This window comes from Dama dama, chromosome 29, assembly GCF_033118175.1.
Source record: "Dama dama isolate Ldn47 chromosome 29, ASM3311817v1, whole genome shotgun sequence".
In the NCBI taxonomy this organism is placed as follows: domain Eukaryota; kingdom Metazoa; phylum Chordata; class Mammalia; order Artiodactyla; family Cervidae; genus Dama; species Dama dama.
The window spans coordinates 51364009-51607801 of NC_083709.1; the positions used below are offsets into that span (position 1 = coordinate 51364009).

At 40.9% G+C, this 243793-nt stretch overlaps 2 protein-coding genes and 3 non-coding genes across 13 annotated transcripts; 4 read left to right on the forward strand and 1 right to left on the reverse strand.

The window, feature by feature from the left end:
- Window positions 1–13886: 13886 nt before the first annotated feature.
- Window positions 13887–14769, forward strand: LOC133048822 (small ubiquitin-related modifier 2-like). Its single transcript, XM_061132618.1, has 2 exons — window positions 13887–13999; window positions 14619–14769. Exons 1-2 carry the CDS (start codon window positions 13887–13889, stop codon window positions 14767–14769), a joined length of 264 nt encoding a protein of 87 aa, XP_060988601.1.
- A 4382-nt stretch (window positions 14770–19151) lies between these two features.
- Window positions 19152–229958, reverse strand: KANK1 (KN motif and ankyrin repeat domains 1). Of its 9 annotated transcripts, none has more exons than XM_061132738.1 (14): window positions 229836–229854; window positions 221117–221224; window positions 159814–159939; window positions 79039–79158; window positions 45284–47956; window positions 33678–33869; window positions 32924–33032; window positions 31504–31746; window positions 30034–30121; window positions 26982–27201; window positions 24295–24437; window positions 23460–23660; window positions 20774–20872; window positions 19152–20203 (listed from the first exon to the last, which is right to left on the reverse strand). In XM_061132738.1, exons 4-14 carry the CDS (start codon window positions 79073–79075, stop codon window positions 20141–20143), a joined length of 4068 nt encoding a protein of 1355 aa, XP_060988721.1. In that variant the 5' UTR covers window positions 79076–79158; window positions 159814–159939; window positions 221117–221224; window positions 229836–229854; the 3' UTR covers window positions 19152–20140. The 9 variants fall into 9 exon arrangements, with proteins under 9 accessions (XP_060988721.1, XP_060988724.1, XP_060988722.1 ...); XM_061132741.1 differs by lacking the exons at window positions 221117–221224; window positions 229836–229854 and adding exons at window positions 81490–81518; window positions 196615–196759; XM_061132739.1 differs by lacking the exon at window positions 221117–221224 and having other exon boundaries at window positions 229836–229958.
- On the forward strand, window positions 90040–90111 carry TRNAH-GUG (transfer RNA histidin (anticodon GUG)). The gene has a single exon. It is a non-coding gene; the product is annotated as a tRNA-His (tRNA).
- On the forward strand, window positions 104781–104852 carry TRNAY-GUA (transfer RNA tyrosine (anticodon GUA)). Its single transcript has one exon. It is a non-coding gene; the product is annotated as a tRNA-Tyr (tRNA).
- On the forward strand, window positions 122853–122925 carry TRNAY-AUA (transfer RNA tyrosine (anticodon AUA)). The gene has a single exon. It is a non-coding gene; the product is annotated as a tRNA-Tyr (tRNA).
- Window positions 229959–243793: the final 13835 nt, after the last annotated feature.

Here is a 243793-nt window from a genome sequence, read left to right on the forward strand (position 1 = left end):
TGCTGTCAGAAAGACATCCTTACCCTTAGCAACTGTCACTCTTATTCCCCATCTCACTGGGGTCCTCAGAAGAGAGGAGCATTGGGAAGGAAGCTGGACCGATGGCCTCAAGCTTCCTCCCAGCTACTAACTCATTCTTTTATTTGTTCTGGAAGTATTCATTGGTCTATGACTTGTTGGCATTTAACAACTTTTCGGAAGGAAAGCTATGACAAACCTAGACAGTGTATTGAAAGCAGAGACATTAGTTTACCAAAAAAGGTCTGTATAGTCAAAGCTATGGTCTTTCCAGTAGTCATGGATGGATGTGAGAACTGGATCAAAAAGAAGGCAGAGAATCAAAGAATTGATGCTTTGGAACTGTGGTGCAAGAAAAGACTCTTGAGAGTCCCTTGGAGAGCAAGGAGATCAAACCACTGAATCCTAAAGGAAATCAACCCTGAATACTCACTGAAAGGACTGATGCTGAAGCTGAAGTTCCAATACTTTGGCCACCTGATACTAAGAGCTGACTCATTGGAAAAGACCCTGAAGGCAGAAGGACAAGAGGGCAACAGAGGATGAGATGGTTGGATGGCATGACTGATTCAATGGACATGAACTTGGGCAAACTCCAGGAGATAGTGAGGGACAGGGAGGCTTGTTGTGCTGCAGTCCATGGCGCCGCAAAGAGTTGACCACAACTTAGTGACTGAACAACAACAACAACAATGACTTCTCATTTAATCTTGACAACAACATTACATCCATTTGGCTTGCTAGAAGTTCAGTAGCCACAAGTCAGGAGGCAGGTGTTTATTATCACCTACATTCTATAGATGTAGAAACGAATGCTTGAAAAGGTAAAGGATGCTTAAAAAGGTAAACGAATGCTTAAAAAGCTGCCCACGGTCTCAGCTGTGAAGGGGGAAAGCATGAGTCGAAAAGAGGTCTGATTGAAGAACTCCTTCATTTTACTTCTGGAGCTTGGGAGCACTTGTTCTCCCATCTCACAGAATTGGGGGCGGCCTGGGGAACAGATGTATGACGGGAGGGAGGACTTGATCCATCTCAGATGATGCAGGTCTGAGGACCATGCAGTACCCCAATGCGGACACAAGGGGGCAGAGAGCCACAGGACACACAGCTCCCCTGGCCTGGGCAGAGGGTATGGGTCTTGCTTCTTGCTTCCTGCATACTCTTAAGATATGTACAGCCATAAACTCTGCATTCTTTTACATTAGGAAAAGAATATGTACAACTATTAAATATATACACAAACTGTAAAATATTTCATAATTCATTACCGGAAACAGGGAGGACTGAAGAATAAAAAATGAATGTGGAGATAAAAAAATCAGAGTAAAAAAAAAAAAGAAATCAGAGTAGCGACAAGTGTCAACACTGTAGGAGACCAAGATTCCATTAAATTTGCTTTTTTTTTTAAAAAAAAAAGCATTTTCATTGAGATGAAACATTGCAAGAGTTTATCATTAAACAGTATTTTAATTCTCACTTAGTTTTTGAAAGAAAGTAGACCTCTTTAAATTCTCTTTTCCTTATCTTTACTGGAGTGAAAAATATCTTTCATTTTTAATAATTTTATCTATTTTTGGTTGTGCAGGGTTTTCAGACTTCAGGGTGGTTCAAGCGGGAGATTCTTAATTTTTGCAAGGTTTTCTTGCCTGGGCTTTTCTCTAGCTGTGGAGAGCGAGGGCTGCTCTCTAGTTGCGGTGCGTGGGCTTCTCTTGCTGTGCAGCACCGGCTCTAGGGTCTCCTGCATTGGCAAGTGGATTCTTACTGAACCACCAGGGAAGCCTGAAAAGTCTAATTGTAGAACAGGAAGAGTATATAATCTCATTTTATAGGAAAGAAGTTTAATGATGTTTTATTCTAATCTCATAATATTTTAGAATGTTAGTACAAAGACAAAATCTTGGGTTTCTAACACAGGCCAAAAAAGGCTCATCTCTTGAGATTTCCCTGAGAGCGAGTGAAGTTAGGGTAAGAGCCAGATCTAGTTGAGCTGGTCCAGGGAGCCATCCTCGGGCCCTCATCTTACTTGGTATGAAGTACGGTACGTCCAGTAACCTGCAGGACAATGCAATTCTGCCTTTATCATGCTTTCAAAGATGAAGGATCTCCCACTTGAACCACCATGATGTCTGAAGCACTCTACTTTATACGCCAACATTCCTGGCCATTTAAGTTTCACGAGTGAGAAGAAACACTCTGCAGGGGAGGAGGCAAGCTTCCAGTCTAGTGAGGATGGCGGCACTGATGCTGTCAGGCCGAGAGTGGAGAGAAGAGGGGCTGGGATGGTGCATCACCGCCCTGCCCCGAAACTCAGAACCAGTACAGGAGGCTGGTATTGGCCCGTCAGAACCCCTGACCAAGCTGGCTCCAGCGTCCACACTGACCACCTTCCTTCCCACCAGATGGAAGGATGTGTTAGGAGTGTGTCATACGGACAAAACCACACACACATTATAACCCTTGTTGGGGCCATGCTTCTCTGGATCATGCAGACACATTTCCTTGGCAAAGAACCCAGTGTTTGATGTTCGGAAGTGGAGAGAACTCAAGGAGCCTGAGCTCTCGTATGAACACACTGGGGGGAGGCTCTGAGTAACAAAGTGGATGGCGCGAGGGCTTAAGCTTAGGAACCCCCGTGGCAGTTTGGTTTGGCTCAGTTGGAAAGTGTAGGGGAAATGTGATGAGGCTGAACTCAAATTATGATGATTATTATTTCATGAAGCCAGACTGAGCAGGAAAGTGAGGGAGCCATCTGGTGGCTTTAAACAGGGAATAATACATCTGTGCTGAATAGGGACAAGCCTTGTGGTGGGGAGACCAATCCTGACACCCTCCTGCCAAACCAGGAGTGGGGGTGTCCCGAACTAAGGAACGGGCGGTGGGGGAAGGGAAGGGACACGGAGCTGCAAGGGAGGTGGGGCGGGCGGGCTTGGTGATCACCCAGCTAGTGGGATTGGATGAGGTGATGCATGTGAAGGGCTTAGCATAGAATCAGGAGAACAGGCAGGAATGGACAGATGTCAGCTGCTGCTGCATGGGAGCACAGCTGAGGGAGCTGTAACAGAGGAGGGGATTGTGAAATACATGGGAATGAGCCCTGAACATTCTATAGGGCAGCTGGGGGGAGTGATGGAGTCAGCCCAACACTGAGAGAAACACCAGAGTGAATGGAGCCCTGGCACTGCTCACAGCAGGTCCTAATTCCTTCGTCCTCACACCCAACAAAGACAGGCAGCAGATTTCTCAGAAAACCTTCTTGCTCTTCCCCATCAGAGCCGCATGCCTAGGTTCGGTGCTGCAGTGGACAATCCAATCTGAACAAGGACGTCTACAACTTGGTCCATTCACACCAGCCCGTGCTGTCCATGCTCCTGGGGTAACTCGGAAGATGCTATTTCTGTGTGAGCGCCTGTCTGCTCTGGGAGCAAAACTTAGGATGATGAAAGACCATCTTGCCTCAAAGAAAAAAATTCCCTTATGCTTAGCAAAATAGTTAATGCTTCTAGAACACCTGTGCAAGTTTGCAAAATGCTTTCACAAGCGTGATCTCATGTGATTTCCTAATCACTTGGTGCTCCAAGCAGAAGAGGCTTGGACAAGGCAGCTGTGGAGTCTGTTTTTTTTTTTTTTAATAATTTTATTAATTTATTTTTGGCTGTGCTGGGTCTTCCTTGCTGCACAGCTTTCCTCTGTTGTGGCAAGTTTGTTGCAGTGTGAGGGCTTCTCATTGCGGTGGCTTCTCTTGTTGGGGAGCATGGGCTCTAGGGCACAAGGGCTCAGTAGTTGAGGTTCCTGAGCTCTACAGACAGGCTCAGTACTTGCGACGCATGGGCTTAGTTGCTCCACAGCCTGTGGGATCGTCCTGGATCAGGGATTGAACCCTGTCTTCTGCATTGGCAGGTGGATTCTTTACTACTGAGCCACCAGGGAATCTGCTGTCTTTGGCTTTGTTCTTAAACTTTCTCTCTTCCTGGTCAATGGGTCCTGGCTGTAGCTAGGGCAGGAGAGGTGGGTGCTTGTGTGACCCTTCTGGGGCCTGCACATTTCTGGCGGGCGGCTGAGCCTACAGGTTTTGCTGGTTTCCTACTGCCATGGATTCCTTTTTACCTCACCTCTGGACAGGGTCTTTGGCTTCCTTAGAACTCAAGGGTGCCCATCTGTGAAGAATGCTGGGCAAGAGGGGGATCATGGACCGTATATGCAGAGCCAGGGCTGGGAGGTGTTATGTTGAGTTTCAGAGAACAGTTCTGGAGCGGCAGTCTCCAATCTGAGGCAGGAAAAACAGTTCCCCCATCCTTGACTGCATCACCTGATTTCTGTATTATCTGAATTCTGATACAGGAGAGCTTGGTTAATACAAGTGGGTGGGTGGGTAAGACTGGAGAGGAAATTTTCAAAATGGCCAGACACATAGAATCACAGTGCATTTGTGCCCTTTCTTGCTATTTAGAAATTTGTGCATCCTCAGTTGTGTCCAACTCTTTCCGACCCTAGGGACCGCAGCCCACCAGGGTCCTCTGTCCATGGGATTCTCCAGGCAAGAACACTGGAGCAGGTTGCCATTTCCTTCTCCAAGGGATCTTCCCGATCTGGGAATCAAACTGATGTTCCTTGTGTCTTCTGCATTGCAGGAGACTTTTTTTTTTTTTTTTTTAACACCACTAGTGCCACCTGGGAAGACTTAGCAATTTGTAGCTTCCCCAACGGAGATGTCAGAAGCCAGCAACTAGTTGCTTCGGGAGGACACTTTAACAGTCTTACCAAAACTACAGCCCCGTGTGCTGTGGTAGGTTAAGTTCTGTTCTTGTTGACCCATCAGCTGAAGTTCTTCGACTTCCTGGCTGAAACCACAACCTAGAGAACTCAGACAGCCATACCACAAAGACACAGAGCCTCTTGGGACTCAGACTTTCTAATAATACATCTTCTCGGCAGTGCCTGGAAATTAAGCGTCCTTGTTTGTTTTACTGGAGACAGCGGGACTCCCTCCAATTTTCCTCCTCCTTAGGATGGGAGTGATTTCTTCAGCACTTGCTTTTCTGAGTATAAGAAGCTTGGAGAAAGCAGCTATGGATTCTCTTTGGTTTTCTTTCTAGAAGCTTCCATCGTCCTAGTCAACAAGTCACATGATGTAAATATACCTGGGGCAGGGCTGTCGGGAACTTGTGTGACTCTTCTGGGTTCTTCAGGTAGCTGGCTTCACCCTAACTCCAGTGGCTGTGGCAGTCTGGAGAGTGACACTCAGAGGCACGTGGAAAACCAACTGCACTCTCAGCAGTCAGGGCACCCCCAGGGTCAGACTCCTGTGCCTTTAACTGAGCAGAATCTAGAATGTTTCAAGGAACCAGTTCCAGGCCTGGAGGATGTTCCTTTGCCCTGAAGTTTCCAAATAATCCAGGTCAGGGGAGAAGCCTCTGTCCCTTGAGACCCCATGCAGACTTTAGAGCCATGGGCATTTGTGTAAAAGGCAGGTGAGATTCAACTTGCAGTCTTTTTTTGGGATAAACTTTCTTCCTGAGTTAATCTCAGAGAAAGAGCACTTGGAATTGAGTCTCTAACACTAGAAACTGGGATGTGTGGCTTTGGTGAAGAAAGCTTTTCTCTCTATAAGGCTGGGGGCAGTGTGGTAGAGTCATTGAGTGTAGGGACTTTGGAGCTGGGTTCCTGGCCTGGCTTTGTCCCTTAATTGCTGTGTGGCAGTGGGCAAGTTCCTGAACCTCTCTGTCCTTATTTCCTCCTCTGTTAAGAGGGGAAAGTAATGCTCTACAACTACCTCACAGGTCTTGTGGTAACGAGGAAATGAGTTAACGTGCATGAGGCACTCAGAACAGTGCCTGGGATGCAGTTAAGTGCTATGTGAGATTTCGTTGTTGTTATTTTCACTATTTCAAACCAGAGGAGAACCTGAAGTAAAAGGATGTCATGTTCAGTAGCCTGGAGCAGTGTCTGGGGCCTAGGAGGCGGGAGACTCGGTCTCTCTGATCTGGCTTCCCAGTAAGTAATGGGGTGACCCTGAACGACTCAGAACTTCAGTTCCTTCACTGAAAATAAGGTGAGATAACCCAAGTCTCCATCCATAGATGGACAAATAGAATGTCACATACGTATACAATGGACTGCTATTCAGCCAGAAACAGCAATGAAGTTGTGACACAGGCTAAAACATGGATGAAACTTGAAGACATTATCTTTTTTTTTTAAGACATTATGTTAAGTGAAATGCACCAGACACAAAAAGACAAGTATTACATGATTTCACTAAATATCTAGAAAGGCAAATTCACAGATAGAAAGTAGAACTAACGTGACCAGGGGCAAAGCTGAATAGGAAATGAGTAGTTATTGCTCAATGGTTACAGTTTTGGGTGATGAAAAACGTTTCAGAAATGGATGATGGGATTGATGATTCAACACTGTGAATGTACTCAATGCCACTGAATCGTACACTTAAAAACAGTTACAACAGCAAGCTTCATGTTATATATATTTTTTACCACAATAAAAAAAAAAATCTAGCATAATGAGAAGTCAAACACAGAGAGGGAGAAATAAGCTGGCTTTGAAGGAGACAGACATGTGCTATATAAACTTTGAAACTATTTTAATAGTCAATGAGGATATAAATATGTGTTACCAGGAAAAAGATGAGTTGCTGATGGCATCAGCCCCCAAGTCCTTTCCAGCTACAGCCTGCCGTGAGGGAAAATCCCTTTTCTTCTCGCACTTTCATGGCCTTGGTTTCCTTCAGGATATAGCTCTGGACCAGTCTCCCCAGGCCTCCCATCTCCTCTTGGCTCTACCTGCTGCATCCTTTCTCAGGGGCCTGTTGCACTGTAACCTGCTTTTACTTCTTTCACGTTTGTGGCTGTCTATGACCTATGTTGTTCTCTCCTCAATGAGGAAGGAATGCACCCTCTCCCTTTTGCGTTACCCCTCCCTACCCCCAAATCCCTGGCTCAGAATGAGTCAACAAAAGGAGTGCCTGAGGATGGTTCTTTCTTGCCATGAGGAATCACAACTATGGAGGACCTGGTTCCATCATGTTTGATCTAGGTTTTACAAACTTTTTAAACTTCTACTTTAACCTGTAACAAATACACCTTACTTTGTGACCTGGAGTGCATGTATGTGCACACACACACAAATATATATGTAAAGTTCATGAACTTTACCATTTATTATGCATGGTTCAGCCTTGAGATTTCTGATTTATTTGATTTGTGAAACTGTTTATGCTGCTGCTACTGCTAAGTCACTTCAGTCGTGTCTGACTCTGTGCGACCCCATAGACGGCAGCCCACCAGGCTCCCCTGTCCCTGGGATTCTCCAGGCAAGAACACCGGAGTGGGTTGCCATTTCCTTTTCCAATGCATGAAAGGGAAACGTAAAAGTAAAGTCACTCAGTCGTGTCCGACTCTTAGCGACCCCATGGACTGCAGCTTACCAGGCTCCTCCGTCCGTGGGATTTTTCAGGCAAGAGTGCTGGAGTGGGGTGCAGTTGCCTTCTCAGGAAAGTGCTTATAGATACACTGATTTCGTAACTCCTGACTGGCTCATGCGTGGGTGTGTTCACCACTGGCCACTAGGGGGAGCCGACACGCCAGGTTGCACAGATGAATGAAGTGAGCTGGAGGGCTCAGAGGAAGTGGACAGACAACCGTCTCAGCCTTGGCGGGGACCTCAGCTTGCCTACATATCCCTTAACAAGCACCCTCACAGAGGGACCAGCAGTGCTCATTCAGGCTTTATTTAGTTGAACAAACATCTGTTTTGTTGACTTAGCTGAATGAACTTAGTTCCTGGTCCCTGTCTTCGTGGGGTGCCATTTAAATGTGTTGAGTGTGGGAGAACATCCCTGGTGGTCCAGTGGTTAAGACTGCGCCTTCCAATGCAGGGGGTGTGGGTTTGATCCCTGGGTGGGGAGCTAACATCCCACATGCCTCATTGCTAAAAAACCAAAACATAAAACAAGCTGTGTTGTAACAAATTCAATAAAGACTTTAAAAATGGTCCACACCAAAATATCTTTAAAAAAACATATGTTGTGTGCTGGTTGTTGGATTTTTGGCTTAGGACTCAGACCCCCTTCCTCCTGGGGCAACAGAGAGCTCCTCTCTTCCCTTTTAAAAAAAAAAAAAAAGCTTTGTTTTTGGCTGTGCCAGGTCTTTGTTGCTGTACGGGCTTTTCTCTACTTGTAGGGAATGGGAGCTACTCTCTAGTAGCCTGCGTGTGCAGGCTTCTCATTGTGGTGGCTTTTCTTGCGGAGCATGGGCACCAGGGCATGTGGCCTTCAGGAGTTGGGGGTCTTGGTTTCTAGAGCGCAGGCTCAAATAGTTGTGTCAGAGGGGCTTAGTTACTCCACAGTATGTGGGATCTCCCTGGATCAAGGATCGAACCCATATCTCCTGCATTGGCAGGTGGATTCTTTACCACTGAGCCACTAAGAAAGCCCCCTCTTCCCTTTTTGCACAACTGCCCTTCAGATGTATCACTGAATGCCTTGCATGAACGCCGTGAAGAATCTGTCCCACTGAGCAGGTTCTAAACTGTACTACTCCGTGCCAGGCACCCTCCTCAGCCTCAGCACATGAGGCTGGTTGTGCATGCCATTTTGATTGTGGGGAAGTGAGGCCTCTAGAAAGGAATTACAGAAGTAGCAGAGCCTGGCCCTGGTGATCCTGGAGCCCATGCACAGAAAACAATCTCCAAGCACGTCAGATGTGGTGAGGACGCCTGGCCTGGCCTGGACTCCCTCCCTCCCTGACACGGATGCAAGCAGACATCCATCTCAGCTCCTGCACAGCTTCCAAGTCTGCCTGAAGCCATGGGCCAACAGGCATTTCAGACTTCCTCCAGGAGCACCAGGAGCACCAAGCCTCAGCTGGTTAACCACATCATCTTCAGTGGCTCTCACCGTGTTCGATAGTTAACACAGTTCCTATCCTTGTTCTTCTACTGTCAGGTGTGAGAAGCAGTGTTAAGGTGATGACTGCTGTGTGCTCCAGTGGGACCAGGAATGCATGCTTTAGTATTTGAGTAGATTCAGTAGTGAGTAGACAGCTTATATCCAGAGTAAGCCAGAAGGATTACAATACCATTAAGGGATTCCTTTCACCTCATTAGCAAGCAGTAGAGCTCTCCTCTCTGCCAACTGCCCCATCCCCAACCTCGACGTTCACACCCCCAGCATGATACAACCAACGTCCACACTCTGTGTTACATGTTAGGCTAGGGCCAGCTGTCTAAGGGTATTTTTTTTTTTGAAAGTTGCTCAGTTGTGTCCGACTCTTTGCGACCCCATGGTCTATACAGTCCTTGGAATTCCCCAGGCCAGAATACTGGAGTGGGTAGTCTATCCCTTCTCCAGTGGATCTTCCCGACCCAGGAATCGAACTGGGGTCTCCTGCATTGCAGGTGGATTCTTTACCAGCTGAGCTATCAGCCAATCAAAGGGTATGGGTGATACCTTTTAGCGAGTGCCCAGAGACTGAGCTGGACTTACGTGGTAAGACTGGCTCAGAGCAACTCCATGGACAAGAATTCAGAAATGATTATGGGGCTTTTCTCTGTTGGCCACAGGAAGTAGCCACAGCCTGGGGTGGAAATCAAGCTTGCCAGCTAAGTGCTTAAGAGGACTCCAACATGACTCATGCCGGTCATCTCTGATACTGCCAGGAGGAAGCCAGAGGCTGTGGAGATCAAATTCCCCTCCCGCTTTCTGGTGGAGGCTCCCCAGAAAGAACAGACTGGAGCCATCTAGCTGCTCCCTCAATTGTACCTCACCCTGATCCTTCTCAAATGTTATTTACTATGGCGACTTCCCAGTGGTCCAGCGGTTGGGAGTCTGCCGTGCAGTGTGGGGGACATGGGTTCAGTCCCTGGTTGGGGAACTGGGATCCCGCCTGTCATGAAGCAGCTGAGCTCATGAGCCACAAATACTGAGCCCATGTGCTCTGAAGCTCGGGAGACACAACTAGAGTCTGCGTGCCACGAAGAAAGAGCCTGCATGATGCAATGAAGATCTTGTGTGCCACAACTAAGACTCCGTGTAGCCAAATAAATAAATATTAAGAAAAATGTTTACTACAAGCTCCCTGGTGGCTCAGACGGTAAAGAATCTGCCTGCAATGCAGGAGACCTGGATTCAATCCCTGGGTCAGGAAGATCCCCAGGAGAAGGAAATGGCAACCCACTCCAGTATTCTTGCCTGGAGAATTGCATGGACAGAGGAACCTGGTGGGCTATGGTCCATGAGGTCGCAAAGAGTCGGATATGGTGGAGCAACTAACACTTTCACATGTTACACAAGCTCCCAAGACTCTTTTATGACAACACTCCTCTTCCCGCTGATTTTGGGCCCTTTTCCCACCTCACCAGGATTTTCAACAAGCTACCATTTTCTGTCCACTGCTGAGGTTCAGTCACTGGATGCTCTGTGGCAGATAACTCTAGGTAGGAGCTCCCCTGTGGTGACAATCATGGTAGTTATAAAGGTATGCTGAGGACTTACATAAGGCCCCCCCCCTCTGTAAAAACGTTCTCAAACATCAGCCTCAAGAGAAGATGTGATTGACTACTTCCATACTTTACCGCAGGTATTTAAAGAGGGTAATGAAAATGTATCTCTTAAGCAACCACCAAATCCTGGCCAGAACTCTCATTGGGGGAGGATTTCACTGTGAAAGATTTACTGCATTTTATGGTTCTGAATCCTTTACTTTTTTGTCTAGAGCTAAACACTCTGACGTGGCTTTTCAGTTCTTCTCACAAGAGGCAGAACTTGCTTCCTCATCTCCTTGAATGTGAAGTGGTCTTGTGACTTTCTGAGGCTGAAAGAATGCCACAGAAATGATGACATGCCAGTTCTGAGCCTAAGCCTCGAGGAGCCTTGTCCACTTGTCCTTCTTGTGTTTTTGTTGCAGCCATGAGAACACGTTTGGGCTATCCATGTGGCAGGAGGCATGTGGAACAGGCCTGAATTGCCTCAGTTGCCTGGCCAAAGCCGGCCTCAATCAGCTGACAGGACTGAGTGAGCCTGGCCAAGACTGGCAGAACCACCCCAGTGACCACCTGGACATGTGAGTAGCACCTGCTTATTGTTGTATGCCACTGAGGCTCTGAGAGCTGTGTGTTACACAGCATTATCGTGGCCATAGGTAACTGACACATCTGCTTAGAATCAAGAGTGGGATGCACCCCTGGAAGAATTATTAGGAGCAACTTTCACCTTCAAATAAAATGGGTGCCTGTAGGTTGTTTCTTCACTTGCATTGATTACCCCAAAGTGAATATCTTTCTCTGGTCTTCAATTCTAGATGGATTTAGTATCTGGGTAGAAGCCAGCAAATGGGCACAAGTGAAAAGTCATTCTTCATTATTAGGCATCACATGAACAGAGGTGGAGAAGCAAAGACAAGAAAAGTGACACCTATCTATATTTTCGTAGACTTCGGATAATATGTGACTTCCCTACCCAGATGTGGTGGGATGTTTGTAGCAGTTAGTATTTCCCATGTTGGCATCTACATGTAGAGGTCAGTACACATACAGATCGTGGGAAAGCAGTCTTTGTAAGACTTGCTGGTGGGTAGTGGCAGTGCTTGGCTTCTGTAATTTCCGTGTAGATCAAAAGCACAGAAACAAACCTAGCAAAGCAAATTCATAGTCCCAAGTTCACTATGCTCTAGCGATTGTAGGATTACTGGCTTCCTGAGCTGGGGTCCCAAACTCTTGACACATGAAGATAAATAGAAGTACTCTCTCCTACCTTTTAAAATATTACGTAGACTAGAACACAGAGCAGGGTTTTTAAGATCGACACCAAGCTTCTGGCTATTTGGTTATACATACGGTCATATATTCTGACAATGACTGAGTGAGGCATATAGAGGAACGTCATTAATATTCTTTGGTCATTCAAGGCCTGTCATCAATCAATGTCAGCAAGTGTTCTTTCTGAAAGTGAGTCTTGTCTCTGAGAGATTAATTTATAGGTGGGGGAGCATATCAACAAGTTTCCCCCTTTCCCAATGAAACACTGACTTCTCCTCCCTCTTACTCATCTCGATTCAGTCTCTGACCCTGGGACTATGGACACGCACGTCATGCCTTTAGACAGGGAAATCCCTCAAGTTGGTTCTCGGTCCCAAGGGCCCCAGAGGCCGTCACTCAGAGATGCCTCTGTTTCTCCGACCTTGGCATGGGTGTCTAGATGACCACTGTCCTGACTCTGTAAAGGGAAACCATTGTACGCCTCTGCCTGATGGTAGAGTAAGAACACAGAGATGGAATTCAGAGGTGGCAGCTGAGAGACGGCAACGTTGCACACCCGATCCTCCCTGCCTCACTCCACTCCCCCCGCCTCACTGGGGTTTCGGGAGGAGGCCGTGACTTCTCTCAATGAGCATTCATGAGGGAACAAGCCAACACAAAGAGACACTCAGTGGGATTAGCATAAATAAAGATTTCTTTCTAAGTGTTATGTGTGGATCATTTTTTTCTTACAAGACTGCTGTGATTCAAGTAAAGTCTTCTGACCAAATTTTAAAACCCAATTCTGGATGAACACAGGCTTTATAAACACTCGATATTATTATACAAGCTGTAGAAAGAAAGAGTTGCCACCAGACAATCATAGCTTTGCAAAATTCCGTTTTTAAATTGGGGAGCAAAAGTTCCACACATGGAACAGGCTAACTATAAGACTTAAGTACAGGAAAATGCAAACAAACAAAGGAAATCCCACAAAGATTAGAGAGTCCAGACACTTAGGTGTCCCATCCAGCAGGCACCTGTGGCTGAGACAAGGGGAAGTCCACTTATAACACTTCTTCCCTTGAGCTGTGGTTCTCAAAAGTGTGGTCTCCAGACCAGCAGCATCAGTATCACCTGGGAACTTCTTGGAAATGTCAGTTCTTGGGCCTCTTCCAAGACCTACTGAATCAGAAACTCCGGGTGGGGCCCAACAGTCTGTGTTGTTACGATCCCTCCTGGGGATTCTGATGCGTGATCAAGTTTGAGAAATGCAAGTTGGTAAGACACAATCAGTCTCACAAGATAGTTAGGAAAGGGTTTTCCTTCCCAAAGAGATTGAGTCCTTAGTACACAAAGACATCTCAGTAGTGGGTTACCTTCTCTCCTGTGCATCAAGGATGGTCCTGAACTGAGAGCATCCTTAAAAAACTAAGAAAGAGCCATTCAAATAGTCTTCTGTATTCTGTGATTCAGCCCCCCATGACACTGTCCCTGCTGTCCACACATCAGCTGCTAAGCCCTTTGGTGACAGCAGCACCCACTTCCTGGCACCAATTTCTATGTCAATAAAGAAAACCTAAGTTATGCTGTGGTTAACAAATTGCAGCCTAACATCCCTAACTTACTGTCATCAAGATTTATTGTACTGTCCATAATACACCTGTAACACAGGGCAGCACTGGACCCTGGGGCAGCCAGGCTGATTTCCATCGGCACACCTGAGTCCAAGACCACCATGATGGGGAAAAAGAACCTGAGGAGCTGCACACTGGCTTTGAAAGCTCCCATCTGGAATGAACACGTCATGTAATTTCCACTGAGGGTTCATGGGCAAGGCAGGTCACACGGTCACGCCTACTGTCAAAAGTGGGGGGGCAGTACCCAGAAAAACAACTGGAGGAGCTGAGAACAATCTGAATGACTCCTGTCGCAGGTGATACGCTTGGGTCACAAAGTCACTTGTGCAAAGCTGCACACCGACATAAAAGAACTGGCAGGGGCCTCCTTCTTCTGCCACTCCTGGTGCCGCTTGCACCCTGGTGCCGCTTGCGTGCTCTTTCTGTGCAGACCTGGTACCTCTTTTGTGAAGTGGCAGTTGGGAGACTCCAGCACTCACCATGGCAGATAAAAAGCCCAAGGAAGAAGTCAAGACTGAGAACAATGATCATATTAATTTGAAGGTGGTGGGGCAGGATGGTTCTGTGGTGCAGTTTAAGATTAAGAGGGCTTGGTGCACTGGGAAGACCCAGAGGAATCGGGTGGAGGGGGGATCGGGATGGGGAATACATGTAAATCCATGACTGATTCATGTCAATGTATGACAAAAACCACTACAATATTGTAAAGTAATTAGCCTCCAACTAATAAAAATAAATGGGAAAAAAAGAAAAAACAAAACAATATACAAAATGCATATAGTAATATCTTAAAAGAGTTTACACTTTATCCCAGGTTAGAAACTCTTGCCACACTTAGAGATGTGGAAAGATGTGCCTTTAAAAAAACTTGAATATGTGCCCTGTGAACGAATGAAACAAAAACCAGCAACCAAAATCAACAGATGATATTTAACTTTCAGGGACCAAACACATGCAAACCTAAACAAGGAAAGAATCTTCACTAGAGAATTTGACTAGACCTAGGAAATCTTATAGCCTATCTCAGCATTGTTAATTGCAGGGTCTGCTATTATATAATTCAATGTAATTATATAATTCAATGTAAGTACTTTTAGCTTTTTATAAATCCCATAGTTGCCTATTGCAATGATCTCTAAGATGGGCTGGGTGTACAGTAGTTTTATAGCAATAAAGAACTGTCTTGTTGGAAAAAAAAAAAAAGATTAAGAGGCCTCTTAGTAAACTAATGAAAGCCTATTGTGAACGACAGGGCTTGTCAATGAGGCAGATCAGATTCCAATTTGACAGGCAGTCAATCAATGAAATAGACACAACTGCACAGCTGGAGATGGAAGATGAAGATACAATCGTATTCCAGTAGCAGACAGGAGGTGTCTACTAAAAAGGGAACCTGCTACACAGAATTCTGTTCTTCCAGACCAAGAAGACATTCTCAATTAGAAAACTGCAATTTGGTTCCACCACATTCTGACTACTACAGTAATAGTTTCTCTATTCTTTCATTTCCCCTTCCTCATTCCTTTATTGTACATAAAGTAACTGGTGTATGTATACAAGCATATTGCCTTTTTTTTAAACTAAATGGCCAATGGTATGTTTTGATCAACATAAAATGGAGATGGGATAGGGAAAAACATTGATTCCATGAAAATACCCCCTTTTCTCCATTAGTGGCATGCTCATCAGCTCTTATCTTTATATTCCAGTAAGTTATTTTGCTCTCACTGTTTAACAAAAAAAAGAACAACATAAAAATTCTTGCATACCTTGTTCGATTGGAGAATTTTTTTTTTTTTTCCGACTGGAGAATTTTAATGTTTTTCATTTATCATTGTAAAACCAAGAACAATTTTATAACTTTTTAGTACGTAGCTGTTACATGTAGGGCAATCTGTCTTTAAGCAGGGATAAATTACTCTAAAAGAAATGAATCCTAGACAGTTTTCCCTTCAAGTCAAGTGTCTTGTTGTTTAAATAAACTTGTTTACAAAAAAAAAAAAAAAAAAACCTGGCAGGAACTGGCAGAGCATAGAGTTCTTAGTCTTACATTCACTATCTCTTTGTTCCTACTAACCTTCAAACAAAATCAATATCTTTTTTTCCCCAAGAATATCTTAATTCATAAAATGTTTTTATTTTTTAATAAAAAATATTAAAGTTAATACACCCACAGGAAAGTACATAAATCATGAGTATACAGCCTGATGAATGATCACAAAGTAAACCTAACAGGTCAGCTACATAAGGCTAGGGGCAAGATTGCTGTCAGGGGTGCCCAGCCCCTCTCAGGCCTCTCCTTCCCCTTCCTAATGAGAACACCCTTCAGACTTCCAACACTCATTCATTCAACTTGGATTTATCAACCAGGGACCGGAACTCTTCAGTCCTGGCAGGTGTTACAAACCCAAGCAGGAAGGCTGATCTTATGAAGCTTCCTGTCAGAGGGCTGGCTTTTCTGGGGAGGGACATATTTCAGACAGAGTTTGGGGGCGTGTATTGCAGGGAGAACTCTCTGAACTTTCTGAGACCCTTATTGATGAGTGTTGTCTTTATTACCTGTTTGTTTAAGCACATTCAGCATTTCATAACAGCAGATGGAGTCACAGCCAGAATCTCTTTGCTGCCTGACACATGAGAAGTAAGAGGCCCGCCCTGCTGGCACGAGGTCCCCGACAGCCAGCCTCTCCAGCATTGAGCTGCCCCTGACACCCCTGGGCAAACAGCTCCTGCCCACCGGCAGCTCAGGGGTTTTCTCTTCCTCCCCTTCATAGTGGTTCTAGGGCTGCGTTAACTGGATCTTTCTGAGTTGGGGAATGGGGAACAAATGTAAAACATATGTTTTCCCCAGATATAAGAATGCCATTTGGTCTTAGGAATATTTTTTATGCAGCTTCTATTATCTGAAAGTTAGGGATATGGTGCCCATTCCCTTGCCTATGAAATCAGTAGTCTTTATGGAGAGGCAGAAGGCATCTGGTTTCCTAAAATGCCAGCCCTTCGCCAAATGTCCTCAAAATCAGGCTACACCGATACTTTGCCTTCCAGCTTCTCTACAAAATCCTTGCCAGAATTCAGGCCAGGTATCTCAGGGACACCATGACGAGTGCTGAGTTGCTCCATCTTTCACCCTTAAAGAGCTGATGTGACTTCCCAACTTCTCCCCATAGGAAGTAGCCAGGCCTTTGGTGGGGAGGGGGGGCAAGCCTGGGCAGCCCTGGAACACTGCGACCAGCGGTTCAGCCACATCCCTTCAACAAAATGTACTTTAAATATATTTTTATGATCAGCTGGGTTCTAAATTACAGCCATGCTGAATAAGAAGAGAGTAAACGTATGATTAGTAATTTCCGTATGGCAGAAAGCACCAAACAGTCTCTGGCTAAGGCCCAGGGCTCAACAAGAACTGTTCTTTCAGTAAAAAAGAATACAGAAAATGGCCTTTATTCCAAAGTCAAAGCCACAGGCCGTGACCTTCTCTTTCCTGTACAGTAATAAGTCTTGCTTCATGAGGAAGTGGGGAAGGAAAGAAAAGATGAACTTAGGAAAATGCTCCAAGAGCTGTCTGCCTGCTTAACTTCCATCACTCATTCATGTACAGAGCCACCTCCTCCTCCTACACCATAAACACAGAAAAAAGATCCTGGGCAGCCCTGATCCCTGGCCGTCTGGTAATGACTATTCCAGGAGATGCAGAAACATCACTGAACGTGGAAAAATGCCACACGAAGACTACTCACCGAAGATAATTGATTCAATGTCAGGTTTCTTGTTTGGCTATAGCTCTCCCCACCCCACCTAACTTGTTTGGAAAAGAACATATGAATAGCATCTCATAATTCAGGAATGATAACATTCTCGGTGTGAACCAATGGCCACACTGGGAAACACCTGGGATGCTTTGATAGCAGAGCAGATTCTCAGACCTTAAGAATTGGAATCCTCAGGGTGGGGCCCAGAATTTGCATTTTCATCAGCTCCTTCAGGAAATTCTTATGTATGCTGTGAACCAATTACACAAAAGCCTCAACAAAAATAAAACTGTCTCTACTTGCAGCAGGCTCCCTGGACCCCAAAAGGTTTTAAATCATTAGGATTTAAAGAAATGTTATTGCCTTTGAGGGAAAAAAAATAGCAGTTTTCTTACCTGATTCTATCTGCAAGAGCTGTTATATACCTGCAGTATTTCATTATTATTAATACAAAAGTCTAGGATAAAATTCTTCTTATTAGTGTACTGGTAACTTAGGAGAAGGGTCCAGTACTGCATGTATTTTGGGAACTACTGCCAAGAGCAAGGCCTCCTCCCCCATAGTAAGCACAGGATTTAGTCCATTTAATCATGATGGTGGAGGACAAGGGGTCAGTTTTGCTTTTTTTTTTTTCAACACTACAGTCTCAAGTTTCCTGCTGCATTATACCTTTTGTCTTGGGGAGGATTCCAGGTTAGCCTCCACATTTCTAGGACAAGGATGTCCGGGAAATTGGCTCTCTGTCACTTAAAGGTTAAGCCTTCTCTTCACTAAAGCTGGACAATACACTGAGGAGTCTCCAGCCCTCTGTTGCCCTCACTTGGGGACTGTGCCCAAGTCTCCTGCCACAAATCCCTTTATGGAATGGTGCCTCCATAAATCGCAGCTGTCCCAATGGGGGAAGTCAGGCTGGTTTTATAGTGTGCCAAGATCCCAAGATAAAAAGCATTCTAAGTGCCCAGAGCGAGCAGAGCAAACAAGGCACAAGCCAGCATATGTTACCCAGAAGTTACCTCCATAAATACCTCCTTCCAGATAGAACAAGCACTCATTTGCTTCTGCAAAACTCAGCATAAGAAACCTGAAATGCAGCATGCAGATGTAGGAATTCATTTTCTTACGCATGGAAGGTATGAGTGCCTTCCATTCTCAAATGAAACAAAGAAAATTCTGAAGACTGCAAACCACCTGAGATACTTCCTTGCTCAAAAGGTGTGTCATGCTGTTAACTGGCAGAAAACTCACAGCCCCACTTCTCAAACACAAACTCTTCCACTTTAATTTATTGTCCTATTTCAGGTCTGAGGGAACTTGGGTTTGAATAACTATCTGAAATGAAATTTAGCACAGATCCCAGAGCAAGCAGATCCATCATGGGAGGGAAAGGGGTGCTCACGACTCCAAGTACCTCAGCCCTCACTTTCCTGGTTCAGTGATGCGTCTCCAATACACCCGGGCTCTCACAAATGGCACCTGTTAAAGTTCACCACCAGCGATTATGCCAAAACACAGTTGCATTTTGGCTGCCATGCTTCTTCATTTCATATGAGAATCATTCCCTTCACTTTTTACAAAGTATCTGAAAACAGGTGCTGCTGAGCCAACAGCACGCTGGAATAATGTGTGTATAGTTTCATCTTGCCCTTTTCATCCCTGCAGGTTTCAACCAGTCACCCAGCAGCTGCCCTCCAAACTAGAGTCAAGGACCAGTGCTGCTGCACCAGAGAAGAGTTAGCTTAGGAGTTAACTGTGAGGTTACCTGTCTGATGAACTGTCTGCCTAATTAGGTCTTAAGTCTGAGACTCCTGCTGTGCAACCTGAGTAATGAGCAGAGCTGGAGATGGAGTCATGCGCTTGGAGGCGTCTCCCTTTGCTGGAGCCTAAGACGAGTGGACAGGGCACTCACCCTCCGCCCATCAGCTTTCGCTGCCACTGCTGTAAGTCAAAAGGATCGGGGCAGACAGCTGTCAGAAATGAAGCAGGGACAAGTAAAAGAGCTTAATGAAATTTTATTTTGAAAATATGGCAAGAGTCTAAGGCACTTCAAACATTTAAATACATATAAGACCAAAGTAAATGTGACATGGGATAAAGGAATCCATAAATACATGGAGAACTACACTATGTTTCTCTAGAGGCCAATGGATAGCCAATTTCTCTAACACAATTCAACTTTCATCATTAGACACAGAATTGTGCAATTATTAATAAAAATACGGCAACATTACATGTCGTTCTTCATGTCTTCAGTTACTATGGAATATAAAAGTTCAAAATACTGTGTCAATTTTATATAGACACCCTTTGTATAAAATGTCATATAATACAGCCACCTAGATAAAACCAACTGAATAGACTTCCTTTTGTTAAGTTTTATACTTATTGAGACATTCCACCTTTTATTTTTAAAACCAGAAACCTACCAGCCCAGGCCTGATTCATTCATGATCAAAGTCATCTCAACTTCCTTATTTTAAAATAATAAAGACAAAAGGAAAAAAAACAAAACCATCCTGGAATGGAGCTTTCAAAGAACTTTCCAATGGGTCCACATTTAGTAAATATACCAATGGGTCCACATTTAGTAAATATAAATACTTGTGGAAAAGTTTTAAAAACACCATGCCAGTGAGAACTTGATACTTTTCAGCAGTGGTGGGGGTGTGGAGAGCAGGAACAGAAGTAACAGAAGTTGCCCGCTCAGGTCAGGTTACAATTTCCTACAACTGTACATAACGGAGCAGAGACTCAACAGCAAGTGTGCCCTACACAGAGGGAAGATGGCCAGAAGGGAGGCCTGTGTGCCCAGCCAGAAATCTCTTGCTGGCTCAGCTTCCACTGGCAGCTCCAGCCTTCAGCCCCCGGCTTTCTGTGTTCTGTTTGCTGGTGAGCTCAGGCACAATGTACATTCAGTCTGTCAGCCCAACAGGAACAATTAGCAGCTTAGTGGTGGCATGTAAATGGACGGCTATTTGCACACAATCAGTCAAATGACCCTCGGTGGGTGGGACCAGGAGATGTCTTCCTTCCAAGTCTAGGGGTGCCCTAGAGACCAGGAAAGGAAAGGAAAAAAAAAACTGGGGGTTAATCAGTGACCTCAGGTAGATGCGTCCTCTGTGACACAGGAACTCCATGAGTACCACGCATGAGCCAGAGCCAGGAGGGCTGGAACCCCATACACGGTCCTCCAGCGGGAGCTGCTCTCAGGCCAGTGGGCTTGGCAGAGCCACCTCCAGCTGTCCTGGGAAGTCAACTTCCTGCTGAGAGGAAACGCTGGGACCACGGGCTGCTGCTCACTGTCTGCTTTAAGAAAGATGCCAGGAAGGCAATGTGCATTTATGGGCTCAAAATGTGCCATCTGGTTAACTCTGTCCAGAACAAATCCTTCCTGTAAGGGTGTGAGGACAAGCAGGCATCCAGCCTCTGCCGTGCTAACCATTAGCACTCTTGGCCCTCTGGGTGGGGCAAAAATGATGAATTCTTACACTCTAGACTCAAACTTTGGTTTTCAGAATCATCATGAAACCTGCGTGTCCTGTCAGTTCCCTGAGGAAGGGGGCCAACTAGTCTGGTGGCTGTCAGCCTGTGTACGAACGCCAGGTGGACAACACTGACCGGAGACTGGGCTTTGGCGAAGTTGACGTGGGCGTACAGCAGGACGGCAATGTCCTTGTGTCCGGCTTCCAGGGCTATCGAGAGCGCGGTGCTGCCATCCTGGAGACGAGACGGAAACAAAGAAGGTTGGGTTTCTCAAACTTCCCGGTAGCCAAGAGCTAACAGCACCGGTCCCTCTCGATTGGGTAAGGCTCCCCAGTCTAGCTGTTTGTTCAGTTCTTTAGGAAACTCTCTGGACCTCTTAGGCGCCAAGCCTGAACGATGTCAGAATGATAGAGGCACAACCCCTCAGACAAGGATCAGCCCGTTGCCAGTGTCATCGCCTCACAGTGGTCAGTGTGTATGTCTGCACACAGGGAAGTCTCAACAAAAACAGGCTGCCCAGGAAGGGCTCTAATTCACTCAGCTAGCCCATGGGCAGGGGGCAGTAGGCAAAGGCAGGGATAGAAACGTAACTTTTTTTTTCTTCTTATAATTACAAATGAGGCATCAAGCAGTGTGGTGTCTGTTCTAATGCCCTGCAATTTGCCAAGAATCTCTTAACTTTCCTCTTGGGGAGGGAGTGGGTCCTACAACCCTAACCGCCCTTGTAGAACACTCCAAGTCACACCTACATTTAAGCACTGAATCCTGCTGCTTCGCAGGAATGTATCTTATGGATATACGAGGGGAAACACTAAATATGGGAAAGAAAATTTTCAGTTAGGATTCCATTAAAATGCAGGAATGTAGATGGATATAAAAGTAAAGTTATGAACAACCTAGATAGCATATTAAAAAGCAGAGACATTACTTTGCCAACAAAGATCTGTCTAGTCAAGGCTATGGTTTTTCCAGTGGTCATGTATGGATGTGACAGTCGGACTGTGAAGAAAGCTGAGCGCCAAAAAATTGATGCTTTTGAACTATGGTGTTGGAGAAGACTCTTGAGAGTCCCTTAGACTGCAAGGAGATCCAACCAGTCCATCCTAAAGGAGATCAGTCCTGGCTGTTCATTGGAAGGACTGATGCTGAAGCTGAAACTCCCAATACTTTGGCCACCTGATGCGAAGAGTTGACTCACTGGAAAAGACCCTGATGCTGGGAGGGATTGGGGGCAGGAGGAGAAGGGGACGACAGAGGATGAGATGGTTGGATGGCATCACCGACTCGATGGACATGAGTTTGAGTAAACTCCGGGAGTTGGTGATGGACAGGGAGGCCTGGCATGCTGAGATTCATGGGGTCGCAAAGAGTCAGACAAGACTGAGCAACTGAACCGAACTGAACTGAAAGCTGTATCAAGACAAAACAGCATACTGGACATCAACTATACTTTAACCAAAAGTAATTAACAATAATAAAAAGACAAAATATGGCACAACTTATTTTCTTTCTAGTCCTGGGATAAGGATTCCCTTCTGGTCACCAGCGGCAGGGAACAATCTGTGTGTGGTTTGAACCTTAGAGTCCTCCCTGCCACGCTGAATTCTGGGAGTTACTTTTCTTCCAGAGGCCAGCTGGATAGCCTCCTGCTCCTTGAAGGATAAGGAAGCAAACAGGGGACCAGGATTTCTGGAAGTCACTGCGGCTCAATGGCCTCTTATTACGAGATCTACAAGCTGTTCTTTGCTGAGAGTAGAAGAGCAAACAGAATCAAGGCACATGAAACACAGACTGCTTTTAAGGAAAGAGAGCGGGAAGCTGGCCCTCCCCTGCAGTGAATGTGAAAGGAATCTGGAGCAACTGCAGCTTACGTGCTCCTGGGGAGGTTACTGCAACTGCAGACGCCAGTCAGTCCTTCCTGCCAGTGAATGCCTGCACTGACTGGCTCTTCCTGCTGGTGTGGGCCTACCAGGATCTCAAGTGTAGCGCAAAGGAAAATGTTTTCCCTCTAATCTTTCAGTGCTTGGGGCCAATGGAAGCCCCGGTTTCAACCTGTGCTCCAGAGAGATAAACTTTCAAAAACAGAACCAACCCAGCCAGTCCTCTGGGACCTTTGGACCTCTGAATCTTGTCACCACCCAAATGTTAGTTCCTGTGCCATGACCTATTGGTTCTCCTCCTCTTTGGTCTGGAGACACCCAGATCAGCAGCTTTCCTCAGAATTTTTTCCAGTTTTCCAGTCAAGGGGTTATCTGGGAATGGGAAAGTTTGGGAACTGGGAGAGGAAGGAGATGAAAGCGACAATGATGGGAACAGCCCGAGAAGGAGTGGGAAAATGTGCTGAAAGCAAGCCAAGATAGTCCGGATCCCCTAGCTGATGAAAGGGCACAAATTATTCACTCGGATGGGCCCCACTGAAGCGTTTCCAAGTGGGCCAGGGGTGCGGGGGTCGGGGGGGCTGCTCCTCTTCACTCCGTGCACCTGGCCGTGACCTACACCGAATTTGCTTCTGCACTGTGGCTCTGCTTACCTCCCTTTAGTATACTGGTTCTCGTACATGCCCATCACCTTCTTCCTTTTATAAATTTTGGAGTGAGACCTATTTCTCTTTCTGCCCTTGGCTTCAGTTAATGGGAATATTAGTCTGTACAAAGAAGATGCTGCCAAGCTGGGCTGTGAAGGGAAGTGGCCTGGATGACAACACAAATCCCTGAGGAGGATAAAGGAGGATTTGCTCTCTCCCCTGGTCAAGCAGCACCGCCTCTCCCCCAGGTCCCTGCATGTCATTGGTCTTGAGGCCCCACCCGTGGAGACAGCTTACATTGTCCTCCAGGTGGCCGTTGCAGCCTGGCTGGGCCAGCAGCAGCTTGACGATCTCCACGTGCCCATGCTCACTGGCGCACATCAGGGCGGTGGAGCCCTCATCGTCCTGAATGTTGACATCAGCCCCGCAGGCCAGCAGGCCCTTCACCATGTCGATCCGCCCATGACTGACCGCCAGCATGAGGGCTGTCTGTCCTGCCTGTGAGGAGAAACAACAGCGGACTTGAAAAGCACATGGTGGATTGGCAGGGTGTGACCCACAGTGGGGCTGTGCTGGGGGAAGGGAAGCAGGGAGAATGATGATGGGAAAGAATCGACAGGGAATTACTTGGGGCTGGGTGGTGGCAAGCAGGGAGAAACTCACTTCTCGTGAGCTATGAAATCATAAGTAAGACCCTAAAGTCATGAGTCAGTTTTCCCTTTGGCTTGGAGGATCTGTCTCATGATAGCAAGGAGCTACAAAGTTCAGAAGATGGTCACAAGTCAACTGTGATCACATCTAGGTGAGGGGCCCTGTGCAGGCAGGAAGACACTGTGATCTGGAGACAGTCAGGGAGCAGCAGCCACTGGGTAGGTGGTGGGGACTCCCAGTTACCCACAGGCAGGCTGACCCACGATTCACGTGCACATGGCTTCAAACAGATGCAATGCAAGGCAGAGAAGGGAGAAGTTTCCACTGTGTGGTTAAGCCAGCGTTTCATGGGTGTGTTTAGTCATCAAGGACCACTGGGCAGCCACACGGATGGTGCTCAGTGGTTAGGAGCATGGCAAGGGCACTTGTGCAGGTCACAGCTATGCCAGCTAGCACAGAATCTGCAAGTAAGTGTGCTCACCTGGCTGGCTTTGGCGTTCACATCCCCACAGGCGAAGAGCTCTTCCACAACTTGCATGTCTTTCTCTGCTTCCACGGCAGCGAGGGCTGCCAGCATGATGGGGGTGTACCCTGCCTTATTCTGGTGATCCACGTTACACACGTCTGCAAAAACATGAGTCTCTTGAGGCAAGAGCCAGTCTTCTAACAGCATCAGTTGTCCTCCTAAACTGAAGGTATGGAGTATGGGAAAGCCCAGCGAAATGGCCTCCAGCAGTCAAAGTCCCAGAGTGAGTCAGAAGGAAATGTGAGAGATGTTTTCATACCAAACCAAAGAAAAAGTTTTTTGCTAGCTCGTGAGAAATGACAGCAAGCTTTCACAGCCCCTCTTGTTTGCAAATAGTGGTTGAATTAAAACAGCCTGGAAGTCTGGGAGGCTGTTTCAAGTAATGGTTGCTTTGAAGAATACAACATAATGTGGGATCTAGACACTAATTTCTGTCTAGAACATCACTGTTTTGGAGTGAAGAAGGTGATCAGAGCTACAAGAGAAAGAAAGATTTGTAGAGGCTTATGCAGGAACACTGAATATGGTGTTCCCCACTCATAAACCACGGCTCACTCTGAGACCCTGAGCTTGATGCTCCGACTCATTTGGGACCCTTCGAATCAGAATCCAATCACATGACACCCAGCTCTATGAACTGTGGTCTGACAGCAACTTTAGTTAAATCCTTTACAAACTGTCAGGGACTCCTAGACTCAATAAACCAGAGCTCTTCTAGTCCTGTAATTCTTAAGGAGTCTTCAGGGCCTAAATTAGGCTTCCCAGGTGGCTAAGTGGTAAAGAATCCATCTGTCAATGCAGGAGACGCAGGAGACAGAGTTTGATCCCTGGGTCAGGAAGATCCCCTGAAGGAAGAAATGGTAACCCACTTCAGTATTCTTGCCTGGAAAAGTCCATGAACAGAGGAGCCTGGCAGGCTACAGTTCACAGTGTTGTAAAGAGTCAGACACGACTAAGCATACATACACACACAGGGCCTAAATTATCCCGCAGGCATCCTTAAGTTCCTTCAGCACTAATAAAATGAAAGGAATGGACAGTGCAGGCAAGAAACTTTTTATGTGAGACCAGATACAATTAAAGTGCTTAGGGTATTTCTGTCATTGAGATTGAGAAGAGACGCTATGGTGAAAATGTTCTTAAGTTCTAAACAACTGCATACTGGGGACATAATGGTATTTACAATAGTGCATATTTTTTAACATAGAAAAGGGAAAAGAAAAGAAAAAAATCTGTCTGGTGGAGAAGTGGGTGAACAGACATACTCTTCAAGGCTCCTTACTATCTCTGGCATTTGGCTCTTTGCTTATGTTACTGGTATCCTAGATTCACAAACACTCTTTATGGAGCCACAAGCCCAGTCTATAAAGGTGAGCATTGTAAAAAGTGAAGTAAATCCAGAAAAGTGATTAACCAAAGCCATCCAACAATGGAACTAAAATAATTTAGTTTACCAAAATATTCTGCCCATACAAAATTTCCAAGGGCAGATTAAACTGTTACTTTCAGAACCAATCCTGAAATCCTGTTCTTAGCTTTCCCGGATATTATCCACATCTCTGTTAAAACAGTAACTTGTGCTGAGAGTATCACCAACTTTGTTTATAGTCTGGAAAGTCTGAAGGGAAGGAGGTTTGGAATTTCCTCCTTTAAACTGGAAACAGTTTTATCCTAAGATGGCCCCTAAACTGAGAACAATCAAACTTAGAAAAAAAGATAGATTTGTTTGGTCTCTGCATTAATCCAATGTTCCCAAAACAAAGCAGAAAAAAATTCGGACAGCTGGGTCAAGAAGCAGAATGGGAAAACTGGACAATTGCACTGCATATTCTAAATCAGATGTTCACACTGCATTCTCACTCATCAGATGATTCTGTATCCATCAAATTAGAAGTAAAAATACGTATTTCAAAAAGAAATAAAGTGACTTACAGACTCAAGGTATCGATAACTTGAACAAAAAGTTGAAAGCTCCCTATTACTCAAGGCGACCCTTCTATGTAACACCCTCTCACTCCATGTTTAATACATCCATTGGCTATATTCTCGAATGGTTGAGTTCTAATTACTAACAAACATTTTCACTGTTCTTATTACTATGATTCAGATTCAATAACTCTTTTCTCAAAGCTGATTCCCCAGGAATAGGGTGCATTTTGGCGGGAACAGTGATGCTTCTACCACAATCCGTTGCAGCAGCTTTGCCTGATCCCCACTGTGATTAACTGCACAGCTCAGCAAAGTGGCTGGAGAGGGGTCATGGCCCAAGCAGAGAGAGCAGCCCACAGACAGGAAAGCTGTGGCTCTGGCCCCAGGAGGAGCGTTCTGCCTCTTGAGAATGAACCCGGCAAGCCTACCTGAGTCAGCGCAGGCAGGAATGTGAGTCGTGTGTGTTACCAAATGTCAGTCATGTGTGCTGAACTGCAGCACGAATATCCTCAATGGCACCTTCCAAAACAGATCTGGAATCTGCTTCAAGCCTCCCACGAATGACTCAAGAATGAGATTCGTACCGTCTCATGGGGAAAAGCAATGGAAAGGTTTTTAGAAGGGTCACATAACTGAGGAGTGGGTCGGCTAGCTCCTTTGAGATGAGTCACAACCTGAGCCTGCTGGAGGAGAGAAAGGGACTGCCAGCGTACCCGCGTCCAAGAGCATCTTCACGATCTCGAAGTTGGAGTGGGACACGCTGTAATGCAGGGCGGTATTGCCGTTGCCGTCCGCCATGTTGATGACGTGACGCAGGACTTCCGGGGAGATGGCCTCAAAGGCGGCTATGTAGTCCCCCACCATGGCCGGGATGGCCGACTTCTGGCTGGACACGCGGAACCACTCGTGCTGGAGGGTGTTCAGACAGAACCGCTGCCAAGACACGAAGCGGTTGGCCATTAGTAGTTCTATTTATAGACCTTTCTCAGACCTAGCTGAAAGCCCAAGAAATCAGGCCTTTTATAGTCAAAGTACATGCAGATAGAATCCGGTCTCAAGAACAACTAATAAAACCCAGGGCCCTCAGAGAAGCCTCAAATTCCAGACTGAAGTTTATCTTCTGATGTGCACACATGCACATGTTCTAACTTCTATACCACCATGCAAGAATTATACCACGATGCTCAAATTCTGACTCTGCTATCAACGAGCTGTTCAAAGCTGGGTAAGATACTTACTCTGTGCCTCAGTTTCCTCATCTGCAAAATGGGGGTAATAAAAATACCTTTCCTTCACCATGTTTGTGATGACAAATGAGGTAATACATGTTAAGTCACTTAGGCCAGGGTCCATTTATTATTGAACTATTAATATTATGTAGGGAGGTTGGTCTTGAAAATTATTTTCATAGTAATCAGGACAGGAGAAATCATTTGACCCAATTAGGTTGCCTTTTCCTGTCCAGCCCAACTTCAACTCCTTCAACATCCATCTCCACAGCACTAGGCTGGAGACCATAACCATGCAGGCACCTGATTCTTACTACATCCCAAATAAAAATGTTCAACCACAGAAAGAGAATAAAAAACAAATTACTTTTTGCTGAAACAAATTACTTTTCCCCATCAGGATCATCTGTATCTGGTCATCAGCCCCACTTGCCGTCCCTTAGGCTGTGGACACATGAAGTTGGCATTTCATAGTTTGGGTCACTTGAATGAAAAGGGTCCTGACCAGGAAAGAATTCATCTAATTTTTCTTTTCTTCTGCTCACTCACATATTCAGATTTCAATTCCTCTGGATACCTCACACAGAAGGAAGGGCAATTATGTCATTTGGGTGTCAAACTCTGTTATAGCTACATATTCAGTGTCCTGATATGGTTACATGGCCCTGGCGTTGTGATCATTCACATTTGGGACTTTTCATAGCACAGTACTTTAAACATGTCTTTACTGAATGAATATTCAATTAACAAAAAATGGACCAATCCTGGAGTATGTGCTAAGAATATGCTTGACAATTGGGGCCCCAGAAATGTTAAGTCCTCCCTGAGGATCACATAACCTAGTATTATGGGTAGAGTCCCTGGTGGCTCAGTGGTAAAGAATCCACCTGCCAATGCAGGAGACACAGGTTCGATCCCTGGGTCGGGAAGATTCCCCGGAGAAGGAAATGGCAACCCACTCCAAGGAAATCCCATGAACAGAGGAACCTGGAGGGCTATAGTCCATGGGGTCACAAGAGTCCGACAAGACTGTGACTAAACAGCAATAACAATGGGGAAGGTAAAAGTAAAAGTATATAACAGCTATAAAATCTGGGGTCTGAAAGCATCAGTTTCAAGTTCAGGTTAAACCTAGTGGGAAATATTAACACTGCAGTGACCTTTCCTGGTTTTATTATTTGTGACCAAGGTACAGACAGGCACTTAGTCTATACTGATAAGAGTTCAACATGTACATAAATGCCCCCCTAGCCCAGGGACTTCATTTAGTATTTCCTTCTGTAAACATCACTGCCATGCTCCTTTTCCAGAACAATATTTGAGGGTTAAGATTCAGCTGGCTCTGATAAATTTAAGTTTCTAAAGCAATATAAATAGATGTGAAAAGACAGCATATAATTTTAAAAAAAAAGATGCCATATAACAAGGTAATATGATTTAGTTGGGATTAAAAAAACCATGGGATGAGAACTGAAGACAGATATCATCCATTCTGAGCACTAACTAGCAGCTACTTATAATCTTTAGGGCTTCAGTTAAAGCAGGATAGACCAGGATAGAGTGTCCTGGTGGGCACATGTATGTCCTTCTCCTGTGCTAGCCATCACCAATTTTTCTTCAGATTGTGTTTGTTATATGAGGAAAACTATTTGCCTTTCTAGCATTAGGTAATTCCCTAAGTCTCTTCCAGTCTTAACATTTTGGTTTTATAACTCTACAATTTTGTGAGACCTATGAATCAACTTTCTCATCAGCTGTAGACTTTGATATTTAACATAAAACTTCACATTAAATCTTCCACTAATATGCAAAGATTCAAATGAACATTACTATCTAGAATAACATGAAATGCTATATCTTCTCAATGCACTGAATTCAAGTGTCTACCAGAAGGTTGGTCTAACCTATGAAAGAAACTGCAAATCTAAACATCTCTAGAGCAACATACTTGGCAAGAACATGTGATTCACCATGGCCATGGAAATATTTATCTGTCCTATGTTATGCTACTCATGCTCCTTAAGGCAACTGTCTACCTCTTTGCTGCATGCTTCTAAATCTCTCAAACTGTGAGAGGCCAACAAGTGCAGTTATTTCTAGGTTTAAAAATAGTGACTGCCTGCATTCCACATCAGAGCATAATACACAGTTTCATAATTGAAAGGAATGCTGACCTCGGCTCAGATAGGTTTCTCTTAAAAACACAGGCTAACTTAAAAAATTTCAGGACTCTGCTTCCAGGATCACAAGGTTCTGTAAGCACCCGGACATGCAGAAAGATGACGCATGGCTGCAATTAGCCCTCCTTTCCATGACAAGTATTTGCCTCGCAGATGCTCAGCCCCCAAGAAAAGTACAGGCTGGAGAAAGGAGATCTGAAGTCAGGCCTGAGGGAGACATTCACAGAGTGGTCCGGTGCGCAGGGCAGCAGGATGGTCACTCTGCCTACACACACTGGGAAAAGTCTGGGGGGAAAGAGTGCAGGCAACAACAGCCCAGGGGCAGCCTAGAGACAGGGTCTGTAGGTCAGACTCACCATATCCTTGCTGGTCAAAGCTTTGGGGTCATTTATATTATTTTTCAGTAAGTTGCATGCAGACAGCATCTTTTCACTTAACTCATATCTAGAAAGAGGGAAAAACAGAAGAAAGAGTGCTCAAGACTAACTACAGAAGGAAAGGCATTTTTACCTCAAACTCTATAACCCTTTACAAGACCAGGAGCCCCAAGTCAACCCCAGCAGGTTGTGGTGGTGCTAGGTGCCTGCCTGGGAGAGTCCAGACATCCGAGGTCGGATGCTGCACGCAGAGCCAAGGCCTCCAGCCAGAGCTCTGGCCTTAATTCATGAGGGTAGCTTTCAGTTTCACTATTTTGGCTTGTGTGGCATTATGGAGATTTTCCACTTCTTTGGTTCTAAGTTCTTAAACGTATTTTTACTCTTGAGGGGTTGAAGAGGTCTGAATTACCACACACCCATTATGCTGACCAGTAAACCACACATCTGAAATCACATTTGGTGACTCTGGAAGGGTTTGTTTAACCCACACGAAAACAGAAACTTAAAAGTCAGATGACATATGGTATATAAAATATACCTCAATAAAGCTTAAAAAACAACAGATATCAAAATATTGAGCCATTTGAAAATACTTGAAGTATAAAGACACTTACCTTGTGTTAATGCAATTAAATACTCATTTGCCAAATTAAAGTTTTCTGAAATGTTCTAGTTATACTTCACATGGTGAAAAAACATACTGAAATTTCCATCTGTTCTGCTCTCTCCTGTTCTATAAGCATCGATTCCATGTTTGCTAAGTCTTTAAAATTGGCTATACTTTTAGTACATGTTTTAGCCAACCAGAGTATTTGATATTTCAGCTGCTGTTTATGACAGCCCCAGAGCCATTCTTGTGGTGATCCCAATCCCTCAATGAGCAACAAACTATGGGCATGTCACTGATCACATCATCTCTACAGTAAATGTAACCTTTGGTAGAGACCAAAAACTGTTCCTGTCATATAGTATCAGTATGGACCCATAATATCAGTAAGGACACCTGTATAAGGATAAATGGGTAATGGTAAAATCTGAAACTTTAAAATGTGAAACATGTTGGTTACAAAAAATTCTAATATGCCTTTAACTACAAATGGGGTTGTTAAAACAATGGAAGCTTTAGTGGTGCTTAAGAGTTACGTGGATGGTGCCTCCACATACAAATTTAGATATTAAACAGTTAAAGAAACAAAGGTGAACAGATACCAAGCCCTTCTCTTTGCTACCATAAGAGATCTAGCAGATTATTACTTCTGCACTTGTATCTACTAGCATCAGGACAAGAAGGACACACCTATAAGGAACAGGTAAAGTTTAGCCCTTTGTTGGAGACTGGAAAGATTGATCTATTAAGATTCAATTGCACAATCTGCACAACCAGCCAATTCTACTGCTAAAGTACACCAAACGTGGGAAGGGTGAGGGGAGGGGGAGGATGTACCACACCTCTCTCTGATTTCCACCTTCTCAGGTTCACATTCTGGAACCTGCATTTCATCTTCCACCCTGGTGGACGTGAAACCTTCCACATTAACTGCGTGGTGGCCTTCCGCCATTCCCCGAGTGTCTTCATCCTCCTCTTCCTCCTCCTCTTCCTCAGGAGGATACTCAGGGACATCACACTCGTCATCTGACTCGGAAGAAGAGCTTTCATCTGAGCTGGAATCATCACTGGAAGTGGTTTCATACCTAGGTGGCAATTGGGAGTTCAGGAGATGCGAGGTACACCCATGAAGACCCAGTGACAGAAATGTTTATGAAGGGAAAGCTGCTAAATGACTCCAGAAATTTCACCAGTGGTTTTCAGAGCCTGCACTTAGAAGTTTGGAGTAAGGTCTACTTAGAAATCTGGTGGTTCTGAATGGGTTCTCACTTAAAAGGGATAACCAAGGTTGTTGGCAGTATCAAATAACCACTTGTAGAAAATAATATGTATATATATAGCACCTCTGGCTTAATGTTAATCAAAGGAAACTTATTTTATGGAAACCAATTCTGCGGTTGTTCATCTTTCCTGTTCCTTTTCTTTCCCCTTTTCATTCTTCCTATTTTGTACCTTTAATTCTCCCATTGTCCAAGGTGAACAGATTATGTAAGTGACGAACAGTTCCTCTGGTACACACTCTCCAAACTGTGGGACACATTACTCAATAAAACATTAATGACTTGGAAAGCAGACACCACTAAGTTAAACCTTTATGGCACACTTTACAATAAATATTATCTCAACTAACTCTGCACTATTGTTTCTTGTTAAGCCCATGTATGGATTAATAGGATTAACTGCTTTGATTCAACTACCTGTAGGAGGACAAACAGGCTTGACTATTTATTTACCTTGGCCAATTACAAGAGAAGGAATAAAACAACTAAAACACATTCCATTTAGAAAATGAAGAACTGACGGCATGGTGAGGTTACTCTTCGGGCGAGAGGCCCTACTATTTTGTCTGTAAGCCTGGAGAGCCAAGCACAACAACCCGTCCTGAAGGAGTGGATGACTGTCCCTGGCTCATGGAGCAATGCTCTCAGTCTTTGTTGCTCAGTCCTGCCACAGGCAAGTTACAAGCTGTCCAACAAGGCAGGCAACCTGCTGCCTGCTGCTTTCCTTGAAGATCATTTGTTTCACATCAAAGGTGAGAGGATGTAAAGCACTCAGCTTCATCAGGTATCCTTTCAAGAGCGAAATATCTTTACAGAGAGCAAGAAGAGAGAAGAGAGGCCCAAATGCACCTCAATGAGGAGGGAATCTTCTGTCACCCTATGCAGCAGCATCCTAGACTAGCACCTTTAAATAGGACTTGGGTAGACAGGAGGCAAAGGAAACAGACCACGTATCAACACTGGTACCTCCATCTTTCCTTACCCTCCATTAATGCCAACAAACTGAAGATTCTTTTTTGCTCCATTTGAATCTTTGTTGGCATCTTTCTTCTTCATGATGGACTTCAGCGTACTTTCATTATTTGCACATACTGTGGAGAAGTGAATCATGGTGATAAAAATTAATATAATTCATACCCATATAAGTAAGTGAATAGGTATTCTTTATGTACATTCATTTTTTATTTATGTAACTGGAGATCTTGGCATGTATATATAAGAAACTTGTCCAAAATCCATTGGAAAATTGTGTGCATGCAGAGAAAATAATTCAAAGTTCCATTAATAACATTCTTTAAATGGAAAAAAAAAATCCATTAGTCCTTCCAGACATAACAAATGCAGTGACAACTAGCATCTATATCAGGCTTTACTGTTTATAAAGTGATGTCATATCTCACTTGATCCTCAAAAACCATCAAGGCACTAAGACAGGGATTATTATTAATCTTTTTTTTTAAGTTGAGATAAACCTAGAAAAATTTATACCTGCCAGACTGTGAAACAGTGAAATGCTGTTTAAAATATTTTGTAATTTGCAACATCAGATGAGTTTTCTTAAGGGGACCTCATGGCTTTCTTTGATAATCTTAAGAGAGATTCTAGGCCTACTTCCTAACAACTGTGTAATCATTCTTCCAGGTCAATTTATAAGGAACACGGGCATTAGACTGGAATGCTGACAACTCTGGTCCTAGAATCTGATGCTGAGAAGGGTTGTGAGTGAGGAAAGTTACCATAGAGGCCAGCGGCTATCTGGTCGTCTGTCAGGTTCACTGGAGACAGTGTGCTTTCCTGAGTGGGGAAGGTATCCTGGCTGCCGATGGGCTTCTCTTCCATGGTCCCCACCTCCTGAAGGGATGTCTGTGAGTTTAATGGCCCTCCTGACTGAAGGCCTCCACACTTACAGGTGTATTCCAAATTACTGCCTGTGAGGAAGGAGAAGGATGTACAAATGTGTGATGCGAGGACCAAATAAAATGGGCTAAATGGTTTTAAAAAAAATTCTTGCAGTTCATCATTTTCTCAAGCACTTTTCTGGTGTCTTCTTTCTGCATAATTAGCACTACTATCCAAGCCATCTAAAAATCAAACCCCCAAGGCCTTCTTGACTCTGACCTCTTCCCTTTGACCACATCCGGATTGGTCCTTCTAACTCCGCAGTGCCTCTCTTCTGTCTGTCCTGACGCTACCACCTTACCTTACACGGGGCCACCAGTGCAGCATCCTGACTGTCCTTCTTCCTTCACATTTATCCCTCTCCCACACTGCTACAGAGGAGAACTGCCACTCAGCTCAAATCCCATCCTTATTCCAGCTCAAACGCAACTTGAAAAACCTAAAAATCTCTCTACCACTCAGAAAACATAGTTCATACTATCAATATTTAGCCAGATAATTTAATATCTGCCATTTGGCACTAGCTTACCTCTCCAAGTTTATTTCCTGCTATACCTGTGGTCTTTTTGGGGTACATCCCAGTAGGTGGAACTCCTCCCAGTGTAGAAAGTGGGGTCTCCTGTTTTCTTACAAGCACACCTGCCTTAGTTTACTCTCTTCTACCTGGTGCTGCTCCTTCCCTATTCTCCCTCACATGGCCAACCCTCCCATGACTTCCTCTTCCAAGCCTTCCCTCATCTCCCCACTGGAAATTAATTCTCCTTTCTCTAAACTCTCAAGGCTTGTCTCTGAGACTCTCCTTCAAGATCTATAATACAAGGTACTAGCTGATTCCTGTGACAATCTTAGACTCCCTTCTTGTCTGTAAATATTTTAAGGGCCTACATAACTAATCTAATCAACTTTGTTTCTCTCACTGCATCTTCTAGATTGCTTTTGCTTATGTTAGGTACTTAATATTTGTTCACTGATGAAGCAGAAAAATTGGGTTATTATGTAATTAATATATATGTGTTAATAATTATTAATAATTTTATAATATTTTTATTTATAAAAATAAATATTTTATTTATTATTTATAATATATAGTAAATATATTATAAATATTTATAATTTTATATATATATATATATATAACACCCATATATATATATATATATATATATATATATATATGTACAGCACAGAATTTGTGGGCTTCCCAACTGGCTCTAGTGGTAAAGAACCCGCCTGTCAATGTAGGAGACATAAACACAGGTTCGATCCCTGGGTTGGGAAGATCCCCTGGTGGAGGAAATGGCACTCCACTCCAGTATTCTTGCCTAAAGAATCCCATGGACAGAACAGCCTCGTGGGCTACAGTCCATAGGGTCGCAAAGAGTTGGACATGACTGAAGTGACTAAGCATACACACACATAGAATTTTCAACGTGGCTGACATTTCCTAATCCTGTTCACCAACAGCACAATGCTTCCTCCTTTAGTTCTGTAGGCACTGGGACCTCTCTGGTGCTTTCTTCACAAATCCACCTCCCAACTCAGCACGGACAGACAGTACTGAATGCAGCCCTTCAAATAATGTTCAACTGCCCCACGATCTGATGTGACCCCTGACAGCAAATAAAAAATGTCTCCAGTGCCTTTTCAGGCTCCAAAATCACTGTGGATGGTGACTGCAGCCATGAAATTAAAAGAAGCTTGCTCCTTGGAAAGAATGCTATGACAAACCTAGATAGCATATTAAAAAGCAGAGACATCACGTCACTGACAAAGGTCCGTCCAGTCAAAGCTATGATTTTTCCAGTAGTCATGTATGGTTGTAAGAGCAGGGCTATAAAGAGGGCTGAGGGCTGAAGAACTGATGCTTCCGAACTGTGGTGCTGGAGAAGACTCTTGAGAGTCTCTTGGACAGCAACGAGATCAAACTAATCAATCTTAAAGGAAATCAACTCTGAATACTCATTGGAAAAACTGATGCTGAAGCTAAAGCTCCAATACTTTGGCTAGCCAAAGCAAAGAGCTGACTCATTGGAAAAGACCCCAATGCTGGGAAAGATTGAAGGCAAAAGGAGAAGAGGGTGACAGAGGATAAGATGGTGAGATAACATCACCGACTCAATGGACATGAGTTTGAGCAAGCTCGGGGAGACAGTGAAGGACAGGGAAGCCTGGTGTGCTGCAGTCTGTGTGATCACCAAGAGTCAGACATGACTTGTCGACCAAACAACAGCAACAACCAGTGCCTTTGCTTTACTTTAAGTAAACAAAGCAGGGCATTTCTCTTCATTCCTCCTTTTCTAACTTTATTCATCATTACTTCGAAATTACTACAGTAACCTCCAAAGAGTCTCAACAGTTAATCCTCAAGTGCCAAAACACTTCCTAGAGAAACACTTTCACTAGGCACTTCCGCATTCAAGAACCAAAAATGATTCTTAAAATGCAAATACATTAATAGTTTTATTGTTATGCAACAAACAGTCACAAAAGTAGAGAATGGTATAATAAATCCCTCTGTTTCCATCACTAGCTTCAATAATGATCTGATTTCATCTATACTGCCTCCAGCCATTCCCAATGATTCTTCTGAAACAAAAGGTGAAGATCCTATCACTTTCATTCATAAATATTTCAGTATATATTCCTAAAACATTCTTAAAAAATAAGCATAAAGCTAAAACCATCAAATCTAAAAAAAAATAATAATTTGAAATTATTATATATCTAGTCAGTATTCAAATTTATGCAGTGATCTCTTAATGTTTTTTAATAGTGTTTGAATCAGAACCTCAGTCCTATATTTCCATTGGTTAATATGGTTTTTAAGTCTTTTAATCCATAGTTCTATTTCCTTTTAAACACAGATTTAAAAATATTTTTTAAATTGACATATAATTTATATAAAATAAAATGAACAGAATTTCAGTGTAGAGTTTGATGAATTTTGGTAAATATAATGCATGTGTGAGCACCTCCCTAATTTAGCCACAGAACATTTCTGACAACCCAGTAAATGCACACTTCCCACCTGCTGTCCTTTTCTAGATAATCTTCTCACTGGAGGCAACCACTTCTCTTCTCCAGAACTTAGTTTTGTAAACTAGAGCTTTTAAAAGTTCCTCCAGTCAAGGTCCACCTTCTCAAGCAGGTGCCTGAGGATCCTTCATGGTGAACATGGACAGCTTCTTCTTGCCTGGGGTAGTTAAACTGCTCAACAACTCCTACCCTCTACTCACTCTGACTTAGTAAAACTCACCTCTCTGCCCTTCCTTACGAGGCTGTCTTAACAGGCCTGGAATTTCAGCTTCCTCTACCAGCAGAATTCCACTCATTCTTTTCAAGGGTTGGCGTCATTTCTACTTCCTCTAGCCTTTACCATTACACAAAGATCTTTACCCCTCACTGTTCTGCAGTGCTTACTGTCCAGACCAGAATACATCCTGCCCTCTGTTTCCTTGGTTTTACACATCTCTTATGTGAGAATGTAAGCTCCTTGAAGTCCCTCCATGCTACATTATCTGTGTCCTCTGCAGTGCTCTGAACAGTGCTGGACAACTGAAAGATTTCAGTAAGTGCCTGTGTAATTGAACAGAAAGTCATAGGGATTCTGCTAAGTCTAACGAGCAAGGCAAAGAACAATGATAAATGTTAAACTAGTTCTCATTAGCTGAATCAGAGGAAATTTGTCACCTTTATTGTCAGAAAATATTTTTCAGATTGTGTTGAAACTCTGGCTACTCTTGAGTGACCCAGAAACAATTGCCTGACCTTGATAAAGACCCATTGTGTTTAGTGGGCATAGATAAGATGACACACGCACCAGCATTAAGGCTGACAAATGACTGTTGTGTTCAAGTAAAACACATGAAAAGTGCAGCCAATAAAGTCAAAACTGAAGTGGCCAACAAAATTCATTGGTCTCAACCTGGTTGCCCTTAGAATGCTTGAGTTGGGCGTAAGATACAATGAACTATCTGCAGATGGATCCAGTGTTTGTGGTTTTTAAAGCTCTACAAGTGAGACTTCCTTCAGTGGTGAGGAATTGCCTGCCAATGCAGTAGACACAGGTTTGGTCCCTGGTCTGGGGGAATCTTGTATGCCTCGGAGTACTTAAGTCCAAGTGCCACAACTATCAAGACTGTGCTCCAGGGCGGGGGTGGGGTGGGGTGGGGGGTGGGGGGTGGTCCGTAACTACTGAAGCCCTTGAGCCCTAGAGTCCACGCTCCACAGCAAGAAAGGCTACCACAAACAGAAGCCTGTGTGCTGTAGCTGGGGAGTGGCCCTTACTTGCCACAACTAGAGAAAGGCCCACTCAGCAACAAAGACCCAGAAGAGCCAAAAATAAATGAATAAATTAAAAAAAATTTTTTTTAATTCTGCAAGTGATTCTAATGTGCAGCCAGGATTAAGAACCAGTGAATTAAATTAACCAATAAAAAATTTGCTGAAAACAATGTAAAACTTCACTGCAGTAAACAAGAGTTTAGATTTTCCTTTAAGAAGAGCCAACTCATTGGAAAAGACTCTGATCCTAGGAAAGACTGAAGGCAAAAGGAGAAGGGGATGGCAGAGGATGAGATGATTAGATAGCATCACCAACTCAATGGACATGATTTTAAGCAAACTCTGGGAGATAGTGAAGGACAGGGAAGTCTGGTGTGCTGCAGTCTACAGGGTCACGAAGAGTCAGATACAACTTAGCAACTGAACAACAAAAACTGATTTCACTCTATCAACTTGGACCATGTAAATTATCAGGAATTATTGGTGCTTTAGTTAGCAGTCCTGGACCACTAATGGTAGAAATCCATGACTAACAGTAAATGCCATGCAAACAGTAAGGGTAAAACAACAGGAATAATCACCAAACACCTTCAGAATTCTGGTACACTGCCCAAGCTGCTCAAAATTCCCACAGTGGGCAATAGTTGTGCAGGTACCACTGGGGAATGAACAGGGAGGGGACAACTGCAATCTTTGGTCATTAACTCAAACTTATAATGGCCATAAATGCCAGTAAAGCATGAGCTCCGTTTTACAACTTGACCAGATTAGTGATAACTAAGACACGGCAAGTGACAGAAATCTGTGTTCCAGAAAATAAGAGCATCCTTGAAGCATTCATCTAATTCTAAAGTACACTTAGCATTTAATATATGGATAATTTTACTACAAGCTAAGGCAAACAGTAATAAAAATAAAAACTTTTTTCTTATGTTTTTGACTTTAGAAATGTTAAAGCTATGTGCACGCTAAGTCACTTCAGTCGTGTCCAACTCTCCATGACCCCATGGACTGGGGCCCGCCAGGCTCCTCTGTCCATGGGCTTCTGCAGGCAAGAATACTGGAGTGGGATTGCCATGTCTTCCTCCAGTTGTCTCCTGCTTTGGCAGGCAGGTTCTTTATCACTAGAGCCACTTTTATATATTTAAAAAAACCAACGAAAAACAGAGATAGAGAAGCTTTTAAAGAAATCACCTTCTACAGTCTCCTCTGTGATATTTATTTGTCTAGAATGGGTATTAGTTGTTGGCACATAACAAATATGTTTCTAAATTTGTTAGAAAATTGGCTTTTATAAATAAAACGGATTTTAAAAGTTGCTTTGTTCACATACTGTAGCTCTTCTGGCATGCTAACTCATATTTTTATTTATAATGCCAAGTGCTTTCTGAAAACACAACTATGAACAGTGTGGCCAACTATTTAATTATGTTATTGTGCCAGATTTTCAGTTAAACATTTGATTTGATTTTTAAAGAACATCTAGCTTACTTGTCAAAAAGAAGTAGGACTGAAATTTCTGAGTCATAATGGAGGCCATTCACTTAGGCATTTTCTCAAAGTGTAACTAAGAATTCAAATGGGTCTAAAATAACACTTCTATTTTTTCCATAAGGAAAAGGGCTTGAGCACAAATGTTCCCTTTTCAGTCTACATGTTGGTTTGGGGAACAGACAGTAGAGATTATTCATGAATGATCACCTTCATTGGTACACATTACTTTTGAGTGGAAAGTATGTAGCTTTGATGGAGGAGACAGGACAATCCCTTTCTGTCTGTAGGCTCATCTCTCAGAGCTCTCCTTGAATACCAATGCTTGTGGCCACCAACATAAAGTCACTAAATGGTGAGAACTGCAGCGTAATAATTTCTAGGGCCATTTTAGCATTTTCCTGAGACCTACCAGACAGCTGTCATGAATGGATCTAAAAGTAGATATTTGGAAATTAAAATGCTAGAGTGTATCAAGAATCAGATTCTCCCTCACCACAACCCCACCCTCATTTAATTACACACCAATTCAAGACTTGACCCAGAAAACCCACACTGACAGGCTGCATTAACTAAAAATTGGGTTAAGCCGATGTGCTCTTGTGTTCTTCCAGATACAGCTAACGCTGTCCTCTCTATTCTAAGCTCATCTTCTCCCTAAACCTCAGGGAACTTAACTGCAGATGAATTCTTCAAGCACTTTTATTTTCACATTATTTGGTGGCTAACATATAACATAACCTCCATAGGTTATCATTCATATTTCTGGTATATGTGTTTTTTGCTTCCCAACTGGATTGCAAGTTCAAGGCTTATACCACTCTCTCTCTCTGTTTCAGTACCACACTTTGCATACAAGTGACAACGAATTCATAGCTATTAACTGATCTGAATAGAGATGGGGACAGAGCAAACTTTAAATATGTTTACTGAGATACAAATGACTTGCTGATTGAAGGAAGAACCATCAACCATTACCAACAATTCCCTTCAGCATTTATGAATGGACATCCAGGAACTTAATGCCACTTCTGTTCTTAAAAACCACCTATCTCTATGCTTTAGCCAGAAATGAACTGCATACTTCACAGATTCATTCAGAGTAGAAGTGTCAAAGTAAACTTGCATCTTTTCCCAGAGTGCATATACTTATTTCACTAATACTCATCTAAAATGATAAAGCATCAGTTTCTCTTTTAAGAAATTATTTTCAAACAAGAGTCAACTGAAGGGCTCACAAGTGGGGTGGACCGATTTTACATCTTTATAAAAGATTTTTCTCAGGGCTGAAGTGTTTTTCCCAAGGTCAGTAACAGATGTCCTAGGTCTGTAATTTCAATCTGGGCATTGGAGGGGCGGGGTAGGGGGTGGTCAGCTATCCCCTTTCAGAGTCTGATAAAAATTATGCACTTTCTTTACAAAAATTCCAAACACAAAACTATTTTATGAAGCTATGGAGCCCAGATTAATAACACTCACTTTAAGGCTGTTTATTCCACAATATTTCCTGGAACTAGGACCTTAGTGTGCCTTATTGAGTAGTAGCAGTGGGTGGCAGCAGAAAATCACAAATTTGGGGGAAAAACCCAAAACCCTAACCCTAATTTTTTCCTCAGATGAATCTGATGGGCAGCCTGGTGAAGAGTTAATTTTATAGAGTAATTCTGCTGAAAGGGACCCATGCAAGAAAAATCTAAACCTACCCTCTCATGACACAGGAGGAAACGGCAGCCCAACACCGCTCACCCCAGGTGTGACTGCAAGTTCTTGGGCAACTAGTACCAGACATCAGCTCTCTGACCTCTGGGTCAGAAGACTTTTACATCATGCTCTCACACACAATGTTCCAGAAACATTTGGTTTGGATTATTCAATTCTCTTACAGCATTACTAAAAGAAAATTGCGATTTTAAAGAGAGGTACTGGGACCAGTAAATGGTATATGATTTGAACTAAGAAAACTAACTAGAAATGACATTTTGTAACGACCTTATTTTCCCTGTTTTTGCCTTGGCTCGGATCTCTGTCTACAGAATTGCTTTCACAGTTACGGGAATGACTTCAAGTTCATAAATTTTTTTCTTTAGCAAACCCAAGATAACTAACAGTGCAAATATGGAAGCTGATTTAAAAAGCAGTTCTTTTATTTGAGTATGAGAGATGAATTTTCTATAAATCATGTGGCAGGCAGTTAAGTTCCACAGTTAAAGATAGTTCTGTTTGTTATTTGCTCAGAGACAGTCACATATTTTTAGAGTGTTTGTAACTGCAAGTCATTTGTCTAGAATATTCTCTCTCCTTCTCCTCTTGCCAGAGGTAAAAAACAAAGAAAGAAAAAGTAACCCATTCCTCAAACCAAAACAATCCAGCTGATTCACAGAAAAAATAAACATGTTTTTCCTGAGGTTTCTGAGAAACTTATTTCCTCAACCTTTTATTCCATGAAAGAAAGTATTAAATACATTAAAAGTACTTTACAGATCATCTTTGATTATGATCAAATTCAGATGCATCAAAACTGTGACGTTATCTCTCAAATTCTGAAAAATATGTCTGTGATGTTTCATGTGAAAAATACATAGGCCAATATATATAATTCAAATACCAAAAAATGATTTCTCTGAAATCATCCCTGAACATGCCAAACACAAGGGGTTACTCCCGTGACAGCACAAGGGAGGCTCTCAGTATTTTGTGTTCTTCTGAACTGTTAACTTGTCATAAGCACATACTCCAGTTATAACTTCAAGAAACTGAACAGGAGTGCTAAGCATTATTATCATGCTGTTAAAATAATGCTATTTTGCATATTAAAAAGTTGTACCTTCCAATCTTCAACCCTTGGAAAACTGAAGAGGATTCTCTGGGCTTGGTACTAGTATACACCTAGTTTGATTTGGGGCTTCATTTTGAACTTTGACACAGATTATGGAAGAATCTGAATTGAAAATTTATTCTTCTCTTTTTGTGTTTTCTCATTGTTGTAGTTCTTTATCTTGATAAAAGTGTTACCTGGAGAGGTATAATAATGGGGGGCAGGGGAAGGCGATGGCTAGGCAGAATGATAAAGACAAAAATCTGCATTAAACACAAAAGACTATTCATAGCATGTTTGTTTGGCAGTTTGTTCTAGACCTACCTTTCCATTTTTGTAAGTATGGAAAACAGTTAACAGCAAGGACAGACAGCATTTATACTTTGTGCTGCAGACTATTCCGAACGCTTCATTCATACTGATTCACTAAAGATTCATTTCAACCCTGTGAGGGAACAAAGACAACCTGTCCTAGTGACGAGAAGGAATTCGAACCCAGAACACCTGGCTTTGGAGCCCAAATATAAATTCTTTAAACTCAAATACTAGGTTCACATAAGTGATCATTTATATACCGAAATGTATTCTAGATTGTACCTGAGCAATATTCTGTAGTGTTCAGGGTGCACAATCAGCTGGAGTATACTTGTACATCAGTTCTCATTGTCATGTTCCTTCATTAGAACTTTAAAGCAAAATACAAATGTGATGGGAATTAGAGAGATACTTTAAAGTTGTTCTTGCATGCTCCAAGAGGGAGCTGCCACTATGATCAAATAAGTGCTATGAAAAATATTTATGTTTTGTTCATGAATGTTGTAGGTTTCCTGCATTTTAGCTGATTAATTAGGTGTTCATGTGCAGGGTCAGATCTAAACCGTGATGTCTGGAATGTCACTGTGACTGGAAATAGACCAAAAAACACTGCAACACAGCCAGACAAAACCTCCACCCGAGTCTTGATGCTCCGGGTATCAGGCAGATTACACCAATGATACAGCTGAATATTTCTGGCAAGAATGTGAAATAGAAACCCTGGTTTGGGGAGGAGGGAGGGAGGCTGGCAGGAAAACGCTCTTACAATGGATGATGTGCTGTACCATCTGTGTCTAGAGGTATTTAAGAGTCTCATTTTGACTTCAACATCTGACATCATGATTTTTAAAAAGTAGTGGAAACAGACATATTATTAGTTACTTAAGACCTTGCTTTAGTTCACACATCATTTTAATCCCTTTACTCTAACTAAAATGACTCCCTATATATTCATTAGACTCTTGATTCCAAAAGGCAAAAATCTGTTATACATCAGCTGTCACTGTCATGTTCATTTTTTCTTCCACAGTAGGCTATCTGTTTCATAGCACAGTTACTAAAAACTAACAGTAATTCAGGTTTGCAGGTGAAACCTTGGAAGATATAAAAATACTCTATTTTGAAAAAACCGTGAAAAAAACTAATCTATTTTAGTTTATGTTAACCATTGCCTTTTTGGCTATAGAGGGAAACAAAGAATTTGAGATTTTTGTTAACTTATATTTAAGTCTCTGCTGCATGTTTTCACATAAAATTAAATTTAATGCACACCAATCATTTGAAGCATTTTAATTCATTTTATGTGTAGCACTTGGCTAGAGCAGACAGTGTGCATTTAGAAACTCTGCAAACCTCACACTACTGTTTAGCATGTCAACAAAAGAAACCAAACTGGCACGCCAGCAGCACTACCCCAAGGACAACAAAGGTCCCTGTGCTCACTGTAAGCCAGTGATGAACACCGAAAATCTTATGGGATGGATGCCCTTCAAACGGCCATTTCACAACAAAGTATAAAGAAGGATGACTTTCCTTCCCTAAGTCACATCGGTTCATGAGAGGTGAAGAGCCAGGAATGGAACTCAGTGGTAGGATGATAATATGCGCAATGAGAACCACATACAACTGACAAGAGAGCTCATTTTAGTGTGGCTCACAGCTTGTGTCACCAAATCTTCCAAGGTGATTTCTTCATTGTAGACTTCAATTTAAAGAAAAGCAAGAGTGAACAGGAATCCCAATGAACAAGGGAAAATAAGAGAAAGACAAAAAATCTAAGCCTCTAACAAAAGAAACAGTGTTGGAAAAGCCTCCCTTCTCTCAGAGTTCTGGCTCCCTGTCAGAGAGGCCTTCCTGGACCATTCTATCTCCAGAAGTCCCCACCTCTCCACCATCACTCACTGTTTCTCTAAGTGGAGTTCTTTTCTTCATAACATGTATCACTTCCCAACATATTTAAGTATATTTTTATTGCCTGTGCCCCAACTGGAGTAATGTTGAGTATGAGAACAGGACCCCATATCTATACTTAAAACAGAGCAGGAATTTAATCATTATTTGCTGAATTAATGAATTTGCATGAATTCGGACAGAGTATCTCTCCCCTAAAAGTTTTAGTTAAAAACACTTCATACCGGTATTTTTTTTATTGATCGTATACAGGTAATTGTGGTTGAAAACAGTGCAAGACTTTTTTTTTAAGGCTGCCCTGTGTAAAACCAGCAAGTAAATAACTAAAAGACATCTATCAAACTAGCAGCCTCAGAAGACAGCCCCTAAGCCAGCCAACACTAGTTTGCTTTTCTTCTTCTAGTCTTAGTCCTCAGCCAGGGGAACGAAACTATGAGATAATAAGAATCAGCAGAGCTGTTTATGGGTTTAGATTCTTGGTTTTCATTCTACCTATTACCATTCTAAAGTTTTCTCCATGGTTCCAAAAATTGGCTCTAGCAGTTTAAAAAAAAAAAAAAAATCCCTCCTGGATTTCCACTGTCCCCACCCTCCCTCACTCCTAGGTCCCTCAGAAGTGCCACCTACCTGTGACCTTACCCAAGCTGGTTTTCAGGAAGTCAGGGTGCCTGAGCTCTTCAAGGCTTGCGGACTTCATGACAGAGTTGATTGATGATAAAGTGCTGATGAGCTGGGAGTTGAGGGAGCCAATCTGTGAGTGAGGTTCCCCAAAAGCTTCTGCCAGTTCACTGTAGTTCTCAGCCAGCAGCGCCTGCTGTTCCGCTAGCAGCTTCTGGACACGCTCAATGTAGTGATCCAAGCCTGTCTCCATTCCAGATGGTGCCTGGGGCTGGGGGCTCTCCACGAACTCTCCTACAGGCTCGTCCCCAACACCTACACTCCTCCGGCTGCTCGTCGGCCCCACTGTCAACTGGGGAGGACCACATGCTATGGTCCTCATTTTGAGGCCAACCAGATAGTTGTCGTTAATACTGATCTGCCCCACGCCTGACTCTTTGGTCTTCACAGCTGATGGCCTGTCAAACCCAGCGTTGCCAGAGAGCACCGTCCCCACTCCGATGGACCGCATCTTGGTGGAGCTGACGTCCTTGACCCGGCCTTCTCCCACGGCTACCGTCCGCATCTCTACAGTGCAGGTGCTGGTCTGCTTATCCACGGTGCTCAGGGAAGTGTTGGTACAGGATTCTGTGAGTGTGGCCATCTCAGTGTTGGTGAACTGGCTCACCTGTTCTAGAACCGTGCTGGTGTGCTGGCTCACAGTTCGAGGCACTGCCATGACAGCAGCTTCCACCTGGCTGACAGCCTCTGTGTTCACGCTTCGGGAGGTGCACTCCTTTGGAGAGCAGATGGTCACATCAACAGAACAATCTCCGCAGCCGATGGAGCGCACTTCTTTGAGATTCAGGTTGGTCCTGAGGAGTGCCAGGTCATTCACGGACTCCTCCGTGTTGCTGCCCGTTTCACAGACACTGATGTCCATACCTACGCTCTTGTCACACGTTTCCACCGACCGTCCAATACATCTGTCATGCATTTCCACCCTTTCCTTAACAATCCACCAATTCATGGGCAGCTCAGGTCCCACCTCTTTATTCTCATGATCAGGCTGGCAGGAGATGCCTACATTACTTGTCTGCACGCATGTTCCCACACATGTGTCAACCACATCCACGTGACTGCCAGCCATTTGGTCTCTGGTGGGTACCACTGCCTCCACCATCTTGCTGAAAACAAGCGGCTGGGCCATCATGGCTTTATCAACTTTTTTCCTTGAGCCAGCAGCTTGCAGCTCTTGCTTGAGTTTAGTCATCTCCCGGTCATGGGTGGTTTCTTTAAGCTGTACTTCCAGGCGATAGATCTTATCCTTTAAGGCTTCTATAGTCTGTTGTTGCAGCTCAATTTCTTTGTCAGCTTCAGTAGTCACTCCAAGCATGGTTTCTGTCACACTGACCCCAGAATTCCTCGTCTCAGTGACCATGCCCACGGCAGCATCCTTACAGGACCTGGCACCCCTGCGGTACACAACAATGTCGTTCATGTCCTCATCGGCGCCCAGAGCCACAGACCGGAACTCTCGAGGCCGACACTCCCCGTTCTCCCTGAGCTCTGAGGAGGCCTCGTAGCTGCTGTCCTGGATCTTCTGCTCCAGGGCCTGCATGTCTGCTGTGAGCTGCCGGAATTCTTTTATCCTCTGGGTGCTCTGCTCCACGCTCTCCATTTCTTCCTCCTCGTAGTCAATGTATAATTCCCCACCACTCCTCCGGGTCCTGGACAGCTGTTCCAGCTGGGATGCATTCCCAGCACTGTAGGACCGCTTTCTCACACCACAGACATCATTCTGGGATGCCGCTCTTTGGTTTTTCAGCTGTGAGGCCAACTGTCTTTTCTCCTCTTGCAGGACAGAGATCTTCACCTGGAGCACAGGGATGGTTCGCACCTGCTCTTCCAGCTCCTTCAGGCGCTTCAGGGCGATGGCCATCTGCTCCCGGATGTGCTGCAGGTGCACGGGGCTCACGTTGGTCACGGGGGTGGAGAGCCCTGAGCTCAGGGGGCTGTGACGGATGGAGCTGCCCATGGAGGAGGTAGCGGCAGCAGCCGGGGCACAGCCACCATAATCCCCATTACCTTGGTAGCCATTCTGAAGCTGGGGCATGGTGGGATTGTGGTTTCCAGAACCCAGAAAGGAGGAAAGGGAGCTGGTGGAGCCCATGCCTCCAAAACTGGCCAGCCTGGGCCTTCGGAACTCACCAGGTGCCATTTGCATGGTGACTCTCTCCTGCTCGAGTCTTCTCCGGGTCTCCATCAGTGTCTTGGTGACATGAAGGTTGTGCTTTGGGAGTTGTGGTGATGGTGGTGGCAGCTGTCGGCTTTCGGGGATGGTAAGAAAAGTGGGAGAGGTCTCCAGAGGGGCAGGTGGCTTTGGGATTGGAGTTGATGTAACTTGGCTTCGGGCTAGGAGGAATCTGGGGCACTGCCTATTGTCATCACTGTTGGAGGATGAGAGGGATTCAGTGGAAGTCCACACGCCGTGCTGGCCAGGTGCAGCCCTGGAGTCTGGGCATGGCCCAGATGGCTTCCGCCTCTTCTGGATGTTCACTTTCTTGATGGTGTTTCCTTTTTGTATGTCATCCACGTATTTGAGGAAATCTAAGTCTAGTTGGTAACCATAGGGGGTCTCCACAAAATAAGGATCTTTTTGTTCCCTGTCTTGTTCTCCATTCAGAATATCATCTGCTTTTCCTGAGAGAGAGAGAGAGAGAGGAGATTATAATAATGCCATTAACACACACAATGAAAAAAACTAGTATTTGTGTATGTTGTAGCATGGTAAACAAATATGATTTAAGAGCTGCCAAATCTATGTTCTAATCCTGAATCTACAACTTAACAAATGGGTGTTAACAAACCTCTCAGAACTTCAGTTCACCTCTGAGTACAAATGGAAATACAAGTATTTAAGTCATAAGGCTGTTAAAAGAATGTAACGAGAAAATGATTTTTAAGAGCCAGGCACATAGTAAGTCCTTACCAAGTACTTGAGTTTTTTAAAGAATCATTGAAGACTTGAAAGCACTTTCAAGTAGATAATTTCATTTTCTGTCTACAATCCCTTGAAGTATAGCAGTCACTAAGACTGCTATTTTATAAAGTGTACTCTGAGGCAGAAAAAGTGAGAAGTCTTAAAATAACGGACCAAGTCGGTGGACAGCCAGGAAGCCTGGACATGAGTTCGCCCACATACTGCTCTTTTGGAATATATAAACAGTGGCTGAGGTACCCCAGTGCCTGACCACCCCTACAAGATCACAATTTGCCTAGACACCTTCCTTGCAGAGAACACTGGGGCACATGGGACATTGAGTGAGTAACTCCAGCAGCAAGGGGGCAAGGACAGTTTGTGGATAGACTACAACTATATTTTGTGGCTTCCTATTTAAAAACAAAACAAATTCTATCCCAACAGAGGAGGAGAAGTTGTTTTTGTTTTTTCCCCCCTCTTTGACTTCTTCTGGACAAAACATCCACTATTTCAAGAATACCTTGTTTTGTATTTGCGATGGCTCCCAATAGACGCAAAGGGAGAATGAGAATAAGGGCAAACGTACTCCAAACACTGGACCATACGGCATCTGATAAATGCTACTTCTGGCTGAACCAAATGTTCAGAAAAGGAAATATGAAACTTTCAAGGCACAGATCTTGCTGCTGACCTGAGCTATGCATTTCAAACTGAAAAGCAAGGTCGTTTTTGTTTACATTGTAGGATTAAGCAATGTGTTTGCCTAGAGTCATGATAACAAGATCTGCATTTGAGTGTTATGGGAAGGATCCCGAAGTACTGACTGAAAAGCCATCAGTACCCCTACCTCTAGTGTTAGTTGCTCAGTGCTGTCCGACTGTTTGTGTCCCATGGACTGTAGCCCACCAAGCTCCTTTGTACATGGGATTCTCCAGGCAAGAATACTGGAGTGGGAAACCATACTCTTCTCCAGGGGATCTTCCTGACCCAGGGATCCAAGCCTGATCTCCTGCATCACCGGCAGATTCTTTACCTTCTGAGCCAGAAGGGAAGCCCTATGGCTACTCCTATCCTGGGCATAAAAGCCCACCTGACTGGGTCAAGGCCCAGGTACTTGCAGCAATCTGGATTGCTGCTCTGTGCTTCCCACACTCAACAGTGCCACATGTGACACCCCACAGTGTGAATGCTCTGAATAAACCTTTTGCCTCCATCTGCCCGCTTCTCTCTAAAATGTTGGAAAGAAAAGTACAAAAAAGAAAACTTCCAGAGAGAGGAATAAAAACTACCCTTCGTATCGTCATTTAAAACGCCATTAAGTTGTTTTAGCTGCTAAAATTTGTGAATAAGATTTCAATTCTAAGGCACGTGGATAAAGAATTCTATTGGAAAGAGGTGCTCAGCAGCAAACATTTTCTGATCTAAGGAAGGGCACGTTGACGAGGAGCGAGGCGCCGGAACACTTGTGCTCCCGCTAAGAAAATGTGTCTTCTTTCTTTCCTTTTTAACTCCACAAGGACAACATGCTCACTCAAAGTATGCAGCCAGACCTGTTTCCAGTGCTGTCTGAAACTCCATAAGCAAAGAAAAACTGCAGGCTTGGGACAGGTAGATTCTAAGCTGGGCTGGCTCAGACCTTTGAGGCCAGCGCTCCCCCCTGCCGCCCGCCCCGGCCTCGGCCGGGGGACTGAGCCCCGGGGGGCCCTGCCGCCCTCCCGCCTGCCGGCCGCACACCTACCGGGCGCCCGCTGCGCTCTCGCCGGCTGGCCTGCCGCACTCCAGCTCGCGGGCCCAGGCTCTCCACCCTTCAGGGAAGGAGGATGGACACCGGGAGACTCGGCAGCGGGCCGGGCGCACACGCCATAGGCCGGGGCCGCACCAATGAGGTCTCAGCGGCCCGGCGACCCCACCCCCGCACATTGAGCCGCTCCGTCCTGCGTTCGCACTGCAAGCAGGAAGCCCGGAGCTTTCTAGAACGTGTGTTCTTCTTGCCAGTTCTGCCAAGAGTCAAAATAAAGCCGGCAGTTTAAACGTCTCCACAGAGAGGCTCTGTCTCTGTCGCACCGGTCCCTTCCTCGTGAAAGAGTGTGTGTTCTGCTGTGGCAACTAGCGGCCTCGGCTCCGGGCCACCTGAGCAAGTCGGGGCACAAAGGGCCCCACTGTTCACGGCGGGGTCTCAGCGCCGCCCCCCGCGCGCACGGGTCCCCAGCGCCCCGCTCCGCACACCAGAGTTATCCCTGAACAGTGATCTCCGCTGAGCCTTTGCCACGACTGAACGTTTCTTAAAAAACACTTTTTAAAAACCACCTTGCTTAAAAACAAAAAAACACCTATGCTGTACACACATATATAAATACAGTACACTAGTATAATATTGTAAAGCAACTATACTTCAATTTTAATAAGAACACGAAAAGGAATGTTTAAAATTCTTATGCACAAACCATTTAAAGAAAAAGTCACTCATATCTCACCCCCTAGTGGCAATTGTTAGTATTTTGGTATAGCTCTTGTTTTTCTGTGTATGTCTTAACATAGCTAATTTTCCAACTTAGGGGTTTTCCTTAGAAAGGTTAATTTTTTTATTACTCTTCAAAACTTTTAAAATGCATTAACGTCAACGTTTAGAAAACAAAGCATGTCACACTTTCCAGAGAAATTCAACCGACTTATCTTTAGTTATTTCTGAAGTTCAGGAAAGGTACAGGTCACGCTGAATTATCCCCAGATGAACTTTGGACTTCTAAATCTGGGAACCAAGGGAGGTTAGAATTTAACCGTGTTGAGCTTGATTATTTCCTAATAGTGTTCGATTCAGATTCTCCCGAGGACTTGTAATCCAAGTTTCATTCTCTAACAACTAAAAAGGAACGTGTATTTCTCAAGGTGTCATTTTCCCAAACAATTCTTCATAGTACAGATTATTCTACTGTTAAGTAAAGATACCTAGTGTTATGATTATCTTATTTCCTGCTTTCTAATGTGCCTTTACATACATGAACACAAACAGAGCATTTACAGTGCCCTGACCTCCCGACTTTTTTTGTGTTTGTCTTTTCTCTCTGTACTAGAGTGAGAGCAACAAATTTAACTTTTAAAAGCTCCTCCCTTGCTCTCCCTTCCAACCACACACATGAATTAACAAGATGCTATGAATAAAGATGTTTTATAATGTTTACTGAAGTAATAACTGAATATACAGTATAACCGAGATCTCTGAAAAACATGTAAATACTCTGTAGTCTGAAGTTGCTTGTTCTATATTACTGTTAAGGACATTTCTTATATGATGCTGTTTCAGTATTTATCTTTAGGTTCTGGAATCATGGGTGATTTTAATGTTTTTTTAATGGTTTAAAAAAATTTGTACAGCATATAGGTATTCATCTTTTAAAAATATGATTATAAGTCACTGTTTTGAATATTGAAATAATACATTGAAATGTATTGGAATGTATTGAAATAAACTCCAAGATACCTCATATGACAGAGGAATGTATGGGGCAGTCATAGCAAAGATAACTAAATGTTCCTCAGTATGTGCTACCTCACCCTTCCACATGAATTGGACTCCCTTTGTTTAATTGGGCAAATATAAACACAGTATTTCCCCAGCTTCTTTCACTGTTAGTATGTCCATAAGCAGATATGTCATGCAACAATCCCCAGAAGCCTCCCTTACAAGACACAGGACTAATTCTTTGACATCCTTTCGCTTTGTTTCTTCTTCTGTCCTGCTGTCTGGAATGCAGATGTAATGACTGGAACAGTAGCTGCTATTTTGGACTTGAGATCACACTGAGGGATGGAGGAACAAGGTGCTTGAAGGAACTTGGGTCTATAAGAGCTTTGTGGATCAAAGCACTATACTACTCCTGGAAAACTTACCTCTTTCTACGCATTTATGTGAATTTACATTTAATTTTGTTTAGCTATTGTTTGCTTGGAGTTCCTGTTACTGAGAGCTAAACTGAACTCTAATGGACACAGTACTCTTTGCCCAGTGTTGTCTTCTCCCCCTCACAAAAAAAAGAAAAAAGAGAAAAAAGAAAATTAGGACCAGATATTGAAAAATGTTTAATAATAAACTGGGGCAATATTACATTAAAACATTTTCATCACAAAAAAATTGATAAATTCAAGAATAATTAAGGAAGTGTAAAAACAACAATGAAAAAAAGTCTCTAAATGGGTTATTAAGGAGATTTGTTAACTGCCTAAAAAGCCCTTTTGGACTAACAGAGCTTATATGAAGCCAGAAACCACTGGCTGTTATCTGCAACTGGAATCCGGAAAGTAACAGCTTCCAGTTAAACAGTCTGGAATCAGAGGGGTGTCCCTGGTGTTTACAAGAATTTTCTGAATGTCTGGAAATCCAGAGGTAGAGACTGCTCCTGGCACCACCTCTACCTTCATTATATAGCATTTATTGAAAGCTCAGTTGGGTGCAGAAAATGGTCCTATTCAGTGGAAAGAGTAGGAGGAAGGATTTATAAGAAATAAAAGGAGGTACAGTCTAGATGTGAGATAAATGCCAAACATCTGAAACATAACACTAAGTTAGGTCAATTACAAAAGTATATTATCAACAAGAACAATCTGATGATATATGAAAAAGTGATCAATACTGGAGTTAACCAGGAGATGAGTTCTGAAGACAAGGTAAGTGATGACAGAGTAAAGTGGAAAGAGGGGTTGATGAGCCAGGTAAGAGCCTAGTAGTGCAAGGAAAGAGGAGGCTAGAAGAGAGGGGGTGACCTAGTACAGAAGGGGATACTGCACTGGGTCCTGGAGCAGGGGAATCTCATCACTGAGAGACTGCACACCGGGCCATGTGCTAGGGACTGAAAGGATCAACAAGGAGTGTCTTCACAGCTGTGTGTGGATTAGACCCAGGTAGGGAAAGAGATTAAATTCCAGGGGACCAGTTAAAATGTTACACAGTACCAAAATGTGATGTGAGGACCAAATAAAAAAAATGACTCATATATTTACCCTATATGTATAGTTAATACTGATTCTCAAAAGACAATTTTAGTAACACCTTTCTCTCTCCCTCCCCCTTTCCTTCCCTTTCCTCTTATTACTATTTTCCAAGTACTGTTGTAGGAGCTGCGGGACACAGTGAACAAAGGAGACAAGGCCCCCGTTCTAACAATGCTCACAGTCCAGTGCGGGGGGCAGGGGGAGGGGGCTCAGGGGAGTGCATGGAAAAGAAATAAAAGGCAAGGCAGAAGCAAAGTGAAGAGGCAGAACCACCAAAATTTACATTTGTGTGTCAGCCTAAGTGGATGGGCTTATAATAGTGCTCTATGTCGCTTTTCAGGGTTGACCTACTTCCTAGACACCCAAGGTCAGAGTCCCTCTATCATCTTCTATCCCCTAACCCAGTTTGCACAGTTTGCAAACTGGGGAAACCAAACACCAAATGTGACAGCACCAACTGCAGACAGCTTCCTAAGTCCAGACCAGATCCCCAAGTATTCAGAGAAAAGCTGAAAACAACCAACTGATGGTAATTCTACTCTTTATTTATATGTTCACCAGCTATAAAACTAGTGCTCTGTGACAGAGCTAGTGCACAGACTCAAGAACAATTTGAAATGTTCCTTGCAATTTTTCTGCATTAACAAAGTGAAATGGAGATATGGCTATTTCAAAAGTCATTTCGTTTAGACTCATAAAGTATTATATGGTTTTAACTTTTCAAAGAAGCTAAACTTAATGTCCAAATAATATTTGGTTTGGGAAGACATAAAAAGTAACGTAGTGGCCAGGAGGTAGAAGACTAGAAGGTAAGAAACTAGCCTGGGAGTACCAACCTGCTACTGGTGTTTCTTAAATGGGGGTGATTTTGCCCCCCGGGAGATATTTGGCAAACTCTAGAAACAATTTTGCTTGTCACAACTAGGAGAAGGGGTGCTTTTGGCATCTAGGAGGTAGAGGCCAGGATGCTGCTAACGTCCTACAATGCTCAGGACAGTCCTACCTTCTCTACAAAGAATTACCCGGTCTAAAATGTCAGTAGAGTCAGCCCTCTGAATTTGTGGATGTGAAACCTATAGATAAAGACTGTCAACTGTGCTATGTCATTTTATATAAGAGACTGGAGCAACAGTGGTTTTTCTGTCCCTGAGGGTCCTGGAATCAATCCCCTGAGAATACTGAGGGCAGACTGTGGTGCTGAGGCTGAGAGTGCCTGTACTAAAGACAGTGAGCAAGAGTAAAAAAATCACATATAGCAACTGAAAATTTGGCCATGTAAGCTGTGTTCTTCAAGTCTTCCATTTTTCAGCAGGACTACAGCATCAAGCTTAAGTGACAGGGTAATAAAAATGCCAATTTTGAGCCAGAAACCAGTAAATACTTTTCTTTTTTTTATTTAATTTTTTTTAATACTTTTCTATATACCCTACCACAGTGAGCCATTCTTTACTCTGAGTAAAAAGCACTGGAGGTTTATGAAATAATATGTCCTGGTGGACTTTTAAATGGGCAAAACTTTGATATTATTACTCTATCTATTAATTAGGATACAAAGACTTCTTTGTCCTGGTTTCACCACTGCATACTCTAGGCCCAATTTCATGGTGCCATGAAAAATAATTGCACCCATGTGCCAACACTCTTTTATGTGTTTTTCTTCAGCAGATATTCTACCTGACTATTGAAACTGAAGAACTCTGCTAATTCCTATTACTGTATTGTCCCCTCTCACATGAAGCATGAAGATTTTTGCCTAAAGAGCTGAGTCAGTCCCCAAGAAGTACATAATTAAACACAGATTCCCATACTTAAAAGCAGCAGAGTGCAAGCATCCTGCTGTTTAAAGCAGTCAAAAAGATTCAACATCAGCTGAGGCTGAGAGGCAGGAAAGAAAAGCAGTAGGATCAACTCTGAGATGAACTTGATGAGAGAGAAGTTCTCATGGAGTTAATTACTCAGAGTATGAAAGTAATTGAGTTAGCAAATCAACTCTCCCCGGCATAGAGCAGGGATGAAGAAGACAATGATGTGGAACAGGTCCTTCCAGACAGGTTTAACAGGAAACTTCTGATGACACTTGTTTGAATTAAGACTGAGACCCAAGGAGCTTCTCACACCAAAATCTACGGGAAACCTTATTTTTTAGAGAATACACAATGTAACAATATAAGTGTTCCTCCTGTTTTTTCCAAGAATGTATGGCAAATGAGATTTTTCTCTTGCTCTTCCAATTACCAAAGAATTGTTTTTCTATCTGCTCTTTTCCCTTATCCATCCAATCATTCATTCAAATGATAAGCACCTATTAGAAGTCAGGGCTGGTTCCATAAAGCCTGAATCCCTGTTCTGTGAAGTTTATATTACCTACTTGATTTCACCTAGACTTCTTTTCGGATTGTAGCTGTTTTAAATGGCTACCCAAATATGCTTTGTTCAAATAAAATGACAACATGAAGGAAAGCAAAAGTGGCTGCCAGAAGTTCATGGGAAATACCAGCTCAACATAACTCAGTTTTACAGGCTTGGTTTGTTTATATGACTAAGTTATAATGTGCTGTTGTTTCTTATATCTGGAACTCTTCATTACTGCTTCTGGCTTTTTCCCCTCAATCTTCAGATCTCCTCTCATAGCTGTTCTTATCTCTGCATTTGTAACCTGTCCCCACACACATTCCACTGTCTTCCATCACTGCTTCTTTTCATCCTGGTCCCACATTCCAGGTCTACCTGTCCCCACACCCCAGAGACGGAATGTTGACCTAGGGAAGCTGCAATTGTCAGGCTGAAAGATGGATTTATTCTTTCATTCAGTAAGTATTTATTAAGAACCTACCATGCAGCAAACACTGCTAGGAGTAAATCAAAAGGGACAGAGAGCCTACCTGGATAGAACTTGTGAACTCTGGGAAACAAAGGATGCATAAAAAACTAACAACTAAGATAAGTGCTGTGAGACTAAAATCCAGGAGGTATGTGAGGACAGGGCAGGAACCTCTACCTGGGCTGGGCATAGAGAGTATTCTGCTAGGGTGCTGTATTTGAGGGGTCCACTGGGCGAAGTGTGTGTGTGTTTGTGGGGGTTGGGGGATATTTGTCAGGGAGACCAAGATGGGACAAATTCTAGGCAGAGAAAACAGCGTATGTGAAACCTGCAACTTTTAGGAACTGAGAAGAGCGTTGCATGATAAGGAAAACACAAACTGAGGCAGAGGGGACTAAGCCCCAGTCACACAGGTCCCTGTGAGGCAGGTTTGTAGTTCTCAAGTGTATCAGGTAGCTACTGAACACTGGAGTGAAAAGATGAGATTTGTATCTTAGCAAGACTGCTCTGGCTAGATGCCGGAGCATGTATTAAAATTCTCTTCAGCAACCTTCATTAAGTTTCCACAGACTGTTCAAGTCCCTATGAATTTTTCTTGTGGCATCACAAATTCCTTTGCACTGTGTGAGTTTTAGTTACTGAACTAGGTAATAAGTGCTAGCCTTAGTGTTAAAACAATGAGAACTTAAGAGCTTGCCTGCATTTGGGGGCAGTCTGTGGCCCACATCCACATCGTCCCCCTAAGGTATTCAAGAGGAAACTGAGAAGGCCTGACACATCTCAACTCCTCTGGGCAGAGCTGCAGACAGGGATAATGTCTTTGTATTCATCCTCTGGGGCTCTATCCTTGACCTCATTCTGCTAATAAGAAAGAAAATATTTTCTTTAAACCAATGGATGACTCACTGTAGAGAAAAATGATGGGATTTCCTTTTCAGAAGGTGATTTAAGTACAACAAATCTAATCTGGGAGGGACAAGAGTGGCATGAGTGAGGGCAGGAAGAAAGAAGAGAGGACATTTTAGGGAAGAGGCCCTGATTGAGCCTGTTGAGATGCAGAGCACAAACTTGCTCCATATTTGAAACTAGAATGGGCACAGCAGGCGTCAAAGATGTCTATGAAGCAAAGCTGGCTGACCGTGGCAGCCAGCAAGTGTCCTGGCAGAGGAGAGAGGGACAGATGGGCAGCATGCTAGTGCCGACCTGCAGTGCTCCCAGCTTCAGCCCCTGATTCTCTGCCCACGCTGATCAGGGGCTGAGCTACCCAGGGGAAGGCTAAAGACAGAGAATACGGACTGGGAGAATGTAAGCAATACATCCTGAAAATTCAAGACTTCTACCCACCACAAGGTCTCTGACAAGCTGAATTAATTTCAGATCAGCTGGCCTCTAACCACCTGAGTGCTCTCTGCTTGCCTGACAAGGATCTTGCTGCAGGGGACCCCTATTGTTTGAACTCAGACAGCAGGTTCTACCTACTCCTTATTTATCTCAGTTGTCAGCACACATCAGATTAGCTATTTAAAAAGAGTGTCAGGCGTCTACTTAGCTCCCAAACTCACTTTTGGGTTCCACTGTCCAAACCTGGGATAATTTGGGCATCAAAATAATAGGATTAATGATAGCAGCAGATGACAGTCCACTGAATAAATCAGGTATCTATGAGTCCATAATGCTATAAGAAATATATAACAGAGTTCCAACTTATGTTTCAATAAAGAGTTAAGAAAACAGTAAATCACCATTTAACAACCATTGTAACAGAAGGTGACTCAAGCAGGAATCATCAACGGATGCTGAATCTAGTGTGCAGAGACTTCCTACTGAAGAACAGGAATTTTGGCCTCAGGATGCCTTGCACAAAACAGCTTTCAATCACTAAGGAGAAAATGGTGATTTTATGGAGCAGAAAGCTGATCAAGAACCACGTGGACCAGGTGATAAAGGCTACAATCACATGTCCCTGAGGCCCTGCTCTGAGAAAGCACAGTATCAGTCCTCCTGGGTTTCTGCTTGGAAGGTATGGCCTAAATCTGGACATGTCAACAGATTTACTTGAAAGACATCCCATAAAAGGACAGGTCTCTTTCCATCTTTCTTTAGGCCATGCCACACAGCTTGCAGGATCTTAGTTCCCCAACTGGGGATTGAAATCAGGACTCTGGTAGTGGAAGCATGGAGTCCTAACCACTAAACTGCCAGGGAATTCCCAGGTCTCTCCTTTTAAAACTGTCAAGGTCATCAAAGAAAGGAAAGGCTAAGAGCTATTTCAGAGTGAAGGAGATTAAACAGATATGACAAAAGCATGTCTTTATATATACATCCACACATACAAGTACATGTATACATACAGAAAGAGACAAAGCAAATGTGGTAAAATATTAACCACTTGGGAATCTGAATGTAGGTGAAGGAGGCAAGAGAGTTCTTTTATAAATTTTCTATAAGTTGAAATTATTTCAAAATAAATTACATAAACGTAGATGATAACCTTCCTCTACTTGTGCCCCCAGTGTCTCTGGGGTACGTGAGAGCAGCCAGCCCGTCACCGGGGACACAGCCAACACTCTGCTGCTGCTCATATGCAAATAGAGCAGTCTGTTTTTTATCAAGACTAATGTCTCCGCGCTTCTATATTACATATTCTTTGAGGAATTTTACATTTGTTTGAGGTATCCCTGGAAACTTGCAGAGCCTTCTCAAATATTAATCTTGCAGATTGGTTGCCAGGAGCCCCATTACAGAAAATACAGTTCTGAAGTTCATTTCTGTCGCATTAAAAGTCTTCAACAATTTGGCTCAATCCAGCACTTCCCAGTCCCCAACCCTTCTTCCTCCTAGAACCTCAACATACCAAGGCACTTTCAAGCCTCTCTGCCTTCGTTTACTCTGTTCCCTCTTCCGAGCACGCCCTTCCCCAGCCTCTTCCACTGATCACAGCTGGGGCCCAACCCCAAATGTCCCATCATTTGTAGAGTCTTCTCTTATTCCTAAAATTGCTCTGTCCTGGGAAGAAATGGTCACCTTCTCCCCTCCATCCTCCCGGAACACTTTGTAAACACACTGACCTGTGCTATGAGCACCAGCTGCGTGCCTGTCTTCCCCCACCAGCCTGCGGGTGTGCTGGGGACAGAACCAATTAATACTTATTTTTCTATGCCTCAACGCCTAGCACAGTGCTTGGCACATAGCATGCTCAGTATTTGTTGAAATGAAAAGCTTCATGTCTAGGCATGTACCATTTAGATAAGTCTGGGAGGAAGAGCTGTAGTGATTAAAATCAGATACTCTGGGACCAGAGTGCCTGGGTTTGAAGCCTGGCGCTGCCACTTTCTGTTGGCAAGTTAGATTCTACTCCAACTGTATAACTGGGAAAGTAATAGACCTGTTTCACAGTGTTACTGTGGAGCACTCAGAGCTAGGTCTGTGGTCTGCTATTATTATTTACTATTATTGGATCACCCTCATTGTTTGGTGAAGCATACATTCCTGGCACACTAGTCCAGAACTCCTCTCTTCCACCCTGCTTTTTTTCTCCCTGCCCATGGAGCTAGGGTTTGAGGTGTCTGTGATATTTTTCAAAGTCAAATAAATGAGTCTGCTAAAATCTTGAGGTCTACCTGGTTTCTGCTGGCTGGGCCCTGCAGTGGAGGTGCATGTGTCCGTGTGTGCACACGAGGGCTCAGAGTGAGTGGAGTGTGGATGCCGGTTAGGTATAGAGAGAGCCCTACTCCAGTGTCAATTATATATAGGGAGGAGGTAATATAAAACAAAGGCAAAAGCAGACAGACTTCTCCAACCTTTAAAGATATATTATAACCAAGAGGAAATATTTTCTCCTTACAATATCAAACAGTTAACCCTAAAGAAAATCAATCCTGAATATTCATTGGAAGGACTGATGCTGAAGCTGAAGCTCCAATACTTTGGCCACCTGATGAGAAGAGCCGACTCACTGAAAAAGACCCTGATGCTGGGAAAGAATGAAAGCAGGAGGAGAAGGGGACAGCAGAGGACAAGATGGCTGAATGGCATCACTGACTCAATGGACATGAGATGGAGCTAATTCAGGGAGATGGTGAAGGATAGGGAAGCCTGGCATGCTGCAGTCCATGGGGTGGCAAAGAGTTGGACACAACTGAACAACAACAGTAACACAATAAAAGGACAAAGGTAAGCACTGATTTTTATGAATTATCCTTTTCTATCTCTAATTACGTCATGAGAGCAGAATATTTTTTAACACACTATGCACAGATGTGTGCTGTAGAATCACTGAATGCACTTCCATGTAGTTGTCCAGATTGGGGGGATGGGATAATTTTTTCACAAAACAAGTATAGGAGCTATAAATACTTCTGAGTTCACAGACCAGCAATGGGCAGCAAGGGTCTGGAATCACACACACAGCAACAAGGTCTGTATGTATAAAATGAGGATGTTGGTGGAACTCAATGATTTCCAAAGGTTGCTTCCAGACCACGACTCTCTCACTATACTTCACACAAAGTTCATAACATCACCTGTTAAGTGATCAAGTGAAGAAAGGAATAATTAATTGAAGCAGCTGTCAGGTCAGATGAACTCAGGCAGACGGAGCCAGGGGCCTTGCTCTCTGCCACCTCCATTTGCAGCACTTTCCAGCTGCATGGTAACAGCTAACACAACCTAACAATCCCCAAAGGCAGCTTCCTTTTGCTGTATCATCATCCCACCCTGGGTAGGTCTTAGGGGTCTCGAAGCCAGGCTGCAGGTGAGCAGTGAGAGGAAAGAAAATGGAAAGGGTTACAGTTCCTGCGAATGGAACAGGCGATGTGTTAATAAAGGACACACTATAGCAAGGAGGCATGCGACATTACAGAGGCCGTGAGGGTCACACAACGGCCCTCTTCTCCAGGGCTCAGTGCCAACTGGAAGATGCAGCCACTCTACCCAAAATCTGTCTCCTAATAGTTGAGATGCCTGGGTGCTTTAGGGCTTGTTCTCATCAGCCTCAGCAGTGCTGTCTTCTAATGTCCACCATCTGATTTAAAGACTTAACTGCTGAACTGGAGCCTAAATTTATCATGCATGCACAGAAGGGAACTAGCTTGGGGACTAAATGCTGTTTTCCAAACTTTCTTCAAAAATAACACACTGCTCTAAGCATACACAGGAAATGTGCCAGTTCAGAGGGTAATTCTGTGAAAAGCAGAGAACCAGCATAAGCTAGGACTTTGGGACAGAAAGGCTTTTCTAACAAAACATTATGCCTTTTGGCGGGGTGGGAGAGGCTAAAGTAACTGTATGAATCCCAGCCCTTATTTTGTTTTACCATGTTTACATAGGAAAAAGAAACCAACTTCAAGGCACACTGAGCAGCTCATTAGAAAAACAGCTGAAAACAAATGACCAAAAATGGAGTTACCAACAAGAAAGGAAACTCTGGGAGTTAAGCAAGCCAAGAACTCAAACTTTAGCATATATATACATGCAACCTCTCATTCCCTTGACAATGACATCTTTATGTTAGAGCCATGGCTAAAGCTGAAACTGTCACTGAACCAAAAATCCAGGACTGAGTTATTCTTTCCAGTCTGTAAGAAAAGCAAATATTTTTCATAACATACAGAGCTTGAGTTTATATTTCACCAACCCCCACCCACACGTCACACTCTCCCCTGTTTTTCTTTTTTTTGGGCTTTCTTACTTACCCACCCAGAAACAAAATAACTGTGATTTTCAGCCAGCAGGAAGCCAAGTCTCAGGCCCACTTCCCTCAGCGTTATAGGGCCTGCACACGTTAGCAGGCAAAGAGCCCAGGAGCTGCTGCAGAGCATTTATTTATACCCATTTGGAATTTCCTGACCAACTAACAGCTTGCTGGCCACGGGGTTTAATTCCAGGACTCTCGGCTTCAGTGAGACAGCAAAAACTACCAACAAACAGAACCGCTACGAGGATCTCAGCAACACAGAGGTGAAGACAGGTCTGTCTGAGGCCCCTTCCGGTTTTTCAGACAAACTATGCTCACGTTCCTCAGACACATGAAATGCTGACCTAGAAATGGAGTTGTAAACCTGCTAACTCTTGGAAGAACACAGAGAGAAAGGCAGCAAATGCTTCCTCATTCTTCCTGCTGACTTGGTCCCTCCTCCTCTAAACCATCCAGGGCTGAGAAAAGCTCCCAGTCACGACCTCAGCCAGGGCGCAGGGCTGGTCTATGAAGGAAATGATTCAGTGCTATGCTGAACGCAGGATCAGCTGGAGGCGAGTGATTCCTTTTCTTGGTTCATTCTTCTTTAATGCAACATGCAATTTGAAGGCTAAAAACACTCCCATTTGTAAACCACAGACCCAAACCTTTTTTTTTTTTCTTCATAGTTCCTTAAACATTTTATCCCAACTGGATCACATGACTTTCAAAGACACAGAATTAGTTCCCAAACAAGTGCATTCTGTTTTAGGGGGATAACGTCTTTAAGTGATGTTTTGTTTCTGTTTTAAAAATCTAGTAAGAATCATCTTTCCCTCTAATAGTTTAAATTCATTCTCCCTAAAAAAAAGAGGGAGAAAAAGTCCTTTCAAATCTGTTCTTCACCTGTGTGCCTAAGTACACTGGGTAAATGTGACTGATTCTAGTGGAATAAGATTGACTGAACTCTATCTACAGGGCAAACAAGGAAAGCCAGTTCTAAACAGTAAAATGGAGATTAACAAAGATTAAGGATGACTCTAAAGGGCCCGTTTTAAGAGGACAGCGATGAGGAGAGAGGCAAAGTTTTACAAGAATCCCCTGGATTTACAATGTCTACCTGGTTCACCTTAGTGCTGGCACACATCTTACCTCACTCCACTTAACTCCATACTTCACCCTCTGCTCCACATGGTACTAAGTGCTTTAAAAGTGACAGTTTTTGAAACAAGACATTTTCCTGTGTGAAGCTACAAAGATCAAACTTTTTAAGATGATATGGGGCTCATCTGGGCTTGTTTTACACCAAATAAACTGATTCAAAGAGAAATAACAAACTAATAAAGAACAAAGTTTCAAGTGCCAGATACTTTGAAATATAGGATCAAAAAAATTCCAAATTATTTTACCCAACAACACCTACATTTAGTTAGACTAATTTCCCCCTTGTTTCTGGGCTTTATAATTTATTGAGGTATTTACTTACCATAAAATTCACCCATTTTAAGAGTACAGTTTTTGATGGGTTTTAGTTAATGTATACAGTTATTTACCCATCCCCACAATTCAGTTTTAGAAAACATTCATCATCCTAAAATTTCCTTAGGCTTGTTTTATCATTTAGAAGAGAAATTTTCTCCTCTGTGCTTCTGAGAAAATTTTGTTACTATTTAGTTACGTTATTATATTCCAAACTAAGCATTAATATCAAAAGACTTGTTCTTAAGAATTAAACTGAGGAAGACAAAAGCATCTGAATGCAGTATTCCTTTCCTGGAAGGAAAAAAATTCAGTTAAATTTTTATTTTATAAATATTGTGTTCTGGTAAGAATAGAGTTTATTCCAAAAAGCAGTTGAATATAATTATTTTGTCTGTGTGCTTCTATGAAGCCGAGGTCTAACAGGAAAAGTCACTGTATTCAATAAAAGTCTAGTCCTTATTCAAGGACAATTTGGGTGGTGGCTCAGATGGCAAAGTGTCTGCCCACAACGTGGGAGACCTGGGTTCAGTCCCTGGGTCGGGAAGATCTTACTCCAGTACTCTTGCCTAGAAAATTCCATGGATGGAGAAGCCTGGTGGGCTATAGTCCATGGAGTCGCAAAGAGTCGGAGACAACTGAGTGACTTCACTTTCACTTTATCAAGGATGACACAGGTTGGGATGGGAGAAGAATTAAAAATAGGAGCTCCTTCTGCCTGAAAAGTGTCAGTCACAAAGGTTCCTGCTGTCGGGAGAAAGACACATCTGCCTGTCTCTACTCTCCCTTAATTTATATACAAAAGAAGCCACTGAATGCGATCTGGGAGGATGAAGATGTACTCAAGGCTTTTCCTCTGACAGGTGGACAGTAGCCAGCAAAAGTGACTCCCTGTGAGAAGGGAAATGGGCTGCAGACAAAGGTTTCTGTGACATCATGCTGGCGGGCAGTGTCCCAACGGTCCTTCTCCCCTGGATGGTGGTGCAGGATGGCAGCCAAGCATATCTGTACCCACAGTACTTCTGATGCTTATGTAACAGGCTATCTGCATCAAGACTCTTCTCCCCAGAGCACCTGACCCCTAGTCTAGAGATAAAACCAAAGCTAAATGAACTACTGAGTAGTAACAGTGGATTACATTTTGGACAACTTAAGGTGCGTATTTCCTGACACAGCCTGAATTCACCTTCCTCCCTAATGTGTTCCTTTTCTCCTTGTTACCAACTTCTTAACACCCTTCCAATCCCAAAGACAAAGGACAAATGCCCGTGAATCATCAGTTTCATAAAGCCCTCCTTACACCCATCCTTCCTCACTGTCCACTGTGCACAATTATTTTGGACAGCACTGGTCTGAGGGCTTGGTACATGTATGAACTCATCTCATCTTCAAGGCAACCCTATGATGCAGCTTATGTCATCCATGCTGCTGCTCCACTGACGCGTTAATATGCCACAGCACTGGACAGTGAGCACTCTTCCCTGGAGCCCTGAGAGGGCACAGAATAGTGTGAGGGGGAGGGAGCCGGCATTTCCGAAGGGTGGGGAGGAGAAAGAACATGCTACTTCTCCACTTCTGCTTGTTCCTTCCTCTTCTGGTGTGTCACCATCCCCTTCTCAATCTTTGCAGACAAAAATTTTCCCAGTTTGCAAAGACCAGCTAAATAAAGTATCAGTTCTGTTGGAAGCTCTCCCTTATCCTTATGTGGGGTCACCTCTTCCATCCAGGCTTTCAGTGAAGCGTGCTTTCTCCTCTATATGATTCTTACACACATCTGACATCCCTACAAACTTATGGGAGCCCCTGTCTTCTTCATTCAACCAAGGTTGTGCCCCCGGCACTGCAGATGCCCAGGGCCCATTCGATCAATGTGATTCCTTCCAGAGGAGCCACACTTGAAGTGATTGTTTCCTTTTAAAGAACTGTATGATAATGTCAAGGACTCTGAGCCCATGCCCTGATTTCACAGCTGAGGCAGGACTCTGGGCCAGGGTGGTGGCAATGCTAACATCGGCTCTGCCAATCAAGGGGAAGGTGCCAAGGCTGGAAGCTGTCAGAGCGCACACCCCCATGCCTCAAGTTCCCTACCCTGCTGCACAGTCAAAGCACCTGGGGCTGTTTCCAAAAATGCTGAGTTGTCCCCCCATCTCCACCCCGATGAATCAGAATCTCCCAGGGTGGGGCCAGGGGCATCAGCAGTTTAGAAGCTTCACAGAGGAGTCTATGCCACGGCCAGGGAAGAGAACCTCAGCTGTGAACTCTGAAGTTCTTAAGTGTGTTCTTCATCTTGGCTCAAAGGAAGCTGACAGTCAAAATGGGGGCAGCCCCTTAAGGAATTCAAGTAGCCTCAAGGGTCAGATCACAAGTTCAAATATCTTTAGCGGCCAGGTTAACAATGCAAAGGAAGGAGTTTGGAGGGGTTTGGGAGAGACTAGAAGGCACATGTCCTCTCCGGGTGACTATGGCCCTGTGGAAGCATACACTCAGTGATCCAGAAAGACGTTTCAAGAGTTGAAGAAACTGGTATTTTTATATGAAATTATTTAATGGAAAAATCTTGGCCATTAATTAAAATTAAAACAAGACCTTGGGTTGGTAAAGTAGAACGCACTCCCAAGCCTCAGTTTAATACCAAGCAAGGACTTCACCATATCCATTTGGGATCCAATCTCATCCTGTTTCTGTCCCTTTCCTTTTCCCATTTCCCAGATGGCCAGCTGCTTTCTCCCTCTCATTTAAAATTGCTAGAGTCCTCGTTGAAACAAATACAAAGACAACAACCAAAACAAGAGCCTAGGATCCCTACTGCCATTTCTCTCACAGGTAATCTTCATGTGCAAAAATGCTTAATGTGCGAAAAGACCCATAAGTCTTTATCCTAAAAAGAGACAGGTTGATAGCAAGGTGCTCTGCTATCATGCTCATGGAGGGCCTGCATTATTTCTGCTATATTTGAGACTTCCCCTCAACCCCTAAAGAATTCAAATACCTTATTATGCTGTGTTAATCATCCTTTCCTGCCAGACTGGTGAAGGGATGTGACACTAAAACCTGGGTGTCTAAGAGAACTGCAGTGACTGAGAAAGTGTATGCAGTTCCTTTCCTCATCACCAGGGCTCCGTCTCCACCCATCTCCATCTTTGCCTGAGGGAGCTGACAGGACCTGAAGGGGATTACAAGGTTAGGACAGGTCTAGCAAGGACTTACAGCTCTTTCTCATCATAGGTGTGGACAGCATTGGGTGTTGGAAGAGGACTCCTCCTTTAGCTTCCTGGATTAGAAGGATCTGCACCTAAAACTTATTATCAGGGAGATTTTCCAAGGAGAGGCCACAATCAACATGAAAAGGGTGTGCCCTAGTGGAGGTGTGTGATTCCAGCTGGGAAAGTGAAATTAGGAAGAGGACGCCATGTATGATGGGCCTAATCTAAAAGACCAAAAAAGGATCTTGTCTTTGTCAAACTTGACCTAACAAAGTGCATTTCCCCAAACACATTTAAGGCTTAAGTCTGGAGTCACACTGAATTTCTACACATTCAGTTCAGTTCAGTTCAGTCGTTCAGTCGTGTCCGACTCTTTGTGACCCCATGAATCGCAGCACGCCAGGCCTCCCTGTCCATCACAAACTCCTGGAGTTTACTCAAACTCATGCCCATCGAGTCGGTGATGCCATCCAGCCATCTCATCCTCTGTCATCCCCTTCTCCTCCTGCCCCCAATCCCTCCCAGCATCAGGGTCTTTTCCAATGAGTCAACTCTTTGCATGAGGTGGCCAAAGTATTGGAGTTTCAGCTTCAGCATCAGTCCTTCCAATGAACACCCAGGACTGATCTACACATTAGGCTTTCTTTATGGTTTGGGTTGCCTTATGATTATTAATTTCATCAAATTTAAACTAGAGACTTCCTCACAATATATTTTCCTCCAAGGTTTGAAATCAACATTTTAAAAAGCCAAATGACAAAATGAACTGGGGCTTGAAACTAAAAGATTTAAAACTTTAAATGAAATTACCACAGAGGCTATAAAGGCTGTAAAATGATGAAGCAGCAAGGACAGTTTATTTCCTTCCATGTAAAAGAGGTGATAGATCTGTAGAGACCTTTCAAAAAAAAAAAAAACTGTGGGTGAGAAAGAAGGTAGACCAGTGGCCACACTCCCATCTTAGAGGTTACTAGCTCAGGTTCTCATCCAATTTCAACCAATGCACCAAACCGGAGTAGCTAATACGCAAAAGGAATTGATTGGAAGCCCTCCTCACTCTGGTTGGATTGTTAACAGAGAAAGAAACAGAGAGGTCAAGGGAGCTAGAAAGAGCTTCCCAAACAGCCTGTGACAATATTCCTCTCTGGATGACCACGGTGTACCTGAACCCAAGGCATTTAACAGACAATACCATTTTAGGCCTATCTTAGGGGACATGATGGAGAAAATGAAGATACTATTAACTTCCACTTAGATTTGAGGTACGGGAAGGAAGAATGCAAGTGAGTATATGTGACAGAGTGAAAGCCACCTGTTCATGACAGGGAACTACCCAGGTGAACAGGCTGGGAGAAGACTGCCCAGCATATGACAATTTAAGAATGGCAACTGGCAGGGCTCAACTTCACCTCAGATTCCTAAGCAGGCAGTATGCCTGTATCTTACTCTATTAGCTGCCCAGTGTTAAGGCAGCACCAAGGAGGTGGGCTGTAAACCTTTGTTGGTTGAACACTGGCTATTTTGGGTATATTGCAAGCCACGATGGGCATACCATCATACCAGGATGAAGATGACATGAATCCTCCTCTTAAGACCTCAAAGGTACAGATTAGTGAGACACAACCACAACTCTTACATAAAAAAGAGTGATGGCGACTATTGAACAGAATACAAAGCTCTCCAGGAATAAAGAAGAGGAAGGGGTGAATTCACACTGGGAGTATCTGAGGACACTTGTTGGAAGAGGTGAGACAGAAAGCAGGACTTGAAGCATAAGAAGGGTTCATATGAACAATTATGAGAAAGACAGCCAGGTCAAGAGAACAGTGCTTTGGGCAACACCACTAAGAGGGGAACAGGATAGGTAGCAGCTGGGATGGTGGACAAGCCTCTGCTTCTTTCACATGACTTTGGACAGAGCTATTCTCTTACTACCTGGAGTCAGGGAGGCCTGAGAAGGCCAACCATGATTTCTTCAGGCACCATGACTGAAGAAACAGAAATAGACTATGATTTTTCAAAATAAGGCCAAACACAAAGGCTCTGAGTGCAGAGCAGAAAACAGAGATTAAAGTTACTGAAAGCTAAAATGTTTGGAGAGACAGAAAAAATAACAAAAGTATTAGAAAGCTCAAAGATCCTTAATCTTGCCAGCTATCCTTAATAAAACAAAATCACTAAGTAGTGAGAATAAGGCAAAAGACAGACCAATTTTCACAGAACCTCAGTGTTGGTCCTTACACAAAGAAGGGAAACAGGCGCCCTCTGCCAAGTATATTTCTGTATAGTCATATAAAAGTGAGCTACTGAATGAATGAACTAACTGAACTGAATCATTTCTACTGAGCTTTGCATCATTCTTTCTGGTAATTCCCAAACCATACCATGCTCATTTCAATTGACCACGATTTGGAAAGCCTACCTTTTCATCATCAAAGTGTATAGAGGACAGAAAACCAAAAGATAATACCTTAGAGGAAAAGCCCCCAGATCTAAGCCCCCTTTACCTTTCTGGAAGCTTTTCTGTCTTGGATTTCTTCATTTAAAATCAGTATCCTGGGGTGGTGTAAGTTCCAGAGGCTGTTTTCTAGTGCCCAAATGTCCAAGCACCACCTTCAGAGAATCCGCAGCTCGTTATATGAGCACGTAGAAGGCAATACTCACAACTGCTGGGATTCCTTACAGGACAGGGTGACAGGTAACCGACCACAGAGCTATGATGGGATATGACTGTTTCCCCTCACACTGCCAAACAGCTGTCTCTGTGGCAGAGCTGAAAGCTGTATGAAGTGTGGTGCTAATGGAAAAATCTGGTGGCACAGGGCTTCGGAATTTTGCAATCTTTTCCTGTAAGCTGCATTGTTGGAATGGTTTGACATGCGAACCATTCCCTCCTCCCTGACTGGCCTATGGACTTCCAGGTCTCCACCCTGCCGTGCTATAAAAATCAGTGCATCATCAGGCTGACTCACCACCTGAAGAGGCAGAGTACCGGCTAGGGGACATGCTGCATGAAGCCATTAGGTACTTCAACCTGCTCCTCCAGGTCATGGGAAGACAAATCAGTCTTTGTCTCACAGTTGGAGGGAACATGCCAAATGGGCTGCCTCAAGAAACATTTCCAGGGGGTGGTCCTGATTTGAATGAAGCATCCTGGTCAATCAGTCTAAAATGCTAGGGAAAAGGAAAGTTTCTTGGTGGATACCCTCTCTGAGTATCCACCAAGATAAGGAGGACACTGAGAGCAGAGGGAGAGTGAACTTTTTTATGTTTTAGTTAGAAAAATATAAGAACTGATGTGTGTGACTAAGGCTTTAAAGATATTAAGCAGCCGGGCTTACGAATTATCAGAAATATCCCCTCTGTCACTCACTTATATTTCTAATCCAGGAATATTCTCCCCTTTTCTTTCAAGAGATTCTTAAATGTGCCTGCTGTATAGAACACTTGAAATGCCTTCAGCTAACATATCAATGTAAGAAAAAGGGGACTCAGAAAGTGGACAGGGAAATTTTGGCAGTACAAGCTGAATCAATGTTTTCACAAAGTTATTTGCGAAGTTGATGGAACTTATCAACTAAACCAAACATTGTGAGACTAAATTCAGAAAAATCCCATGACTAGCACTTGATTCTATCTAACAGCGACCATGTCCAAAATGCATAAGATCCCTTGGAGAGAGAACTGTTCCAATCAAACAAAATCACAAAAAAGGAACTAAAATAAATTTAGGACTTGTGATTAATAAAAAGAGCTATAAATAATAAAACTGCTTTCATAAACCATTACTCTAGCATCAGCTCCTCTAAATAAAGGTTTATATGATGAAATGTAGTCATGTCCACAACCTCTTATCCAGCTGATAGAAACGTCACGAACTACTCAAATCTGGCTTGTCACAAACAAGACAGTGTAAGAGTACAAAGATTTAACTTTCAGAATAAGAACAAATCTCATGAATCCAACAATTTGTTTCTTGGCCCAGTTCTCCCTCATGTCTATAGTTCTGCTTTTCATTCTGTTGGTTAGAAAAGCCTTCTAATATTATAGAATATTATTTTATCTTCATTTTCAGCCATGGCTTGCTCCAAGAACTACTCGGATTAGAAATCTGGTCTCTATTTTAAAAGATCCTCAAAACAGCTACATACTTATTTTTAAGTTGTGAGATCACTTGTCCATATAGAATGGCCAGATGAGATCACTGATGCTATATATACAAGCGGGCTGCATATTTCAAACACTTTTCTTGTTTTCAGCCTTAATAAAGAACTGCAACCCAAAAATAGAACCAGGCTTATTCTCTAAAACATGAACATACTTTTCCTAAAGCATATGGAAATGAGTAAATCAGTTATAGCACACTCCAAAAATATCTAACAGGGCAGCCAAGAGAGGAAAAACAGAATCATCACTTTTTTTGGACTTAGAACTTCTACAACTGTTTGAATGAATCTTATCAAGGCTCATTTCCCGGTTGGTTCTTCTTTGAGGTTTTCATTAGAGAAAGTCCACTCAATGCCATTTTAAAACACACTGCCAGAAAAGAGCAAGAATGCATTATTTCCGTGAATGTGAGAACACCACTAATTATTTTTCATGCCAGATAAAATTAAACAGCCTTTTATAGAAAAGGTCCCCAAAGCAGAAAGTGAGCTTTAGTCACTCATTTTCCTCCAAGCGCATTCAAAGCTTTCTTAGAAATTACACAAAGGAGATGAACAAGAATTATCCCGTACAGAGGAAGAAGGAAGTTGATGGGCTCAACTAGCCTACCCAAAGTTCTTCCAGAAAGAGGGGAAGTGTATAATCAGAAACAAATGCTGATACTCACAACGGGAAGCTGGCAGATGAGCAGGGTACAGAATATTCAAATCCCTGTAGAAGGGCTGTTGTTGTAATCCTGTGCCTCCCTATGCAATCACCAAAAGATAGCAAGAGCTCAAGTTCTTAACATAGCGAAAACTCCCTGTTGGGATTTTGTGCCTTTTTCTTTCTTGCTGGCACCCACGGAGCACCTAGGCAGAAATCGACAACAGAAGGGTACCTTTGCTCAAGACCTAGGACTAGTAGGAGTCCGATAAGTCATCCTTCCTCGGCTTAGCCAGAGAGCTAATCACCTGTCTGAAATCTGATGCTTAACCCATTATGACTCGCTCACGGTTTGAAGCAAAAATATTATAAGGTAAAGCTGGCTACAGCTTAAGACCAAAGCCTTGGAAGTTTATAAAACAGGCAAGCCCTGACAAGGGAGAGACTCTTCAGAGCCTCTTTGGGGCTGGATGAATTCTGGGGTCCTGATTAACCAGACAAGCAAGACTCTAAAACCCAGGGTCCCTGTTTGTAGGTGGTCTTGGCATTTTAACACTTAGGAAATTCAAATGTAAATACTTCTTACTTAAAAAAATAACTATCTTCCCACATGCCATCACTATAAGAAAATAAATTATTTCACTTAGAAATTCAGTGTGGAATTAGCCTTCAGTTAACTAACTAACAGTTTCATTTGAAGTTGAATTGATAATCTAATTAAATCCAGTTATTAAACACATCAAATAAAGGGTGAAACTGCATGAGGTACTAAATATACAAATATAATTTATGTATATATATATATACATATATATGTATATGGTATTAGAATACACTTGGTCATTTGGCTCTATAGAACAATTCACACTAAGGAAAAAAATAATCCCTGTCAGGAGAGACATGTTATTTATAATCATCTACTTTTGGGTTTTATGTAGTTTTCTGAAATATATACTTTCCCATTGATCTGTTCAATTAGATCTTCATAGATACTACACTTCTGATTTTTAGTGTCAACAGAATGCCTCAAACAAAGAAAAATGACTCTCTACTTTCAATTTCTGGGTTAGCCATGGGGGCAAGTCATGTTTTGTCATCTGAACATAAAAGGGAGACTGAACAGAAGAGATCAAAATCCTGGCTAGCTCTTACATATGTTTTTATGTTGGGCAATTCTGTTACCCTCTCAGCTCTCCTGATAACCACTGAACACACCATTTAAGGGAACATGCATTTAATCCTCTTGCAGATTGCATCAGGAGACCCCGGAAAGTCAAGAAAGGTGCCCACAAATTAAAACAGCCCCAGTTTCTCTTCAGCTCACCCTCTGTCTTTGGTGTAATACAAACACAGAGGTCAGGTCTGACTCACCACCACAAACACACCACCTCTGCCATGCTCTCTGACATTCTTTACAGATGGTCTTGGAAAACACCAGGGCCCCTCCAGCCAGACCAGTCAGTGCAAATTGGTCTTGTTCTTGACAAACAGCATTCATATCCCTGCTGTCAGGTTCACCGCAGTGCGCTCAGAGTTCTGTTTGAGAAATGCTCCTGCCCAGAAAAAATATTTACACAACGGAAAGTAGGCTGCACTGCACCATAGCAGTCTACCTTCTCTGCCATGAGACTTTGACTCTCTCTGATTGACCAGGTCTTATCTGTGGCCTTTGCACCTCATTTAACATCAGCATGGAGACAAAACTTGGAGCCAAATAACTGACGAGGTAACAAGATTTTATGAAAGTTATTTAAACATTTTAAATTAAATATTTTTATGCAAGTTATTTAATTTAAAATGAGAACCAAATGGTTAATGCAGTTCAATAAGTATATTGGATGAATAAATATGTATCTGTCTGGGAAAATATACATGTTTAGGCTGTGAAAGAGAATAGCAAGAGGGGAGAAAATGTAATAGACTAGCAAAGGTAAGTATTAGAAAAAATACAAATGGTGATGGCAAGCATAAAAAGTCATTCACTAAGGCTCATATACCTATTTCATTTAACTGTCAGATACAAGACAATAATTAAGTTCTTTCCCAAACATCCCAGCATCTGACAGAGCCTGGCACACGGCACCTGAGCAGGTGTTTATTAGATCATGACAGAGATAGCAGGACAAGGAGGATGGTGATTTCTCCTGACTTCTGACCAGCACTTTACATCTTAAAAAGTGTTTTGACGGTTATTGTTTTATTTTTTTCTTCATAACAATCCCGTAAAGAAGGCAGGACAAGTATTATTATCTTTATCTGACAAATAAGTCACTTGTTATTTGACTTCCAAAGAGACTCTAAACTCTAATTAAAGTTTCACAACATTAATTAGTGTTCAGAGAGGCATCAATCAGTACACTGTTTACAATATGATGGGAAAACAGGAAAAAGCAGACTGTCCCTATCCCTAGATTCTGCAGAAATACACCAATTTTTCTAACCAATGACTCCCATTTACTTCCTACTTGGCTATAAAGAGAACAGTTAGTCATGAATAATTTATGATGTTCATACCTCATTACATTAACAAATGACATTATGGCACCCCACTCCAGTACTCTTGCCTGGAAAATCCTATGGATGGAGGAACGTGGTAGGCTGCAGTCCATGGGGTAGCAAAGAATCAGACATGACTGAGTGATTTCACTTTCACTTCTCACTTTTATGCACTGGAGAAGGAAATGGCAACCCACTCCAGTGTTCTTGCCTGGAGAATCCCAGGGATGGGGTTGCACAGAGTCAGACACGACTGAAGTGACTTAGCAGTAGCAGTAGCAGTAATACCATAATAAAATGCTTTAAATTAATAAAAACAAAACTGAACCAATCAACAGAAGTAGGATGAAGGATCTGGTGAAAAAGACATAAAATTATGACAAACAATTGATAATGAGGGGGTGGGCAGTAAGAAGGAAGATGAATCTGGAAGGGCTTTACAAGTAAGTCTGCCAGGTTTAGCAAATAAGAGGACACCCAGTTAAATTTGAATTTCAGATAAATAAAGAGTTCTTTAATAGTGTAAGAATGACTCTTTTATCTGGATACTCTGTTCACATGGAGACTTCAACTTCTACTAATGTAAGATTCCTAAAGGCAGGGGTTTCTGCATATTTTGTTCCTTGCTCTATCCCCAGGGCCCAGAACAATGTTTGGCACATCATAAGTGCTCAAAATCACTGCAGATGGTGACTGCAGCCATGAAATTAAAAGACGCTTACTCCTCGGAAGGAAAGTTATGACCAACCTAGATAGCATATTAAAAAGCAGAGACATTAGTTTGCCAACAAAGGTCCATCTGGTCAAGGCTATGGTTTTTTCAGTGGTCATGTATGGATGTGAGAGTTGGACTGTGAAGAAAGCTGAGCGCCGAAAAATTGATGCTTTTGAACTGTGGTGTTGGAGAAGACTCTTGAGAGTCCCTTGGACTGCAAGGAGATCCAACCAGTCCATCCTAAAGGAGATCAGTCCTGGGTGTTCATTGGAAGGACTGATGCTGAAGCTGAAACTCCAATACTTTGGCCACCTCATGCAAAGAGTTGACTCACTGGAAAAGACCCTGATGCTGGGAGGGATTGGGGGCAGGAGGAGAAGGGGGCGACAGAGGATGGGATGGTTGGATGGCATCACCGACTTGATGAGCATGAGTTTGAGTAAACTCTGGGAGTTTGTGATGGACAGAGAGGCCTGGCGTGCTGTGATTCATGGGGTCGCAAAGAGTCGGACACGACTGAACGACTGAACTGAACTGAACTGAAGTGCTCAATACATGCCATGTACTGGTAAAGCTTATTTCTTAGGCTTAGATGGTATGTACATGAATGCCTGTTATATAACCTTTACATATGTTTTAATGTCTGAAATGTACAGTAATACATTTTATAAGTTACAGTATTAATTAACCACTCTTATAAGGGGGAGGGGGTTGGGGGATGGAGTGGGAGTTTGGCACAAGTAGAAGCAAACTATTATATATAGAATAGATAAACAAGGTCCTGCTGTATAACACAGGGAATTATAGTTAATATCCTATGATAAATCATAATGGAAAAGAATATAAAAAAAGAATGTACATATAGGTATAATTGAATCACTTTGCTGTACCAGAAATTAACATTGTAGATAAGCTATGTGTTAGTTGCTTGGTTGTGTCTGACTCTGTGCAACCCCGTGGACCTAAGCCTACCAGGCTCCTCTGTCCATGGGATTTCCCAGGCAAGAATACTGGAGTGGGTTGCCATTCCTTTCTCCAGGGGATCTTCTCAACCCAGGAATCAAACCTGGGTCTCCTGCATTGCAGGCAGATTCTTTGCCATCTGAGTCACTAGGGAAGCCTACTTCAATTTTTAAAAGATCAATACTTTTTACCCAATCTAACTGAAGGACTCAGTGGGGAATGAGAGTGTAAAATGACTTGTGAATGGTCCCTTATCCAATTTAAACTCTAGACAGGGATGTGAACATGGGATGATCAGTCTTCAGGTGTGTCTTGCAGCAACGGCACAGTGTAACGAGGTTGTGCTTTTCTCAGTTGTCTTCTTTTGCATCTGCTATATTCCTCAGACCATGAAAAGTGTTTCTTTCGCCAGTGTTCTGACTCCATCCTCACATGGGATTTCTGTTCATGTTCTGAGGGGCCCAAAGCAGTGATTTTTCAGGGGGAGGGGGTAGGAAGGAATATATGCTCTTTGGGGCATAACACATCTAGGGGAAGTATAGTTTAGGAAAGCATATTTAATATTATACTTTATTTTTGAAAATGAATAAAACATGTATTTACTTCACACTTAACACTCTACTAAACTATCCAAATAATGCAGTTTTTTTTTCTCATGGGAAAGATCAGTCACCAGCCTTTATTAGCTACCATAAAGCTCTCTTTATCCCATCTTAAATCTGAGTCTGTAAATGTTCTTAAGTTAACTACATTTCAAAAAGTGTATTTATAACTCACATACGTTTTTGTATTGAGTTTGGCTTTTTTTGTTTTTTTTTTACAATGGCTAGGTATTTCTTCTGTAATACAAAGTGAGAAAAGAAATGTACAAATTCTTATAAGTATAATTTCAACTATGAAATATATAAAATTTATAAAATGAAATAATGCCATTTGCAGCAACATGAATGGACCAAGAGATTGTCATACTGAGTGAAGTCAGTCAGAGAGAGACAGACAAATATCATATGATATCACTTTTAAGTAGAATCTTAAAAAATGGTACATATGAACATATTTATGAAACAGAAAGAGTCACAGATATAAAAAACAAACTTATGGTTATGGGGGTCAGGGGTGAGAGGGGATAAATTGGGAGACTGGGATTGACATATACACATTACTATATATAAAAGAGATAACTAATAAGGACCTACTGTATAGCATAGGGAACTCTACTCCATAATTTGTAATGGCCTATATGGGAAAAGAATCTAAAAAAGAATCGATATATTAGTGACTAAACAGCAAATAACTAAATCACTTTACTGTGCACCTGAAATTAAACACAACATTGTAAATTAACTATACGCCAATAAACTGTTTTTAAAAAGTAAAATAAAATTTTAGAAAAGAAAAAAATAAAGGCTATATGCAAAACAAGCAAAACATTTATTTTGGAGTGGTGGTATTACCAGTAGTTCTTGCTTTATTTTTTGGAAAATACTAAGCTTCTATATTATAAAATTTTTCCTAATGAGTTTCATATATATATGTGTGTGTGTGTACATACACATACACACACGTATATGTATGTGTGTGTGTATGTGTGCACATATACACACATATATGTATATACAGTTTATTCATGCACATGTATCTGTGTGTATATATATACACACATATTTATATACATATATGCATATATAAAATAAAGGTATGTGTGACTTAAGTCTCTAATCAGATTTGTTTACAGGCTTAAAGAGGCCATGGTGACTAGAATATACAAAGACCTTCTGTTGCCTGGTCCAGACACCTGTCTGCAATAACAAGTCATGCCCTGACACCCCAGAAGTCACAAATCAGAGAGTTTTTCTTTGCTTTCAGACTCAGTCCTTAGACCTGCTAGGCAGGCTACCAAGTGAGGAAGGAAGGTTATAACTGTATCATCAGACTTTAGGAACAAAGGAAAAGTGATACTCCAGGACAAATCAAGTTGGAAAGGCATTAGGGTCATTTGGGGTAAGTATCTAAACCCCTGAATATAGAATTTTGCCAGAGATACCAGAGTGTTTTGGAGAACAACTTCAAGCCCCCTTTCTCTGAGTGTGTGAAAAGAATTAGGGGCAGGAGAGGGAAAGGAGATGATAGCATCATGGGGGGATTGAAACCCACTCAAAACTCTCAAGAAACTTCACAGTGTTTTGATTTCTGCCCTTATCAAATATTTGACTAGAGAAACAAGTAATAATCCTGACTTTTCTTTCTTCACTTAGGTAAGTTACTGAGCTTCTCTGTGCTATGATATAGGGGCAACAGTGGTGATGGTGGCAGTGATGATAACACATACTTTCATAGGATTACAGTGATAATTAAGTATAATAATGCAGGCAAGGCATCTTGGGTACCATGGTAATACTGAGAGTTCATTAAATGTTAGGGATTGACAGCAATCCTAAGCAGAATCTCTAAATGTCTTGAGAAGTCGAGCAGCAGAAAGGACAGGAAGAAGAATGAACGGATTAAGATCAGTTGTTCCATAATTAACAATTGAGTTTATTTGGGTTTGATCTGGGGCAAGCTGTAGTATCTTGTTAGAGGGGATGCTTGTAGCTGGGATTGCTGACACAAAGTCTCATAGGGGGTGAGTAGGCCCATTTCAGAGGTCTCCTCCTTTTCCTCCTGATGTTTTACAGCTTACACAACACATGTAGGCATGTTTCTGATGCTCTCATTGGTTCTAACCCTGCACATACTTACTGATGTTTTACACATGGAGAAATAGTCCTGCCCCATAATTCATGGTTAATGTAGGAGATGGGTCTCCTGACTCCAACCCTACATTCTCTTCATTACCAGTGCACAGAGACAGCAGTGTGAGGACCTTGGATTCAAGTGCTCCACAAGAATTCCCATATATACAATTACTGCTCTCACACGTTCTGCTATCTGGCAGACAACTTAAAAGAAGAATGAACACTTGGAGTACCACTTTGGAGAGGTTGTCATCTCCTGCCATATATAGTCTCATATACTTTTCTCAGTGTTTGTCCTACAAATTTCTCCAAAATCTTATATAAACAATACAAATCATAGATATGCAAAATATATAGGCTTCTAATATAATCAAGTAAGAATCAGAATACAAATCTTTATGATTCATAATATCTATAGCTTACTGTATATTTCTTTTTGGATAAGTTAAAGAATGAATATACCCTTCTCTTATCCCACTCCCCCACGGTTGGGCAAAATCAAACAAAAGCTGCTTGGGAATGGATACTAAGGGTTGGTTTTAAGCATTCAGACTCATCTCCTCTCTCATTGTTTGATCCCTCATAAAGAAGTGCAAGAGAAGTATACATTATTGTTGCACTAGCATTCAGGACTTTACATTTATCTTTCAACACTCCAATAGAGCTGCCTTAGATAATAATTTACCTAACTGATTTTTGTACATAAAACTCTAAAGATAAAAGCAGATTCTGCAAGAGATTAAACAACAACAAAAACTTCAATGGACAGAAACTGCTTTGAAATTCTAGTTATCTAGGCAACTTATTATTATTTATCCATTATTTAAAAAGAAGCAGTATTAGTCTGAGCAAAGACACACACTCATGCACACACACACACACACACATATACACACACACTCCAGAACATGGAGTTACCTGAGGCACAGCCATTAACCTTTGTGGTGTGAGCCATGCTGGCTTGAATCGAATGACAGATCCAGAAAGGAGTGAGGAGTCATGCAAATTTTATGCATCAAGTTCCCAAATGCATTCAACCTGAAACAATAAAGAGAGCCCCATCAAAATGAGTCATTTAAAAATATGTATAACACCAAATCTTAGCCTTCTGTTTACAAAGATGACTGCTAATGGACACAGCAAATCAGAAAAGTGGGGAGAGACACCTGTGGAGCAAGGTGATGACTGCCCTGTATCTGGCCACTGGATGTTTAGAGTGATGCACTTAAAGATGCTCCCGTGAGCAGGGGCTGCAAGCAGGTCTCTAAACACAATACTTCTACTGGAGATAAAATAGGTTCTCCAGAAATGTGATTTTTTGAGGAAGGTGTCCTTCAAATATAAATATGTATCATTTCACAAACTATTTCTGGTTTTTAAACTTATCTTCCTTTCCAAATTTTGATTCAACAGCTTCATTTTCTCAATTGCAATTTCAAAGCAGTTGTTGCACCAAATGTTCACATTTTTTAAAAAAGATTAATTTCATGTGAATTCTCTTGTGAGATCTCAAGTTTTTCACTGATCCAGTCTTTTAAAACATAAATCTCATCCAGGCAGTCCTCATCTTAAAAAAAAAAAAAAAATTCTGCTCTGTTCTGTTGGATTAAACTTCAAATGACTTAGCCTGACATGAAGTTTTGAAACATCAGGGTTTATGTTAGGCAACATATTTCTTATTTTATATTGATTTTCTACTTTAAAGTTAACTGAGATTACTACAAGACATTACAATCACAAAATTTAAAACAAAAAGGAAAAAAGCCCACTGCTCCAACCTTTGCTTCCACAAAATTCCTTTTGAAAAATATAGGCAAGGGAAGCAACGAAGGTACAGACAGGAATATTCCATTTCTTCCATTGTGCCCAAATTCTCACTCTAGACCAACAAAATCTGAAGAAATTGAGCTTAACAAATTCCAAGCTGAGAGATAAAGTGAAAATTGAAAAACCTATATAAGCTCTCCCAAACAGGAAAATTCTAAAATAATAACATATCCACGTATCCTGTATCCTAATGCAGCTATTGATGTCATTTAAGAGCTTTTAATAATACAGTAAAATACTCAAAGTATGTTGATTAAAAAAACTATTCTGTCATAACCCATTTTGTTAAAAATACATATTTATACATTTAAAACAATTAGAAACAAATACACCAAAACATTCATTGTGGTTGCCCTTCAGTGATGCAATTATCCATGATTTTAGCTCCTTCATTACTTTTGTAATAGTAATTATTTATAAAAGAGACATTAGATACTTCCTGTCAACTTGGTTTTGTGTGCTTTAAAATCAACTGGAGAAAGAAAAAAGCATTTTAAAATGCTATGCAAAAGGAAACTATCAAGCCACGGTCATGGAGATGGTAAGAGGTCAGAAATGTAAGTAAACAAAAAGGAAGGAAAGGGGAGTCGGCTAACCCCTTTGATCACAGGGGGTGAGAATTCCTTACTGCTTAGCTGGGAATCTTTTCTTCACTGTCTGAATGGGTCTGCACTATGGTCAATGCTGACTACTGTGAAAGCAGCTCAGTGCACTCTGAGGGACCTTCTACAGGCTGCTTCTGACAGGCGTGCTCCCTGGTGTGGCTTTTCCAGCTACGGTTGAATACTGCTCAGCTTGCCTGCAGAGACTCAATTCTCACTCTTCCACTGGCAGGCCTCCCAGCTCCCTGCTGGTCCCCAGTTTCTAACTGGCAGCTCACCAAGAGGACAGGACAGCTCTAATTTCTCTGACTATATGGTCATCACCTGACATTCTGTTGGAAATAGGCCCTGGTTCAGGTCCATGGCACTGAACTTGCGAGAGTAGGCAAATCCAAAGGCAGGGATAAGAGTGAGCATTATGTCTGACAAATGTAGCTTTGTTAATAAAATAAGGTGGGGACTGGGCGAACTGAAGGAGGAGTGGGGTGACAAGGGGGCAAACGGAAGAAGCCCAGCTTCTGGAATTATTCAAGCAATTATACTTTTAAAAGCCAACAACAGCAAAAACTGTTTACTGGTCTCAGTCAAGCCCCGTGTGTGTGTGTATTCTTCCTTCATAATGGCTTGTAAATACCATCACTTAAACTCTTGAGGGAAAACTGAAGGCAAGAAGAAACATGCTGCTTGTGTTATGGGTGAATGAAGTATGTGTCAAGGTATTTGGATGGATATGTGCCCAGAATCTTCCGAGCAAGCTTCATAAACTTTGGTCCAAGGTCCTCTCCTGTTCTTGAACATCTTTCACCTGGCAGAAGATCTTTGTCTCAGATCCAATTTGGTCTCTCCCACCCTCCCCCAAACTGAACAATAAAATCAAAATGAGGAGGAAACCTCAAATTAGGAACCACACGCATACCACTGGTAAAATAACAAGACATACCTGTCACTGGGTGTGGATCCTGGCAGCGTCTGTGCAGAAACAAGTTTTATATTATGTTATCGATCTTTCCCAGTTATTGTTCATGTCTGACAGGTGGCTTCAAATTGTGAGGACTTGGTCTTCTTAATGATATGCAGATTCTTATGTCAGTGCATTGTATAAACCATGAAAGGTTTGGCTGTGATCCACTCTCTGTTACAGATCAATAAACTGCTGCTTTTCTCTCTCAGAGAAGACTGCAAACCAGTAAATCTTAACTAGTACAACAGCGGTTTGGTTTTGCTGGCTAAGAAAAAGCACTTCTTTGAATGGATTTAGAAAAACACATCCACAGAGAAAATAATTTGCATTCTTGCCTGTTTATTTATAGAGACTGATTTGTGTTGAAGAACAGCTCCCCAAGTATGGTGCTGAAAACAACGTAGATGCATGAATTAACCTCGTAGATACATTAGTTTAATGTGAAACAGATATGAAAAAGAGCTCACTTGATGTTTCATAAGAACGTCAATGAAAACAAATAAGCAAAATTGAAATTTGATGTGCACTCTGAGCCAGTATTGCCAACCAGTCAAATGCCAATGCCCTGGTTGCAACCAAGATTATGATGGTGATGGTGACAACACTGATGACAATGCTGATGACCACCAGTGCTGATCAAGCGCTTCCATTAGTTACTGAAATCTAAAACATCATCTACTCTACAGTGTACCGTTAAGTGCCACTGGTTAAAAAAAGATGTTGCTAATTAAATGCTAATAAAATGCTCCTAAAAATTACATAAATTGTAAGATATATCCTCATTTGAGAAGTGTTAAAATGTGCATCTTGAAATTGGTGAAATAATGTTATCTTTAAGGCACTTTAAAAGAACTTAACAGTTATTACATTAATAAAACCTTACAACAATCCTATGAAGTACCAAAATCCTCTCTCTACATTTTACAGATGGGAATCTGAGGTTTAGAATTTGCTGAGGGCACATAGCTGGTAAATGAAAGAGCTGCGTTTTAGAGCTAAGCAATGCACCTACAGCTCATATGCCATGTTTTGTGATTAGTGACTTAAGAGTGACAGCATGACTGCCGTAAGAAGAACTCATATGCGTAGAGTGAAGTCCCTTTCAAGGAGTTACCTAAGGGATGTATATGCTTACTGCAAGGATACTTTGTTTTAATTCCTTTTAGGTAGAAAGTTATGTTTCAGAATTTTATGTAATATTGGTTTTAAGGCAATTACACTTCAAACTTTATTCTTTCAGATTAAATGTTTAAGAGCTTGAGGAGGTACCTCCTCAATATACCATGGTATACTCAATATACCATGACACAGAGGGTATATTTTAGCACTTAATGGTCATAATCTCTTCCAGACTCTACAAGATATCAATCTTGATTATTAATCTTGATTCATTAGACTTTGCCATGAATGCCATTTGACTCTTTCAAAAAATTCAGTGCTTAAGAAATTTTCCACCACTGAGAACATGTGGGAGATTGTCAATGGAACTGTAGGAGTTTAAAAAATGGACAGGATAAGAGTAGTATAACTGGAATAAGAAACTTGCTGCTCAGAATGACAATGATGAAAGGGGAAACAACCATTTTGATGTGCAAGTTCTAGAATGTCTTTTATAACGTATTTTTTTTTAATAATTTATAAAGTTACAGAAGCAATGTAAAGAATTTGACTTAAAATCTGGAAAAGACAAAACATGCCAAAAAATGACCATTTACTATCTGACAATCCTAATGTTGTCACTGTTACCACCTGAGACTCTTTTCAATATATTGACTATATGCATATTTTGATTACCTCAATGTGTTTTTAAAGACCTACACCATCCTAGAATCTGAACCAGTCACTATTTTGTTTCCATTTCAGAGACATAAGATAAACTATCTTATGTCGGCGGCTGCACGGCGCAGGAGCTACCCCATGTCCAAGGTCAGCAGCAGTGGTCGACAGGAGCTACCCCACGTCCAAGGTCAGGGGTGGCGGCCATGAGGAGATACCACACGTCCAAGGTAAGGAGCAGCAGCTGCGCTTTGCTGGAGCAGCCGTGAAGAGATGCCCCACGTCCAAGGTGAGAGAAACCCAAGTAAGATGATAGGTGCTGAGAGAGGGCATCAGAGGGCAGACAGACTGAAACCACAATCACAGACAACTAGCCAATCTGATCACATGGACCACAGATTTTTCTAACTCAGTGAAACTAAGCCATGCCCTGTGGGGCCACCCAAGACAGACGGGTCATGGTGGAAAGGTCTGACAGAATGTGGTCCACTGGAAAAGGTAATGGCAAACCACTTCAGTATTCTTGCCTTGAGAACCCCATGAACAGTATGAAAAGGCAAAAAGACAGTACACTGAAAGATGAACTCCCCAGGTCAGTGCCCAATATGCTACTGGAGACCAGTGGAGAAATAACTTCAGAAAGGAAGAAGAAAAAAAAAAAAAAGAATGAAGAGATGGAGCCAAAGCAAAAACACCACCCAGTTGTGGATGTGACTGCTGACAGAAGCAGGGTTTGATGCTGTAAAGAGCAATATTGCAGAGGAACCTGGAATGTTAGGTCCATGAATCAAGGCAAATTGAAAGTGGTCAAACAGGGGATGGCAAGAGTTAACGTCGACATTCCAGGAATCAGCGAACTCAGATGGACTGGAATGGGGGAACTTACCTCAGATGACCATTATATCTATTACTGTGGGCAGAAATCCCTTAGAAGAAATGGAGTAGCCATCACAGTCAACAAAAGAGTCTGAAATGCAGTACTTGGCTACAATCTCAAAAACGACAGAATGATCTGTTTGTTTCCAAGGCAAACCATTCAGTATCACGGTAATCCAAGTCTAGTAACACTGAAGAAGCTGAAGTTGAATGATTCTGTGAAGACCTACAAGACCTTTTAGAACTAACACCCCCCAAAAATGTCCTTTTCATTATAGGGGACTGGAATGCAAAAGTAGGAAGTCAAGAAACACCTGGAGTAACAGGCAAATTTGGCCTTGGGGTACAAAATGAAGCAGGGCAAAGGCTAGTAGACTTTTGCCAAGAGAACACACTGGTCATAGCAAACACCCTCTTCAAACAACACAAGAGAAGATTCTACACATGGACATCACCAAATGGTCCACAGCGAAATCAGATTGATTATATTTTTTGTATCCAAAGATGGAGAAGTTCTATACAGTCAGCAAAAACAAGACCAGGAGCTGACTGTGGCTCAGATCATGAACTCCTTATTGCCAAATTCAGACTTAAATTGAAGAAAGTAGGGAAAACCAATAGACCATTCAGGTATGACCTAAATCAAACCCCTTCTGATTATACAGTAGAAGTGAGAAATAGATTTAAGGGACTAAATCTGATAGAGTACCTGATGAGCTATGGACGGAGGTTCATGACATTCTACAGAAGGCAGGGATCAAGACCATCCCCAAGAAAAAGGAATGCAAAAAAGCAAAATGGCTGTTTGAGGAGGCCTTACAAATAGCTGTGAAAAGAAGAGAAGTGAAAAGCAAAGGAGAAAAAGAAAGATATATCCATTTGAATGCAGACTTCCAAAAAATAGCAAGGAGAGATAAGAAAGCCTTCCTCAGCGATCAATGCAAAGAAATAGAGGAAAACAATAGAAGGGGAAAGACTAGAGATATCTTCAAGAAAGTGAGAGATACCAAAGGACTATTTCATGCAAAAACGGGCTCAATAAAGGACAGAAATGGTATGGACCGAACAGAAGCAGAAGATATTAAGAAGAGGTGGCAAGAATACACAGAAGAACTGTACAAAAAAGATATTCACGACCCAGATAATCCCGATGGTGTGATCACTCACCTAGCGCCAGACATCCTGGAATGTGAAGTCAAGTGGGCCTTATGAAGCAACACTACAAACAAAGCTAGTGGAGGTAATGGAATTTCAGTTGAGCTATTTCAAATCCTTAAAGATGATGCTGTGAAAGTGCTGCACTCAATATGTCAGCAAATTTGGAAAACTCAGCAGTGGCCACAGGATCTGGAAAAGGTCAGTTTTCATTCCAATCCCAAAGAAAGGCAATGCCAAAGAATGCTCAAACTACCACACAATTGCACTCATCTCACAGTCTAGTAAATTAATGCTCAAAATTCTTCAAGGAAGGCTTCAGCAATAACGTGAACCATGAACTTCCAGATGTTCAAGCTGGTTTTAGAAAAGGCAAAGGAACCAGAGATCAAATTGCCAACATCTGCTGGATCATCAAAAAAGCAAGAGAGTTCCAGAAAAACATCTATTTCTGCTTTATTGACTATGCCAAAGCCTTTGACTGTGTGGATCACAAGAAACTGGAAAATTCTGAAAGAGATGGGAATACCAGACCACCTGACCTGCCTCTTGAGAAACCTGTATGCAGGTCAGGAAGCAACAGTTAGAACTGGACATGGAACAACAGACTGGTTCCAAATAGGAAAAGGAGTACGTCAAGGCTGTATACTGTCACCCTGCTTACTTTACTTGTATGCAGAGTACATCATGAGAAACGCTGGGCTGGATGAAGCACAAGCTGGAATCAAGATTGCTGGGAGAAATATCAGTAACCTCAGATATGCAGATGACACCACCCTTATGGCAGAAAGTGAAGAACTACTAAAGAGCCTCTTTATGAAAGTGAAAGAGGAGAGTGAAAAAGTTGGTTTAACATTCAGAAAACTAAGGTCATAGCATCTGGTCCCATCACTTCATGGCAAATAGACGGAGGGAACAGTGGAAACAGTGGCTGACTTTATTTTTTGGGGCTCCAAAATCACTGCAGATGGTGATTGTAGCCATGAAATTAGAAGATGCTTGCTCCTTGGAAGGAAAGTTATGACCAACCTAGATAGCATATTAAAAAGCAGAGACATTACTTTGTCAACAAAGGTCTGTCTAGTCAAGGCTATGGTTTTTCCAGTAGTCAGGTATGGATGTGAGAGTTGAACTATAAAGAGGGCTGAGCAACTAAGAACTGATGCTTTTGAACTGTGGTGTTGGAGATGACTCTTGAGAGTCCCTTGGACTGCAAGGAGATCCAACCAGTCTATCCTACAGGAGATGAGTCCTGGGTGTTCACTGGAAGGACTGACGTTGAAGCTGAAACTAATACTTTGGCCACCTGATGCGAAGAGCTGACTCATTTTAAAAGACCCTGATGCTGGGAAAGATTGAGGGCAGGAGAGGAAGGGGACGACAGAGGATGAGATGGTTGAATGGCATCATCAACTCGATGGACATGGGTTTGGGTGGACTCCAGAAGTTGGTGATGGACAGGGAGGCCTGGCATGCTGCAGTCCATGGGGTTGCAAAGTTCGGACACTGAGCAACTGAACTGAACTGAACTGAACATGCTAAGATTTGCCTCTTTAGGTACAAAAGTGGGCATGGATACATCCAGCTCTCTCACAGGCTCTCTCCCATCCACATCCACTCTACGTCACGGAAGTACATCAGCATCTTTCCAAGAGTATGCATAAGGAAATGCCACCAATGAAGAGATTAAAACCATCTTGGAGCCTGCAGATGCCTCACAGCCCTGCATGGCTCTGCTCCAGCTGGGTTGCTGGGAACCACACAGCTTCCTCAACACTTAGAAGTAATGGTGGCAAATTTTCTTTCCAGGAAATTTTCTGTGATGGACATTTATCAGCTCATAATCTAGGCTGAAACCAGGTACTTCTCTGTAAAAAAAAAAAAAGAGTAAAAGACAGTCTGGAGAAGAGTAGACAAATTAAAATTAGAATTATTAAAGTTTTTTAAAAGTTTACCACCTTCACATTTTTTACTTTAGAGGGAAGTAATGTTATGACTCAGGACAGGCATGTGAAATGGTATTTATTGACTGCACTGGTTCACCTCTAAGGGGTTTAGGGAAAACAGACCATAGCAGAATCCTAAACCTTGATGTTATAAATAGTCTATATTAGTGAAGTCTTGCTCTTACTTAGCAAGCATCTCTCCTGGTGGTAGATTATGAGTTAAAGTATCAGTGCTTTTGCTTAGTCAAATATTAAAAAATCAAACCAGTTACTGATAGAATTAGTTTGGAACAGTTTGAAAGGCTTTTCCTTCATTTCCTATTTAAATTATTTAAAATGTGCAGCTCTTTATTTACTGCTGTAGCAGACATTTTCCCTTTACTTCCTTCTGGATTCTTATGTGATAGTCTCTGTAATTACTTTTAAATTGATCAATATTGTTAATAACAAGTCCAAGGGTACCTGGACTAAATAAAAGGGGATCACAACACATTCTTAGATTCTTATCTTCCAAAGAGTAGGTTTCCAAGTGTGGTTCCCAGACCAGCAGCAAAGCATGACCTTCTGGGACCTACTTAGAAATGCAAAGTCTCAGGCCACTCCAGACCTCCTGAATCATCAGCTCCAGGGTGGACCTTAAGTCAAGGAGGACTTTAAAGCCAATTAGTAACATTATATAAACGATCTTATTTTTAAGTAGTTTGCTTAGGCATTTTACTATATTTAATGAGAGGTAGGTCAGGGCCTCTTCAGTTATAATATCATGGGGAAAGGACACTGGATCTGGACCTTCCAGGAATGGTTTATTCAGACCAGTCCTTTGATTTTAATTTTCAAAAAAATTTTTATTTTCTAATCTTTAGAGCAGAAAGGTTCAGCCATGCTACACAGAAACTTCTCAGATATTCTTGTATTATCGCCAGAAGAAACAAGTTTATTTAAGGGAAACTTAAAAGAGGTCAAGTGCCTAGATCAGAAGGTACTTTATAATTTGCTGCCTGACAAAAGTTCCTCAAAAGTTAAACTGTGTTATCAATACAGCATATGCACTTCAACTGCAAACGGTTATGGGAAAAGCTGGAACCAGAAACCGAACCCAGAGATGTAAAAAGACAGCACTAGTATCTACTGTACCTCATTCACAGTCAAGTTCAAGTTGCTCTAAACAGGCCATTCAAGCTATTCCAGTAAGGCTGGAATACTGCTTTCCTTCAGCTGAAATAAATCTCATTTATGCTTTTATATTTTTAATATAGACTCAGAACATTCTCTGCTATTTTATTGTTTCAGGCTTTCCAGCTGGGATAAGCAGACTGCTTTCATGACTGTGCAAAAATCTAGCTTATGTTCATCTACCCATGCTTGAGGGCAAATTCTAGTTTACCCATGGTGGGGGTGTTGGCATCGCCGTGGAGATTTCATTTAAAACTGGGAAATGGCTGAGAATCCCTGTTTCCTGCTGGTGTTCCATTCTACTGAGGGATGCTCCGGGTAACAGCAGTGTGGTGACAGCCTGACTGGTCTCAGGTCACACCCAGGAGGAAGATCTTTGTCCTCTTGTCAGCATGGGAACTGTGGACTCCTGGGGTTATTCCCACCAATTTCAAATGGGGAGAAGTCAGAGATGCTCCTTTCAGTGCCAATTCAGAAGCCATCAATCACCTAACACTTCTGCCACATTCAGCTGGGAAATGCAACAGGCCAAGGGAAGCCAACTCCACGACAAAGACTTAAAACCCTTTCTCCTCATTTAAGGTCCTGACTCTTCCTACTTGAGCATCTCCATTCCCCCTTCTAAAAGACTCAGACAGCAATGTCTCAACTCCATCATGCTAGGAAAAGTAACAGAGCATGGAACCCGCCAGAGAAAAGGCTTCACCCCTCACCCAGGGCAGAAAGGTTGGGCTCAGGCCAAAAACAAACTGAAGCCATGTACCAAGAAGTCTGGCTCACGAAGTGTGCAATCTAGCAGCACTTTGCAGCCAAATACCATCAGCTTCTGAAATGAGGGCCTTGGGGCATTACTGAACATTTAGGTTTCTGCGTAATAATACCAATTGGGCAGAGTCTGAGACAATGAGGTAGAGAGCGAGATCCCAAATTCAGAAAGACAGGGAACAATGAGATCCAGACTTGGGGGGACAAAAGACCTGATAGTATATGTCTATCATACTAAAGCAAAGTTAATTCACAAACATTTGAAACTACAGATAGTATTAGAGAAAAACAAAAACAAAAATTTCTAGCCATCAAGGGAAAAGAAAAGTTCATTAATGGCACAATAGCTTTATTTTTAATTTAAAATGTCTGGCAACTGTGTTTCTATTTGTTCTACACTATTAAAAAAAAATAACGCTTGTGTTGATGGACATTTACATGTGTTGGTCAATATTTTCTAAGCCTCTTGCTACTCAAAGTGTGGTACCCATGTCAAGAGCAGCAGCATCTGTGTGACTTCTTAAAAAAAGTAGAATCTTGGACCCCACTGAAGATATACTGAATCAGAATCTGCATCCTAAGAAGCAACCCAGGTGATTCGTACACACACTGATGTGGGAGAGGCACTGGCTTAGCCCTATTTTACCCATCAGGCCTTATGCTTCTGAATAGGTTACCTTGTATCCCAAGGGGCCCACAGCACTGGAGTTACTATACAGGTCCAAGTACATGACTGGTAATTATATGGTGATATGGTGTTAATTATGGTAATAATTATCCATGAAGTACTCTGTGGGGTTGGGGCCCAGACAGAAGTATTTTTTAAGGAGACCTTCCTTCCCTGGTGGCTCAGAGGATAAAGCGTCTGCCTGTGATGCAGGAGACCCAGGTTCGATCCCTGGGTTGGGAAGATCCCCTGGAGAAGGAAATGGCAACCCACTCCAGTATTCTTGCCTGGAGAATCCTATGGACAGAGGAGCCTGCCGGGCTATAGTCCATGGGGTCGCAAAGAGTCGGACACAACTGAGCGACTTCACTTTCACTAGATGATGCCAATGTGCTATGTTTGAGTCACTGGTCTACTTAAGTGGTTCTCAAAGTGTGACCCCGGACCAGCTAAATTACCAGGGAACTTCACAGAAATGCACATTTCTTTCTTCCTACCCTCCTTCCAGCCCCCTGCTTTGCTCACAGTCACACACACGCGCGCATGCACCAAGACTGTAACTGTCTTTACAGAAAGAGAACTCAATAAAACCTCAGAGTTCTCAGAAGGCAGGTGTTCTAGTGTCTCTTTTACACCATTTATTGAACACCTGAAATAAAAATATGTTTTATAAAGATGGCATAAAAATCAATTTAAAATGAGAATGAAGACAGATAGATACATGTCTAGGGGCTGAGGGCATCACAGAGTCAAACATGCAATGGATGGGGGAACCGTGGCTGAATGGTAGGTAAATTCTACTGTCCCCTGGTGATCTGCAGGGTGTTTACCTGATAGCAATAGTAGTTCCCCAAGTCTGAAAATGCAGCATCCCAACACTCCCCAGAGATTCTGCTTCAGTGAGTCTGGAATGGAGTTGAAATGTATATCCTTCACATACATCCAAGTGGTTCTTGTTATCAGAAAAGGTTGGAAAACACACTGCCTTACAGACTTCTACTCCCTAGGTCACTGTTCATCAAAGTGTGGCCCTGGACCACCCATGCCAGCATCACCTGGGAACAAGAAACGCATATCCTTGGGCCCCACCGAATCAGAAAGTCTTCAGGTGGGTCCAGTGGTCAGCATGTTCACAACTCCTCCAGCTAATGTGAAAATCATGGCACCAGGCTATTTTCAAAACTCTAAAGTATTATAAGTGGAAACTGCCTGCTCTTTTTCAGACACGTAGGTTTTGGTGAGAAGTTCTAGCCTCATCTGGGGCCGTGTCTGTGTCTTTCTCATGGAAGGGACTGTCCTCTTCCAAAGAACAGCATGAAAGAACACACTGAAGACAGTCTTTGGTTGTCATCATAAATTGTTCACCTGGACAGGAACAGAGCAGAGTGCACTGCTAGAATGAAACCAGTTACACTAGTATGGTAGGAGATTTTAAAAATAACATAAAATTTCACTTTTATTGGAAAGACAAATCCAGCAGTAACAGGAAACAAAACAAGTGGCTAATGCGGTGAGATGGCCAGATCCACTAGTTCCTGTCCTTTCTTTCTCTTTCCAGACTGTTGTTCTCTCAAGAAACATGTTCAATGCATATATATGGAATTTAGAAAGATCGTAATGATGACCCTATATGCAAGATAGCAAAAGAGACACAGATATAAAGAACAGACTTTTGGACGCTGTGGGAGAAGGCGAGGGTGGGAAGATTTGAGAGAATAGCACTGAAACATGTTATTACCATATGTGAAATAGATCACCAGTCCAAGTTCGGTAAGTGAAACAGGGTACTCAAAGTCAGTATACTGGGACAACCCAGAGGGATGGGATGGGGAGGGAGCTGGGAGGGGGGTTCGGGATGTACACCCATGGCTGATTCATGTCAATGTGTGGTAAAAACCACCACAATATTGTAAAGTAATTAGTCTCCAATTAAAATAAATAAATAAATTTTTAAAAAAGAAACAAGTTTAATGCAAAGGTATGAAAACCAGTTCACAGTCTCACTGTGTTCAAAAGCAAGAGAACTTACTTGAAAATGTAGAGAACACAAGATAACATTGACAATAAAGCAACAAGTTTCAGACGGCTTTTGAAACCCCTAAGCCAAATGCAAAGTTTTGTGGTTTCTAGCAAACCTACATTGTTCAAGAGAGAGGTTCTGAGGCTTTATGAGGCATCCCAAAGAGGCCGGGACCCAAGGAAAGTCAAGAAGCCCTGAATTTTCATATATTTCACAGGACACAGATCTGGACAAAAGGTCTAACAAGTTAATGTCCTAAGTTACAAGAAAAAACTGATCCCCTTACCTGGAAACCTCTTTTCCTCTGGCCTTTAAAGCTGCTTGTGAGAACTGGTGACTCATCCACAGCAGCAGAATTCGGGCATAAGCTATACAGCAGTCCAAGACAAGGAGCCTGGGAACTGTGTCTTCATCTCGACTTGGCCTCGAAATACCTCCAGGGCTATGAGAAAGTTACTTATACACTCTAGACCTCCAGTTCTTCATAGCTGGACTTGGACAGCCCTACAGACACTTCCAGACCTGACAGACATTCAGTAATTCTGTTCTTCTAAATCCTGGACCCAAAGGAGCGTGTGAGGCTCCCCAGGGCTGATATTGCCAGACAGGGTAAGGCTGAAGGGGACCTTGTGCATAGGTCAGCAGGACAGGGATCTCCTCTACAGGCCCCCACGGCCTCCCAAGTTCTTCCTGGTACAGCAAAGGCCAGTCAAAGAACTCCTGCCAATCAACATCAAAGGGTTGCTGCAACAGCAGGGCTCTCATTTCTCCTCCAATTCAGTCCCAGAGTGGCTGCTTTTTTCTGCAACTTTCAAATTAAGTTATCTTTACCCTCCTCAATGTAATAGTACTAAATTTCCAACAATAAAAGTTTGAGAAAGAGGAAAATCAGCTGTAATTTCATTACTATCAACATTTTGCTATATAGCTTCCTAATTCTTCTCTGTGCTCACATACACATGGGTGTACTTTTATATTTTTCTCCAAATATGTTATTTTTTTATTTTAACATTATTGCCATCTTTTACAGGTTCAGTTCAGTCACTCAGTCATGTCCAACTCTTTGTGACCCCATGGACTACAGCACACCAGGCCTCCTTGTCCATCACCAACTCCCAGGGTTTACTCAAACTCATGTCCATTGAGTCAGTGATGCCATCCAACCATCTCATCCTCTGTCGTCCCCTTCTCCTCCTGCCTTCAATCTTTCCCAGCATCAGGGTCTTTTCAAATGAGTCAGCTCTTTGCATCAGGTGGCCAAAGTATTGGAGTTTCAGCTTCAACGTCAGTCCTTCCAATCAATATTCAATACTCATTTCCTTAAGGATTGACTGGTTGGATCTCCTGACAGTCCAAGGGACTCTTAAGGGTCTTCTCCAACATCACAGTTCAAAAACATCAATTTTTCGGTGCTCAACTTTATAGTCCAACTCTCACAACCATACATGAATACTGGAAAAACCATAGCCTTGACTAGACGGACCTTTGTTGGCAAAGTAATGTCTCTGCTTTTTAATATGTGATCTAGGTTGGTCATAACTTTTCTCCCAAAGAGTAAGGGTCTTTTAATTTCATGGCTGCAGTCACCATCTGCAGTGATTTTGGAGCCCCCCCAAAATAAAGTCTGCCACTGTTTCCACTGTTTCTCCATCTATTTGCCATGAAGTGACGGGACCAGATGCCAATCTTAGTTTTCTGAATTTTGAGCTTTAAGCCAACTTTTTCACTCTCCTCTTTCACTTTCATCAAGAGTCTCTTTAGTAGTTCTTCACTTTCTGCCACAAGGGTGGTGTCATCTGTATATCTGAGGTTATTGATATTTCTCCCAGCAATCTTGATTCCAGCTTGTGCTTCATCCAGCCCAGCATTTCTCATGATGTACTCTGCATATAAGTAAAGTAAGCAGGGTGACAATATACAGCCTTGACATATTCCTTTTCCTATTTGGAACCAGTCTGTTGTTCCATGTCCAGCTCTAACTGTTGCTTCTTGACCTGCATACAGATTTCTCAGGAGGCAGGTCAGGTGGTCTGGTATTCCCATCTCTTGAATTTTCCAGTTTCTTGTGATCCACACAGTCAAAGGCTTTGGCTAAGTCAATAAAGCAGAAGTAGATGTTTTTCTGGAACTCCCTTGCTTTTTCAATGATCTAGCGGATGTTGGCAATTTGATCTCTGGTTCCTTTGCCTTTTTGAAATCCAGCTTGAACATCTGGAAGTTCATGTACTGCTGAAGCCAGGCTTGGAGAATTTTGAGCATTACTTTACTAGACTGTGAGATGAGTGCAAAAGTGTGGTAGTTTGAACATTCTTTGGCATTGCCTTTCTTTGGGATTGGAATGAAAACTGACCTTTTCCAGTCCTGTGGCCTCTGCTGAGTTTTCCAAAATTTGCTGGCATATACAGTGCAGCACTTTCACAGCATCCTCTTTTAGGATTTGAAATGGCTCAACTGGAATTCCATTACCTCCACTAGCTTTGTTTGTAGTGATGCTTCTTAAGGCCCACTTGACTTCACATTCCAGGATGTCTGGCTCTAGGATTAATATCCTGGAGAAGGGAACAGCTACCCACTCCGGTATTCTGGCCCAGAGAATTCCATGGACTGTATGGGGTAGCAGAGTCAAATACGACTGAGTAACTTACACACACACCTATTAATATATCTCTTCTTTTGATACTTGCATAGCATCCTCTTTCATATTTATGCTATATTTGACCTTTATTTTTGAGTATTCAGATTCTAATTTTTTCCTATTACAAACTCTTCGAGGAACATATTTTTACATACAGCTTTGTGTACTTATTCAATAATTTGCTGTGAATCAATTCCAAGAAGTGGATTTGTGAGAAGAAAAGAATGAGCCTGCACATTCTGATGGATAATGTCAGGCTGCCCTGCAGAAAGTTGCCAATTAAAACTCTCACCAAAGCTTTGTAGGACGGTCAATGAAATTGGACTCCATGCCGACCTAAGTTTCTTGTTTTCAGTACAGAAACACACCCTCAACTCAATGTATTTAAAATCTCTCTGTACACAAGTAATATGTTTTCACTAAGTTTGTATTTAATAACAACAATTTTAGTTGCTCAATATGGAATTCTACGTTCATTCTTCATCCTTGGCTCAGAGTGATTTATCTTTTATAAAACTCAACACTGTCTCTGAGGGTAAATTTATAGAAAAAATGAATTCTTTCATTCAGAAGTCTGAGGATGAGAAATGCCTGACTACCACATGATATGGGTCTTGGTATGTAACCAATTAGTCAGAACAGAGATGAGAATAAATTCCAGACTTCTGTCCTAAGACTGAAGGGGTCATGATGTTGAAGGAACACAGTTACAGCTGGACCCAAATTACCTTCTGGAACAAAGACTCCTTCACCCTCTCAGAAGAGGTATCTAATGCACACACATCCCCAAAACAAGTAGATGCTTAAGAGAGAATGCTGGTAAAGCAGAGAAGAAAGTTCTAGCTATTGCTGGAACAGTGAGACCAGATTCCTTAAATTACCATTATGGAGCAGAAATTTATACAGCCAATTACAGGTTAACATAAAAAAAAACTTTTGAAGTTATGAAACAAAAGTAGACTTTTTAAAAGAAAGAGAACCAGGAATATGTGGGGGAAATACAAAATTTATATGTACTAACAACATTTATTTTGGAGGTGCACTTGCAGAAATAAAACTATAGTGTTAAAGACACATGTATATTTTATATATAGTACTGTATGATCATAAAACTCTTAGTTGCTATGCTTTACAATAGAAAAGGCTCTGATAAAACCATCTAAATCCTTCTTTTGTAGATGAAGGACATTTTGTAAAATAACAGAAGTTAAATAGCCAGAATATAGTCAAACAAACTAGTCAGTAGAGGTCTGTGTCTTTATTTAGAGAAGTTAGGAGAGGAAGGCACATCACAGCTTTTACCTATGAAAGAGGCAGGAGGGGATGGAACTTTCCTTTTCTGAATTTCCTCTAATTTTCTATTTATTTTCCTAATCTTTTGCTCCCTACTCCTTTCCTCATAACCCTTAATAGATATAAAAGGAGCCAGTTCCTGGCATTCCAAGCCCATGGAATGTATATTTCTTTATTCTTCTCATTAGCAGGAACATTGGGCCTCTGTAGGGGATACCTTAAGGTTTCTTTTTAAGGAGACAGGGAACAGTATTTAAGCCCTAAGTGTCCAGACAGCTCCTCTTGCTCTAACCTCCCACTAAAACACAGCACCTCCTGACAGAGGAGGGGCTCTCCTGTCTGAGTCACTGTGGTGCAAGAGTGACCTCCAGAGTCAGAACCCATCTCAGCACTCATTTCCCAAAAATTCACTAGACAAGCAGTGGCCCGGGGTCCCACAGCACCAGCACCACAAACGCAGAATCTCAGGCCCTCAGCCCAGACCTACTGCCCAGAATCTGCATTTCAACAAGAGTCCCACATTAAAGCGAGAAGCACTGTTTCAAGGGAGATCTTTGTACCACATTTGCCTCTCTACAAAGGGAAACGGGGTAGTGGTAAAAGGATCCATTCCACTGATTCTTCTTTACTTTTTGAATTTCCACCTTCACTTTCAAAGTCTTAAATCATACACATTTCTTCAGGCCTAATGAACACAGAGCCCAACCCCAAAGTCCAATACTGCTGTCAACAGAGAATGGCAGAGTTGTGCATTTGCTTTTTTTCCTTTTAAGGTTTCAAAGGTGTTTACTATTTGTATTTTTTATTTGTTTTGCATTTGCTTTTAAACTAGCAAATTTGCTGTGAACTTGATCAAACTGCCATGCTTTGACGACCCTGGGACTGCATACACTAAAACAGTAAAGTATCCTCTTGATCTGTTTTTAAAAAATTGAAGTATAGTTGATTTACAAGGTTGTGTTAGCTTCAAGTGTACTTTTTCAGATTCTTTTCCATTACAAGTTATCACAAAATATTGAATATAGTTCTCTCCTTGACTATCTATCTCTCCTTGACTTAAAAAAAAAATTATTTATTTCTTTATTTTTGGCTGTGCTGGATCTCTGTTGCTGCACAGGCTTTTTTTCTAGTTACAGCAAGCGGGGGCTACTCTCTAGTTGTGGTGTACGGGCTTCTCGTGGTGGTTTCTCTTGTGGCGGAGTACGGGTTCCAGGGTGCATGGGCTTCAGCAGTTGTGGCTCCCAGACTCTAGAGCACAGGCTCAGTAGTTGTGGCACATGCGTTTAGTTGCTCTGTGGCATATGGGTTCCTCCCGGATCAGGGATTGAACCTGTGTCTCCTGCATTGGCAGGTGGATTCTTTACCACTACCAAGGAAGCCCTTCCCTTGACCTTTATTTAAAAATTCATATTAATGCTGGCAGGAAGAGACAAGGAGTATCATTCCATTATAATAGGGATTGCAAGTAGACACACAAAATGGCACCTTTCTCTTTGTAGAATTCTCTGTTTTGGACCTTTCGCTCCAACTTTCTCACTCTGAAAGGGGAGGAGGCTGTGGCAGAGAGGCTGCAACATGGACCCGTCCCTCTAAGCTGAATCTTTAATCACAACACAAGAGCCATACAGGTGGGGAAGGGGCGATAGACATGTTTTACAACCCCACTGGTTGGCTGCTGTGGGTGAATAATGGTCAAAAACTGGATCAATACCATCTTAATGCATATGTTCACACTGAAGGAAAACCTTGAGGGGCCCTTAGAAGGAATGTTAGCCTTCAGGCTCCAACAAGTCATACCCAAGTGAGAACCTTTCAAGTGCAAAAGCTGCTGTTCTGAGTCTGGGTGAACAAACACATGCTCGAGTCGTAACAGCTCACTAGAACCCTGCTGTGATATGAACTGATAATCAGACACAATACAGTGACTTAAATCTCTAAGTTGAATTCCACGATATTACTGGACCAAGTCCACACTCTGAGATCAGTTTCCACAGATCTTTACAATTCCACTAATTTTCTGGTTCCTTCCTCATTTTCTCTTATGCCTTGAGCCAAGGTGGCCATATAACATATGGTCCAGATTGGAACATTTTTAAGTATGCTAAAATGATAAAAGAGATGGGATGCTAGGACAACAGGCATAACCTAAGACTGTCTCAGGAAAACTGGAACATATAATATTCCTACCTGTAAAGAACTAATAGAAACAAAAATAGGGAGGGGAGGGAAAAACAATAAATAGAAACACTGGGAGACTGCTATAAAGACACTCTAGAAACCAACTACAAAATGGCATCTTATATATTTCTCACTGCCATGGGGTTCATTCAATACACCCTTATTAATAAGATATAGTAAAAATGCACTATGAGTGCTAACAAAGGCTGATAGTAATGTGTTATGTCAAAAGAAGCTATGTTATTTCCAATAACACTTCACATAAACGCCAGTGAAATAATTTCTAGGATGCAAGGCTCCTAACAATACAACCTCAAAACACTCTCCTGGGAATGAATCACATTTGACATGCATTGTTTTTCTCACTTTACCCGGAGTCTCATAACTGGGTTATCTAAATGGTTTCAGGATTAATATTCTCCCAGCTTCTATTTTTAAACCAAACATGACAACAAACACGTCCACACTTTATAATTTTACAATGCTTTCACATGCATTATCTTAGCTAAGCTTTCCAATAGCTTTGTGAGATACCTTCTCCTGAAACAGATAAGAAAACTAAAGCTCAGAGAAGTGAGCTGCATGCATGACTTACGGTGCAAGTGCAATGATTATGTCACCCTCGTTTTCTGAGTATCTGACACTCAAAGCCTAGGATACCTGGTATTCAAAACTATTTTTAATTAATTAAAACTCCTTTTTTGAATGGATGAATAAATACCATAAGAAAAGGAATTGGTCCATATTTATTCCTGCATCTACGATCTCACTTTATGACCCAGAGAAGGCAAATCTAATGCATATACAGAATTTTTTAAAGAATATGGGGATGATCCTAGTAAATAAAGATGAAAGGAACAAAGAATTTACTATTAAGTAGCTAGTACATCTTAAAGGAGAAGGAATATGCAGAAATGGTGATCTCTAATAGGTAGTAGATGGGCTGGATGAAAGTGAAAGTTGCTCAGTTGTGTCCAGCTCTTTGTGACCCCACGGACTATACAGTCCGTGGAATTCTCCAGGCCAGAATACTGGAGTGGGTAGCCTTTCCCTTCTCCAGGGGATCTTCCCAACCCAGGGATCGAAGCCAGGTCTCCCACATTGCAGGCGGACTCTTTACCAGCTGAGCCACCAGGGAAGGCCAAGAATACTGGAGTGGGTAACCTATCCCTTCTCTAGTGGATCTTCCCAACCCAGGAATGGAACTGGGGTCCCCTGCATTGCAGGAGGATTCTTTAAATCCAGAAGGCTGAAATGTACTAGAGCAACTAGATCCTTTAGTTTTCCACCTGATTTCCTTGGACTTCAATATCAATACTATGGATAACACTTTCCCCAAACTACCCACTGAAGGTCTTGGATTGGAGCTGATGTTTCATGTCTCTGCTATACATAACTATGGGCCAAAAGAAGTGGGGTCCTTCAGCACCTTTACTATTTGTTCTTTTGAGTCAACAAGGAAAAAGTAGCTTGGAACACTTCATGAGACCCTGGCAAGAATTTTTGCTTCCAACACTTTGCTTTCAGTGTTTTTCCTCACTTGATACCACGGGTGTACACAACTGTATTGAATTCTCTCCTCAAAACCACTCCCTTAAAGCAAACTGGAATGATTTTTTTTTTTAAGTGCATGTATGTGTGTATACTCAGTCATGTCCAACTCTTTGCTACTCCATGGACTGTAAGACCTCCAGGTTCCTCTGATTTTCCAGGCAAGACTACTGGAGTGGGTTACCATTTCCTTCTCCAGGGAATCTTCCTGACCCAGGGATCAAACTCGCATCTCCTACATCGGCAGGGGGGGGTTCATTACCACTGAGCCACCTGAAAGTGAAAGTGTTAGTTGCTCAGTCGTGTCTGACTTTTTGTGACCCCAGGGACTGTGGCCCTCCAGGTTCCTCTGTCTGTGGAATTCTCCAGGCAAGAATACTGGAGCGGGTTGCCATGCCCTACTCCAGCAGACCTTCCCCACCCAGGGATTGAACCTGGGTCTCCTGCAGTGACAGGCAGGTTCTTTACCATCTGACCTACCAGGGAAGCACCTGAGCCACTTGGGAAACCTTAAAAAAAGAGTGAGGATTAAACACACATTTAATGGAGAAAGATTATAGAAACTAAAACACTACACTTTTTTTCTGTAACTTTCATTAGTTTGAGATCTGGTCAGTGCTAAAGGTAGATAATTATAATAGAGTAATGAAGTTTAATGGAAAGGCAGAGAAAAAAACCAAACAGGTATGAAGTGATAGTTCTTCTTAAATTTCAACTTCTGTAACTGTTTATTTATCATATTTCAACAATATAATAAAGGTACAATATAGCATACTTATAATACCAAGAAATATCATAAAATATTAGTATGTAATGAGATATCTACTCAGAACTTACTTGTCTAGCCACTCTGGAAAACTGGAAAACTAATGAGAACAGTTTCTGGAAAACTAATGAGAACAGAAAATAATCAAATAAATAAACTATAAGTAAAATAATATCTATGAACTTAGCTTATACAGAAATCCCAAACCCATGGCCAATTTACTCTTCTTTCACATGTTCTAAACATTAAATTTGGTTGTTTGGGTACCATATCCCCAGTAGAAGGTCTGTACAGTCAAAGCTATGGTTTTTCCAGTAGTCATGTATGGATGTGAGAGTTGGACAATGAAGGTAGAGCGCCGAAGAACTGATGCTCTCGAATTGTGGTGCTGAAGACTCTTGAGAGTCTCTTGGACTGCAAGGAGATCAAACCAGTCAATCCTATAGGAAATCAACCCTGAATATTCATAGAAGGACTGTCACTGAAGCTGAAGCTCTGATATTTTGGCTACCTGATGTGAAGCGCCAACTCACTGGAAAAGACCCTGATACGAGGAAAGATGGAAGGCAAAAGGAGAAGGGGGCAGCAGAGGATGAGATGCGCAGATAGCATCACTGACTCAACGGACATGAATTTGAGCAAACTCTGGAAAATAGTGGAGGACGGAGGAGCCTGGCATGCTGCAGTCTATGGCATAGCAAAGAGTCAGACACGACTTAGCAACTGAACAACAACTCCCTAGTAGCCCTGGTCAGATTATAAAGTTATGGGAAGTGCTTGAGAAAGTCATAGTAACTCAAAGGTAAATTCCTACAGCAAGAGAAGAGATTTTAAAATAATGTTTAAAAAGCTGAAATGTTGGAGCAAACATCCCTATAGCTCTATGTTTCCTGGGGACAATAATCTTATTATCAGCATAGACCTAACTTTCTGTAAGAACCTTAAATTTTGTTCAATATATTGTTTAAGAAAGTCTGTAAGAAATGCTCTAAGTTCTTTGGCTATGTTTTTCTCTTTAAAAAAATTAAAGGTATAATTCACATGTAGTAAAATTCACTCTAAAGTTTTAGTATACAGCTTTGCAAGTTTGGACAAACATGTGGTCGCTTCAATCCCATTGCAATTGAGATACAGGTTAGTTCTACGACCCGGACAAATTCCTCTATGCCCCTCTGTAGTTAATCCCTTCTTCACCCCAGTCCTCTGGCAACAACTGATCTGGCTTTCCAGTTCCTATAGTTTTGGCTTTTCCAGAATGTCATATAAACAGAATTGTGCATTATTTTAAAAAATGTCTGTAAGGATATAATCAATTTTAGGAAATTTTCAAACCAAAATGGTTCAAGTGAGAGAGGGACAGAGAAGATATAATTTGAGGGATAAATTCTGAGCCACTGAGAATGCTCAGCTCTCCAAAACAGAATATTCTCTGGTGAAGAAGCACAACCTATATTTTTACTGAAATATTTGAAAAATAATGCCTGGGGATACTTATACTTTCCAAAGGTGTGTATAACTGTCTAGTTAGGGACCCTAAACAAACTTAGAAAGACATAAAAGTAAAACAAAGGGTCAAGCAATGACAGTATTAGATGCTGTTCTGCTCTTAACAGTTAGTCCCAGGAGTCTACCATCCTGCTTTTGGTCCTCTTGTTATTCCTGCATGTAGTCTAGACTACTACTAAGCACACAGTAAACACTTAACAAACGCTTGTTGGAAAAAAACATTTAATTTTGTGGCCAAGCCAGATCACTAAGGCCAAAAATTAATTTATGATCAAATCACAAAATAATGCTTGCCATTGTTTCAGCTGCATAAACCAATGTGTATATTATTAGTTTTTAAACACTAGAGATTTCATTTCTTAAAAATATGACGTCTTTTATTTCACTGATTATTAACTTTAGGCCTAATTCTTAAACTCCTAAAAATTTCAGAGCAGTCCTTTTTACCCAGGTCAATGGTAATACTTTTCTGAAAACAGCAGTTACATACATAAAAAGCATGGGTATTTACCACCTTAACTTGAAAGCACAGTGAGTACACATCAACTTAAAAATCTGTACTTTGCTTAACTGCTTTCCCAGAAGACTATACATAACTCAGTCTGTTAGGTCAGGATTCACTCCATTTCTGTTACAGAGGTTAAAGACTAGCCTTACCACAAACATTGAATGGAGAAGAAGCAATCCTGGTAAAGACTGATGCATTTTTTTATGTAATGACACATCAACGACTTCACTAAAATATACATTTTCCCACATACAAGACAAATCAAAGCTAAACCTAGTTCATTTATGTTAAAAATCCTTTGCTTTTAAACCAGATTCTTATGGGAGAAACCTCCTAGAATCCGAAACAGAATTTTGCATGGACAATAAACAAAAAAATGTATTGCAGAAAGGATCATATGCTGTAAAAGAAGCATTTAAAGAGTTAACTAATGTTGAGAGTTGTTTTTAAAATGACAAAGAGCAGATCTTAAAATAAGGAGAATAAAAGTTATAGTTATCAAATAGCTATTTTAAGGTAGTAGATTTGAAAAAGCCTGTCAAAGTTATGAACCTTTTCACCAGAAGATGCACATACGTACACACAGAGACACACACATCTAAATGAGATTTCAAAAGGAGACGGAGGGCTGTCTCCCTACCCTCAACAGATCCAAAGTTTAAAACTTTTGTTTTAAAGTATAGTGAAAGTGGAAGTCGTTCAGTTGTGTCCAACCTCTTTGCAACCCCATGGACTATACAGTCCATGGATTTCTCCAGGCCAGAATACTGAAGTGGGTAGCCTTTTCCTTCTCCAGGGGATCCTCCCAACCCAGGGATCGAACCCAGGTCTCCCACATTGTAGGCAGACACTTTACCGGCTGAGCCACCAGGGAAGTCGAAGATAGAACAGAGGTGGTTAATATGGAACAGGTGACTTCAGCCAAGGAAGCTTTATAACTCCACAAGTAAGAAAAATAGCAGGAGCAGGGAGCCTATGTGAGTGAACTCACTGCCCCTCCTTTCCCATTCATTCAGTCAAATCCTGTTCGTGATTAGCCTCTGATAGAGAAGGTGTTGTCTTCATTTCATGTCATGTTGGAGAGGTCAGGGTTCTAGGCAGTGAGATGAGACCTTTCTTTCTTCATGGCACTGGTCTGCCAAAAGAATCCCTGGAACCACAAGAGTCTATGATAATGTCATGAAAGTATTCAGATGTTTTAGAAGCTGATGAAAAGCCTCAGATGATTACAGTGTCAGTGAAAAAGAACCACAACCGTACACTTCTTGGATGAGCAATGTCTTAGTCTACCACTAATGATGGAGAACATGTAGCTAAATTAATTTGCCCCTCAATGACTGCTCTACTCATACCTTAATCACTATTTTTGATAAGAACCCCTGGATCTTCAATTTCAGTTTTCCCAACAGTGACTGCTGCTATATAAGCTAGGACATAAAACAGTGGACATTCCATAAGGGCTTACAGAATATGAAGCTGACAAGCAATGCTCAGGATCTGGGAAAAACTATACTCTCTTGATAGAAAACGACTGAGCTCCAGTCTTCATTACTGCCCAGAAGGATGTGGAACACAAGGGAAATGAGATGCTTAAGACCCCGGTGAGGAAAGGGAAGAGGGAAGGTGGATACTAAACAAACAGAAACAAGCACCTAGCCTGCATGGTTAGATGAGCAAATAATGAGAAACAAGAAGACATGCCAACTATCTGGTACAAGAACACTGAGAAGTCTGAAATTATTCTGATAATAATCACCAAGGATTTGGCGTATGGATATCTAAGAGCAATTCCTCACTGTCTCCTGGGAAACTCCTAAATCTCATTTTATGAAAACAGACTGGGCTCTATTCCAGACCAACTGACACTTAAATATGACACCTGAATGTGCACATTTTAAAAAAGCTCCTCCAATAGTTCTGATGTATTGGGTTGGCCAAAATGTTCATTTGGGTTTTTCCATAAGATGGTATGGAGAACCAGAATTAACTTTTTGGCCAACCCAAGACAATGAAGAAAGAATCACTGTCTGAGAGGATAAGAAAGACGGTCAAACTAAGAACATCTAAAGCCTCTATGTACCATGCATAGGTGGTTCAGTGGTAAAGAATCTGGCTGCCAATTCAGGAGACACAGAAGACACGAGTGTGATTCCTGGGTCAGGAAGATCTCCTAGAGAAGGAAATGGCAACCTACCTCCTGCCTGGGAAATCCCATGGACAGAGGAGCCTAGCAGGCTATAGTTCATGGGGTCACAAAGAGTCAAACACGACTGAGTGACTGAGCACACACTACGCAGAAACTGAGTTTATGATCCCTTATAAAAGGGCTAAAAAGGAACGTGAGCGAATGGATAAAGAGAGAATATTAATAAATTGTGATTGCTGTTTTTACTTTTTATTGTTCTTACTTTCTAATAATAGAAGGGATGACTATTCTACTTTAAGGACCAGGGCTTCCCTGGTAGCTCAGTTGGTAAAGAACCTGCCTGTAGTGCAGGAAACCCAGGTTCGATCCCTGGGTGGGGAAGATCCCCTGGAGAAGGAAATGGCAAACCACTCCAGCATCCTTGCCTGGAAAATCCCATGGACAGAGGAGCCTGGTGGGCTGCAGTTCAAGTGGTCGCAAAGAGTTGGGCACGACTGAATGAACTAACACGGGTCTCAAAGGGGCTTATTATCAATAAGATGTAACAACATTTCCTTCTATGGGTTATACTGGTCTTAATATTTTGGGGAAAGGGTAGGCACAAATAAATTCAGGATCTCTGGTTCTCTGAAAAGTACACTAGGAAACAAAGAGAAGAGCAGACTTGCCCAAGGACCTCAGAATCTCGTCAGAGAGATGTGACCCTCACAAAAGGTGCCAAATGATCAGAACAGAGAGTGGGCAAGGAAAGTTCCATGGAGCAGAGGACCTGGGAGAAGGGGATACCTAGGGTATGGAGAGAAAGAGAGCAGGTTACTGACAGTCAGGCACAGGCTTTGTAACGGTCACCATGGGAGGCCAAGATATCTAGGGGTAGGGTTGGGGAGGGGGCTATATAGTGAGAAATACGGAAGGCCTGTAGTCCTGATGACTGACTCTCCCCATCTGTTCTACGTAGGTTGGTTAGCGTAGTAGCATCATTCCCCTTGGCAGTGACTGGTCTGGGAAAGGACACGTGACTCAATTCTGGTCAGAGAGGTTTAAGGAGACATTCTCTAGAAAAAGTCTGAGAAAAGTTTCCTCAATCCTAAAGGAAATACACAGTGCTGGTCTGGATGTGGTGCTCAGCACTTCTGCAGCCATTCTGCCACCAAGTAGAGGATGAACCAGCAGACAGTGAATAACAGAGTGAAATGACATTAACAGCCTGGGCTTCTGCTATCATTTGGCTACTGAATCAACCTCAAAAGCTGCTCTCTGGACTTAAGTTATAAAAAAGATAAAATTTTCTTATTGTATAAGGCAATTTGATTTGGGGTTTTCTTGGGTTGTTACTCACACTTAAAACATATTCCAACATGAGCACTAGAAAAATGAGCTGGAATGAACTTTTGGGGGTCCCCAGACCAGGTTCCGGAGAAGTCAATGGCACCCCACTCCAGTACTCTTGCCTGGAAAATCCCATGGACGGAGGAGCCTGGTAGGCTACAGTCCATGGGATTGCTAAGAGTTGGACACGAGCAACTTCACTTTCATTTTTCACTTTCACACAGTGGAGAAGGAAATGGCAACCCACTCCAGTGTTCTTGCCTGGCGAATCCCAGGGACGGGGGAGCCTGGTGGGCTGCCATCTATGGGGTTGCACAGAGTTGGACACGACTGAAGCGACTTAGAAGCAGCAGTAGCAGACCAGGTTTGCAGACCAATTTGCAAGATGGGCAAAGAGAATTTATTAATTAGGAGTGGCACTGCTGGTACTAACCTGAAAGGCAGGAAAAAGTATAACAAGTATTATTATTTTATTAATACCCATAAATCTTCCATTCTTTATTTCCTTATGAGACAGAAAAAGCAAGTGAGTAAAAAAAGTCAAGATTGCTTAGAAAATGGTACAGAAACTCATAACATGTGGAGAGAAAAGTCTGTTTTCTCTTGTCCTATTTGCTTTGCTAAAATACTTCCTTTCATTATATTCTTTAATGGGGCGCCGAGACAACTTCCCTGTGGTAATCAATTCTAAGTTAAACCCTAAATGCAGCTTATAAGAAAGGAAATGTCCCCCAGTCTCTTCACACACAGACAATGTGTAGATACAGAATTACGAAAAGTCCCATTTGAAAGGAAGGCTGTGCTCTATGCCCTGAAGGTTGCTACACTTGTATCTGAAAGTAGAAGTTATTAAAAAAACAAAAATGATAAACTGCTTTATTTTGCATGAAACCTCCATCTGCACCAGTTACAGTATATATAATAAGTAATTATCTTCTCCTAGTAATTATCTTCTCTAGCCAGTTTTAAAATATTTTCCATTCAACTCTCCTTTTAAGATTAACAGTACAATTACCAAGCCATTGATTCTTTTAACTTCTCTTAGAACCTCAAGGGAAAGCACAATTATCTAGACAAATAATCACATGCTGTGGATATATCATCCCAGAGATCAAAGTGCTGCAGTATGGAATTTCAGCAACATTTCTGGCCAAGAAAATCTGGCTGCTGATATCTGATGGTAGAGGAAAACATGAAATCTGACTTCAATAGAAGTTTGATGCCATTTTGTAAGATCTGACCAATGACTGACCAGTCATCCTAAACTGAGGGTCACATGCCCCTCCTTTTCATTCAAATCTTTATTAGGTGACTACTAAGGTGCTGGTCCTAGGGAGGCAGGGATCAATGATATTGCCCTTGAACTCACAGAACACAGAGTAATGGAAGGAAGTTATTACAACATACTGTAATTTAACTGTATGTTAAATACTGATCCTATTAACATGAGCTGAGATGTACAGAAACACAAAGGAATGGCAGATTACCCAAACTGGGATGTGGGGAAGGGTTATCAGAGGACATTACTCTAGAAAGGATTTTAAAGATGAGTAAGTTGTTGGCCCTGAAGGAGAGGATGTGTAGTCTTCAAAGAAGACATATAGCAGATGCAAAGGCAGGAAGATTCCAAAGGGGTATGTATGAGGAAGTTGTGGGAAAGTAAATATGCAGGGCTTCCAATCTGGCTCAGCTGGTTAGGAATCGGCCTGTAATGCGGAAGATCTGGGCTTGATCCTTGGGTTGGGAAGATCCCCTGGAGAAGAGAAAGGCTACCCACTCCAGTATTCTTGCCTGGGGAATTCTATGGACTGTATAGTACAAGGGGTCACAAAGAAATATGCAAGGGCTGGAGATAACTAAGGGCTTTGTATGCTAAGCTGTGAGGATCACAATAAACTGTGGAAAATTCTGAAAGAGATGGGAATACCAGACCACCTGACCTGCCTACTGAGAAATCTGTATGCATGCACTGTTTATAATAGCCAGGACATGGAAGCAACCTAGATGCCCATCAGCAGATGAATGGATAAGGAAGCTGTGGTACATATACACCATGGAATATTACTCAGCCATTAAAAAGAATTCATTTGAACCAGTCCTAATAAGATGGATGAAACTGGAGCCCCTTATACAGAGTGAAGTAAGCCAGAAAGATAGAGAACATTACAGCATACTAACACATATATATGGAATTTAGAAACATGGTAACGATAACCCTATATGCAAAACAGAAAAAGAGACACAGAAATACAGAACAGACTTTTGGACTCTGTGGGAGAAGGTGAGGGTGGGATGTTGCGAAAGAACAGCATGTATATTATCTATGGTGAAACAGGTCACCAGCCCAGGTGGGATGCATGAGACAAGTGCTCCGGCCTGGTGCACTGGGGAGACCCAGAGGGATCGGGTGGAGAGGGAGGTGGGAGCGGGGATCGGGATGGGGAATACGTGTAAATCCATGGCTGATTCATGTCAATGTATGACAAAACCCACTGAAATGTTGTGAAGTGATTGGCCTCCAACTAATAAAAAAATAAATAAATAAATAAAAAATAAAAAAATTTAAAAAAATTAAAAAAAAAAAAAAAGAAATCTGTATGCATGTCAGGAAGCAACATTAGAACTGGACATGAAACAACAGACTGGTTCCAAATAGGAAAAGGAGTACACATCAAGGCTCTATATTGTCACCCTGCTTATTTAACTTATATGCAGAGCACATCATGAGAAACGCTGGGCTGGAGGAAGCACAAGCTGGAATCAAGATTGCCAGGAGAAATATCAATAACCTCAGATATGCTGATGACACCACCCTTATGGCAGAAAGTGAAGAAGAACTAAAGGGCCTCGTGATGAAAGTGAAAGAGGAGAATGAAAAAGTTGGCTTAAAGCTCAACATTCAGAAAACTAAGATCATGGCATCCAGTCCCATCACTTTGTGGCAAATAGATGGAGAAACAGTAGAAACAGTGGCTGACTTTATATTTTGGGGCTCCAAAATCACTGCAGATGGTGATTGCAGCCATGAAATTAAAAGACGCTTACTCCTTGGAAGGAAAGTTATGACCAACCTAGACAGCATATTAAAAAGCAGAGACATTACTTTGCCAACAAAGGTCCATCTCATCAAGGCTATGGTTTTTCCAGTGGTCATGTATGGATGTGAGAGTTGGACTATAAAGAAAGCTGAACGCCAAAGAAACGATGCTTTTGAACTGTGGTGTTAGAGAAGACTCTTGAGAGTCCCTTGGACTGCAAGGAGATCCAACCAGTCCATCCTAAAGGAGATCAGTCCTGGGTGTTCATTGGAAGGACTGAAGTTGAAGCAGAACCTCCAATACTTTGGCCACCTGATGCAAAGAGTTGAGTCATCTGAAAAGACCCTGATGCTGGGAGGGGCTGGGGGCAGGAGGAGAAGGGGATGACAGAGGATGAGATCGTTGGATGGTATCACCGACTCAATGGACATGAGTTTGGGTAAACTCCAGGAGTTGGCAATGAACAGGGAGGTCTGGCGTGCTGCAGTCCATGGGGTCGCAACGAGTCGGACATGACTGAGCAACTGAATTGAACTGATGCCAAGCTAAGGAGTTTGGATTTTATTTTGAAAGCAGTGGGAGTCACTGAAAGTCATCTGAGCTCCAAAGCCACAGGTTTGGGTTGGTTTCAGGAACTGCTAACCTGGGTGACATGAGGAAAATGACTTGGTGAGTGGAAGAGGAACGTGAGAGCAAGGAGACAGAGTCTTAGCAATTGTTCCATCCTGAAGTGTGAGCAGCGTAACTTTCACAGATAATTCTGTCTGCTGGGCATAAATTGCCCTGTATATTTAACCAGTTTTTAACTCAAGTTGTGAATTCAAGTCTTCTGTCTCAAAAGCAAAGGAATAAGAAAATATCTGTGGGTGGGTGGGATGCAAACATGCTAACACTGAGCAGAACCAGCAACATCAGATACGTATCCTCCTAGAACTGCTTGTACCAAGGCAGCTGTTCCCATCAACCAGTCACATGCTGACCCTGCCTTTTTTTTCCCCCCAAATTTATTTATTTATTTTAATTGGAGGCTAATTTCTTTACAATATTGTAGTGGTTTTTGCCACTGCAATTTTGCCACTGATACATTGACATGAATCAGCCACAGGTGTACATGTGTCCCCATCCTGAACCCCCCTCCCACCTCCTTCCCCATCCCATCCCTCAGGGTCATCCCAGTGCACTGGCCCTGAGCGTCCTGTCTCATGCATCAAACCTGGATGGGTAATCTATTTCACTTATGGTAATATACATGTTTTATTGCTATTCTCTCAAATCATTCCACCCTCACCTTCTCCCACCGAGTCCAAAAGTTTGTTCTTTGTATTTGTGTCTCTTTTGCTGTCTTGCATATAGGGTCACTGTTACCATCTTTCTAAATTCCATATATATGCGTTAATACACTGTATTGGTGTTTTTCTTTCTGACTTACTTTGCTCTGTATAATAGGCTCCAGTTTTATCCACCTCATTACAACTGATTCAAATACGTTCTTTTTAATAGCTGAGTCGTATTCCATTGTGTATATGTACCACAGCTTTCTTCTCCATTCGTCTGCCGATGGACATCTAGGTTGCTTCCATGTCCTAGCTATTGCAAGTAGTGCTGCGGTGAACATTGGGGTACACGTGTCTCTTTCAATTCTGGTTTCCTCAGTGTGTATGCCCAGCAGTGGGATTGCTAGGTCGTATGGCAGTCCATTTCCAGTTTTTTAAGGAATCTCCACACTGTTCTCCATAGTGGCTGTACTAGTCTGCATTCCCACCAACAGTGTAAGAGGGTTCCCTTTTCTCTGCACCCTCTCCAGCATTTGTTTGCAGAGTTTTCAACAGCAGCCATTCTGACCGGCATGAGATGGTACCTCATTGTGGTTTTGATTTGCATTTCTCTTATAATGAGTGATGTTGAGCATCTTTTCATGTGTTTGTTAGCCATCTGTATATCATCTTTGGAGAAATGTCTGTTTAGTTCTTTGGCCCATTTTTTGATTGGGTCGTTTATTTTTCTGGTATTGAGCTGCATGAGCTGCTTGTATGTTTTGGAGATTAATTCTTTGTTAATTGCTTCATTTGCTATTATTTTCTCCCATTCTAAATGCTGTCTTTTCACCTTGCTTATAGTTTCCTTCTTGTGCAAAAGCTTTTGAGTTTAGTTAGGTCCCATTTGTTTATTTTTGCTTTTATTTCCATTGCTCTGGAGGGTGTGACCCTGCCTTTTTTGTTAAGATAACACTCAGGTCTTGACTAAGTTTTCTGTAGCCTCTCTCGTTTCCCTTTGCTGACGTTCCATGGAAAACTCATCTTTGCTTTCAATCAATTACCTTTATTCCTAGCATTACCCCCTTTCTTCTTAAAATGAGCACTCATGTTCCACTAAGAGATGAGCTAATATATGCAAAGTGCCTAGAACAGGGCCTGACATATAAAGGGTATGAAGTAAATAAACTATTATTATTTTCTGCTGTTTACTGCACTTTTCTCTCCCCCAGTATAAGCCTTGGGAGGTCCTGAGCCCAGTTCTCTCACATTTGGACTGTAAACTGCAACTCTGAAACACCGTTTCTCTAGTGAGAATTCAGTAGTGTTGCTCTGGACCTTCACTAGCAGAAAGAAGATTCAGTATTTGTTATTTATATTTGCTTCAGAGACCAATGCATTTTCTCTCAAGACATGTGTCTGGATATTTATAATCTGTTTGTCTACGATGTGCCTTACAGGAGCCACAAGGAGAGTTAAGTCACTGAATCATAAAATGTCATTGCTTTTCCTAGCAACTCATCTCAGCAGATGGCAAATGACTATTTTTACTGCTTGTTTCTCTATTACATGTAGAAATATTTATTAACATTGTATTTCTGTTGCACGTGTGCAACCAAGTTAGGCAGCTGCCAGGAAGGCTGGGGGAAGGGAGAGTGAATGGTCATACGCTCAGGATTTTGTCTGAGCAGGTGAGCAAGCCTCACCTTGGGGATGGAAAGCAAGGAACACCCACTAATTCCTCTGAAGTAAAAAAGATGTTAAGCAAGGCAACACCAACAGTCAACCAGAGTTGCTCTCGCCGCATAAGGCTACATTTCATTAAATCTGAGAGGTCACCATCACAAAATGGACAGTATTTTATGTACCACTGAGAAATCAAAAGCACTTATGTGGGGAACTGAATAGACAGAGGAATCCTACCTGAAGCTGAGGCACCAAAAAGCCACAGAGAAGTAAGCCTGCCACACAGAAAGAGATGGCAATGAGAACCCGGAACTGCGTGGAGGAAGGGGACCTTCCCAAGGACTTGAACCACAAGCCCATACGTGGGCAGGCTTACATCCTGAATTCCCACTGCCAGTTTGGTCTAAACACCCTCAGGCAGAGACTCTCATGCCTGGTCTCAGTTTGACAATGCCCAGTGACTGGCAGAGGCAAACTCTCAGAAAGACGTGAACCTCATTGGCAATTATAAGATGCATCCCAATCTCAGATATATTAATGCATAAAACTAGGTACACTGGGGAACAGAAATACAGAAGTGCTCACCTACTGTGAGATCTATCCCAGGCATTATTTGGAGTCTGGAGTGGAGAAAAACGAAACCCAGGAAGAGGGCAAGACAGAAACCAAAGTTAAAAAAGCCAGTTATCCAATAGGTAGCCTAATGCAGGGGATGAAAGCACACGGGAGGCAGGTAGGGCACCAGAAAGAGGTCTGGACAAGTGGGCTGGGCATGGGGCTAAGCCTCCATCCACTTGTTTCTCTGGCTTTCAGAGTGGGGACAGAATCTCTCCCAGCTTTATGTCCTTATCAATAAAATGCAGAAAATACTTTCTATAGGATTACTGAGGAAACAGAACAAGCAACTGCATTTTATAAGTATTTCATATACTATTAAAAAACACTGTGACAATAAAAATTATGCTTATTATTCTTGATATAAATATTTTGAATGCTCTTTTAGTCAGACTTTGTGATTTCTACTTTATTAATATAATTGTCACTTAGCAGATAGCTATGTATAGGTCAGGCACTTAATAAATCCTTATGAACTAAACAAATAAACACTACTACTTTGGGCCCAAACCTTACCCCACCCTAAATTTCTGAGGGCTGGGTACCATCATTGCTGAAAACAGAAAGGGGAAAAAAGACAAAACACCTGACCCCTGCCTCAGTCTAGAACATGATGTATTTAGGCTTAAATAAATACACAGATCCTATACATCCACCCTTGGTCTCCCTGAAACTCACATCACAACAAAATCAAAATATTAGCAGGGATGAAGTGCAGGGATAAGACCAACAGATTGAAGGCAGAATCCAGGAGGCAACATTATAATGGACTCAGATGGATAGAAGATAGGCAGCTTCAGTATGGGAGGGTTATTCATTACTGGCCAAAAGACCCTCAGCATCACCAAACAGTATCTTTGACAGAAGAGACCAATGTCCTGTGGCATTTGCCAGTCAAGCTTATTAACAGAGATCAATAGGGAAAGGAGGTCCTTGCCAAGGTACATGCTTGAAATGGGAGGGGAAAGAAAGTCCTAGGGGGGATAAGAAACTTGAGGTGAAAGATGAGGGCCTCCATTTCCAACCTGAGTGGACCTGGGTATTCTAAGGAGATGCTGTGGATGAGGGAGAACAGGAGGGAAGGGAGACTTGGGTTTATCCAGGCTCTGTCCTCATCTATCACATGCCTCTGAACTTAGCCATCAAATGAGGAGCAAGACAGGATGTTCTATGGCACAATCTGTCTCTCACACTTTGTGATTTCAGATGCTGTTAATTAAGAAATCTCTTGCTCACTCCACTCTTGGGCCAGGAGTAAAGGAAGAGTGCTAAAGAGAGAACAAATCAAATAAATACGAATGAACAAAGACAAAATCGGTGGCTACAAAGCCATGAAATTAAAAGACGCTTACTCCTTGGAAGGAAAGTTATGACCAACCTAGATAGCATATTAAAAAGCAGAGACATTACTTTGCCAACAAATGTCCATCTGGTCAAGGCTATGGTTTTTCCAGTGGTCATGGATGTGAGAGTTAGACTGTGAAGAAAGCTGAGCACCGAAAAATTGATGCTTTTGAACTGTGGTGTTGGAGAAGACTCTTGAGAGTCCCTTGGACTGCAAGGAGATCCAAGCAGTCCATCCTAAAGGAGATCAGTCCTGGGTGTTCATTGGAAGGACTGATGCTGAAGCTGAAATTCCAATACTCTGGCCACCTCATGTGAAGAGTTGACTCATTGGAAAAGACCGTGATGCTGGGAGGGATTGGGGGCAGGAGGAGAAGGGGACGACAGAGGATAAGATGGCTGGATGGCATCACTGACTTGATGGGCATGAGTTTGAGTAAACTCTGGGAGTTTGTGATGGACAAGGAGGCCTGGTGTGCTGCAATTCATGGGCTCGCAAAGAGTCGGACACAACTGAGCAACTGAACTGACTGACTGACTGACAGAGAACGGTAGAAGGGGTAAGCTGGAAAGAAAAGATACTCAGAAATACTGGTGTTCACACAGAAAATACAAGAAGTTAAAGGGAAGGTTCAAAAAGTTGAATAGAATGCAGGGAAGTTTTTGAAGTAATTTAAGGGTGGGTTCAGGATGAAAATTATAATTTGGAACAATGGAGAGTGGCTGAAATTGGGAAATGACCTGAGTGATCGGAGAGATGAGCAGTCTAGAAAGAGGGCCAAGTTCTCAAAGTCTTCAAGTATACAGTATGTTCCCCAGGCCAACCCACTCAGGAGACTGATTGTTTTAAAGTATGAGTCCATGTTTGGCAAAAATGGCTTGAAACTTCTTTTCATTGATTTTATTCTGAACATTTGTTTTAGTATCTCTCAGGATATTTCTTTGGGGGTTATTTAGTTAACAAATTGGGGGAAGGCAGAGACCTATTCAAAATTTTAAAAAGTGATTAAACAATTTTGAGTTCTGGTCTTTTCTAGACATTCTGTACAGAAGCAGGGATATAGAAATATAGAACTTTTGACAATGGATAATTATCAGAAGATTCAGCACACCTTTCCTGTGGATAAAAAGAGAAAAGACAAAAACATGGAGGCCTGGAACTTTCCCAGAAATAAACCATTTTTCTGCGAAACTTGGATATAAGGTTTATTTTACCTAGGTCAGACTGCTAGCCAGCATTTTTGTTGGACTCGAGTTCTTAAAGATTTAAATGTTTCCTATTCTCAACCTTTGGCTTACAGCTAAATACTTAACAGTTCTTATCTGGGGGCCCTACTTGATAAGAACTTGGGAAAATGTACTAAAAATATGTCTTAACAAATCTTTCTGACGATAGGAGCAGTCTTTTTCCTCTTGGAGGAAATCTGGCTCTTACTGCTAATCTGTAGGAATCTGCTACTGAAGAAGGGCCCTGTAGGCTTGTGGGGTCTGCTCTGCACATTAACAATCTTAACTGCTGTATAACCTTGGCAGCACCTTTCAGACCCCAGAGCATCTTGTAAATATGGATTTCTCTGACATTTACATTAGGTTGCACTGCCATTTTATTTAGAAATAAATTTAGAAATCAAGGAATAAAAAAGTTAAATAGTTTGCTCAAGGGTATAAGCAAGTCCTTTTCAAGATTTCAATTTTAAACTAAAGACTGGGTGTATGCCTCTTGTACTTAGAGGCAGTGTCTCTTTGGTGGTTTATTTAGGAAGTTTTAAGTTGCATTTTTAAAGGAGATAAAAATGCTTTTGTTTAGTGCAACTTTTAGGATGCTTCTCTGCAGCTCTCCAGGTACATAATAGATTCACTTAAAATTTAAGTAATCATTTACACATTTATCACTTGCTCCCATTGGATTTTAAGCTTCTTCCAGGCCAAGACCCATGCCTTATTCACCCTCAGCCATCTTTCACCACGCCTAGGGCAGTGCCGCATCACATAGCCTTAGGGGCCATGAGTGAGGAGGTTCAAAGATGACTGTCTTCTTTTTGCTCCAAGGGAAGTCTTTTACAGAGGTTGAAAACACAAGTCATCAATTCCAAATAAATTTTATCAGGTTCCAGGAACTGCTCTACTGGTTCAAGTCAGACTACTCCTTTATCCCCTTCTTTTCCTCCCTTGTAAAGGGCCAAGACACAGCACAGCAACAGAAGTGGCCACAGCAGACTGTGTGGTATAAGCTTAAGGAAGGGTTGAAAACAATTCAGTGAAAAATATACTTCATATTAGAAGGAAAAAGCTGACTAAATTTCACTTTTGAAATTCCTGATTCAGTATTTCTCTGAATATCATGCAAAGTTTGCATTCGCTCTCCCTTTCTTAATAAGCAGCTTATGTACAGGCCACCAAGGATACAGAGCAATGCATAATTAAGTCCAAACTCCCATTACATAGTCTGAGCTCTGTCAATAACAATCTATGAATAACTAAACCTCTGCACTTGGGCAAACTGCTTACCTCTTATAAAGATACACTCTTTTTCTTTTAAACCTTGAGGGGCTATTGAGAAAATCAGTACTTCAATCTACACAATACTTCGAAGTGTGAAATTTTATACAGCTTTGTATATTTGTACAATGAGAATGAGTGGTAGAAGAGGTTTTTACTGCTGTCATTGTCCAAAAATAACTATTCAACAATTCAGTGGAATTCTAGAATTATTTTTATCTTCCTCTGTTTTTCTATATTGATGACATTTGTTAGACATGAACATGTATTGTTTTTTTTACCAAGCCAATAGTTTTATTTTTTTAAATAAAAAATTTTGAGTAGTAAAAATGGAGGAAATGGGTTTTAGACAAATTAAGAATTTCATGACAGTAAAAAAAAAAAAGTGCTGACAGGATTCATGAGCACATGGATTCATGCTAGGTTTGCTCAAATGTGTGAGAGACAGAGCCTCAGTAACCATGCAGAACTCTTGGGGTACTGGTAAACCGTCAAATGGATACGCTTTGAGGCTGGGAGTCCTGAGTTTCAAGTGTCAACTCTGCCGCTAGCTGGCATGGAACTCTTGTCAGATAGTTTAACCTAACTGTGGTTTCCTTATCTGCAAGAGGGACTCACATACACACACACACACCACACACCATACACACAGGAGTGATAATAACACAGTCAAGCAGTTTAATCTGGGCAGTTAAGGTATGGGTTTCAATCAGTGTCTCCAGGGTGGCAGGCAGGGAAGTGAATGTGCCAGAAAGATGCAAAGCTGCCTGGTGGTGACAACAGCACCCATCAGTCTAGGCACCGGAAAGCCTGGTCAGAATATCTGATTTGGCTCCACTTTACTGGGACAAGTCACCTTGCCTCTATATCAGTGTCCTTAAGTGTTGGTGGCAATGTGGTTGTCTTTCTACTTCCTGGAATTATTTTGAAAATTAAATAAGATAAACACAAAAGCAACTTGAAAGTAAAAACAAAAATAAATTTAGAAGCATTCTGAAATTATTTCAGCACTTTAGCCCTTAAAGTTTAGATAAGCCAGATGGGAGAAAATAAATTAAAGAATTTGACCTAAGAATCAACTCTGATGAATCAAATGACTACTACTTTTCAATCTGGAATAGGATCAATTAAAAAAAAAACACTTTGTGCACAATGATGTTAAAATATGACATCATAAATACAGCGCCAAGTACCTAGGGGATGTTCAGCAAATGAAAGTGGCTTGCACAGAAGCAGAAGCTGGGGCCTCCTAGAGCATTTACAACACCATGCGGTAACTGGATGTCCACCCTCGTGCATCTTCCACCAGGATGTGTGTGAGCTTCTAGATTGCACAGGTGATTCCATGGGTTGGGGGTGAGGCCTGGGTGAGTATATTTAAGAAATCCAACTCACTGAGGATTTTGATGGTGTATAGCCAGGGTTTACACCCACTAACCTAATCCAATACGGTAATCTCTGTCTTCCTCAGAACTAAACAGGTTAGATATTAACAAATCATCTGTCCATTCTGGTGAGAGGGAACAATCAATAATAAGACTAATTTTTACTGGGTACAGAATTGTGCAAATCCCTGTTGCATGCTAAGCGGATTCAGGAAACCTATTCATGACTGACAAAAGACAAGTACACCTAGAAAACCTCTTCCAAAAATCTTTCTGAACTTCTCTTGTAGGCTTTCTCTTCAAACAGTTAAGGAGCTCCAATATTAGCTTCAGGAGCTTTGGAATGATCAAAAAGTCAATGAATCCAACAGGTAAGTTTATAGCTGTAATCTGCCTGTTTCATCCAAGATAGCCTTTCATTTATTCTTGTCATGGGCTTCCTAAGGCAGTTTTGGGGATTTGTTTGTTCTCTCTCTCAATATCTCAATATCAACAGGCTTAAGCAACACCAGAGGTCCTCAAGACAAGCCAAAGCCTTCTGCAGAGCATCCAAACTGTATCCCCTTCACTGGTAAGGGCACCGTCCACACATGAGAGTAATGTAAGCTGCCATATGGGTTATGTACGTGCGGAGCAAGTGAGAGAGCAGCAGGGCTGGCAAGTGGGTTCTGAGCTGTGCTTGCTCTGCTTAGAGGAGAGGGCAACTCATGATCTTGATGAGAGAAACAGAAAGAAAATGTCAACACTGGATGGAGGAATGAATGTCTATTAGTCACGGGAAAGGAGGAAGTGGATGATCATGAAGTTTCAGCCTCTTCATCTCTAATTGCCCAGAATCTGTGCTCCTTGAAGATTTAGAAACAGAGTAGATTCACCAGTACTAGATGACTGATGTCTAAGGCCTTTAAGTCTACTTTTTTTTTTTCCCTCCAGTAATGGGCCACGGGGATGTTAGAAAACCCTGTGTGGATTCAGATTCCTTTTTTGACATGATGCCTTGAGAATCTCCATACTGCTAAGTCAGTATGAAACTCAAATCTGACTTGAGTGCATGTGGGGGCTTTCCATACACATGTTCAATAAGGTCAGTAATGCTTCATAAAGCTCACGTATAATGATCTAATTCTGGCAGAGCTAATACAAAGAGTTCAAAATTAATTTATCCTTGATAGCACTTATTAACCATTTACCCTGCTAACTTTATCTGATATCCATCAACAGTTCAGTTATTCTTTTTATCAGATGAAACCCAAAAGTACAATTCTTAGCTATAATATATCACTTTCCTCAAAGGGTGAAAATGGACTTCAACGAAGGAGCTTGAAAACCAGAGAGACAATTAAACATCTTAGATTTCTGGTATTGAGCATTCTGAAATTATTTTGGCAGTTTAGCCCTTAATAAAAGTTTAGATAAGCCAGATGGGAGAAAGGCAAATTAGAGAATTTGACCCAAGAATCAGCTCATAAATCAAATGATTACTACTTTTCAATCTAGAATATGATCAATTCAGTTAGCAAACTGGTGCCTTATATTTAGGTCAAGAGAAAAACTGTCAACAGGACTGTAGTCACTGAAAAAAAGACATGCTACTTTTTATTGCTAATTCTACTCTATCCCAACTTTTATTTTCTTGCACATTATTACCTGTGGCTTAATCCAACCCACAAAATCTGGCTTTAGATGATGGACTGTTAAAGAGTCAGTGTCCTATTCCAAGAAAGCGTGGGAAAAGAATGGGATGTGGTTAATGACACTGAGTAACACAGAGTAAGAGCTTTTCAGAAGATACCAGTGGCTGAACAGTCTTGTGGCTTGCCCAGACAGAAGAATTTAAACCAGCTAAATATACCTGGAGAAACACTCCCACCTGAGGAAAATCTATAGATTTTAAAGTATTTTTAAATTATAGCAAAGAACTAAAACTTTAATTAAAAACTTTTCATATGGGAATATATTATATATAAACCCTCTGAAAACTACAGTAATGCTAACTCGAGAAAATCTGTGTTCTGTAAACTGTATGTACCTAACAATTTGAAGGCAAGATTTCTTGTGGATTATGAAACATCTTTATCCATTCTGTCCCTAGCTGACCACTGGAAAGCTATTATGATTCTATAGCAGTTCATCTGATTATAAAAGAATGGCATATTTAGCTATTCTGACTTAATGCCAGCTCTTCTTTTCGTAAATACACATTTTCAAGGTTTAAGGCAACTGGTATGTTTGATTGCTCAGTTGTGTCCAACTCTGTGACCCCATGGACTGAAGCCCATCAGGCTCCTCTGTCCATGGAATTCTCCAGGCAAGAATACTGGAGTGGCAGATCTTCCTGACCCAGGGATTGAACCTGGGTCTCCAGCATTGCAGGCAGATTCTTTATTGTCTGAGCCACCAGGGAAGCCCTAACTAGGCCCACCCAAATCTGATGCTATGCAAAGGGTAAATTATGCTTAGCATCTGTCCTGAGGTATAAGTTGTTAGGATACCAGCTTACTGCTGATTTAGTTTCATTCTACCTGTTTTCTCCTGCCCTATCTTCCACTCAACTAGATAAAAAAGACCAAGCATTGAGATACCTCTAAGTACTGTATGGCTTGAAAAATTACACTTATAAAAACAATTTTTGAGGCATGATATGATACCTAACCCGAGCCTCTCAACCTCCCCTACTCCTTTAAGACAAGTATGGGCTATGAAGAAAGAACTGAAGATTTGGCCCTACAGGGGATATTTAAATGACCTGAGCATGTGCTTCTTTAAAAAGAGTGGCTTGCACTTAGTTATGGCTTATAGTTTTTTTCTCCTAAGGGTGCTATGGACTGTCACCAATAGATAGTAAATGTAAGTTCAGAAAACGTTAAGTCCACATTTAAAACCATTTTCTTAATTTACAAGTTACCCGAATAAACATTAATTCCCTACTTCTTTCCTCCAACAGCTTTATTCTCTATTTTAAGGCTGCAGGTAAGTTTGTTCAAACTACTAGAAGGAGGAGATTGTACTTGGAATAATAGGGTGGAGCCAGTTCTGCCTCAGGACAGACAGGAGATGGTAGGGGCCAGAAGAGAAAAAGCAGTTTCCCCACCCAGTGTGCACAAGGCTTTCTTACTGAATCAAAGTATCTCTTCCCAGATGGCAATTTGAGTCCTGTGGTTGAAGACTTTTTTTTTCCCCATTGATCAAGCTTCCTTATTCATAATCATTCAAAAAATTATTTCATGGACGTGAAGAAGTGAATTAGGTATCTAAAAGTGAACATGTTTTCTTTAAAACCGAAGTCTTTGCTTATAAGGCAATTATGTCCTGATAAATATTTTGACAAAGAGACAATACTATTTTCCTGCATTAAAAATGTAGACCTGTTGGAATTCCCTGGCAATCCACTGGTTAGGCCTTGGTGCTTTCACTACCTTTGGCCAGGGTTAGAACCCTGGTTGGGAGAACACAGCTGCAAGCTGTGTGGCATGGCCAAAAAGAAAAAAAAGTGATCTGGAAGTGAGAATAATAAACCTTTTCTCAGTGAATGCCTCAGTTCTACACCGCACGGGATCTAGATCTAGAACTGTCTAATGTATTCTTGGAAATACTGTTCTTTATCCAAAGTAAGCTAACCACAGTAGTATTAGCAGAAATAATCTTCAGGAGGAAGTCTAGTGTGCAGGGTAGATAACAGGGGGCAGTGGGCCATATGTAATCTTTGGTAACTGCCCACCATAAGTGTGGTGTCCAGAGGGTGGTTCCATAAATACTGTTGACTGACAACATCCAGGATTCATTCCTTCCTACACTCTGCCCACACCCTCTTTCCATGAGATATTCCATTCTATAAATATGTTTTCTTTTTGACAACAAAAGTGATAAGCCTTAAGTGGAGCTTATTCCTGAGAGAAACTTAAGCAAGAAAGAGGAAAACAGAACAAGTAGTGCAAAGTGTGTATAGGTGTGTGTCAGGAACTGGCCTGCTGATCTGAGCTTATGCCAAAGAAGATAGGTGCGGAGCAGCACCCTATCTGCCTAAACTGACAGTGGGAAAGATTCAGTCTGAGAAGCAATTTTTCCTACCAGCCCATTTTGTGAGTGCCTCCTCCCACAGCCAAATGAAAGAAGAATAGCTGGCTCCCTTGAATAGCTGCTCCCGTGGAGCAGCTGAAAAGGTGACATTGGGCTCTTCCTTCCAGGTGGGCTCCTGGCCAAGAGGAAAAATATCTTCTCAGACTAAACAGATACCCAGGTGAGCAAGGGCTGCTGTTTTTTAAAAAATTAATAAGAAAGTAAAAACCAGCATAGTAGACATTTGCCATTCCTCACTCCTTTTTCCTTCCCTCCAAATGATTCCATTTTCTTTTTGAAGACAAAGGATACATCTGGCTTTGAAATATAAATGTCTAACAGCAAAGCTGATAGGTGACAGCTGTTGGGTACAAATTGTTAAACTAAGCCACTGATAACCGAAAAATATAAACCTTTATTATACTTTATTGATCATAATAGATTCCTTGCAAGAATAAAAAAAAAATCAATCTGGCTGACCCACCCTTCATTTACAGTACTATGTTTTGAAAAGTCAAGCAAGAAACTACTCTCTTTCAGACTATTAAGATCTAGGGTAGGAACAGTATTTTCAGACACATGTCAGATAATATTACTGTTTACCAAAATTTTCTGCCCTTTCCCAAAGGGAAATTATATAGCACCTCCCATGTTGCACTCAAGTGTAGCCATGTGGCTGGCTTTGGGCAATGACCACATATCACTTCCAGAGGAAGCTTGAAGAGCTAGCATGGAACTTTACCTTGCTCTTTTATCCTCCTTGGCTCTGAAGAGCAGCAGTGATGCAGACTGGGGCTGCTCCATCAACAGACAAAAGGTCAACACAGAGCATAGCTGCAGCTGACCCACAAGCGACATACAGGACAACTGAGAGAAAGCCACTGAGACACGGGGTCATGTAGGATGATTACTATCTTGACTGTTGTTATGTATCTAACCTAGGGCACTTAAAAGCTTGGATGGATGGATGGGTAGATGGATGGATAATAGGAAGTTCACTGGTGAAACCTGGTAGGTACCAATTGAATATAAATCAAATATTTCTTTGGGGGGGGTGTGGAAACATGCAGTTTTTAGGTTAAATGACAGTTTAGAGAAGTGGTAAGCAAAATAAGGGCTTTGTACATTAGAGATCCAGGTTATGCAGTTTGACAGCAACTTAACCAGCATCCAGCTTCCCTGGTAGCTCAGACGGTAAAGCGTCTGCCTATAATGCGGGAGACCCAGGTTCAATCCCTGGGTCAGGAAGATCTCCTGGAGAAGGAAATGGCCACCCACTCCAGTATTCTTGCCTGGAAAATCCCATGGATGGAGGAACCTGGTAGGCTACAGTCCATGGGGCCGCAAAGAGTCGGACGCGACTGAGCAACTTCACTTCACTAACCAGTATCCAAAGTATCTACTCTCACAATCAGCATAAGACCTGCTGTTTTTAATCCACTTGCTTCAGATGTGAGTAGAAAGAATATCAACTAGCCCCTGAGGAGTCCTTGAAGTAACTGCCAAAACAGTGTCTCTTTAGTTCCCATGGATACATCTTGTAATAAGGTAGCTCTAGGGATGGGATGAAAGTTAAAAGCCTAGTAACGCAAACAAGTACCGAAGATTACCTAAACCTTGAAAGTCCATCTCGTTGATTGACATGTTTTACCATTAAACAGCATTTCTTTATTGAGCTGCAGTCAGGGGTGTGGTTCTAGGCTGATGCTGGGTGGAGAATTAAGGCTGGTATGATGATTACAGAAGAGTCACTGCTGCCTCTTAATAGGAGAATTCCCTTCTGCTTGTGTGCCTTCAGAGGTTTGTCTGGGAGGGCAAATGGCATCAACTCTGGTGCATGGCATATGTTATCAGCTGGCATCACCTCTGGACCTTGGTATTCCAAGGACCCAGAGTAGGTCAGCATTTTTCCAGGTGGATTCAGCAGTTGTTGTCCCTCTTCTTTCATTACACACGGATCTTTTGTTAGATCAGGTGCCACTCAGAATCCCCTCTACCACTATCTTCTGTCTTTAGACATCAAAGGGAAGATATAAAATTTACTCCTAATGTCTTTGGCATACTTTATAGTGACCCAATCTATATCCAGAAGCTGGTATTAACTGCACAAATGCAAAGACCAACCAGGGAAGGTAATTTGGGACACACCAACTATATAATCTTTACCAAGAGAATATACTATGGACTAGCCCTGAGCTGGGTACCTTGAGAACAAACTGGAGTCCTAGGGTCCAGGCCTTAAAGTCAAGTGGATTTTTTAGTTAGCTGATGAACAAAGAAAAAGAGAAAGAAAACAAGATTACTCTCTTCTCAACTGGCACAACCTAGAAATGAATAGCATGTGTGTACACAAATCGTAACTCAGAGACACATGAGATCAGTAAGGGTTGGAGAATGCAGGCAAGACTTTCTCCCATCCAGACAAACTTTTAAGGGAGAAAAAAGGGAAGCCTAGCAAAAAGAAGAATGTATGATGCTAGAAAGATTAGAAGAGAAAAGAATACAATTCATCCTTAAGTTATTTGTATACTAACAGTTTCAATCAAAATACAAACAAAAAAGATACTTCATAGTTCTCAAGAAAATGATACTAAAGCTGACTTGTGAAAAAAAAATGGTTGTAACTTTAAAAATAGGAGGAGGAAATAGGGTGGAGGAGAATGAACTATCTGCATGATGTGTAGGTTAAATAGAAAGACAGTAAAGAGTAGAAGAAAAAGTACATGATGAGTTTATACAAAAATCATACATTTACAGTTTTTTACTACATAAAACTGTGCTTATGTAGAATTAATTGAAATCACAACCATTAATAAATGCAAATGAGTAAAAATTTAAGATTTTTAGAGTAGAAAATTATTAATGAACAATTTATGAGATCACGCCTACTACATTCCATAAATTCCTTTACTTAAATCAAAACCTCTAATCCAGAGGTTCTCAACCCTGGGCAACACCCCTTCCCTTCCTTTGCCCTATTAAGGAGGATCATGGGAATTTGTGTCATGGGGTCATCATAACGACTCAGAGGCATGACTGGTACGTAGCGATAAGGGCCAGGGATGCAGAACGCCCTACGGCACACGGGACAGTAGTACACAATGAAGAGCTGTCCTGCTCAAGACACCAGCAGCATTGCTATTAACAAAACGCCAAGAGGACAAAGACCAACTCTTCTAAGGCTGCCCACGTGCTACCCAAGATACACTGCACGTGCTGCGTGTGTGCTAAGTCGCTCAGTTGTGTTTGACTCTTTGCGACCCCATGGACTGTAGTCCACCAGGCTCCTTTGTCCTTGGGATTCTGCAGGCAAGAATACTGGAGTGGGTTGCCATGCCCTTCACCAAGGGATCTTCCTGACTCAGAAAATGAACCTGTATCTCTTACATCTCCTGCTCTAGCAGGTGGGTTCTCTACATTAGCGCCACCTGGGAAGCCCTAAGATACACTGTAAAAACCCTAAAATCCAACCAAATACTTCTACCTTTATAACACTATAATTTTTAAAGAAGTCCAACTTTTTCACTAAAAAAAGCTCTCAAAATGCAGTCTCTCCTCAAAGATGGAAATGGACAAAGGATTTTTACATAAGTAGAAAAACATCAAATCATCTCATTTCCTGAGACAGCTTAATATTGCTTTGATGCTAGAAATGATATCTGAACAAATACAGAGGGCCTAAAAGTTATCCCCACTTACTAAACACATTTTTCACCCTATCATTCATTGCTATCCCATAGCTGGTCCAGAATCACTGTCAGCCACTCCTGCTTGCTTTTTGTGAAAAAGCGCACTCAGTGCCACCCAATATGCTTGCAGCTACTATGGACAGCACCTTCCCATGGCCCGGAAGAAAAGGAAAGAGGAAACAGAAAAACTCCCTTTCCTGTAAGGTGTAGAAATGAGATCCTGCATGTTCAGTTAAAAGATTTTCCTCCTTTTCTGCGTCTTCAGTATTTAAAGAGATGTGAGATCACATTTAACTTTCCAAAAGGCTGATGATACTGCCATCTAGTGAACTCAGTCATTATACCAGAAAGACAAAAATGTAAGTGCTCATGGGCCCATTATTTCTAAAGTAGAGTTCAGTAAGTATAATAAGTAACCCATTTTAATCTCATAAGTATCACTTATTATAACATTTTAAAAGACCAGAAAAGGTACTAAAGGAAAGCTTGCAGTCTGTATTATTCTTTGTATTATCAGCACAATAGGGGCATAGAAGTAAAGCACAGAAGCCCCACGCTTCCTCCAGCAGTGAGGGCTATGGCTGCACTTAGGATCAGCACTTTGTTGACGGCGTAGCCCGCTAATCCACGTGTGGTGAGTACCTGTGCTTTTTTTGAGGAACTAGCTTATTGAATCCTAAAGACCCCGTGAGCCGTGGATCCGGTCACAGTTCTTTCCTTGCCTTGGCTGCTGGACAGCACAGAGTTAATCAGCCTATGTCTAGTGTATTTACAAGCCCTTACACAATACATGTTCTATCTTCATCCCTCACTTCCTCTTCCGGCCATTTCCCTCTGTCTGAGTAGCCTCACCCACTGATCATTAATTTCATTCTGTATATCCTTAAGTCACCATAAATTCTTTTCTGAAAAATTGAGTACGTACAAACGCAATCCATGCTTGTCATTTGTTGTATGTATGACGCCGCCGTGGGAACCCTGGAATAAATATATGGAAGACAAGTGTCACAGGTCATGGTGATTCCTGCCTTGTGTGGGTCCCCTTTCCAGTTGTTAACTCCTCATTAGAAGAACAGCGGATGGTCAAAACCAGGATTCAGAGTTATTTCTCACTTACAGTCACTGTCTTCGACATATTCCAGTATGGCCTCAGATGACATCATCAACTTAGGGTGAAGGTTAAATTCATCCCTAGGGTTTCATGTTAAATTCCTGTAGCTTCTTCACCTTAAGAGGACTGCTTTTTCATTTTCCATCTGACAAATTCATTGACTCTCACTGCTTTTATACCTTGTCCTATTTCTAAATACCTCTGGAGAAGGAAATGGCAACCCACTTGGAGATACATCTAGAAACCCAGTTTAACATACTGGAAGCTAAAGTACCGAGTCAGTGAGGAATTTGGCCAGGTTAGCAGGATTTTTCGTTCAGTGACAATTATCTGAGACTTACTAAAAGATTCCTTAGTTTGCCTATTGTTTTTACAAGTAAAAAGCTTGGACCAGGCACAATACTAGCAAATGGAATGCTGGGGACTGATAGCTAGCAACCCCAAAGGCCAAAAACCACCATGCATGTCAGGTCAACCTTCCGTATGAAATGAGGATGGAGACACGGTTGACAGGCAGAGTAGTAAGGCAACCTAATTACACTCAGCCTGGAGTAGCAAAATGAGCACATACAGGACAGAGAGGACATATTTTAGAGAAAAATAATTGTGAATAATTCAAAGAAACAACCAAATTGCATTATTCTTCTATGGACTCATGGAATAAATTAAACACTTCCATGAAGAATGATCTTATGTATGGGCTTCTTTCTCTTTGCTCAGCCACAATTCCCAGAAAAGTGGGAAAGACTACACATCTGATTTCTGCTGGTAGGTCTAGAATATGAAATCAAACAGACACTCAGGTCACAGACATGCAGCCGAAAGCATGTTCTTCCTTTAGCATACCAGAACTGTCTCCACTGGCCCTCCGGGATTTACAAGCCTAGTCATCACTCCAGGGTACACAATTCCTCTTTTATCTAGAAGGATTCTTCAATGACCTTTAAACCCAGGAAAGCTCAGGCCTGCTGGTTCCAGCTACCTCTTGATAGAGTCAAGGGGGCTTGGAAATCACTTAACATTACCTGATACAGGAGATTGCACTTTGTCAACCAGCTACTATAGTAAACCAACACTTCATACTGCTGTGTCTTGTCCAAAGAAGGAACTGCTTGGATTCCATTTTTCAAATCATACAAAAAAACTAGTACTTTATTTTTAAACTACACAGTATACCATCACTACTTCCATATCATTCCATGTATCACTACTATCTTTTCTCATTCAATACGACCTTTGCTTAAGGGCTCACTTGGAATGGGACTGAGGTCCCACAGAGAATTTGTATTTTATATATTTCTACACCATGCTCATTTATTAGGATGATCATGCATTTATAATCAAAAAAGTCTTTGACAAATAGAAACTCTAGCCAAATCAAACCTTTAGCCTTGTTATTCTTGTGAATTTACCACAAAGAAATAATTTATAATGGCCTGAAGAAGTACCAAAGAATTACACACAATCCACATTTTTAATTTTAGGAAAGTGGTTTATAGATTATGGTACTTTAATATGATTAAATACTATTTATCATTATAATTGTAAAGGCTTTGTAAATGAACGGAAATCTGTACCATCTTAGGTAAAAGTAGTATTCCAAATATACCACATAACTAAAATGTAAACTAAATGTATGTAAGAAAGATGAAATCTGTTATATTAGAGTAGTAGAATTTATATATAATTTGAAATATTTCACTGATTTTCTTTAACAAATAAACAGAAAACACCTGCTACACAGTGGTTCGAGTAAAATTAATTTTACTGTAGTTCCAGACTAGGATACTGACCTACCTCTCCTTTATTTAGAGTTACCTTCATTGTAATTTACAAGCATTCCTAAATTTTGCTGAAGTTCACTAAAGAAGTCCCAGTGACTTAAAAGATAAAACATAGTAGCAGGATCAAGGTCTACAGGGTATATTTAAAATGGACTTGAGGTAGGGATTAGAAGTTTAGGGAATTCTTAGAATTTACAAATAAATCCATCTAAAATATAAGTCATAAACCTACCAAAGTTCTTTCTAAATTAAAATACTTCAATGGCTATCACAAAAACATCATAATAATCAGTCTAATAACATGTAAATTTTTTCTAGTCAAAGCCAACTATTAGGTGTGGACAGTCTTTTAAAAACATTTTTATTGTTTCAACTGACTTTCCAAAGCCTTAGGGGTCAAGTTTTCTCCCCTTCAGATTCTCAGAACATAAGGATTTTCAGTGATCTTTCAGAAGCTCAAGTCCCAGTGGGTGGATGGACAAGAAGGAACAGCAGGAGACCAGTGGTGACCCAGAAAGCTACCAAGAAGTGTGAGTACATGCTCATGCGTTGCTTCCCATGCTTCCATCCAAGAAAATGCTGTATCGAAACAATGGGTATGAATGCATCCATTATGCCTTATCACCACTGCCTTATCCCACTCACAAACTTAATACTGGCTCAGCTCACCTCCCTTGGAGACAATCTGGACCATCAACTGGGGTGGAGGCTCTTAAGTAACTTTATGAGTTGGCTTCATCTAGGTAGCTTCTCAGGTATGTTTCAAACGGTCACACCCTAAAAACTGACATTTTGTGAACAATGTGTCAAGTCTGTTTATCCCCTTGGTTTGAAGAAGGACAGACTGACCAAATCAGCCCAGCCTGGGTAATGACTGCACTACTCTGAGGTAGAGATTGCAAATACAGCCCACCATTGTGATCCTCAACTCACTCACAGTTTGCACAAGCAAATACCCCAAGGTTAACTATTGTCATCTCAGATGGTCTAAGACAATCACCTTTTTCTAATATAACATTGCTAATATAGCATTGTTCAATAGAGAATTTTTTTAAAGCAAAATATTTCTTTTAGGTCTTTAAGAAAATACACAAATACTAATAAAGGATACTTGACCTATTTATCGACATAGAATGTGAAACACATCAAATGGGTCATTTATGTTGTAACTCTGAAAGTTTTATATGCTTTACTTCAAAGATTCCATGGTACTAGATACATCACACAGATACACACATACACATGGAAATTTTCAAAGGGAAAACAAATGATGTATACTATGCACAACTAAGTAAGGATAGCAGAAACATGAAAGAGGGTTGCTATGGGGCTTCCCAGCAATCAGCCTAATTTCAATACCACATCTATTCCACTGCTTTTTTCTTTGCCTAAAAGTCCTTGCCACCTTACCAAGTGCTTCCCTCCAAGCACAGGAAGTTAAGAGAACAAGGAAAGGGAGAAGTTACAGACATCCTTACAGCCCTGGAAGCAAACATTTCTAGAACTCTACTTCTGGGTTGGGTGAAGAAAGTCTAAGGCCGGCCCTTCTGGATTGGGGTGAGGCAGGTATGTGCAGCTGATCCTGGAACTGGGCGGAAGCAGGAATCTGCACAAGAACCAACAAGTTCGCAGGAGAGGCAGCGACTGAACGTGTGTTTAGCAGTCTTAACCATCTGTTTTCAAGTGGATTAAGATTTGCCAAATTTAACCTCAGTGCCATCCTGAATGACCCAACAGCACGCAAAGGGATTAAGGAAGGTGAAACAGGGTATCATTTACTGATGACCAGTCTAAGAGTCAGTTTTAAACAATGATCCATGAAAAATTCATAAACTGGAATTTAACTCCCACCCCCAAAATTTTTCCTAAGGATAAAACACTTAAAAATCTGTGTTTGTTTTCTACATCTGTGATTCTACTTCTGTTGTGTAAACACGTTCATCTGTACTCCCTTCTTTTTAGATTCCAGAAAACAAACTTATGCTTACCAGGTGATAATGGGGAAGACAGATAAATTGCGATACCGGGATTGACACACACATACACTATGATATATAAAACAACTAACTAATAAGAACCTACTGTATAGTGCAGGGAACTCTACTCAATATTCTGCAATGGCCTAGATGGGAAAAGACTCTAGAAAAGAGTAGATGTATGTATATGTGTAACTGAGTCACTTTGCTATACAACCGAAACGCAACGTTGTAAATCAACTATACCTCCAGTAATTTTTTTTTTAAAGCTACTAACTAAGGGAAAAAAAAAAATAAAAATCTGAATGGATGATTATGCTTTACCAGTTTCTTCAGGGAGGAGGGGGGAGCCCAGGGAGACCTCCTTCCCTAGCTCCTTCTTTGCCCTATAGCTTTGCTCAACCACTGTGAGCCTGGACCAGCCCATTTACTTCCTGGGTAAAGATGATCCTGCTTTTTTTTTTTAACTTGGAATATTCTCATAGCATGTCATCCACAGCTATTATTTTTTTAATCTCCTTACCTCTCCAGCTGTGGAGAAGGGATGTGTGTGTGCACGTGCGTATAATATATATTTACATAAATATAAATATGTATATATTTCTTAGTTTTTATGTTTCTTCACCTCTTTACCCCTTTGTCCAGGCTGATCACCTTGCCTACCATAGGAAGGCTTCTTTGTTTTCCTCTCACTCCTTAAAGCCCAGCGTAGATACTTCCTCCTATAGGAAGCCGTTCCTGATTTCCTCACCTCACCCCACGATAAATGCCCCTTTTTAAGTGCCTTCATAGTGTTCTATGCATAACTTCAAAGGGCTTAACATACTGTTAAGATTCTGTTTTCACTGCTTTTTTTTTTGGTTCTTTCTTCAATCAATCCATTAGTTTCTTTGGGGGATGGAGTCTTCTATTTCTTTACTCCAGCACTGACCCATATAGCAAATAATAACTGTCTAAAAATCCTTGCTCCATGCTTGAATGAGTTCGACTTTGCTCATACACATGTTGTTGGTAACCTCCTATATTTTATGCAAAATGGCATACTTAAATGCCTCCCTTTCATCACTTGGAAATCAGATATTATTTCCCTCATAAGATTGCCCTATAGAATCATTGATATTAAAAAGTGATTAACAAATAGGAGGATTCAAGTTCTAGTCTCATACTTTCTATATGCAGCATCTCTTTGAAAACATTTTAACCATAAACTTAATAGTACATACACTTTACAAAATATATTTAAAACACATCCTTATAGCAAGACATTTTGTAGTGAAATGTATTTTAGACTCTTCAGCAGATGGACCTGATGTGCTCCAACCACAATACTGTGAAATTGCTTACTTCACTGCATAGAGTTCAGTTTTCCCATGTTTGCCATTCTCACTGCTACTCATTCTTCAGGTTGTTTTTGTTTAGCTGCTAAGTCAAGTCTGATTCTTGGCTAGGCTCCCCTGTCCATGGGATTTTGCAGGCAAGCATATTGGAGTGGGTTGCCATTTCCCACTCATTCTTTAAGACCCCAAAGCAAACGCCACTCTTCCATGGAGGCTTCCTCAAACTAGACAGAAAGCATCCTCCCAGGCATCCCTTAGTCTCCTACAGTGTTCTTTGCCTTATTTGTCTTTGTATCATCCCCCATAGCATGATGCCACATATGTATATGAGCATATCCAACAGATGCTCAACAGCTACCATAGCAACAATGGCCCTTTACAGTTCTTTGTATGTATAATAGAGAAAAACGAGAAACAGACTAAATATTCAACATCAGGGGGACAGCTTAGCAAGAACCACGGCACATAACACAACAGCATATTATGTTCCTAAAATATGACTTCTGTCCATTTACAAAAACATGCACATAAATTAATGCTGTGTAGAAAAATACACAAACAGAATATGAATGATGGTCCAGTTTTTAAAATTTCTGGGTGCACATTTACCAGGCAATTTTAAGTTAAATAAACTTGACATTAATTCATATTATTTTTTGTTTATATTCATAATATATCACATGACACTTATCTTAAATTCTTCTACATTTAATATGTAGCCAGGGTGGTCTCACTACCTTAGAAATTATCAAAAGCATCCCCAGTAACCAATGTCTAAGAATCCTCTTAAGTGCTTTAACACTGTTTCAAGTCCAAATTCTCAACAGACTTAGAGAAGCTTTACTTGCTATTCAATAGCTGCTTTGAAACACACCCTATCTGAAACCATCAAACCAAGTCATACAAAAAGCTAACTCAAAGCTGACCTCTGTACCCTTGGACAAGTTAAAAGCAAGGGATTCAGTCAGTCTGAGTGTTAGGGAAAGCCATGGAGACCAAAAAAAACAAAGAAAAAAGGATGAGAACCAAAAGAGGGTGGGGGAGGGTTTCGGTCATTCTATCACTGCCCGTGATCTGGGCCTTCCCCTCCCAGGGACTGCACGCAGCATGGACGACAGGGCTCACTCTCCTTCCATGCACACCTGAACTTCTCACTGCATTGGGTCATGAGTCCAAATATTCTAAAATAAAAAAATTTCTAATGACAAAAGGACGTTTCATGTCAAGTATCTGACTTTAGGGAGTCAGACCTCAGTGTGTTCTACTTACATCAATTCTTCCCAAGTTTTAAGAGTCTGCAAATGGCACATATTTGATTTTAACAATCTTTTCCCTACATCTCATTTTCTAAGTCACTTCCTTAGATGTCACTTAAAATACAAGGCAGTAATAAGATACTTCCCATCTCTGATGAAAAACAGACCTGGACTAATTTCTTCTTCCCAATATGGTAATGTCTTCAATAGTTTCTTAGTGCAATGACAAGAACTTTCTCTGAAAGATAGGTTGTGAGCAGCTGGTAGTTCTACTGTCTGCCTCAGATGCACATATAGTAAACACAAAATGCTCTGACAATTTCCATTTCCTAGTGGAAGTGTCACTCACATGAAAGTCACATGACTGTTTTATATACAAATCCAATAGTCAAACACAATCTTTTAGTGTTTCCTTGTGATTGTTGTGTTTATGCTATCCTTCACTTCTCTTTTTAGCCTAAGAAGGAAATTTTCAGACTATGTAAGATGGATAGCTCCGTCACATCCCAACCCATCCATCACAGCAAAACCCTTTAATATCTTAAGCCCAACATCTACAAGCCTACTTGGCCAGAATCTGTAAGGCAGGTTTTTAACGATATGCCAGATGAAAATCCACCCTCCTCCTTTTCTCAAGACTACCTTCTTCCAAAAGAATATCTCATCATGAGCTCAGCGTCATCAGATGCTCACACTTTAGCAATTTAGGAAGGGCTACTGTACATGGGGCTGAAGTTAGGGCTTTTTACTTATCCAAGGAATGTTCCCAGTTGCATCATTCTGCCAGGCTTCCTGAATACAAACTGTACAACATTAACGAGTGTGGGGTGAAGCCACGGGCATTCATACCAAAGGTCAAGGCAGTTACAACCGACTCATGTTTATAGTCTACACACTGCCAGGTTCAGTGTTTCATTTTCTCTGCCATTAAATACAACACTCTTCCAGCTTGAGGCAGGAGTCCACTCACAGGAAAGAAAGTAAGTCTAAGAGAAAAGTTATGTTAAGGTTCAAGAAAAAGTATGACTGTATTATCTGGGAGCAATGTAACTTTCGTCATATCTAGTATTTTACATCTAGGAACCAAAGGCCTGACAAGAGCTAAGCCCAAAGGAAAAAGCCCCTAATATTAAAAAATCATTTTAATAACCCTTTGAAGTATTTTAGAATATAAAATCCTCTGAAGTATTTTAGAATATAAAAATACTTTGAAGGAAAGGCAATCATAGAGGCATTCTCATCTTTATTGACATGAAGATAGCCACAGTATATACTATGGGGAATGAGCAGTGAACTCAGACAAAATGCAGACCGTTCTCTGGCTAACTGTGCAATCCTGGGTAAGTCATTTAACCTGACAAGCACTGAGTTCCATTTCTAAAAAATTAGGAGGTTTCCATTAGGATAAAATGAGATGATATTTGCAAACTCCCCAACACAATGTCTGGTATATGGTGCCTATTTAATAAATGATTATTATTAGCTTCATCATCATTATTTATCATGTCTCCAGGAAAGAAGTGGAATAAAGAACCCAAATAATCAGAACAATACTTGTTTGGTACTTTGAATATTACCTCTAACTTTAACCTTAAACATATCTATCAACTGTACCCCAAAGTCAAGATTCTATAGGATAAGAAGGTTTTTGCTGAACTATAGGGCCAATGACACTCCACCTGCTTCCTCAACCATGACTTAATGTAAAACAAAAGCAAGTATGGTAAGTTTAAAACAATTTTGGAAATTCTAAAAGAGAAAAATTTAAACAAGTGCATTTGCTATTTTTAATTAAAATAGAACACATTAATACTAATACAATAAGTTAAATATTTCTCTGTTCTAGATGAGGGAAAGGAAAAGATAATGATGATTGATGTAGGAACTATTAAGAATAAGCAACTACTAAATGTTAATGTGGTGTCTCTCCACATAACTAATTACAGGCATTAGGAACAAGTCTCAAACTACTAACCTTTACACTGGACGCAAGACACCCAAGCTATTCTCTGTGAATTCTTTTGGCTGACTGACCATACAATGATTAGTTATCAAAGCTACTTCAAGCTCACTTAGGGCTGCAAAGATAATTTATACATTAAAATGTCAAGAGACAGCCAGGTATATTTTCAAATCATTGTAACACCAGGCTTTATTTACCAGCTAAGGATTATACCATATTATACCTAATCCTACTCCCAATTAAAGTGTACCGGAAGTGGGAACGATATGAAAATTTCTTACAAAATGGCAAAGCCAAGAGGAAAATGTACCTGAAATATTAATCTTTTAAAATTCTGATATAAACCTAATTCTTGTTGAAAAAGGAACAAGAGACACTTTCTCTCTACATAAGAAACAGTGGTAAAACCCAAGAATGAATTTTGAAATAGAGCAAAATGCTTAGGAAGATCATTATCACTGTAGACAAATTGATTTGCAACTATTATCACCTCAATCATCACACATAAAATATGCCTTGAATTATGCTTTGTTTTCACAGAACCTGCTAGCCAAAAGAGTTTGGATATAAGAACAGAAATACAGAGGACCAAAAATTATTCTGATTACTTTAAAATACAAAATGGACTGAAAATGGAGAGTCAAAAACCCACAGAGAAACTGATACTAAGTAACCACTCACTAAAAGCCACATCACTTTTGCTGTATTCTTCCCTCAAAAGCATATATAACCTCAGAGTAAACATCAGAAAAGCTCAAATTCAGAGTCACTAAACAAAATAACTGACCGGTACTACTCAAAAATATTAGTAGCAAGATCATGAAAGACAAGAAAAGGCTGAGGAACTGTTGCAAAGTATAGAAATCTAAAGAGACAGAAAAACTAAATGCAGTTTGGATCCTGGAACAGAAAAAGGACATTAGTAGAAAACTGTATGTAATGCTAATAAGGTTTGTAGTTGAGCTAAAAGTATTTTGTCAACTTAAAATTTCCTAATAAACTGATAAGAACACTATGGTTATGTAAGATGTTAACATTAGGGTAATCTGGCTGAAGGGTATATATGAACTCTGTATTATCTTTTGCAACTTTTCTTCAAGTCTAAAATTGGAGAATAAAATAATTTTTATTATTTCAAAATAAAAAAGTTAAAAAAAAAACATATGGATGAGGAAAGCAACTGTTGTATCCTTACTTCTCACTTCCATTTGGTTTACTTTGAGCATATTTTTTTTATGAAAACATATTCTTTTATGAAAAAAATATATTCTTCTGCTTTACCTAGTTAACCATAGACAAGTAGAGAAATGTGTGAGATAAGATTCAGTGTGAAAGAATATCACAGTGACCTTCCCCCAAAATGAATATGGTCTGCTTTCTCAAGTTTCTAAACTTTTCAGTTAGTCCAGAACAAAACAAAGTCTAACTTTAGAACATGGTAGCAAATTCCCAAAGTGGTCCTTCTTGGATGGCCAAACAAGAAAATACTAGGTGTTCAAAGAATCTGTCAACCAGGCAAAAGATATTTTGGCATAAAATTCAAAGATATTTAAGAGTGACTGCAAGCAATGGGTGGGTGGGGGGAGGTTAAAGAAAGATATGTTAGGAGTGGGGTGGGGTATACAAAAGGCAAGAGAGAGAAAAGCTCAAGAGGTGTCTATGTGCTACTAGCTGCTTCCTTACCTGACAATAGTAAACTGGACCGACAGTGAATTTTAAAACACCTTGTTCACAAATCTTACAAACATACTGAAAAGGATTTTATTACTTACATTCTATTTAGATTACTACATTTATTAGTATCTTATATGGGTTAGTCACACTCTTTCCTCCTCTTTGCCTCAAACATTTAATTACTCATTGTGATGCTCTTAGATAACACTAAACAGCATCTATGCCCACAGTAGATAGGCACTTAAAAACAAAAACAAGAACACTTACTGTCCATAAAAGATATATGCACTTTTTTTTGCCTAAGTAATTTTATTTACAGGAATTTACCTTAAAGATATACTCATGTAAGTATACACTGATGAAGGTAAAGATTGTTAATTTTTGCAATGTTTAAAACAGAAAAAAACTGAAAACACACTAAATGCTCATTAAAATATAACTTTTAAACAAAACAGTACAAAAAGGTACTCTGCAGCATTTAAGAAGAATAAGGTCCATCTAGATGTACTGACAAAGAATGTATTCATTATCTATAATTAAGTAAAAATAAGTTAAAATGTAGACAAAATATGAGTCTACAAAAAAGTGTATATGTGTATATATATAATATATGAAAAGGTGTATACCAAACTTAAGAAGAGTCACTCTAGGAAAATATCTGTAGAGACAGTGGGCTTCTTAACTAATTTTTAAAATGACCAGTGGAGATCATTCTTTTAACTTTACATTTTAAAAAAGTAAAAATAATGTATAAGTAGTTGTGTTTCTATACATCAAGAACAATCTAATAGAAAAAAAAAAGAAAATGATTTATGATTGTATCCAAAGAATAAAATACTTAAGAATAAATTTAATGGAGACAAAAGACTTACACACTGCAAACTACAAAACACTGCTGAAAGAAAATAAGACCCAGATAAATAGAAAGACATCCTATGTTCATGAATTAGAAGACTTAACACTGCTAAGAAGACCACACTACCCCATATCATCTACAGATTCAACACCATTCCTATCAAAATTCCAACAGCCTTTTCTACAGAAATGGTAAAGCTGATTCTTACATTCATATGGAAATACAAGGGGGTCCTGAATAACTAAAATGGTACCGAAGAAGAAAAACAAAGTTGGAAGACTCACATTTCCCAATTTCAACTTACTACAAAACTATAGTAATCAAAACAGTGTAGTATTGGCATAAGATTAGGAATATAAATCAATGGAGCAGAACTAAGGTGCAGAAACAAACTCTTACACACATGGTCAACTGGTTTTTCAAGAGGGTGCAACGATTCTTCAATGTAGAAAGATAAACTCTTCAATAAATATGCTGAGACAATCAGATATCCACATACAAAAGAATCCAGTTGGATCCTCTACCGCACACAGTATGAAAAATTAACTCAAAATGGATTAATGTACTAAATACAACAGATAAAAGCATAAAATCCTTAGAAGAAAATAAAAAGGTGAATCTTTCTGACTTCAGATAGGAAGCAATGGATTCTTAGATGTGACCCCAAAAGCTTGTCCAACAACGCAAAAATAAAGATCTCTGAACTCCTTCAAAAAAAAAAAACAAACAAACCACTTTTGCGCAAAGGACCTTATCAAGACACTCCTAAGCATATATCTGGAGAAAAACATAATCCAAAAGGATATATGCACCCCAATGTTCACTGCAGGACCGTTTACAATAGCCAAGACATGGAAGCAACCTAAATGTGCATCGACAGATGAAAAGATAAAGAAGACTTGGTACATATGCACAATGGAATATTACTCAGCCATTAAAAAGAATGATATAATGCCATTTGCAGCAACAGGGATGGACCTAGAGATTGCCATACGGAGTGAAGTAAGTGAGAGCGAGGAGAAAAACTATATGACGTTCCTTATATGTGGAATTTAAAAAGAAATGATGGGGAGGAGCCAAGATGGCGGAGGAACAGGACGGGGAGACCACTTTCTCTCCTACAAATTCATCAAAAGAATAACTGAACGCAGAGCAATCTTCACAAAACAACTTCTGATCGCTAGCTGAGGTCATCAGGCGCCCAGAAAAGCAACCCATTGTCTTCGAAAGGAGGTAGGACAAAATATAAAAGATAAAAGGGGAGACAGGGGAGCTAAGGTCGGAGATCCGTCCCGGGAAGGGACTCTTAATAGAGGAAGTTTTCAAGCACCGGGAAACCCTCGCACTGGCGGGTCTGGGGGTTTTTGAACCTCGGAGGGCAACCTGACTGGGAGGGGAACAATAAATAAAACTCACAGATTACGTGCCTAAAAGCAACTCCCGGCGGAAAAGTACCCCAGACGCCCGCATCCGCCACCAGCAAGTGGGGGCAGAACGGAGAGGAGCGGGCGGCATTGCTTAGGGTAAGGACCGGGCTTGAGTGCCCTGAGGACAATCGGGGGGAGCTTTTGTGAGTTACCAACTTGAACTGTGGGACAGTAAAAGAGAGAGAGAAAATTAACCGGCCCGAACACACTGCCGGCCGTTCGCAGAACAAAGGGAACGAGAAAGTCCAGAGAAGAGCTCGCAGGCTGCGGACCGGCCCAGCCCCGCCGGAGGCAGGAGGCAGGGGGGAGGGGAAGGGGCAGGTTCGGCCCCAAAGACCGCATCCCCTGCCGCTCTGCAAACAGGCCCCCAGTTTCTAATCAGAGACCTCCTGAGATTCTGGATGGTCAACATCCGCCGGGAGGGTCGCAGCGAGACACAGGGCCCTGGCACCCGACCGGCGCGGGCGGGGACTGGGGCTGGGGACGTGGAGGGCAGAAGGCGCACGCACCCGGGGAGAGCGCCCGTCAAGCCCCTGGCTGCCTGAACCGCTGGGACGGGGAAGGCACAGGGAGCAGGCGCAGCTTTGTGTTCCGCGCTTTTGTGGAACACCCGAGGGCTGGAACCGCGCGCAGCGCGGGGCGCGCTCCATATAGAGCAGCCAGGAGCCTGAGCAGCGTAGACGGGGAAAACAGCGCCAGCCCCTCGCCGCAGCACGACTGAACTAGCAACCTGAATAAGAGACCACCTCCGCCCGCCTGTGTCAGGGCGGAAATTAGGCACTGAAGAGACCGGCAAACAGAAGCCAAATAAACAAAGGGCACCGCTTCAGAAGGGACTGGTGCAACAGATTAAAATCCCTCTAGAAAACACCGACTACATCGGAAGGGGCCTGTAGATATCGAGAAGTGTAAGCTGGAACGAGGAGCTATCTGAAACTGAACCGAACCCACACTGACTGCAACAGCTTTAGAGAAATTCCTAGATATATTTTTACTTTTTTTTTTTTTTTTTGAGTAAAGAAAAAAATTTTTTTTTTCTTTTTTAGGTTTTCTCTTTTATTTTCTTTTAAAATTCCCTATTACTCCCCCATTACTCCTTAACTTTCATTTTCAAAGATTTTTACGATTTTCTTAATTAGGGGGAAAAAAAAATTTTTTTTATTTTTTTACTTGTGTTTTTTTCTTTTTTCTTTCTTTCTTTTTTTTTCTTTTTCTCTTCTATTTTCTATTTTTCTTTTTCTCTTATCTCCTTTTAAAGTCCTCTATTACTCCTCTACTACTCCTTAATTTTCATTTTCATTACACTATAACCTTACAAAAAAAAAAAAGAAGCCCTATTTTTAAACCGAACTTCATATATATTTCTAAAAAAATTTTTTGTGTGTGTGTGTTTTGGTTTTTGCCTTTAATATAGTATTTTTAAGAGTCTAACCTCTACTCTAGATTTTTAATCTTTGTTTTTCAGTATATGATATAAATTGTGGACACTTAAGAATCCAGTATTCAGTTCCCATTTTTATTCACGAGTGTGTTGATTATTCTCTCCCAATCTTGACTCTCTGTTTTCTACCTCAGAACACCTCTATTTCCTCCCTCCCCCTTCTCTTCCCAATCTAATTCTGTGAATCTTGGTGGGTGTCTGGGCTACGGAGAACACTCTGGGAACAGACAACTGCGTAGATCTGTCTCTCTCCTCTTGAGTCCCCCTTTTTCTCCTCCTGCTCATCTCTATCTCCCTCCTCCCTCTCCTCTTCTTCATGTAACTCTGTGAACCTCTCTGGGCGTCCCTCACTGGGGAGAATCTTTCGCCATTAACCTAGAAGTTTTATTAGCAGTGCTGTATAGTAGGAGAAGTCTTGAGACTACTGGAAGAATAAAACTGAAACCCAGAGGCAGGAGACTTAAGCCCCAAACCCGAGAACACCAGAAAACTCCTGACTACATGGAACTTTAAGTAATAAGAGACTGTCCAAAAGCCTCCATACCTACACTGAAACCAACCACCACCCAAGAGCCAATAAGTTCCAGAGCAAGACATACCACGCAAATTCTCCAGCAACGCAGGAACATAGCCCTGAACGCCAACATACAGGCTGCCCAAGGTCACACCTAACACATAGACACATCTCAAAACTCATCACTGGGCACTCCATTGCACTCCAGAGAGAAGAAATCAAGTTCCACGCACCAGAACACCGACGCAAGCCTCCCTAACCAGGAAACCTTGACAAGCCAAACGTCCAACCCCACCCACTGGGTAAAACCTCCACAATAAAAAGGAATCACAGACCTCCAGAATACAGAAAGCCCACTCCAGACACAGCAATCTAAACAAGATGAAAAGGCAGAGAAATACCCTCCAGGTAAAGGAACATGACAAATGCCCACCAAGTCAAACAAAAGAGGAGGAGATAGTGAATCTACCTGAAAAAGAATTTAGAATAATGATAATAAAAATGATCCAAAATCTTGAAAACAAAATGGAGTTACAGATAAATAGCCTGGAGACAAAGATTGAAAAGATGCAAGAAATGTTTAATAAAGACCTAGAAGAAATAAAAAAGTCAATTAAAAATGAATAATGCAATAAATGAGATCAAAAACACTCTGGAGGGAACCAAGAGTAGAATAACGGAGGCAGAAGATAGGATAAGTGAAGTAGAAGATAAAATGGAGGAAATAAATGAAGCAGAGAGGAAAAAAGAAAAAAGAATCAAAAGAAATGAGGACAACCTCAGGGACCTCTGGGACAATATGAAACGCCCCAACATTCGAATCATAGGAGTCCCAGAAGAAGAAGACAAAAAGAAAGGCCATGAGAAAATACTCGAGGAGATAATAGCTGAAAACTTCCCTAAAATGGGGAAGGAAATAGCCACCCAAGTCCAAGAAACCCAGAGAGTCCCAAACAGGATAAACCCAAGGCCAAACACCCCAAGACACATGTTAATCAAATTAACAAAGATCAAACACAAAGAACAAATATTAAAAGCAGCAAGGGAGAAACAACAAATAACACACAAAGGGATTCCCATAAGGTTAACAGCTGATCTATCAATAGAAACCCTCCAGGCAGGAAGGGAATGGCAGGACATACTTAAGGTAATGAAAGAGAATAACCTACAACCTAGATTACTGTACCCAGCAAGGATCTCATTCAGATATGTAGGAGAATTCAAAAGCTTTACAGACAAGCAAAAGCTGAGAGAATTCAGCACCACCAAACCAGCTCTTCAACAAATGCTAAAGGATCTTCTCTAGACAGGAAATGCAGAAAGGTTGTATAAACGTGAACCCAAAACAACAAAGTAAATGGCAACGGGACCACACCTATCAATAAGTACCTTAAATGTAAATGGGTTGAATGCCCCAACCAAAAGACAAAGATTGGCTGAATGGATACAAAAACAAGACCCCTATATATGCTGTCTACAAGAGACCCACCTCAAAACAAGAGACACATACAGACTAAAAGTGAAGGGCTGGAAAAAAATATTTCACGCAAACAGAGAACAAAAGAAAGCAGGAGTCGCAATACTCATATCAGATAAAATAGACTTTCAAATAAAGGATGTGAAAAGAGACAAAGAAGGACACTACATAATGATCAAAGGATCAATCCAAGAAGAGGATGTAACAATTACATATGCACCTAACATAGGAGAACCGCAATACGTACGGCAAATGCTAACGAGTATGAAAGAGGAAATTAATAGTAACACAGTAATAGTGGGAGACTTTAATACCCCACTCACAACTATGGATAGATCAACTAAACAGAAAATTAACAAGGAAACACAAACCTTAAATGACACAATGGACCAGCTAGACCTAATTGATATCTATAGGACATTTCACCCCAAAACAATCAACTACACCTTTTTCTCAAGTGCACACGGAACCTTCTCCAGAATAGATCACATCCTGGGCCACAAATCTGGTCTTGGAAAATTCAAAAAAATTGAAATCATTCCAGTTATCTTTTCTGATCACAGTGCAGTAAGATTAGATCTCAATTACAGGAAAAAAATTGTTAAAAATTCAAATATATGGAGGCTAAATAACACCCTTCTGAATAACCAACACGTCATAGAAGAAATCAAAAAAGAAATCAAAATATGCATAGAAATGAATGAAAATGAAAACACAACAACCCAAAACCTATGGGACACTGTAAAAGCAGTGCTAAGGGGAAGGTTCATAGCATTACAGGCTTACATCAAGAAACAAGAAAAAAGCCAAATAAATAACCTAACTCTACACCTAAAGCAACTAGAGAAGGAAGAAATGAAGAACCCCAGGGTTAGTAGAAGGAAAGAAATCTTAAAAATTAGGGCAGAAATAAATGCAAAAGAAACTAAAGAGACCATAGCAAAAATCAACAAAGCTAAAAGCTGGTTTTTTGAAAAACAAAATTGACAAACCATTAGCAAGACTCATTAAGAAACAAAGAGAGAAGAACCAAATTAACAAAATTAGAAATGAAAATGGAGAGATCACAACAGACAACACTGAAATACAAAGGATCATAAGAGACTACTACCAGCAGCTCTATGCCAATAAAATGGACAACTTGGAAGAAATGGACAAGTTCTTAGAAAAGTATAACTTTCCAAAACTGAACCAGGAAGAAATAGAAGATCTTAACAGACCCATCACAAGCAAGGAAATCGAAACTGTAATCAGAAATCTTCCAGCAAACAAAAGCCCAGGACCTGATGGCTTCACAGCTGAATTCTACCAAAAATTTAAAGAAGAGCTAACACCTATCTTACTCAAACTCTTCCAGAAAATTGCAGAAGAAGTTAAACTTCCAAACTCATTCTATGAGGCCACCATCACCCTAATTCCAAAACCAGACAAAGATGCCACAAAAAAAGAAAACTACAGGCCAATATCACTGATGAACATAGATGCAAAAATCCTTAACAAAATTCTAGCAAACAGAATCCAACAACATATTAAAAAAATCATACAGCATGACCAAGTGGGCTTTATCCCAGGAATGCAAGGATTCTTCAATATCCACAAATCAATCAACATAATACACCACATTAACAAATTGAAAGATAAAAACCATATGATTATCTCAATAGATGCAGAGAAAGCCTTTGACAAAATTCAACACTCATTTATGATTAAAACTCTCCAGAAAGCAGGAATAGAAGGAACATACCTCAACATAATAAAAGCCATATATGACAAACCCACAGCAAGCATCACCCTCAATGGTGAAAAATTGAAAGCATTTCCCCTGAAATCAGGAACAAGACAAGGGTGCCCACTCTCACCACTACTATTCAACATAGTGTTGGAAGTTTTGGCCACAGCAATCAGAGCAGAAAAAGAAGTAAAAGGAATCCAGATAGGAAAAGAAGAAGTGAAACTCTCACTGTTTGCAGATAACATGATCCTCTACATAGAAAATCCTAAAGACTCTACCAGAAAATTACTAAAGCTAATCAATGAATATAGTAAAGTTGCAGGATATAAAATTAACACACAGAAATCCCTTGCATTCCTATACACTAACAATGAAAAAACAGAAAGAGAAATTAAAGAAACAATACCATTCACCATTGCAACAAAAAGAATAAAATACTTAGGAGTATATCTACCTAAAGAAACAAAAGACCTATACATAGAAAACTATAAGACACTGATGAAAGAAATCAAAGAGGACACAAACAGATGGAGAAACATACCGTGTTCATGGATTGGAAGAATCAATATTGTCAAAATGGCTATTCTACCCAAAGCAATCTATAGATTCAATGCAATCCCTATCAAGCTACCAATGGTATTTTTCACAGAATTAGAACAAATAATTTCACAATTTGTATGGAAATACAAAAAACCTTGAATAGCCAAAGTTATCTTGAGAAAGAAGAATGGAACTGGAGGAATCAACCTGCCTGACTTCAGACTCTACTACAAAGCCACAGTCATCAAGACAGTGGCACAAAGACAGAAATATAAATCAATGGAACAGAATAGAAAGCCCAGAGATAAATCCACGAGCCTATGGACACCTTATCTTCGACAAAGGAGGCAAGGATATACAATGGAAAAAAGACAACCTCTTCAACAAGTGGTGCTGGGAAAACTGGTCAACCACTTGTAAAAGAATGAAACTAGAACACTTTCTAACACCATACACAAAAATAAACTCAAAATGGATTAAAGATCTAAATGTAAGACCAGAAACTATAAAACTCCTAGAGGAGAACATAGGCAAAACACTCTCCGACATGAATCACAGCAGGATCCTCTATGACCCACCTCCCAGAATATTGGAAATAAAAGCAAAAATAAACAAATGGGACCTAATGAAACTTAAAAGCTTTTGCACAACAAAGGAAACTATAAGCAAGGTGAAAAGACAGCCCTCAGATTGGGAGAAAATAATAGCAAATGAAGCAACAGACAGAGGATTAACCTCAAAAATATACAAGCAACTCCTGCAGCTCAATTCCAGAAAAATAAATGACCCAATCAAAAAATGGGCCAAAGAACTAAACAGACATTTCTCCAAAGAAGACATACAGATGGCTAACAAACACATGAAAAGATGCTCCACATCACTCATTATCAGAGAAATGCAAATCAAAACCACAATGAGGTACCATTACACGCCAGTCAGGATGGCTGCTATCCAAAAGTCTACAAGCAATAAATGCTGGAGAGGGTGTGGAGAAAAGGGAACCCTCTTACACTGTTGGTGGGAATGCAAACTAGTACAGCCACTATGGAAAACAGTGTGGAGATTTCTTAAAAAACTGGAAATAGAACTGCCATATGACCCAGCAATACTACTCTTGGGCATACACACTGAGGAAACCAGATCTGAAAGAGACATGTGCACCCCAATGTTCATCGCAGCACTATTTATAATAGCCAGGACATGGAAGCAACCTAGATGCCCATCCACAGACGAATGGATAAGGAAGCTGTGGTACATATACACCATGGAATATTACTCAGCCGTTAAAAAGAATTCATTTGAATCAGTTCTAATGAGATGGATGAAACTGGAGCCCATTATACAGAGTGAAGTAAGCCAGAAAGATAAAGATCATTACAGCATATTAACACATATATATGGAATTTAGAAAGATGGTAACGGTAACCCTATATGCAAAACAGAAAAAGAGACACAGATGTACAAAACAGACTTTTGGACTCTGTGGGAGAAGGTGAGGGTGGGATGTTTCGAGAGAACAGCACGTATATTATCTATGGTGAAACAGACCACTGGCCCAGGTGGGATGCATGAGACACGTGCTCAGGCCAGGTGCACTGGGAGGACCCAGGGGAAACGGGTGGGGGGGGAGTTGGGAGGGGGGATCGGGATGGGGAATACATGTGACTCCATGGCTGATTCATGTCAATGTATGACAAAACCCACTGCAATGTTGCGAGGTAATTAGCCTCCAACTAATAAAAATAACTGAAAAAAAAATAAAAAAAATAAAAATAAATGATATAAATGAACTCACAAAACAGAGACTCATGGGAAGGGACAGTTAGGGAGTTTGGGATGGATAGGTAAACACTGCTATATTTAAAATGGATAATCAATAAGAACCAATTGTACAGCACATGGAACTCTGTTTAATTTTATGTGGCAGCCTGGATGCGAAGGGAGTTCGGGGGAGAATAGATACATGTATATGTATGGCTGAGTCCCTTCATTGTTCACCTGAAACTATCACAGCATTGTCTGTTAACAGGTTATGCCCCAATACAAAATAAAATTTTTTTCAAAAAGTGAAAAGACAACCTAAAGAATGGGAGAAAATGTTTGCAAACTATATATCTGGAAAGGGTCTAATACCCAGAATGTAAAAGAACTCTTATGACTCAACAATAAAAACAACGCAGTTTTAAATGGGCAAAGGACTTGAATAAACACTCCTCCAAAGAAGATATGCAAATAGCCAATAAGCACATGAAAAGATGATCAACATCATTAGTTATTAGGGAAATATAAATCAAAACCATAATGAAATAGCACTTCATCTTAAAAATGACTATAACTTTTTTTTTAATAAAGGAAAAATAAGTGTTGGCAAGGATGGAGAGAAATAGGAACTTTAAGCATTACTGGTGGGAATATAAATGGTTCAGCTGTTACAGAAAACAGTTTGGCAGTTTTTCAAAGAAGTTACACAGAATCACCATACAACCAAGCAATTCTACCTCTAGGTACATACCCCCAGAAAACAGGGACTCGAATACTTAGGCATCCATGTTCACAGCAGTGTTACTCACAACAATGAAAAGGCAGAAAAACTCAAATGTCCATCGAAGGTGAATGGATAAACAAATCGTGGCATATCCATACAGTAGAATATATTATTCAGTCATAAAACGGCTGATACATGCTACAACCTGGATGAACCTCAAAAACACACTAAGTGAAAAAGCCAGACACATAAGGTCACATAATGTACAACATCTACATGATACATCCAGAATCATGACGTGATAGAGACAGCACAGAAGGGGCTGCCAGGAGCAGTGGCAGGAGGGAACAGGGAGTTACTGCTTAATACATCTAGGGTTTTCTTTTGAGGTAATAGAATGCTTTGGAACTAGAGAGAGATGGCTGCTGCATAACACTCTGAATGTGATAAATGCCACTGAATTGTTCATTTTTAAATGGTTCCTTTTTGTTGTTTGTGTTATATGAGTTTCATCTCATTAACAATAAATACAACTTTAGAAATAATGTACAGGTAAGATCAAAACACCAATTGCCACTGAGTTACTTTACCCTGGAATAGTAAGACTGATACCAGCATGGATGGGCATTTGAGGCACGCAGATGCCTCTCTGTGGAACGCTCTAGATAAAGGACTGTCACGAGGGGAGAAGAAAACACACTGAAAACCAGGGACTGTGAGTAAGCAGTGTCCCCGGGGCAGCAAAATGATCCCTTGCCTGAGACACAGCCTAGTTCAAGTTAGGATAAGGGCTGAGAGGACAGACGGCCCTGGATGCCTTCAGTCTCTCTTCTCACCAAACAATCTACAACAATGTACTTCCAAGGAAGTACCACCCTCCTTTACAAGTGAGGAAACTGAACCACAGCTCAGACACAGGACGCTGGGGATGAACCTGGAAAAGATGTAACTGATTTGGTATAAAAGCTTCTTGTTATCATTTTACCAAGTTCTAGAAATCAGCATTTCTCCTATTCTTTCAGTACAAATATTCTCACTACTAATCTAGTTGGAAAAACACCCCAACAGCAGTAGAATCGGTTTGCAGTTGATTCTCTGGTTCTCCTTTTTGTGGTGGGAAATCTTCAGAGTGCAGTCACACCGGAAGAAGTAATGTCCTTTTAGCTACTTGTTTTCTGGGTCACATTAATTAACTCTTAGTTAATCCTTCTCAACAGGTATCAACAACTGCATTTTACTTTAAGCTATTTGTTTTGGCCATTTAATGTGATCATTAGCACACAAGAAGGCAGCCTCTCATAACTTCTTAAAATGAAACTGTTTCTGTAATAAGAACTTTTATATCTTTATAAAAGATTTCCTTTAGGATTGACTGGTTTCATCACCTTGCAGGTCTGTATAGTCAAAACTATGGTTTTTCTAGTAGTCATGCACGGATGTGAGAGTTGGACCATAAAGAAGGCTGAGTGCCAAAGAATTGATGCTTTTGAACTGTGGTGTTGGAGAAGACTCTTGAGAGTCCCTTGGACTGCAAGGAGACCAAACCAGTCAATCCTAAAGGAAATCAGTCCTGAATATTCATTGGAAGGACTGATGCTGAAGTTGAAGCTCCAGTACTTTGGCCACCTGATGCAAGGAGCCGATTCACTGGAAAAGACCCTGATGCTTAGAAAGATTGAGGGCAGGAGAAGGGGACAACAGGAGATGAGATGATTGGATGGCATATCTGACTCAATGGACATGAGTTTGAGCAAACTCTGGGAGACAGTGAAGGACAGGGAAGCCTGGTGTGCTGCAATCCATGGAGTCACAAAGAGTCAAACATGACTGAGCGATTAAACAACAACAAATTTCTAAAATTATGGAAACTAACAGTTACTACCCTGTTCAATATATTTGAATATTCAAAAACATCTACACTTGTAGATTTGAGTTATTTCTCTACTTCAGCTCATTGAACCTCAAGATATTCTACAAAATATAAACAATCTCAAGCTTATTAACAATTTAAGATTTTAAAGTGTTTCTGCTTCTCTTCAATCCTTGGCAGGACTGGTTCCCATCATTTTATCAAGAGTTCCTGAAATGAAATGAGAACTCTGTGTTAAGGTGGAGGATTTAGAGACTTACAAAGTCAAAAAGAAATCATAACTCCTACATTTTTAATCATCCATCCTCCTGGTGTATGATTTACCCCATAATTCCCACAAGAAAATGAAGAAAGTTTTGAAGAACGAGTTATTCTCAATGTAAATCTTACAGTCAGCCTCTGTCAATCATGTTAGCCTTTCCCCCTGGTTAGCCATTCTCCACCTCCTGCCAGAAAACTACACCACTATTTAATTGCTTTGTGACTTCACATTTTATTAAGAGGCAGAAAAACATAAAGAGCTAAAACAAGGAGATAAGCCCATTGCCGTAAATTGTCCCCTTAAGCAATGAAACTTGCCTCTCTAGTGTAATAAGGTGGGCACTGTGGAAAAACCCCGACAAGTGCAATTCTGCCTAAGTCCAGAGCCCCCATCACTTACAGAAACCCTTATAGTTCTCTGGACTGCAGTGCCATAGATCAGAACCTGGGGCAGCCAACTTGCATGCTTTCGAATGACAGTGTGAAGGGCATAGCCCAGTGAGTCAATTTGCTCTCCACTCTACTCCACCTAAAATTTATTTTCTATTCTCATGGACCAAAAAAAAGCGGGAGGGGTGGAGCAGAAGAGAATGAAGAGAGACAAAGTTGTGAAAAACTGCAACCTGAGAGCATGCCATCTGCCATCCTGTTTCCCTGGAAATCAAACTACTTGTTATGTAACCCAGTGCAACAGTTAAATGTTCACCCTTGTGAACTCGGAAGAATTTTTTCCTTTCCTACTCTACTGGCTTCCCTGTAAGTCTCCACTCCTTCCTCTGCAGTGAGATGGGTATCATTATCAGACCACACCACATTCCTGAATGTGCCCTAGTCCCTACCCTCTGGAAGACTATACCCAGTGACTCCTACAAACTAAGTAAGCCTTGGTGTTTAAAGCCCTGAGAAAATATCAACTAGTAACTTCTCTAGGATGCTGCCAGCCAGGACACAAACAGTTCAAGTGTTTTTAAAGCCCACTGATGTGTAGAAGAGAGTGGGTTTAAGACATTTTTCAGAAAAAGCATGCAAGTATATGAGTGGTGTATGTGTGTGTGTGTATAAACATCTAATATATTTAGTAAGCATAAAAAAGTCATAAAAGGTATACAATAAACTCGGCAGTGGTTATATTAAGGTGTGGGATCAGAAGCTGGGATGCAAGAGTCATTTTTCTTTCTGTATAAATGCTTTATGGCTTGAATATATGCCAATGGATACATACGTATTATTTCTATAATTGATTTTAAAAGCTAAAATATGGAAAAGAATGGTGACTAAAAAAAGAAAAAGAATGGTGACTAATCTTTTGAAACTAAAAAATCAAAATACATGTTCTACCAAAGCATTTTTGTCCCTCATTTAAGTGCAAGAGGCAGTTAACTAAAAGTAATTTAGTCATCGGAAAACTGAAGTTTTCAGGTTTCAATTTTTTTTTTTTTAAGGTAGACATAGTATCTAAAATATGACTGTCAAAATTTCAAGATTGTCAAGATTGTAAAAACAAATCCAGGTTTCATAAGGTTGCTGTTGTTCAGTCGCCCAGTCGTGTCTGACTCTTTGCTACCACAAGGACTGCAGCCCGCCAAGCCTCCCTGTCTCTCACCATCTCCCACAGTTTGCCCAAGTTCATGTTCATTGCATTGGTGATGCCACCCAGCCATCTTATCCTCTGATGCCCTCTTCTCCTTCTGCCCTCCATCTTTCCCAGCATCAGGGACTTTTCCAATGAGTCGCCTGTTCACATCAGATGAACAAAATACTGGAGTTTCAGCTTCAGCATCAGTCCTTTCAACAAGTATTCAGGATTGATTTTCTTTAAGATTCACTGGTTTAATCTTCTTGCTCTCCAAGGGACTTTCAGGAGTTTTCTCCAGCACCACAACTTGAAGGCATCAATTATTTGGCATTCTGTCTTCTTTATGGTCCAGGTCTCACAACTGCACTTGACCACTGGAAAGACCATAGCCTTGACTATACCAACCTTTGTCAGCAGAGTAATGTCTCTGCTTTTCAACACGCTGTCTAGGTTTGTCATCGCTTTCCTGCCAAGAAGCAATCATTTTATGATTTCATGGCTCTTGTCTACATCCACACTGATTTTGGAGCCCAAGAAGAGGAAATCTGTCACTGTTTTCACCTTTTCCCCTTCTATTGGCCATGCAGTAATGGGGCCGGATGCCATGAACTTAGTTTTTTTAATATTTAGTCTTAAGTCAGCTCTTTCACTCTCCTCCTTCACCCTCATCAAGAGGCTCTTTAGTTCCTCTTCACTTTCTACCATTAAAGTGGTATCAACTACACATCTGAGGTTGTTGATGTTTCTCCCACCTATCTTAATTCCAGCTTACAACTCATCCAGCTTGGCATTTCTTATGATGTGCTCAGCATATAGGTCAAACAAACAGGGTGACAACAGACAGCCCTGTTGTACTCCTTTCTCGATCTTGAACCAGTCAGTTGTTCTATATAGGGTTCTAACTTTTGCTTCTTGACCTGCATACAGGTTTCTCAGGAGACAGATAAGATGGTCTGTATTCCCATCTCTCTAAGAGCTTTCCACTGTTTGTCATGATCTACACAGACAAAGGCTTTAGCACAGTCAATGAAACAAAGACAGATGTTTTTCTGAAACTCCCTTGCTGCTTCTATAATCCAGTGAATGCTGACAGTTTGATCTCTAGTTCCTCTTCCTTTTCTAAACCCAGCTTGGACATCTGGAAGTTCCTGGTTCACATAATACTGAAGCCTAGCATGAAAGATTTTAAGCATGACCTTACTAGCATGGGAGATGAGTGCAATTGTCCGATGGTTAGCACATTCTTTGGTACTACCCTTCTTGGGGACTGGGATGAGGATTGACCTTTTCCAGTCCTGTGACCACTGCTGGGTCTTCCAGATTTGCTGACATAATGAATGCAAAACCTTGATGGCATCCTCCTTTAGGGATCTGAATAGTTCTGCTGGAATTTCATTGCATCCACTAGCTTTATTAACAGCAGTGCTTCTTAAGGCCCTCTTGACTTCCCATTCCAGAATGTCTGGTTCTGGGTGACTAACCACACCATCACAGTAATCTGGTTCATTAAGATCTTTTTTATACAGTTCTTCCATGTATTCTTTCCATCTCTTCTTGATCTCCCCAGCATCTACTAGATCTCTACCATTTTTATCCTTTATTGTGTCCATCTTTGGGAGGAATGCTCCCTTGATGTTTCCAATATTCCTGAAGAGAACTCAAGTCTTTCCCCTTTTGTTGTTTTCTTCTATTATCAAACATGGTTCATTTAAGAAGGCGTTCTTGTCTCTTCTGGCTATTCTTTGAAACTCTGCATTTAATTGGATATACCTTTCATTTTCTCCCTTGCTTTTCACTTCTCTTCATTCTTATGCTATTCGTAAAGCCTCCTCAGATAACCACATGCATGACGTTAGATATTGAGCAAATAGAACAAGTCCCTAAATTGGCAACATTATGTCTTCCTTCCTCTTGGAAACTAGGCCATGGTAGGTGACCCTAGGAACATCCCTCCTGATGGTGGGCCAGCATACTCAGGAGGAATTCTGCTTAAGTCAATGAATAGTTTCTGTATTTACTTTTGCAAAAGGACTACCCCAGGAGAAAAAAACAAAGGAAAGAAACAAAAAACAACATCAGAGTCCCTAAGGGCTGTAGTTTGGGTTGGACCTCTCTTTAAAAGAATTACAAAAAATGCAATTGGCTACTCTTTAGGGAAAAAATTAATTTTCATTCATATCTCAAGTCATACTTCAAATAGTTTCATATAGATGAAATATTTTAAAGTGTGAAACAGAGCCATAAAAACTACAATAAGAAAATACACATAGATTTCTATGCAATCTTGTAGTTAGAGATGTTGCTATTCATTCAGTCATTCTATAAACACTATGTGCTAATAAGCATTAGAGACCCAGTAGATCACACAGACACAACTCCTGTCCTGATGGGAGTCACAGGCTAGAGGGGGAAATAGGAAAAAGAAAATAAATGAAAAATAATTGCATATTGATGCATGCTCAAAGGGGAAAATCCTGCAGAATTATGACATTGAGAATACTAGAGGGAAAGACCAGCACTGAATAGGAAAGCATTCTGTCTCAGGTGAAATTTAAGGTGAAGCCTGAAGAAAGAGGACTATGACAACAGCTAACCACTCATATTCTTGTTCAGGCAAGGTTCAACTTTGGACTTCCCAGGTGGTTCAGTGGTAAAGAATCCTCCTGCCAATGCAAGAGGCACAGGTTCAATTCTTGGGTTGGGGAGATCCCCTGGAGAAAGAAATGGCAACCCACTCCAGTATTCTTGCCTAGAAAATCCCATGGACAGAGAAGCCTGGTGGGCTACAGCCCCATGGGGTTGCAAAGAGTCAGACATGACTTAGTGACTAACAATAACCCACTCATGTTCACTCTATGAACAAGGTAGTTTTCTAAGAGCTGTGAATGAATTAACCCACTTAATCCTCTTCAACAAGGCGAGTTAGGTACTGTTACAATGATGACTCCCATCTTACAGGTGAGGACAAGGAGAAGCAGCTTGCCCAAGGATGCAGAGCTAGTGAACAGGGAAGGCTAGTGAACAGTGAAGGCAAGTGAACCCAAGCAGCATGCTCTGGAGCTCTTCTTCTTGAAACTGGCTCTCTAGAGGAAGAGTCGGCCATAAGGAAGGTGCATGAGTACATGTGTGTGTACAAGCACATGTCCCAAGCAAAGGAATCCTGGGAGCAGGAAAGAGGTTGACGTGTTCCATGAATTGAAAGAAAGCCAATGTGGTGGGAACATGGTGTTCAAGTATGAGTGACAGAGGTGAGGTCAGAGGGCAGGCAAAGCTGGATCATGTCAGGTCTTGCAGGCCATGGTTAGGAGAATACCACAACTGGCTTAGGTGGGGGTGTGTCAAGATGCGATTACACTTAAAAGAGATCACTCTGCTAAGTGAAGAACAGACTTTCAGGGAACAATATCAAGGCCTTCTTGCTTCATAATTAGTCTATGTGGAACCATAGAAAAAAAATTCAAACCACATAAAATTAAATACTTACTTGTTTTTTAAAAAAAACTGTACAAAATTCAAAGGCAAAGGAGACAGAGATCTATAAAATTTTTTACAATTAAAGATAGTTTACAATAAAAAGATTTGCGAATTAGTAACACAAAAAGAAAAAATCCCTTTGGAGAAATGGGCAAGGAACATGAACAGAATATTCACAAAAGAAGAAATACAAATGGCTTATAAACATATGATAAATGTTCACTTGTGCATACAACTGGAAAAGAATTTTTAATTCTATGATCTAATGTTAAGAAGAATCTAGGAAAAGAAAATACTTATATACAGTCAGTGGATTGTAAATTGGTTGTTTTTCAGGTAATACAGAACAAAAACCTCTTTCTTGACTTTATATTAAGAATAATTAAGAGTAGCCTCAAATTATAGTTAGGAGGATAAGCCTTGACATGTGTCTAGAGGGAGATATTTTAAGTACATACATTCCTAAACCAGACTCTTTGTCTACCTTTAATAATTATGCAGCAATGACGCTGATATGGAGAGAAGTTTCCAAGGTTGCATATTTGTATTTAATATTTTTATATAAGCATATACACATGGAAAAACCTCTGGAAGAATATTAACAGTAGGGATTTAATGATGCTAGGACTGTGCATTTGCTTTTTTTTATTTTCTAATTTTCATACGAGTTTTAAAGGTTACACTCTAATTTAGTTATTACAAATATTGGTTCTATCCCCCATGTCGTACAATACATCCTTGTAGCCTATATTACACACAAGGCTTTGTGTGAATACATACAAAGTGTATCTTTGTTTGTACCTCCCACTCCTTCACCTCTATATTGCCCTTCCTCCCTGCTCGAGTAACCACTAATTTTTTCTCTATATCTGTGAGTCTGCTTTTTTTTTTTTTTGCTATATTCACTAGTTTGCTGTATTTTTTTAGTGATATAAGTGATAATGGCTTTTGACACCTACTAGTGCTCAGTCACTCAGCCATGTCTGACTCTTTGCTACACTAGGCAAGAATACTGGAGTGGGTTGCCATTTCCTCCTCCAGGGGATCTTCCTGACCCAGGGATTGAACCTGCATCTCCTGCACTGGCAGGCAGGTTCTTTACTGCTGAGCCTCCGGGGAAGCCCTTGTAGGAGACACAGGAGACATGGGTTCGATCTCTGGGGGGGAAGATCCCGTGGAGGAGGAAATAGCAACCCACTCCAGTATTCCTACCTGGAGAATCCCATGGACAGAGAAGCCTGGCTGCTATAGTCCATAGGGTCGCAGAGTCAGACATGACTGAGCACACATGCATTTACTTACTTACACAACTGATGCAATATTTATCTTTCTCTGTCTGACTTATTTCCCTTAGCAAAATGCCCTCAAATTCATCAACGTTGCTGGAAATGGCAAAATGTCATTCTTTTCTTATAACTGAGTAGTATTCCATTGTATATATATATATACAACACCTTTATCCATTCATTTGTTGATGTGTATTTAGGTTCCTTCCATATCTTGGCAAGTGTAAATAATGCTCTGGTGTGAACACTAGCGTACAAGTATCTTTTTGAATTTGTGTTTTTGGTTGGTGTTTGTATTTTTTTAATATACCCATGAGTGGAATTGCTGGGTCATATGGTAGTTCTATTTTGAGAAACTTCCGTATTGTTTTTCACAGTGACTGCATCAATTTACATCAACAGTTTAAGACGGTTCCCTTTTCTCCACACCCTCACCAACATGTGTGATTTGTGTTCTTTTTGATGACAGCCATCCTGACAAGTGTGAACTGACAGCTCACTGTGGTTTTGATTTGCATTTCCCAGATGATTAGTGATGTTAGGTCATCTTTTCATGTGCCTAATGGCCAATGGTGTTCCTCTTTGGAAAAATGTCTTTTCAGTCCTCTGCCCATTTTTTAATCACGTTGTTTAATTGATGTTGAGTTGTATGAACTGTCTATGTATGTTGGGTATTAATCCCTAATTGGTCATATCATTTGCAAAAATTTTCTCCCCTTCAGTAGGTTGTCTTTTCGTTTTGTCAATGGTTACCTTTGCTGTGCAAAGGTAGTAAGTTTAATTTGTTTACTTTTGTAAATCCCATTTGCTTTTGCTCTTATTTCCTTTGCCTTAGAAGAAAGAGGAATCTATCCTCTGTCTCTTCCTTTTCTCCTCCCTGCTTGCTGCAAAGAAGGAGCCTCCTCCTTCCAGGTGCTCAGCCAGCCCATGGTCCTGCAGTCCTGGCCCCTTCAATTTCCTGCTCTCTTCTTGATCTCACTACCCATCCCCCTTCCCTTCCCTCCTCCCTGGGTCCCTGCCTTCCTTTTAATATGTCCTTACCCCACTCTGCTGCCTCCTCCCACGGCATCCCTCTTTGCTCCTTCCCTTCCCAGTATGTCTCCACACCTGGGCAGGTGTACATCTGTACCTCTTTGACTTATCACTGTGCCCTGTAGCATCAAGAGTACGGATTTACAGTCAGAGGCCTGGAAGACACACACAGCTCTGCCAGAGACAGCTTCTATGACCTCAAGTGAACAAGTCTCTTAATTCCTCCAAGTCAATTTCTTCCTCTTTTCAGTTCAGTTCAGTCATTCAGTCATGTCTGACTCTTTGCGACCCTATGAACCACAGCACGCCAGGCCTCCCTGTCTATCACCAACTCCCGGAGTCCATCCAAACCCATGTCCATTGAGTCTGTGATGCCATTCAACCATCTCATCTTCTGTCGTCCCCTTCTCCTCCTGCCCTCAATCTTTCCCAGCATTAGGGTCTTTTCAAATGAGTCAGTTCTTCGCATCAGGTGGCCAAAGTATTGGAGTTTCAGCTTCAACATCAGTCCTTCCAATGAACACCCAGGACTGATCTCCTTTAGGACGGACTGGTTGGATCTCCTTGCAGTCCAAGGGACTCTCAAGAGTCTTCTCTAACATCACAGTTCAAAAGCATCAATTCCTTGGCACTCAGCTTTCTTTATAGTCCAACTCTCACATCCATACATGACCACTGGAAAAACCATAGCCTTGACTAGATGGACCTTTGTTGGCAAAGTAATGTCTCTGCGTTTTAATACGCTATCTAGGTTGGTCATAACTTTCCTTCTAAGGAGTAAGCGTCTTTTAATTTCATGGCTGCAATCACCATCTGCAGTGATTTTGGAGCACAGAAAAATAAAGTCAGCCACTGTTTCCACTGTTTTCCCATCTCTTTCCCATGAAGTGATGGGACCAGATGCCATGATCTTAGTTTTCTGAATGTTGAGCTTTCAGCCAACTTTTTCACTTTCCTCTTTCACTTTCATCAAGTTCTTCTTCACTTTCTGCCATAAGGGTGGTGTCATCTGCACATCTGAGGTTATTGATATTTCTCCCAGCAATCTTGATTCCAGCTTGTGCTTCCTCCTGCCCAGCGTTTCTCAGAATGTACTCTGCATATCAGTTAAATAAGCAGGGTGACAATATAGAGCCTTGACGTACTCCTTTTCTTATTTGGAACCAGTCTAGTGTTCCGTGTCCAGTTCTAACTGTTGCTCCCTGATCTGCATACAGGTTTCTCAAGAGGCAGGTCAGGTGGTCTGGTATTCCCATCTCTTTCAGAATTTTTCACAGTTCCTCTGTAAAACAAGGTTAATGATACCTGCTCCACCTGTCTCAGTTATGTTTGAGGATCAAGCAAGATAATGCATGTAAAAGTGCTCTGTTAGCTAATATAGCAGTTTAACATTCTATTTATTCCTGTTACTTCTCTTCCTTCAATATCCTGACCCTGCATCATCAAGGGAGCCTGACCTTCAGGCTGCTCATGGTGTTAACATGTAATAACAATGTCAGCATCTGTAGTTTCTGCTGTGAATTACTACTTCGATAATGATCACATTTAATTTAAAACAAGTACAGTTGATCCTTGAACAACATGGGAGTTAGGGGTGCCAACCCTCTACACAATCAAAAATCTATAGTCGGCCCTCCATCTATGCCTTCCTCAGAATCCAGAGTTTCACATCTGCAGGTTCAACTAGCCACAGATCATCCAGTACTATAGCATTTACTACTGAAAAAAATCTGTGCACCCATGCAGTTCAAACCCATGTGGTTCAAGGGTCAACTGCATATAACCTATGGTTTTTCAGTTACCTGAGCATGGACTTTTGGAAGACAACAGCAGTAGCCAACAATTACTAAGCTCATACCAGGAGTCATGCACTTGCTCTAAAATTGCTGGTCAATCGCTCAGCTGTGTCTGCCTCTCTGCAACCCTAAGCACCACCCCAGGAGAAGGCTTTATTATTATTTCCACTTTTTGATGGGGAAACTGAGGCAGAGCAATACTGCCATGATTTGAATCCAGGCATCTAGCTCTAATGTCCATGTTTTTACCCATTGTCCTGCAATGCCTTTAATGACTAACTGAGGTCTACAGTGGAGGGACAGAAACCAGTCAGGAGGCTAAGGCTCTAAAGGATTAGAGATAAGAAGATGGACCTGACCTGGACTCTTTTAAAAAGGCAAATCAAATTATTCATTTGCCAACTACCTATGCTGTTGAGGACTTAGGGTCATCAGGTACTTCCATGTTCTCCTGGTGGGAATATAAACTCCCACAACCTTTTGAGAAGGCAACTAGCAGAATGCATCACACACCTGAGGGATTCATTCCCACACCGTGGGCTGATTCAGCAATGCCACTTGCAGCAATCCGCCCTAGACAGACAATCATGGATGGGCACCAAAGTTGTTATTACAATGTTGTTTCTGAAACTAAATAAGGAAAAAGAAGTAAATGTCCAACAAAAGGAGATGGGTAGAGAAACCACTGCATACCAAAATAAACGAACACCATATAATGTGAAATGCTGCTGTAGGAGAGAAGGCAAAGCACGCTGTCAAGGAAAAAAGCAAGTAAAAAAGCCTGCTGGTAGGGCTTTGGCATCTGACTGGTTCAAGCTCTGAGTAGGTTCACCAGTTTTCTGAACGTGGCAAGTCATTTAATTTTTCTGAGCTTCAACTTTCTCGTGTATAGATGGGGATAAAAAAAGCACCAATCTCATAGGGTTGTGAGAGTCAACAAAGTAATGTATGTAAAGTGGTTGGTACAAAAGCCTGGCATGGAATAAGCCTGTGATAAATGTTTCTCATTTGTAAAAATATAACAAGTTAACACATGTGACACACACACACCCCATTACAAATATCTGTAAAAACAAGAATCATAAATAATGTAGCAAAATTTTAACACTGGTTATCTCTGGAAGTGAAATAACAGATTTTTTTTTTTAAGTTCTATGTATTTTCTAAATTTTCTTTATTTGAATAGAGCCTGCAATATATTAACACTTAAGTATCTTCATTTTTTTAAGTAGTCTTAACAATAAATATTCCTTTCAATCTATTAAGTTTCTCTAGTATAACCCAGTCTATGCATATGGTGTTTAAGGAAATGGGGTACTTTTATTGATTTAATCTGAAGAGTAATACACCTCCCCCTTTATTTTTCAAACAGCTTGCTCATATTTCATTATATAAAAGTCTTTTCTGCACTCATATTTTCAGATTAAGAGCACTCTGAAGGGATTATTAGAGCATAAAAGCTAGAAGAAAAGAATAGATTAATGTCTCTTAAAAAGCAAAGTTAAAAAAAAAAAAGCAAAGTTAAAGAAGAAAAACATGACAACTTCATGATAGTAATATGGGAAAAAAGTATACCTTACCTTAAGTATGTAAGGCCAGAAACTACTGCAATAAGTATCTCAGCTCCATGGACAATTTCTTAGTATGGTCAAAAGATGGAAGTAATTCAACAGTTCAGCAGTCCATTCAGTACAGTGACAATCATTCTGAAAGGAAAAAAGAGTCTCATTGTGGGAAATGTGATGGGGCAATACTCCTTTCTAACAGGAGAGGGGAATCAATTACTAAAGACAGCTATGTGGTTTATTATGGTTAAGGCATTTTCTGGTTACAGGTGGAAGTGGCAGACCAGAATTTAAAAAGCCTAGGATATCACCATACCTCCTTTCCTTTAGGTAAAAGCTAGTCACTAGCTCTTGGGGTGTCTCACCATCAGTTCACTTCTACTTCATGTACTTCTCTTCATGTATCCATCAATTTGTACATAAATCAGCTCACAAATACCATCACTTTTTATATTTGGTATCTTTGTCATTTCAGAATCAGACTAGCCCATAAGAAATAGATGGCCTTTCTCTGAAAATTAGCTCCACTGAGGATTTTCACTGTGAACTGCAGTTCCCCTGGATTAAAACTCTGGGACTATTTTCATGTCATCCCCCTCCATCATTGCCCATGCCAGTATCAGTCCACCACCACTTTCCCTTGAATGTCCCACTGCTCTCTGCTTCTCTTTTTTACTCCTATGCCTGGTACCTCAATGGGAAAGAATCTGCCTGACAAGGCGGGAGATGTGGGTTTGATCCCTGAGTCGGGATGATCCCCTGAAGAAGGAAATGGCAACCCACTCCAGTATTCTTGCCTGGGAAATCCCAAGGACAGAGGACCCTGGCGGGCTGCAGTCCATGGTATCACAAAAGAGTTGGATATGACTGAGTAACTAAACAACAATAAAACATGCCTCCACTAGTACCAAATTCTTTGGCACCCCCACCTGTTTACAACAGCAGCCTCTAACCTGGCCTCTCTCTGCAGATCACTACCTATCCAACTGCTTTCATTCCATTACTTGGGTAACCTTGGATAGTCCCCCATCTTCTGGGTCTCAGTTTTCCTGAGTGTAAAATCAGGAACTGATTTCAACATTCTCCATCCTCATTGTGCTTTGAAGTCAGACGTGTTCAATTCTGGCCTAAGTACTCTAAAAACTCAGACACATTGTATTTCCCCAGAGCTCATTTATTATACATGAAATGGGGATGATATCATCTACCTCTAAGGTTGCTGTAAAAATAAGAACTATTTGATCTTGTACCTGACATACAGCATGTACAGCAAATATTAGTCACCCCCACCTCACCTTACAGGATACTCCAACTCTGAAGTCCTTTGTTCTTCTCATCTCCAAATCTAGCATTCTATTACATCCACATCTCTTATATCCACAGTCATAATACATTTCTCTTCCATTAAATGTAAACTCCTCTGCTGGCTTTCAGGTTCCTTCATAATCTGGCTCTACTTTATCTTATCTTCCTCCAGCTTCCAACAAACACCTTCTGTCTTAGGCAGGTAAGTCTTGTTACGTTTCAAAGAACACATACTCCTCTGACCTGCTTTCGCAACTATCATTCCCCACACAAGACACAGCTTTTCTTATTCCCTCTGTGAAGCCCATCTCGGGTTCACAGACTCAGAGATCCCACCTCCCAGATAATTTAACCCTCACACAGTTTCTCAGTGGTACTGGCCCTTGTTTTGAGTTTATTGAGCTTAGCTCTCCAACTGGAAAGTGACTATTTTGATTTTTTAAACTTGTTTTTCATTTTGGCAAGGACTACATCAAAGCTTTTACAAATATGGTATATATTTTTTGTTTTTTTGCATCATCTCTACAAATGCTCACTGAAATTTATAAGCCTTTGTGCCTTGACATAAGATTCTTTTATTAATTCCACTATTTTTGTTGTATGGAGAGAGGCTCACACAAGGAGCTTATAACATCATCAGTAAGTAGACCATTCATAGGCAACCCACTGTCTTTTCATAGAGCCAGAGATGACCTCTAAGTGTCTCCAGTGTCTGTAGATTTTAAGTCCATGCAAACATATTCTAATTCCAAAAACCATTTTATGACCCAAACTCCCAGCAGCAGCAGGAATGACTCACAGTAAGGAAAGACTAGCTGCTAAACTTTTACCTCAAATAAGATGAAGCACTAGGAAAATGAAGGTTGTAAGGGGAATGAGAGGACACAGTGAGGGTTCAAGGGAGATGGAGGAAGATGAGCCAACGAAAAAGACAGAGAGTGGTTACAGAGGCAGGAGAATAACTGTGAGGGTAGAGAGGCACATCAACCCAAAGAAAGACACGTGACCTCAAATGCTGTGTATGGAGAACAAGATGTCCCTGGATGTAACAATTACTAGGGAGGTCACTGGGGACCCCTGAGGACAGTTTTCAATAGGGCTGGTCCAGGATGCAGACTAAAAAGGATTGAGAAGAAGCTGGGCGAGCAAATGGAGACAAGGAGAGAATTGTGTCAAGAATTGTGGTTATCAAGCCAAAAGGGTTATGCTGGTCATTTTCTACCCTGAAGTTTATTTGACAGTCTGATAAAAACTCTCATTCTTATTTCCTTGCTCTATGCCTTTCCATATACACAGAGCTTGGCTACTGAAAATAATTTAATGCAAATCCTTCCAGCCTCTCTCTCCTGACACCACTCTTGCGTGCCTGGTTTTGGTTCTCTAAGAAACCTTACAGAACCATTCAACAGCTATATGCTATCAAGTCTGAACATCTAAATTATATTTTCCTGCTTGAGATAAATGATAGTTATTCATCTAACAAAGAAAAGGAAATGTATCATATACACTGAAATGTATCAGATCAACACAGCAAAAGTCCAGATTCAGGTCAGATATCATATGACTACCTTTGGGTAACCTACATAATATATGCTGATTTGTCAAAAAGATAACTTTAAATGTTTCTTCTTTCTTTAAGGGTCTTTACCAAAAGTTTATAAAAATCAAATATGAATAACAAAGAAAATTTAAGTACCATTAGCATTTTTTACTCTCCTTCTATTTTGATATGATGATGTCACATTCATAAACATAATAAACAAATGAGTAAGCATATGAAATTTTTATTAAAAGTGAATTCTAGGCATTATTTTGTAACCTGCTACTCCCATTTATTTTTATTTTGATGGAAGTGTTGTGTCACTTATTAACCTCTTATGCCTTCAGTTTTAATGAATGTACAATCATCAATTTTAATAAACCTCCCTGAAGCATTTAAGTCACTTTCAATTTTTTAATATGTAGATAATGCTAAGACGGATATCCTCAAACACACCACTAAGTACTTGCTAGGGAGAAAGTCATGGGTCAAACATGAAAAAATATGCATTTGATATTACTGATAGCTTGTCCTGCAGAATGTTTCACTCGATGTCTGTTTGAGTGGTATATGAGCAGCATATAAGTGGTATACTTCTCTACACTCCCTCTAAACATGGGCAGTATTAATTTTTAAATTATCCTCTTATAGATTCCATAAGTTCCCTATTATTAACATATCTCTGAGCTTGAACATTTTTTACTTTTTTGCACTTCTCATATGTCCTTTGTTTTCCTGCTACAGTGTCTACCTTATTGACTTGTAGCATCTCTTCATCTATGAAGGATATTATTAGCTTGGTACGTTAATAATGCAGAGAAGATGGTATACTAATTGGGAATCTTTGGGTATCAGGAACAAAACCAATTCTAGCTTCTTTGAACCAGAAAGGATCTCTATCACAGGATACAGAGGCATCCTTCTATGAGGATGCTATGTATGAACTTTGATCTAAGTGCTGCAAATAGTTTCGGTTTTTAACTTTACTCTAAAATGGTCCACAGTTCACTGGTCTACTTCAAGAATTAAAGAAAATGCAGGTAAAGTCATGAATGGAAGCAATTATTGTTAAAACAAACGTACACTCAAAAAACAAAAAACGCTATTTCTTACCAAACCCTTACTAAGGTGCTTTATTCTTTTGATTCTTACAATGAGCCCATTAGGCAAGTATTATCATTCCTTTTTACAGATGAGATGAATTAAGCACGTATAGTTAATAAAGTTATAATCAGATATTTATTTAACAAATGAGCTTTGCACTGATGCTAAAAAAAAAAAGAGTTGATAACAGAATTATTCTCAGCTGTATTTTTAATAACATTTCTTAAAAGTCATCTCAGGAACTACTCTGGCCCCTGTACCAACAGTAAACCAGGTTACTAGCTTCTGCACCATCTATTCTTTTAAATTTCACATTAGTAACCTCTCTTCTCTAATCTTCCTCTATGATGTGTCTTTACTAATAAGTGCCATTCTGGCAACAAAATAAACAATTCTGTTTAGGAACCAAGGCCACTTCTTCAGTTACTACTAACTGAACCCCATGACAGACAGTTTACTTTCTAACATTCCAAACACTCTTAAAGGTGCTTTAGTTGCTTATACGTTAGTGATGTCTGTAGTAACCGCATACACCTGAACCTATGCTTTTGTCAGGGTTGAAGCAGCACTGTGCTGTATAAATATTTTATAGACAGCTTGTACTGAAATTCTAGATGAGGAGGCATTCACAGATTCTATGTAATATACTGATTGCTCAAGACCACATATTTTTTTATTAATGCTTTGTGCAAGCTTTGCCAATTTCTATGGCATTCCCCTTGATTTAATCTTAAGTATATCCTTCCAAAATATTTTTATTTTTTAATGCATTAGTTGTGCTGTGGCCAAAGCAGGGTCTAAAGTAATGGCAAAAGGAAGGTAGATGATCACTGAAATTGGATGCACTCACAATTAGTCTAGTCACTGAGAACTCTGAGGGCAAAATTGCATATATGTGAGCCATGGAGACAAGTTTCTCTGCAGGAATATTAACAGAACTAAATTATCCACTGCCAGAAAAGGGAATCTTTCCCCCACCCTTTTATAAATTCACTAAAGATTTAGAGAAATGCTCACTGAAGATTTATAGAAATGCTCACTAATTTGAATGCTATTCTGGCCTTCCCAGGTGGCACTAGCAGTAGAGAACCTGCCTGCCAATGCAGGAGACGTAAGAGACTCAGTTTCAACCCCTGGGTTGGGAAGACGCCCTGGAGGAGGGCATGGCAACCTACTCCAGTGCTCTTGCCTGGAGGATCCCATGGACAGGGAAGCTTGGCAGGCTACAACCCACAGGGTCACAAAGAGTTGGACAGGACTAAAGCGACTTGCCACTGGGCTTCCCAGGTGGCGCAGTGGTAAAGAATCTGCCTGCCAATGCAGAAGACACAAGAGACATGGGTTCAATCCCTGGGTCAGAATGCTCCCCTGGAGAAGGAAATGGCAACCCACTCCAGTATTCTTGCCTGGAAAAGTTCATGGACAAAGGAGCCTGGCAGGCTACAGTCCATAGGGTCGCAAAGAGTTGGACACAACTGATCACACACACGCGCACACCACTAGAGTAAACAGGTTTACAAAATACGGTTTTGGAAACATTCAAGCAACAATAAATGCCTAAAACTCCTGCCATTTAGGGGCAGGTACAGCACCCATAAATTAGTGGCCATGAGGAAGAGCAGGTGATGCCCCGAAGTGCGGCTGTACCCACAGGTGAGTGACTGCAGAGGAGGCAGAGCCACCACACTGTCTTCCGCAGCCAGCACTTGGACAGTCACTGCCTCTAGGGCATGAGGCTTCCTCGACGTTTTTCTCTCCAAATTCTCCTCATTCACATGGGGAGGGGGCTCTGGCTTCCCTGCTTCAGGGAGCCTGTGGTTGGGCTTCTTTAAGGAGAAAAGGGTTTGAGAAGAGAGAACCACCACCACCACCACCTTCCTTCATATTAAGAGGAGATTCTTGGAGGAGAATGACTGTGGGACTCAGACCAGCAGAGGATCACACCTATTCCCTGGCGGCATCCTCAGATGTGCCAGAGCCCCCAGAGTCTGACCAGATGCTGAGCTTAGCCTCCCAGCTGTGACAAAGCATTCTCCCCAGCCTCAAACATGCTCCCCCAGAAGCAGTGGGGACCAGTATCAACAGACGACCCAGGGTGCTTTCCTGACCTCATGAATGATAGTAAGAATCTGGAACCTTGGCACAACCCTGGGAGAGTGGTGTAGGAAAGAGATCAAAGTCTAACCAAGGTTACTTTCCTGCTACCTTAAGGAAGCAGAGGCTTACAGTCAAAACTAACTTGATTCAGGAAAATGCACTATTTCTTGCACTGTTAAGTATGTGGACTAAGAGTGATTTCCAATTCAAATTAACAACTGAGTGAGGAAATGAAGGAAGAAGGGTTAAGATCTAGTAACCTACATATTTTTCTGATAATGTTAGTTTAACTCCGTTGGCTTCCACCAGTGGATCAAAATGTTATTCAGAATAAAGAACGCTTTTAGAGGTTCATGAGGCTTTTGCATTATGCAGGCATTTCACTAAGAACATCCAGCCTCGCTCACCAGCCCTGCTGTTTAAAGGGTCTGCACTAACAGAGACAGGGGGCTCCAGAGGCATCTGCTGCTGATGGCTGTGAGGCCTCGTGGAGTGTAGTCACTTTGGAAAATTCACTGCAATTCATGATCCTGATTCAGAGTCTGGCCCAAGGCTTTTTAGGTCCAATGTCCAGATTTTCTTGGAGCCAAAGATGATTACTCCCCCAGATGGGGTTAATGAATAAACCCACAGCAATATGTTAATGCTATGTGTGTGGGGGAATGCTTTTGTCCCCTCTATGCAAACTACTCCCTTCTTTGGAATGTTCTGAGGCAGCCACAGGGTCAGAGGTGGGCCTCCCATGTTGTCTCCCAGTGCATACACACATCACTGGCCCACTGGACTGGCCTACTCCCACCAGATCACTGGACCACTTAAAGACATCAGACCCAGGCTGGACAAAATTGTTCTCCTCTGGGGCTTGGAAATAGGGGCTGAGGAGCTGCCGGCCAGGCTCTGGAGGCCGGGGGATCTGTGAACAGCACCACAGATAGAGCCGGTCTGTAGCAGAAAGGTGAAGATAAAGCTGAGGGCAATAGAGCCAACATAGTCTTTCAAATTCCTTGTGCTTTCCTGTTTTTGATTCCAGCTTGTCTCTGAGGATCCTGGATTCTTTGGAGTACCTGGATTCTTTGTATCCTGATAAAATGCTCCCTAAATCAGTTTTACTCCTTGTAGTCGAAGATTCCCAACTGAATACCATTCTTTCCCTGTTACCATGTTATCAAGCTAACAACAGGGTGTGCTGGGTGAGCACTGAATCAGACCAGAGGGAAGTAGACCCAGGGTGGGGTGGGGTGTGGAGGAGGGAGGCAGCACAGTACAGTCCAGGCCCTCAACTAGAAACACTTCCCCACTGACTAGATCTCTCATCCCTCCATTTCAGTGTTTCTCCTCTGACACAGTGTGCCTCACTGAAACCCATTTTTCCAAGCTTGCAGGCTGAATACTTGAATACATTAAAAAAAATACATATTCAAACCTATATTTGGTCAATTTTTCCTATTTTCAGCTGCAGACATTTTATTAAATGAAGATGTAACAGTAAAACTCTGAGAGTTATGACTGTGCTCCGCTCTCAGGGTCCACCCTTTGCATAGGCTTGATATCTTAAAGATGGCATTTTTAGCATAGCTTGGGTCAACATTTCAAATAAAAGCTAAATATTATATACATAGGTGAGAGAAAACGGTTGTCAGAATATCATGTTTTCTGACAGAGAACTGGTAGGGTCTGGAATAATTTCTCCCATAAACATCTAAGTACAGCTTCTTGAAATGGTAAAGAATAGTTCTGTTTGGCAATGAGCATTTTATTTTCAATTGTCATCCTTGATTTCTCCTTAAGGATTTGCATCGATGCTGTGACAATGTATAAATCTAGCTGCTTATGCATGTATTTTAAAATCAACAATGACTCAAACTGTGATACAATCTGGGGGAAAAATGAAATATATGAATATATTAAGTTTTTAAAATACTGTATATAGAGGGCTTAAGAAAAAAGTTTTTCTCTTTTAGGATTAATCAATCAGAAATGAAATATCTAACTGCCATCCATGTAAATTATATTGGTAATATACATGATTTTGTTACCCTCCATTGCTTGGAAAAAGCAAAAAAAAAAAAAAAAATCACATGCATAGGGAATAAGGATCATTCAGTCATCCAAAGCAACTTCTTTACTTGGTACCTATATTTATGAAGTAGGAAGAATATTTTCACTTAAGGCAAAGAAAGCAAAAGTGTGATGGTCTTTTGTTGTTTGTTGGTTTTTATGATTAGATCTGAAAGTGATCGCCTCTCTGATAGGATTACCACCTGGCTCAATTTTGCCCTCTAAACCATAAGCCCCAGGATGGAAAGCTCTATACCATTCAGTATTTCTCTCTCTTCTTTCAGTTTTCCGTGAAGGAAGGGAACACATCCGAGGGTGACCTGGGGATGTGGTGGCAGGAAGTCCCCCTTGCTGGACTCTGCACAAGGGAAGGGAGTGTGAGCAGGAAGTCATCAGCAGTCTGCTCTCAGATGCTCTGAAGGATGCCATACTACCTTCAGTGTGTCCTCATCCCCAAAGTTCAAGTGTGAATCATCTTTACTACCCCAGAAAACTGTAACAGAAGGTACCATCTTAAAAAACCAAACACCTACTCCTCTTGCCCAAAACCAGCAGTTCTCAAATGTTAGCATAAATAGCAATCACTTTGAGGGATTATTAAAGTACAGGTTGCTAGCCTCACCTTCAGAGTTTCTGATTCAGTAGGTCTAGGGGAGGAGGATGGTTGCTGCTGCTGAGATGGGGAAGGGTGACAATTTGAGAACAACTGCCTTCACCAAATTGTACATGGAATACAGTGCTTTACAAGAAAAACAAAGCCCTTCCTTTCCTCCTCCCAACAAGCCTGAAGTAAAACTGCTGTTCCAGGAAGAAGCATCTAGTTCAGAAAGAAGCTTTCTACTTCCTGAACACAAATGGCACGCCCTGTGAGCCAATGCTCAGCTCCTCAAATGAAAGGGATTATCAACTCTCAGCGATCATCAAAGAATCAAGGCAAATAGCTGAGACTGAGGTTACAACTAAAAGATAAGTCCCCATTAGGTAGGAGGAACATGCTAATGGTGCAAACATGAGTGGGTAAGGACGGAATGTAGGAGATCTCATGGAAAGTCCCTTTAGTGCATGGCATGGCAGAGGCAACCCAAGTATCTGTTCCTCTTCCACCTCCTTACTACCCTCTCTGCATCTTGTAAAGACAGATTCTGAAAGACTGCCAAGGTCATCTACTCTGGAGCCTCCAGGGAGGCTGCCCACTGCTTCCTACTTGAGGTGCATCACCTCAGCAACCCCAAGTGTTTAAACTATGTAAACAATTATGGAAAGACTGTATCAAGCCAGCGGTTCTCAAAGTTCAGAGTACATCACAAGTATGAGGAGGGCCTTTAAAAAACACAAAATGCAGGAGTCCCACTTCTTGAGATTAATTCAGTAGGTCTGGGGTGAACCCTAAAACAAGCTCTCAGATGATGTGAATGATGCTGGTTCAGGATCACAGTATGAGAATCATTTACTAAACTTAGTCTTTGCTTACATAAAACAGAAGTCTTTTCTTACACAAATGACTGAGAATATGGATGATGTCATCATCATGTGACTTATCTCAGGCAAGTACTGTACTACTTTGTGATTTAACTCTCCATATGTAGATTGAGATAATACTGTAAATCTGATGGAAAGTTTTTACTGAATAATTTTAAGGATGTTACCAAGTATCCACTGTTTTTTTTAAAATAATACTTTTGACTGTTTTAACTGAAATAATTTGTAACATTTAAGACAAGTATCTGATACCCCTCATTCACCAGAAAAGATAGGAGAACTCTTTATCCTTGAAAAAAGATAAAGCCTAGCAAATGTAAGCCTTTCTCAAACTTCAGAATACTCTGAGAAGATCCTTTTGATTCTTCCTCATGAAAAAAAAAAAAAACCAAAAAAACTCAGGTTCCACAGGGTTCAAATTTTTTAAATATATATACGCTTAAAAAAGAGAGAGTATGTTCAATAAAGAACTAAAAAATATAAAGACTTCCTCCGATTGTTAACAGAATGGTACAGGTGTTCATGTCAATGTGGTGGTCCATTGTTTCAAATTGAAACATATAAGCGCCAGAGGTCAATCTTGGGAAGAAAAAGCAGGAATCAAGACCCATTTCCCCAGAGTGACCCAGTCAACTGGGTCAGGCAGTAGAGTATGCCAAGGAAATGTTCTCAAACTTCATTAATTACTAGAGCCCTGGCTCTGGTATTTCAGCACAGACAGCTGGTGCCCTGCCCACTCACCCTCCTTATGCTCCTTAGCCTTTATGGAATGTTACAGACACAGAACTCCTGTCTTCTTTCCCGAGAGAGGAGTGGGTCTGAGGTGGGCCTTTCAAATATTTGCAGTCACAGGGCCAAGGCAAGATGCTGCTAGTGATGCATCAGTGATTCCTACTTCTGTAGGATAAGAACACTCCTTTCACTATGAAGACAGACCTAGGTTGCCTTGGCAAACATCCTGGAAGCACAGAGCAGAAGTGGATGGGCAGAGCCCCATTAATCTCCCTGCCTGACCGCTATAAGTAACTCCTAGCTTTCTACTCTGAGCCTCTAACTATAGCTAACTGAAATGATAAAAATAAGAAGTGTGTTGTTCCTCTAAAGTCAACATTAACCTATAACATATAACAGATAAAATCTAATATAAACATAATAGTTGACTTTTTTTTAACATTAGACTGTTTAATAGTCTAAGTATGTACATACTGCCATTACCTTGTAATGTAACAAGATGGACCTTCTCCCAACCATCACACTGATTACAAGGAGGTAATTCTTCACCTTTTCATTCAGAACTTTTAAAAGTAAACAACTATCAATTTAAGGGTGAGGGCTGAGTTAGAGAACACTATTAATTATTTTGACATTTTCTTTAAAAATAAAAGCAAAATGATGCTTTTGGACTTCCCCGGTGATCCAGTGGCTGAGAATCTGCCTGCCAACGCAGGGGAAGCGTGTTCAACCCCTGGTCTGAGAAGATCCCACATGCTGTGGGACAACTAAGCCTATGAACCACAACTACTGGGTCTGTGCTCTCAAACAAGAGAAGTCACAGCGAGAAGTCCGCACACCACAACTAGAGAGTAGCCCCCACCCGAGGCAACTAGAGAAAACCCGTGTGCAGCTACCAAGACCCAGTGTAATCAAAAATAATAAATTAAAATTAAAAAAACAATGCCTTTGACTTCTGTAATCCCTTCTACCCTCACTACCTTTCTTTTCCCACTGATAATGACTTCTGTTATTTCTGACATAAAGAAAAGAAAGTCCCAATTTCTATTTATTAGATAAATTTAGAGACTGACCAATTACAGCAGCAGCACATCAGCATCATGAATTCTGAAAGCCAGACTCTCTTCAACCCAGCCAGTAATTAAAATTAGCTCAAATATTTCTCTGCAAACATGCTGAAAAGTAAAGATAGGTTCCTGCTAAACCTAATGTCTACTGTATTAGGTCATATATTATGGCAATGTTTGATAAGACTGCAAAGTATGAAAAAGTAATTCAGGAAGAAATCTGCCGCTTGTTTTAGCTAAGCAAGAAATCACCCTGTTCTAGCCCAAGGAAATCATACTTCAGAAATTTTCTAAAGACAGAAAGATGTATCATTCTGCCAGAAATAGCCACTGTTGTCTGGTCAGTTAAAATGATGCAAAGAATGCACTGGCATATAAAAAATTCCTGCTTGACAAATATGCTCTTTAAAAAAGGATATGGATAAACAACAAGTTCTTATTGTACAGCACACAGTACTATTAATATAATCAATATCTTGTGATAAACCATCATGGAAAAGAATGTATATGAATAACAGAGTCACTTTACTGTATAGCAAGAATCAACACAACATTGTAAATTAGCTATACTTCAAAAAAATTTTAAAAGCATAAACGTTTTTAATCACTGCTTTTTTTAAACCATTACAAGCTAAAGGTATATATCGGAAAACGGAAGGAAAACATTGACTTTCAGTTCCAACCTGTTTTAAATGGAAATACCTGAATAAAGGAAAATGTCTATTTCCTGGGTGTAATAGCAGACAGATATATCCAACTACAACGATCCCAAATTCTTTTGCACACAGAACCAAAAAGAAAATGGGAGGAATAGCACTTGGTGAATTTAGGACTTAATTTTATGGGACAGGAAGCTGATGAACAAAATCTGAATCTCTACCAAATACTTCTTAAGCATTTTCCTATGAAATTTTCCATATTTCTTTGCATTGACTTTCAGACAAAATTAGTTGCACTTAATTAATCTCTATGTGTCTAAGTTTCTCAGCTAAGACTCTGCTTCAATAACATTTCAGCATCCATTAAAAAATAGAATTGTGATTTCTCCATTTTCATTTCTAATTTTACTGATTATTTCTTCTCCCTTTTTTCTTGATGAGTCTGGCTAACAGTTCGTCTATTTTATTTATCTTCTCAAAGAACCAGTTTTTACTTTTGTTAATTTTTGCTATAATCTCCTTGTTTCTTTTTCATTTATTTCTGCTCTGATTTTTATGATTTCTTTCCTTCTTCTAATTTGGGGTTCTTCTTTTTCTAGCTGCTTTAGGTGTAAAGTTAGGTTGTTTATTTGATGCTTCTCTTGTTTCTTGAGGTAAGCTTGTATTGCTATGAACCTCCCTCTTAGCACAGCTTTTACTGAATCCCATAGGTTTTGGGTTGTTGTGTTTTCATTTTCCTTTGTTTCTATGCATATTTTTATTGCCTGTTGATTTTTTCCATGACTTGTTGATTATTCAGAAGCGTGTTGTTTAGCCTCCATAAGTTTGTATTTTCAGTATTTTTCCTGTAGTTGACATCTAATCTTACCGCATTGTGATCAGAAAAGATACTTGAAATGATTTCAATTTTTAAAAATTTACCAAGGCTAGATTTATTGCCCAGGATGTGATCTATCCTAGAGAACGTTCTGTGTGCACTTGAGAAAAAGGTGAAATCCATTGTTTTGGGATGAAATGCCTCATGGATATCAATTAGGTCTAACTGGTCCATTGTATCATTTAAAGCTTGTGTTTCCTTGCTAATTTTCTGTTTGGTTGATCTATCCATAGGTGTGAGCGGCTAATTCATGTCAATGTATGGCAAAAACCATCACAATATTTTAAAGTAATTAGCCTCCAATTAAAATAAATTAATTAAATCATAGAATTGTGTTATGTCTCTTAAGTGTAAATTTAAAGGATATAAGTGCCTGGAAGCCAGAGCACATAACCTGGTCATTGCTTTCTTGCTAAAAATGTGTTCCTCTAAATATTTTTTTTTATTTAAAAGCAAAGCATAGCTATTTCCTCATTAATTTTTTTAAGCAACCTACTTTTCTTTAACTTGTGATCTTATTTGCTAAATCTTAAGCAATGCATTCCTGACTAAGGCTTTTTATTTTATCACTATATTTCCCCAGTGTAATTTTCATTTGAGGAGGGCTCCAATATTACAACAAATCCATTAACACGTGTTGTCAAAGGAAAACTATGTAACTTCTGCATTGACACAACCTCTAGCAATTATCAACAATCCCTCCAGTGAAGCTTTTCTTCGGCTCTGGCAACACAGCTGTATCAAGTGTCGCTGTTTGCCTTGGTAACAATGCCTTTTCTTGTGGAGAAGACATATGACACCGCCTTGTTACTCGAAACACCCACAGCAGAGTTGGTGCAGGATGGAACACCACAGCTGGGTGGAAGGGATGTAGAACCATTCATCTGGGTTAGGTCTGCATGGGGACAGGCACTCACACGCCACCACGGGAGTGTCAATTTTTCCATTTTGAAAAGAAATCAATTTGGCAAAATGCATCAAGGGTCTTTAGAGTGGTTCCAGTAATTTTATTTATACATATACATATACACACACATATTAATAATAAAATAATTCATTTTGCTTCTACTTATATACGCTAAGGGGACAATGTTCAAGAAAATTCCTCAGATTTAGGCAAAAATAGATTCACTGCCCCCCTACTGTAACAGCAGAAAGTCAGAAACTTTAATTATTGCTAAATTATTATGCAGAGATTAAACATATTTAGGAAGTCTCATGATTAATATAGGGAGTCTTAAATAACTATTAAATTCACACATATATATCCCTCAAACTTTCAAAAAACAAATGTTGAAATACTTGGTATACATGACAATTAGTATAAGTTACTGGAGGCAGATAGTTTTAAAATGGAAAGTAAGTCTCCAAAGCTCAGTTTCCAAAATAAATAGTGTGAAGCAGGAGGTGTTCAGACTTTATCAAATTAGTCTTGCCTTTTACGATGATGAGAGTTTCTCTAACAGTCAGTTTAACTTTCTAGTCAGAGTGTCTCAGGGACAAAGTCAAGGTCACAGATTAGGTTTCTAGGGACCTGAGTCTTGATTTCTTTCCATATCACAGGCTGTACACCCAGCTGGGCCCGCTGGGAAACAGTGCAGCCAAATAGGGAGACTCAATTATCTCAAACTGTTAACCACGATAGGAAAACAAGCCAAGGCTTCAAATTCAGGGTATGTTAAAGACATCATATTTTCATGGTGGTGAAAATACTGCAAAACTTTTTTTAAATTAAGTCTAAGCTAACTCTACAGAGATACAGCTTTCCTAAATGTCCATATATACACACATATATTTATAGATCTTTAAGTATACATATGAAGAATTCAACACATTCTGCAAAGCAGCAAGGACAGACCATATCATCCAAGCAGATTACAACAAAACTACCACAGAAATTAAAAATACGCATTTAAACAAAAACTCAGTACATGAAGAAAAATAAACTATTCTCCTAAATAACTGTTTCAAACAAATATAAATCCCAATATGAGACTGTTTTGAAAATAACAAAATGACTTAAGAGTGGGAAAGGCATAGAATAAATAAAAACAGAAAGTCTACTGATTAAGTCCTAAGAGACCTGGTCAAGGTGAGCAAAGAGATAAATACAAGCCTTAAGTAATCAAAATAAGTGGACCACATCTCCAAATGAGGAAAAACACTCAACTCATTTGTTAAAAGTTACAAAACAAAATACTTCAGGAACAAAGGCATTAAACAGAAAAGAACAGAAATAGTAAATCCAAGAGCTTGTTTAAAAATCCAGAGGTAAATCTCTTGTAAGTCTACGTAGAAGTGAGTACAATTAGAGACAAGGTAAGTACTATGACAGGGTGATGGAATATAAGGAAGATAATGATAAACAATACAGAAGTATGAAGTTATGCTTTTCAAAGTGCAGTTGACATAACAGAGGGGCAGTAGGAGGCCTGGCAGAGAGGGCAAATAGTTGCAAATGCAGACTGAGAAGAGATCTCTCCCTATCAGCCTCCCAACACCCCACAGTGGAGTGGATCCAGGATGGAGCACCACGGCTGGGTAGAGAAGCGCTGGAACCATCTGTCCCAACCCTAGGGGCTAGGTCTACAGGGAGACAGGCACTCACAAACTGCCAGGCGGTGGACAATGGTGCCCTTTTTTAAAGAAACTGGTTGGGCAAAATTTATCAAGCAGTTACAGTTTTAAAAATAAATATTTCTAACTTCTGACCCTGCAATTTTGCTTCTAATAATACACACTAAGAAAATGTTTAAAAATAAAATAACCCACAGACTTAGGCATAAATACATTCAATGCCCCACTATTTTAACAGAAAAGCATCAGAAACTTAAATTATTATTCAGACTTTGATACATTCATGAAAACATTAAAATGAGAACATCATTTATAAAGTTACATGAAAGTGGGAATAAAGTTGAAGAGATTATACAAAAATATATACAAAGGAAGGACTGACTGGAAGGAAAATATATCAGTATTTTAAAAGCATTTGTCCTTGGTCTAAAAACAGTCTTGAGAGATCGATTTTTTAAACCTCTGATGCTTAAATGTGGTGAGAATGAGTAAGATAATGCATGTTAAAATGCTTATCACCAAACCAGGCATGGAGTTCCTTAAGAGAAACTTAAGCGATCCACATGTAGGGTCACCTTCTACCTCACACCTGACTAGTTTGTGCCTTTAGTCAAAACTGATCTTTGTTTAACTTCTGACCTTTGTTTAAAGTGTGAACAATCATAGTTACCTGATAGGGGCATGAAGATGAAATGAAACAAAGAATGCAAACTGCTGAACTTAGGCATTCAATAAATGTTAGTATTCTCTCTTCTCTTTCTTTTTAGGAGACTATAAATTTTGTTTATACTAGACAGTTCTGAGGGAGTTTAAAAATTGACTCTAAATTCAATATCACTTAGTCAGTTAAAAAACATTTGCAGGAACATACTCAAATAAGGTCTGACTCCAAAAAGCTCATGTACTGGTCCAGGTGCCAAACAGGCTTTAAAATAGAGCAACACTGACCTAAAGTTCTGCAAGGAAGGGACCCAGAATGCCGCTTTTCAAAAGAAAACATTCTCATGGATGTATAAATAGGTTTAACATTCCCAACCATGGCTTCATTTATATGGTACTTCCAAACAAGGAAATGCTGCAAAAAATTTCCCTGTTGATTTCAACCTACTCAGAAGAGACTTAGAAGAAACGAGTTGTGTTCTGTAGAAGAAACCTTTAACCTAAATCTGTCTGCATGAGGCTGAATGGGAGAAATCATGAAACCATTCTTTCCCAATCGAATAAGTACAGTAAGTTAATTCTTAAATATACAGCTGCTACCATTTTCTTCCCACTAGTAACTAGACAGGAAAACTAGATGGATAGGTGGGGAAGAACTTTATAGGACTAAATGGTCTCCAGTTCTTTGGTTTACTTAAGTTACAAAACTTTGCCTAATAAGCCTTTGTTCAGTCATTCAATTGTGTCCAACTCTTTGTGACCTCATGGACTGCAGCACTCCATGCTTCCCTGTCCTTCACCATCTACCGGAGCTTGCTCAAACTCATGTCCATTGAATTGGTGATGCCATCCAAACATCTCATCTTCTGTTGTCCTCTTCTACTCCTGCCTTTGATCTTTCCCAGCATCAGGGACTTTTCCAATGAATTGGCTCTTTGTACCAGGTGGCCAAAGTATTGTTAAAGCTTCAGCTTTAGCATCAGACCTTCCAATGAACACTCGGTATTGATTTTTTTTAGGACCGACTGCTTTGATTTCCTTGCAGTCCAAGGGACTCTCAAGAGTCTTCCCTAACACCACAGATCAAAAGCATCAATCCTTTGGCGGTCAGCCTTCCTTATGGTCCAACTCTCACATCCATACATGACTACTGGAAAAACCACAGCTTTGACGAGACAGACCTTTGTCAGCAAAGTAATGTCTCTGCTTTTTAACATGCTGTCTAGGTTTGTCATAGATTTTCTTCCAAGGAGCAAGTGTCTTTTTAACTTCATGGCTGCAGTGATTTTGGAGCCCCCCAAAATAAAGTCTCTCACTGTTTCCATTGTTTCCTCATCTATTTGCCATGAAGTGATGGGACTGGATGCCATGATCTTCATTTTTTGAATGTTGAGTTTTAAATCAGCTTTTTCACTTTCCTCTTTCAACCTCATCAAGAGGCTCTTTAGTTCCTCTTCGCTTTCTGCCATAAGGGTGGTGTCATCTGCATATCTGAGGTTATTGATATTTCTCCTGGCAATCTTGATTCCAGCTTGTGCTTCATCCAGCTTGGCATGTTGCATGATGTACTCTGCATATAACTTAAATAAGCAGCATGACAATATACACCCTTGACATACTCCTTTCCCAATTTTGAACCAATCTGTTGTTCCGTATCTGGTTCTAACTGTTGCTTCTTGACCTGCATACAGGTTTCTCAGGAGGCAGATAAGGTGGTCTGGTATTCCCATCTCTTTAAGAATTTCGCACAGTTTGTTGTGATCCACACAGTCAAAGGCTTTAGCATAGTCAATGAAACAGATGCTTTTCTGGAATTCTCTTGCTTTTTTATGATTCAACGGATGTTGGCAACTTGATGTTTGGTTCCTCTGCCTTTTCTAAAACCAGCTTGAACATCTGGAAGTTCTCATTTACGTACTGTTGAAGCCTGGCTTGGAGAATTTTGAGCATTACTTTGCTAGTGTGTGAGATGAGTGCAATTGTGTGGTAGTTTGAACATTCTTTGGCGTTGCCTTTCTTGGGGGTTGGAATGAAAACCGACCTTTTCCAGCCCTGTGGACACTGTTGAATTTTCCAAATTTGCTGGCATGTTGAGTGCACCACTCTCACAGCATCATCTTTTAAAATTTGAAATAGTTCAGCTGGAACTCCATCAACTCCACTAGCTTTGTTCATAGTGATACTTCCTAAGGGCCACTTGACTTTGCAGTCTAGGATGTCTGGCTCTAGGTAAGGGATCACACCATCATGGTTATCTGGATCATTAAGATCTTTTTTGCCTAGTTCTTCTGTGTATTCTTGCCACCTCTTCTTAATATCTTCTGCTTCTGTCAGGTCCTTACCGTTTCTGTCCTTTATGTGCCAATCTTTACATGAAATGTTCCCTTGGTATCTCTAATTATCTTGAAGAGATGTCTACTCTTTCCCATTCTATAGTTTTTCCTCTATTTTTTTTTTTTTTCATTGTTCACTTAGAAAGGCTTTCTTATCTCTCCTTGCTATTCTTTGGAACTATGCATTCAGATGGGTATATCTTTCATTTTCTCCTTTGCCTTTTGTTTCTCTTCTTTTCTCAGCTATTTGTAAGGCCTCCTCAGACAACCATTTTGCCTTTTGGCATTTCTTTTTCTTGGGGGTGGTTTTGATCACTGCCTCCTGTACAATGTTATGAACCTCTGTCCATAGTTCTTCAGGCACTCTATCAGTTCTAATCCCTTGAATCTATTTGTCACTTCCACTGTATAATCATAAGGGATTTGATTTAGGTCATATTTGAATTGTCTAGTGGTTTTCCCTACTTTTTTCAATTTAAGTCTGAATTTTGCAATATGGAGTTCATGATCTGAGCCACAGTCAGCTCCCAAATCTTGTTTTTGCTGACTGTATAGAGTTTCTCCATCTTTGGCTGCAAAGAATACAATCAATCTGATTTTGGTACTGACCATCTGGTGATGCCCATGTGTAGAGTCATCTCTTGTGTTGTTGGAATAGGGTGTTTGCTATGACCAGTGTGTTCTATTGGCAAAACTCTTAGCCTTTGTCCTGCTTCATTTTGTACTCCAAGACCAAACTCGCCTGTTATTCCAGGTATCTCCTGACTTCCTATTTTTGCATTCCAGTCCCATATGACGAAAAGGACATCTCTTTTTGGTGTTAATTCTAGAAGGTCTTGTAGGTCTTCACAGAACCATTCAACTTCAGCTTCTTTGGTACTAGTGGTTGGGGCATAGACTTGGATTACTGTGATACTGAATGGTTTGCCTGGGAACTGAACTGAGATCTTTCTGTCATTTTTGAGACTGCACCCAATCTGAATGCACTGCGTTCAGACTCTCTTGTTGACTATGAGGGGTACTCTATTTCTTCTAAGGGATTCTTGCCCACAGTAATAGATAAAATGGTCATCTGAATTAAATTTCCCCCTTCTGGTCCATTTTAGTTCACTGATTCCTAAAATGTCAATGTTCACTCTTGATATCTCCTGTTTGGCCTAATAAGCCTAGCGGTCTTCAAAAGGATATAGGAGTGGACTTGCAAAGGAAAAACAGAGGATGTCAGATTTTATTGTCTTTTAGACCCACAGGCATAACTGTGTAAGGGTGAGGCCAACTTCAGTGAAGTTGTCCCTGCACATGCCTTGCTGCCTGAGCAACCACATTTGTGCCAAGTGACTCTGTCTCCCACTTGCTCAGCACCTATGAGTACCACATACCAGTCGGGTGTTTATACCACTTTCTAGTGATCAAACAAGCTACCAGGATTGAACTGAATTTGTTGGGTCAGAGTCCCTCAACATTTCTGAACCACAGACTAATTTGAGATTCTGATAGGAAAAAATGTAGTGAGGGTGGAGGGAACCTCAGCCAAACAAAGCATACATAAACAGATAATTCTGGATTCAATTTCACTGACACTTTTCACCTAAAGCCCAAAGAATAGACACTGGTGGTGATTCTACTTCCTATTTGAAAATACAGAAATATATGTATACTCAAGCAATTCTAAAATGAAAGATTATATGTTTCAACAATGCACAAAGTACTTATGAGGTTTACTCACATGTTTCAATACCTTATTATGAGTGGCAATGAGAGAAGTCCCATCAGAAATAAAACAGCACATTTATTCTCAAACACAATGCATGGAACTAACACAGACAGAATATCACTCCAGTTATACAATAGCTATTCAGAGCTCTCAGTTAATGGAATATTCACAGTTTGAGACTGAACACAATGCACAAAGAAAAGAAACACAGACAAAGTTGCCATATTAGGGGCATGGATAACAGAATTAGTTTCTGAGCAACAGAGACTTTAGTAAGGGTTTTATATAAAATAAACAAAATTAGTTTCTATTAATGGTCAGTATATAAAAATAAAGTCTGACAAAATATGTCATCAGTTTGCTTTGAACAGTTTTATGTGACAGAGCTAAGCTATTCAGACTTGCTTTGCTTTTTCTCTTAAACAACCAAAAAAAGTACTTGTTGTAATTCCTTCTACATGTGATTAGATATTATATGAAATTATAGTATCTGGCTGTCAGATTGATTTGAGAATCAATGCATCTGTTTCCCAATTTGCAAGATATGAACAATAGTACTTTTTCCACAAAGATGAGAAGTACATCTTTTCAAGGAAAAAAAAATGTTTGTTTATGCCAGTTCAGCCTATATTCCACAACAATTGTCTTTCATTCATTCAATAATTACTTAGTGAGTTGCAATTATGAGTCAAACATTAAAAAGATGAAATTCAGTTGTGTCCGATTCCTTGCAACCCCATGGACTGTAGCCTACCACAATATATTTTAAATTTTACTTTTGAATTATCAAGTCAGTATTCTTTCAACTTTATTCACATATTTAACTTTATCCACATATTTACCTTTTTTTAAACTTTATCCACTTATTTTCCTGCAACTTTCTGCTTCCATCTGTGATCATTTTCCTTCTGCCCAAAGAATCGCCTTTACTTTTTTTTTTCTCTACAATCCTATTTGATTGCAGAAATCTTCAACAATGTTTTCCTTACAGATTCTTAACAATAAGTTTGCTACAACAGTATAACTGACATGCTAAGACTAAAAAATCACATCTCTAGATAAAATAATGATCTGGTCCTATGTAAAAACTTTCATGGTGTTTTTCAAGAGTTGCAGATCATGGTCCAACATACAACCCACTGCCAAAATCCCTTCTACAACATCTCTGATTTGGGGTGGAAGAGGGCAATCCAAATTCTTTAGTATGTCCAGTTCTATTGGTAAGACAATTTGGCAATAAGTATCCAAAGCCTTAAAAATATAAAATGACTAACTCAACCCAGTTATTCCATTTCCGAGAAGCTGTCCTAAGGAATTAACCTGACAAGCACAGAGTGATGAGAATATCTCAAAAATGTTCATTGTAGTGTTGTTGTTTATGATATTTAAAAACTGGAAAGAATCAAAATGACTATCAGTAAGGGATGATTTCAATAATACAGGAGTGCACTCTCATAATGGAATGCTATGCTTCCATTAGAAATATAATACAGATATACAACATGAAATGATACACACGCTATATCCAGTGAAAAAGCAATTACTAAATAGTATAATCCCCACCTTATCTGTGTATACACAGAAAAAAATCTTGAATTAATTGACAAAGAAAGGAATCATCTTCTGTGCCTATTCAAAAGTTCTAACTCTGCCCCCTGGGGCTGAAAATTAACTTTGCTCTCCTTTTCACTCAACAGCCTTTCAAATGTTCCTGGCAGGGCACTGTTTCTAGTCCATTTACCTCCCTGGTTTGCCCTCTGAAAATGTGAAGCTCAGAACTGAACACAAGCCCTCAGAGGCATCCTGACCAAGGCAGAAAACAATGGGATGATTATCTTGTTTGTTCTGAGAGCTGTGACACTAAATCTGTTGGAGATGGCCAACTATGTCAAACGGCTGGCTAAAACCTAAATCTCTTTAAGGAGAGCTGCTATTGATCCAGGTCTCTTCAATTCATAGGCACACAACTCACCCCTGCCCCCTCCATCCAGATATCAGGGAGTTGCATTCAGTAGAACTTAGTTGTATATTTGTTCATGTTGATGGTCTTTAGCTTTTGAGAACCTTTTTCTATCCCAATTTCTGACAATCAATTGCTCAGCTTCCCTCCCAACGCTGGAACATAGATTTGACCCACCTTTCTTTATCAAAGATCACTTTTTTCAAACCACAATACCAAGTAATTTTGGAAGGGCTATTTAAACATTTATAATAATTTAAAATGTTTTTAATGTTAAAACAAATATAGGTAAGTTAAAATGTGAAATACCAAGTGGATTGATCTTTGTGAAAAGACAGGAAACAAAAGAGAAGGAGCTCTCTCAAGGAAAAGAACTAAATTGGAAGCCTAGCCAACAAAGGTAGAAAAGTAAACAAGTAAAACTAAAGCTGCTGGAAAGTCATGACACAGGGAAGTAGCCAGAGAGAAAGCACCAAATGGGTTAGGAACTTAATTTGAGTAAGTAAAGTAATTGGATAAATGATTGAATTATCTTACTGGAACAAAGACATTAAATTTTAAAATCCCACTTTGGATCAATGGAGTAATGAAAAAACAGCTATTAAAAAGGAAAACCATATAGTCACTGTGCCTAATTTAATTCATTTTATAAACCTTAGTTTTCTAAGTATCTTTTTATTCACCACGGCACCTTAATCATTCTACTATAACTTTAAAGTGATCTTGGGTATATTATATTTTATCTTATCAAAGGGACCAAAGTGAAATAAGACTAAAATACCATGAAAAGTAAATAACACTGATGCAACTATTTCCACCTCTTGTGTTCTTATCCAGATCACTCAACATACTCAGAATCCTTTATTTTTTTTGCAAAAAGAAAATGAAAGTAGTAGTGCAATTTATCAGGATGATAGCTAATATTACAGATTATTTACTAAGCACTCTACAACCACATGAAGTTTATAATATGATTATACCTGCTTCATAAATGTGGAAACAGACTTCATGATTAAATGATATTGTATTATTAGAGTCACATCTAGTAATTGGAAGCACTGGGACTCTAAAATTGGCATGGCTGACCCTGCAGCCTAAAACTCAACCCACACTCAATCAGAGGAGAGCGCAATTAAGAGAGATTAAGGTCCCCAAATGCTTCACTGGGAATTACTAAGCACACTGAACTTCTCTTTCTATAGCACACACATATATGCACAAACAAAAGAATTTTTATACGGGCAATATCTATTCTTTAATTTAAACATAAGGAAATTAAATAAGATAAGCTAAATAATAAACTTTAATATGCCTCAAGATCTTTTTGAGGTTCATTATCAGATGTGGCTCCAAAATTTCCCTTCCTCCTCAAAATAAGACTTTAAAAAATGTGTTCTATTCAGTTACAACTTTTGGTTTCTTCTTCTAAACAGAACAGATTCCAGAGAAAGAAGAAATAAGAATTGCAACCTAGCCACCCCTTTCCTGTCATCAACTCTGAAGTAATATTTTCATTAGAGTAGAAAGATTAAAAAGTAGTTTTCTTAAGTATAGCTCTGTAAAGTTTAAGGATTATTTTAAATATGACCAAATATGTTTGTCTACACACAATTTAATGATGTTATTATAGCATTATGAAGTTAAAAGTTTTTTTGTTTTTATTTTAGAAGGATTTGTCAGCATCTTTATCACCACTAAAAGGTAATTTTAACTTTTCAAAGGAATATTTTCCTAATTGTATTTTGAGAAACACATTTTCAAAAACATTCACACATTGGCAACACACAGATCTTATTAAATCAAATATTTCATATTCCAGTACAAGTCTGGACTCATCAAATCTGAAAGAATTTCTGAAGGCTTTCCAAACCAGCCTATGGGATTTAATATCCAGCCAAATAGGAATCTTAAACTTTTGAGTTACGCAGCTAATTCTCAGTCACTGCAAGGAAAGAAAGAGAAATCCAGCAAAGCTTCTGGCACCAAAACATCCCAGAGTAAGGACAATTCCCATAACATGTAAATTAGAATACTTTACCTAATTGGATTCAGAATCCTGATATATGTTTATTCATTTGACTCACTTAATTTAGCAGTACGGGCAATTATGCCATATATCTAGCACAATGGAAGAGTTCAAGCATTCCAGATTGATACAGTATGCACCTGGCATGTTTAAGTTATATGTTGTCAAGACAAGTGTTGCAGCAAGAAGAGGCAGATCACCTACTGTTCTCCCAATAGTGGGGATGGCTCCATGGAGTCACTGTCCCACCCATGACCCTGGTGGACATCAGAATAACATTCTGCTTTGGGTTGTGGGTGCAGTCTGAGACTAGGAAATGGCCTTCTCAGGGACAAGCTATTGACCCATCTAATTACATCAGCATTTCTGTCCCCATACCATTCTCCAGGCCTCTGTTTTCATGAATATGGAACCAGCTCTTTCTAATGGAACAAACTGTAAATCCTAGAGTGTGGACTGATAGAAAAACTGTGGGTCAAGCACAAAATGCTGTTCCTGTCTTTATCAAGCTCAATGACTGTCATCTATTTTCACATCAAAAGCAGTATCCACTAAAGCTGGAGGCTAATGAATGGACAAAATCTTACTGTACTAACTTCTTTGATATAAGTGGGATCTTAAAATCTAAAGTTCAGAGCAACAATGCTCCACCTTTAAAGCTGCTGTAACTCAAGGGGTGTTGATAGATCTAGTAATAGAATATCACTTACACTGTTCTGGAGAACCCAATCTTTGGGAAAGGTAGAAAAAAGCTAATGACATTATTTAAAGACACCTGTGTAAGCTAACTCAGGAAACACAAGACAATTGGTTTACAGTTCTATCCATAGCTTCCCTGGTGGCTCAGATGGTAAAGCATCTGTCTACAATGTGGGAGATCCAGGTTTGATCCCTGGGTCGGGAAGACCCCCTGGAGAAGGAAACGGCAACCCACTCCAGTACTCTCGCCTGGAAAATTCCATGGACGGAGGAGCCTGGTGGGCTCCATGGGGTTGCAAGAGTCGGACATGACTGAGTGCCTCCACTTTCTTTCTTCTTTCTTTTTATACCATTCTTGAAGGATGGTCCCCAGATCAGCAGCAGCAGCAGCAGCAGCAGCAGCAGCAGCATCACCTGGGAACTTGTCTCAGACAAATCCCTGACCTACTGAGTCAGCAAGTCTGGGGATAGGCCCAGCAATCTGAGATTTAAAAAAAACACTTACTGAAGTACAGTTGCTTTACAACGTTGTGTTATTTTCTGCTCTATAGCAAAGTGAATGTATATACACATACACATAGTCCTTCTTGTTTGGATTTCCTTCCCATTTAGTTCACTCCAGAGCACTGAGTAGAGTTCCTTCTGCTATACGGCAGGTTCTCATTAATTATGTTTCATACACAGCATCAATAGGGCATCTATGCCGGTCTCAATCTCCCCATTCACCCCCTTCTCCCACTTGGTGTTCATACATTTGTTCTCTATTTCTGTTTAGCAAATAGATTCATCTGTACCATTTTTCTAGAATCCACACATACATGGTAATAAACGATATTTGTTTTTCTCTTTCTGACTTCCTTCATTCTATATGACAGCATCTAGGTCCATCCACATCTCTGCATATGGCACAATTTCCTTCCTTTTTAGGGCTGAACAATATTCCATTGTATATGTGAACCACATCTTCTTTATCCATTCCTGCTGATGGACACTTAGGTTGTTTCTAAGTCCTGGCTGTTGTAAAAAGTGCTGCAATAAACAGTAGGCTCCATGTATCTTCTGGAATTATGGTTTTCTCTGGGTATATGCCCTGAAGTGGGATTGCTGGGTCATATGGCAGTTCTTTTTTAGCTTTTTAAGGAGTCCCTGTACTATTCTCCATATATTAAAACTCAGACTGCAACCCTCTTATACTGTTGGTAGCAATCTGAGTTTTTAGATCCCTGAGGGGATCAGATGAACATTACTGTCTGAGAACCGTTGCTATAAATGATATTTTTTAAATGATCATTCATTGAGATTATCGCTATACTTCAGTTTAATTTCCAATATAACCACTAAGAGTAATTTACTGATCTTCCCAAATTCCTATAAAATAAATTCAAAGGGAAGCTTTGAATTTACCAAAAGTTCAGGGTAAAAGTAATAGATGTCAAATTTACCAATTAGTTCCTATTCTTTTTTATTATGTGGTCTCTAGAACAAAATCCTCACTATAGTTAAGAAAATACTTCATTACATTATTCAAATTTACTGAATCTTCTATATTACTCTGGTTCCCCAGTACATGACTCTCTGCCCAAAGCAAACTTGACCCTGAAACCAGAATTGCATGGGGCTTCAGAGCAAGGGCCTGAGTTCCTCTCAGATGTCACTTTCCACCTGGGTGCTCCCAAAAAACTCAGTCACTTTAAGCCTCAATTTTCCCAAATGTGAAAAATGAAAATTACGGTACAATCTTCATCATGGGGAAGTAGTCAGAATCAAAAACATTTAAAACACATAGCCTGGCACAAAGCAGCTCTCAACACACAATAGTAATTTTATCATTATCAGCTAACAGAACTATTCAATATTAAATACTTCTGAACATGCTTAATTCTTTAAGAAGTGAGGATGTAAATATCTAAATCACTTCCTACAGGAAAGCATCTGAAAGGTGATTTTTAAAAAATAAAGACGACAAAGTTACAATAGCATTTCATTCCTAGCAAAGGATCCCATGATAGAAAAATAGCTCATTCTGTAATAAAAGGAGTGTACGCAGTATCTAACTGCAAATACCCTGATCAAGAGAAAACATTTCAAAATATTTTCTTTAAAGATCTCTAAGCTGTTACAGGGGGTAAAGCCAAGGCATAGTACAGACGTGAGCAGATTAGTCAAGAATGTGATTGGATGAATAAAGAAATTACATTTTGGCACGGCTGAAGTAGAAGGCTGGCAAAATTTCAAGTTTCTGCTGGTTCATTCAAATGAGTACTCCCCCTTTCTTTTTGCAGCTGATAGCTTAATATTAAAACATTTTGTACTGTAATTAAAAAATCAATGCATGCTCAGTTACTTCAGTCGTATTCGACTCTTTGCAACCCCATGGACTGTAGCCCATCAAGCTCCTCTGTCCATTGGATTTCCCAGGCAAGAATACTGGAGCGGGTTGCCATTTCCTGCTCCAGGGATCTTCCTGACCCAGGGATCAATCGCGTCTCCTACATTGGCAGGTGGGTTCTTTAGAAGCCAAGAGTTTCAGAGGAAAAGTATGTCTAATCTTGAGTACATTTTATTTTACTTAGTATTTTGACCTCTATCTCTATTAGTAAAATTCACCTATAGTTTTCTTCCTGTCTGTCCTTGCTTTTTGGTGTCTTTTCCTTGTTCAGTTGTATAAAAAGGATTATTCTCTCTTTATAGAATGAGCTGGGAAACTTTTTTTTTTTCTCTCATATTCCAAAACATTTTTAGAGCACAGAAATTAAGTTTCTTGATAGTTTCATGGAAATGCCCTGCAGACCATTTGGGCCTATTTTCAGGCAGTCTTAACCTTTGCTGATGCCACATTGATGCACAGCTGGAACACAGATTCCTACAAGTTATCTTTCTTTTCTCTTAGGCAGTTCTCTGTCAAAAGAAATGTTACCTAAGAATCTCTTAAATATGTTCTTGATTACCAAATATTATTTAACAAGCAATGATGATGTCTTTATCTTCCTGGTATCAACCAGGAACTGCCGGGCACCCTGTTCATGTCAGGTTCATCTACTTCCTTCAGTTTTCTACTCTGCTCTCCTCTCTACCCTCTCATCCCCTTTCCAGCTTTCCTTTACTCTCTCCCACTCAACTTTCTCAAGATGTGAAACACAGCACTCAGGCAGAAAGATGGCTGGATTTAAAGTGAAGACTTCCAGAGAAGTCTACATTACTTTGGAGAAACTGCTAAATATATGGCAGGAGATTATTTTGGAGTGTGGGAATAGGGGAAAAGGGGCTAAAGAAAGTTAAAAGACAATTCAGGGAAAGAATGGGAAAAGAAGGTGGATAAAATGGAAGCGTTATGGGACAGAAGGCTACAGGGCCTTTTTCTTATAACTAAACCTCTCCCTACCATAACCCCAAGAGCTACAGTTGAGACCTTGTATGTCCTCTCAGGCTGCCAGCCATTGCCTCTCACTCCTAAGACAATTTAATTCTGTAAGAGTCCAGCTTATTTTCTATTCAGGGTTTTTTGAGAAGATGCTTATCTGTTCTTGCTGCTCAGCGTGAAGATATATACTGTTAAAGATCTGCATTCAGGCTTATACACAGATATGGGGAGGAAAGAGTGGCTTGCGCCATCTTTTTTAAAATAATGAGTGGTGAGTGGTTTTTGGTAATAAACACCCTAATGGCTACCATAAAACCTAGTTAAAGATCAGAGCTTCTCTTTAGAATTATCAATATCTAAAAGATACTACATATTACAAACCTCTGAATGAACCAATCAATGGATTAAGTCGACTTATTTATCCCACCTGCACTGTGTTTTCTCCCCGCATAGGAAATTGTTATTCTGAGTATCTGCATCTAATCCAGCAGTACTGAGACCAGTGAAATATCAGACACGCCCACATCAGAAAGTAAGTCCTTTTTTTGTGTACTTAACTGCACAGTACTGTATAGACTACATTAGTACAGTACCTTTATGTCAAGCCCAGGATGTCTGGAAACACGTGTAAAAGCAGCAGTATATAGCCGAATGTGTTAGTTGGATACTAAGGCTAACTTTGTTGGACTTATGAACAAACTGGACTTAAAAGTGTACTCTCAGAAGGAAACTCATTCATATGCAGGAGATGTCCTAACAAGACAATTCTACAACTCAGAAAAGGGCCATCATCTGCCACCATGATCTTGTACCTATGGCCTCCAGAAATGTGTGAAATAAATTTCTGTCATTCACCAAAAATAAAAAAAAGAAAGCAAGTCCTTGCTCCAAACAGCCTCAGTTATCATGGAGGGAAAATACCAAAGCCCACCAAGGTGGTTTTCCCTAGGAAGCCTCTTGACCCCAGGACTCTGTGCAGACAATCACCCCACTCCAGTTAAGGATTATTCTGCCCTTTAGAAGCTATCAGAAGATGAAAGCAGCCCCAGGAAGAACCCTGCTCACTTCCTTTAGACAGACAATAGGCAGCCACCTGCTCGGGGATTTATTCACCAGCTTCCGAGTTCCTATGTCATAGAGTCACCACAGCTTGGGCCCCAGAGGACCGGGAGAAGAAAGAAAGAAACAAGCCAGGTGGCGGGGGCAGACGGAGAAGTCAAACCCCTACAGGGCAGCCTGGGGCTTGTGAAAGCCAGGTTGCTCCCCATCTCAAGCTGTGTGCTGAGACATATGTTTGAGTGGTAATAGGAAAAGGAAGGAAAAACAGTTTTTTATTCTAAAGGAATGAGAAACAAACAGACTGAAACAGAGCCTGCCTTGAAATACTGTGGGGCTTTTCTCTATCAATCTAGCTCAATTCTGCCACAAACAACTTCTTGGCAGTTTTCTTCATTAATAAACTGAAGTACTTTAAATGAACTAAGTCAGCCACAGAATGAGGCGTTATCACTATGTACTCAGTAAAGCACTCTTTTCCCACAGGACTGAGTGGGATTTTTTAAGAAGGCAAGCAGCCAGTAGTCACACCTGAAGGAAGTTGGGGGAAGATCTTGCAGAACAGTTTTAATGGGGCATTCTCCACTACCTCTATAAGGTTTTGGAACAACACTCCTGGACAAACTATCGAAGTAATAGAGAAGAAATAAAATGAGAAGAAAAGATAAAACACCCAAAATTCACATATGCCTCCCTCCCCTCTGCTGTCCTACGGAAGAAATACAAAAAATCTAAAAAAAAAACCAAAGAAAAAAAAAACTTCTTTTGAATTAAAAATGGAATTAAAATGAAAAAAATTAATTTTACACAATTAATTTATATAGTCTTATCTATAACTTCATGCAATGTACAATTTTTTTTTCATTTATTTTTATTAGTTGGAGGCTAATTACTTTACAATATTGTAGTGGTTTTTGTCATACATTGACATGAATCAGCTATGGATTTACATGTATTCCCCATCCCCATCCCGATCCCCCCTCCCACCTCCCTCTCTACCGGATTCCTCTGGGTCTTCCCAGTGCACCAGGCTCGAGCACTTGTCTCATGCATCCAGCCTGGCCTGGTGATCTGTTTCACCCTAGATAATATACATGTTTCAATGCTATCCTCTCGAAACATCCCACCCTCGCCTTCTCCCACAGAGTCCAAAATTCTGTTCTGTACATCTGTGTCTCTTTTTCTGTTTTGCATATAGTAATGTACAATTTTTTAACCAGACTATGAAATCCCTGCCATTTATGTATTTATACTCACTTCCCTCTTATTTTTATTGTATAAATATAAAATGTTCATCATGAAACTTTTAAAAAATCCCAAAGAGAAAGAAATTTCAAATTATAATGCCAAAAGAAATTTTACCACTGTTAATACTTTAGGATATCCATTATATTTATTTTTATGCATATATATATATATATATATATATATATATATATATATACAAGTGAGTTAATTGGTGGGGGATATTTGTTTATAAAAATTTCTTCATACTACATCTATTGGATTTTTTTCTCATAATACCTGTCTGTTTAGTTAAATATAGATTTGTTCACATTTTCTTTTCAAACATTCTTAGCAAATACCTTTGCTATTTATTATGAAAGTTATCACAGAAAGCAAACAGAGGCATCTATACCTGCTGCTGAGGGTTTAACAGCCAAGGAAGTACCAAGTTCACCTGCAATGACCACAACGTCAGGGATCCACCATGTATCATTGACAAAGCTTTGGAAAGCCCTCCTGGGTTAATAACTAAATAACATAAAGATCATGAACTCCTTATTGCCAAATTCAGACTTAAATTGAAGAAAGTAGGGAAAACCACTAGACCATTCAGGTATGACCTAAATCAAATCCCTTACGATTATACAGTGGAAGGGAGAAACAGATTCAAGGGACTAGATCTGATAGACAGAGTGCCTGATGAACTATGGAGTGAGGTATGTGACACTGTACAGGAGACAGGGATCAACACCATCCTCAAGAAAAAGAAATGCAAAAATGCAAAACAGCGGTCTGAAGAGGCCTTACAAATAGCTGTGAAAAGAAGAGAAGCAAAAAGCAAAGGAGAAAAGGCAAGATATTCCCATTTGAATTCAGAGTTCCAAAGACTACCCAGGAGATATAAGAAAGTCTTCCTCGGTGATCAATGCAAAGAAATAGAGGAAAACAATAGAATGGGAAAGACTAGAGGTTTCTTCAAGAAAATTAGACACCAAGGGAACATTTCATGCAATGATGGGCTCAATAAAGGACAGAAATGGTATGGACCTAACAGAAGCAGAAGATATTAAGAAGAGGTGGCAAGAATACACAAAGAACTGTACAAAAAATATCTTCATGACCTAGATAATCACGATGGTGTGATCACTCACCTAGAGCCAGATGTCCTGGAATGCGAAGTCAAGTGGGCCTTAGGAAGCATCACTATGAACAAAGCTAGGGGAGGTGATGGAATTCCAGTTGAGCTACTTCAAATCCTAAAAGAGGATGCTGTGAAAGTGCTGCACTCGATATGCTAGCAAATTTGGAAAACTCAGTAGTGGCCACAGGACTGGAAAAGGTCAGTTTTCATTCCAATCCCAAAAAAAGGCTATGCCAAAGAATGCTCAAAACCAGTACACAATTGTACTCATCTCACATGCTAGAAGTAGTGCTCAAAATTCTCCAAGCCAGGCTTTGGCAATATGTGAACCATGAACTTCCAGGTGTTCAAGCTGGTTTTGAAAAGGCAGAGGAACCAGAGATCAAATTGCCAATATCTGCTGGATCATCAAAAAAGCAAGAGAGTTCTAGAAAAACATCTATTTCTGCTTTATTGACTATGCCAAAGCCTTTGATTGTGTGGATCACAATAACCTGTGGAAAATTCTGAAAGAGATGGGAATACCAGACCACCTCACCTGCCTCTTGAGAAACCTGTATGCAGGTCAAGAAGCAACAGTTAGAACTGGACATGGAACAACAGACTGGTTCCAAATAGGAGACGGAGTACGTCAAGGCTGTATATTGTCACCCTGCTTATTTAACTTATATGCAGAGTACATCATGAGAAACGTGGGGCTGGAGGAAGCACAAGCTGGAATCAAGATTGCAGGGAGAAATATCAATAACCTCAGATATGCAGATGACACCACACTTATGGCAGAAAGTGAAGAACTAAAGAGCCTCTTGATGAAAGTGAAAGAGGAGAGTGAGAAAGTTGGCTTAAAGCTCAACATTCAGAAAACTAAGATCATGGCATCTGGTCCCATCACTTCACAGCAAATAGATGGAGGAACAGTGGAAACAGTGTCAGACTTTATTTTTGGGGGCTCCAAAATCACTGTAGATGGTGACTGCAGCCATGAAATTAGAAGATGCTTGCTCCTTGGAAGGAAAGTTATGACCAACCTAGACAGCATATTAAAAAGCAGAGACATTACTCTGTCAACAAAGGTCCGTCTAGTCAGTACTATGATTTTTCCAGTGGTCATGTATGGATGTGAGAGGTGGACTCTAAGAGTGCTGAAGAATTGATGTTTTTGAACTGTGGTGTTGGAGAAGACTCTTGAGAGTCCCTTGGACTGCAAGGAGATCCAACCAGTCTATCCTAGAGGAGATCAGTCCTGAGTGTTCACTGGAAGGACTGATGTTGAAGCTGAAACTCCAATACTTTGGCCACCTGATGCGAAGAGCTGACTCACTGGAAAAGACCCTGATGCTGGGAAAGATTGAGGGCGGGAGGAGAAGGGGACAACAGAAGATGAGATGGTTGGATGGCATCACCGACTCAATGGAGATGAGTTTAAGTAGACTCTGGGAGTTGGTGATGGACAGGGAGGCCTGGCATGCTGTGGTCCATGGGGTTGTGAAGAGTCGTACACAACTGAGCAACTGAACTGAACTGAACATAAAGAAGGAGCTGCACTCTTTCCCAGAGAATCTCCTGCTGGTTGTCTGAATTGAAAAAAACCCTCCCCAATAATCATTTTCACTGAGGCTTGCAATATGGTAGAAAGACTACTGATATTATGAAGGCATAAGGCTTCCTTGGTGGCTCAGATGGTTAAGAATCCACCTGAAATGCAGGAGACCTGGGCTTAATCCCTGGAGAAGGGAATGGCAACCCACTCTAGTATTCTTGCCTGGAGAATTCCATGGACAGAGGAGCCTGGTGGGCTATAGTCCATGGCATCACAAACAGTCACGACTGAGCAACTAACACACTAACACAAGGATTATCTTAAATGCTTTTCCTTAATTATTTATCCATAAAAATATTCTTTCCTCCATCAAAATACCAATGGCATTTTTCACAGTACAAGTAATTCTAAATTTTACAAGGAAATATAAAAGACCCCAAAGAGCCAAAACCATATTAAGAAGAACAAAGCTGGAGCGATCACAATCCCTGGTTTAAAACTATATACTAACTATATACTAACACATATATATATGGAATTTAGAAAGATGGTAACAATAACCCTATATGCAAAACAGAAAAAGAGACACAGAAATACAGAACAGACTTTTGAACTCTGTGGGAGAATGTGAGGGTGGGATATTTCAAAAGAACAGCATGTATACTATCTATGGTGAAACAGATCGCCAGCCCAGGTGGGATGCATGAGACAAGTGCTCCGGCCTGGTGCACTGGGAGGACCCAGAGGAATCGGGTGGAGAGGGAGGTGGGAGCGGGGATCGGGATGGGGAATTCGTGTAGATCCATGGCTGACTCATGTCAATGTATGACAAAACCCACTGAAATGATGTGAAGTGATTAGCCTCCAACTAATTAAAAAAATAAATAAATAAATAAATAAAATTATATACTATAAAGCTACAGTCATCAAAAACAATACGGTACTGACACAAAAACAGACACACAGATCAGTGATACAGAAGAGAGAGCCCAGAAATGAGCTCACACTTATATGGGCAATTCATCTCCAACAAAGGAGCCGGGAATATACAATGGGGAAAAGACAGCCTCTTCAGTAAATGGTGTTGGCAAAATTGGACAGCTACCTGCAAAGGAATCGAACTGGACTACTTTCTCATACCATCTATAGAAATAAACTCAAAATGGATTAAAGACTTACATGTAAGATCTGAACTCACAAAATTTGTAGAAGAAAAAATAGGCAATCTGCTCTCTGACAGCAGTTTTAGCAGTATTTGTTTGGATACATTTCCTTAGGCAAGGGGGTAAAAAAGAAAATAAATGGGACTACATGAAACTAAAAAGCTTTTGCTTAGTAAAGGAAACTATCAATAAAATGAAAAGCCTACTTGAATGAGAGAAGATATTTGTCAAGAATAAATCTGACAAGGGATTAATTTCCAAAATATACAAAAAACTTGGCATCAAAAAAAAGAACCCAACTGAAAAATGGACAGAAGTTCTGGACAGACCTTTTTTTCAAAAGAAAACATACAGCTGCCCAATAGACATGTGGAACATTCAACAACACTAATCATCAGTGAAATGCAAATCAAAATTATAATGAGCTATCACCTCACACCTGCCAGAATGACTATTATCAAAAAGAATCCTTGTGAATTGTTAGTGAAAATGTAAATTGGTGCAGCCCCACCACTACCGAAAACACTAATTCCTCAAAACCTTAAAAACAAAAATACCACATGACCTAGCAATTCAACTCTTGGATATTTATCCAAAGAAAACAAGAACACTATAGAAAAGATGTATACAGCACTATGCTCACTACAGCATTATTTTACCATTGCCAAGATATGGAAGCAACCTAAGTGCCCATCAATAGATGAGTGGATAAAAAGGAATGTATATATACAATGGAATATTGCTCAACCATAAAAAAGAATGAAATCCTGCCATTTGCCACAAGATGGATGGACCTAGAGAGTATTATGCTAAATGCAATAAGTCAGAGAAAGACAAAAATTGTATGATCTCACTTATATGTGGAATTTAAAAAACGAAACAAATGAACAAACTTAACTAAACAAAAAGAGTCACAGATACAGAGAACAAACATGTGGTTGCCAGAGGAAGGCAGTGGAGAGAGAGATTAAGAGGTACATACTTTCAGTTACAAAATAAATGAGTCACAGGTATAAAATGTACAATGTAGGGAATATAGCATATATTATCATAATATTTTTGTATGGTAACAGATAATTAGACATACTGTGATCATTTTGAAAAGTAAAGAAATGTGAAGTCACTATGTTGTATACCAGGAACTAGCATGTGAATTATACTTCAGCATCAAACAAATTCACCAAAAGAGATCAGGCTTGTGACTACCAGAGGCGGGGTGGGGGGCTGGGGGGTGCATGGGGAGGAGGTTGGATGAAGGTAGTCAGAAGTTATGAAATTCCAGTTATAAGATAAACAAGTAGGAGGGAGGTAATGTACAACATGATAAATATAATTAACTCTGCTGTGCATTATATATGAAAGCTGTTAACAGAGTAAATCCTAAGAGTTCTCATCACAAGGAAATATACATTTTTTTCCTATTTATTTAATGTATTTATGTGAGATGACAGATGTTCACTAGCCTTATTGTGATAATCATTTTATGATATATGTAAGTCAAATTATTATGCTATATATCTTAAACTTATAAAATGCTGTGTGTCAATTATATCTCAAGAAAACTGAAAGTATTTAAAAAATTCTCTCAAGGAATTACCATAACAAATTTTTAGTACCTTAATAAAAGAATTTGGCAAAATCAAAGACACATGAGAAATAGTTTTCTTAACTATACATAACCACATGCTATTGAAGTTATGAAGACAGACTATGAATTTCATAGTATGCTGCTGCTGCTAAGTCATAGTATAGAGAACTTTAAAAGTAGGATAAATGTTTATCAATATTTCCTACAGTTCTGACTAGGGAAAAAATAAAAAAATGTGAAGTGATCTCAAACTGTTAATCTTAACTATATGATCAAAGAGTTCGCCATATTGGAAATAAGATTTACATTAATATTCTTTAGCCTAAAACTTCCCACTTTCTCCCCACTACCACTTTCCCCTTTCACAGTATTGGCTGGTCCACTACAGAAATTAAAAAGCAGTGTATTTTACCATTTTGTGATATTGTAGACTTAGGCTATAAATGCACATGTAAGAAAAGCATGGTTTACCATTTGTATATGGCACTCACCATGCAGTAAGAGAATTTGTATCATTAGCCTTATCTTTTTAAATTATACGAAAAATCAGTTTTACAGGGAGGGGCCTGAAATAAGCTTCTACATATAATAATTAATTCAGAAGCAACATGTCCACAACCAAGGCATATCTTGCATTCAACACAGCATTCATTTTAATTCACCTCCGCTACCACTATTTTAAAATTAAGATGTTTCCTGTTCTTAACCCTTATATTCTCACTGTCTTATACACTCTTTGCCAAAACTTAATATTAAGTTTGTTTTCATTCTTCCAAGGGCTTTAGAATCACCCACTGTTGCAAGGTAAAATATTTCTGAAAACAGAAAAGGTAATCTAGTTCATCAAACTTACCCAGGATTCCCCAAGGCTGTTCTGTGAATTCAAATGCTTTCCCATTGACAACACGTTACAGTAGATTTTCTTGTTCATCGGACCCAGGACACTGGCAGCCTCAGGTTAGAGGGGCTCCCAACATTTAGCCAGCAACCTTTCTGTACTGAGCAAAACACAGATTATCAAATGAGCAGCCTACATGTCTGAGGGACTCAGGGTGCAATCTGAGAAGGCTGAAAAAGGACACCGAGAGACAGAGCTGCTAATTAATTCTTCTCATCAGCCCCAAATGTTTCAGACAGCAACTGGTCTGGGAACACAGTTTTGACATCGTCAAGATAATGACTTGATTTGTTCCCAAAATGCTGGGAGAGCTGCTGCAACCCTATCTGGTGAGAACCATTTGTACTCTTTTCTTCCCAAAGCCAGAAGCAAGTCTTGCTTCTAAAGACAAGAAACACTTCCTGTCTTTTCTCCAAGCTTGACAGTCAATGGGCTGGCTGACTGTGCATTAAAGCCTTATCAACCTGACACTGAATTATGGGCTACTTTAGATTAGCTAAAGCAATATCCGTCCCTGGGTTGCCAAAACAGAATTTCCTAACCAATGGTATTAAAATACAGACGTCTTACAATGTGCCCAGAGACAGAATTTAGGACACAAGGTTACCTTGCATTAGAGTATTTATTAGGGGGTGGGTGGTGGGTAGTGAAAATGACTCAAGGAAAAAAACCAAAAAACAGGTGAAAAGCTACAATGTGCTACACAGCAGCATCCCTGGCCTCTGCCTACTGGGTGACAGTCCCTCCCATCCCCCCAGGTTCAACTGTAACAACCAAAAATGTCTTCGAGGGCCCCATGCACAAGGGGTGCAGTTTGCATACTAAACACAGGCACCAGCTAAGACGGTATATAGAAACTGAAGTCTCACTCATCACCCACTCGGGACTGCCTCCACCCACAGGGGCACAGTTTTTCCTAAAGGCCTCAAAGGCTCCACCCAGACCAGCAGAAGCAATGCATGGACACATGCTGTTTCTCCTTTCTCACTTCCCACCCACTCCTCCACCCTCTCTGCTCCGGGCCCAGCAGCCATCAAGCTTCTGAAACTGTTCCTGCTGCCAAAGCCACCAGATACGACGCACTTCTCGTGGCTCCACAGGATCAGACACCAGTAACTATTTCTTCCTTGAAGTGCACTCTTGAGGGCTTCCTCTGACCTTTCTGACAATCCCTCCCAAGTCTCCTTTGCAGGCTGCCCTTCATGGTTTAGCCCTCAGCCCTCTCCACCACCTACCCTGATGGTCTTATTACCTCACAGCTGCAATGACAATCCATATGGGGGAGATTCACAGAATGCAACTCACTGTGCTCTTCCTCTTTTTCCTCAACTTTAAATTCAGACTTAAGCTGACATCTCCCTTTTGATGTCCTGTCGACCCCAGAACTCAAACCAAACTCACTGTCCTCCACCACAAACCTCCTAGGAGTCATCTCACCTGGTAGCAGCTGGTTTTCTCAGAAGGCTGGGCACTGTACTTCACTCTTCCTCCCCAATCATCTCTGAAACCTCCACTCTGCCCATCCTGCTCCAGCCCCTTGGCCCATGCCCTTGCCCAGACTAAGACTTCTCCTACCTGGGTATCACTACAGGTGACTCAGTTCTCTGGCCATCCTCACATCCCCCAAGCCGGAGGGAATTTTCCAACCTGTCCTTCTAGTTACAGCAGTCAATGGCTTAAAACTCTATAATAATTTCTTACCACTCTTGAGATAAAGATTTCAATTTCTTAACATGGTCTGCCAGGCCCTTTACAACCTGTCTCCCCATGCCACACCCTCCCATACCCAACTGTACCCTCCAATCTGAAATCACAAACTAAACTCACTTTGCTTCTGAAATACAGGATGTTCTCCCCCTCTATCTGGAACAGCTTCTTGCCCAAATCCACCACTTCACCTGGCTAACCCCACCTCACCCAACAGGTTTCCACTTAAACTCCTCTGACCCCCACGTCCCACTAAAGTTTCTGGTTTCAAGTGCCCGTAATAGCCTGTACTTCCCCATCAGAGCACTTACTTTGCTTATTTGCCTGATTGCCCAACTAAACATGCGGTTTCTCTTCTTTTCACCACTCACCAGCTTCAACTTCGCTTATTCCTCCCATAGAGTGTTGGCTGGTCCCTCTGTTAATTGCTAATCTCAAATCTGTTATGACTGATTTATGTTATATCAAAAGTTTATGTTATAAACTGATTTATATTATGTTATATCAAAAGTTAATATAATAAGTAGTAAAACTACAGAATGCCCCTCTCTGCACCAGAAGCTATAGTGATAAACACACATATATGAAATGGAACTAATCCTCAAGGGAAAAAAATATCAAAGTGGGCAAACAGCGTAATATGAAATGTTCTGTTTACCAAGCAATGGATCTACAAATGCAAGTTAGTAAAGGCAGCTTGAAAAAATGGGTGATTAAGAGACTTGAAATGGAGAAATTATCAGGATGAAGCAGAGAGAGTCTGTAGCCTCCTTCTAGAGGAAAGAATTTGGACTTAGATTTTGAAGGTGGTGAGGGGCAAACTGACAGGCATAGATATTAACTAAAGAAATGTCAACTTTTGCAACCATCACCAATTCTGTAAAATCATGTTATAAACTGCCTCATGCTAGTTTCTGGTAGCACTGAGAGCATGATATGGGACAGTCATTCTTCGGTGGCATGAGAGCTGTAAGGCACAGAGATCTGTGCTGATTCTCCCTCCATAAAAGCAGCAGCGAGTTCAACTTTCTCAAATACACTGCTGCTGCTGCTGCTAAGTCGCTTCAGTCATGTCCAATTCTGTGCGACTCCACAGATGGCAGCCCACCAGGCTCCGCTGTCCCTGGGATTCTCCCGGCAAGAACACTGGAGTGGGCTGCCATTTCCTTCTCTAATGCATGAAAGTGAAAAGTGAAAGTGAAGTCGCTCAGTCGTGTCTGACTCTTAGCGACCCCATGGACTGCAGCCTACCAGGCTCCTCTGTCCATGGGATTTTCCAGGCAAGAACACTGGATTGGGTTGCCATTGCGTTTCCATCTCAAATACACAATTGGACAGAAATACTAATAAATAGTTTGAGTAAAAATTTACTTCTTGTTACCTCTCATAACATTTACATACGTGACATTTTAAAATTGGAAAATTCTCAACCAATAACCTTTACATATCATATGAAGTCAAAGTGAAAGTGTTAGTTGTTCAGTCGCGTCCAAATCTTTCATGACTCCCCATGGATTGTAGCCGGCCAAGATCCTCCATCCACAGAATGCTCAAGGCAAGAATACTGGAGTGGGTAGCCATTCCCTTCTTCTGGGGATCTTCCCTACCCAGGGACTGAACCTACATCTCTGGCATTGCAGGTAGTTTCTTTACCATCTGGGCCAGCAGGGAAGCCCCACTTAGGAAGTTAGATGTCTTACACACATGCTTTCATATGATTTTTATGGCCACCTTCTGAGAGAAGCAGTATTATTCCCACTTTACAAGTGGGAGAGCTGAGGCTGTGATCAGAACAGACAGAATTCTCTTAAATCTGACTCCAAACCCTATGTTCTAAGCTGACTCTCAAAATAAGTAACTGAGCAAGAAGTGGCCTTTGCCAAATAGCAACTGATGGCAGAAATCCACCTGTTTGAAAAGGCATCTTTACAGGTATCTATAAGTAAGTCAGCAATGTTCCAACTCAAACTAGTTTCTGTCAGTTTAGTTTTTTAAATAGCTCTAGTCTGAGGCAAAACATACCTCTTAGGTACTTTTCAGACTCTTTTGTCAATCATGGAGTAACCTTTACTGAAAAGCTTTAAGTTCTCCTCCTTCCCAGAGAGCTGAGAACAACCCAGAATACTTAAGAATTTGTGTCACTCTTAAATATGCAACTTAGAAACAGAGAGAGAGGCCCTAGGCTCCTTGGACTTTGAGCATGGCCTCCTGCTAAGTTGGCTAGGAAAAGAACACATCTATCGAGCAGGTATTACATGCCAAACATGTTGCAACACCATCTTTCTTAAATTTGGAAACTCTAAATTGGGTACTACTGTTACTTCCATTTTACAGATGGGAAAGCAGAGGCTGAGAAGTCCAGAGCCTGTGTTCCTTCCACTCTCTGCATCATGTGGCCTTTGCCACTACCTGGCAAACACTGCTCTCAAGAGCTCTGCTCTGAGACAAAAAAAGATGAGTACATTAACAAGGGTGGCAGGAAGAAATCCACTCCATAGATGGGCCTCTTAAGAGGAAGGTGTTAGAAACTAAAAGGAAGGAGTGAGAAACTAAAAGGACTGAAAACCTCACAGATTGTCTATGTGTTAAAGACACAGCCAAATCAGTGAAAAATAGAAAACAATCCCTCTAAGGTCTCTCAAGGCTCAGCACTATTGACATTGTGGGTTGAGTAACTGTCTGTAGTGGGAGCTGTCCTGTACATTGTAGGGTGTTTAGCAGCATCCCTGGCCTCTACCCATTTGATTCCCCTGAATCATTAGAATAAAAAAACTCCTCCAGACATTGCCAAATGCCCACTATGGTGCAAATTCACTTCCCCCCTCCCTTACTGCTTGAAAACCACTGCTCTAAGTGAGATAGGTGTTGAAATCCACAGAAATAACTGGCTGCTTCAGGGTCTTATCTGCATTAAATGCAAGTCTTTTTTTTTTTTTTTTTTAACATAGTAAGACACAAGCCAACCAAATGCAGAACTATCTTAGAAGAAAAGGAAAAAAAAAAAAAAAAAAAGGAATCCTCCTCAAACTACTCCTTCATAAAGGACATTAGTAGCACTTGAGACGATGTTTACATTCTCTCAGACCTGTGGTTTGTTGAAAAATTAATTTATCCTATCTATGCTTTGATCTTCAAGCAAATTATTTCCTGAGACAAGATTTAACTTGTGAGTGCCCTAGAGGCTAAGCAGCTGTCAGAGGGGAAGTGGCATCAAATTCCAGGTGGCAAGCAGAGAGGGGGCTTCCCATCCACCCAAGCAGACCCTGCTCAGAAACACACCAAGTGCCTCCGAGGGGTCCAACTTTCCCATGAAGATCAGAGGTTCAAACTACAATGCAGCTGAGCTCTGTCTTCAAAGAAGAAAGAGCTTATTAAGACGTGGGTCTATTTTATATATGAGCACTAGTATTTCCATTAGGAAAGCCTTTTTTGTTATTATTATAGCTTTAGTTCTTAATTTCACAATAAGGAAGACAGTCAAAACTCAAGTGGTCTCCCTGCTTCTATCCCTCCTTTTTACTAAAAGAGGGAAGGGGGAAGCTTCCAGTCTTCCAACAGCTTTTGCTCATCTCAGCCCTGTCCTGCAAGGTGCATGCTGCCAACCAGATGGAACTCATGAGCCCTAAATAAAATATTTGTTGTATTAAAAACCACATGCTTGACATATAGGAATGCTGGCTGCAAACCAAGACCAGAGTTAACTGTGTAATCTGTTCATACTGTACCTTCCATAGTAAGCAAGATAATGCAACCCCCAGATACAAAGATGTCCAAGTCCTCATTCCCAGATCTATGACTGTCTATGATACATTACATGGCAAAAAAGGACTTTGAAGATGTGATTACAGTTAAGGACCTTTGAGGATAGGAGATGTCCTTGGGTTATCCACATGGGTCCAATGTAACCATGAATCCCTGAAAGTAGAGAGCCTTTTCTGGTTGTGGTCAGAGACAGAGAAGTAGCAGTAGGAAAAACTCAAAGCACAAAAGGGATGCAAGTCACTGAGGTGGCTCTGAAGATGGAGGAAGGGGGTCATGAGCCAAAGAACACAGGTGGCCTCAAGAAGCTGGAAACCACAGATTCTCTCCCAGAACTAGCCCTGCCCACCCCTTGATTTGATTTTAGTGAGACCTGTGTTGACCTTGTGACCTACAGAACTGTAAGATAATACATTTGTGTTGTCTTATGCACTAAACTTGTGGATTTTGTCACAGCAAGGTTAGAAAAATGAATACAGATTCTGGTACCTGGAAGTGGGGTGCTACTAGAAGAGATCTAGCAATGTGGAAGTGGCTTTAGATTTGAGAAGTGAGTGGAGCCTGGAAGCCTTCTGGAGAGGATGGTAGAGAACGTCTAGACTGCCTTGGACAGAACCTGTTTGTGGACATGCAGATGTTTGTTAATGATTGCAAAGGAGGACTCAGAGGAAGTGAAGACCATAGTAGAGAAAGCATAAATCGCCTTAGAGAGATATACCTAAATGGTCAAGAGCAGAGGAAATCACAAACACTACCATATACCATACTGCCTACTGCGCTCTCAGAAAGTGAAGCCCCAGATGGGGGAAGGCCCCTGACAAACTGGGGACACCTCTGCCACCCAGCAGCTTCACTGGACAGACCGTCTCACTCTGCAACGCGCAAGGCCACTGTCCTTGGAACGCTGCTACATCCCAGCCATGTGAGCCAGAGGGGCAAACGACCTCTCTGACCTGCATGCAGCGATAATGCTAGCACCCATCTCACAGGACTGTTCTGGGGATTAAGTGAGGGTCATGCACAGCAAGTCCTTGGTGTGGTGCTGAGTGCAGAGTTGGCGCTCCAAACTATGAGCTATTTTTCTGACCCTGTCTAGAGGGAAAAACAACTGGACAGGAATATATCCTTCCTTTCTCCCACAGAAAAGTCTTCCCTAGAGAAGACTTAGGGCCTAAGCATGAAAGAAGAAAACAGAGGCAAACACGATGCTCAGGAAGCCAGTGCTCTTACAAATCAAAGGCAAGGTTTGAGGACTCAATAGGGCTATTCCAAAAAGCAAGGGACAGATGGACGGAGGGCTGGGGAAGCTGCCCAAGGAAGCAGAGAAAGACAGAAAGGAGGCTGAGTTGTTCCTGCTGGTGACTCTATTACTGGAAACTTGCCAGCTGCAGTCTGAGAACACTGGGCAGAGATACTGTGCCATCGCCAGTGCCAACTTGGACAGGAAGTGATGCTGCTGGGTCCCACGGTCGAGAGGCGAGCAGGAGGGGGTGAAAGAGGCACCCTTAAAGAAAGGCATCATTTTTAATTCTCCTGCCTGGCTTCCTACCTCAGCCTCCCCTCTTCATCCATGGAATTATAAAACACAACAAAAATTAAAAGACCACAGTTATTCATAGAGGGGTAAGACAAAGCAAAATTTTATAGAAACTCAGAATTTTCTACTGAGGAAAGCTTTTTGTCCTATTGTAAGTTTTTGTTTGTTTGTTTTGCTTTTTAGTTTTGGAGCTTTCATAAAGTTTCTGGGACAAGACATCACTGGGAAGAAAAGAGGCCCTAAAAGCATTTGAATATCTCTTTCTGTCTCTGTACTCTTGATGGTAAATTACAGTAGTTCATTCCCCAAGATTAACAGTCAATAGTTAAATGTCAGCCAGCAGGGTACTGCATAACTAAGGGCGGGGGGGGGGGGGGGAATTCACCTTAGGAATGATTATGAAAAAACCAGCTGGCAAAGAACTAAATCATTCTCCACTAGTATGTTTATAAGATAGAATATATACATCTGCCAACACAGTCAGCATTTTCTGCCTAAGAGAGGCATTTTCCTCCTTTCTTCTTCTCAAAAAAAATCTCCTGGTGCCTGTTGAGAAGACATCACATCTTTTTTTTTTTTTTTTTTGGGGGGGGGGGCGCCCGCCACCGCCGCCATGCTGCCCGGCCAGCGCGCGCACAGCGGGCGGAGGCGGGGCCCAAGACATCACATCTTACATTACTTTGTTGGCAGTAAAATTCACAGCCTCCCTGGCAAAGTAATTAAGGCACACATTTTTATGACGAAAGCACATGTACCCACTGAACACAATAATGCTTTCAAAAAGAACAAACAAGTTTCAAAAGTTCTTCCAACAAGCCCATTGTTTGGGATTTACAAGCTGGAGAAACATACGTTTCTACATTACATTTTCTGAATTTCCACAAGCTGGGTAGTTCTAAAGGCTCATTCTTCATACTCCCACTGATTATTCAGGTCCTTTCCCAGTAAACCCAAACAGGCAGTTATCAAGGCAGATGCATCATTTGGGTGCATATGACAACAGAACTGGATCTTTTTTATGCCCACCTCTTTCTCTGCTCCCCATACTGCAAATCTCTCCTAACCCATGTGGGTAAAAAAAGAGTGGTAAAAGGACTGGGTGACATATTCTTCTCCTTATGTGAACCCAAATCTGTGAACTCTGGGAGTGTCAGCCAATCTCCAGATCCTCCTACAAGGATGGTGTGAGTGCACAGTGACTTTGTTTTGCTTTTCACAAGCCTGGAGACAGGAGGTATGGCTTGGAGACAGTTAGATAACGAACTTAGCTATTGAAAACAAATTCCAGACTACTTTCTGAAGAACAAAACAACACAAAGGGTAGGAACCATTCCAAGTTCACATGACCTTTGCATCTGCCTCACTGAGTCTATCAGGAACTAGTAATGACAACCTGGTTTTGATCGACTGTGCCAAAAACCAGCCTCTGTTATCCCTGACTTCTCACTAGGCAGTGTTTGCCTTCAATCAGGATAGTCCAGACATCCAAACGTGAACAAGGAAAAACTATTTGGGATGCAAATAAATCAAATAACTCAGACTGGAAGATCAAGTATTTTGGAGGATAAAAATATATATGTATATAAAACTTTTCATTTTAAATGTTTCTTTCAGGGGCATAAGAGGTTTCATATAACACTTTAAATGCCTATGCATTATTTCATCTGTTCCTTACAAAGATCCCAGTAACTGTCTCCATGTCCATTCTCAGATGAACAAACTGACAAAGGGGAAACTTAGAAAGGTTAAACAACACGCCCAAGTCACAAATCTGCAGACCTAAACTCTGACCCCAAATTCATGCTGTTAACTCAGGATTAACATCTATGATACACCGTTATGAGCAGCAAATTCTTAAAACAGCTATGATTTGTCCAAACTGCCCTGCAGGTTCAACGGATTTTACTGACGATGTTAATTATTGTCTCCTGTTTTCAACAATTTTTGTTCCTGCGTTATGAAAACCTCACATACCCACCTTTGCTTCTGACTGGCCATCAGTCACAGTATCTTCTTGGCACTGGCTTCAAAGCAATGCAAATATTCACAAGTGCCTTTCTTGTCAAAGAGTTACCATCACTACAGGACAAAACCCAATTCCAAAATGTTCTGACCAGCAACCACACAATGCCAGACACTCCACCAACTTCAGAAATTTACCTAGGGTCTCTGATCACAGCTACCTTTCTGCCCCCTCCTATGGCTGTGTACAGAAGCTTTATCATAACCACAATGGCCAGTTTTGTTTTCTGGCCAAGAGAAACGATATGCACAGTTGACTGAGATGCTACCATGGGTAAGGCAATCTCTGATCTACTCTAGAAAACTGCAAGTGCATTTCTTCATAATAAACTCAAGCAGTTTTACCCACTTCCAAGATGTTTTAAAACCAGTGATTAAGAGTGAATTTTAATCACAGGCTTAACCAGCAAATTGTATGCTCAAGCCAAGTAGCTTGGCGAAGACTTTCAAATAAGAAATGCTTAGCTTCTGAGTATCAGTTATATATCCAAACATAAAATAAAACAACTGGAAAGTAGCACAGTTGTTGTCAGGGGGAGGGGAGGGGAATTAAGGAGTTGGTATTTAGTGGGCACAGAGCTTCTGTTTGGGAAGATGAAAATACTCTGGAGATGGATGCTGGTGACGGGTGCACAGCCACGTGAATATACTTAATACCACTGGACTCTACACTTAAAAATGACATTAAAAAACATAAACAGGAAAACGTATGCTAGCATTCAAGTGACTGCTTCTGTTTTGAAATTTCTCACTTATAAAGGGAAATGAGGCCACAGCAGCACCTTTTAAAACAAAGCTCTGAAAAACCCTGGGCCCACTCCAGGCATTACAGGGAAGATTTTAAACCCAAGTTTTAGGTCCAGAGTTCCTAAAGGGAGATGAACATTCTCAAATTACTGTTCAGTCTATATACACTGTAATGTCTAAATAAAGTTTCCTGAGAGTCCTCTGAAGAGAAGACTGACCATGGGGCTCAGAACAGCTCACCCATCATTTTACAGTCCTGTTATAGACTAAACATCTGTGAACCCTCCAGATTCACACGCTGAAGCCCTACTCTCCAGTGTGATTGTATCTGGAGGAGGGGCCTCTGAGAGGTAATTAGGTTTAGATGCAGTCCTGAGGGGGAGTACCATGATGGGATTAGTGTCCCTGCAAGAAGAGGAAGAGGCCAGAGCCCTTCCTCCTTCCACACAAGAGGACACTGCAAGAACACCGCCTTCCACAAGCCAGAAAGTGGGCTCTCACCAGAACCCAACCACGAGGCACCTTGGTTGGACCCCCCACCTTTCAGAACTGTGAAAATGTCTCTTAAGTAACCCAGTCTGCAGAATTTTGTTAGAGCAGTCTGAGCTAAGACAAGTCTACTCCAAATATATCTGTGCTTGCACCCATAATCAATTAATGTTTTAAACTCATTAAAACAGTTTCTGAAATGCTTCACTCATGAGTATGCTTCTGGGGCACTACAGCTCAGGTGGCCACCTAAACAAGTCCTCTTCTTTCTCACTGTCACAATACTAATATGGCAACAGTCTGGCTCACACACACACACACACACACACACACACACACACACACACGTGGCGACTGTTTTTTCCATTTTACAGTCTATTCGGAGCAACACTGAGGAGAGGGGCCAAAAGGCTGTCATGGTTCAGAATGAAACAGTCTCCGGTTCACTGAGTCTCTTTTCTCATGTCAGATGGATAAAGGCTTTTCACTGAAGGAAAATCGCCAATGTGACTTGCACTACAGCTGACTACTGATCATGTATTTTCATCACCTGAGAATGAACTAAGTTCATCTCAAATGACTTAAGTGTTCCCACAATCAAGTCTCTTCAACTCTCAAAGCTGAGTTTTGCTGTGCAATTGCTGACCTATGTAATCATTTTCTTTTCTCTCCCTCAAGGCTAAATATTCTGATGTGTAAACCAGTTTTGATGCCAAAGATGAATAATCAAGTACCTCTTACCCTTGTTTTGGCATCTTGCTTCCTCCTCATTGGAAAAAAGAAAGCAAGTTTTGAGTTAGAAAACTATGACCTTTACCTAGGGTGGTGTACTTCTTTTTACACTATATAAAATTCTGATTGGTTTCCTTTAAAATTTACATAATTCAAGTGTTAGTGCAAAATGATGATTAACATCAACAATAAAATAAAAATAAAAACTTAATCTTCCCTAATACAAAAATATGTTGGAAAACTTTTAACAATTAGAATAATGTTACAAATAAAATATGAATAGCTCAGCAGTGCAATAGAACAGAAACAGACACAAAAGCATATGGGATTTTGTACATTGTAAAGTTAGGCAGCATTTGCAATCAAAAAAAGAGAAAGAAAAATGAATTATTAATAAATATTGGGAAAACCAGCAGCCATCTGAAAAAGGTAAACTGAGATCCCTACTTCCTTAAGATGGATTAATAATTTAATTATAAAAATGGAAACCATAGAAGTACCAGGAAAAACCCAGGTAGACTATATAAAAATACCTATTTTATAAAATACATAAAAATATATATTTTATAAAAATACCTATTTTATAAAATACATAAAAATATATATTTTATAAAATATACAAAAATATATATTTTAGACTGGAGAAGACTTTTTTCCCTTTATGGCATTCAATTCAAAGGTTTTAAAACAAGCAGTCGGTAAATTCACCTACCTGAAGAAATGCAACATAATCCAAGTTCATAAAATGAATAATAAACTGGGAACAACTCCAATTCTTAGTACCAAAAAAGGTCCTATTTCCTTTATAAATAAAGTGTCACAACTTGAAAACTAACAGCCCAATAGCAAAGGATAAAATAGTTCACAGAAAGGTAAATACAAATGGCTCTTATAGACTCATAAAAAGATATACAACTCTTAAGACAAATGCACATTACAACCACATGAAATACCATTTTTCACTTATCAAACTGCCAAAGATTAAGCAGTTTCATAACATAATATGTTGGCACAGATGTAGAAAAAGGTACTTTCATACCTTGCTGGTGATAATTATACATAGTAGCACAATTTTTATGGAAGACATTTGGGGCAATATTTATTGAATTTATGTGTGTGCATGCTCAGTCATCCAACGCTTTGCAACCCCAAGGACTGTAGTCAGTTAGGCTCCTCTGTTCATGGAATTTTCCAGGCAAGAAGGCTGGAGTGGGTTGCCATTTCCTTCTCCAGGGGATCTTCCCAACCTAGGGATCGAACCTGCATCTCCTGTGTCTCTGGCACTCCTGTGTCTCTTTACCACTGTGCCACCACAAATCCTTTCAATAATTCCATATTCAGAATTTGTCACATGCGAACAAAACAATGTTTATGCAAAATTATCTCTTGCACCATTGTTACAAACAGCAAAATCAATAGGAAATGTGTTTTACTCTGTAAAACACAGAGTATCTGTAAAAAGAAATACTACGCTGTTGTGTTTAAAACTATAAAAATATAGGAGAAATTGTACCTACACCAAAGAATCTCGAGGTATGATTACATGAAAAAAGAAGGTGCATAAAAAATGTAAAGTATGATATAATTTGTGACTTTAAAGGGGGAGAGAATATGAGAATAAACCCATATTCAATTTTTATATACAGACAGAGTATTTCTGAAATGAATGGCACTGACTGTCTCTGAGGAGGGAATGTGGTGGCCAGGGGCAGGAACTGGGAGGCTTTTCACTTTGCTCTTTTATGAGGAGCCTGGTGGGCTATAGTCCATGATTATAGTCACAAAGAGTTAGATATGACTGAACGACAGCACGCACACTATCCTTTATATTTGAGTCATGCATTACCCACTTGAAAATTACTTTTTAACTCAATACAATGGTCATAAGTAAAGCCGAAGAATTCAATCCAATATCGAAAAAAAATAGACAAAGATCTAGGAGAAAAAGGTAAGAAAATTTAGAGGACTGCTCCAAAAGATCAATATTTGAAAACAGAAATTCAATCAAGAGAAAAAGTTATCAAAGATAATTCAAGAAATTTCCCAATTACTGAAAAACATAAGTTTCTAGATTGGGAAGGCCACTCTGTGTCCAGAAAATTTAATGAAAATAGATCAATGAAACTACCTGGGACAACCAGCTGAGCCACAAGGGAATCCCATAAAAGACACTAAAAGCTTTCAAAGAGAAGAGAGGGAAAAGTTTCAGCTTTCATAAAAGGCTGGAATTTTTTGCAAGAAATCTTGTCAGTTATGAAGGAAAACGATTTCCAAACCAGAAAAGTACATTTAGCTAAACTATCAAGAGTGTGGGAGTTGGGTAGTATAACTTAGACATGCCAAATTTCATGAAAATGTATCTCTCATGTAAATTTTCTCAGAAGCTGCGGCTAAAAAAAAAAGAAAAAGAAGCTGCGGCTAATGCCCTCCACCAAGATAAGAGACCAAGAGAGACCACAGGGAAAGGACACGTCATGGGATCCAGGAAACAGAAACAAGGGGCATCTCTGGGCTGATAGGTACACTTCATAAGGAATGCCTTCAGAAGGAAAGGATCAAACAGACAACTATGCTGAGGTCTTTAAATATAAAGAAGAAGGTTGGGCTTCAATCTGGGTATGAATCAGTAAGAGGCACATAAATCTAACAATTCTTAACTCTGGGTGAGAAAAAGGGTGTATTTGAGGAAGGAAATGTCATTTAAATGACACATCTCAGTTGTGAACGATTTTCATAGTCACTATAATCTAAATATTATATATCAATCAAATTAAGCAACTAGGTTTACATTAGGAGGATTTTAGAAAAGACTGTATGGGAGATGTTATGAGTTACCGTCTCATCTTCCACAGTATGAAGACAGGAAACAATACCCAAATCCAGATTTAAAAAAATCAAGAAATGACAGAACAAGCATATTTTCTCAAAATACTGCCATTTCCACAGTCACAAGTATCACCATTTTCAACAACATTAGGAGAAAAACAGATTTCTAAGTAGTTTTCTGTAAGGAGAAGGAATCAGGGGAGAAAAGTAGGGCAAAGGGGCTTCTACTTTCATTTATGGCATTACAGGGTAATTTAACTTTTTAAAGTATATACACACAAACATACAAAATGTTGACATTTTCCATAGAGCCAATATTCATGTTGTTTTTATAAACACATGAGACTCAATGGTGGGCTAATCTGAATTACCAATGTAATAAAATCCATATTTCAAATAGCATCTAAGAACAACCTATGGTTTTTAGGTGACTGGTGCTGGTACTGTCCACCAACTCCAATCTGAGGGTTGGGGACATGGGCATCCCCTGGTTGACCCATTCATTAGGAGAATGCCTCAGACACAATGTCAGATGGATACACTCTTTGAAGGTGTGTTCCCAGTACTCTTGTGATTTCCATTACCTCATTCTTATGAGGTGAAGTTAGGGATGTGTGTGGGTTTGAATGCAGGACTTGATTAAAAGCAACTTGAATAGGAAACTGAACTGATTTGTAAGAACCCATGGCTTTAGGTAATCAGATTTTTTTAAAATAAATGGAAACTACTGATCCTCCGAGTGACAAACTCAATTTGTTGAAAAAAAACAAAAACACTAGTTGTGGACTTTCCCAGTGGATCAGTAGTAAAGAATCTGCCTGCCAATGCAGGAGACACAAGTTTGATCCCTGACCCAGGAAGAACCCACATGTCTCAAAGCAACTAAGCCCATGCGCTTCAACTACTGAGCTTGTGCTTTGGAGCCTATGGGAACCATAACTACCGAGCCCATGTGCCTCAGTTACGGAAACCTATGTACCCTAGAGCTCGTGCTCTGCAGCAAGAGAAGCCACCACCACGAGAAGCCCCCACACTGCAATGACGGTGCCGCTAGAGAAAAGCCCACACGGCAGCAAAGACCTGACACAGCCGAAAATAAGTGAATTTTAAAAATTATATATGAAAAAACGTTGTGTGGTTACTAAAAGAGTCACTGCAAAATTCCCATTTTCAGTTCTAATGCTTAAGTAGCAGCCACAGGAGCAGGGAAATTGGCACAAGCCTTGAGGCTTACACTCCTAGATCATGGGGCTAACATCACCACACGCCTGCTTAAATAAAAGTACAACATTTACTAGAATTATTAACTCAGATTTGACCAACTCATGAATGTGATGTTTTGCAGCATCACAGATGTTTTAAGCATCTTTGTGACAGAACTTGGCCAAACTGAAAAGTGGTTTCTCTAAAAATTTTAAGCAAAACTGAAGTTCTAGGCTTTGGACACCCCAAAACAACTCTCATTTTAAAAGCACGTGCTAGGACATCAGTTAGGTGTCCAGACTGAACTGCCTTCTGTTAATTTAATCCTCCCTGGTTTTAGCCAACAATTCCTTTTATTGAACTGGGGCAAGAAATTGCTCAAATTTTCTGTCAGAAATAAAGGCCCTTGGGTTTAAAAAGCAAGAATTGGGGATTGACTAGCCTAAGAATTAGACAATGGCAGTTTACAAGTACATTAATACCTGTAAAAGTGTAATTCAATCAAATAAAAGCCTATGAAGAGATAACATATCCAAAATTGCTGTTTCAGAACACTGATCAAACCAGTAAGCACAATGCCTGAAACAATCATGACTACCTGGATGAAAGCTCAAAAGAAAATCAGCTATAAGCTAAGACAAACAACTCTCTGATAAACTATGACTTCTTTGTAGAACAGAAAAGAATTCTTACACACCAATTACTCTAAAGGTTACTTGAATGGTCTAACAATAAAAGGCATAGATCTTGTCCAAAAACAAAGAAAAAGGACTACAAAACAACTTATCAGCAAATGAAAGCTAGCAGTAGTAGAGTTAGTCGCTCAGTCACGTCTGACTCTGCGATCCCATGGACCATAGCCCATCAGGCTCCTCTGTCCATGGGATTCTCCAGGCAAGAATACTGGAATGGGTTGCCATTTCCTACTCCAGGGGATCTTCCTGTCCCAGGGAGCCAACCTGAGTCTCCAGTATTGTACGCAGATTCTTTACCGTCTGAGCTACAGGGAGGGGAGACAGAAAAGGAGGGGAATGATTTTATTATTTTACCTATATACTGAAACACAGAATCACTATCAAAGTTGAGCGTAAAACTTAGTTCCTGGCATCCTGGTAGCCAAAGCATAAATGGAAACTGGATGAGGTACACAACTTTCATGACTGGGAGAAAAATGTCCCAGTTCATCACAGAAATACTGTAAACGCTTTTCAAACAGTGAACTTAAACATACACTTCCTCCTCGGAGGGATTCTGAATGACACAGCAAATCCTCATCAGTAGTTTGTTCAACAATAAAGATGTACTGGGGAATGTAAATTGGTACAGCCACTATGGAGAATGGTATGAAGATTCCTTAAAAATTTGAAAATTTGATTCCTTGAAAATTCCTAAAAAGAGAGCTACCATAAGACCCTGCAATCCTACTCCTGGGCACTTATCTGGAGAAAAACAGGGTCTCAGAGGATTCATGCACCCCAATGTTCACTGCAGCACTGTCTACAATAGCCAACACATGGAAGCAACCTAAATGTCCATCGACAGAGGAATGGATAAAGAATATGTGGTACATACATACAATGAAATATTACTCAGTCATTAAAAAGAAATAATGCCATTTGCAGCAACATGGATGGACCTAGAGATTGGCATACTGTGTGAAGTAAGTCAGAGAAAGACAAATATCATATGATATCCATTATATTCAGAATCTAAGAAGAAATGATACAAATGAACTTCAAAAAAAAAAAAAGAAACAGATTTAGAGAACGCACTTAGAGGACTAGGGGAGGGAATAGTTAAGAGAGTTTGGGATTGAAAGGTACACACTGCTATATCTAAAATGGATAACCAACAAAGTCCTACTGGATAGAACAGGGAATTCTGCTCAAGGTTATGTGGCAGGCTGGATGGGAGGGGAGTTTGGGGGAGAATGGATACATGTATATATTCCACTGAGTCACTCTGCTGTGCAGAAGAAACTATCACAACATTGTTAATCCACTATACTCCAACACAAAATAAAAAGTTTTAGAGACTTCCTTGGTGGTTCTCTGGTTAAGACTTCACCTTCCAGTGCAAGGGGTATGGGTTCCTTGATAGATGGTAAATACCCCCAAACTGTGGCTGTCTTTGCTCTCCGTTCTTTCCTCTCCACCTTGAATCCATTAGCAATTCCTGTTAACTCTACCTTAGAAATATATCCAGAACCGTCACCTCTTCCCCCTTTTCCACTGCCATCATTCTCTCTTACCTAGATTACTGCAGTAGCCTCATGACTGGTCTCTCTGCTTCTGTCCTTACAGTCCATCCTCAACAGTGGTCCTTTAAAAACAGAGGTCAGATGAGACACTTTTCTCCTCAAACCCTTTCTTGGCTTCCTGTTTCTATAAAAGAAGTTTTTACAGTGAACCCTGTTGCTATCAAGGAAGACTGTGGTAAGAATGAGTTTGGGGGGAAACCAGGAACTCCATTTCAGCCCTGCCAAGCTTGAGGTGGTTATCAGACATCCAGGTGGGAACACCAGAAGGTAGTTGGACATATAAGTGTGATAGTGGGAAAAGAAGTCACAGCTGGAGAAACAAATGTGAGAATAATCGGAATATGGATGGTACCTAAAGCTTTGAGATTGGATGAGATCACCAAGGGAGCAGATGTCTAGAAAAAGAATCAAGGACTGAGCCCTAATCATCTGTGCAACCCCCTCCCCCACACACCTTTCCAAAATCATAGCTATGAAGAACTGGCAACCTTCAAAACTAGACTAACTTACCTTAATTTTAAAAACAGAAAAAAAAAAAAAATGGCAGTTTAACAGTGCGATATAAACTTGACAAAAGCAATAAGGAAACTGCATCTCTTACAAGAGTCACAGTGTTCAGTCAATCAAATATTCTTCCAAGAAAAGTCCCAGCACCGCCCAATAGGGAGGCCTAGGACAGCTTTTCCAATTGTTCTTCAGCAAAAGGCTGCTGAGAGACACAAAAGAGCTCACAGTGTGTGGCAGGTTCCTGTATGGTTTCTTAAACTCTTCACTATCTCTCGATACAAGCTAAGGACATCACATATATGATTCATTAAAAGACATAAGAAGTTAAAGAAAGTGCAGCATTCCAAGAACCCAGTGCTCTGATGGAACTAGTGTGTAAGATCCTTTAGAATTTCATCAATGAGCCCTATTTTTCTGTCTTCATGAGCAGCTGGAGCAGGCAAATGCTTAGGAAGAACCCCAGAGTGCAACAGTCAATGTCACCAATTGAGGGTCCACTTACTATAAAAGTCAGCCAAGGAGAAGAAACCTCATCAATCTCATAAAAATTACAGAAACTATCCAAGATTCTTGCTCAACAGATTGCCCCCAACTTCATGCAAAGGCTGTGAGGGTAAACATGTAGGAATGACCAAGCTCCCCCAATCCTGAAAGAGTTCTGAATTTCTCCACCATATAGATGGTGAATAAACACCAAGGCACTGAAGTTCTACATCTCGCAGTAAGTATGGCATAATTTGCCATCTTTCTTTAAAGGATTCTGATTTTGTATTTTTTAAATAAGACAGAAATTTCACTTGTGAAAGAATATTTACTAAGCCCCAATAAATTTTAGTTTTGCCAAAAGGCCCCTTCTTTACTCTTCTTTTGACAGAACCATCTGCCTTTTATTGACTAGCAAGACCATATCAATACAGATAAACAAAAAACAATGACCAATAAGACAGCAGTAGTACATGGAAAATTAAGAAATAAAAGTCCAGAGAGTAAAAGAGTCACTTCCAGATTAAAATATAGATCGAGACCCTTGAAAAACCATGAGTGGAAAGTTACCAAATTGTGGGTACAGCTCTGCAGTTCATAAAAGATTCATCAGTTCCAAGCAAAAACTAGACCTGTTTCCCATATCTAGGCAGAGTTCTGAAGCATAACCTTTTCAAAAATACAGATTTAATCAATTCTCAAAGCTGTTTCTAAATCAGCATCCTGGCCATTAAACTTCTTTGAATTAAACATAGTTTTCCACTATGGTAGATTATGTTGTTGTTTCAATTATTTGCTGTCCTCCCCATAAGAGGATTACACCTCCTATGCCATGTGACTTACAGAGGCTCCAGATGGAAGAATTAATTACACGTCCTACCCTATTGTTAGTAGGCTTAGCCATGTGACTTGTTTCAACAAACTGGATGTGAGGGGAAGCAGCATACAAGCAGAAGCAGTAACAGTCATGAATGGACTGGCCACTTCCTTTCTTGCCCCCATGAGACTATGTCCCAGACTGTGTGGTAGCTCCACAGGCCTGGATCTAGAGCAAAGACCACCCTTGGAGCAGAGCCAGAGCTGTCACGTAATGTGAACAAGAAATTAAAATATGTTGTTTTAAGCCATTAAGCATCATCTAGTCTAAGCTTAGACATGAAACCAATGCTTCTTTTAAAAAAATGTTTTAAGGCTCAATGAAATAATTAATACTCAGAGCAACCTAATGAAGTTGGATGAACAAGTAGGTTTTACTGCCAGTGAATTTTCATGCTAACCATCTGCATAACAATACAATAAACTGAAAATAACTTTCTGGCTTTTTTAAAGTTTTTACCTTATAAATATGTGCTTTAGGGGGAAGGGGAAAACTTAAGCTACTTGTTTGACTGACCTTTAGAAGATCTTGTTGAAAACAATAGTAGGTTCAAAGAAGATAAGGTTCAAACAGCTCACCTTTCCACAGGTATGTAATTAATCTCTAACTGATGTGGGGATAAAACAAGAATCAAGGTTATAAACTTAACTGGCATATCAGTCTCCTTACAAAACAAGGAAATGTAACTGCCTAATATTTTATGATATGTAGAAACCATTCTTTTCAAAGTCTAAGTCAGGTTCATTCAATTTTTAGTATTAGTCCCTACCTGGAAATCTTAACTCATCAGATATAAGATTTGATGATGCAAATAATTTTTCAAATGATCAACTAGGATAGAACTTAATGAAAATTACTAGATGTCTCAATTTTTTTTCCAAAAGCCAAAGAAAAACAATGCCCAAAGTTAATACTCCTCTCATAGTTATTCTGACAAAAATATATATGAATTCACCTAAAAAGTTAATTTCTGAAGGAAAATATTCAACACCACCTCTTACAAATTGGTGGTGAGGTACTGGTGAGCTAGAAGCCCAGAGAAACTCAGAACACATACTAAGACTAAGCTGACAAGGTGTCATATTCATAGGTTATAGCAAGAGTTTGTTTAATTGGGAGGAAACAAGTGGGGAGGGGGGAAGGCACACTAAGAAGGTGCCTAGTGAAAAGTGAAGGATAATTCTAAAAAACCCTATTCAGGAACAAACCATTTTCTTCCCACATACATTTCCCCTTTTTGAAAAATCCACCCAGACTCAGCCTTGGCTGCTCTGTGTTTTGTGTGATCCCAGACTCTCTGACCACAGCTGACGGGACCACACAAAGGTTCCCATTCTCAGAAGGGAAAAAGAGGCAAAGGCAAAGCTGATCCGCCAGGAATGAGAGAGGGCTAAGAAGAGAGACCCATATGGTCCAAAAACTTAGGTTTGAAATGGGATGTCATGATAAGCAAGGACTGTAGTGCCATTCTCTACCCAAATGTGAGTTGAAGCAGAGAAAGATGATCTACAGAGAAAAGCCAAAGAATGGTAAAAATGCTAGAGACAAGATATCATGAGTGTTCAAAAGAAATCATAACTTCCAGCCCTAACTTCCCAGTTCCCAGGAAGACCGCCTGGCTATCATGCACTTGCATTTCCACTGGATTCCTTCCAACAAATTCCTTATTGGGTTGGTTGCTATTTGTTTGTTTTGGTCAAACTTCTTATTGCTGATGCTGGTTTGTTGAAGCCAGCTTAAATGAGTTTCTCTTTTATGCAGCCAATGGGAAATAGATGGGGAAACAGTGGAAACAGTGGCTCTCTTTATTTTGGGGGGCTCCAAAATCACTGCAGATGGTGATTGCAGCCATGAAATTAAAAGACGCTTACTCCTTGGAAGGAAAGTTATGACCAACCTAGATAGCATATTAAAAAGCAGAGACATTACTTTGCCAACAAAGGTCCATCTAGTCAAGGCTATGGTTTTTCCAGTGGTCATGTATGGATGTGAGAGTTGGACTGTGAAGAAAGCTGAGCGCCGAAGAATTGATGTTTTTGAACTGTGGTGTTGGAGAAGACTCTTGAGAGTCCCTTGGACTGCAAGGAGATCCAACCAGTCCGTCTTAAAGGAGATCAGTCCTGGGTGTTCATTGGAAGGACTGATGCTGAAGCTGAAACTCCAATACTTTGGTCACCTCATGTGAAGAGTTGACTCACTGGAAAAGACCCTGATGCTGGGAGGAACTGGGGGCAGGAAGAGAAGGGGACGACAGAGGATGAGATGGCTGAATGGCACCACCAACTCGATGGACATGAGTTTGGGTAAACTCTGCGAGTTGGGGATGGACAGGGAGCCCTGGCGTGCTGCGATTCATGGGTTTGCAAAGAGTCGGACACGACTGAGCGACTGAACTGAACTGAAGCCTTATCACTTTGTTTTAATTTTTGATTTATTTGTAAATGATTGATCTTAATAAACTTTTTAAATTAAAGAATAACACATACAGTAAAGCACATAAATCTTAAATATTTATCATGATGAATTTTTTCATGAACGAATATATCCAAATCACCATCATCCCCTAAGTTCCTTACCAGCCAGTACACCCTTGTGCTGACTTCTGTCACCATCGAGTAGTCTTGCCTTTCTTTTGATGTTCATATAAATGAAATCATACAATATGTATACTAATTTCTGAATTCCTTTACTCAATATCTATGAGATTCATCAAGTTTTGTGTAGCAGTAATTTGGTTTTTTACTGCTGTGTAGTATTTCAATGCATAATCCTACCACAAATATTTATTCAATATCTGGCTTGCTTCTATTATGTTTCTATCATTCCATTATAAACATTCTTGTAAATCCTTCTGGTGCACATAAGCACTCATTCCTGTTAGGTATACATATCTGGGAGTATAATTACTGAGTAAAAAGATACAGGTTTGTTCAGTTTTATAGATAAGTACAAAGAGCTTCCCAAAATAGTTAAACCAATTTACATACCTATCAGCAGTGTATGAGAGTTTGAGCTTTTCTATATCTTCATTTGGTTGTTAGGATTTTTTTTTTTTTAAGCCATTTGGGTAGGTTTGTATTGGCATTCTATAATAGTTTTAATGTGCATTTTCCTGATGACTGATGATACCAAATGCTGTTCTGCTCATTTTTTAAATTATATTTTCAGTTTTTCTTATTAATTTGTAGCTGTTCTTTACATATTCTGGACAAGTTTCTTGTTGGATATATGTTATGACTAATATCTTCTACTTTGTGACTTGTCTTTTTATTCTCAATTTGTACTGTGGAATGAAAGTTATTAATTGTAATGAACATGAGAACAGACAAAACAGCACATGTTACTGTGAGAAATAGATCAAATCCTCTGGGTCCATTAAGACACTGATTTAAGGAAAGTTAACCAGTTAACTGTGGGGGTGGGGGGTCACGGTATCCAGCCTTTGCACAGGCCCTAGTGTGCTCACAGTTTATTAAGTATATTTATGCATCATACCCTGGAAATATTTTTATGAATGGTGAATGGCTTTCACCACCAGCCCTTAAAAGTCTAGCAGCATGTTTCCAGCACCACTCAGCATAATTAATGGTCCAGACTACTTCCCAGAAGAGATGTTCAGAGGACAGACTTAGGGTACTAAGAACATATTGCATCTCTCCCCATCCCAGTGCCCCTAGAGAAAAATATCCTAACCTCAACAATTTCCCAGCAATTACCAGGAATTCTATTATCTTAAACAGCCTGTGAAAGCTTCCTTGGCCTGGGACAGCAAATGGAGCAACAGTTTTCTCCAATGATCATATTTCAAGAGAGCTTGGGTAGAGCCCACACATCTATTACCTCATTGATCCTCTTAGCTCCTCTGTGCAGGACCTCTCATTATCTCCATGTTCTAAGCAGAGAGTGATCATTTTGCTCAGCCAAAATTGTGGAAGAATTTGCAGAGAAGGGAGAAGGGCGGTGGCACTTACTGGCGTTGGGGTTTCCTACTGGACCCAGAGCCCTGAGTCCTCCTCTCCCTTTTTTTTTTTTTTTTTTTGGTCACTGGGTACTGACACTTTCTCTAACTGCTGCGAGGATCAGGGGTAGGGGGGTGGGGAGGGACTACTCGTTGATCTGGTATGCAGCTTCTCATTGTGGTGGCTTCTCTTGTTGGGGAGCAGAGACTCTAAGGTGCACGAGCTTCAGTAGTTGCAGCGCACACACTCAGAAGTTGTGGCACACACACTTAGCTGCTCCACAGTGTGTGACCTCTTCCCGGACCAGAGGTCAAACCTGTGTCCGCTGCATTGGCAGGCAGATTCTTATCCACATGGCAAGTCCATTCCTCTGCCTTGTTACTAGCTCCCAAGGTTCTTCTCTGATCTACTGTGTGCCAGCTGGGATCACAATCCTTTCTCTGTTTCTCTGGTCATAAACAAACAAAATAGCTCTTTTGAGATTTTTTTTTTTGTCCCAGGGAGATTTTTAGTCAGGAAATACTATATCCTAAATGTTCCTTCTTTTATCTTCCCTCTCTTCTCTGTCTTCCTTCTCCCTCCTCCAATCAAGACATACTTAAACACCTAGGCATGATTATATTACTCTTCCTTTTCAGACACACAGAAGCAAAAACAAAAAAAAAACATGCCTGGCAGGAAGTAGCAGACTTGAGGCTCTAGAGTCCAAGCTCCTAACCACTGCCCTATATTGAATCAGGTCCCATCAATGTGACCTATCCAGAAATAAAGGTTAGGAGAGGGGAAAGGAAAGGCTTCCCTGGGTCACTGAGGGTCACGTAGGAAAAATGAGATGCTCAGAATGAGACAGTTTCTATGGATTCGGTACCTCCAATCCTGCCTGGGATCCAGGCTAAAATACAGATATTGACATGTGAAGAACAGCCTGAAGTCAGAACTCAAATCAGGTCAAATAACTGGCAAGCACAGTTATTTGGCTAACTTGGATGAGAGGCCAGAGGCAGGTTTACAACACACCTTTTCTTTGAAAGTTCCCAGGAAAAGGATTCATAAACTATATGAACTTCAAGCCCTTAAGCAGTATTTCCTTTTTTTGCTAGCATAGGTGAAAGGGCAGGAAAGTGACAGATTTTTTTTTCCCTGTACTAAAGCTATTTTATTGAATCTTTCTGGGCTCACTAAGAGTCCTCAAGGTCTTCTTACCCATTCTTGACTTCAAAAGGTGAACTCTTGGCAGACTCTGCCCAAAAACAGGCAGAATTGAGCCCAGACACAGTAGCTCTTTATTTCTGAGTGAGAGAGAGTTTGGTTCTCTAGAAGGTGTGAAAAAAAAAAAAAAAAAACCAAACCTGTATGAGCACAAGGGATTTCACCAAAGGAAAACAAAGTCTTTCCAATTAGCTTTTCCTGGTTTCCAAACAGTAGCCTTTTGTTTCCTGAGGTTGGCTTAAAGAAACCTAAAAAACAAACAAAAGAAACAGTTCTCTTTCTCTATTAGCCTAAAAAGAGATAAAAACTCTCCAAAAAAGTCCATGAAATGTGGGGAAGATAACTTATAGTAAGTACCCTCATGTCTCTAAGTTCATACACACGAAAGGTGTATGTGAAAGAGGGGCACTGGAGAATCAACACCTGACTCACATACACACCTGGCAGGTGGGGTCAAATATTGTTAGGGCAAATCTCTTTATAACCAAACTGTTTAAATTTCAACAGATGGAAGCATGAAATTCCTGATCATCTACAGGATAGGTTACTATTCAGTGGGCACCTCAAACCACTATAAAAATTAATGAACTGGTACCCTTGTGCAGATCTGGCAGCCTTAGTATGTCACTGATGAAAGTATACACATTCATTCAACATATACTTTTGAATGCCTACAAAGCATAACTTGGCTATTCCACAAAAAGCCCCTTTTGTTCCTCAAGGCAGTATCTCCATACTGTTTGCCACCCACATGGCTGTCATTCCCAACATGATGAACAATTCTCAGACCCCAGTCTACAGCCACAACCGCTTCCCTTTCCACTCCCCCCAGTAAAAACATAACAGAACACAAGTAAGTTCACATGACTTCATTCAAGGACTAACCTTGAATTCTCTCAACATTAAGAAAAAACCAAACAACATACACAAACTTTCAAAGCAGTCAACTATTTGAGCTGCTTCTCCCAATTGTTAGTGAAACCTTGCCAAGGCTGACAAACTTTGAGTAAGTTAACCCCAATCTTTTCTCTCCCAGTCTCCTCTCCTTGATAGGGATTCAGCGAACTCTCCTCCCACTCCTGAATCATAACTTAGAAAGGAGATCAAAGGGTGATGTTTCTGGAGGCAGAGAAATCTTATTCTGCCCTCAAGGTCAGAAGCCAGCATTCTCCAAATACCCTTCAGGTTATTCCGCACAAGATTCAACCCTGCCAGAAAGAAACCAAACAGTACCCACAAATACCTTAAAAGTATTTAAGACCAACAGTGTCTATCCCTTGGTCAGTATTACCCCTAGTAATATTTAAGGGAAGACAGAACATTGAATAAGTTCAGAAGTAGGCTGCATTCTTAAAGAGGAATATAATCCTTAAAAAGAAACAACTGGGAAGATAAAATAGATGCCCTAAAGAGAAGGATGAAATTTCAAAAGGCCAACAGAAAATAAATCAAAACAAACTCAAGCACACCAAGTCATATGTTAAGTTTCATTGAAACTATTTACTTCATTTTTAAAGAAAAGGCAAAAACTTTCAACATGGACACTGAGGCTTTAGAGTATCCAATTTATCCTTGTGTTGACAACTGCTGTTTTTCCTTTAAAAAAAAAATATGCACCAAGAACTCAAATATTCTTTTATATTTTCAGGTAGAAATCTAATTCCTGGCCAACTACAGAGCATGACTCAGGCAAATCCCCTATTAAAATGTCACAGTGAATGGCAAAAATCAATAGATTGATTTTGCAAACTAGAAAAGTTGAAAGATTAAGACAAAATGAGCAAAATTTCAGTCTTTCTATATATTGAATACTTTTATTCTCAGAACCAGTAGAGTTTATTCACAAACTTTCATTTTTTAAACTTTTTTTATAGTAAATCTCTTGAGATGTATCTCCCGCCAGTTAAAAGAAAAAACTCACAAGAAATGAATTATACAGCAAGGAGAAACAGAAAAGCTAGACTGGTTTAAAAAACTGATACAAAGTCTCAATTAATTCTTTAGCTGGCCTGACTTTTCTATCTCACCATGCTGTAAAACAAAAAGAATAATGAGCCATCTTTGAGGTGCTCATCTTCATAGGTCATGTGGGGAATTCAATAACACTCATTTACCTGAATAGCTAAAAGAGGAAAATAGACAATAACAAGCATTGGCAAGAATGCAGAGCAACTAGGACTCACATAAACTGTTGGAAATATAATTAATAAAACCACTCTGGCAGTATCTACTACAGCTAAACTGAGTGGCTCAGCAATTCCACTCCTAGATACTTATCCTATCAGAAATATATACATATGTTCATGAGAAAACTTGCACAAAGTTGTTCATAACAACAATGTTCATATTGGTCCAAAATAGAAACAACTCAATGTATATCTCCAGTAGGATGGATAAACAGTAGTATATTCACACAATGGAACACAATAAGAAATGAAAATAAATAACTCATAGCCATATGAAACAACATGGATCAATCCTACAAATATGACACAGAGAGAAGCCAGACACAATAAAGTACATGCTCTGTGACTATATATGTATAAAAAAAAATCTGACAAAAGTAATCAATGATATTAGAAGGATACCCTTTGGGCTAGAGTAGTGAACAGAAGTGAGTATAATACAAAGATGATCAGCTTGGGTCTATGGCTCTATGGGAAGGCAGGCAAGGGAGTATCTGATAGAAAAGTGAGTCAAAACATCACATAATATGGACAACTCCAGTCCCTAAAAAAATCTGCTCTTAAACCAGCATTTTTTATAGGAAAGAACAATTCTATTAAGAGGAATACAAAAAAAGAGAGGGATTGGAGAGAGAGAGGGAAAGGCACAGGGAGAGGAGGAAGGATAAATAAATTCAGGCTGAATGAATAAATTCAGGCTGAATAAATTTGATTTCTACCTATGCTCTAATTATTTTTTCATATTTTCCCTAAGATCAAAGGGTAAACAAGTCAGAATTACCAATAGAAATCTGTACAAACATAGCCAAAAATGCAATGCTATCAACAAATTTAAGTTTTTGCCTCTAATCAAGCCAAAACTTATATAAAATATCAAAAGGAGTCTTAACTTCAATGTAATAAATGGAAACCAACAAGAATGGAAGTTCCTCTTGTATGCTTCTCAAGGGATTAGATAATTATAAAAATGCATTAGTATGTCTCCTGAGACTTTAAGCTCCATTGCTCAATTCCATTAACTAACTGAAGTGGTTTTTTTTGTTTGTTTTTTTTTTTTCTGGCTGTGCTGCAAAGCTTGCAGGATCTTAGTTCAATCAGGGATTGAACCCAGGCCCCAGCAATGAAAGTGCTGAGTCCTAACCACTGGACCACCAGGGAGTTCCCCAAATGAAATTTTTAAAAAAGGAAAAAAAAAACAAAACAAAACACCCTACAACAGAACTACAGGGTTCCTGACAGTGTCTGAAATATATAACTCTTTCCAATTAACTGATTGCTTCCATAACAAAAGAAACATGAGGATACTTAATTTCTGACAGGCTTTTCTGGTGTATATACCTGTACCCTAATAGCTAACTCAACAGTGTATCTATTCCAAGATTCTTCATCAATGAGACTATCATTTGCTTCCAGCATTCATACTTTAAATGCAAAGCTGAAGGAAGGAAAAGGCAAAGCAGTACCTGAGTTTAGAAGTCAAAGAGAGAAAATTAAAACTGCTGTACTGTATCACCTGCTCTGCTTATGGACAATACACGCTCACAGGCAATTCACACACCTAGTAGCTGGTGTGTTTTCATAAGAGCCTCACTGTCAGGCATCCTCCATTCAAGACAGTTCTGTTGTTCTCTTTCACTGCCCTTTCCAATACACACACACACACACTCCAACAAACATGAGCTTGCCACCTCTCCACAGCCTTATCAAGTGTGGAACGCTTTATTTAAAATTACACACATAACTGAAGAAAGAGAACTAAAATTAATAAGATAAAAATAATAGGGTACCTAATAAATAACGGGAAGCAAAGGGGGAAGGAAGAAAAGAGAGGTGGGGGATAATAAAAATTCCACTCCTTCCTTAGCAGGGAGTTAATAGCTATAGTTAAATTTGTGAACTCAAGTGTAGACTGTGGCAGCCTAAAATGCAAGCTACACATTCTTTGACACTCTTCCCATCAAATGGCTGGTCTAGATCCCCTCCTCTTCAGTCTGAGCAGGCTTTGTGACTGACTCAATCAACAGAGTTTGGTGAAAAGGAAGTTATGTAACTTCTGAGATTCGGTCATAAAAGGTCAAGAAGATTCCAATTGGTTCACTTGAGGCACTCATAGCTCAAGTTAACTGTATGTGTCCACTTGGAGGGTGTTTTGGGATGAGATTAACATTTCAATTGGTGAATTCTGGGTAAAGCAGATTGTTCTCCATAATATGAGTGGGCCTCACCCAATCAGTTGAAGGCCTGAATAGGACCAAAAAGAGTGGCCTCCCTGAGCAAGCAGGAATTCTCCAGCAGACAGCCTCGAGTCTTCATCTGCAACATTAGCTATCCTGGATGTCCAGGCTGTTGCCTCACACCGCAGATTTTGGAAATCACCAACCTCCATAATCTTCAGCCAATTCCTTATAATAAATCTTTCTATAAATACATGCACATCCTATTGGTCTGTTTCTCTTCAGACCCTGATTAATATCTGGGGAAAGCTGGTGGTCATGTAAGTAGAGAGACTACCTGGGGCTACCATGCTGAAGTTGCCACGTGTAGGTATTCCAGTCAACAATCAGTGCTGAGCCCAGTCTTCCAGCCATCCATCCCAAGGCACATGGCATGGAAGTAAAGCCTTCCTGGACCATCCAGCCCAGCCAATTCACCAGCTGCATGCTACAGAGAGACCTCAGTCAATGCCTCAGGAGGAGGAGAAGCCAGGCCCTACCTGCATCCTTGACCCACGGAACACATAATACCATGAAACAACTGTCTAAGCCACTAAATTTTAAGTTCAATGATAACCAGCAAAAGAACTAAAAACAGAAATAGTTTATGGTTATCACACTGGAGAAGAGACTGTGGCTGAGCTGGGATCAGAAAGGAGTAAAGGGTTTTAAGTTTTCACTTTAAACACTGTTTTGTTATCTGCATTATTCTTACTATGTACAGATATTACTATAGAAATTTAAACAATTTTAAAGAAACAACAGCAGCAAACATGTTCAGCACTTACTGTGTACCAAATTTCAATGTGCTCTCTGTGCTGTTTTAACTAATTTAATCCTCAAAATAACTCCATGAGGGGAGTGCTTTTATTATCTCTTTTTAATAGATGGGAAATTGAGACACAGAGAGATTCAGTAACTGTATGAAAGGTCACACAGCAAGCAGCAGCACCTAGACTCAAACTAGCCAGTCTGGATTCAGAGCTATAACATTTCCACAAAGATTATTATGCTGGTTCAGCAGTCACAAAGTTATTAGATGAAGGGCACAATCTCAAATTGCCATTCACCTGGGTCTCTAAGCATGTGACTAACAATGCTATCATGTGTCAAGCACTGCTGGACTTCCTTGCTTCTTCAAAGGCTATGAGCTAAACTGAAATGCCTTTTACTCTAGTCCCCACCTGTACACATTCTTCTAGGTTCAATCTCCCTAAACATCACCCAAATCTCTCTCTTCAGTGTTACTTTCCCCTACTTTTCCAGTGAGCCATTTTATCAGATACTCCCATCCTCCTGCCTCCAATTCAATTTTCTATCTTTACAACTCCCCATCTGCTATGAACCAAATGAGGGTCTTCAACTCTGAATTCTCCCACCAGGCCCTTGCATAAAATAAAAATGTAATTATCACTTATTAAAGCTCACTGACATTCTTTTATTCTAAATGAAAGTTAGTGGAGCAGCCTTCACCTTAGAGAAATTTTCACCGAATTTTATTTGAGAGCAAAGAGGGAAGAGAGGGGTTAAGCACAATTCTAATCAGTATATACTACTCCTCAGTATATACCCTAAACACAAATTTGTAATGTATATCAAGTCATACAGTAGAATGTTCAAGTCACACTATTCCCCATGGACAAAATTTGGAAACTATTCAAATGCCCATCAACCCTAGAATGGATAAACTGTGGCGTAGTCACAATGAAACACTGGAGAGCAATGATAATGACTGAACTACAGCCACATGCGACAACATGGCAACGTATCACAAACATAATTTTGAGTGAAAGAAGTCAGATACCAAAAACAAAACAAACAGGAAAACCACAAAAACATGATCCCATGTATACAGATCACCAGGACAGGCAAAACTAACCTATGGTTGAGACAGTAGTTACCTCTGGGAAGAGAGTATGACTGGGGAAAAAAAAGCATGGCATTGCTCTGTATCTTTATCTCAGTGCTGGTTATAAGTTTATGTTCACTTTGTGAACATTCATCAAATTATACACCTAAGATGTATATGTGTCTTATAGTTCAACTTTAAGAATTACTTTACAAGATGCATAAGCCAAGCCACCATACAGCAGGCATAAAACACCCTGTAACATTTGAAACCAACTTGGCTTCATTCGATTTGAGGGCAGAAGAGAAGTGCAGTGGTTGTTGCATAATTTGGATAGCTTCAACTCTGCTCACTGAAATGTGATTTTTAGAACGTGCACAAATAGTCCAACAAATGCCTAAGTGAAACATTTGAAATTTCTCACTGAGATCCCCTTTGCTGCTTCTGAATGTGCTCACTCTTCTCCATTTTAACACACTTCAGCTCCCACAAGTACTCCCCTTTCAGGCTTTCTCCAATCCTTTCCTCAATTTCTTGAATTACCTCCAACTAGACCCTTTCCCATCCTCTTCCTCAGACCAGGGGTTATATGAGAGCAGATGCTCTCTCACTGGCTTCCCTGATGGTTCAGCAGGTAAAGAATTTGCCTGCAACGAAGGAGACATAGGAGATGTGGATTCTCAGCACTCACGCAAGCAGATACCTTACTCACCAAATCATTTCAAGTCTGAATGTAACCATCCTAATGGCTATTTGCCTGTGGTTTCTTTCTTTGGGGACAGTGGATACTTTAAAATCTAGAGTCCTTTTTTTCCCTGTAACACCTCCTCCCAAAACAAACGTACACATACATAAAATAGAACTTAACATTTGCTGAGGTAGAACCTCAACTAGACTGATTTGTGGACTTGGCAAATCTAAAGTGCAAAAAGTGTCCCAAAGCACGAGTGTGCCCTTCCTACAGGGATAAAATGCAGTCCTAATTTGTGTGTTTTTAAAAGAGGCAATTATTCCTCTACTGGAAGCCTCTCCTCCATCCTTAGATACTGTAATCTCCAGAGGACAATGTCCAGAGACATGTCCAGACAACCATTCTTTATTTTTCTTCCACTGCTTCAGCAGCTACACCTCTTCCCAAATCTACTAACTGAAAAAGGAATGAAGTTAATCTGTCAGTTTTCTCATTCAATTTCATCTTGAGAAAGCTTCACCTTAGAATGAGGGAGTGGGAGGCAGGGGGAAGGGGAGTGGGGAATAACTGATTAATGGGTAAGGCGTTACTTTGGGAGGTGATGAAAATGTTCTGGAATTAGATAGTAGGGATGCCTGCACAACTTTGTGAATAAATTTATGGCACATTTGTCATGTGTCAACTTTTAAAATAAATAAAATGTGGGAAAGCCTGTTTTCTGTAGAGAAAGTTGGATGAAGCGAGCAAATAGCAGACGGACAGCTAAGAACCACCTAAAAACGAAGCTGAATAAATTCACGGAATTAAAAATGAGGAAACTGGCCCTGACTTTTCATTCAGCTCAGAGATGGATGGGATGAAGCTGGGGCAAGAAAGTGCACAATTACAGAACTGGGTAGTTAACTTTCCTTGTTGGTCTCCAAGCGCCTGTCTTGATATAATACTTCAATTAATTCGACGAGACGAACCTCAGCAAAGACCATGTGCAGACAGCGAGCGCTGGGGGACGCCATAGATTGTTTTTAAGGCTCCCTCAACAAAGCCCTCTCCAAGCCACCCCGGTGCAGCACAGTTCTTGCTGACTTGCAGGACCTGCCGCGAAGAGTTGCCTCTGAGAGTTCCACACTGACCGGGTGAAGAACGGGCAAGGGGAGGACGCTGCTGTGGCCATGGGAAGTGGGAGGAGGGGGAGTTGAGGGTCCAAGTCTGCTTAAGGGCGCTCGCAGCCTCCCTCGACGACCACCAGAAGCCCCCGGAGACTCCAGAAGCCCACGCTGTCCCGGCGGGGCTCGACTGGCCGCAGGCCCAGGGCGCCCACACCCCTCCCCCACCTCCCGGCCCCGGCAACCTCGGCCTGAGCCATCTCCAAGTCGGTTGAGGGCGACCGAGGCCACCTGCCGCTCCGCCGCTGAGGAAGAAAGTGGTCGACTGCCACTCCCTTCAGCGGAGCTGAGCCGAAAACTTCTCAGGGAGACGCCTCGGAGAGCTCTCTCACTCGATCCCGGACTACTGAAAGGGCCCCGGGGCCACAGGGCCGTGAGTCCCGACCCGGGACGCGTCCGCACCCTCCCGCCTCCTGGCCCGGCTCGGACTTTCCCGCTGACCCCGAGCCGGGCGCGCCGCACTCCCCTTCCAAAACCCCCGAGCCCCTCCGCCAGTGCGCCGAACCCCGCGGGTCGCGGGGTCGCAGGAACCTCTCAGACCCCGTCCCTAGGCCCGTCCTGAGGCCGCCGGGGTAAACCCGGCAAAAGAGAGCCTGCGAGGGGCTGCCCTCCGCCACCGCCACGGCCGCCGTGCGCCCCGGCGCGCCCCAAGCTGGCCTGACTGGGCGTGGAGACCAACCCGGAGCAGGGTCGGAGCCCCACGCCCCCGGCCACCCCGCCGGGAAGGTGGCGCAACGCAGCCCTCAGCTCCACTCACCTCCAGCAGCTCCTCTCAACCTGCGGCGCGCGCCGGCCGCTCGCTGCCTCGCCCGCAGCTCTGGGACCTCGGAGAAGGGGGCGGGACGCAGGGGGCGGAGCCGGCCCCGGGCTGGCGAGCGCCAGAATTAAACCCCGAACGTACCGGATCAACCCAGGCCCCGCTGCTGCCGCAAAGCCAAGGAAGTCGGGGGCGACCCGCAAGCCTCCGACTCCGGGCGGGAAACGGCTGCGGCTGCGTCCCGGAGCGGGACGGAGGGACAGCTCGGGCCTGCAAAACCCCAGACGGCTCCCGGGACCTCGAGGAACCGTGGCTTTCGGCGGCGCTCTCTTTGTACCCGCGCGAGCCGGCCGGCGGGCAGACTCCAGTGCGCCTGCGCGCCGATCAGACTCTACCAGGCCCACGGGGCACCTTCGCGCACCTCCGCCGCCTCACCCCGGTCCGCTGGCTTCTGCACCGCGAGCAGCAGGCAGAGCCGCTCCTTCCGCCCCGGCACGCTCCTGCTGCAGCTGTGTGTTTACTTTCTTTCCCCGAGGGAGAGGAAAAAAACCCATCCCTAGTGAGTTGTGCGTCAGTTCGATTCTATCAGCTCTTACCCGGAGGGGTACCTGGAAGCGGGTGGCTGGCACTGGTAACACGCCGGCTTAGCGCCTTTTACTGGGCCCTCCCTCCTCACCAGCTAAAGAAATTGATCAGGGACTGTCGGCTTGTTTCCTGGCCCCTGGTGACAGCGGGACTCTGGAGCATGCAGGGATCTGGTTTTCTGCAGGTGCCTGAGCTGGACGAGCCGTGTCCTCCGTGCGTTCGCGCCGGCTCGGCTGCAGGACGGGTCCTCTGTGAAAAGGAGAGAATGCATGTCCAGAAGGGTGTAGGTGTTGTGGGGACTTCAAAGAAGACGCAGTGCCTGGCTAGGCAGCTTAGAAGCGAACTAGGAAGTCAGACACTCTCAATCCGCAGCAACCTAAGCGGGTGCAAGGGAGGCTGTGACTTGAATCTTCTTTCAAATTGAAGATGGTTTGAATAAACAGGACGGGAGGACCGACAAATATTACCAAGAAACACTAATGCCAGCTCTCCAATCACTGATTTTTCTTAAGCTCGGGGCGGGGCTGTTCACCAACTAAGGTCTCCAGCGCAGCACACCTCCCAGAGGGGCTTTAGGCAGTCACAATATTTTTGCAAGTAGGTTAAAGCAAAGAGTCATTACGAGATGCTAGCCTCTGGGGAGAAGAGGCTGTTAAATCCCTATATGTTCACAGCAAAGCACACCTGCAGATTCCTGAAACCGATGGCCCCTGCCTGTGAAGATAAGCGAAGGACAGCTCAAAGATACACGGCGGCCTGAAATCTCACTTAAAAAGCTCAGACCCTTTGCAAGCTCATCAGATGACAGTAAACAAACTCTTTTCCTTCTCCTTGACCTCCGTTTCTTTATTTGTAGAATAGGCTATATGGATTCAATAGATCTTCTTTAAAATTCCCCCTGCCCCAAATGTCTATGATTCTATGTAAACAATACTTTTATTGTTTATTGTTTTATTGAGATGGTTGGATGGCATCACCAACTGGATGGATATGAGTTTGAGCAAGCTCCAAGAGTTGGTGATGGACAGGGAAGCCTGGCGTGCTGCAGTCCATGGGGTCACAAAGAGTCAGACACAACTGAGCCACTGGACTGAACTGAAACAATACTTATTCCCAAGGGGGGTCCTGCATACACAAAGGATGCCATCCATCCTTTTTTTCTCCTTGCTTACATTTACTCAGTAAACATTTATTTCATAGGTCCTATTGGCTCAGTGGTAAAGAATCTGCCTGCCAATGCAGGAGACACAGGTTGATCCCTGGATGGGAAAGATCCCTGGGAGAAAGAAATGGCAAACCACTCCAGTATTCTTGCCTGGGAAATCCCATGGACAGAGGAGCCTGGCGGGCTACAATCCACGAGGTCGCAAAGAGTCAGACAGACTGCGTGACTAAACAGCAACAAATGAAGATAAATCTAATCAATCAAAACTATGGCATGTGCGCTAAGTCGCTTCAGTTGTATTTGACTCTTTGAGACCCCATGGACTGTAGCCTGCCAGGCTCCCCTGTCCATGGAATTCTCTAGGCAAGAATACTGGAGTGGGCTGCCATTTCCTCCTCAAAGGGCTCTTCCTACCCAGGGATTGAACCCAAGTCTCTTATGTCGCCACACTGGCAGGTGGGTTCTTTACCACTAGCACCACCTAGGAAGTGCCCCAAAGTATGGCAGATTCTGAACTTTTAGCAGGCTTATATTTGAAGTTTTCTTTATTTTTAGTCATTTTTCTATTGAGATGCAATTCACATAGCATAAAATTTGCTCTTAAAGTGTATAATTTCGTGATTTTGAATATATTTAGCTATGCGACCATCATCACTATCTGATTCCAGAACATTTTCATCATTTTCAATAACAAACTCCATACTCATTAGCAGTCACTCCTCACCCACCCCCTTAGCCCCAAGCCACCACTAATCTACTTTCTGTCTCTATGAATTTGCCTATTCTGGACATTTCACATAAATAGAAGCATGTAATATGTAGCCTTTGGGTTTGGCTTCTTAAACTTAACATTTGTAGGGTTCAACCAAGTTGCCACATGTATTAGTACTTCATTCCTTTTTATAGTTGAATAATCTTCCACTGTATGGATAAGACCACATTATGTTTATCCATTCATACATTGATGGGCATTTTGGATTGTTTCCACTTCTTGGCTCTTAAGAATAATGCTGCTAAGACATTCGTGTACAATTTTTTGTGTAAACACATCTGTTCATTTCTCTTGTGTATATGTCTAGGAGTAGAATTTCTTGGCTAAACTTTTTGAGGAACTAATACCCTTTTCCAAAGTGGCTGTACTATTTTACATTCCTATTATGAGGGTTCTAATTTCTTCAAATCCTTACTGACTGTTGTTATATATGTATGGTAGGTGGTAGTTCAAGATTTTAATTTGCATTTCCCTAATGACTAGTAATGTTGAGCATCTCTTCATATCCTTATCGGGGCCACTTGTATATCTTCTTTGGAGAAATATCTATTCAAATACTTTGCTCATTTTAAAATTGGGTTATGTGTGTTTTTACTGGTGGTCTTTATAAGAAGTCTTATATCTGATAAGTAACACTAGTCCTTTATCTGATATTTTCTCCTATTATGTGGCTTGTCTTTTCACTTTCTTGATAGTGTCCTTTGACAGTCATATTTTTACAATACAAAATAATGTACGGTAACACATAACACTTAAGAGTTTTCTAGACTATAAAAGTGATCCATACCCATTATAAGAAAAAATTAGAAAAATATACAAAAGAATAAAGAAAAATAACAATTGCTTATGGCTGTGTCCTAGATTGGGCCTTCTGTGGTGGCTCAGTGGTAAAGAATCTGCCTGCCAATGTAAGAGACACAGGTTTGATTCCAGGGTCAGGAATATTCCCTGGAGAAGAAAATGGCAACCCACTCCAGTATTCTTGCCTGGGAAATCCTGTGAACAGAGGAGCCTGGTGGGCCACAGTCCATGGGATCGCAAAAGAGTTGGACACAACTTAGTGTCTAAACACTAATAACTATCCTAGCTATAGCCACTGTTAAGATTATAGCAAATTTCCTTCAGGGCCTTTCTAACACTCATTATTTATTTATTTGATATCACCCTCAATGACATCATGTGGCCCCATGCTCTATACTTGTGGTCATATTGAGAACTGTCTTACTGGCAGCATCTCCATATTCAGAACCTGCTCCTCTCCCTCCTTTCCCATCAAAACCAATTTGTCCTGTGCCCATTCCCTCAGGATTCACTTAAGGTAATCTAGTGTATTGATAATGAACATGATGCTTATGCACACTTGGCAGTTAAGGAACATCTGCTCTAGTTCTGAGATATATTCTATCAGACCACTTACATTGTGGCCTTTCATGTAATGGTCATCTGCCATATACTAAGAACTATGTGCAAGTACCAGCAGCCAACTCTAACCTCCCTGAGCATCAAGCTCCTTGTCTAGATAATGGGAGAATACCTACTGTGCCTGCTTCACTTTGCTACACTTACTACACTTCACCTTACTACAGTAAGGATCAAACCTCACAGAATGAGTTGGGTCAGAATGGACCCTGGATATGCTGCAGGTAAGAATCTGGCACCTTAAGTGTCCCATACACTCAGGCCCAATAATGTACATGGCAGCAAGGAGAGATATCAGGAGAGAATCAGGAAGACATGGGAGGTCACCAAAGTTTGTTAAGACTTTCGTAAGGTCACCAAAGTTTACCAAATCTTAGGGGCAGGTAGAGTTGGGACAGGCTCTGGAAGTAACTTTTTTTTTTTCCCCCTTCAGTTTTATTTATTTATTTTTTACTTTACAATACTGTATCGGTTTTGCCATACATTGACATGAATCAGCCATGGGTGCACATGTGTTCCCCATCCTGAACCCCCCTTCCACCTCCCTCCCCATCCCATCCCTCTGGGTCATCCCAGTGCACCAGTCCTGAGCACCCTTTCTCATGCATCAAACCTGGACTGGCGATTCGTTGATAATTTACATGTTTCAATGCCATTCTTCCATATCATCCTGCCTTCACCCTCTCCCACAGAGTCCAAAAGACTGTTCAATACATCTGTGTCTCTCTTGCTGTCTCGCATACAGGGTTATCGTTACCATCTTTCTAAATTCGATATATATGCATTAGTATACTGTATTGGTGTTTTTCTATCTGGCTTACTTCACTCTGTATAATAGGCTCCAGTTTCATCTACCTCATTAGAACTGATTCAGATGTATTCTTTTTAACGGCTGAGTAATATTCCATGGTGTATATGTACCACAGCTTTCTTATCCATTCATCTGCTGATGGGCATCTAGGTTGCTTCCATGTCCTGGCTATTGTAAACAGTGCTGCGATGAACATTGGAGTACACGTGTCTCTTTCAATTCTGGTTTCCTCAGTGTGTACGCCCAGCAGTGGGATTGCTGGGTCATATGGCAGTTCTATTTCCAGTTTTTTAAGGAATCTCCACACTGTTCTCCATAGTGGCTGTACTAGTTTGCATTCCCACCAACAGTGTAAGAGGGTTGCCTTTTCTCCACACCCTCTCCAGCATTTATTGCTTTTGGATAGCAGCCATTCTGACCGTCATGAAATGATACCTCATTGTGGTTTTGATTTGCATTTCTCTGATAATGAGTGATGTTTAGCATCTTTTCATGTGTTTGTTAGCCATCTGTATGTCTTCTTTGGAGAAATGTTGTTTAGTTCTTTGGACCACTTTTTGATTGGGTTGTTTATTTTTCTGGAATTGAGCTGCAGGAGCTGCTTGTATATTTTTGAGATTAATTCTTTGTCCATCGCTTCGTTTGCTATTATTTTCTCCCATTCTGAAGGCTGTCTTTTCACCTTGCTTATAGTTTTCTTTGTTGTGCAGAAGCTTTTAATTTTAATTAGGTCCCATTTGTTTATTTTTGCTTTTATTTCCAATATTCTGGGAGGTGGGTCATAGAGGATCCTGCTGTGGTTTATGTTGGAGAGTGTTTTGCCTATGGAAGTAATTTCTTAATACTCATCTTCATCTCCCCCAACTTCAATTATTTTTTTTTTACAGTGGATGTATACCATAGTTAGCATCAAGATTTTTTTTTTAAAGTTTTTGTCATTCTCAAATCTTTTACAGAGATGTGAAGGAGGGTTTTTTGCTGTCTTCATGCCAGAGTGTTAAAAGTCAAAGTGGCAAGAAGGTTTGTGTGTGCATGTGTGTGTGTGTGTGTGTGTGTGTGTGTGTGTGTGTGTGTAAGAGAGAGAATGCATTAACAAACCTGAGCACAAGTGAGTCTCCCTCAAAGGGCAGGTGAGCTGTGGTGCAGGGGACTGTACCACAAAGAGAGTGGATTCACCACCTGCAGACACTTTGCCAGTGCCAATCTTGGAAGTTTCCTAAGGGAAGGTGTGTGTTCCCTCGCCCTTGCCCAAGGTCTGACTGCTGCTAAGGAGTCTTCTTTTTAAGGAACATTTATTCATATTATAAAACCCTAGTCTCTGACTCACAATCTGGAAGACTTATCTTCTGCCAGTGGCTCTGTGGTTTCCTCTTCCAAAAGAGAGCTTCAGCTTCTGTGGCTGGAGAAAGCTAAAATAGAGAAGCAGAAGGGAATGGCCCATACAGCTGGCTTCTGCTTCTTTCTATATCCCAAGGTTCATAACTTACATTTCACTAGTTGGTTTGCTGCTTAGTTGGAAGCATTACAAAGCTTATGAAATGAAGGTAAGATAATCTGATTGCCAACTGTCATCAGAAAACACATAAGGCAATGATTATCTAAATCTAGAAAGAAAAGAAGGTCTCATTTATTTCAACCTGTAATGGTTTCCGGAAATGACTGCTTGAAAGGTAAAGGACTCATCATCAACTCACTTGCTTTCGTTATTTTACAAAGCAAGTTAGGGTTCAGTTTGCAATAGGCTGAAGCCCTTTGTGAATGTTTTATATGTTGCAGAAGGACTCAACCCTAGTTCAGGAAATTTAAGCTAACAGCAATCTGTATTCATGATGATAATCATTATATCATTGTTACTATTATAAAATATTTACAAAGCATTCAAAGGTGTATGACATTCTCCTAGGATGCTAAGTGGAGGGATTATGTGTACAAGCCTATCCCTGCAGAACCACTATATTTAGAACAATTATTTATTTAACAGATATTTACTGAGGGTCTGCTGTACCCAAAGGATTGTGTTAATTTTTATAAAAGACACAAAGATGAAGAATCCCAAGAGACTACCTGACATTTTGGGGTGTTAACACATACACTATAACACATTAACTGTAATATAATAGACTTTGGCTTGAAAGATATAAGTATTAATAATGTAGGTATTATAGCTACCATAATACTTATACTTTATTTATAATATATAATACTTATAGCAATATACCATTATTATATTTAAAAATTTTAGTAATTGATAGCACTTATTAAGAACTTGCTTGTCAACATACAGATGGCTAATAAACTCAAGAAAAGATGCTCAAAATTGCTCATTATTAGAGAAATGCAGTTCAAAACTAAAATGAAGTATCACCTCATACCAGTCAGAGTGGCCATCAACAAAAAACCTACAAACAATAAATGCTGGATAGGGTGTGGAAAAAAGGGAACCCTCTTGCACTGTTGGTCGGTATGCAAACTGACACAGCCACCATGGAGAACAGTATGGAAATTCCTTAAAAAAAACTAGGAATTAAACTATCATATGAGCCAACAATCCCACTACTGGGCATATACCCTGAGGAAACCATAATCGAAAAAGGGACATGTACCCCAATGTTCACTGCAGCTGTATTTACAATAACTAGGACATGGAAGCAACCTAGATGTCCACTGACAGATGAATGGATAAAGAAGTTGTGGTATATATATATATACACAATAGACTATTACTCAGTCATAAAAAGGAACACATTTGAGTCAGTACTAATGAGCTGGATTAAACTAGAGCCTATTATACAGAGTGAAGTAAGTCAGAAAGAGAAAGACAAATCATATAATAACGCATAGAAATGGAATCTAGAAAGATGGTACTGATGAACCTATCTGCAAGGCAGCAGTGGAGATGCAGACATAAGGGAATGGATTTATGGACAGGGAGTGAGGAGAAAGAACTGAGAGAGTAGTACTGAAACATGTGTATTACCATGTGTAAAATTATTATGTTAGTGCAAAAATAACTTTGATTTTGCATTGTTGAACATTGCAATTTGATATTAGAATACATTCTTCAATAAATGTGGTTATGTTATTAAAAAAAAGAACTTGCTTCTCCTGTGAGATAGATGTGATTATTATTCACAATTTACAGAAATGAAGATGGAACTTTAGAGAGGTTCAAATATCTGCAGGAAGCCACCACAGAGGCAGGACTCTAACCCAGGTTGCAGGAGTGCAGAGTCAGGTCTCAGCAGTGATCATTCCAGCTAGGACAGCACGTGCATTACATTGTTTTGTTTTGCTTTTGCAACCATGTTAGCGATAAACTTTGAGTTGAATCACTGTCACTGAAGCCTTTTCTTCTTTGGCAAGGAAACCCTGACCCAGTGACCTTTTGACCTTGACCTCACAGCACCATTCTCTAACCCTGGAGTTTTCAGACAACTGAGCTCTCTTTTGAGCCTTGGAGACTTCTCATCAGACAGACTTTTAATGGGAGATAAAAATGAAGTTTCCGTGAGTGAAGCTGACAGGGAGGGGAGACTTGCATGAGTGGTAGGGGCATTGGGGAGGGGAAAGAAGGAAGGAGGCTGCCCCACATTCAACTGAAGATAATCACAGCTGAATCTTAATCAGGAGAGCTGATGTCAACACAACCTCAGTCTCATCTTTAAAGAAGTGTTAACTTTCCCCCTTCTCCCACTGGGAAGGCTGCATCTCAAGCCTCATCAGGTTCCTGCACATTAACTAGACTGATGGTCATGAGCCTGATGAGGTTTTAAAATTAATCCGGTTTAACATTTCTCTATATATTAAGTGTGGTTCCCTTCAATCACAAATTATTTTTTAAATGTTAAAGATGGCTTGCCTACCTGGAGGTCCTCAAAACCCTGTAAGGAATGTGGGTGAAGTCAGAGCTTGAGGACCAGAAGCAACCAAGTTGAAGAAATGATGACTCCCCACTTACAGGATCTGGTTACGTAAAAGCCTTTTAATGAATGGCGTATTCAAAAGGAGACCTGGAACGTGTAACATCGTGCTGGATTTCAACAAAGAAGGGCTTAGTCAACTTCACAGTTGTAGAGCCTGACAAAGCACAGCCAAAGAAGGGGAGGAGAATGGTTAAAGCGAAGGAGGCAGACACAGAGTCTGGGGACAATGGCTTTCGTTCAGGGGGATCCTCTCTGAAATTCTGCTTTGAGACTTGGAGAGAAGGTTTTATTGTCTCCTGTCATTCCTATATTTCAGCAGGAAAAACATCTAATTCTAGAAAGCTACTATTATTGTCTTCACAAACAGGTTCACTCAGCTCCTTTGCACTCACCATCATGCTGCTGCTGCTGCTAAGTCAGTTCAGTCATGTCTGACTCTGTGCGACCCCATAGACGGCAGCCCACCAGGCTCCCCCGTCCCTGGGATTCTCCAGGCAAGAGCACTGGAGTGGGTTGCCATTGCCTTCTCCAATGCATGAAAGTGAAAAGTGAAAGTGAAGTCACTCAGTCGTATCCAACTCAGCGACCCCATGGACTGCAGCCTACCAGGCCCCTCCGTCCATGGGATTTTCCAGGCAAGAGTACTGGAGTGGGGTGCCATTGCCTTCTCCAACTCACCATCATAGGCCAGCACAAAGTGCAGCTCACTTATTTAGCCAGCACTTGTCTTCAAAATCTGTTTGTAGTGTGCGTACCTTGGAGGACTTGCCCCCTCTGTATTGTCTTTTATGTATCTAAGAGCAGGGGCTTAGTCTATTTAACTCTCAGTCATAGCTTAGCTAACTGGCACCATTTTTATAGTGCCAGATGTTATTTTAACAGTTGAAATGAACTCAAATGTCCTGCAGTAGGGGATATTTGAGAGGATGTGACATAGCCACAGGGAGGAATGCTATATAGACAGTAAAAATGCTAAGAATGTTGCAATCTATTGCTATATCTGAAGTGATTTTGAGGGGAAAAATCAAATATAGAGAGGAGTGTATTATTGATAACATGTAAAAAATAAATGCATGTAAACTATCAAGGATCAGTGGTAATCTCTAAAGATCAAAATTGATAGAAAAATGACAAAAATTGGATTAGTTCCAATAAATTCTATATTTTCAAAAGTTAATTAAAACATATATGTATAGGTATATATGTATACATGCGCAAAACAAAACTGCTATACATATATGCATATGTGTATGTTTCAATTAACCTTAAATATAAGGGCTTCCCTGGTGGTTCAGGTGGTAAAGAGTCTGCCTGCAATGCAGGAGACCCAGGTTCGATCCCTGGGTCAGGAAGATCCCCTGGAGAGGGAAATGGCAACCCACTCCAGTATTCTTGCCTGGGGAATTCCATGGACAGAGGAGCCTGGTGGGCTACAGTCCATGGGGTTGCAAAGAGTCAGACACAACTGAGCGACTAACACTTTCACTTATATAAATATATGTATATGTTTTAATTAACTTTTGAACACACAGACATACAGTATAGTATTTGTTGTTTGTTGCTGCATGAACAAATTACGCTAAAACTTAGAAGCTTGAGACAACAAATGTTTATCAACTCACACACCTTCTGAGGGTGAAGAATTTAGGTTTTGCTTAACTGGATGGTTCTGGCTCAGGGTCTCTTGTGAAGTTACAAAATGCCAGGGAGAACTGCTCTCGTCTGAACCCTTGGCCAGGTCCACTTCCAAGAAGGCTCTGACTCATCTGGTTGTCGGCAAAAGGCCTCAGTTTCTTATTGTGTGGATGTCATAGCGGGGTGCCTCTCCAAGGGCTGCTCATGACATGGCCGCTGATTTCCCTCAGAACTAGTGATGACTGAGAGAGAGAGAATGACCAATATCACAGCTGCAATGACTTTTATCACCTAATCTCAAAAATGGCATGCCATCACTTCTTTCATATTCTTTGGTCCCATAGGCCAGCCCCGGTGCAATGTGAGAGGGACTGTACCGGGGTGTGAGTACTCAGAGACAGGAATCATTGGGGATCATCTTGGAGGCTGGCTGTTAAAACTATTAGAAACATTAATAAGATTTTTGTACAAAAGCATGTTTTGGTTATTAAATATACATTTCAAATATACATTGAAATAGGTATTTTGAAATACCCAATCCTCCTAGTGATACTTTTCAAGGAATAATAACAATATTTATTTGGCACATTTTATGTGCCAAGCCACTGTGCTAAGCATTTTACGTGGACCTTCTCCTATAACTCTGAGAACTTAAAAGGAAGCACTTTTAGTTGCTTCATTTCGTAGAGATGGAACTTGAGGCACAGAGAGGTTGAGTAACTTACGCTAGGGGACATATCTAGCAAGTATGGAAACCAGAGTGTAAACTCAGATCTATCAGTTAAAGGACATACATCACCACCAAGCTACACTGATTTTCTCTAGTCATAGTTTTGTGAAAGAAATCCTAACCTACTCATGTTTTACAAATTAAGAACCACCATTCTAGGTAAGTAGTTGAGGATTTCCCTGCAGTCAGAGTAAATAAGCTAAGACTCTAAATTGGAAGTTGGGTTCGTGGAGAACTTTATCATGATTAAGACAGTAACAGCTGCCTAATCCTCCCTCCTCCCCTTTTCCGTCTCTCCACTTCAGCCAAACTGTACTTGTTCTTGGAGCACTCCAGGCGTGCTCCCCCTTCAGGTCCTTTCTGCTTGATGTTCCTCTTCTACTCCCCTAGAGCAGCCTGGCTCCTGCCATCACCTTCTTTTCTCAAATATCACCTTCCCAGAGAGGCCCACTGTTGCCACACTATTTAAAATTGGCCACTCCATCCCATCACTTAGCCCCATCGTCCTTCCCTTGTTCTCCTATGACATGTATCGCCATCTGTAATCTATAGAATTTACTGATGCAGTATGCTCATATTTCTCTCCTGATCCTAGAATACAAGCTCCTCAAAGACAAGGATGAGTGTTTTGTTCACTGACTCCCACATTGTTCAATGAGGATCTCTAGCACAACAGTGTCTGGTACATAGTATATGTTCAATAATAAATGTGTGTTAGATAAACGAACAGATAGCAATAGGGGGCACAAAACATGAAGCTGATATCAGAGCAGCTCAGCTGAAAACGGAATGGTCAATTTATTTTCCAGCCATACCTCTTTAAATTTAATTTTGAAATTATCTACAGATTTCGCCCAAATAGATGATTCTAGAGAAAACTGCTTTCGGTTCATGGACATTTTACATTTATCACCATGTGTGTTTATTTTGTAACCAGAGTAGATGTATTAGAAGTCTCTAGAAACAAAAAAGTTCTAGAAACAGAAGGTGCTTTTACCTAGAACACAAATAAACTAGGTCAGGATTGAAGTATTTCCACTGTCCAAGTGATAACCTATCCCTCTGTCTAGTGACCCTACAAAACCTGGAGATCAGGCAAATATTTACCTTACCTTTCACATTAGACAAAGTCAGTTAAGCAAATGACATTTCATAATGAATGAAATGAAAGAACTTCCTTCCTATATTTATTCTGGATAATCTATTAATTTTTAGTATGTTTTGTTCCCCCAGACATAGAGCTATTGTTTGACAGAAGGTCAGCATTCATTCTAACTTTTCCTAGGTCTACATAGGACTATTAACTATAATCTTGGACATTTCAGAATGCCAACTTACTAGTTGCCAGCATATTCAATAAAAGTCTCATTGATACTGAGTTTTGTTTCTTCAAACCAACTAAACATACCAACTATAGTAATAACAGCTAACCTTTATTAGATACTCACCAGGTGCCAGCCATCCTGCCTATATGATCTCTAACACTTCCAGTAACTCTACAAGAGAGATACTATAGTTATGATGCCCAGCAAAGTTAAGTGATTTATCAAGATCATGCAATCAGGACAGAGACTCAAACCAAGATTTCTGTCTGATTCCCAAATCTGGGCCAGTTTCAAGGTACCACTCTCTGGCCTTATCAGCTGAAACAGTAGACTTACCTAGTTATCTAGGTAATAACCAAATATTGCAGGGCATTATATTTACACTAAATTTTTTTCATTGTTTGTCTGAAATTCAAATTTAACTGGATGTCTTATATTTTTCTGACCCATAGTCAGATGCATTTTTTACTGTACCACTGGCCCCCCTCTGGATGTCGTGTACTTTTTATTTGCTAAATCTGGCAACATGTGGAAGGAACTTCAGGAATTAAGTTTTGTGCTTCTTAGGAGTGTGTGACAAAATGATCGGGAGGGCCTTTTCAATGTATCTACACAGGTTCTACCCCATGTTGCTAGGATTCTAGAGTGAACTCAGGCCTGTTTGTTTATTAAAAACATGTATTGACTGAGTTCCTACCCTGTGCCAGGCAAATCTCTAAACTTTGGAAACACAGCAAAGAGACAAAACAAAAACTCTAACTTTGAGGATCTTCCCTGGTGACTCCATAGCTCACCCCTGTTAAGAAACAATGGATCAGGATTTCCCTGGTGGTCCAGTGGTTAAGAATCTGCCTTCCAATGCAAGGGATGCAGGTTTGATCCCTGGTCAGGGAACTAAGATTCCCACATGCCCCGGGGCATCTCTGGAGCCCACGCACCAGAACTAGAGAGAAGCCTGTGCACCACAATGAAAGATCCCATGTACCGAAAGACACGGCCAAAAATAAATAAATATTTTTTAAAAAGAAAAAGGAGAAAAAAAAAAAAAGAAAAAGAAAAAGGAGCAATGGGTCAAGCAGCTTCATTTTTAAGACCCAGAACAGTGCCATGATGGCTCAAGATCACTGACAGAGGAGGAACTGGGGATCGAGTCTCCTCACTCCTAGTCTAGGACTTTTAAAAACTCTCTGCTGACTTACTGTCCTCAATTTTTCCAATACTCCCTTTTCAGTATTCTGTTTTCCCAAAAATTACAATCATCGATAAGCAAAATATGGTCCCAGAAATTACATCATCCTTAAATACTTAATACTTTATAATAAATAAATAAATACTAAATACTTAATACTGTTTGAGACTCACTTGAAACCATAACACCAAGATGATAGGCGTCAACAGATATCAGTAATAGAGAACCATGACCCCAAATGAAAGTGGTGTCCTTACAGATACTTCACTGTCTGTGTGCAGCATTTTTCATAGGCATTGACTTATACATCCTCCCAATAACCCTGGGAATGAGATAGGAAAGATGTCACTGTAACTGTTCATGTATCCAAGTTCAAACAACCCATAAATGGCCAAAAACAGGGC

What these genes read in the sequence shown, in the direction of transcription:
- LOC133048822 (XM_061132618.1), top strand. Translation starts at nt 13,887, where the DNA reads ATGGCAGATAAAAAGCCCAAGGAAGAAGTCAAGACTGAGAACAATGAT. An exon ending in TTTAAGATTAAGAGGGCTTG is followed by an intron (nt 14,000 to 14,618) that starts GTGCACTGGGAA and finishes AAAGATTAAGAG; the next exon opens with GCCTCTTAGTAAACTAATGA.
- KANK1 (XM_061132735.1), bottom strand. Translation starts at nt 72,709, where the DNA reads ATGAATGCTGTTTGTCAAGAACAAGACCAATTTGCACTGACTGGTCTG. An exon ending in AAGGTGGAAATCAGAGAGAG is followed by an intron (nt 30,122 to 31,503) that starts GTGTGGTACATC and finishes CCCTCTTTCTAG; the next exon opens with ATATGAGTTAAGTGAAAAGA. An exon ending in GAAGATGCTCTTGGACGCGG is followed by an intron (nt 24,438 to 26,981) that starts GTACGCTGGCAG and finishes ATGTTTTTGCAG; the next exon opens with ACGTGTGTAACGTGGATCAC.